The sequence below is a fragment of the Ambystoma mexicanum genome, chromosome 2p (genome assembly GCF_040938575.1).
Source record: "Ambystoma mexicanum isolate Mex_15411 chromosome 2p, UKY_AmexF1_1, whole genome shotgun sequence".
Classification (NCBI taxonomy): domain Eukaryota; kingdom Metazoa; phylum Chordata; class Amphibia; order Caudata; family Ambystomatidae; genus Ambystoma; species Ambystoma mexicanum.
Genome location: NC_090923.1, coordinates 23,846,954 through 24,135,311, shown reverse-complemented (window position 1 = coordinate 24,135,311; position 288,358 = coordinate 23,846,954). Strand labels below are relative to the sequence as shown.

The 288,358-nt window shown below is 48.4% G+C and overlaps 2 protein-coding genes across 4 annotated transcripts; one reads left to right on the top strand and one right to left on the bottom strand.

Annotated features, from left to right (window-relative positions):
• Positions 1-117,508: 117,508 nt before the first annotated feature.
• On the bottom strand, positions 117,509-230,121 carry GLT8D1 (glycosyltransferase 8 domain containing 1). 3 transcript variants are annotated; one of them, XM_069643167.1, is made up of 10 exons: positions 229,974-230,121; positions 190,929-190,989; positions 184,593-184,694; positions 180,156-180,372; positions 174,421-174,538; positions 158,327-158,411; positions 146,577-146,689; positions 135,566-135,732; positions 128,803-128,915; positions 117,509-120,298 (listed from the first exon to the last, which is right to left on the bottom strand). In XM_069643167.1, exons 2-10 carry the CDS (start codon positions 190,942-190,944, stop codon positions 120,108-120,110), a joined length of 1,122 nt encoding a protein of 373 aa, XP_069499268.1. In that variant the 5' UTR covers positions 190,945-190,989; positions 229,974-230,121; the 3' UTR covers positions 117,509-120,107. The 3 variants fall into 3 exon arrangements, with proteins under 3 accessions (XP_069499268.1, XP_069499270.1, XP_069499269.1); XM_069643169.1 differs by having other exon boundaries at positions 184,599-184,694; positions 229,974-230,110; XM_069643168.1 differs by having other exon boundaries at positions 229,949-230,070.
• Positions 230,122-230,634: 513 nt separating this feature from the next.
• Positions 230,635-283,353, top strand: SPCS1 (signal peptidase complex subunit 1). The gene is made up of 4 exons (XM_069643170.1): positions 230,635-230,859; positions 261,247-261,306; positions 261,385-261,471; positions 282,306-283,353. Exons 1-4 carry the CDS (start codon positions 230,815-230,817, stop codon positions 282,423-282,425), a joined length of 312 nt encoding a protein of 103 aa, XP_069499271.1. The 5' UTR covers positions 230,635-230,814; the 3' UTR covers positions 282,426-283,353.
• The last annotated feature ends 5,005 nt before the right edge of the window (positions 283,354-288,358 follow it).

Sequence of the window (288,358 nt, the reverse complement as noted above, 5' to 3'; positions counted from 1 at the left end):
GCGGAGGCAAGGGCGCCTCCAAAAGTTCCGGCGGCGGTTTCTCCACCTACCGTCAAGCGGCCCGCTCGTCGGCTCAGGAGGCCTACAGAGGACGAGGCAAGTCTGGCGGACCCCGCCGTCGTCGCCAAGGAGGTCAAGGCGGCAAAGCCTCGTCGAAGCAGGATTGAACCGGCCGTGGGGTCGGGCCCCCACCGAAGCACCCCGGTGGGAGGCCGGCTGGCGAGCTTTGTCAGCGTGTGGGAGTCCATCTCCACTGACCGTTGGGTGCTGGACGCCTTGGCCCGGGGCCACGCGCTCGAGTTTCAAAGAAGGTGTCCGCGCGTCCCCCCCGTGGCCAGGAAAGAACTTCACGTCCCTCAACTTCTCCTGGAGGTAAAGGCGATGCTCAGGAAGGGCGCCATCGAACTCGTCCCAAAGAGGCTTCGGGGCTCCGGAGTTTACTCGAGATACTTCGTCGTGAAGAAGAAGACGGGGGGATGGCGCCCCATCCTGGACCTGCGACGTCTGAACAAGTTCATCAAGGCACAAAAGTTCCGGATGGTCACCCTCCAGCACGTCCTGGGTCAGCTGGAGGAAGGAGACTTCCTGTCGTCGTTGGATTTGGAGGATGCCTACTTCCATATTCCCATCCTAAAGGGGCACCGAAAATTCCTCAGGTTTGTGGTCCAAGGGCGTCACTACCAGTTCAAAGCCCTCCCCTTCGGACTACGGTCGGCACCCAGGGTACTCACCAAGTGCCTTGCACCGGTGGCGGCGCAGCTGCGCCGCGAGGGGATCCACGTCTACCCCTACCTGGACGACTGGCTCATCCGAGCCAAGACGAGGGAGCTCGCCGTGGATCACACGGCAAGGACCGTCCAACTTCTCACGGACCTGGGATTCTCCGTGAACTACGCCAAGTCCCACCTGGTACCCGCGCAAAACGCACTGTTTCTGGGAGCGAAGCTCGACACAGTGTCCCTTCTGGCCTCCCCGTCGGAGGAAAGGACCAGGTCCATCCTGGGCAAGGTACAGCGGATGTTGGTTTCCGACGCGGCCAAGGTGAGGTCCATCAAGTCCCTCCTCGGAATGATGTCTTCTTGCATCTACCTCATTCCCATGTGCAGGCTCCGGATGCGCCCGTTGCAGGAGTTCCTGGACGAGCGCTGGATCCAAACGACGGGCGGCTTCGAGGAGAGGATCACACTCGACGAGAGTTTCCGCCGAGCGGTCCAGTGGTGGGGCATCCGCGCGCATCTGACGGCGGGCATGGACTTCCAGACCCCAGACCACCAGGAGACAGTGACCACGGATGCCTCCCTGGAAGGGTGGGGAGCGCACACCGAAAATCTGCACGCGAGAGGCCTTTGGCTCCCGACGGAGAAGTCCCTCCATATCAACGTCCTGGAGCTCCGTGCAGTGTTCTGGGCCCTCAGGTCCTTCCTTCCGTCCCTCAAGGGCAAGGTGGTGAGGATCTTCACCGACAACACCACCACAATGTTTCACATCAGGAAACAGGGCGGAACCAGGTCCCCAGCACTGTCCAAGGAGGCGCAGAACCTGTGGCATTGGGCCGTCGCCCAAAGGATGTTTCTGGTGCCATTTCATCTTGCAGGGATAAAAAACACCATCGCCGACTCACTCAGCAGGGAGCTGCGCTCGTGCCACGAGTGGGAACTACGGCAGGATCTAGTGGATCGCCTCTTCCGACGGTGGGGCACACCCCAGATAGATCTGTTCGCGATGGCGACGAACTCCAAGTGCCGGAGGTTCGCCAGCAGGTTTCCCCAGGCGAGGAGCATGGGCGATGCTTTCTCGTTCCCCTGGGAGGGCCTGTTCCTCTACGCGTTTCCTCCTCTGCCACTGCTAATCCGGCTCGTCAACCAGCTCAAGAGGTCACGGTGCAGGATGATCCTCGTCGCACCTGCGTGGCCGAGGCAGATATGGTTCCCGGACCTTCTGGACTTGTCAGCGTCCCCGCCAATCAAGCTGCCGGTGGACGCGGATCTACTCTCCAGGGAAGGAGGCGCCATCCTCCACCACGACCCGAAATCGCTGAACTTGCAGGCCTGGCTCCTGCAGCGCTAGAGTTTGGAGGATACGACATACCGGCCGACTGCAGAGAGGTTCTTGCAAAGGCCAGGGCGTCCTCGACTCTTAAATGCTACGGACACAAATGGAAGAGGTTCTCTGTCTGGTGCCACGCACAGAAGATTAACCCTCTACGGATTACGGCTCCCCAGGTACTGCCGTACCTGCTGACGCTGGCCAAAGCTGGACTGGCACACGCGTCCATCAAGATTCATCTTGCTGCGATCTCCCGATACACCAGAACCACGGGCCGGACGTCCTTGTGGTCTCATCGTCTGGTGAAAGAGTTCATGAAGGGGCTGTTCGGATCGTTCCCGCCGGTGAAGGCTCCGGCCCCGGCGTGGGAGCTCAACGTGGTGCTGACCAAGCTCATGGGACCTCCGTTCGAGCCTCTGCACTCGGCCCCGTTGAAGTTTCTGTCGTGGAAAACAGCGTTTCTTGTGGCCATCACCTCCGCACGACGGGTGGGAGAGATCCAGGCCCTTTCCTGCAAGGCCCCGTACTTGACTTTTCACGACACGAGGGTAGTGCTCAGGACGCACCCCTCCTTCATGCCCAAGGTACCGTCGGACTTCCATCTCAACGAACCCTTGGTGTTGCCTGTGTTCTTCCCGTCGCCTTCGTCGCCGGCTGAGAGGACTTTGCACTCGCTGGATGTGGCTAGAGCGCTGAAGTTCTACGTGGACCGCACAAAGTGTTTTCGGAAGACGTCACAACTCTTTGTGAACTTTGGACCTGTCAATCAGGGGAAGGCTCTCTCGAAGGCTTCCATTTCCAGATGGCTCTCCGGCTGTATCATGTACTGTCATCGGTTGGCAAACCGACCGCTGCCTGGCCGTCCGAGAGCCCATTCCACCAGAGCGATCGCAGCTACCACGGCGTTCCTTTCTGGTGTGCCCCTGCTGGACATATGCAGGGCTGCTACGTGGAGGTCGACGCACACCTTCACGAAATTCTACTGTGTCGATCGGGATTCCAGGGAGGAGTCCAGGGTCGGCCAAGCAGTGCTGCGCAACCTGTTCGCCTGAGGTGAGCCTGGTGAGGAGGTAAGATGCTTAATGTTGAGTTTGATGTAATGCTTAATGTTGAGCCTTTGCCACCTCCCGTGGTTGTGCATGTGTACTGCTATGTATTCTTTATTCATGAGCATGTGAATCCATGCCAGACCCCATGCTGGAGAAGGAACAAGTTACTTACCTGTAACTGTTGTTCTCCAGCATGGGTCTGGCATGGATTCACATGCGAACCCTCCCGCCTACCCCTCTGCGGCTCTTCACTTGGTCATACTGCCACTTCACGTGCTTCCAAATCTGAAGATGGCTACCAGAGGCGGTGCTTAGGTAGAGGGCAGTCATTGGCTGTGGTCAGTATGACGCAGAGACCAGTGATTGGTTATTACTACGAAAGACAGATCAGAAACGAAACTGATACTGGTTTTTTCTTTACCGAGGATTCCCAGCCTGACGACGGGGAATATTCATGAGCATGTGAATCCATGCCAGACCCATGCTGGAGAACAACAGTTACAGGTAAGTAACTTGTTCCTTACTTACCATCACCTTTACTCCATACTGCATGGGCGTTCCTTCCTAGGGACGGGAGACAGAACCTTTTTCACCAGAAAAAAACCTTCTTCCCCTTTAAATTTAGAGGCGTGCAGGGATGTGGCACTGGGAGCATGTGCATACCCTGACTCTGCCCCCGTGCTGCACCTCTTTCCCCTTTTCTGTGTTGACGGGAACGGGCCGATTTCACCAGCACTCCTGGGTTTGGTTTCGGCCATGTAATAATGTAATACCACGTGGGTACTTTCTTCTGTCTTTGTCTTCTTTTATCAATCAGGTACTCGGTACTCTGGTGCCACGCTCCTCCCCGGTGCATGTCGACTTCAGCAGGTGTCCAGCCTGCGAGGGGCTCTTCCCTACATCAAATCCCAGTGCTCTTTGCCTCCGCTGTCTTGACCCGACCACAGATGGGAGGGTTGTAGCGTGTGCAATGCACTTTCCACTCTTGCTCTGAAGAACAGTCTAGCTAGGTGGAATGAGCTCTTCGAGAAGTCGCCTCCAGAGGACTTGAAGGACTTTGTCAGACATAAGTCAAGGCTCAAGGGAGGGCCGCTCTTTTCCAGTGCACCCCGCAAAGGTGACTTCTTCCCAAGAAAACACCTGAGCGGAAGGAACCTATTGGGTTCTCACACCAGCACAGGTTCCAAAGCTAGCTCAGCTACCGGCTGCCAGGCCGAGTGGTCTGTAGATCCTTCCGAAGACGGTGCTGAGGGGCTGCAAGGTTCTTTTACCGAGCGTGCACCAAAGGGGCAAAGCCCTTGTACCGGCAACCGGGCCGAGGGGGCGCCTACATGCAGCACTACTGACGACTCTGTGGGCGACACGCCTACCAGACCTCAGCCTGAAGTGCAGGGCAGGTCTCATGCTCCATCAAGAGTCCTGGAGGAGGCTGAGCCCAGTGAGTCAAGCACCATGACTTCAGCATGTGGCGTGCAGCTCAACTATATGGCGGATGTGCCAAACAAGATGGCCGCTTGTCTAATACCTCCCAGAGGAACGGAGAAGGTGGGGGGAACAAGTTACAAGGTGGGACTGGTGTCAAAAAGGTACGCGGCCTACTGTTTATCGGCCAGCAGCGCAGGGCAGGTTCCCTCTGCAACAAACTAGACTGAGTACGCACTGGTCCCAGCAGCTGGCCACACTCCTGTCAATATCACCTGCCACCCCCACCAGCCTGTGAGGACAGGTTCTTTGATAGGTTCCTTGGTTGTATACAAATTGACCGATTCACTTTTCACAATTGACAAAATTTAAAAGGTCAATTGGGACATATATGTGGGGGAAACCACCTGCAACCCCCACCCAATCCAAAACCCCTGCAGCCCCCCACCCAATCCCCTTATATTATTATAAACCAAAACTAACCCTATATATATATATATATATATATATATATATATATATATATATATATATAATAATTGTACAGAAGGTCAATTAGGACCACTGTAATTCGGTCAATTAGGTCAAACGGTCAATTGTGATCGGTCAATTCAGGTAATACCACGTTCCTTACACTCATGAAATCTCCTCAGATGGGGGGGGCCATCCTCAGGTATGTTATCAGGCACATGCTCCCTCCGGCCTGGCCTATAGTCACTCCTCCTATGGCTCCAGCACCGCTGCCCATGCTGGCTCCTTCGATTCTGGATCCCACAGATCGGGCGGTTCTGTACCAGCCCCTGCTGCAGCCTCCGGTTTCCACACCTCAGCCCTCAGCGCCTTGCACTCCTCCATCTGCTCTGGACCAACCGGACACTCTGGTGGGCACAGACGAGGAAGAGGACCCCGACACGTCATTGTCAGCCAAGGCCTTCCACGAGCGACTTGCAGAGTACTTGAACCTTCCTCAACCCGAAGTCTAACAACCGGAGGCAGGAGTTCTTGCCGAAGTCCTCGCTCTACGCACCACGTCTGGAACAGGGATTCTGATGATGAAGGACATAGTCGCCTTGGCCAAAAAGGGGTGGCTCAAACCCCACTCTGTCCAGCTGGTCAATCGACGCCTGGATGCCAAATATAGGCAAATGGAGGGGGATACACTCCTGCTGTCGGCCCACCCTCAACCACACTCTTCAGTGATTGCTGTGGCGTCACTCAACTCAAAGCCTCAGTCATCCTCGGCCATCTCGTCCTCGGCGCTGCTAGGCAAGGAGGAGAAGATCTTGGAGGCGTGTGGGAAGAAGCTTTATGCCAATGCCTCGATGCATCTTTGTCAAGCCAACGCAAATGACATGCTGGCAGCTGTTAACCAGAGGCTTTGGCGGAAATAGCAGAATTCCTTCCAGAACCTCCGGTGCATAGCCAGTCACTCTTCAAGGCGGGACTGGCAGAGGCTAAAATGGTGGTGCAAGACATCATGGATCCCACCGTGACCCACATCGACACCTCTGGCCGGGCCATATGCATCGCCATGCACACATGAGGACTGCCTGGCTTTGGGCTACTAAGTTTAACCCAGGTGTCCAGGTATGCATATTGGATCTTCCATTCGAGGGTGGCAACCTCTTCGACTCCACCACCGACGAGTAGCTAAACATACACCCAGTCACGTCGGTGCTCCGACAAGGGGTGGACGTCTGGAGGGTTCTGTAGCTTCCAAGAGTGGAGGTCCAGGCAGCCTGACCGTTCACTGAGTCAACACAGGTGTAAACAACAAAAAGAGAGGGGGAGTTAGGGATTTTCTTTCAGTCCCCCGCCTCCGCCTCAGTGGGAAAGAAGTCATAACGTGTTCCTTAGGGTCCATGTGTCTCCGGTGGGGGGGGGGGGGGCAGGCTTGCCCTTCACACACAGTTTAAGCATCAGAAGTTTGCGGACCCTTGGTCCTCTCTGTAGTATCCACGGGGTACCGCTTGCTGATCCTGTCCTCTCCTCCACTCCTCCCCCCCTTCCCTCCACTCCCACAGATTAGGACAGCAACTCTGTTGGCAGAGATTTGATCGCTTGTCGAAAGCCAGGCAGTGGAAGAAGTTCCAGCCTCCCAGAGAGGCTTGGGCTTCTACTCCAAGATTTTTGCCATACCGAAGAACCAGGCTGGCCTGAGAGTTATTTTGGACCTTCCCACCCTCAACCTCTCCCTCCCTCTTTAAAAATTCAAGATGATTATAACAGCACTCATTGCAGAGACATTGTGCAGGGGAGACTGGATGTGCTCCCTGGATCTGAAGGATGCATATCTACACTTCCCGATTTGGCATCCACATCGTTCTTCCTGCAGTTCAGGATCATGGACTGCCATTTCCAATTCAAGGTGCTACAGTTTGGCCTCAACTCGGCTCCCAGGGTGTTTACCAGACTCATGAATGCAGTGGCAACCTTCATCAGGGCCACTATCTCTACCCGTACCTGGACGACTGGCACGTCAGGGCCCAATCTCCGAAGCCGGTGCACCACACTTCCTCTGCCCTTATGAGCACGCTCCACGACCTTGGATTTTCGCTCAACCTCAAGAAGTCTGTTGCAGCCCGACTTTCCTTGGCCTCATATGGTACACAAGCTCCGAGAGAGTTTTTCACTTGGAGGACAAGATCACGGCCATCAAGAGGGCCACTGCTCACTTCCTCACCCAACAGGTGACTTTGGCCTGGTGGTACCAGCATCTGTTAGGTCTTCTGGCAGCGGTCCTACTGGCCGTGCCCCACACGAGACTCAAGATGAGGAGATTACAGCTGCACTTCGCAGTATCGTGGAATCAGGAGCAGGGCGCTTAGGCGGAGTCAGTCAGCGTTCCTCTTCCTCTCCGCTCGGACCTCACATGGTGGTCCAGGGACTGCAACCTGCGTTTGGGTAAGCTCTTCCGGCAGCCGGCCTGCAGGTCACTATTCCGACGGACTCCTCGCTTGAGGACTTGGGGATGGGGGCCACTGGCAGCCACAGTGTCCATGGAGTCTGGTCCCGGCAGGAGCAGGAGTCCCATATCAACTGGCTGGAACTGAAGGCCATCTGGTTAGCGCTTAAAGCTTTTATCCAACTCATGGGGGGGCAAGGTCGTCCTCATCCAGACCGACAACTCCACCAGCTTGTACTATATCAACAAGCGGAGTGGCACCAGGTCACTTCCACTATGCAGCCTAGCGATCAGCATGTGGGACTGGGCCCTGGAGAACATCTACCTGACAGCCATCCAGGGGAGTCTAACCTTGAAGCGGCCTGGCTCAGCAGACTGGGGGCGGACATTTGCAAGTGGCAGCTGAAGGAACACGTGCTACTGGAGATCTTCAGCCGATGGGGGCAAACTCAGGTGGATCTTTTAGCCTTTTGGGACAACAAGAAGTGGCATCAGTTTGTGTCCTGGCAGGGACAGGGCCCTGGCTTCTTGGGTGACTCATTCCAGATACAGTGGAATGGCATGACAGCATATGCCTTCCCGCCCACCCATCTGGTCCACAGGGTGATTTGCAAGATAAAGGAGTCTTGTCAGCTCAGCATCATTCTGATAGCTCTGTGGTGGCCGGTGAGACGGTGGTTCTCAGAGCTTCTCAGCCTATCAGCCAGGCCACCCATTCACCTTCCGTTGGTTCCAGCTCATCTCCTGACGCAACAGGGGAGCAGGGTCATCCACCCAGCGCCTCAGAATTTAGTCCTAGCAGCGTGGTTCCTGAGCAGGTCACTCTGAAGCACCTTAACCTATCACAGGCTAACCTAGAGATCATTTAGGGTGCCAGGAGCAAGGCTACCAGGAGCCAGTACAAGAGTAAATGGACTAGGTTCTATCACTGGGTGGACTCCAAGGAGGTCGACCCCCTTACTTGCACGTTGGATGACATGCTCTCCTTCACTGCGCACCTCGCTCACTCAGGTGTGCAGATCGACATGTGACGCATGTATTTGGCAGCCATAGGTGCCTACAGAAATTCAGAAGAGGAGGTCTTTTTCTCTTCCAACCCGATAGTCAAGAGACATTAGATGGGCCTCGCCAGACTCTACCCGTCCAACAAAAGACCACATCCCGTGTGGTACCTCAATGTGGTGTTGGGCGCCTTAGCGCACAGGCCGTTTGAGCCAATGGCGTCCACGGACATCAGGCTGGTCACCATTAACAACACCCTAAACTTAGAACCGCAAATAAACGCAACAGTCAAGAAATGCTTCTTCCTCCTCCACACGGCAAGAAAAATACTACCTTTCCTCTCCTTCACACACAAAACACTCACCATCGTCGGCCTCATCATGTGAAGTATCGACTATGCAAACAGCCTCTACCTCGGTATACCGGAATACCTACTGAAGAAGCTACAACGGATCCAAAACACTGCAGCCAGACTACTCCTCAAACTATCCAGAAGAGACCACATCACCCCGGCCCTAAAAACACTACACTGGCTCCCAGTAAAACAGCGTATCATCTTCAAAACAATGTGCATAACGCACAGGGCAATCAGCGGACAAGGAGCAGAATTCCTACAAAAAAAAATAACAATCTACAAGCCAACGAGACCGCTCAGGTCAACCAACGAAATCCGACTGGAACAAAAACCTTACATCAAGAAGAAACTCGGAGGCACCGCTTTCTACCACTTAGCCGCGAAAACCTGGAACAACATCCCAAAAGTAATAAGGAACACCAAAGGCCACCTTAAATTCAGAAAATTACTAAAAACCTGCCTCTTCAACACCGGATACTAAAACCGAAACAGCAATAAGACAAACGACTCATCAAAAAAGGACATTGACAAACCCCTAGAACCGACAGAAGTACCCTGGGCACCAGTAGGGCTGACGCTGGACACAGGGGTCCACCCGCGAGACCCAGAGAAACGGATACAACTACTCCAGCCAACCCTTACCATCCCCCACCGCCCGTACAGCCACAACTAGGTTCCACGAGGCTGTGGAACGGACAAGATACCACCAATCACCACACAACCGGGTGTATGGACACTAGCAGCGGTGCTAGTCATGTGGAGGGGGTGAGGAGCATGCAAGGTTATTAAGGGAGCGGGCGGAGGGGACAGCTAGATCCTCAAACGGCCTCGAATGGAAAAACGGGCACGTACCTCCTGAGGCTCAGGGTGTACAAGCATCCCGTCGGGTAAGATTACACGAGCCCAACCGGTTCAGTCCAGGATAGAGATGACTAACGAATACCATTAACAATTTCCTTCTCTGCATACACCTCTAAAACTCCAAACCAAACACAACCACAAACCTCTAGCGCAGCAAACCGCACGAACTTCACTACACTGCAACAACAAAACAAAAAAACACATAGACTCGCACATCAGCGCACGACGACTACCGGCCGCATACACCCCAGGCCCAGTCGACGGAACCACCGGGCTGAGGCTGCCAACAGCACACCACTGCAATCTTGCACTTTTCCAGCCTCCACCCACTAACCCACCCTCCCCCCCTCTTTCAGAGCCGCCAGGGGACCACTCCGGTGGTGATAGTGCGCGGTACAAATGACCTTTAACATTAACATTAAAACAGGCCTGTTAGTGGGTCTCACCTCTGCTCGCTGAGTCAGCGAGATCCAGGCTAGTGGCCTCAGAGCCCTATACTACCTTTCACAAGGATAAGATGGTCCTGCGGACACACCCTGCGTTCCTACCTAAGGTGCCTTCCGCTTTCCATTTAAACAAGGAAATAGTGTTAACTATGTTTTTGCTGATCCCAAGGACGAGCCTCAGGGGGTTTTGCATTGTCTGGATGTCAGACGTCCTCTGAAATTCTCTCTAGACCGGACCAAGGTCTTCTGCAAGTCTGATGCACTGTTTGTCACCTTCAGGGAGGGAGGGGGTTCAAGGCCCGGGTACCAAGCATCCAAGGCATCTATTGCACAATGGATGGTTTCGGCCATCAAGGAGGCCTACGAGGGGCCGCACAAGCCACTTCCAGCTAACATGCACGCCCATACGGCCAGGGCCAAGGCCATGGCAATCCCATTCCAACTGCAGGTCCCGTGGCAGGTCTTCAGCAGGGCGGTCACCTGGTCCACCCCTTCTGCTTTCTGTAAGCACTTCTGTTTGGATGCTGGCTCGAAGTCCTACGTGGCTTTCGGACAGGCGGTTCTAAGGAATCTGTTTTCTTAAAGAGGGTCTCCTCTCCACCCTGGGGTTACATTCAGTTGTAACCGCCCATGCAGTATGGAGGAAAGGGGACGGGACCTAAGAGTAATTATAAGTCACTCACCGTAGTGATTAACATACTTAGTCCCCTTTCCTCCATATGTCCCACCATCCTCCCACCCCGAATAATGCTAGTGTCATTAGGCAATGTTGAATATTGTTGACGTGTCAATGGGGACTGAGGTGGGGCACCGGGGGGTGGAGTCAGTGTAGCGCATGTTCCCAGGGCCGCACCCCTGCGTGCCTCCAAATTTAAAGGGGAATGTTTTTTTCTGGTCAAAAAGGTTCCGTCTCGTGTCCCCTGGAAGGGACACCCATGAAGCATGGAGGAAAGGGTACTGAGAGTATGCTAGTCACTACGGTGACAAGTGTCATAATGTAGGTACAAAAAATGGTGCAATACCTTTGGTGACTGAGGTATAGCCTGTGGCCATGAGCAGTGGCCAGATTGTCGGTATCCCTACAAAATATCCCCACCAAAAATATCGCCGTACATATGGCCGTTTGTCTTGTCATAGGCGATATTTCTGGGGGTATATTTTGTTGGAGCCGGGGTCTCCCCCGCACATTTTAAAATAATGCAGGGGTGTCCCCCGCAGGGACCATGTGTCAATATTGCTGCAAAAATATGGCGTTATTTTTGTATCGTGATATTTTTGCGGGGATATTAACACATGGAACCAGATTGTCTGGGTCATGTCATAAGGTCATGACCTGGACATGTGGCTACTGGCCATGTCCACAAGGAACGACAAATGGGGTTAAAGTGGCCATGTCCACCTGGGACCAGCTGAGTGGTTGACTTATTCGAAAGTGGGATAGGTTTGAAAGGGGAAAAAAATGTGCTTGTGATAATATGGTCATAGGGTGCTCTCTTCGCCCTCTGCGAGCTGCCATAGAAAGGGAAGAGGGGCTCTGTAGAAAGCCCTGCCTTTCCTTTCCATGGTGGCCATCTTGGAAAAGGATTTTCCTTCCTGCAGCGGGACGCCACAGGCATCCCGGTGTAGGAAGTAAAATCCTTATTTTTTACTTTTATTGTTTTAAAGCACCTGGGGTTCCCCTATTGCAGGGGCTGGAATTGGGGATAACAGTCCGGAGCCCTCATTATCCGCTCACGCATTGCTTGGGCCGATAACGTGGGCTGGGCCCCCTGGAACGGGGGATGAACACCACATCATTCCCATTCGCATAACACAAAATGCTAATGGGAATGTTGGAAAAACTTATTTAGTCTATGTAATTTACTGAGAAATGTAAAGTAGATGGAGTCTATAAGATTTATTTTTTTAATTTAACTGTGAAAGGTGGTTTCTAAAGGAACCTTTCTTTTGTTGTTTTTTTTGGATGTTTTTTATTTTGCAGGAGAGGTTACAACGTAAGGTGGGGAGGGAAATGAGGGAAGAGGCACCAAGCACTAATATGGAGGGGCAGGTGGACAGGGTAAGATGTTGCGCGTGTGTTACTGCTAAGCTAGGGGGCAGTGTTTCTCATGCTCCTTGATTACATCTTCAGAAGCACTTCGAAATTGCTTCCTCCTGCAGAGTGGTGTGTTGCAGTATGTGCAGAGTACTGTTATCTTTGAAAGATATGGATATTGCTTGCAAGGTAGCTGGTGGGATTTTGTGTCCCACAGAAGTAGGCTGTGTGCTTACAGTATTGGTGGAGGAAGACAGCCTACTACTTGCTAAGAAAGGAACAACCTTCCTGAGAGCATTGCAGTGGTTGGATTTGGTGTGGTGGCGCATGGAGGTGGTCCTGTATGAGTACTGTCCTGGTAGTCTGTGACTGATTACAAAATTGCACTCGGTGCATTTCACTTTGGTAGCTTTAGCCTTTGGTACATACCCAGCAGCGTTAAAGAACTGCCCCACCCATGTTTCTCTCTGGGTGCTAGAGGTAGGCACTTCCTCATCTTCTTGGTCCTCTTCATTGTTTTTAGAAGTACTGGACTTTTTTTGTTGTGTAGGTTCTCCAGCTGGTGGTGGTGGCTGTTGGGGAGGAGGCATGGCAATAGCTGTTGCCATTTTTAAGACAATAGCAATAGCAGTTTTGCTAATATTCTTCCAAGTATGTACTTGTTAATGGATAATGAATAAGAATAGGTGTAGGAGCTCTGCAAGGGTACATTTTGAGCTTGGAAGTTCCTAGATCAGTAGACAATGCAGTTCTGAACTGTCCTCGAAGCACGGACCTGATCATGAAGTGTGGACACATCCTGCCGCTCAGCACTGTCTGGAAAGTCTGCAATGACGTCAGACATTCATGGATGTTGATGGATGCAAAAAGTGTACAGAAGTGTTAAAACTGATGCTAGAAGTAGAAAATGGCAGCGTTTTAAGGTGAAACTTTGTAAATTGGACAACATTTTTGCTATATTAGGGTAAGTATGATATTAATATGTTGTAGGAAAATAGCATGCACTGGTAAAAGCCCCCATGATATTCACTGAACAAACTTTGTTAAAGGGCTGTTATGGTCACAAATAAAACTGAAAAATCTCAGAAATTCGCCAGTAATGGTAAACTAAGCAACCATAATTCGCGCCACCACTGTGTACTGCAAAGCCCAACACCCAGGACATCAGAGATCACATCACACATGTAATTGATGACATCACATGTGAAATTAATTTTGAAGAAAATTCGCTACAAGGGGTTGTGTTTATAATGTTGGTAACAAGATGTCGGGGGTGATCGGGAGACCTATCATGAACTACATAATCTATTAAAGAATGTACTCCTCTAAACAACATTGTATTGGAGTGTTGCTGTTAATACAGGAACCTAATCATACATATACATAGGCAATGGCTGCTGCATGCACCATAGAAGTACAATATTTTTCATCTGATAATTTTGGATAGTATAATAATGAATTCTACCTTATCAGTGTTGAGTAATGTTAAGCATGTATAACTAGCTAACAATTCAAGACTTACTACACACTTGTGCTAGTACAAGCAATACATATGAAGACTCACAATGCATACAAATCAGAGGCACATACGAAAACTAAAGTAATGAAGGAAGAAAGAAACCGCATCATCAGAAAAAGTTAAAAACATTAAAGTTTATCTTCATGTATACTGATAAAATGTGTTTGATGCCTGCTTATTTCCCCATGTATGTGCACCATGAGCTGAGACCAAACCCTACGGAAAGTACTTTATGAACATATGACAATTGCCAAGATGGCTGCCATAGGGAGAGCACCCTGAAGGCAGTGTAGGAAATCAGCGTGTCTCCCCCCTGCTCGGGCACAAAGCAGGTGTATCTTGTGGGAGCCAAGCAAATCTACAGTCCAAAGAAGCCACAGGCGGAAAATAAAAGATCCTGAAAAGAAATAGAAACGGTGGAGCCTGGCCCAGACCCAGCGATGCCCCGCCAGCCCGCTGAGTGAGAGGAACAGACATGTGGTGCACTATTGCCCCGCAGCGCCGGGCCGAAATGCCACAAGGAGGCTGAGATAACTAAATAGGGGATAAGGTGGTGGTGTGTGCCCCTCCTCCCCCCTTCCAGAGACATCGCCAGCAGTGCTGCTGATAGAACCTGAAAGGGTAACACCTGCAGCCGGAGGAGGTGACCAGCAAAGAGCCAAAGTGCCAGTGATGGAGGGTTAGGCAAGAGAAGCCGCCTCTGCTGTGGAGACATCACCCGCTGACCCGGTCAGCGACCCAAAACAAGGAGTGTTTAGCATGCAGGGAAGTTAGGAGGAACCACCACGCTAGAGGACCAACGGAGCCTCCGCCACAATAGAGGCACGGGCCAGTGTAAGAAGAGAGACAGGACCAGGCAGCGTTCCCGGTGAGGAGGAGCCGGAGCATCGGGAGCCAGGCACGGGCAGGACAGCCGCGGCAGCCGGAGAGGAAGCATCCCACAGAAGCATTTGCGAGGCTGAGGGGACTGGTGTGGTGGATGAGCACGAGAGCCCCCGGGAACTGAAGGCCCCCGCTGTGAGTTACGAAACCCAGAGGTGAGAAGCAGTACCTGCTCGCCTCTTCTACATATAAGGTGCTGGGGGAAGATCCATACACTAGTTCTAGGAGCAACCGAGGAGGCATTAGGAGCCCTGTGAAGCTCCCCCCAGGCTGAGGAAAGTAGCTCACCCACCTCAGGAGGGGGCAGACCATAAGAGGGCAAAGACCCCATTAGCCAAGGGACCTGAAATAAGCGAGCAGGGCTCCCTACAAGAGACCCAAAGAAGGCACAAACAGGCTCAGCTAAGAGCGTGAGGGGAGGAAAGTTCTAGGAGAGTAGGGCACACCTTCACCTACAATTCGATGGGGTAACTGAAAAGTAAGTCCCCCCAGCTATCCAATGGGGGGCAGCACTGTGCCCGAGTCGGGGAAACAGCTAGATACTCTCTACAGAACAAGGGGGACACAGAGTGGGATACCGGTCTCCGCTGAGACAGCCCCAGGGAGGAGAGGAAGGGAAAGGGAAACCTCCCACAAGGCCTAACCCTCAAGATCACACTGAATAGGAGAACCAAGAAGCTCTGACGAGAGGGTTGCACAGGTCAGAGGCTTGGGGGATCTTCATACGAACAGTAGGCCGGGAGCCGGGACGCAAGGACAATAAAGACAAAGGGGCACCCTCATCCAAGGGGCCTGGAGAAGGATGTTGAAGAGTAAGGGCAAGGAGCAGCACGTACCCCCAAAAGGCCCAAAGAAAACACAAGAGGGTCCCATTAAATAAAATATGGAGGGAAGACTCGGAAGCCCAGGTCGAGAAGGAAGGGGGTCCAGAGACCCAGGAAGCCATCTCAGGATAAGATAAGGTGGGGTCGGGCCAACCAGACATCCTCAGAAACTAGGAGGGATTTAACCCTGGACATATGGCAGCTTAGACGAAATTAAGCTTGAGACTATATGGGAACATGCAAAGAAGAAGAAAAAGGATTTTACCCTGATTTGAAAAAGGCACATGATGTGCCGACACACGTATCTCACAAAGGGCCAATCTTAATCAATAAAAACCTGATGAAAGGTTTCTTTGCACAACGAGTGGCTCAGTTTTTTGTGTGAAAGGACATTTTGAATGAACTATCAGGGAGTAGGGGATTCATTTCTCTGTTCACTTTCAAAAAACCTATTGAATAGAAGAGGGCACAGAGCACTCTAAGCTGATATCCCTCAACCCCACTCAATGAAACATCATCAGAAAGTACTTCCAGGACTTTGGGGATACAATCACAGGAACAGTTGAAATGCAACCGGACAAGATTAGAGGGCACTGGGCAATGGCCCTGCACGAGGTGAAAGGAGACATTAGCAAATTGGAGGAAAGGCCTGACACGAATGAAACGGCACTGCAGGAACTGGCAGATGACGGAGGACCTGGTGGAGAAGCTGACAGCCGATACATACAACCTGGAACTGAAGGCCGAAGACCTGGAAAACAGGTCCAGGAGATATAATATCTGGATAAAAGGCCTCTGAAGACATTCAAGACCAGGAACTCAAGGCAGCGGTCAGACAAATATTTGCGGGCCTAATACATATGGTGGGAGAACCTGAGCTAAAACTAGACAGGGTCCACAGGGTGGGCCCAATAAGAAGGGAACCGGGAGCCATGCCCAGAGACATTCTGGCCACCCTCCTTGAGTATGGTCAGAAAGAAGAGATCCTCCAAGCAGCAAGGAGGGGGAAACTAATAAAAATACAATGGTGCCGAAGTTCTGCTCTACCAGGATCTCTCCTTCGCGACTCTAATAAAAAGGAGGAGAATGGGATGCCTAGTAAGAGTCCTAACTGAGAAGGACATCAGCTATCGTTGGACCTTCCCTTTTGGCCTGCTGTTTGAATGGGAGGGAAAACAACACTGCATTACAACCTGCAACAAAGGAGCAAACATCCTGGGATTCGAGGAGGAGGATCCAGAGTCCAGCACTTCAGGAGGCAGTGGCCCAGGAACAAAGAAAGCATAGGAATGGACAAAAGTGAAATGCAAAACAGCCAAGAGGGACCCGAAAGGCCCAGAACCAACATAGCAGCACCAGAAGGACACGACACAAACGGGTAATGGAAGCCTGGGGAGGGGAAACACCACAACACAAATCTCTTGGGGTGGGAAGACGGGCCAAATATGGTCTGGGGACGGCCTGCAGTTCGTACATATGGGGTAAGGAAAGGACGCAATACCCGTGATTCCACAGTGGGGTCGAGGGGGGCTGGAGGCGATTGACTCCACCCAGCGGGGGGTGGGAAATCATCCAAACCACAAATAGAGTCATAAAGAGTCCTGGGAACCACAATGGGGTCGGATAAGAACAACATATCCATAATGACGCTAAACGTCAGGAGACTGAACTCCCCTTTAAAAAGGAAAAAAACTGGAGAGGTTTTTACAGAGATAGGAACCTGATGGATTGACACTCCAGGAGACACATATACAAGCAAGGGGCGCACAAAGGATTAGAATGCAAGGTTATAATAAAGTATTTCAAGCCAACAAGGGTGGGAAAAAAGGGTGAGTCCTCCTGGCGGTACGGTCCTCCCTTAACAAAATAGTGACAGAGTGGGAAAAGGACAATAGCGGAAGGTTCCTAGCTGCAAGAATGCGAATAGAGGGAGAGGCTTACACGAAAGCCACAATGTACACACCCAACCCCGGCCAGGATGAGTTTATACAACAGAAACCGATCAAGCTAGAGGGATTTGCCAGGGGTCCTATTATTCTAACAGGGGACCTTAATTTAGCCTGGGACCCACAGAAAGATAGGAGTGGAGGCAGAACGGGACCCCTGGGCGGACCCTCGAAGGAACTGAAGGACAAGGTTGACAGGCTAGCACTATTGGACGCCTGGAGAGAGAAGAGGGGACACGTGAAGGGGTTAACTTTCTTCTCCCACGTACACAGGTCCTCCTCTAGGATCGACTACTTATGGGTCTCACAGGGTCTACTAGGATCTGTAACAGAAATGGATGTAGGAGCATTAGCCCTATCGGACCATGCCTCCCTGACAATTACACTAAGGAGAGGGACCAACTCCCGGGGGATCTGGCGGTGGAAACTCCTGTCATGTATAGTCAAAGATGGGCTAATTAGGGACGAGATAAAAAAAGCCATAGAGGAATTTTTCCTACTCAACAAGCTGGGGGACACAAGCAATAACTCGAGGTGGGACACCATTAAAGCAACGATCAGAGGACAACTCATTGCAGTAAAATCTAGAAGGGATAAGGATAAGAGGCAGCTAGAAAGGGAGTTAGAAGGTAAACTGAAACGGGTCATGTCACAGGTGGGGGCTAGTGGAGAAACTAGAGGAGAATAAAGGGCTATAAGGGACCAACTGGAGGTCCTGCAGGCGAGGGAAGCAGAGGGGGCCCCGCTACACCGCAGACACAAGTATTATGTAAAGGCCAATAAGGCTGACTGGATGTTAGCAAGGCTCCCAAGGAAGGAAGGAAGAAAACAACAGAACGATCACTGAAATCAAATTAAGGAACGGGGAGGAGCACGGAACAGTCAGGGAAACAACGAAAATTCGTAGAATTCTATAAGGAACTCTACAAATCGGAGGACCCCGATGATCCTGCCCAAATAAGATATCTGGAAAACTTGCAATTCTCCAGCATGGGGTCTGGCATGGATTCACATGCTCATGAATATTCCCCGTTGTCAGGCTTGGAATCCTCAGTAAAGGAAAAATCTGTTTCAGTTTCATTTCTGAATGGTCTTTCTCCTAACAACCAAGCACTGACCTCTGGGTCATACTGCCCCCAGCCAATGACTGCCCTCTACCTAAGCCCCTCCTCTGGCAGCCATCTTCAGATATTTACTGCATGTTCAAGTGTTGGGAGTCCTTGTGTTTAGCTCTCAAGCTTTTACTGCGTTTTTTTAACGTAGTTTACTCCATTTTCGGTTAATCGGTCCTTGTGCTCCATCGATCAACCTTCCGATTAACAGGAACCTGTTTTCGGATTCTTCAGTGCCCCTTAAGGGCGGATTTCATCGCGTTTCTTCGTAGAGGCTTCCAGAAGATTCTCAGGCCTACGCCGCATGTACCATGTCAGAGGAAAAGGATTCAACTCCCCTGTTCAGGATTTGCTCCAGCTGCGGCTTGCGGAATGTCTTTTCGGACGACAGGCATTCCGAGTGCCTTTATTGCCTGTACCCGGCGAACAAGGAGGATTGTGTGTTTCTTTTGAAAATTCAGTTTTATTGAAATATTTGGGTTATGACATTGATAAAACAACCGTGCAACCACAAGAATAGACTCAAATGCAATCACAACCTTTCCCCCCTTCCCTCTCCCCCTCCCTCCACTCTGTCATGAATCCTGAAGTAACAATTACGGCAAGGATCCGACACATTGCATTACGATACATTGTAAATAGGGGGTAGTCCTCATGCAGGCGCTCAAAACGTAGGGCCCGGCACACCAGGGTTGAGTCCTCCACCTCGTCAGGCCCTCCCAATCCTTGGGGTGGGGTCCAGTGAGTCCGGGTCCAAGTCCAACAACCGCTCTAAGATGTTCCATAGTACTCAAACCACTCTCCCATATTTATTGAAGAAGGGGAGCCAAAGGCCCTCAATATTAGTCTTAGATTCGTCAATTAGGTGGGTAAGGAATATATGTCATGTATTCATGTCATATATGGCGTAGAGTTTAGTAACCCACTCCATTTCCCACGGAGGGCGGGCGGCCTCCCACTTTTGGGCCCAACAACACCTGGCCGCAGGGTAGTTGCTAGGTCTGGAAAAGACCCGGGGCTACTCTGATGTCGGAACTGTTGGGACTGGGGGCTAGCTAGTCTTTTGGCTGTAGCTCCTGAGATTCTATCCGGGGCTACAACCAAAAGATCAGGGGCTATAGCCCCCTTACCCCTCCCCCCCAACAACGCCCCTGCCTGGCCGCCACTAGCATGACCTGTAGCATGTGGTAATGTGTTAATTTCGGGCCTCCCTCTACTTCAATTATGCCAAACAACACTAACCATGGGGATAGAGTTCTTTCAGTTCCATCTACCTCCTTTATCCAGGACAGGACCTCACCCCAGTAGGTTTGCACTACATGACATTTCCACCACATATGCATATAGTTCCCCCCTTTCAGTGTGGCATTTCCAACAATGTGGGTCATAGCCCTTCCTCATCCTAGCTATCCTCTGTGAGGGGGTAATGCCATCTATGGATCAGTTTCAGGGCCTGGTGGCGGTATTGGGGCGCAGTTGTTGAGCGATTGGCTGGTCTACACATTTTAGTCCACCTCCTGTCAGTAATGGGCGTACCTAGGTCTTTTCCCCATTGTACCTGGGCAGGAGGGGGATCCCGTGGGGTGGACAACAACAAAAGGCCATAGAGCCTGGATATTGCCCCTTTTGTTCCCTTATATGTGATCAAGAATTTCTTGAAGTCTGTTAGGTCCCTCCTAAGAGTTTCCCCCCATTTATTTTCAGTAAGGACCCCTTTCAGTTGCAAATATCGGAAAGGGGAGAGGTTGTTCAGATCCAGGGTCTCTTTCAGCTGTCCTAGGGATATAAATGTTCCATCCACCCAAAGCTGCCCTGCTCTGCTAAGACTCGCTTCATACCATTGTTGGAAGTCTAGAGGTTCATCAATTCCATCCATGAGTGGAGGAGCCCAGGTACAGTTTAGGGGCGAGGGCCACGTCGTGAGTGTCAGGCTGAGAGGTCCTGTGTCCGCGGAAGCTGCTGAACCCCCGACAATCCCCCTGAAGTGTAATTCTCAGAACCAGAAATACAACTCAGCTCTGTTAACAACACCCCTAAGGGAAAGGGGGAAGTGGATAACATAATAACACCAGGCTGACTGCGTCAAGACTAACCGAAACTGAACCTGCAGAGAATACAAGAAAACAGATGCAAATCCTCTCATTACTTACTTAACTTCAAGGATTAGAATTGACTTTAAATCCATAACTAATAAGATGGTTCTTCTCCTAAAATTTCTTAGAGACGTTTGCAGAAGTAGCTGAAAATCTTTCTTACTGGAGTCTCTTGAAATTTATAGAAACTTCTTATTTATGGCAAACCTGAGAAGACTTGCTCTTTGCCTTTTCAAAGTTGACAAATTGTTCCAGTTGGATTGTCTTTAGTAAATGCCTTTGTTTTATTCTTTTCTTAAGTTCCAAACTATTTACAATACAATAGAGTACGTAGATTCTTGAAGAAACGCGCGCAAAGAAGCACACGCGCTGATGAACAAATGCGCTAAAATCACACACGCTGAAGAGTCCACGTGTTGAAGCGCACCCGCGCGGAAGAATACCCGCGCTAAAATCACACGCGCTGAAAAGTCCACGTGTTGAGGCGCACCCGTGCTGAAGAATACCCGCGCTAAAAACACACACGCTGAAAAGTCCACGTGTTGAAGGGCACCCTCGCAGATGAACACACACGCTAAAATCCCACGTGCTGAAGAGTCTATGCACTGCAGAGTTCACACGCTAAAACACACGTGCTTGAAAACACAGGCACAGCAGAGTTCACGCGCAGAAACACGCGCTTGAAAACGCACGCATATCAGAGTTCACGCGCAGAAGAATTCTCACGCTAGGAAACACATGTGCTGGTAAACACATGCGCAGTAGAGTTCTCGCGCGGACAAGTTCTCGCGCAGAGAAATTCTCACGATAGTAATCTCACACGCATAACACACTCGTGCTTTTTATGTTCACGCGCAGACGAATTCTCGCACTAAGAAACACACGCGCTGGTAACACATGAGCAGTAGAATTCTTGCGCAAACAAGTTCACGCGCAGATGAATTCTCACGATAGAAAGCTCATGTGCATAACACACGTTAAACCTCACGCTTACTTTCAAACGAACACCAAAGTTCACGCACTTAATTCAAAGTTAAAGGCTCCAAGAAAACATTTTACAAGTTCTCTCTCAAACGACTTCAAGATGAAGGCAAAGCAGTAGATTTAAAATTTCGAAAGATAGTCACTTATCTCCAAAATGATTTCGAAATATCTTCAGGGTTTCCTGTCTTCAGATCACTTTCCTGGCAAACAAAGATCTTCTCCAGACACCCTTTAGAGAGTAGCCACTCAACTGCTAGCGCCTGAAGGATAAAATCCACCAGGCCCAAGACTTAAGCAGGAGCAGCCACTACACACGTCCTCTCAGCTGGGTGTTAGATGATGAAAGTCAAAGAGTGACAGTTTAGAATGTTCATTGTTGTTCTGCAGGATTCTCTAGCCAATCAGAGCAGTCACTGAGAAACTCCATCTTGCCTTGGGTCAGAATCAGGATTCTGTATTAAGAAGTTAAGGCCAAACCAACTACAATAAAAAAACTTCCCACCCACATAAGGCCAATCTAAAAGGGGTAATAATAATAATAATAAAGAGATAAAGGAAAAGAAACCTGACAGTGAGCCATCTAAAATAACTCCCCTCCTTCCATATGGACAACAGTACCCCCAAAATGGGGTGATTCAGATTCTCCTTGGGATACGTGCTTTGGGGACCCACAGCCATTCGTCGAGGGTAACCGGGGAAAAGAGTTTGTTGTCCATTGCTACCCATTGTTTCTTCGGGCCCTGCACAAAGTGGTCAACCAAGATTCGCAGTTGGGTCGCCTTGTAATATGTATCTAAGTCTGGGAAGTTCACCCCCCCTCATCTTTGGGCCTTGTCAATACATCATAAGCAATTCTGTGGGACTTTCCTGCCCAGAGGCAGCGCAGGAGGGCCAGTCTGACTTCAAGAAGGAATGGCTTAGGCATTTGGGTTGGGAGCTTTTGGAATAAATACAGGAATTTAGGAAGAATCACCATTTTAATTGAATTGAGGCGTGCCATCCATGACAGGCCGGATCTTGCCCATCTTTCCAAGTCTTGTTTAATTGCCGACCACAGGGGTGGGTAGTTGGCAGTGAAAAGGTCAGCTAGGTTCAGCGGTATATGTATTCCCAGGTGACAGAGACCCTCTGCCCGTTTACAGAATGGGAGGCCCTCAATATATTGTCTCTCCACCTCATTAAGTTGCCCTGCCACAAATGCAACTGACTTCCCTAGGTTTACCTTGTAACCCGCAAGGGCCCCATATCGTTCTAAACTATTCAGTACCTCGGGAACCGATTGGGATGGATTGATGAGATAGAGCCGCACATCGTCTGTGAATAGACTCACTTTACAGTTCATTTCCCCAATCTTAATACCTTGAATTTTTTCGTTCCCTCTAATTGCTATAGCCCACGGTTCCATCACTAATGCATATATGAGGGGGGATAGAGGGCACCCCTGCCTGGTACCCCTCTCCAGTGGAAATGTTGCTGATTCACCACCATTAACCACTACTCTCGCTGATGGGTTAGAGGGCAGAAAGCCACCCTCACCATTTTGGCCCCATCCCCAGAGACGACACAACCCCCTCCATGAAAGACCAGTTCACCCTGTCGAACGCCTTCTCTGCATCCAGGGATAGGAGAAGGGCGCCCTCTGTTCTGACTTCCCTCGAGCTCAGTATGTGTAAGCATACTGTCAGCGCCCTGCCTGTTGAGCACAAAACCTACTTGGTCTGGATGAACCAATCGGGGGAGGCACTTCTCCAGGCGTGTAGCCAAAATCCTGGTGAATATCTTTGCATCAACGTTCAAAAGTGAAATGGGTCTATAAGATCCGCATTCCACCAGGTCTTTACCAGGTATTGGTATCACCGTGATCATGGCCTGCAGGAATGTCGACGGGATGGTCTACGGGGTCCTAATTTGGTTAAATAGCTTGGTCAGTGGTTGTATCAAAACCGATTGATATTGTTTAAAGAAGTCGGCTGTGTATCCATCCCCCCACTGGGGTCTTGCCCACCTTTAGTCGCTTAAAGGCCCCCTCAACCTCTTCCTCTGATATTTCCCTTTCTAGGGCCTCCCTCTCTGGTTCTGTGAGTTTGGGAAGAGGGTGATCCTCGAGGGGTCTTCGGAGCTCCTCCGGGGACTCGCCCTCCTGTTTAGTCTACAGTTCTTTATAGAACCCGCAAAGGACTCTATTATATGTTCGGTTTTAGTTTGAATGTTACCCCCCCTCTCTCTGATACCCTCAACCCGTCTGTCTGCTCTATTTCCCCTCAGCCTAGGTGCCAGAAGGGTCCCGACCTTATCTCCCTTCTCGTAATATCTCTGTTTCGTGCAGCTCATTTTTTCAACCACTTCTCCAATTAAGACTGTGTGTAGGGCTTGTCTCTTTTCTTTCATTTCACACAAGAGGGTTTCACGATCTACATCCCCCTTAGTGAGCCGTGCCCTCATGGCCCGTAGATCTCCCCGGAGTTTGGATTCCATTAGAGCCCTCTCCCGCTTCTTCCTCGAGCCCTCTGCGATAAGGAGGCCCCGGAAGGTGGCCTTTGCCGCCTCCCAAACTGTGACCATTGGTGTTTCACCTGTAAGCTTCCACCTCCTTCTGTAAGAATTCTTTAAATACCTGGTTTCTTAGGAGGGTGTAATTACAGCGCCACCCGTATGACTTTGTGGCGTCTTGTAGTCGCCAGTCCATAACGAGTAGCTCGTGGTCCGACTAGGTGACTGACTCGACTGATGGGTTTCTAATCTCCCCTCCTCCATCTTCTGATACCAATATTAAGTCAATTCTAGTATATGTTTGGTGTGGGGGAGAAAAGAATGTGTATCCCCCGGGAGCTTGGTAACACTTTCGCCACACATCCACCCAGTAATATTCCTGTAGGAGATCCCTCATGGCGAGGTTGTCCTTTGTGGGTTCCTTTGCCCCTGCCCCTTTAGCAGACCGCCTGTCTGGTCGGGGGTCCGTGATGAGATTAAAATCTCTGCCCAGAATCATTGCTCCCTCCGCCCATCCGTCCATAACCTTAAGTACCTTGTGAATAAATTATACCTGACCGACATTGGGTGCATACAAAGTGGCCAGTGTGATTCGCCTGCCCTGAGATAGCCCCTTGATCCCCAGAAATATACCCCCAAACCCCTTTTTGTCGCCACCTCAGGGAGGTGCAGTGATTTGCCAAGGAGAATGCCCTCTCCCTCCTTCTTGGAAGATTTGTGCGAGGCCCAGAAGTTCCTGCCTATCTCCTTCCCTTTTATCGTCGCCTCAGACCCCCTCCTGTAGTGCGTTTCTTGTAGGAAGAGGACTAGCAATTTTTGTTTGCGGAACATATTGCTTGTGAGGGAGCGCTTGTTCTGAGAATTTAGGTCCTTTACGTTGAGCGTGCCAATCCGACCTTCAACCATGATCGTCGCTACCCATGCCCTTTAGAATGTCAGTGTGGTCCCCCTGATCCATCTCCTCGCATAACTCGTAGATCCATGACGTGTTGTTCCCATTGCCCTTTTCCCTCCTCTTTCCCCTCCCCCATACCCATTTTGCAAGGCGTTCATCTCCTTCACCCAACTAGCGTTGGAGTTAGTCAACAAACCACCAGGGTTACTACACTGGCCCCAGGAAATTCAGTGGTGATGGGACATTCCCTCCCATCTCCTTCTCTGGGACATTCCCACATTTCAGTTAACCTCAGGGTCCCATTAAGGACCAGCTACCCATATTTCCCTCCTCACGCCCATAATATACAATCTGGCCACCCCCCAATTATGAGCCCCCCAGCCAGATAACATTCCGTATGGATCCAAAGACACCCTTTAATCTCGGGGGCAGAATGTGAAAACTTTAAATTACATAACTTCTCAAGCCTCCCATCAGATAGCTCTGCACCTTTGTATCGTGCCCCTTTGAACCAAAAACCTGCCAATGGTGAAAACACCCAGGGTAACTTTCCTTTTCCTCTAGTCGCTAAGACCCTCAGGGGGTCGTATAAGCAACTTTATTACAGTGATTCGTCTTGTGACATTTCGAGTGTGTTCATGGGGGTCCACCACGGTCCACTGGAGGGTGCCGAGTTTTCTGGAACTTCCGAGCACCCTTCACCTTGAGCTTCCCCTGAGTTAAATCGGGACCCTGGGGAGCTCGGCTGAGATCCCTGTCGCCTCCGCTCTGTTCTCTGGATGTGCCCATGAGGACCCCAACCAAATTATCAATGGCTCTCTGGATGTCCTCCTCCGTTACAAGCTGGTACTTCTCAACCTGCCACTCAAAAGCCAAGTGGAATGGATGCCCCCAACGGTATCAGACTCCTTTCCCCTGCAGCCATCTAGTAATGGCTCCACATTTTTTCCTCATCTGAAGTGTAAGTGCCGAGAGGTCCTGGTAAACTGTCACTCTGGAGTTCTCTCAAGTTCTTCGCCCTTTCCAAGATCCTGGCTTTGTCTCTATAGTAATGGAATCTCGCCAGCACCGAACGTGGACCCCTTCCACCTCCACCCGCCCGGTGAGCCCTGTCAATCAAGACCGTCTCTCCAGAGTCAATTCCCAGGACGATCCAGATGATGTCCTGTACTTTGTCCGCCAGGCCCGCTTGGGACTCCCCCCTCCGCCTCCACCAGATCAAAGTTCTACACTTATTCAGGCACCTCCTTGTATTCCTTCCATGTGCCTCCCCAGTGTGGTGTGGAGGGGTGGTGTCCCCAGGGGGTTTCCTGTGGCCCCCTTCCTGTGGCTGACCACTACTCTGTGTTAGTCCCCGGTGGATGTGGGTCCAGGTGGGGATCCGCCTGGCAGGGGGTCCCCCGGGTGCTCACCTGGTCCCAGAGGCGTGCATGGGCAGTCAGGGGTGTTCCTTGGTGATGCCAGAGGGCAGGGGAGTTGAGGCTCCCCGTTCTGGGATAACCTGTGTGGCCGGGGGGTGGAGTCTGGGCTCGGTGTCCTCCGTGATGCTGGGGCGGTCTCCTCGGGTGGCCCACGGTGTGAGGCTTGGGTGGGCAAAGAGGGGTGGCCCTGGGTGCGCTCCTGCGTCAGCCCAGGCCAGTAGAGGAGTTTGCCTGGAGGGGATAGTCTCTCCAGGGGTGATGATGCTGTCAGTGCTCCACTGTTTCACTCTGCACCCCTTTCCAGGCTGTTTGGTCCAGACGTTCGGGCCCACCGGGTGTCTGGGAGGGATGTCTCCAATGTCCCACGCTATGCGGTTCCAGCGAAGAGGAGGGAGGGCATGGGGGGGCGGGCATGCTCCTGCGTTGGCCCAGGCCGGCGTAGAGATCCTCTAGTGGGGGCAAGAGAGTGGGTGAGGACGGCGCTGCCCCGGATGTATAGAGGGCCGTGCAACGTCTCCGCCCACCGCCCCTCACGATGCCGGGTCGGGTTGCTTAATCTCTCCGACGGCAGAGAGCAGAAGAAGCCACAAAGCCCGTTATCTTCAAGCCAGAGGTCCTGGAGGGGCTCGGCTCTGCGGTGGGGCGTCTAGGGAGATCTCTGGCAGCTGGACATGTAGCCCAGATGGGGCGCTGGGCTCCTCCCCCCTCGGGTTGGCGGGCAGCTCCGCACTGCTTCTCTTGTGTTTGTCTCAGGGCCGCGTGGGGAGAGGGGGAGCTCCGCAGCCCGCGATCGAATATCTCCGGGCTGGGGGCACCTTCAGATGTCGTACAAGCACTCCTGGACTCCTCACGAGGTCCAAAGCCCGATTTTCGCAATTCGAGGAGGGTTATGTTTCTTTTAGAGGCATAACTCAGCAGATTTCCCGAGGCTAGACAGGGAGCACATGGATCAGGCTGCCATCTTGCCTGCGCCCCCTGGTGGCCTCTCAGGATTGTGCGTTTTGCCAGGAGATAGCCCCTTGCACAATGAAGGATCGGCACAGGTGGCTGAACAAGTCGCTACCTTCCAAGGCCCCTGCGCTGGGTGGGTCCCAGCAGCATGCCTCTGCCAGTTCCAGGAAGGCTGAGCGGCTTCTAAGACCTTTGAGGGCGCCCCTCCCGCGGGGGTCCAACAGAAGGCTAAGCACTGCGAGTCCACTGTTATCGGTAGCACCGTTGCGACGGGCTCCTCAGCAGCTAGGACACGTTCTATGTCTCCAGCCTCCGTCACCAGTCAACGATCAGGATCTTCGGCCAAGAGGAAGTCTGATCATGTGGGCAAACTCAAGGAGAGGCCCAAGTTCATCCTACCGGAGAGGTCCAAGGGGGAGCAGGGCTTGTACCCTCCCCCTAAGGAGAAGGCCAAACAGGACAAGGCTCCGGCCTTGACCGTGAAGGCCCAGGTGCACCTGGCGAAGGCCCAGCCTTCCATCGAGGGGGTGGCGGTGTCTCTCAAGATGGTCCCGCAGGGCACGACCCCTAAGACCAGGATGTCCCTTCCTCCCAGGAGGGAGATTGCATTCCGACCCATAGAGAAGACCCCAGAGAAGAAGATGCCCATCATCTCCCCAAGACCTTCACCGCTGGAAGCAAAGAAGGGGGGTACGGTGGCCTTCCAGGGTACGGATATCTCCTCTGAGGAGGAGCTCACCGGTCTGCAAACCATTCAGGAGGAAGGAAACGTAGGGAGCAGGCCCTACGACGAGTGCTCCGACGAAGATGATGGCGGCGGCGAGGACACCGTCGAGGAAGAGCAGCATGGCGACGGGGGCCTGGGCTCACAGCCGCTGCCCCAGCGGCCTATTCCGCCTGCACCTCAGCTGCTGCCCCACCTCAGGTACCTCCTAGAGACCTCTCGGTGGACATCCTCTCGGAACTGCATACGTTGGTCTCAGATCGGACAAGGATGCCTATTGCACCGAAAGCCCTGCCTGCCCACGGTGCCAGTGATGGCCAACCCCCCACGGGGGAACCCCCGGCCAAGAAGAAGAGAGTACACCCTCCACCTCCTTGCCACCTGTCACCCTCCCCTCTCTCTTCTCCATCCCCGCCCCCGAGGGATGAGACGGACCCGGACACAGCGACCATGGATGACGGCGGGCTAGGGGACTTCCTATCTCCGTCGCCCAGATCTTCACCGCCGGACGAGATTTGCTTATTCTACTCTACGATCTCCAGAGCGTCTGAAATTTTTCAGCTTGCCCCAGAGGAGAAGAAGTAGTAGGAGGGCTTCTTATATCAGTGCAGAGAGGCGAAGAGGAAAGCCATCCTCTCGGTCCCACTCCTGGATGACATTTGGGATGAAGGTTTGTCTCTCATGAAGAACCCTTCCACAGCCCCAGCGAAGAGGGATCGCATTGAGAAGAAGTTCAGGGTACCTGACTCCGGGCCCAAGTGCTTACGGGCCCAGCCTTCTCCAGACTCTGTGGTGTCCACAGTGGCCAGGAAGAAGTCCTCGTGTGGTTCTGCCTTGGCGGCCTCCACCCCACCAGACAGCGAGAGTAGGAAGTTAGATGCCATGGGATGACAGGTCATCTATCCTACAGCGACTACCATCAAGGCCGCCAACGCCCTCGCCATCGTGGCTCGTTACGACCGGGTGTTGTGGTTCAAGATCGCTCCCATCCTGGACTTCCTTCCCGACGACAAGAGGTTGGAAGTGCTGGAAATACTGCAGGAAGGCGAGGTGGCGTTTGACCACGCCATCATGGTGGCCACGGACATTGCCGACGCAGGCTTCTGCCAAATGGGCAATGGTGTTTGCCTTCGTTGTCGTGACTGGCTCAAGGCTACCAACTTTCAGCAGGACGTTCAGTCGAAGGTGCTGGACATGCCCTTCTACAGGGACAATTTGTTCGGGAAGGCTGTGGATGAGTCTCTCCAAGCCATAAAGACTGACACAGAGACGGCGCATGCTTTGGGCACTCTTCAACAAAGGAATCCATCCTTTCGGACCTCAGGTGGGAAGTCAGGATCCTCCAAGGGGTTTGGCCGGGGCTCCTCTTCTTACCGCCAACCCTCCCGCTCTTCAACCCAGGAGACCAACAGGGGCCGCTCCAAGGCCTTCGGAGGATGACGTCGTCATCGCCAGGGTCCCCAATGCGGCCCTTCAACATCCAAGCAGGATTGAACCGGATGTGGTGTCGGGCCCCACCCGAGCACCCTGATGGGAGGCCGGCTGGCGAACTTCATCAGCGTGTGGAAGACCATCTCCACCGACCGTTGGGTGCTGGACACTCTCGCCCATGGACACACCCTGGAATTTCAACGGAAGTGTCCACAAATACCACTGGTGGCCCGGCAAGAGAACCACGTCCCTCAGCTGCTGCTGGAGGTTCGGCCATGTTAAGGAAAGGAGTGATAGAACTCGTCCCAGAGAGGCTCCGGGGCTCCAGAGTGAACTCAAGATACTTCCTTGTCAAAAAGAAGACCGGTGGCTGGAGGCCCATTCTCGACCTTCGTCGACTAAAGAAATACATTAAATCCCAAAAATTCCAGATGGTTACTCTTCAGCATGTGCCATCTTGGGACAAGGTATCAAGTCTCTGCTTGGCATTATGTAGTCATGCATCTACCTCATTTGGCTGTGCAGGCTATGGATGCATCCCCTACAGGAGTTCCTCGACGCCTGTTGGATACAACTGTCGGAAAGTTTTGAGGACAAGATCACACTCAACGAGAGCTTCCGTCGAGCGATACGGTGGTGGGGAGTTCGAGAACATCTGTCGGAGGCATGGTTTTTCAGACCCCACCGCACCAGGAGACGGTCATGACGGATGCCTCCCTGGAAGGATGGGGAGCTCACACCGTAAATCTTCACGCTAGAGGCATGTGGCTACCGGAGGAGAAAACGTTGCACATCAACGTGCTGAAGCTGCGGGCAGTGATTTGGGCCCTCAAGTCTTTCCTTCCATCCCTCAAGGGCAAGGTGGTGCGGATCTTCACAGACAGTACCACCACAATGTTTTACATCAGAAAGCAGGGGGGCACCAGATCCCCGGCTCTCTCCAAAGAAGTGCAGGACCTATGGCACTGGGCCGTCGCCTAGGGGATGTTCCTCATCCCGTTTCATCTGGCAGGAGTGAAGAACACAGTCGCTGTTTCGCTCAGCAGGGAGCTGCGCTCTTGCCATGAGTGGGAGCTTCGGCAGGACCAAGTGGATCACCTGTTTCGCAGATCTATTTGCAACAGCAACGAACACCAAGTGTCGAAGGTTTGCCAGCAGGTTTCCACAGTAGGGGAGCATGGGGCTGCATTCTCATTCCCCTGGTACGGCCTGCTTCTGTATGCATTCCCTCCGTTGCCGTTGCTTCTTCGACTAGTCCATCAGCTTAGACGGTCCCGGTGCAAGATGATCCTCGTCGCACTGGCGTGGCCGAGGCAGATCTGGTACCCGGACCGTCTCGACATGTCAGCGTCCCCTCCAGTCAAGCTTCTGGTGGTCGCAGGTCTTCTAGCCAGAGAAGAGGGCGCAATTCTTCCCCACAACCCAGGATTGCTGAACTTGAAGGCCTGGCTCCTGCAGCGTTAGAGTTCGGGGGTTACGACCTCCCAGCGGATTGCACAGAGGTGCTTGCCAAGGCCAGGGCATCATCTACTCTTAAATGCTACGGACGTAAATGGAAAATGTTCGCCGTTTGGTGATGTGCACAGAAGATCGACCCTCTGCGAGTTGCAGCTCTGCAGCGCTACCATATTTGCTGTCATTGGCCAAAGCAGGACTGGCCCATGCTTCCATTAAAGTTCATCTGGCGGCTATCTCCCGCTACACCAGATCTCTGGGACGGTCGTCATTGTGGTCACACCGTCTGGTTAAGGAGTTTGTCAAGGGACTGTTTTGTTTATTGCCGCCGGTGAGGGCTCCAGCCCTGGCGTGGGAACTCAATGTGGTGCTGACTAGGCTCATGGGCCCTCCATTCGAACCTATGCAGACAGTTGCACTGAAGTTCTTGTCGTGTAAGACAGCGTTCCTCGTGGCCCTCACATCTGCACGATGAATGGGTGAGATTCAGGCCCTGTCCTGTAAGCCACCTCATTTGACTTTTCATGACACAAGGGTGGTGCTGCGGATGCACCCCTCCTTAATGCCCAAGGTGCCGTCGGACTTTCATCTAAACAAGCCTTTGGTGTTGCCTGTTTTTTTTCTGACGCCTTCCTCGCCGGCCGAGGAGACTTTGCACTCGCTGGATGTGGCTAGAACGCTGAAGTTCTACGTGGAACGCACAAAGAGTTTCCGGAAGATGTCACAACGTTTCGTGAACTTTGGCCCTGTGAACCATGGGAAGGCCCTCTCCAAGGCTTCCATTTCCAGGTGGCTCTCCGGCTGCATCACCCATTGTCACTGGTTGGCAAACCGACCGTTCCCTAGCCGTCCGAGAGCCCATTCGACCAGAGCGATCGCTGCAACTACGGCATTCCTGTCTGGTGTGCCCCTGCTGGACATCTGCAGGGCTGATACGTGGAGGTCGACGCACACCTTCATGAGATTCTACTGCATTGACAGGGAGGAGTCCATTGTCGGCCAAGCAGTGCTGCGCAACCTGTCACTTGAAGGTGAGCCTGGTGAGGAGGTAGGAGATGCTTATGTTGAGCCTCTGCCACCTGCCGTGGTTGTGCATGTGTGTACTGCTATGTATTCTTTATTCATGAGCATGTGAATCCGTGCCAGACCCATTCTGGAGAACAACAGTTACAGGTAAGTAACTTGTTCCCTCCCGACCATAACTACCCAAGAAGCCTAGGTCTTAAATGTTGAAATAACAGCGAAGGAAGTGCGTAGAGCAATCTCTTCGATGCCCAATTATAAAGCTCCAGGGCCCGACAGTTTTACTGCTGACTTCTATAAAACATTTAGAGAAGAGCTGATCCCACATCTAGTCCAATTATTTAATGAATTCGGTAAAGAAGGGAGAATAACCCCAACCATGGAGGAAGCTAAGGTTGCACTCATCCCAAAGCTGGGCAAGGACCCATAATGCTGAAAATCCTACAGGCCGATAGCATTAATAAATAGAGATGCTAAGAGCTATACACAAATCCTGCCCACTAGGATATTCCCCCCTCCTACCGAAACACATTGAAATAGACCAATCAGGCTTTATACGAGGCAGACAGACCGGGGACAACACTAGAAGGGCAGTACACCTAGTAGAGAAGGTGAACATCAAAAAGGTGCCAGCACTCTGCTTGGCATTAGACACAGAGAAAGCGTTCAACAGGGTGGAATGGTAGTTTGTGTTCTATACCATGAAGAAGATGGGATTCGGGGAGAAAATGCTGAGTAGGGTAAGGGCTAATTACTCTAACCTATCCCTCGGGCTACTGATAAATGGGAAGCTTACTGTGCCTCTTGTTACTCAAGGTAACAAGAGGCATTAAACAAGGCTGTCCTCATTCCCCCCAGTTGTACGCAATCTTTCTAGAACCCCTATTGGCTACGATTATGGCCAGTGAGGACATAACAGGCATCCCGTTTGGAGGGCAGTCCCACAAAATAACAGCCTTCGCAGACATGCTGCTAACACTCACAGATCCAGAGAACTCCATCAGGGCATTTGGAAAGAGAATTAGGAAAGTTCAGAGTGGTTGCAGGGTTAGAAATAAACACAAATAAGTCTGAAGCCCGGAATTTAACGGTACCGATAGAGACGGAAAGGGAGATAAAAATATCATCCAAATATAGCTGTGATCCCACTGTGATAAGATACCTAAGGATTAACATCTCTAAAAGGAATCACTCACTATATCAGGAAAACTACCCGACCCTACTGGGCTGCATTAAAACACTTCTACAGGAATGGAGCCCACTCAGGATCTCATGGCTGGGTAGGATTAACGTAATAAAGATGGTATTACTCCCCAATATTCTGTATTACTTCACGACAATCCCAACGAAAGTCCCCAAATCATTTTTCACAACACTCCAGGAGTCCATAGGGAAATGTATCTGGAACAATAAAAGGCCCAGGGTGGCGAGGAGCCTGATGCAAACGCCAAGAAACAGGGGGGGGTATGGGTGTCTCAGACATGAGAGCATAATACTTGGCCGCCCAAATCGGAGAAATTCGAGACTGAAAAACGACAGTGGCGACACACGGAACAAGCACTAGTGCGAGGGCTCTTGGAGTCAGTGCTGGGGATGACCAAGGGGGACAGACCGCAAAACATGTACAAGAGCACAATAGCTCCTAGTTTGTCCCATACTTCACACACCAGTGATCCTAGACTGAATCTAACAACCTACCCCTCGCCGTTTAACCCAATCCTGTACAAACCACAATTTATGCCAGGGGAAGGAGGGAAAGGGTTTCTCAGATGGGAAAGGGGAGGATGTCTGAAGATAAGAGACATGTTCGAGAGAGGGGAAATTAAGCCATGTAACCAGTGCAAAGTGGACTTTTCCCTGGGTGAAGAGAAGTGGTTTAGATAAATGCAAATGTGCCACTGGCTCCTCCAGCCGGAGATCAAGGAGGTAGCACTGAGGCCCACAATACATTCTGAAAAATTGCTCACAGAAAACACGGGAGACAAAAACTTACTAGGCACTCTCTATAAATTCATAAAACAAAACGAGGAATCCAGGCCTTTCCGATCCAGGAAGCTGTGGGAGGTTGCGCTGGGCCGCCAGATAGAAGAGTGGGCAAGGCTGTGGGGCAACATTTCAAAGCTCACGAAATCGATTCAACTAACAACACTCGCAGTCGAGGAAATGACTGGAGCCAAAGACATAAGCAACCGGGGCGAAGCTATTCTGGGCTTAGGATGTACACTGGACGATCTCCCCTCTAAGGCGCAAAGGAAAATCTATGTCATACTAATGCTCTCAGGGACGCAGGTAGTTGCGCAGAAATGGAGTTGAGAGACTCACCGAAGGAGCACGCATGGATAAGCAAAATTTGGCAGTTAGCTTCCATGGAATGGGTAACATACTCCATACAGGGAAACCATCAGGGCTTTGTGGCAGACTGGGATTTAGTGATGAAGTTCCTAAAAAAAAAAAAAAAAAGACTCAAGAGGAGCTTGGTGTCCGAAAAAAATTAAACTGCTGGGACTGGTTTAGGAGAGGCTCTAGACACTAGAGGCAGGCTAACACACAGTTGGGAGATATCGGCGAACGCTGCCCTAGGACCAAGACCTCTGGATCGGGGAGAACCTCAGGAATAAGCATAATCAAGGTTCAAGGAAGACTCATACGTAGAGTTTGGATAACTCTTAGGGGGGTGAGAGGGAGGGCAGGGAGGCTGGGACAAGTTTTGCATTCCATTTGTTTATATAAATAGCAATAAAAATCTAAGCAAAAAAGAACTTATGACAAGGTTAACGTCTAGATATATAGCACCTTTTTAAATTTTAATATTCTGACTGTTGGTGAACAAAACCACCTGGCCTAGATATGTCTGGACAAAAACAAGTCGCCCAAATATGTGATGTCATCAGTGATGTCATCAATGACATTTGTGATGTCATCTTTGTGCTGGGTGTTAGTCTTAGCAGTGCACGGTGGTGGCACGAGTTATGGTTGCTTAGCTTACCATAACTGGAAAATTTCTGAAGTTTTTTGGTTTTACTTTTAACCATAACGTCCCTTTAAGTGTTTTCAGTGAAATATATATAGTTATGGTTAAGTTGCTGTTTCCATAGGAAGAGCACTTTTTGGGTGGCTTATAACTTCGCTCCCCCTGGGCGAATACTCACCAAACTTTGCAAAAAAAGTAAATGGGCCCAAAGTTATAGGGGGGGGGGGGGTGTCCCAAAACGTCTTTTTTTCCCATAGACTGAATGGGGGAAAAAATGTGCACACGGCTACAGGTCAAACCGCTGGACAGATTTTGACGAAATCTGCGCCAGGTACAGGGGCTTGATCCAGAAAGCGTGGTTTTTTAAATCTGGTGATCTTCTGTGCAGTACTTTTCTTTAAAATTATGAAAAAGTAGGCCTGAAAAAATGAGTGTTATCTATGTCTGCTCCGCGGTCACACTTCCCTGTTCGGTCCACGAACAAGATACCGATTGGCTAAGGGGCTGCCATCATGACCGCGGACACACGACGTCACTGCCCATTGGCTGCTGCGAGACGTGTTCTGTGTCAGATTGTTTCGATGCGTCCGACATCTTGGATCTGCCGAAAACAGAGCAACAACCAGCGTACACATGCTCTATTGATAAAACTCTTTTGCTGTGTCACAGAGCATTTGGAAAGGTTCAGACAGTAAGACATGGGTGATCAATGCATTTGTTCTGGGGGTCTGTCTTCATGATGTCATTTCTAGAGACACCTTGTACGCACAGAAAATATGGGGTGTAATAACGAGAGCGCTTCAGTCCATGCAGTGGACAGGAAACTTGTAACTGTAGAAAGCACACACGTAGTGGAAGCCAACATTGACATTGACAACATGCCGTGAATGCAGTACTTTTTCCGATGGCTATTATTATATTCATTAGTACGACGCCATGGGTGTCAAATGCTACAGTGGTTGTGGCCAGGGCCTAGAGTCTTGGATGCAGTAGAGCCGAAGGCCTTACTTCCAATACTGTAGGCCCTGGTCACAACCACCGCCGCATGTGCCACCCATGCATACACCTGTAGTATTGCCATTAGATTGGCAAGTTGTCGGGAGTGCGTGCAGTCTTGGGTGCATGGTCAAAGGCCATGCACCCAAGAACAAAGTGATAAGTACTAGACATGGAAGCCACTGCACATCCATCCCAAAAAATATGGGGTGTAATAACGACAGCGCTTCAGTCCATGCAGTGGACAGGAAACTTGTAACTGTAGAAAGCACACACGTAGTGGAAGCCAACATTGACATTGACAACATGCCGTGAATGCAGTACTTTTTCCGATGGCTATTATATTCATTAGTACGACGCCATGGGTGTCAAATGCTACAGTGGTTGTGGCCAGGGCCTAGAGTCTTGGATGCAGTAGAGCCGAAGGCCTTACTTCCAATACTGTAGGCCCTGGCCACAACCACCGCTGCATGTGCCACCCATGCATACACCTGTAGTATTGCCATTAGATTGGCAAGTTGTCGGGAGTGCGTGCAGTCTTGGGTGCATGGTCAAAGGCCATGCACCCAAGAACAAAGTGATAAGTACTAGACATGGAAGCCACTGCACACCCATCCCATGTAAGATCTATGGACATACAGCCAGGAGTGAAGCACTGAAGGATACCACACCTATAGAATAACCCCCACTACCACACATCACTGCGATGGTTGTGGGGAGACCCTGCACTCTTGGGTGCATGGCCGAAGCACCCAATAACACACTTCTACCTGCTTAATGACGTATGTTCTACGGCCTTCCTGTACGCACGGAAAATGAGGGGTCCAATAATGCCAGAATTTCAGCCCGTGCAGTGCACGGGGAAGTTGTTACAGTTGTAAGGACATGTGTGGTGTTAGGGAATATTGAAATTGACACCATGCCATAATTGCTATACTTTTTCCTAAGATTATTGAATTCATCAGTACGCCGCCACGGGTGGCACATGCTACGGTGGTTGTGGCCAGGGCCTAGAGTCTTGGATGCATGGCCGCCGGCCGAAGGCCTTACTTCCAAAACTCTAGGCCCTGGCCACAACCACCGTAGCATGTGTTAGGTAGAATTCTCTCTTTAGGCTGAATTTACTAACCTAGTGAGTCCCCCAGCAGCTTTGCTGGATTTCTGGGGTTTGTTCTTTTTTCCTCCTGCCAAGAGTGAGACTCTTTTCCTCCCACTCTTGGACATGATTAATGGTATTCCTTTGACTGGTAATGTGTTTTATGGGCTATGGGGTCCTTTACTTCATAGGGTCTCATGTGTTTTTCCTATGTGTGTTACACAGCACCCTCCGTGCAGTAACACAGGGGTGTCATAGTGACACCCCACCATAGACTCCATACCCTGGGACTGACTACTGTCTCCCAGGGCATGTAAAGTCACCATTGGCTTTACTAGTCCCAAATTATTAACAGAAACCAGTACAAACCATCATATTGTGGACGTACTGGTCGGGGCAATTCGATTGCCCCGGGGTCTGTTAGTCGAGGGGGCACGTCTCTGTCCCCCCTGATCGAGTTTTGGCTGGTGGCAGTGGAAACTACTTTTTATATTCGACCGCGAATATTTTCCTATGGGATTTTCCCAATGTTCGAGGCTACCAACTTTAATTATTTAATTCTCATAGCCTCGAACATACCGCCGGTTTATTTAATTAATATTAATTCTCCGGTTGGTATTTTTTGCCAAGACACGATTCTAAAATGGCGTTTGTGTTCTCTTCTGTGACTCCAACCCAAGTCGAGCCCTTTGTTCCACTTTTTTGGCGGGCTTCTCCACAGAAGCCCTCCAAAAGTGGTGCCACTCTGTCTGGGTACCACAGGGGGTGTTGGAGGGGTTTTAGGCACCCTGGACCGAGTTACTTTGGTAACTCAGGTCGCACTCTTGCATGATTGGCCCAAGTGGTGAGCCAGCCGGCTCACCACTTAGCATGTTTGAGTGACAGATAGGCTGAGTGAATGGGGGTTTTCTGCATAAAAGCAGGGCTTTGGGGACTGGAACTTCAGAAGTCGCCACAGGACCTGAGAATCCGACGAGGGAGAAGCTGAGCCAACCTACCACGACGACACCACCGGTGGAGCCCTGCAGAACCGACTCACCACTTCCCGACGACAGAGAAGATCTCCCGGCTGGAGAGGCTTCTTCCCCTGACTGGTGGGCACAACCAGTTTTCCTTTCTTTCTTCGCACCCCAGCCCGGTTTGTGGTCGAACTGCCCGTGCCAAGCACCCCGGCGGCCGGATAGCCACTCACCATTGAACAGCGAATCACCGGACCGCTCCTTGTACCGAGAAACTCCGCGGCTGGTTTCTTCCCTGGCAGTGCAACGGACTCCTGTCTTCCTCCACGACGAGATCCTCTCTTCCCCCGGATGAAGCACCGACTTGCACCCGCTGCCAGGAACAACTGCCCCGCTGGAGCGTTCTCACCACTTTAAGGTACCGTGTCCGCCAGGCCTCCCTTTCTAAAGATTGCTACATGGTAAGAACAACTCCTTAACCTTCTGGACTGGGCTGGCCGCCTTGACCCTCTAACTGGTCCCTTTCTTTGCTCCAACTGCTTTTTGAACCTTTTCAAGACTTTTGTGCACTGCAACCGGGTGACCTTGGACACATTTCGTTCTGATCCTCTTAAAGCGGATACAGCCTACTGACTCTGAACTCACGGTTTTACTTTGCCTCCTCTCTTGTTATGTTCTCGTAAAAGCGTTGGGATCTGTTTCAACTTGTTCTCTGCTTTTCTCTCCCTTTTTAAAACGAACTATTAGAGTGCCATCTACGTTAAGCGCTCACCGCTGTCTGAAAATAAGTGGGGCTTTACTTAAGACTTGTCTAATATTCTTTTAAGGGAGTGTATATCTTTTAGTGACCGTGTTTTTGAATTGCTTACTATTAGTGCATGTGTGTTTTTCTAGATGTGGTTTTAAATAAATAATTATATCTCTTTTACACCAAGCTCTGGTCAGTGTTTACTTGTTCTATTGTGTGCTCTTGACCTATTGTGAATACTCTGAATACTGCCTAACTCTTCTTGAGGGAAGTCTGACTGCTCAGCCACAGCTACCAAGTGAATCTGTGTGGTACAGACTGCTACCAAGTGGGTTTACTGCCAAACACCTGTAGTCCTAAATCTTTTGCAGTGGTCCCAGAGGGAACTGCACAGGTTTCTGCCTAACAGCATGTGCCACCCATGCATACACCCGCAGTATTGCGTTTTGATTGGCAAGTTGTGGGGAGTGCGTGCAGTCTTTCGGCCATGCACCCAAGAACAAAGTGATAAGTACTAGACGTGGAAGCCACTGCACACCCATCCCATGTAAGATCTACAGACATACAGCTAGGAGTGAAGCACCGAAGGATACCACACCTATAGGATAACCCCCACTACCACACATCACTGCGATGGTTGTGGAGAGACCCTGCACTCTTGGGTGCATGGCCAAAGCCCATGCACCCAAGACTGAAGTCATAAGCAGTGCACTTACAAGCCAATATGGGTGTGGTCTAATGCCCTAGTTGTATTTACGCCCTAGTGTCTTAGCTTGATGGCTGCAGTTGAAGGTCCGAAAATAAAATTTAGAAGTAGCTAATTTACAAGGACCATGGTGTTGACATGCAGCGATGGTTGTGGTTAGGTAGTATACTCCTTGTACCTTGGTTGTAAGGCGTAGGTGGTAGGTTACACACCGAAGATGCAAGGGCCAGCCTACAGGCACTGCAGCATATTAGTGCCATAGATTAGACGTGTAGATTCCCATGTGTAGCAAATGACTGCCCATATACTTACTCCTTACTTTGTTCAGAATGGTCATACAATTTGTAAATGCTTATCGTACCTGGCGGAAGTATCCTTTTTTCCATTTCTGTGATAAAAGAAAAAGGTATGTTAGTCTTTATATTTTTTGAAAATTTACTACATTGCATAATAGACAGTTTTCCTTTTTTTTACCCTCATATTTAGTTTACAAACCAGTGTACTGTGCATTGCGCTCAGTTTCTGTGTTTGCTTTTCAAATCCTTGGGACTGGGGAAAAAATATCCTTGTCGGATTAAAAAAAACCTTCATTTACTATGGTACTAACAACTTCCTTGTTTCCTTTGAGTGTTTCCTTCATCTTTCTGATTACTGGTATGTTTGTTGCCTTTCTGCCGATTTTTAACAACAGTTAGATACCTGTAGGCGTATTCTACCTGTGCATTTGTTCCCAATGATCTGACATATTCATTTATTTGTGTCATTCTTACATCCTCCTGGGTAGTTAGATACCTGTTGGCGTATTCTAACTGTTTGTAGTCTTTCACATAATTTTTTGACAATCTTGAAGTACACATTACTTTGTAAATTTTGGCTTAAGAACAATAAATACACAATTGTTAGGTTAGCTGGCAATCTCTGCTTCAGAGTAATGGTGCTATCATTACATTCGAACCATCCACAATTCTTTTTAATGTATGCAGTGTAGTGACCTGCATTGGTTGTAGCTCCTGCATGGTAGATTATACCTACTGTTGTAAAGGTTTTCTTTCCAAGTGACACTTGCCCATGTGTGAATCCAGTCAGTTTGCAGTTGTTTTTGGTGCCATCTGCATTATAACGTAGCAGCATAAGTATTATGTAGGCACTATGTGATTGTATCAATAAGGTAGAGCAATTGTCTGAATTGCAAATAGTACATAATCTGCCATGGTTTGCATTGTGTACAAGTTGCTGAAATGGAATGCTCTCACAATTTGGTATGGAAACATACACAAATCGCTCATTTAGGATTTCTTCCTCTTTCACTTTGCTACAGAGAGTGCATGTATGTTTCCACATGTACGAAATCTGGAAGATTTCATTTACAGGTATGCTTTTGTTTTCCAATACTAATAGTATGTACATTAGAAATTCTTGTGGAACTTCTTGTGAGTTCATAGTGATTTTCACCATTCACCACCATTCCAGCACAGGCGTCCAATTGTTGCCTTACTCCATGAACACTGTATGTGTTGTCAGGATTGCTTGTTACATTTCTATGCAGCACGAACATTTGCAAACACAATTGGTCTGTACTGTGCAGGTAAATATTGTTAACAGTTGGTGGCAATTGAAATAGAATATTCATTGCTACATTTGCATAGCAACTTACCCCACTTTCATTTGCAAATTTGAATGGACCAGCAAGTTCTGTATCTGAGTGCATTTTTCAAATTTTCTGTTGCTTCTTTGCTGATGTTCCTGGTTTACATTCCCTAATAGGTTCTTCTATGTTTGCGGTAATTGATGAAACTTTAGCTTCTTTTCTTTTCTTTGCGGAATTTGCTGTTGGATTTTGTTGCATTTCTGTTTCATTTAGTTTTCTTTTGCCACGTTTCACTTTATCTGGAACAGGGTATTGTTTCAGATGAGGGGTGTACAGTGCACGCATTCTATTGTATTCTAGAATGCAAGGAATATCAGCTTTGACTTTACTTGCATCAAAGTTCATTAGCAATAGACTGTCAAGTGTACGTAAGCGTGATAATGCAACGTAGCTCATGCCTTCCTTAAACACTGTCTTTCCTATATCTATCAATGCTTTCTCTAGGGTAAGACCTTGGGATTTATGAATGGTAACTGCATATGCAAGAGTTAGAGAAAATTGCTCTCTACGTACATACATGTCTTTGAAGAAAAGGAATCGAGCAATCGAGCGCCCTATCTTTCTCACTTCTGACATTTTATCAAAGCGAATATTGACAAACGGAATGTTGCTATCACGTGGGTATGATTCAAAGCCAACAACTGTGCCCAGTACTCCATTAACTAGCCCTTGCTCTATGTTAAGGTTACGTTTAAGCATTACTCTACAATTTAAGGATAATTTCAATATTTTTTCCAACCCAGCTGTGTTGGAGATTGAATTTTCGCAACTATTTAGTCTTGTTGTGGCTTGCTCACACATGGATACTGTCATACCATGTACGTCTAGTTTGTCTGTGGCGCTAATTTCTATTATTGGTTGCATTTCTTTATTTAACATTGTTTCATTGAATTTGAAACTGCTTGCAAGAGTAGGCATTAAGGCCATACAATTGACATTTGTGTGCGCTATTTGTTCCATAACATTAGTTGCACATGCATTATTGCCATAAAGTGCATGTATTTGCCGGTTTTTCAATACAACTTGTGCTTCTTGCGATAATACACCAACTTTAATACTTTTTAAGATGTTGGCATAAGTCAGATCTGCAGATTGCCGCATGTTCTCAGTTAATTCTCTGTATTGGAAATGTTGCCAAAGGTTAACATTACCTATGCTACCAACAGTTTTCCGGCAGAGTTTCGTGGCCTGAGGTTTTAAAAATCGGTTCACCTTTCACTAGTGTCAATTGTAGAAGATCTCCGAAAACGATAATGTGTTTCCCTGCAAAGAGTTCTTTGTTATTACTTTTAAGTACTTCTTGCAATCTAAGATGAATCAAAGCCAACATTAGGTTGGAGACCATGCTCACTTCATCTATTAGTAGCATTTTCATTTGTTTCAATGCTCTGCGTAATTCCATTGCAGCTTCTGCAGAAAGTTTGTAGTAGTCTAATTTATTTTGATGCTCTACTGGAAGCAGTAGTAATCGGTGTAAAGTGACACCGCCTATGTTGTAGGCAGCTAAACCTGTGGGTGCCGTTACAACAGCTGACAGTTTGTTGTTTGTCAATTGTTGGAGGAACTTGCTGATGATCTTGATTAAGAATGTTTTCCCGATCCAGCTTCACCACTGACGTACAACAGTATATGTTTGTAATTTTGGCTGTTACATTCTTTAATTTCGTGCTGTACACCATGTACAATTTGTTTTGTTACGTCTTCAAAAATGGTGTGCTGATCGTTGTTAAGTTTTGCTTGTTGTACAGATAAGTCTTCTGTATCTTCTTGATACTGATACATGGTGTTTTCTACTTCTGCCATAGCTACCTCAGCCTCATTTGCTATTAGTGGTTGTCCTAGTGGATCTTGACTTCCTGTTACAGAAGGTTGACTATTGTCGGAAGAGTCCTTATCTAGTTTGGCCTGAAGTTCTTCTTCCTGTTGCTGCTCATTGTGTAACATTGTTTTGTACTGCGTAAAGTTCACATCGGTGATAGTGCTTTCATTTGCTTTGAAAGCATCTTCATAACAGTCATAGTTACCTAGTATGTCTTCCTCTTTTCTCCATGGTTTGAAAAGTTGTAACAGAGACATGTAATATAATTCTTTCTGTTGAGGAGTTTGTAATGACAATTTTACATGATTAATTAAGCTTCGTTTGGTAAGTTTCACTAGGCTCCCTTCACAATCGGTCACTCTATATCTACGTTTGCTTTCATCTGGTTTTACATTATTTTTGTATGCAAAGTTTTGAGCAATGTGGTATAGACACATGCTTTCTAGAGTGCTACTCCTGTTCGGATAGTATGTGTCCAGTAAATTGTTTTTTAGAATGTCTTGGCTGTTGGGATCATGTCTGGCAATTGTTTCTATGTTCTCGTAGGATTTTAGCACACTTTTTCTAGATTTTGCAGGACCAAGACTGAGCCATACTATGTTGTCTGATTTTCCATACAAAGCAGTACCGGTTAACCGATCTGCTGCTTCATAGGTGCCACATTCTCTATGAGAGAGCATTTTTATGCCTAGGCTGTACAATTTCAGTGATAATGTTTTGTCTGATACTAGGTCATCCCAGAGGTCTTGAAGCTCTGTTTTTTCTGCTTTTGTTAAGTAGGCTGTAACATATTGTGCAACAGCAGTTGAATTGTCTGCAATGTACTGCACATCTATGTTTGCATTCCATAAGAGGGCAATGATTGCATTGTAATCATTGATATATTTTGATTCTTCCCTTCTTTTTTATTTAATAGTGTTTTTAGGTGATTTACTTTTAACACTATATCGAACTGAAGACATAAAGTTGTTCACTTCACCTGTTTCTGTAACTGGTCTAGGGAAAACAAAGCGGCATTTGGTGTAGTATTTACCGTTGTTTTTGTATTTGTGGCGACAATATTTGCCACATTTGTGTCTTTGAAATTGTAAAATCTGCCCATGCAGCTCACTATGTGTCTGTTGTGAAGGGGTTTCATAAGTGACATATTTTTGGATAAACTGCAAAACAGTGCTATCACTGTCGTGACCGTGCACCTTTGATCCACAACAGCATGTGAATATGTGGTGCTCCTCTCGCTTGATATTCTTTTCTCAAAAAGAAGTGTTGCACTTCTCCAAGGGGAGGAACAGTTTTATTGCAAATAAAGTGTAGCATGGCAATGAAACGATGATGGAAATATCTTGACACATTCACTGAATCTAGAGAGCAAAGTTCTCCAGGTGTTAATATATCTATGTTGTTTTTGTTGCTGTTTGCTATGCGTAGGAACTCATGTAAATCTTCCCATGCATATTCTGCACAACTTAGCGTAACAAACCAAGTCGGTGGTCCGAGGTTTCTGATCATACAACGCACGTCTCTGTGCCGTCGGAACCAGTATTCCTTTGTACCATGCATGTTTGCAAACAAATTTGTTATACTTGATTGTAAAACCTCATCTTTTTCCTGTACTTTTTGTATTAACTGCGTAGCTGACATATTTTGAAAGTGGGTTCCAGATTTAAGAATGTGTGCAACTCCGTAACATAGGGCCTCATTACACGGACGGCGGTAAGGGTTAACGGTCACCATTAATGGCAACGGTGACCGTTAACCCTTACCGCCGTACTACGAGGTCCCTTAGCGGGTTGGTGCTTTAACGCCTGCTTTTTGCAGGCGTTAAAAACCAACCCGCTAAGGGACCTCGGAGCTAATTACGGCACCGCAAAATTGCGGTGCCGTAATTAGCGCCTTCCCCATTCCCATAGAGCCCTATGGGGCAGAAATGGGAATGGGGAAGGGCAATGGCGGAAGGGGGATTTACCGCCCCACCGACCTTGGAATGGGGCGGTAAATCCCCTTACCGCCAAGGCGGTGCCGGTAATTTACCGGCATGGTCCAGGGTGCTAATAGCACCCTGGATCACCGCCTTCCGTGTAATGAGGCCCATAGTGTTGCTAGTTCAATTTCATAGAGTAGGTGGAATATGTATTCCACAGTTTGTCTAAATCTGCGATCTTGCGAATACATTTGTAATGAGCAGTATTCTGATGCCCCAATCTGAGTGGGTCTATCATCGTATCTTACACCTTTGCCTGTAGGAAATAGCAGTGGAAAAGCACATGCTTTTATTCTTTTTTCCCATATACTCATTGGTGACCCTTTGGTTTGTCGCATTTGGTAAGTTTCTAGTGCATCATCTATGCTTTCATTGGAATGCAATGGATAGATTGTGTAATGGTCCAAAAGAGTGGATACTGTAGCAGGATCCAGAAGTTCGAATTGTCCAGTTTCTAATGGTTCTTGAATCATTTCAGTTGTTTCCCTTAAGCTTTAATCAATATTTATTTCCTTGTAGTACTCATTATTGTCTTTTAGATATTGCAATGCTTGTATAACTTTGTGTAAATCCACTAATTGTTGCCAAATATTTTTGTCCTTTGTTGGTACTCCATTTACCAAGACTATTAAAGAATGCTCTATTGAACGTTCCACTCCTAGAGTGTGTACATTTTCCGTTAGATCTAATGGCAAATAAACTACTTTGCCACAAATGCCTTTCACCAATTCAGAGGAAGGTAATTTTGCTGTTTTTGGATCATGGCGTATAATTGCTTGAAATGGGTGAACTGTTTGAATTATTATGCTCTCATACAAATTGAACTGTTGCAAGATTTTTGGTAATGAAAACAATTCTAAAATATTTGTAATAGCATGTGAAGGAGTGTGGTTGTTGTCTAATTTTGTAGTACAATATCTGCAACATATTAGGCGTTCAGTTCATATTTGCTTTCTACTAAAAGGTAGAGAGCTAATTCAAACCACTTAGAGTCTTCATTGTCTTCTATTTTGTATGCTATGTCCACATTTTTTGTGTTCCTTTTGTAAAACGTTCTGCGGCAACACACACACACATGGTTTGGAACTTCCGCTGATGACCTTTTAAATTTTACCATTTCTTTTCTGTGTGTGTAATAGAAGGTTGCTATGTGCAGAATTGTTGCTACTATGTTCTAAAAATGGTGCATTTTGTAAGTGGCTCTGATTTCCAAAATACTTTCTCTGAATACGGTCAATTTCTTCTTGTAAGTATTTGGGTGTACCATGCAGAAGAGTGGTATTTAAATTGCCTAATTATGAAGCTGGACATTTTGCATAGTATATTTTATACACTAGATTTCTTACATTGGAATGATGTATTGATATCCTTTTGATAACATGGAAGGTGCTTTTGCAAATAGGCCCAGAAATGCAGGCTAATGAATGTCCTTTTAGTCCTGTGTATTTCCGCACTGGACAAATATCCATATTTTGCAGCACTTTCATTTTACTTTTGTCTTTACCTTTTACATATTGATTGAGGAAATGACGTAAAGATTTGAAAGCTTTGTTTGGAATGGCACACAATAATGTGCACAGCCATTTGTATACTGGACGGTGTGGTTCTGCTGAATCGAGAGTTAATTCTAAGTTTTCAGGGGATACTTTTGTAAGCAGTGTTTCTTGTTCCATGATGGTAGTATTGATTTTCTCATACCCTCATCCACTGCTATGGATGGCAATTGTGTTTGTTTGATATTGTTTGTATGCTTCTTCATTAAAATATGGCTCTGTGGTTGTTGTGCGACTTCATTCACCACCACAAACATGTAAGAAATTATTTTTGTTCACATTCCGTTTATTGCTGAGTTTCTTTTGTAGTTTGGTACTTAGTTTTGTTAGTGTTTTCATCCTATTTAACCCTTATATGAACAACTTCCTTTTGAGAAGGATTGCACTGTCCACGAGAGCTTGAAGTATTAACTTTCTACGGTAGGTTTAAAGGGGTGAGGATGATTTCGGTCCTCTTCTTAGTAGATTCTGAAGGACTCTGTGACGAAACATTTTTGCTAAAATACTTTTTTTACTATGGCTTCTTCTTACACTATCAGGATTATTAGGAACATTGTTAGCTGTACTGGTAGCCATTTTTTGACATTTTTGTGTTTTGTGACACATTTTGATGGAGGAGGTAAAGTTTCAGTAATTGAGACTTCCTTTATTTTGCTAACCAACTGTATTAGCTGGTTTGTACCAACATTCTCTACAAACTCTACAGGTGGATGCTTACATTGGGCACCTTTATTTTTATTTGCTTTACTTCTGCGTTCCTTTCTACAGAGTTTCTTTTTGGTAGGCATTCTTTGGTGTCTGTTGAAAAAAAAGGTATACTTTGGTCTGTTGTCCAATGTATGTGTGCAGTGTGCATGTGTGCATGAGTCTGATGGGGAAGCTCTTTGTCATGGTGTGTCAACGTGCATTGAACTCCTGCAACGATTTGGTAAGGCTACTTTACTGTTTGTATACTACTACAATGTGCTTCAGATGAGAGTACAAAGTTGGCTACTTGTGACGATAACCATTATTAACCAAAATGCCATAAACTTGCTACAGCAACTTCTTTTCACAATCTAACCTTCTAAGGATTACGTATGTTATTTGAGTACCAAGCACACAGGGATTTGTCAACCATTCTGCCTCTTATTCTTATTCTAAAAAATACAAAAAAATAAGTAAAATACCAGATATCTGTACAGTATCTGGCCAAAAATAAAAAAACGGCTTTTTTCAGAGCCTACCTTAAAGGGGAAAAAGGGAATAGTACTTTAATGTACCGTCGTCACGCTCTGATCCTGTACATGTCCGCGAACATGGCGCTAGTTTACAGCCAGCACATATCACCAACAGGGATTCAGGGGTGGAGACGCATGCAAATGAGAATGAGCGGAACTAGGGATTGGTCCATAAAGTTCAGTAGGTGTGTTCTGACCGACGTACTTTAGTAAGACCGTCTTCTCCCTCACAGGACACCACACAGGCATGGCTTTCCATGCTCGAAAACAGATTATCTGGATTTTGGGAGACTCATGGATACATTGGTTGAAGGTGCATGCAGAAAACTGCAGTTTATCTGCAAATCTCGGATTTCCTCATGTGAAAGTGCACTGGCATGGCGTGCGTGGCATGAGATGGTTGGACTTGGTACCTTTCTGTGTTACTTTACTGACAGAGGGTCCTACAGATATACTGATCATTAATTGCAGAGGAAACAGTTTAGGCCATGTATCTGGGATTTCTTTGCAATTTGCAATGAAGGAAGGACTTGCGAAGCTCATGGACATGTTTCCAAATCGTCGAATACTTTTTTCCCGTATTGCACAAAGGCAAATATGGTTGCGTTCTTCTGCGTTTGGTCCACAAATGGAGAAAGCGAGACGCAATGTGAATAAGGCTGTTTGTGCCTTTTTAAGAGATGTTGGCATGTCCTCTTTCCACAATGAAAACATTTTGTTTCGCAGCACTTTCATTTTCTGCAGAGATGAAGTCCACCTAACATATGCTGGCAATCAGATTTTTCTTCACAATGTACAAAATGCATTGCGACCTCTTTTGTAATCACACTAACCTCTCTGACAATCCGTTTTCACCAATCTACAGTTTTTGACCCACACAACACACCACCGAAAGGCTCTTTTCAGAGCTACCACTTACTCCCAGTGTACAATTCATTGTGTTTACTCCGCTTGCACCCTCCCTTTTTTTGCCCTACGACTGTCCGCAAACTTTTTCAAAACTCTGTGGGGGTCTACGACAGTCACTTCATAGTTCAATTGTTATACTGAGAAAGGCGGCTCTGAAAAAAAGAGCCTTTTCTGTAATTTTTGTAGTTTTTACGTGTATTGCTTAACAGCACACAGCACACCAGGAGAAGAGGCCAAAAAAGGGTAAGGCAGGGACACCAGCCACGGGGATAAGAAAGGGCAAGTGAACAGAGAAAGATATAGGGTGAGCTTTATTTCGGTAAGGAGCAGGTCTTCTGGTGCTCTGTGACTGCAGCCTCAAAAGCACTTCGAAAACTCTCCCCCCTGCAGATTACTGCGTCACAATACGTACACACTACTGTCACCTTTGAAAGGTAAGGGTCACCAGCATTGTGAATGGCTTGTGAGGCAGCTAGAGGGAGGTGCTCCCCCACAGGAGTGTCTCTTGTGGTGGGAGGATCAGACACGGAGGATGCTGTGGAGGAACTCAATCGACTACACTCTTCACATGGCACCACCTTGCGAATGTCCGCAGTGTGGAACAAAGTGAGGTGTGGCTTCATGGTTGTCGTACCAAAGCTGTACGCACCAAATCTCCCGTGACTCAGCACCACCTCGCACTGGTTACACTTCACCAGTTTCGCACGTGCTTTTGGTACGTTCCCATAAACGGAAAACAACCGCCACACCCACGACTCCCGGCGAGTGCTCCTAGTGCGGAGTTCCTCCACTTCATTCTCTTCCTCCTCTTCTTCCTCGCTCTCTACATCCTCACCCATATCTCTCTCTGCAGGCCCTTGGGGAGGTGGTGGTGGTGGTGGCAGGTTTGGGGGTGGTGCAGAGGCTAATGACCCAACAGCAGCCATGGAAGCCATACCGATTAGTTTCCTTTTGGTCACTACAGCAGTAAAGGCAGTACACCTCAATCTGCTATAGCTACAAGGACAATGAAGATGCACTTGGGGGCATGGCCATTTGTCGGGTGGAGGGGTGTGCCTCGTGACCGTCTTCATCCCTGCAAAGCGGTACAAATATTTTACACAGTAAGTCCTGAGGTCAGCTATTGTCTTGGATATGTGAATTTACATTTTTACACTCTAAAATACTTTCCCTTGTGTCTACAATTTCTTTTGTACTGTTGCGGAAGCACATCAACTGTGCAAATTAGTCCACACGCTCAGCGTGGGTGTGGTCACATGATGACGTCCTGAACACATCCGCGCAAACAATGGGAGTCCGCTGGACAGCAAATGCAGAGTACCAAACATGCGCATGCGCGCAAGTGTCCTACGGACAGTGTTCGGGTTCTCAAACTAATTCAAAGTGCGACACAAGTGAGACGGACAGTTAGGGACAGGCGCGATGTTCACTATACTTACGGTTGTACTGCGCGTGTGCATACATGATATGTTCACTGTACGGACAGTTCCAGTGTCTTTAGTACAACTCCATTTTGTTTGCCTACGAACTTGCCGGCCACCGCGCCTGTTCTGTGGACGGCACCATTTTGGCTGCACCCGATACGGACAGGTATTTTGCTCATTTACACCCATTCCGGATATCTGGTGTGTTCTACGAACATGTATCATCTTGTTTCCAAGCTGTACGGCGAGGTACAATATCCTTTGGACCCCCCATTCTGTTTATGTACGCACAATTTCAACAGATGGTGCAGTCAAACATCAAATCCATCTTACTTGACATTAGTAAGGGTACGTGTACTGCCTTTACAGCACCCACATTCCATTCCTTGCGGATAGGTCAAACAGACGCGCTGTTCGCAAACATTTTACGTCTTTTTAAAAAAATGTTTTTAACACAAACTCATTCACTACAACTACTGTACAAAAACATTCAAAACTCACACACACACATATCATTCCAAAGAAATAGCGGGGGAAGTGGAAACAAACAAATATAGGGGAATTAGGATTCAACACGGGCTGGTTATGAGGAGAAGATTTGTGAGGAGAAGAAGGGATGGCTATTTCGTCAAAATGTCTATTTTCCTCTTGAAGGTTTGGGGATGGGTCACTAGGGAATGGAGAAGCAGGGAAGGTGCAGGTGGGGCAATGGTAACAAACTTTTCCTCTCACACAGTCCTCCACAAACTACCATAAACTTTTAAAATTATCGTTCAATATGTCCATTTTCTGCTCTATCCTTTTTATCCTGTCTTCTTCTGTCTCGTTCGTTGCCCTTTCTTCATTTCTTTCCTAGTCTGTTGAAAAAAAAATACATAAGCTAAATGCCTATAAAATACTGGTAATTATTTTGCATATGCAGAGCTCTGTGTACCATTATTGTCGTTGTCTTCAGACATTTCCCCATGCAGGAAATACTCCTCCAGTCACTCCAAAGTACTAGCCATTTCTGAGTCAAAACAACAGAAAGAAATTATTTCTGCAGCACATACCAAAAAAAAAAACACACCCATATAAAAAAAAAACCTGCCCTCACTCTTTTGCTCTACTCTCCCTTCGTCCTACTGTGTCCGTCCACTGTCGTTCCAGGCTGCCGAGTTTCTGTGAAGTGATTACGTTGGAGGCATCCTTTTTTCTTTATGGTACCATCCACTTCATTCTACATGGTTATTAAATGTGTCGTTTTCTGTTCCCATCTTCAGGTTTCCATATTTACTTATTACTACTTATAATATATTTATGTCCTTCTTCTACGTTGCACACTTTTTGTGTAAGACAATAGTACATTAACCCCCGCCTCTTTGGGTAATGTTGATCCTGTCTGCCCCCGTCCGCAACCATGCGCTCAGTCCGTCCCTTTCCAATATCAATCGGGAGGGGGTTCTGTATGTTCTACGTTAAATGTATGCCAAGTACGTAGATTATACTACATATCTCCCAAAATCACATGATTACAGTGTACATTCTGCACAACAACTTAATTGCCACAATGCCATGCTTAAGCTCCACCTTCCAAAAACCTGTACAATTCACTACAAAAAAAACTTTGTTGAGGGGACGTTATAGTTAAGTTGCCCTAACAAAAACCTGTACACTTCACTAAAAAATAGTTTCCACCTCCCCTTTATGCTTCAAATTAAAACAGAAAAACCCTTGAAATTTGACAGTTATGGTAAACTAAGCCCCCAAACCTGCCACCACTCCTGTGCACTGCTAACACTAACACCAGACCATGAAAGATGTCATTTCAAATGTCAATGATGACATCAATGACATCACTTGTTTAGCCCCTTTCTTTTCGTTCCCTGATATATATATATATATATATGTACATTCAGTAAAAAAATGTCACTAAAGGAATGTTATACTTCACAGTGAAACCAAAAACCACTGCACATTCCCCCATTATGGTAAACTAAGCAACCATAACTCGCACCATCTACGTGCATTGCTAAGACTAACACCCAGGACATCAAAGATGACATCACAAATATCATTGATGTTCCGTCTTTATATTCAACACTACCCCATGATTATTCAAGCTAACGTACCGAAGAAAGTGGCAGGGGGTTTAATTGCATTTAGGCAGGGGTTACAATTAATACTAAAGCGGATAGGGGAAGGTAGATTCCTCTTTGTGGCTGCCGATATAGTTTCAACCAAAATAACCTTGGTATTGCTCTACGCTCCAAACACAGGTCAGGATAGTTCTTTGAAGAAGACGCTAATGCAGTTAGACGCATTTATGGTAGGAGAACGGTTAACATTTGGGGATTTTAATTTGGCTTGGGACCCGTTGATGGATATAAATGCGAGAACACGATATACACAACCCCCTCCCTCACAAGGGCTCTGTGACAAAATAAAACAGTTAGCGGGCTTAGATGTTTGGACAACTCCGAGGGGAACAGAAAAAGGTTATACATACTATTCCTATGTCCATAACTAGTTTTCACGTATAGATTACGTATGGTCATCGGCCTTGTAATTGGGCAGTATTTCAAACATAGAGATACTTCCGATCACATCAGATCTTCAGCCATCAGATCATTCCCCTCTGGAATGGAAGCTTTTTCTTCCAGGGATGACATATGGGTTATGGTCATGGGTTTGCCCTTCTGAACTATTCCGGGACCCTGTTCAGAAGGATACATTAGGGGTGAAAATCGAAGAATTCTTTGAGCTAAATGATACCGGGGGAGATCTCGATAGAAATTCTATGGGATGCCTTTAAGGCAATGTTCATTGGGGATTGATTTCTGGTGGGACTGCTAGACATAAACAACGTAGGGTAATTGAGTCCGAACTGGAGACCGAAATGACACTAATTATGAAGAAGATGGAAACGGAGGATGGCCTAGCTATTAAAAAGGCATATAGGAATGTTAGGGGGAGGCTACAACTACTATTGACATTGAAAGCAGAAAAAGGGCTACTATATGCGAAACAAATGTTTTATATACAAGCGATCAAAGCTGATCGGTTGCTGGCCAGACAATTAAGGCAGACCCAGGCCTCACGCACAATTTTAGGAATCGAAGACAAAAATGGGGACATGGTAACAGCAACAACACAGATTATCACACAATTTGTTGATTTTTATTCTACACTTTACGATTCAAATACACCCAATTCCTTAACTCAAAAAGCGTAGTTATGCTCAGTCAAGCTTCCAGTCATCACACCTCAGGTAGGAGATCAATTGGAAAGAGAGATAACACTTGAACTTTCATATGTAATCCAGAATCTCCCCATGAATAAGGCTCCAGACCCGGACGGTTACACATCTCCATTCTATAAAACCTACCACTCAATTTTGGCCCCAAGGATTATAAGATTAAAAACACAGGTCAAAAAACACCGTCAATGGGGAAAGCCAAATTGATTCTTTTCCCAAAACCCAATAAAGACCCTTAGGCATGCTGATCGTTTCGACCTATTGCTCTGATCAATCTTGATGCAAAAATCTATATGAAAATACTGGCAAATAGATTGATAAATATTCTGGCAAGCTTGATCCATCCTGATCAGTCTGGGTTTATTAAACATCGGCAAACCCATGATAATATCAGGAGGGCCTGTCATTTGATAGAATAAATAAGCAAAAAAGGACAACCATAGCTTTTCCTATAATTAGATGCAGAAAAAGCATTTAATAGGGTGGGGTGGTTGTTTCTATTACAAACATTGGAGGCAATGGGATTCGGTCCTAGGTTTAGGAGTATGCTACAGGTGAAGTATAAAGACCCAAAGATTAGATTAGCTACAAATGGTCAGTTATCTGTTACAATAGCGCTATGCCGCGGTACAGAGCAGGGATGTCCCCTGTCCCCCGTTCTGTATGCAATACACTTGGAACCTTTCTTAACAAGAATCAGACAATCAGATAAAATAAAAGGGATACCATTTGGGACGGGTAAACATACGATAATGGCGTATGCCGACGATATGCTAATCACAGTAACAAATCTGGTAGAATCCTTGTTAGCGGTTACGTGGGAACTTGAAGGATGCGGTAAAGTGGTGGGCCTTAAAATAAGAAAACTATACCAAATTTTAGCTATTGAACTTATCCCTTACACCTTCCCTAATAGTTCAGGTGTCTCAAAATAGACAATTTGCATTGCCATAGACAAAATTAAATTCTTGAGCATCTACCTAACTAACTTGCTACAATAAATGTACAAAGTAAATTTGCCCCCGATTCTTTTTTTTTTAAACTTTTTTTAAAGTCGGTTGCAACAGAGTGGTTACATAAGATTGTGAAAAGGCAGTATTTAATTGTGATATAATTACCACCCTCCTCCGAGTCCCCTCAACAACCCCACAATCAGTCTGCGGTTCATGTCTCTCCTCCACTAGGAGCGCATGGCCCGCTCTGCCAGTTTTGGTTTAAAGGTGAGTGCCGGGAATTCACGGTCGTATTCCAGCTTGGGGGACCAGCAGTCTGTGAAGCGATGTAGAGCTTCCTCCTTCGCAGCAGTGACCTTCTCTGCCACCAGGATGTCTCAGACTTTTAACCACCATAGTGCAATAGCGGGTCCTCACGTGCTTCCACTTCCGGGCTATGGTGATTTTTGCCACCAGGAGGAGCTGGGTTACCAGTCTCGCCGTTGGACCAGTCTTTGGGTAGCTGTCTGTTACTGGGGCTCCGAGCAGGATCACCTCTGGGACCAACGGTAGTCTGTGGTGTGTGATTGCTTCAATGGTTAGGAACACCACTTCCCACAGTTTTCTGGCTACTGGGCAGTCCCACCAAATGTGGAGATATGTACCCCGCGCCCCACAATGTCTCTAGCAGTTCGGAATTAACAAGCTCTTAAAATGATGCATGCGTTCTGGGGGTAATACCACAGATAGAGTAGTTTAAGTGTGCATTCCTTATTCATTAAGCATCTTGCTTGTGGCTTTATTGTTCCTTGTCCATATGTCTATCCATGTGGCATCTTCTATTGGGTGGCCCAGATCCTTTTCCCATCGGGCCATATAGCGGGGTCGTTCAACCAGCATGTCTTCCTGTATCAGTTTGTATAGCCTTGAGATAAGACCCCTTCTGGAGCCCTGCTGCAGCCTTAGGTCCATGGGGCACAACGCTCTAGTAGCTTTCCATTTTACGTATGGCTGGGAGATGCAGTGGCGAATCTGTGTATATACAAACCTGTCTGTTTCCAATGGAGCAAGTTTGGCCTTGAATTCCTCAAATGTTAAGGGGGCGCCCCCTCGTATAATTGTGGGATCTGTGTCAGCCCTCCTTGTTTCCAGTTTTTGAAGTTAGTCACCACTAGGCCTGGGGAAAAGTCTGGGTTTTGCAGGACTGAAGAGTTTGGGCTCAGCCCTTTAGGGATCCCTTTCTTTCGTGAGGCCCATTCCCAAACGTTCCAAGAGGTTTTCGTTGAAGAGAGGATAGTTGTCAAGTGTCTGCGGGCTGGCCCCGAGACGTGCAGCAGGGAGCTTAGTGGAGGAGGGCACCTGGATTGCTCTATAATTGCCTATTTCAGGGTGTGAGTGGGGATTTACCATGCCCCCGTGTTGGTGAGTTGTGCCGACACATTGTAATGACGCAGGTTTGGCACTCCCATTCTACCCCGTTTGGCTGCCGCCGTCATCACTGCCCTTGGGATTCGAGTCTTTCCTTTCTTCCAGATGAACCGGAAGCATAGCTTTTTGGGGGCGTTGGAGTGACTTGACAGGAATTTCCACTGGCAGGGTTGAACATATGTATAAGAATCTAGGCAAAAGGTTCATTTTGCAGGCCGTGATTCTTCCCAGTAGGGAGATCTCCTGGCCTGCCCATCTGTTGAGGTCTGCTTCTAGGTCGTTGAACAGGGGAGTCAAGTTCTCTGCATAGAGGTCTCTAGGGGTTGCTGTGATTTGTACTCCCAACTATTTTATTGCTTTTGTGTCCCATGCTAGAGGGCATTTTTGACGCAGGTCGTTTAATGTACTCTCGGGTATCTCTATAGCAAAGGACCCTGATTTGGAGTAATTGACGGAAAAGCCTGCCACCTGTTCGAATCGGTCCAGTTTGGCCAAGGATTCCAGTTTAGAAAAGACCCTGTCTGTAAGGGAGAGAATTACATCATCTGCGTATAAGGATACCTTGTATTGTTCGTCTTTTATGTCCACTCCTCTAATAGCTGGGTTATTGCGAATTCTTTGGACAAAAGGTTCCATTATGAGGGCGAAGAGCAGTGGGGAGAGGGTGCATCCTTGCCTTGACCCACACGAGAGAGGAATTGGGGTAGAGCGCCTCTAGTACACTTTCAAGGATATTCTCAGGGATATGTAGTTGGCTAGTATCATTTTACGGAAAAGAGGGTTGAAGCGGAAAGCCTTCAGGACCAGTTCCATGAAGGCCCAGTCTATTTTGTCGAAGGCCTTACTGCCATCTAAAGACAGTAGTGCCATCTCGCTATGCGCTGTTGACGCCACTTCAACTAGGTTGATTGCTCAGCAGATTTTATCCCCGGCCCCTCTTCTCAGAATGAACCCCGTCTGGTATGTATCTATTAGGTCTGGGAGAGTTTTTGCAGCCTGTTTGCCAGAACCTGGCAATATATGTTTGCATCTATGTTCAGAACCGATATGGCGGAGTCGGTGCAGAGTCTCGTGAGTCTCTGACCCACTGCTTACCTGGAGTTCCTGCTGGAGAAGTGCTGTCCTTCTTCTATTGCTACTATCAACCAGAGGGGTGTGGACTTAAAAACCTCCTCTTTCCGCGGAGCGGCGCGGAGTCGGTGCAGAGTCTCGTGAGTCTCTGACCCACTGCTTACCTGGAGTTCCTGCTGGAGAAGTGCTGTCCTTCTTCTATTGCTACTATCAACCAGAGGGGTGTGGACTTAAAAACCTCCTCTTTCCGCGGAGCGGCGCGGAGTCGGTGCAGAGTCTCGTGAGTCTCTGGAGGCTCACGAGGTTTACGAGGCACCTTCTGCCATCTAGTGTGTGGTAAACATGGACCGCGAAAAGCAGCTACCGCGAATCATCCACCACCCTCTAACGCGTCTACAGCTGCGCAGAACTGAGCGAGGAGTACCTTCGAAGACAACCGAAACTACAAGCCCAAATAAGGAGGATTCTGCGACTGCTCAAGTAAGAAAAATATGCGGCCTTTCTTCCCCGGCCCCTCGTATTATCTCTCTCCCAAACCCCTTAACACTTAAGCCTCACGAAAATTATTCAAACACGAGAGCTAATAACATTGTAACTGAGGCAACATATATGGAATACTCATTTGACGACCCACCCCAGGCTCACCTCATGTTTAAAAATCATGAGACCTTACCTCACAGTCGGCTGGCTACATTGGGTGTGGTGGGGGCTGCCGGGGTGTGTGCAGCTGCCGCGGTCGGCTGCTGGTGCGCCGAGAAGGAGGCGGCGGCGGACGGGTCAATCAGCCGCGCTCCAAGAGATCAAGGCGTGCAGTGTGCCCGGGGGAGGGGGAGGGGTGACCCTGATCCCCTGGGGGCCATGGGAGGAGGGAATCTCATATCTGAGCCGCCGCGGTTGCGAGTGTTGGCCTTGCAAGCCGTGCAAGTGGCTGGACTGGATGCAGACCCCGTGCCTGTAGTCATAATGCCAAGAGACAGGCGCCTAACTTCAGACTGCACAAGTGACTGGTTAGAATGCGCGCCGATCTGTCCAGGAGTCCTCGTGAGTGCTCAAAAGTTTCATATACCAATTACTCACCCTGCCCTCATACCCGAGCTAGGTGAAAACGATACAGTTTGCACCACTGAGACTCGAGAAAAATACACAGATTGCAATAAGGAGTGCATGGAAGTTTCCCACTTGTTGGAAGAAACAGATGTAAATTGCAAAATCAAGAATCCATCCTCTGAAAAACCGGAAAGATGCAATGACGCCTCTTGCCAAGACGAGGCGAGGATTGCCTCGCCACAAGAAAATATAGATCCTGTTTGCTCAAAGAGCAACATTATGAAAAAAAGCTTGCAATCCCCTGCAAAAAAACAAAATTCGCTGGCCATTGTAAACAAACTGCTGTTAGATTTGACTGAACTGAATGGCTCTCTAACCTCAAAACCAGCCATAGCCATTGAATCAAAAAGCAATCTAAAAGAAATACACAGTGAACCATGTCGAACACAGCAAACACCACCGATACCAGTTAAAGTATCTACCCCACGGAATCACTGGCTAGGTGGTGCAAGAAAAAAGACGGGTAGCTGAAAGTCTGTCACCTCCGTTCGAATGCTCACAGAATAGACCCAGGCAAATCGATAATACTCCTTCTACAAACTTAAATGGCAATCATCAAGAGAGATGCTCCTCACCTAAGATCAATCTCAGCCTAAGTACAGAAAAACGGCTATCCTCATCTAGCAATGATGAATCTCTCTCATACTCTCCAGAAGTACAAAGGCATAATTCAAAACCAAAACGTTTGAGTAATAGAGTTCCATCAAATCGAAGTAGGAACGATGCAAACGTTCAGAAATTAATCAAGGAGGCTTTAAATGAATTAAGACCTTTTGTCATGTCTTCGCTGACAATAGCGATAGCCCCTATGCTTAAGATGTATGAGCAAATTAACGAGAATATAAAAGATCTCTCAACCCTGTCTGCTTTGATGAATTCGAAACTGCCTCTCGCAGATACCCAGGGAGCTATGACAACTGCCAAACTATGGGGAAACATCCAAAGAATAGACCAGTCCATTAAGGACCTTGCAGACCAAAAGAGAAATAATACTGAAGACAAGAGGGTTTTAGCTGAGGTGACCAGAGAGGCACTGGGGCTATTAAAACAAAGTCAAAAACTGAGAAGGGATGAAGTGGATCCAAACACGATGACATCTCAGCAATCTTCATCGAGGTCTGTTGTTACCCAAATGAAAGGATTTGAGGGGCTGAATCAACAACCGGTGAGCCGGACCGGTACGGCAATACCATATCTGTCTGGACACCCAGACAAAGAATCAACACAAGTTCGTCCTGGAGAAATGGAAGGTATGGAACCGTCTATCGTGGGAACCATATGTCCCACGTTGATGCAAACTATACAGGTTTCCTGCCCATCGTCAAATGTGGCGAATGATACTCATAATCTTCACCCTGTAACGTGCCAACCAAACATTCGCAATCAATTGGAAAAAGAGAAGACTGCAGCCGTCCAGGATTCTATCCCCCAAACAGAAGTGTGTCCAACAACTTCTGCCAATGCCGATGGCATCATAGAGTCCGGTGACCTCAATTCGCAAGTTCTACATGTTAATCAAAATCCTCAGTCTACAGGTGAAAAGAAAAAGATCGTAAGCATCCTCAATACACCAAATGAAACGGACCTTCCATCCCCATGTTCGACAAATGAAGTGGAGGATTCTAGTTCAAGTGGAGGAAATATTTCTGGTCAAAATTTAAGTAAGACTAAAACTTACGATATATTTCAGAAACCGAACCTGGCCACTTCAAGTCAAGAACTGGAAAAGAAAACAAAAAATCAAAAATGCAAGAGAAAACGAAATAATCTCGGCTCAAGAAAATTTCTCAGGAATCTGAAGGCAGTGAATGTCTTCGTAAACACAGAACAGCCGAGTGTAAGCCTCAAAAAAGCTCTGCCAAATCCTAAAACAAACGAAAAAACCATTGTTGATGAAACAATTGTCGTAGATGAAAGCGTAGAAATTGCACAGAGTGAACTACTTGATCTCTCTACCTACGAGGATGGTTCATGCTATGAGGAAACTGAAGAGCAAACTGCTGAGGACTCTGCCAATCAAAGTGTTCCACAAATTGAGAACAAGCAGCTGGTAAAACACACACAAGATATGGCAAACTGTGGAAGAATCTGCCAACTAATATTGCCCATTGAAGACTTAAAAGCCCCAGATCCAGTACAACAAGAGACCAAATTCGAGACAATGGATGAGAAAAGAAAACGGCTAAGAGCCGTTAACGGTTTGATTGAAATATCACACAACAGAAATGATACAGGGACTATAATAGACAGTCTAAAGGTGAAGGATGCTGCTGGAACACCGAGATGCCACACTCCACCAGGTAAATCCTTACTTAAAACATGCTCAAAGGATCTTACAATAGGATCAACCGCCAAAAAGAATGACGGAACCTGGAGGCAAGCCATCCAAAAAAATAGCCTACAAAACGGGAAACACAAAAAGCCTGGGAGGCACGTATTGATCCTGGAACGAATTTTAGATACAAAAGATGGCCTAACGTTAAATAGAAATAACGTATTACGCCTATTACATCATGTGCCCGGCCTTCGCTCCATAGAGTCAAATGATATTCAAACAGTCGAATTTGTAAGTGATTATCGAAATGACAAAGTCCGGCTTCACATTGACTCCAGATTAATAAGTGACCTGCTCATGAACGCAATCCAGTTTCTGCTGTCTATGGGATTCGACATTCATGAAGAAAGAAATACGTCCCGGGAAGATGTATTCTCCATCGATACCCAAAGTGGAAGTCCGGAAGACTCCAAAAGTCAGGATAGACATGCCGAGAAATCTGGTGTGGCCCAAATAGGATCTACAAACGAGCAGGCAGCAGAGCGACCAGTAACACTCCAGATTGAAAAGGAGTTTAGTGATAAAAATCATGCACGCTTTACACCCGGCGAACAAATAAAAATTACAATAAATGGAAACATAAGCACAGCAACAAATGAAAACGATGCAACACAAGATATAGAAAAGCCAAATAAGAGATCAAACTGGAGCTGGTTAGCGGGTGCCCTAGGCAGTAAATCGAGCTAATGCCAACAAGGGCCAGTCGGCCCGACCATTAACATTCTTTCTTGGAATACAAGAGGCTTCATACACCTATTTAATGACCCAAAAAACTGGAGCAACGATCAAACCGTTATCTGCTTGCAAGAAACATGGATGGCAAATTGTCCTGTGTCCGACGTATACGAGATAGCTATAAACCCGGCTATTACAAGAGCCAAGGGACGCCCATCTGCCGGTCTCTTAACAATGATAAAGAAGAACTCTGGTTGGAACTTAGAGAAAACAATAAATGTATCACCCTTCATACAGTATTCTGCGATTGCCGCGAAAAATGAGATGAACAACAACAGACCCAAATTCACATCATCAATATCTATTGGCATCACAAGAATGCAGGAAAACATAAATTCATAACAATGGTGTGTGATCTAATTGATGGAATAAACAGTGCTCATCATAATCCAAACATTATCTGTTGTGGTGATCTTCATCTGGACTGCGTGCATGAGGCAAAGACGCCTGGGCCTAAAACCCTGCTACAAAAGCTGGCAAAAAAATGGTGTGACGATCTCGAGGAAAGAAATGTCACCATCTTAAATGGGAACATCACGGGGGATATTCCGCCAAAAAAAAGTGGAGATTTCTGAAGCAGTCCTCCACCATAGACTATTTCTTCATATCTGATAATTTGCAACAACGAGTCATTGCTCTCAACATCACAGCAAACTCAAACAGTGACCACAGCCAACTAGAATTGACAATTAAAATGTCAAACATTAAGAAGCCCCAACAATGGCACAGTCAGATCTCTGTCGAACCTAACAGATCTCGGCTGAGAATAAAACCTCAAGAAGTCAAGATATTAACAAAATCCTATGACAAGTATGTACTGAGTGCAACAGAATTGAGAGCTGAATATAGTTGCCTTCTACAACAATTTATGACGGTAGACTTGGGGTTGAGAAAACCCTCCATCCTACCAATACATCGTTTTGATAAACAAGTTCGGGAAAGAAAACAACAACTGCGAAAGGAATTGAGGCAACATAGAAACCTGAATGTTGAACAACGAAAGAAGGCAGTTAAAATCAGCAAACAGAAATACAAAAACTGGCAAATCTCGCATAAAGCAGTCATGTACCAAAATGACAGCGAAACAATGCTTGCAAGCCTTAACAACAAAAATTCCTCAGAGTTTTGGAAACTAATAAACAACCTTAACTGCACGCAAGACGCAATTCAATCAAATATGGTGAATGAAAAAGATTGGATCAACCACTATAACTCGGTATACGAGAAAAAAAGTACCACCATCGACCCGATATTCCCTGAGCTCTCAAAATGGGACTTGTACTTCGATAAAGAGGACATCCTACAGAGTATCCAAAGATGCTCCAACTCCAGGGCACCGGGACCAGATGGCCTGACGAACTTTATTCTCAAACAAAACCCTGAAGAGTGGGCAAACTTCTTATCAAAACTGTTTGCCACAATTGCTAATGAAGCAAAAGTCCCAACCAGTTGGAAAACCGCAATTGTCATTCCAATCTTTAAAAAAGGCAATAGAGCTGAACCTAAAAACTACAGACCCATTGCCTTGCTGGACGTTGTGGGAAAAATATTTGCGACTCAAATACAGAAACAACTCCAAGAGTGGATCCAAGAGTCAAGTCATCTGGACATCCGTCAAGCGGGTTTTGTCAAAGGTGTAGGCTGTGGCCTAAACCTTTTTTTGCTAAACCTACTTAAGATGGATGCAATACAAAGAAACAAAAAAATCTATTTGGCATTTGTGGACTTATCACAAGCCTTTGACAGCATAGACAGAGAGTTACTTTGGAAAAAAATGTTTGATTGGCAATGTCCAATTAGTCTACTTTCAGCAATAAAAGCATTACACACCAACACAGAGATAAAAATAAAGCTAGATAAAAGTGGCACCCTATCGGCTCCAATAAAAACATATCGAGGAGTAAAACAAGGGTGCCCTCTGGCTTCTGTTATCTTCAATCTGTTTATCTCAGACTTGGGCGATGCATACAAAGGTGCAAACACTTTTCCTCCAAAAGTTAATGGAAAAGATCTTCATTGGCTTCTGTACGCGGATGACCTTGTTCTCTTGGACTTGACGCCAATAGGTCTGCAACGAAAACTCGGGATTTTAGCCCAATATATCCAGCTAAACGGCCTAAATGTGAACACACAAAAATCAGAAATTTTAATCCTGCAAGATCTGCAAAAGAACAAAGATCCTATTGGGAAAAAAAAGTTCACGTGGAAACTGGATGATGGCAAAATTGAGCTAAAAAAACAATCACTGTACCTGGGTATGTTGCTCAGCTCAAGTATAAACGATGCCCCATGGGTAGGAAAAGTCAAGTCAAAATGTAAAAAACTGACAGCGCAGGCTTGCATCGTAAACTCAAAATTCGGGAAACACTCATTAACACCTGTTTTAACATTCTATAAGGCAAAAGTCATACCGGCCTTGATCCATGGAGCTGAATGTGCCTTTGGCTGCCCAGCAGAGTTATGGGCCTCTTTGGAACACTCGTTTTGGTCGAAAGTCTTGTGTCTACCCCCTGGCGTACCAACCGCCTGTGTAAGATATGAGCTGAGCCTCCTATCTATTAATGGAAGGATAACGTGGAACACCCTAAATGAATTCCGCAAAGTATCTGCTGAAACGCCGATCATCCAATATAACATCCTAAAAACTTCAGTTATTGAGCATGATAATTCTGTGCTCTCAATGTGGCTCCAACGTTGTGAAAAAATCCTCAGCGACATAGGAGCAGACAAAAATCTACTGCAAGAAAATCCGAATAAGGTCAAATCCTTGCTGTGGATCCAAGACTGGATTGACACGGGTGATACGTGCAAAAAACACAGAATAATGAAGCTGATGCCAAACAGAGAGAGAAAATTGAACATAACCCAGCCATACTTACACAAATTTCCAGACAAAAAACGTAGAGCACTGTTCATGAAATATCGTCTCAACCAATTTCCAACCAAAGAAAATCTAAACATACGGAACGGCATGGATCAAACCTCCACAACGTGCCGACTCTGTGGGAAAGATACTGAAACGTTGAAACATCTGACGCTGGAATGCAGTCACCTGACACAGGAACGCACAAAGCATCTTGGAAGGTTTATAATGGCAAAGCCTTCATTGTCCGCTGAAGAATGGTGGACACGACTCTCTCAAGACTCAGATCGCAGCCTAACAATTGAACTAACCTTCTTTTTAGAATTAATGATGGAGAAGCTACTAAAGGCAGAACCTAATTTGGAAATACAATCGTCGAAGTTATCAGAGGCGGATGTTTAATCAGCATCAGTGAAAGAACCGTCCCTTTCCTGTAAACACCTAGCTTTGAAGTTTTGATGAATGTAAAATCAACCCAAAACATTGTCCCAACAAATCTATGTCGCATGGGGGACTTACTGACTGGTTCTGTCCTTTTGTGGGTGCTCTAGTTTGGTGGCTTTTTCTAGTCTTCTCCTCTGTATTTCTTTTCTTATTTTTTAAAGGTTTGTAACAAACCAATAAAAAAAAAACAAAAAAAAAAACAAAAAAACAAAAAAAATGGGTCTGTAGGAGGCGCAGGTTCTCAGATCCTTTCCTGGTTTCAATAGAAGTATTGTGGTCGATTCTTGGATCGATGGAGTTATTGTACCGATTTCTCAGAATGAATTGAAGAGATCTGATAGCAGCCTTAACAGGGAGCCTTTAAAATGTTTGTAAAATTTGGGCGAGAAGCCATCTGGCCGGGGGCTCTAGGTTTCAGGGCCTTTATTACCGTGTATACTTCCTCGGTTGAGATCGGCAGGTCTAGGGCGTGCCCGTTTGCTTCTAAGAGGTGGGGGAAGGGTGGCTTCCCCAATGTACTGCTTTTGCTGGTCTGCAGATCTTTGGGAGGCCGACATGGTGCTTTGTAAGTGTTCCACTGCTTTTTGTAACTTGGTATCCTCCACATGTTGAGTTACCCCTTCAGCGTCCTTCAGGCCTGCGATGTAGTTCTGGGAGTGGGCTTTCGCCAGTTTCATGACTAAGAATTTATTGGCTTTGTTGCCATTGGCATAGTACCATTGCTTGGTTCTGCTGAGGATTTGAGTTGTGTCTTCAGCATAGTGCACTTTGAGTTTGCTGTGAGCGAGATGTAGAGCTCGGACCGCCTTGCTGCTATGTCTTTTTCCAGGACATCTCGTAGTTTTGATCGACGCTTACGGTGAGCTGTTGTGTGGGCTATTAGCTCCCCCCTTATGAGCGCCTTCATTGCTTCCCATCTTGTGGCAGTAGTCATGTCTTTGGTGCGGTTTTCTACAAAGTAGTTGCGGATAGCAGTGGTCAGTGCGTCCTGCAGCGACAGATAATTTAGTAACATATCGTAGAGGAACCGTTGGGGTCTCGGCAGAGGGTCTGGGTCATACACCTGGGATGTTAGGATTACAGGGGCATGGTCATATATATCACCTTTACACCTATTATTGTCTTGTCAGTGAAGTTAAGCAGCTGGGGGCTAGCGCGCAATAGGTCAATACGGTAAGAGGTGCATTGCACCAGTGAGAAGAAGTAGTCTTTAGTGTCTGGGTTCAGAACTCTCCAGGTTTCTACTACTTCGCAGGCTTTGAAGAGGTGGAGCAATGCAGAGCAATTTTGAAGTCTTTTGGTGCTGGATGATGGGATTTGGGACCCAGTTGAAATCTCTTGTCTTCATTATATGGCCTTCGAGGAATAGATGGAGATCTGTTTCCAAAGCTTGATAGAAGGCCTCTTGTTTCTCGTTGAGGGTGTATATTGAGACTAGGGTGTAGTGGTTCCCAAACAGCTTGCCCTTCACAGAGACATAGCGCCCTTCGGAGCTTTTCAGAACCTCCAATTCTGTAAATGGGACTTCTCTGGCCACTAAGATCGCTGTGCCGTCCTTTTTTGTTTAGATCCGCTGGATGCTAGGTACTGTTTCAGGAAGGCTCTGCTCCTCAGCCGGTGGAAGTCGTTTGGGACCAGGTGGGTCTCCTACAGGAAGACCACTGAGACCTGCAGATCTCTGAGTCAACGCAGAACGGACTTCCGCTTTCTGGGGGCGTTCAGGCCTCTGGTGTTAAGGGTTATGAAGTGAACTGTTGGAACTGCTAGCTGTGTTCAAGGCCCTGAATGCCTTCCAAACACACCCTGCAGGGGAAAACAGTTCTAGTCCTAACGGACAGTACTACGGCCATGTATTACTTAAACAATGGGGCACTCACACTCTAGGGCTGTCCAAATGGTCCCAGAGCATATGGAAGTGGGCTCTCAAACACAAGATGCTCCTCCTGTCACAACATGTTCCAGGGGAACTCAATCTTCTGGCAGACATACTCACTAGAGACTTCCATTTACCAGTAGTGCACGAGTGCCAAGTACAGGAGGAAATTATACTCAATGTCTTCGCATAATGGGGCTTCCCAGAGGTCGACTTGTTAGTCACTCTGGAGAGCGCCCAATGCCCAGATTACACCTCCAGGTACCCTCAGAACCGCTCCAAGGTGAACGGTCTTTGGACAACATGGTCCGGAAAATTTGCCTACCTGATACCCCCCTAGACAACAGAATAGTGCACAAGATGCATCAAGAGCCAGTCCGGATGATTCTGGTGTTCCCGATGTGGGCCCGGAAGCCTAGGTTACCCTATTTTAGGGCAATGTCAGTCTCCACTCCCAGGAAGCTGCCATGCCTGTACAACATGCTATCTCAAGACCTGGGAGAAAAAACTACATCCATGCCCTCAAACTTTCAACTTCGTAGCAACTTGTCGGAAAGAAGCCTCCATACACCGGATGTGAGGGGAGCAGTTATTTACTATCTGGAAAAAAACAAAGCAACTAAGGAAAACAAACCAATGGCAGCTGGTAGAGAAGGTAAGACCCTGTCTCTAAATCATCTATCTGAAATTGGATCGTAAACTGCATCACACTGTTACATTCTTGTCATGAGAGATGTATCCTTCACGCCTAGAGCACACTCTACTCGGGGGCACAGGGGCTACCATAGCATTCATTGCAAATGTTCCTCTTAAGTCCATTTGCAAAGCAGCAACCTGGAGTTCTATACACACCTTTGCACAACACTACTGCTTAGATACACACTCTAGGTCCGATTCTCAGGTGGGACAAGCAGTGTTAAGACATCTCTTTGCTACTGGTTCTTCACACATCCCACCACCATTTCTGGGTACTGCTCGCTAGTCTATGCACAGCATGTGATTCTAAGCAGATTCACAAGCATCAGAAGACCTGCATTACTCACCGTAATAAATCTTCTGATGATTGTATCTGCTTAGATTCACATGTGCCCACCGTTTCTCCCCTCATGGAGTAGAAGGAACATTGACCTCTTACACCTTCTCTCTTCTGTACTCGCTCACACTGACTATAAGGCTCCCTCACGGCAGAAAAAACACAACCAGAGGGTCCTCGACACATGAGGGATTTTGGGTACACTACACGTCACGTTAGGTATAGTGTCACAGTCACGCCCATGTCAACGTCCCCTTTCGATCTTTGAAAGAAAGATGCAATACGCAGCGATTTCCACTAGATGTCAGACTATATCCACAGCATGTGAATCTAAGCAGATACAATTATCAGAAATGCTATTACGGTGAGTAATGCATGTTATATATTTCTGAGGCTTGTGGATCTAATTAGATCACATGATATCCATAGGCCGACATTTATTGGTAGCCGCAGAGTATTACATTTTTTGTTTTCGAAACTCAAAAGGGACGTCGACAGGGTGTGCAAGTAATACTATCCCTAGTGTGACATCCACTGTACCCATGGTCCTTCAAGCGTCAAGGTCCCTCGGATTGTTTTTTTTTCCGTCATCATAGTCGGATGTGTATCGCAGAGTTCCTTCTTCTGGCTGATGCCATTACTTATAAAAAGTTTAAAGTTAGAATTTCTTTCTGTCCTTTCTTAACGACCGTACACCGCAAGATATACGGTGACATCTTTCGAGGACAAGACTATCTGTCAATGACGACGACACCCGTCTCGACTAACTTTGTCTGCGTCCTACCTAGGCCCCAACGGGCCTCGGCCCTATACAGTAGAGAGTTGGGAAAGGTCATATTCCATCTCACTTTGAGAATGCATATTCCCCTATACTTCCTAGTGTTCCGCCAGGCTACCATCTTTCCACACTGTGGAAAATACTCCTTTTCAATTCTGTCCTTCCTGTAACAGGAATTTTCCCTGGAAGGATTCACACAAGGATTCACACCTAGTGTGTAACCTTTGCCTCTATAGGGACCACGCCGAAAAACAGTGCAAGTCATGCAAACTGTTTAGGCCAAAAACTTTAAAGGACTGAAAAACAAAGTGCTGAGCCCACCACACCACGCAATGCAGGCCGAGGCCGCCATGGACATCGAGGGAGCCACCAGCGATGTCGGCTTCCTAAGTGATGCCGAGGGCGATCGTGACCCGATGGTTTCCCGTGTGCGAGACCCCGACTCCAACAGGCAGGCCGGCGGTTCTGCTACGGAGACGAGACCCGGCAGCTCAAGCACCTCATGACACTCCATGCTAAGCACATCCCCCATGGCCGACAGTCGACTAGATCGTCGAGTTGAGTTGAAGTGAAGGTCCAAAAAGTCCCTGTCCTCTGGGCCATCGCGTCACGATCACCACATGACAGGCCGCCGAAACAGATGCTGAAGTCAGTTTCCGACAATGCAACCAAATTAGGGAAGTCCTTGGGTTCTGGCGACCAGACGTCGAAAGACGCATCAACGGCCCCTACTAAAAATTCCAAAATGAGAGAATGAATTAAACATGTCTCTGGGTTTGTTGACGTCTTTGCCTTGAGTAGGGTGTCAAAGTCCCTGATGCCCCAAGCCTCAAATTCGCAAAGTCAAATATTAGGGATTATTCTACCCCTAAAGACCCTATGTCTGGGCAATGCATCACAAACAGCCCACTGACCCAGAGCCTCCGCCTACACCTGTTCCCTCAGTGTTGCCAAGCTCCTCCCAGTGGACTCCAGAACAGTTTGATTGGGTCATGAGGAGAATGTGTAGTTCTCCAGCATGGGGTCTGGCATGGATTCACATGCTCATGAATATTCTCCGTCGTCAGGCCGGGAATCTTTTACCAAAAATAAAATGTTCTTTTTTACCTATTAACTGTATTTCTCCTCTAAACCAATCCCTGTACTCTGGGTCATACTGCCCCTCCGCTGGCCGGCATCTTCAGATTTTTCCCGCACATTCAAGTGTGGGGAGTCCTCGAGTTTTGTTCAGAGCATTTCTAGGCTTTTGTGCTTTTTATAAGAAAAAGTCCAATTTTTATCAAATCGAACCTGTGTGCTCTTTCTCTCCATCGGCTGAAAGGCGGGGATCGGTTTGTCAGTGAATTTCAGTGCTCCTCAATGGCAAGCATCGTCACGTTTCATTGAAGTTTCCAGAAGACATGCCATCCTGCTCAACCGTCTCCGTGATAATCTGGGTATCACTGGTCAGGCTCTGGCGTGGCTGACCTCTTTCCTCTCCAATCGACCCTCCCAGGTCCAACTGGGGTCCTTCCTCTCTGACATCTTTTTCTCAACCTGTGGTGTCCCCCAGGGATCTAATCTTTCCCCCTGGCTGTTCAACCAGTATCTGGCACTCCTTGCCCACCGCATCGCCGCTCTCTGCCCCAACTTTCAGTGCTATGCGGACGATACCCAGCTCATTTTCAGGCTACCCTCGGCCTCCTCCTCTCCTTCCCTCATCTCTGACTGTCTGTCTGCTATCCAGGAATGGTGTGCCACCTCTGCCTTAATGCCAGTAAGACTGAGATTCTACTCATTGGCACACCCACACCCTCCTTCCCTGCAGCTCTCTGGCCGGCCTCTCTTGGCCCTCTTCCTGTTCCTACCTGCAAGGCAAAAAACCTTGGGGTTATCTTCGACTCCACACTCTCCTTCTCTCCGCATATATCCGACGTCTCTAAGAAGTCACACTACCAGCTGCACCTCCTCAGAGGTATTCTTCCCTTCCTCTCCTTCCCCCAGAAGCTCACTGTCTCCCGAGCCCTGGTTCTCTCGAAGCTGGACTACTGTAACAGCATCTATCTTAATCTGCCTGCCTCCACTATCCGCCCTCTGCAACTCATCCAGAACAGGACTGTGAGACTTGTCCTTGGCCTCAAGCCCAGGGACCGTATCTCTCCAGGACTGAAATCTCTACACTGGCTCCCAGTGGCTGCGAGGATAAAGTTCAAAACCCTCTGCATTGTCCACAAGGCCTTCTGGGGCCTGGGGCCTAAATACCTTCAACTCTCTCTTCCTAAATATCTTCCTTCCCGATCCCTTCGCTCATCCGTCTCCAACTCCCTCAGGGTCAGCCGCTTCTCGAAGCAACGTGCTGGGGGTAGATCTCTCTCCGCGGCAGGGGCCTCCCCCTGGAACAGCCTTCCTGCCTCCCTAAAACTTGAGGAGAACCATCTCCGGTTCAGGAAGCACCTCAAAACCTTCCTCTTTGCTTCTGCTTTCTCTCTCCCTCTCCCCTGCTAATTCTTTGCTGAAACTGCACTGAATCTGCAACTGGGCCCCTCTCCCCGACCCTGGGCCCAGCCACTCTCCACTTACACTGCCTCCCTGGCAACCCCTGCACTGCGGGACTGTCTCTGTATCCCTCCAGCCCCCCCTTCCCAGCACTTACCTGCACTTACCTTGCACTTGCCACCAGCTGGCCCTCCTTATTTATTTATTATTTATTTATTTTATTCTACTTACCTTGTACTGCACTTCCCCCTCCCCCCTCTGTACTTCCCCCCTCCCCCCTTGCACTTCTTCCCTTCACCCTACCCCTGCACTTGCGTGATCTGAATGACACCTGGCCTAGTAGGATCGTTGTCCGTCTTCCCCCTGTTCCCCCCTCCCTGCCTCGTCGCGCCTTGAAACACTTGTATATAGGCGCGTTACAAATGCCATATCATATCAAGACCATCGGGCCTACTCCACACTCCGGACCATGTTGGAAGAGAAGAAAGAAGGAAGGAAGCGCCCTTTTCAAGCTCTACTCCAGCTGCATACTGAGGAACGGGTTTGTGGACCTGTTCAGTGCCTCTACTGTCTCCATATTGACCACAGAGAAGGAGATTGTAAGATATGCCTCGGGTTCACCAAGAGAACCATGAAGGATCATCACAGTACAAAGCCGGCGTGGCTCAGCGCCAAGGTCACTGCCCCGTGCCCCAAGCAGGGGCATGCTTCACCCAGGACCGGCCAGACCAAGGAGGGGGCTTCTAAGTCCTTTAAGGGTGCCCCATCCGTGGGGGCCCAAGAAAGGGATAAGCACCACAAGTCTGTTTCCATCAGGGTTTGCCATGCAAGCAGGTATCGCGATGGGCAGGGCTCGATCTACCTCAATTTCCAGCCATCGATCCAGCTCCTCCTCAGAGAGGAAATCGGCCAACCCGGCTAAGCTGCAGGAGAAGCCTAGGGTGCAAGAGAAGGCAGATGATCTGCCAAAGAAGGCCCAGGTGGCACGAGACAAATCGTCGACGATTGAGATGATGGAGACCGCTCTTTCGAAGGCCAAATGTGCTGACCCTGTGAAGGTAGCCCTAACTGTGACCAGTCTCTCCCTAACCCCGAGGTGGGAAGCCTCAGCCCTAGCGGTAGTGAGGACACCAGAATAAATTATGCTGTCACTAAGCCTGAATCCGACCCCTCAGGATGCAAAAAGGGGTGGGGGGTGAGGAGGCCTCAGGGAAAGTCATACTCCAAGACACAGATGTTTCTTCTTCAGACGAGGAAGACCAGGCTTCCATTCCCACGATCCATGAGGACGTGGGGGACGGAGGTGGAAATGATCACAGCGATGCAGGGCCTAGTAGGCCTACCGCTCCAACGCCGCTGAGATGTATATCGCTGAACATCCTTTTGACCTTGCACACATTGGTGTCTGAAATTCAGAAAAGGACGCCTCTGGGGGCCCCCGGATGAGCCTCCAACGAAAGAAGAAGTGCCACCCAACACCGCTGCAATAACCTCCACACCTGCGCCACTTGCCTTCCCCTGTGAGGGACCCAGACATGGGGACTGATACGGCCACGGCAACGACATCGTCATGGCAGGCGTTTCTCCTCAGCTGGAGGGCATCCCCACCGGATTTAGTGGGGTTGTTTCATGCCAAGGTTGCCAGAGCGTCCAAGCTCTTCCAGCTAACGCCCGAGGAGACCAAAAAGGAAGGATTCCTTTACCAGAGGCGCAGAGCCAAAAGGAAAAGCATTATGGCAGTGCCTCTCCTGGATGACATTTGGGAGGAAGGCTTGGGCCTGTTGAAGAACCGGTCCACGGCCAAGAGGCATAGGCTGGATAAAAAGTACAGGGTGCCGGAGTCTGCACCAAAGTGCCTATGGTTGCAAACGTCACCGGACTCCATGGTGTCAGCAGTTGTGAGGAAGAGGTCATCTAATCCCCTGTCAACGTCCTCGGTCCCGCCGGACAGCGAGGGGGAAGAAATGGGACGCCTTGGGGAGAAGGGTCGTCTACTCTGCATCATCGACCATCAAAGCGGACAACGCGCTGGCGATCCTGGCCAGGTACGACAGGGAGCTGTGTTACACACTAGCCCCGATTCTGGAGTTCCTACCAGAGGACAAGCGGGTGGAGTCGATCTCCCTCCTCCAATGCTGGGAGGTGATGCTGGACCATGCCATCGCAGTGGCCCTGGACATTGCTGACACAGACTTCTGACAGATGGGGGAACAGTGTCTGCCTCCATTGTCGAGGCTGGCTGAAGGCCACACATTTCCGCCAGGAGGTCCAAATTAGGGTGTTGGAAATGCCCTTCGACATCAACCTCTTCTGGAAGACCGTCGACGAGTCGTTACAAGCCATCAAGACTGATATGGAGACTGCTCGGGCTCTGGACTCTCTCCACAACACTGATCTTCCTTTCAGATCTCCGGCAGAAAGTCCAGCAGGTCAACAAAGGGTTCGGTGGAGTTTCCTTGTCATACCGTCAGCACTCCCGTTCTATGACCCAGGACCCAGAAGGCCTGCAGGGGCCATTCCAAGGCTTTCGATGGAATTGGCCAACGCCGTCACCCCCAAGGTGGAATGCAGGAGCAAGACTGAACTGGCCAGGATGTCAGTCCCCCACCCACGCATCCGATGGGAGGCCAGCAGGCATCATCAGCGAGGGGAAGAAGTTCTCCACTGACAAATGGGTGCTGGACGCTCTCGCCCACGGACATACCCTGGAGTTACAACTGTCTGCGGACCCCTCCAGTGTCCCGGCAGGTGCAGCACATCCCTCAGCTCTTGCAAAGTATGGTCCATGCTAGGAAAAGGGGTGATAGAGCTGGTTCCAAGACTACTCCAAGGCTCGGGAGTCTACTCCAGATACTATTTAGTCAAAAAGAAGACCTGGGACTGGAGGCCCATTCTAGATCTGAGGCATCCCAACAAGTACTTCAAGTCCCAAAAATTCAGCATGGTCACATTGCAGCATATGCTCTGCCAACTGGAGGAAGGTGACGTCTCTGGAACTGGAAGATGCATACTACCACATCCCCACCCACAGGAAACATTGCATATTCCTACACTTCGTGGTACAAGGAAGTCAGCACCCAGGTTGTTTACGAAGTGCCTGGCACCATTGGCGGCCCATCTATGTCTACAGGGGATACACTTGTACCCATAACTCGACGACTGGCTCATCTGGGCCAAGTCAAGGGAAGTGGCCATCGGACAAACAGAGAGGACTGTCCAGCTGCTAACTGTTCCTGGAAGCCAGGCTCAACATAGTCTCCTGCCTGGCACTGCCCTTTGGGGAGTGAGTAGCAGCCATTCTGGGGAAGGTACACCGGCTGTTGGCGCTGAAGACCGCCATGGTGCGGATCATCAAGTCGCTCCTCAGCATGATGTTGTCATGCATCTACCTTATCCGGCTATGCAGGTTACGAATGCGACTTCTTCAGGATTTCCTGCATGCTCGCTGGATACAAATGTCCAGAAGCTTTGTAGACAACATCCCTTTCGATGAGGAGTTCTGTTAGGCGATAAGGTGGTGGGGCCTCCACTCCATCGTCACCTGGAGCACAGGATTTCAAACCCCTTCCATACCAGGAGACGGTCACCACAGATGCTTCCCTTCCCTGGAGGGCGGGGAGCCCACACCAGACGCCTGCACGACACGCCAGAGGCCTGTGGCTGCTGGAGGAGAAGGATCTCCACATCAATATCCTGGAGCTGCGGGCAGAGTTCTGGGCCCTCAAGTCATTCCTTCTTCCCTTGAAGGGCAAAGTGGTGAGAATCTTCACGGACAACAGCACCGTGATGTTTTACATCAGGAAGTAAGGGGGCACCCTAACCCCAGCGCGCACTATAGAGAACCGTGGGACTGGGCCATCGACCAAGAGATGTTCCTCATCCCCTTTCACCAGGCAGGAGTCAAGAACAACATCGTCAACTCCCTCAGCAGGGAGCTGCTCTCCTCCCACGAGTGGGAACATCGGCAGGATCAGGTGGAACGCATCTTCCTCAAGTGGGGCAGACCCCAGATCGATCTGTTTGCGACGGCGGCTAACTCAAAATGCAAGAAATTCACCAGCCGTTTCCACCAGCCGAGGAGCATGGAAGATGTGTTCTCCTTCCTGTGGGATGGCCTGTTCCTATAAGCGTTCCCTCCATTGCCTCTCCTGCGAATCAACAAACTCCAACAGTGCCGATTTAGGATGATACTTGTCACTCCGGCATTGCCAAGGCAGATTTGGTACCCGGGCCTTCTCATCCTGTCAATGTCGCCTCAGGTCAAGCTGCTGGTGGCCGTGGATCTGCTCACCAGAGAAGGAGGCGCAATCCTGCATCACGACCCAGGATCGCTGAACCTTAGGGCTTGGCTCCCGCAGCCATTGGAGTTTGGAGGATACGAGTTGCTGGTGGACTGCAGGGGAGGTACTTGCCACGGCCAGAGCATCATCAACTCGTAAGTGCTACGGGCACAAGTGGAAGCATTTTGCTACGTGGTGCCGGTCACCGAAGATCTACCCTCTGAGGGTCACAGCCCCACAGATTCTTCCATATTTGTTGTCCTTGGCCAAGGGGGTGCTGATGCATGCCTCTATCCAGGTGCATCTGGCGGCTATCTCCTGCTACACCAGGTCTTCAGGAAGATCTACTCTTTGGTCTCACTGTCTCGTCAAGGAGTTCCTAAAAGGACTGTTGTGATTTTTCCCACTGGTGCAGGCTCCTTCCCCGGCGTAGGCCCTCAACATGGTGCTGACGATGTTCATGGGGGCCCTTTTCAGTCTTTGCATCAGGCCCCTCTCAATTTCCCCTCATGGAAAACGGATTTCTCCACCATGGGGTCTGGCATGGATTCACATGCTTATGAATATTTCCTGTTAGGCCGGGAATCCTCAGTAAAAGAAAAAAAGTTATTCTGTGAACCCCATCCATTACATGCACATTGCTAAAGCACCATAACTTCAAAATAATCTCTGTAGGATAGTAAATAGTGTAGCGCAGTTCCAAATAATACAGTGTTGAAAAGTCCTTCTAGGAGGATTCTGAGGCTGATGGTTTTAAAGGCTGCAGAGATATTCAGCAGATAGTTGCACTTGATGTGTTGGCATTATTTTCAAGTGCGTCCTGAGTTGATTCTGCTCACTTTACTGGCCGGAGTCCAATTTGGAATTTGCAAATTATCTATATATGATCCTGCATTTGTTATATGAACTTTTAGAGAATTACTTTCTTTGATAAAAGTGTTAAAATGGGGTGTCTACTTGCAGGTGTGAGAAGCCAGCAAATGTCTCACCCGCTAGCCCCCCGGGATCTGTCATCCAGGTGGCCAGGACACAGCCATCGCTTTTGGATCCAGTTGCTTGGGGTGGACCAGTGCGTGCGGGAGGATCACCTGGATGAGGGGTCTTTGGGGATTGGGAGTTGGACACAGGATGGTGAGACACAGTATCCCCTGCCATGTAACATCTTTTTCTCATCCTACCAGGTAGAATACGTAGGAACTCAAACCCCTCCTCCTTCTCGACACAAACACTTTCTCACAGAGAGCTCACTGTGAGAGAAACGGACTGACACCCGAGCCGTATACTTGACATGTCCCAACACAATGATCAGGCAGTCAGGCAATTCCTGATAATTACACACACACACACCTGACTTCCATCACACTTCCCCACAGGGATAAAAGACGGAGCACGAAATCACACTCTGAGCAAAGCAAAACACATGAGGAAGCAGCAGTTCCAAGATGGCAGTTTAATACGACGAGAAAGACGGCACGACCAGAGAAGGTTGCAAGGAGGGAAGAACCTTTGACCTTTTTCGGAGAAGAAATGCTACTTTCACAAGCCTTCGGTAATAAGAAACAAAAGACTTGGAGTTAAAGCTGAAGAAACGTGCACTGTGTGTCGGCGGTACCCGGGGCTCTCCCGTGTCGATAACCAAGGTGGGGAGGAGCGTTTGCCACCGTGGTACTGTCCTTGGCTCCTACAAAAAAGCAGCACCAGTAAAGTCAGCACAGGCGGTGAGTCTGGGAGACTGGTAGCAGACCGGTCTGTGTTAGACCCAAGGTTGCAAGCAGCAATATAGTATGAAGAAAACAGTGTGTGAAGCGTATGTGATGAGCGACGTGAATATAATAAAACATCCAAGGAGTGACTGAACTTTTGATGCCAAGATAGATACCATATACAGAGTGGTCCGGCGCCACGTGGGTGCTCATTCGAAGGTCTCTATTAGGTATCAAACTGAGAGGTGGCAAGTGTAAATGTGGTCCTGCAACAGGTCAAGTTAAACCCTGTGCACATTCAAAAGTCTTCGATAGCTAACACAAACTGCAATTGGTCCGAGCCCGGCTGAGGGAGAATAATTGTGTAAGTAGAAAAATCTGAGCCCAGCTGTGGGGGGTCCAAAGTAACAATGTATTTATTTTTTTACTTATCGCGCCGGAGCCCGCAGGCATCAGGGCGCGTACATGTAGACCAGGACAACAAATAATATACGGGACAACCGATTTATGTAGCCAAGCATGGTCTAGTGCTTTACTTATTTTTAGTTTTTTTCTGAAAGTCGTGTAGTTTTCCTCCAGTCTTAAAGAGATTGGTAAGCGGTTCCAGGTCTGAGCCGCTCTTGCAGGGAAGGAACATCCCCGTCCATTTGCTCTTTTGGCTCCTATGCATACAATAAACACAAGCAAAAGGTATACCACTTGCTACCCAACTTCCCTACACACTGTCAGAAAGATGTGAGTGCTCGTAAGTGATTAATATATACACTTAGTTTGCATAGATCACGTGAACATGGGTATTAGCAAAAAACCATCTTGAATACATTTTCAAATCGTTAAAACGACCATCTGACAAAGTCATATACTGGTGGTCTGGCTAAAACAACAAAGCACAAAGACACAAATAATCATAAATCAGCGTTCTCGCAACATGTTTCACAGTTTTGGTCAAGACCTCGGTCTTGTACATTTTCCCATGTATTAAAGATGGTTTTTTGCTAATACCTATGTTCACGTGATCTATGCAAACTAAGTGTATATATTAATCACTTACGAGCACTCTCATCTTTCTGACAGTGTGTAGGGAAGTTGGGTAGCAAGTGGTATACCTTTTGCTTGTGTTTACCGTATACTCCTCACATACCCTTGCCCCCTTTACAAAAATAGAGGAAACAAGTTATTGTGCTAAACTCATTTACTCCTATGCATACAATACTGCCTTGAGCCTCAGATCTCAAGGAGCAACCCGGGGTGTAAAGGGCGATTTGTTCTTTCAGGTAAGCAGGGGCTAATCAAAAAATACAATGGTGTACCGTAGTCATGGATTTAAAAGTGATTTGGTCCTCTATGTCTAGCCAGTGATGGGCCTTCCTGTCGGCTGTTATATGCTCCATTTTGGTTTTCTGTCTGATGATTCTCACAGCATTATTTTGTATAATTTGACAACTAGCTATGCACCCCTTGCTAGCTCCTATCAAAAGGGCGTTGCCATAGTCCACTCTGGAGAGGATTGCAACCCTTGCGATGGTAGCGCAGTTCTTTTCACTTAAGTAAGGCCTGATGAATTTTAGCAGTCTCAAGTAATACTGGCAGTTTTTGTTACGGTAGGCAACGTGCTTCAGCCCCCAATGATGCTTCCAGATATATACCTTGCGTTTTTACTTTTTCTGACACCGGGATAAGGGAGTCTCTCATCTTGAATGATGAATATTCCTGACTAAGCTTAGACCTTGCTTGATGAGAACCAAAAATCATCAGCATTGGTCATGCTTCCATTTAAACATAACCAGTGTTCTTTCATCCAGGCCTCTATGATGTATGTGTTTGTCACCCTGTTGTTGTCCGTGTCGTAGCAGCCATTGAGCTCTATCACCAGCTGGGTATGTTAAATGTTAAAGGTATTTGTACCGCGCATCGCCACCAACGGAATTGGTCCCCAGGCGCTCTGGCGGATCTGCAAATTATAAGGTAAGGTGGGGTGGGTTAGTAAGGTGAAGAGGGAGTAGGATAGTGAGAGGAGTGGTGTTCTGTTGGCAGCTTCAACTCGGTATACACCAGATGCTGAGCTTTGGTGCGGGTATTGGATCGGTGACAGGCCGCGTGTGCTGTTGGTCCGGCTTATGTGTTGTTGCTGTGTTGTGAAGTGCGTGCGGCTTGTTGTGCGAGAGATGGTTGTGTGAGTTTTTGAGTGAGATAAGTATGCAGAGTTTGAGCTTATATTGGTTAGTGGGTTACCTGACCTTTGGCATGTTGGCATTTGCAGTTCTGTCCCAGTGTGGCACCCGTGTACCCCCACAACTCTATCTGGATGCGGCACGGGCCAATGTTTAGAATTCTATCTGGGTGTGGGCAAGCCAGCATTCACAGTCCCATCCAGATGCGGCGCAAGCTAGCGTCCAGAAATCTGTCCAGGTGTGGGCATGCTATCACTAGCAACCCTATCTGGATGCTATGCAGGCTGGTGTTCACAATTCCAAGTGTGGCACACGCCAACATTCACGTTTCATCTGGGCGCGGGCTTGCTATCCTTCAATCAATCTCATTTTAGATGCGACGCAGGCCAATGTCCACAATTCCATCAAGTGTGGCCATGCTAATATTCTCAATTCTATCTAAATGCGTCTGCCGGTCTGGATATGGTGCGTCTGGTACGTGCGAGTAGGTGAGCCACTTGAGGGCTTTCGTCTGGGTCTAAGTATGTGATCAGTCTCTGGAGTCTTCCTTTTGTGGCTATTTTCCATGGTATCTTATGCTCTGTCAATTGGTTAGTTCTTTGGTTTGAGTGTTTGTCCAGATTGAGAGTGGCCGGGATTGGAGTTATTTTCATCGTTGTTTTAATGTCTGTGTATTCTGGTGCTTATCCGTTGTGGTTACCCTGTGAAGAGCCATGATTTGAGGAGTTTCCTGAATGCTAGATGGTTTGTTGTGTTCCGTATATTCTTAGGTAGGTCATTCCAGGTTTTGGGTGCCTGGTGGGAAAAAGACGATCATCCGAGTTTTTTTCTGTTGTAGGGTTTTGGTTCCAGGCGTATGTCGGTGCTTCATCTTAGTGTTCTTGTCGGTTGATGTAGGTGTAGTTTGTCGCTTAGGAATTCTGCACCTTGTTTGTGTATTGCTCTGTGCATGATGCACATGGACTTGAACTTTATTCGCTGTTTTAGTGGTAGCCAGTGTAGTATTTTTGGCGCGGGTGTGATGTGTTCTCTTCGGGGTAGCTTGAGGAGGAGTCTGGCTGCTGCATTTTGTATGCTTTGCAGTTTTTTTTAGAAGTCGTTTGGGCATGCCCAGATATAGGCTGTTGGCATAGTCTACTCTGGACATGATCAGAGCGATGATGGTAAGTGTTTTGTTGGCGAACGACAGGAATGGTAGGATCCTTTTTGCTGCTCGCAGGAGGAAGAAACATTTCTTGATTACAGAGTTTTCTTGTGGCTCTAGAGTGAGATTGTTATCCATCAGGACCCCTAGGTTTTTTACAGTTGATGATGGTTCTGGTGTGGTGCCGAGCTCTCTTGGCCAGGGGATGTAGTTTATGCCTCCTCCCTTTTTTGATATGATCATTATCTCTGTTTTGCCTGGGTTGATTTTGAGATGGTTGAGGTTCATCCAGTTGAATATGTCACGAAGGCAATTCTCTAGTGTGGTGTTTTCTGCTCGGGCATCTTGTATGTTGAAGATTATTTGAGTATCGTCGGCGTAGTTGTAGCATGTCAGGCCGTGTTTTTTGATGAGTTTGATTAGTAGATACATGTAGATGTTGAATAGCAGCGGGGAGAAGGATGAACCTTGTGGTACTCCGCACGTGGAGTCTCTGGGTTTTGATTTAAAAGGTTTCATCCATACTGTTTTTGTTCTGTTTGTTAGGAAGGATTTGATCCATAGTAGGGCAGCGTCTGTTATCCTTAGTCCTTCTAATCTCTTTATGAGGATGGTGTGGTTAACAGTGTTGAAAGCTGCAGACAGATCAAGGAGGATCAGGGCGGCACTGTTGTCCGAGTCTGCGTTTGTTTTTAGGTCGTCCCATATCGAGAGAAGAGCTGATTCTGTTCCTCTCATAGGTCTGAAACCAACTTGTGCCTGGTCTAGTAGGCAATGCTCTTCTATGAATTCTTGGGTTGTTTGGTAGACGTACGTTTCTAGCAGTTTGGCTATGTACGGTATGTTGGAGATGGGTCTATAGTTAGATAAGTCCTCTACGTTTCCTGTTGTGTCTTTGAGTAGCGGCTTGATGTAGGTTGATTTGAAGGCCTGTGGTACTTTACCTGTTGAGATTGAGAGGTTGAGGAGGTTCTTGTGGTATTCCATGGGGGTTCCTAGTTTGAGAATTGTTTTGTATATGTCCAGGGGGCAGGGGTCTTCAGGAGAGCCTGATTTGTTGCTTTGGTTTACCAGTTTGACGAAAGCCTCAACTGATATTTCTGGGAAGTTTCGTAGCTTGTATGCGTGTTCCTCGTCGGTGTCGTTGGGGTTTGTGCTGTGATCGCTTGGTCTATTTTGAATGGTGTGTTGGATGGAGGTTATTTTGTTTTTGAAGTGGTCTCCGAGGTCCTCGCAGAGTTTCATCTGCGGAGTTGGTAAAATAAGATGCTGTGTTAAGAGTAGTGCAGACACCGAAGGTACAGGTTAAACTGCAGGGGCGACACACCTGCCCCTTGTGGCACACCGCAGTTGATGGAAGTTGGCCGCAAGGATTGATCGCCCCAATGTATTTTAGAGCTTCGTTCTGCTAGAAAAGGGATCACCCTCCCAGTTGCTAATTGAGAGCAACCTCCCGAGTGTTCTAAGGCCCATTGGGGCTGTTGGTGATCAAGCAAATCAAAAGCGGCAGATGGGTCCATAGGACCAGCATGCCCGGCTTGCCTTTGTCCATGATGCCTAACATGTGAGTTTGTAGATCCAGCAAGGTGGTTTTCATGCCGTGTGACCCTCTGAAACCCAATTGTTGCTTTTGGAGAAGGTTATTAGCCTCCACAAATGCTTGAAGTTGGAGAGTTGCCGCCTTGTCCAAAAGATTCAGCAGTAAATTGCAATTTGTTATGGGGCAGAGGTTGCTAGGATTCTTCTGTGCCTGTCATGTTTATTTTGTACCAGTAGTGTAACTGACAGTTTTAATGGCCACTGGGACCTTGCCATCTCTGAAGGATGCGTTAACCAATCTTGTGAGCAGAGGTGGAAATATGTCCTTATTTTCTAAGATCAGTTTGGGGGACAAGATGTTCTCTGACCAGGCTGTTTGTCTCATAGTGGAAAGAAGGGTTTTCATATCTCCTGAAGAGACATGACTGAACTTAAATGTATTTACTACTTTCAAAGTATAATCTTTTCTTGTGGGGTTAACTTGATAACGCAAGGCCACTTGGATGGAACGTATTGCCTCTCGAGCCTTTTAAATTTTGTTACTAATGGTCTGCTGCTCATTTTCACAATCTTCTTGAGAAGGTTGGAAGGGGGGGGGGGGGGGGTCAGTGACATGGGTTTTTCTATTGTTTTGAAAAAGTTTGCTGGTAGAATTTGTGGCCACTGAGATCTGTTCATTAAAGACATTTTCCTTCGTCTCTTTAATCTTTTCTTTGTATTGTTTCTCTATGTCCTTCCACTTTATCTTGTTGGCCTCCGAGGGATGTTTTAGCCATGTACTTTCTCTTTTCCCTCGTCAGGGTGTTTGTCTGTGTGTTGCACCATTTTTGGTGATTTAAGGTGGCTCCACTATTTTATCACATGTATCATCCCATAATATTTCTTATGCATTGTGCTAACATGTGGTGGTTTTGTTTTTAAAGTTTCTACTGTAGATCTTTTTATGATCGAGTTTCCTTTTTTTTTAAAATTAGCTTTTATTGGTTTTATCATAAACAACAAAGAAAAAGAAACAGAAAACCAAAGTACTCATCAGGTGATACACCATTCGTAACATTCGATTACATAACGAAAACAGAAGGCTTAATGTCAGCTCACGGTGTTAAGCATTTATCTCAGTTCTCAGTTGAGGTGTATTTCTTGAAACTAAAGAACTTCCCCTTTCCCCCTCCCGCCCTCCCCCCACCCTCCCGTGTTTTAGCAACGATCCATTGTTCGTTGTTGAGCCGTAGAAACGTCGATAGGGCAATATTCGTGCCTCCGGTGTCTGGTCGCACAGTGATCACTCATTTCGAGAGTTCTTCCATTACTGCTGCTTGGGCATTGGATTTCCATTAGGACTCCTCAGGCTCATCGTGTTTCCTTTTTAAAGGCCAATATTTTGAAGCCATTACAAATTCCACTTTGTAATGGTCAGACCATATACAGGGAGTGGTCCTTTGTATAAAGACGTCTAAGTTGCAGGTTATTACCCAGTCCAGTTGGTTCTCTTTTGATGTAATGGGGTCTTTATTAATCACAGTAAAGTCAATAGCGCTCAAGTCTTTTTCTAGGGTCAGTGCTTCTTTGTCTTTAACATTGCCCCTCCATCTGTTAAAGTCACCTAGTAACAGGGTACCTGTATTAGGTCCTTTCAAATTGTTTAATGTGGTATAACGATTGTGGTATAAAAATTGATCTGAGCACGACAGAGAGATCCAGGGTGAATCACCTGGATTGAGTATTTATAAGAGGAAAATAACTTTTTGTTTTTGATACATCAGGCCCTCTGAATCAAGAGACTGTGATACGTAAAGAGACTTGGAAGCAGAAGGCCCTGATGCTGGTAATGGAACTGTATCCTTGTGCCGAAGAAGCCAGAGTGTGTGCTTGACACGAGTGTACTACCTTATACCGTGCTGAAAACGCGGGTGAGGGAGGGCAACGGCCTGAACATCCTGACATATCAATTTTGTGAACACTTTTCTTTTTCATGAACACTACTCCACACTATATGTATTTAGCGATATTTTCTTTCTTCCACAGTATAAAAAGCATGTCCGGAATAGGAGGCAGTCTGATGCAAGGTGCTATTGACAGATGTAGATGGCCGGACTACCAAATTTGCCATGGCCACGCTGGAGCGATGAGGATCATCTTGCATTGGCTCGGTTTGAGTGCATTGATTACTTGTAGAAGCGAGATTGTAGGGAATACCCAGAGGAACAGGTGCTCCCAAGGCATGGAGAAAGCATCCCCTAGACTCCTCTCTGCTGGCAAACTGGTCGAACTTGGAGGAGTTTGGCTGTTGTGGCAAACAAGTCAATGGACCTCATTACAGGTCCGGCAGGAACCCTGCCGGTGCTACCGGTGGGTTGCCACCGGACCCATAATAAATTTACTGGTGCCTGACTTCCCGGTGCCACTACAAGTCCGGCGGCCGGGAAGTCAGGCGCTGGTACATTTGTTAATCCCCATTCCCATAGAGTCGGGACACGGGAGCGACAGTGCCAGTCTTCCCATGAGAAGTCTGCCTACCGTGGCCACTGCGCCCCACAGGATCAGACCTGTCGTGCACCGCGGCTCCTGCAGGCAGACTTGTAGTTTGCCAGTCTGGAAACAAGGGTGCCGGTGAGCTTACCGGCACCCTTGTTTCCAGACCGGCAACATTGTAATGAGGCCCAATCTGTCGGTGACCCCCACATTGAGAGAAGACAAGGAACTTGATCTAGACAGAGTTCCCATTTGTGGCAGGACCGTAGTTCTTTGCTGAGGGAATCTGGCATTGTGTTGTAGATCCCTACTAGGTTAAAGGGAATGAGGAACATGTCCTGGAATAGCGCCCAGTGCCACTCCTTGAACAGGACGGATGTTAGGCAGAATCCTGTGCAGTTTCCCCTCGTCGAGTTTCTGGCTGGTGGCAGTGGTTACCACGCGAAATATTCCTCCGGAATATTCTCCATGGGATTTTCCCATTGATTTTAAACGCACCACTTTTTGGTGCAATGTTAAAGATACCGCCGGTTTATTTATTTAATATTAAATCACTGGTTGGGTCTTTTTGCCAGAACTCGATTCTAAAATGGCGTTTGTGTCCGTCTCTGTAACTCGAGCCCTTTGTTCCACTATTTTGGGCAGGCTTCTCCACAGAATCCCTCCAAATTGTACCACTCTGTCTGGGTTCGACAGGAAGGGTGGAGGGGGGAATTGGCACCCTGGACTGCGTTGCCTTAGCAACCCAAGTCACACTCTACTCTTATTGGCCCAGTGGTGAGCCACCCGACTCACCACTTAGCATGTGTGATTGACAGCTAGGCTGATGAATGGGGGTTTTTCTGCATAAAAGTAGGGCCTTTGGGACTGGAACTTCAGAAGTCGCCACAGGACCTAAGAATCCGAAGAGGGAAGAAGCTGAGCCACCTGCAACCGACGACACCACCGGTGAAGCCCTGCTGCAACAAACTCACCACTTTTCCAACGACAAGAGAAGACCTTCTGCTGCAGAGTCTTCTCACTTTGAGCTGGTAGGACCAACCAGTTTGCCCTTTTTCGCTTCCAAAGACGTCACTTGGTCGAATCGCCCGTGCCAAGCACCCTGGCGGCCGGATAGCCAAGTTCACCACTTTTGACTGCGAATAAAAGGACCGCACCTTTTAATCGGGAACTCCGCGGCTGGTTTCATCCCTGTGCAGTGCAACGACTCCACATTTCCTCCTCGACGAGATCTTCTCTTCCGCTTTTCGTAACCACAAATTTCAACCACTGCCAGGAACAACTGCCCCCTCTGGAGCTTCCTTTCTCTTTAGGTACTGTGTCCTGCCTGACCTCCCTTTCTACAGATTGCTAAAGGTGACCCTTAAATCCTTGGCTTCTAAACTGGGTTGGCTCCAGGCCTTCTAACTATATCTTTTGAATCACCCCAACCTCTTTTTGAACACTCTGCAAAGACTTTCAGTGCACTTTAAACCATCTGATCCTGGGCACATTTCGCTTTGCTACATTTAAAGTGGGTCTGGCCTATGAACTTTGGCTCTACAGTCTAACCAGCCTTTCCCCCCTTGCTCTGAACTCTTAAGTGTTGGGAACTCTTTTATTTTATGGCCTTTTCTCTCCCTTTTTAACCTAAACTATTGGAGTGCCATCTAGGTTAAGCGCTCACTTCTGCCTTAACAAATAGTTGTGCTTTAACCCTAACTTGTCTGATAGTTATCAAGGGAGGTGTGTATTCTTACCTGACTGTGTTTTAAATTACTTTTCATTTAGAGTGCTAGTGTATTGCCTAAAGTGTGTTTTAAATAAATAACTGTTAGGGAGAATTCTCTGTTTAGGCTGAATTTCCTAACCTAGTGAGTCCCCCAGCAGCTTTGCTGGATTTTTGGGGTTTATTTTTTTTCTCCTGCCAAGAGTGAGACTCTTTTACCCTCACTCTTGGACATGATTTGAGTGTGTTTCTTTGGATCTAGATGTGTTTAAGGGGCTATGGGGTCTTTTACTCCATAGGGTTTCATGTGTTTTTGTGATGTGTGTTACACAGCACCCTCCGTGCAGTAACACAGGGGTGTCATAGTGACCCCCCAGTATAGACTGACTACTGTCTCCCAGGGCATGTAAAGTCACCATTGACTTTACTAGTCTTAAATTCTGAACAGAACCAGTACAAACCATCATATTGTGGACGTACTGGCTGGGGCAATTAGATTGCGCCAGGGTCTGTTAGTCGAGGGGGCACGACTCCGTCGCCCCTGATCGAGTTTTGGCTGGTGGTAGTGGATACTACTTTTTATATTCAACCGCAAATATTTTCCTATGGGATTTCCCATTGTTTTAGGCTACTATCTTTATTTAAGGTAGCCTCGAACATACCGCCGGTTTATTTAATTAATATTAATTCTCCGGTTGGTATTTTTAGCCAAAACTTGATTCTGAAATGGCGTTTGTTCTCTTCTGTGACTCCAACCCAAGTCGAGCCCTTTGTTCCACTTTTTGGCGGGCTTCTCCACAGAAGCCCTCCAAAGTGGTGCCACTATGTCTGGGGTACTTAGGAGGGGTGGAGGGGAATTTAGGCACCCTGGACTGAGTTGCCTAGGCAACTCAAGTCGCACTCCGTTCTGATTGGCCCAAGTGGTGAGCCGGCCGGCTCACCACTTAGCATGTTTGAGTGACAGCTAGACTGAGTGAATGGGGGTTTGCTGCATAAAAGCAGGGCTTTGGGGACTGGAACTTCAGAAGTCGCCACAGGACCTAAGAATCCGACGAGGGAGAAGCTGAGCCGACCTGCCACGACACCACGACCGGTGGAGCCCTGCTGGACCGTCTCACCACTTTTCCCCAACGACAGAGGAGATCTCCCGCCGGAGAGTCTTCTTCCTTTGACTGGTGGGGATAACCAGTTTCACCGTCTTTTCGCTTTCCCGACGTATCTTGTGGCCGCCTTGCCCGTGCTAAGCACCCCGGCAACCGGGATACCACGTTTTACCACGACCACGAGATAAAGGTACCACCTTTTACCGGAAAACTCCGTGGCTGGTTCCTGCCCTGGTAGTGCAACGACCTGCATCTTTCCTCCACGTCGAGATCTTCTCTTCCCCTGGACGACGACGCAACTTGCAACCACTACCAGGAACAACTGCCACCGCTGGAGGATCCTTCCCACTTAAGGTACCGTGTCCCGCCTGGCTTCCCTTGCAACCGACTGTACGGGGTAGATTTAGCCCCCGGCTTTCGAACCTGGGTTAGCCTGGGACACCTTGGCTAAACTTTTCTAAGCCTCTCTAAACTCTTTTCTGAACCCTCTGCAAGACTTTCTAAGCCTAGTGTAACTGTGTGATCTTGGGCGCATTTGTGCTCTGCTCTCTCTAAGAGTGGGCCCAGCCTTTGGACTTTGGCTCACCAGTGACTTTTTGCTCTCTGCCTTGCTAATAGTGTTCATGAATCATAGAGTGGTGTAACCCTGCATATTCTGTCTTTTTCCCTCCCTTTTTCACAACCTTAGTAGAGTGCAATCTAGTTAAGCGCTCACCTCTGTATGAAAATAAGTGGTGTCTTACTGTGATTTTCTAATAAGGGAAAAAGGGGTGTATATATCATAATAGTAACTGTGTTTAGAATATTTTACAATAAGAGTCCTGGAGTGTTTCAACTGTGTGTTTATAAATAAATAATTATATACTTTGATACCAAAGCTCTGGTCAGTGTTTGCTTGTATTATTGTATCCAAGTGCCTATTGAGTATACTTTGCATACTGCCCAACTCTTCTTGAGGGAAGTCTGACTGTTCAGCCACAGCTACCAGGTAAATCTGGGTGGTACAGACTGCTACCAAGTGGGTTTACTGCTAACACCTGTAGTCTTAAATCTTTTGCAGTGGTCCCTAAGGGAACTGCACAGGTTTCTGCCTAACAATAACTATACTTTTTATACAAAGCTCTGGTCAGTGTTTGTTTGCTCTACTGTGATTTGGCCCTATTGTGTATACTCTGCATACTGCCCTACTCTTCTTGAGAGAAGTCTGACTGCTCAGCGACAGCTACCAGGTAAATCAGACCATTGGCAACCAGACACGTGCAGATTGCTACCAATTGGGTTTACTGCTGCTCCTGTAGTCTTAATCTTTTTGCAGTGTTCCCCAAGGGAACTGCACAGGATTCTGCCTAACAACGGAAGAGTGTGTCCCTCCCTGCTTCTGATGTAGAACATTGTAGTGGTGTTGTCTGTGAAGATGCAAACTACCTTGCCTTGGAGTTGGAAGGACTTGAGACCCCAGAACACAGCTCCGAGCTCAAACACATTAATATGCAGTATCTTCTGTTCCAGCTGCCAGAGTCCTCTGGCGTGGACCCTTGCAGTGTGTGCTCCCCAACCTTTCAGGGAGGTGTCTGTTGTCACTGTGGCCTGATGTGTCAGTGGGCTAATGGGGCACCTTGGGTGAGGTGTTGTTGATGAGTCTACCAATGCAAAGCCTGGCAAAACGCTGAGTTGAGTGAGATCTTGTCATTCCAGGAGCCAAACACCTGTTTCCAGCTGGCATCTAGGAACTCCTGGACAGGTCTCATACGCAGCCTGCAGTGAAGTGCTAGAGGGATGCATGAGGACATCATCCTGGGTAATGACTTGATTGGGGGAACCATTGTAAGTTGGAGAGAAGGCAGCTGCTGAACCTTGTGAAGTATGGCTTTGACCTTCTCTTCTGAGCAGGTAGATAGGCACTGTAGCATGTTGAGTTGTGAGCCCAAGAAAAGGGCGTTCTGAGATGGCAACATGCATAACTTCGGAAAGTTTATGGAGAATGCCAGCAAAGTCAGGCATTGAATAGTTTACTCGGGATCGCTTTGTGGAGGGAGTCCGATCTACGGGTCAGTCAACCCTGGCAGAGGCATGACTCTGGACAGAGGCAATGGCACCCTCTTCCACCCAAGCCACCAACATTCTAGGGTGATCATTCTGATTCTTCGTGGAGAAAAACCTCAACCAATAAGACACCAGTCTTAGTGTGTCTTCACCCTATTCCACCAGCTGAGGGTTAACAACTCTCCAGTTCAGATCCTATCTCCTCCACCCTCCCAAAGTCGGTTGCCACTGTAGGGCAGACCATTGGCAACCAGACAAGAGAATCCTCTGAGGAAAAGGGCTTGGCACACCTCTTGCAAGGATAACAAAGGTTTATTTCTCATACAAAAGAGAAAAGCTACATGTCAGCAGGGGCATTCAAACCCGACTGCCATGGTGTTAAGAAAGGAAGAAGGCAATGAATATGGCAAGCGAAATGTGCACGGAATCGCACAGTGAACAACTTTGAATCTAACAACCTGCATACAATACCCAAGACCCGTGTATACAAAAACCCAGGAATGCAAATAGAGTGAAACAATAATACCAATATATGAAAAGGGATGTGGGCTAAGCACTTAGAACCTCCTTATGACTGAAAGGAAAGTTGGCAAACTCCTTACCCACTATGCTATTACAGATAATGACAGCGCTAAGCCCACATAGAGGGCAAGCAAGGACAGGATCTGTGAGCTGACACTCTGGATGATACTGAATAAGGAACTTAGAAACAGTACTCACGAGGACCGGAAAGACCACTTGAATGTCAGTAAACCCACGAACCCAGTTGATCAAACAGGGACCCAGAAGGCTATAACAGCAATGGGTGGAGGATAACTAAATACATAAGACCCAAGTAAAGGGGCAAGTAGGAATTGTGATTATAGAATAGTGAGGAAAACAAAAGGCTTTCACACAGGGACTAGTTACAACAGCACCGCACACCTAATAATCAATGGGAAATAAATGCAGAAGTGCAATGGAAAACATGGAATGGATCCCAATAGAAAGTAAGGATCAGGAGCAGGGAAAATGATATCACAAAAGGAAACCTTTCCCACCCACCCAAGGAGAAAAGGCAGGAAGCTAAATCTATAAAGGGAAAGACTAATGCATCAAGTTTTTCAGTAGCAAAGGACAGCATCAAAGAAACTGAGAACACAGGCAGATTGGGCAGCATCAAAGGGTAAAGCTCAGAGAAAGGCTGCCTGCAGACAGAGGAAGACAGAAAGGGAAATCCAGAAAGCAGAAATCAATTAAGCACATAAATCCGAAATCCAGGGCAGAGGAACAAGAAACAGGAACTAGGAACTAGGAACAAAAGCTAGGAACAAGGAACAAGGGACCAGTCACAACAGGAACACTGCAACAATGACCAGCGCTGGACTGAAGCAAACTGAGGCTTTTAAAGCTGCTTAACGAGCACACCCCTCAGGTGTGCCGCCTGCTGCACCTGCAGCCACAGGTGTTACCTATCCTCCCACCCAACCTTGTCCTGCAAGGGAGGAGGTGAAGCAGTGAGCCAGGCATTCTGGGAAGCATAGTCATTACATTAAAGTAGCATGCTGGCTGCCAAAAACCTGGAATGGATCTGGAAGGGAAGTAACTTGGAAAATAAGGTTTAAGCGCTCCCAATTCATCACAGCACTGTAGCATAAGGTTCGGAGGAAATGTCCAGTAGGGAATAAACCCCAAAACATGCCCCCAAGTGACGGGAACGGGAGCGAGCCGTGACAGTATACCCCCCCTACCACGGCCGACTCCAGGCGACCGTCACCCGCACAAAACATCTTCCTTCCATGACAGGAGCGCTTTGTCTTCGGAGGTGGCACTGACGGAAACGAGGACCCACGGGCAAAAGCAGAGGGACTGGAATGAATAGAATCAGGCCGCAGTCTAGAAGAGCCATAGGCAAGTTTTCGGTGAGGAAGAGACTCATGAGTCGAAGAAAGGCATGAAGGACTTGCAGGACCCGAAGCAGAGTTGGAAGGTCCAGGAAGCTCAGACACTGGGAGCGAACACTCGTACATCATTGAGGAGGGAGGCAGGCTGGTGCAACATGCTTTAGACAATGGTAGATGCTCTGGTAGCCTCCCTGCCGAGAGCGGACACACAGGAGGTGAGAAAATAGCAGGTTTCAGGAAATGTTCATGTTCAGAAAAAGAAGGTGGCGGCCGAGGTAGAGGTTCGGATCTTCTCCCATCATCCATCTGGGTAAAGGCCTGTGGTTGAGGGTGACCAAGGTTCGACTGCATCTGTTCCACACCTTGGGGGCCTGGAAGTCCAATGGGTTGTACGAGGCTGGCACTCCTGGTGTCAGTCATGTAGCCACCTTGTTGCACGTGGGATACAACCGCAGGGACGTTTGGCATACCGATAGGAGTGATAGACGCAGTACTTGGTACATCAGGCACACTCGCAGCAGGAGCAATAACAGGCACATTTTGAACTGCAGCAGTCATACCCTTCCTTTGGCTACTTGCACGCGACTGGTGCTGCAGCTAGGGGGCCGTGCCCGTCTCCTCCCTCAGGCTCACGTGGGATCCGGCAACAAGAAAGCTGTCAAGCGGCTGATCCAAACCGGCCCCCAAATGCGAACCGTCCAGCCCACTATCCTGGTCGGCTACTTGTTCGGTGACTGGACAATGGCGGATGGTATCCGTCTCCATGTCATAACACTCCAGGCAAGTCCAACGGCCTCGCATGTAAGGCCCTCCCGAGTCGTGATCCAGCTTGATGTTTCTGAAGAGAGAGCTGGCAGAAGTCTCAGACTCAGATGTTGCATATTCAGGAGGCGCTGATGCTACAGTCAAGCAGTTGGGAGAATCAACTTGTGTAAAAGGCAGGCCTTCTGGTGATCCCCCTGAAGCATAAGAAGGGCAGGCTGGAAGTTCATCCGTAATAAATGGTTGGGATTCAGGAGGTAACTCTGAAGTAGAAGAATATGCAACATGATCAGACAGAGTAGACAGGTGCACCTCCGATATTGGCAGCGAGGCTGAGCAGGATATAGGTCTCTCATGAACTGAAGCCAAACTAACAGTAGGCTCTGGGACTGAAGACAGGCACTCAGGATGTGCTACCGGAGGCTCCATGGCTGAAGGATAATCTGCTGGATGAGTCACTGTAGCCGAAAACAGGCATGCCAGAGGAAATTCTAAGGCTGAGGGCGTGCAAGCTGGAGCCGTCTCGTTAGCTGAAGACAAACTTGTCAAGGTCTTTGGCTCTGACCACGTACATGGTGAAGGCTCTCGAGTGACTGGCAGACATAGCAATTGTTCATTGATTGAAGACACGTGTGTCAACGATGACTGCAGAGCCGTGGACTGGATAATCGAAGAGTCAATGGTTGTAGGACAGACTGAAGTCCCAGAAGTCGAGACAGACACATTTGTGGCTCAGGAATGGAAAGCACCTTTAGGGCGGTTGACTCCTTGGCACCAGTAAACAAAGACTGAGCTGTACCCATGCCGTCCCTCTCCTTAGTGGATGACAGAGTCTCTTCCTTTGTAGAAGTCAAAATCAACAAGAGGAATCACCATAGTAAAGTCTCTGTTAATCAGGATTTCGTCAAATGTCCATTCCTCTGTCTTATCTTCTGAAAGTGGCACATTAACAATCAACAGTTCAGGAATCGCCTGCCGGGTCTTTGGTTCAGTATACTGTGAAATGAGTCCATCAAAACAAGAATTCTGTACTGTCTTTGACTGTTCGTTGTGACAAAAATTGGCAGAAGGAGGAGCAAACACAGAGGTAGCATCGTTTTCCACATCAGCTTGAATGTCTACTTCAGTCTCAGCAGCTAGATCAAGGGCAGAACCTAAGCCTACAGTAGTGACTGATTCTGTGTATGCCACCATTGTGGATTGCGTTTGGAAATCAGAAGCATGTATGTGTTCAAGCTCAGAATTATGACTGACTGCTAAACAGGAAATCTTAGGTAAAGGAGTGGCTTGTAAATCTTCAGTTAACGGCAATTCCTGACAAACGGTAGAACAATTGTCAGAACCTGTGCCTTGAATAAGTGTTGTGCTAGAAAGAGAACTTTCACTCCCAATAGAATCTTCATATTGACAAGTATCATGACCTACAAAAATCTCTGCACTCAGGGATTGAACAGTATTCACTTCATCAACGGATAAAGTTTGAGGTATATTCAGAAATGACTAAGGTTCTCCAGCATGGGGTCTGGCATGGATTCACATGCTCATGAATATTCCCCTTCGTCAGGCTGGGAATCCTCGGTAAAGAAAAAACCAGTATCAGTTTCGTTTCTGATCTGTCTTTCGTAGTAATAACCAATCACTGGTCTCTGCGTCATACTGACCACAGCCAATGACTGCCCTCTACCTAAGCACCGCCTCTGGCAGCCATCTTCAGATTTTTACCGCACGTTCATGTGTTGGGATCCTCGTGCTATTGCTCTCGAGCGTTAGTGCTATTTTTTCACGTTTTTTCTCAAAAACTTCGTTTTTTCGGTCAAAAGAGCCTCAAGCTCCACCGACTCTCCATCCGATCAACGGGGACCCGTGCCGGATTCGTCTGCGCCCCTCAAGGGTGAAGATTTCGTCGAGCTACGCTTTTGGAGGACTCCAGAAGCTTCTCAGGCCCGGACATGGCCCAGGAGAAGGGAAGCTCGACGCCCGGAAAGCTGTTCAGGATCTGCCCTGGATGCCAGCTGCAGAACGTCTTTAAGGAGGACGAACACTCCTTTTGTCTCTACTGCTTACATGAGGACAAGACGCACGTGGAGAAGGACTGTGCGTTTTGCGGCAATATGTCGGAGCTGACCATGAAGGACCGCCATCAACGTCTTGCCAACTGGCTGGAAGGGAAGAGCCCGTCAGGCGAGAAGAAGAGGAAGAAATCCGAGCGGTCTTCTAAGACCTTTGAGGACGCCCCGGCGACGGGGGTCCAACACAAGGCCAAGCACCGCGAGTCCGCTGGCACCGGGAGCGCCGAACGGTCGGGCTCTACGGGCGCCAGGCAGGGCGCACCCTCCCCGGCACCTTCAGCCACGAGCCAACGCTCTGGGTCGGGTAAGAGGAAGGGCGAGCACCCGGCAAAGCTCCTGGAGAGGCCCCGGTCGAGCTCGAAGGCCCCATCGGAGGGGGAGCGAGGCAGTGTCCCCCCCCTCAAGGATAAGGCGGTGAGCGCACCTAAGGTGGTGAAGGCCTTAATCCATCCGGCCAAGCCCTCTATCGATACTGTCGCGGCGGCCCTGGCTCAGCCTGTGGAGGCTACACCAGTGGTGGCGACCTCGGGGCTCAGAGTCTCCCTGCCACCTCGGAGGGAGTCCTCTTTTGTGCCCATCGATAGGACCCCCGTGAAATCCCCGGCGGGGAAGAAAAAGGGGGGGCAGGGCGTCGTCGTAGATTCGGCCTCAACCTCGGAGGAGGAGCTGATCGAGGTCTTAAGCCACGGCCTTGGCGTGGAAGAAGACCGGCCCGTCGGGATGGATCCCGACGCAGGTGACGACGAGATCGTCGAGGGTGCCGACTGGGCCCCTTATCGCCCGTCGGATTCCCCTCTGCCAGCGCCGCAAGACAACTCGGCGGCCATTTTGTTGGCTATACAGTCCTTATGCTCAGAGATAAGGACGAGACTACCGTTGCCGACGGAGGAACCTCTCCCGTCGGGGGATCCTGAACCGGGACCTTCTGGTGTTCCCCCGCCCAAGAAGAGAAGGATTCACCCTCCACCTCCTTTTCAGCCGTCGCGCCCCGTCCAGCCCTCCTCCCCGTCCACCCGAGGGGATGATACGGGGACTGACACGGCAGCGACGAGGTATACGACGAGGATCTACCGTCGTCACCTCCCACCAGGGCTTCTCCGCCCGACGAGATTGGATCGTTCCACTCCATGATCGCCAGGGCATCCAAGCTTTTCCAACTCTGCCCTGAGGAGAAGAAAAAGGAAGGATTCCTTTATCAACGTCGCGAGGCCAAGAGGAAGACGGTCCTCGCGGTGCCTCTACTGGACGACATTTGGGATGAGGGCCTCGCCCTCCTCAAGAACCCTTCCACGACGCCAGCTAGAAGAGACCGGTACGAGAATAAGTACCGGGTCCCGGACGCGGCCCCCCTGTGCCTCCGGGCGCAGCCTACCCCGGACTCCGTCGTCTCCGCGGCGGCCAGGAAGAAAGCGGGGGGGGGGTGCGGCCTCCACATCGACTTCCCCACCGGACGGCGAGGGAAAGAAGTTGGACGCTATGGGACGCAGGGTCATCTCGTCTGCAGCGACGACGATTAAAGCAGCCAACGCCTTGGCTATCGTGGCCCGCTACGACAGGGAGCTATGGTACAAACTGGCTCCCCTGCTGGACTTCCTACCGGACGACAAGAGGGCGGATGCCCTGGAGATCCTACAGGAAGGTGAGGTGGCTTCGGACCACGCCATCACTATTGCGACGGACATCGCCGACACTGGGTTTCGCCAGTTGGGCAACGGCGTGTGCCTTAGGCGGCGTGGATGGCTCAAGGCTACGGACTTCCGTCAAGACGTACAGACCAGAGTCCTGGACATGCCGTTCGATGGGAACAACCTGTTTGGGAAAACAGTGGACGATTCCCTTCAGGCCATTAAAGCGGACACTGAGACGGCCCGGGCCCTTGGGGTTCTGCAGCAACGACGGACGCCCTTTCGGAGCAGCGGAGGCAAGGGCGCCTCCAAAGGTTCCGGTGGCGGTTTCTCCACCTACCGTCAAGCGGCCCGCTCGTCGTCTCAGGAGGCCTACAGAGGACGAGGCAAGTCTGGCGGACCCCGCCGTCGTCGCCAAGGAGGTCAAGGCGGCAAAGCCTCGTCGAAACAGGATTGAACCGGCCGTGGGGTCGGGCCCCCACCGAAGCACCCCGGTGGGAGGCCGGCTGGCGAGCTTCGTCAGCGTGTGGGAGTCAATCTCCACCGACCGTTGGGTGCTGGACGCCTTAGCCCGGGGCCACGCGCTCGAGTTTCAAAGCAGGTGCCCGCGCGTCCCCCCCCGTGGCCAGGAAAGAGCTTCACGTCCCTCAGCTTCTCCTGGAGGTAAAGGCGATGCTCAGGAGGTAAAGGCGATGCTCAGGAAGGGCGCCATCGAACTCGTCCCAAAGAGGCTTCGGGGCTCCGGAGTTTAATCGAGATACTTCCTCGTGAAGAAGAAGACGGGAGGATGGCGCCCCATCCTAGACCTGCGACGTCTGAACAAGTTCATCAAGGCGCAGAAGTTCCGGATGGTCACCCTCCAGCACGTCCTGGGTCAGCTGGAGGAAGGAGACTTCCTGTCGTCGTTGGATTTGGAGGATGCCTACTTCCATATTCCCATCCTAAAGGGGCACCGAAAATTCCTCTGGTTTGTGGTCCAAGGGCGTCACTACCAGTTCAAAGCCCTCCCCTTCGGACTACGGTCGGCACCCAGGGTGTTCACCAAGTGCCTTGCACCGGTGGCGGCGCAGCTGCGCCGCGAGGGGATCCACGTCTACCCCTACCTGGACGACTGGCTCATCCGAGCCAAGACGAGGGAGCTCGCCGTGGAGCACACGGCAAGGACCGTCCAACTTCTCACGGACCTGGGATTCTCTGTGAACTACGCCAAGTCCCACCTGGTACCCGCGCAAAACGCACTGTTTCTGGGAGCGAAGCTCGACACAGTGTCCCTTCTGGCCTCCCCGTCGGAGGAAAGGACCAGGTCCATCCTGGGCAAGGTACAGCGGATGTTGGTTTCCGACGCGGCCAAGGTGAGGTCCATCAAGTCCCTCCTCCGAATGATGTCTTCTTGACATCTACCTCATTCCCATGTGCAGGCTCCGGATGCGCCCGTTGCAGGAGTTCCTGGACGCGCGCTGGATCCAAACGACGGGCGGCTTCGAGGAGAGGATCACACTCGACGAGAGTTTCCGCCGAGCGGTCCGGTGGTGGGGCAACCGCGCGCATCTGACGGCGGGCATGGACTTCCAGACCCCAGACCACCAGGAGACAGTGACCACGGATGCCTCCCTGGAAGGGTGGGGAGCGCACACCGAAAATCTGCAAGCGAGAGGCCTTTGGCTCCCGACGGAGAAGTCCCTCCATATCAACGTCCTGGAGCTCCGTGCAGTGTTCTGGGCCCTCAGGTCCTTCCTTCTGTCCCTCAAGGGCAAGGTGGTGAGGATCTTCACCGACAACACCACCACCATGTTTTACATCAGGAGACAGGGCGGAACCAGGTCCCCAGCGCTGTCCAAGGAGGCGCAGGACTTGTGGCATTGGGCCGTCGCCCAAAGGATGTTTCTGGTGCCGTTTCATCTGGCAGGGATAAAGAACACCATCGCCGACTCACTCAGCAGGGAGCTGCGCTCGTGCCACGAGTGGGAACTACGGCAGGATCTTGTGGATCGCCTCTTCCGACGGTGGGGCACACCCCAGATCGACCTGTTCGCGACGGCGACGAACTCCAAGTGCCGGAGGTTCGCCAGCAGGTTTCCCCAGGCGAGGAGCATGGGCGATGCTTTCTCGTTCCCCTGGGAGGGCCTGTTCCTCTACGCGTTCCCTCCTCTGCCACTGCTAATCCGGCTCGTCAACCAGCTCAAGAGGTCACGGTGCAGGATGATCCTCGTCGCACCTGCGTGGCCGAGGCAGATATGGTTCCCGGACCTTCTGGACTTGTCAGCGTCCCCGCCAATCAAGCTGCCGGTGGACGCGGATCTACTCTCCAGGGAAGGAGGCGCCATCCTCCACCACGACCCGAAATCGCTGAACTTGCAGGCCTGGCTCCTGCAGCGCTAGAGTTTGGAGGATATGACATACCGGCCGACTGTAGAGAGGTTCTTGCAAAGGCCAGGGCGTCCTCGACTCTTAAATGCTACGGACAAATGGAAGAGGTTCTCTGTCTGGTGCCACGCACAGAAGATTAACCCTCTACGGATTACGGCTCCCCAGGTACTGCCGTACCTGCTGACGCTGGCCAAAGCTGGACTGGCACACGCGTCCATCAAGATTCATCTTGCCGCGATCTCCCGATACACCAGAACCACGGGCCGGACGTCCTTGTGGTCTCATCGTCTGGTGAAAGAGTTCATGAAGGGACTGTTCAGATCGTTCCCGCCGGTGAAGGCTCCGGCCCCGGCGTGGGAGCTCAACGTGGTGCTGACCAAGCTCATGGGACCTCCGTTCGAGCCTCTGCACTCGGCCCCGTTGAAGTTTCTGTCGTGGAAAACAGCGTTTCTTGTGGCCATCACCTCCGCACGACGGGTGGGAGAGATCCAGGCCCTTTCCTGCAAGGCCCCGTACTTGACTTTTCAAGACACGAGGGTAGTGCTCAGGACGCACCCCTCCTTCATGCCCAAGGTACCGTCGGACTTCCATCTCAACGAACCCTTGGTGTTGCCTGTGTTCTTCCCGTCGCCTTCGTCGCCGGCTGAGAGGACTTTGCACTCGCTGGATGTGGCTAGAGCGCTGAAGTTCTACGTGGACCGCACGAAGTGTTTTCGGAAGACGTCACAACTCTTTGTGAACTTTGGACCCGTCAATCAGGGGAAGGCTCTCTCGAAGGCTTCCATTTCCAGATGGCTCTCCGGCTGTATCATGTACTGTCATCGGTTGGCAAACCGACCGCTGCCTGGCCGTCCGAGAGCCCATTCCACCAGAGCGATCGCAGCTACCACGGCGTTCCTTTCTGGTGTGCCCCTGCTGGACATATGCAGGGCTGCTACGTGGAGGTCGACGCACACCTTCACGAAATTCTACTGCGTCGATCGGGATTCCAGGGAGGAGTCCAGGGTCGGCCAAGCAGTGCTGCGCAACCTGTTCGCCTGAGGTGAGCCTGGTGAAGAGGTAAGATGCTTAATGTTGAGTTTGATGTACTGCTTAATGTTGAGCCTTTGCCACCTCCCGTGGTTGTGCATGTGTGTACTGCTATGTATTCTTTATTCATGAGCATGTGAATCCATGCCAGACCCCATGCTGGAGAAGGAACAAGTTACTTACCTGTAACTGTTGTTCTCCAGCATGGGTCTGGCATGGATTCACATGCGAACCCTCCCGCCTACCCCTCTGCGGCTCTTCACTTGGTCATACTGCCACTTCACGTGCTTCCAAATCTGAAGATGGCTGCCAGAGGCGGTGCTTAGGTAGAGGGCAGTCATTGGCTGTGGTCAGTATGACGCAGAGACCAGTGATTGGGTATTACTACGAAAGACAGATCAGAAACGAAACTGATACTGGTTTTTTCTTTACCGAGGATTCCCAGCCTGACGACGGGGAATATTCATGAGCATGTGAATCCATGCCAGACCCATGCTGGAGAACAACAGTTACAGGTAAGTAACTTGTTCCTTTTATTCTCCTCTTGTAAAGTAATGTATTATTGTTTTAACTCCTCAAGTTCAGCTTTTAGCATGCCCTGCCTTAACTGTACATCCCTATCAGTAGGCACAGGGGAAGGCATGGTCGCATCAGGGCTGGATCCTGCCCTATCCATCCGGATGTGCACTGATTGTACATTGTCATTTACTGCTTGCAGGTTTTGTGATCTATACTCTCTCTTACCGACTTGGTCTGTGTTTCCCTTAAGCAGACTATTGTCATCAGACCTCTTGGCATTACGGACTACATTAAGTACTTGTGCAGAGGAGTAAGCTGTAGACTGAGGGCTGAAAACACAAGATATGCAAGGAACCCCTCCATTCTTTATGTTTGAATCATGAAACTGTTCAATCTGAGATAAAGCACAACCGGAATCATGGGGTTCAACAACAGAGGTACTCGTGTGTAATAAATCTAGCAGTGTGTTGTTTTCTGCTGCTAAGGCTTGTGCGGACATAGAATCTGGATCAAAATTAAAGACAGAACTAGGATCAGGCAATGTACGATGGGCCATCCTGTGGGAGAAATACTTTGCACGTAAATACCCATTCGTGACAAGGAGTTCATTTAAGTCAGGATCAGTGATTTGATTGTCACAGGTAAACGTAAGGGAAGCTTTCTGTACAAACTTGTTAGTGGCCTTGCTGCCTTTCTTTCTTTAACTGGCCATATTCAAACGGGAATAACGGCTGGTCATTCTGTTAAGAAAGGAAGAAGGCAATGAATATGGCAAGGGAAATGTGCACGGAATCGCACAGTGAACAACTTTGAATCTAACAACGTGCATACAATACCCAAGACCCGTGTATACAAAAACCCAGGAGTGCAAATGGAGTGAAACAATAATACCAATATATGAAAAGGGATGTGGGGTAAGCACTTAGAACCTCCTTATGACTGAAAGGAAAATCGGCAAACTCCTTACCCACTATGCTATTACAGATACTGACAGCGCTAAGCCCACATAGAGGGCAAGCAAGGACAGGATCTGCGAGCTGACACTCTGGATGATACTGAATAAGGAACTTAGAAACAGTACTCACGAGGACCGGAAAGATCACTTGAATGTCAGTAAACCCACGAACCCAGTCGATCAAACAGGGACCCAGAAGGCTATAACAGCAATGGGTGGAGGATAACTAAATACATAAGACCCAAGTAAAGGGGCAAGTAGGAATTGTGATTATAGAATAGTGAGGAAAACAAAAGGCTTTCACACAGGGACTAGTTACAACAGCACCCCACACCTAATAATCAATGGGAAATAAATGCAAAAGTGCAATGGAAAACATGGAATGGATCCAAATAGAAGGTAAGGATCAGGAGCAGGGAAAATAATATCACAAAAGGAAACCTTTCCCACCCATCCAAGGAGAAAATGCAGGAAGCTAAATCTATAAAGGGAAAGACTAATGCATCAAGTTTTTCAGTAGCAAAGGACAGCATCAAAGAAACTGAGAACACAGGCAGATTGGGCAGCATCAAAGGGTAAAGCTCAGAGAAAGGCTGCCTGCAGACAGAGGAAGACAGAAAGGGAAATCCAGAAAGCAGAAATCAATTAAGCACATAAATCCGAAATCCAGGGCAGAGGAACAAGAAACAGGAACTAGGAACTAGGCACAAAAGGTAGGAGCAAGGAACAAGGGACCAGTCACAACAGGAACACTGCAACAATGACCAGCGCTGGACTGAAGCAAACTGAGGCTTTTAAAGCTGCTAAACGAGCACACCCCTCAGGTGTGCCGCCTGCTGCACCTGCAGCCACAGGTGTTGCTTATCCTCCACCCAACCTTGTCCTGCAAGGGAGGAGGTGAAGCAGTGAGCCAGGCATTCTGGGAATCATAGTCATTAGATTAAAGTAGCATGCTGGCTGCCAAAAACCTGGAATGGATCCGGAAGGGAAGTAACTTGGAAAATAAGGTTTTAGCGCTCCCAATTCATCACAGCACTGTAGCATAAGGTTCGGAGGAAATGTCCAGTAGGGAATAAACCCCAAAACATGCCCCCAAGTGACGGTAACGGGAGCGAGCCGTGACAACTGGTTAGTTCAAAGCAGGGCAAAAATTATAAAGGATATTGTTGTCGCCGATGATGCAAACGGTATGTGGTACGAATTGCCCTAGCTCATTGGCAGTCCCCTATGTACATACCACATGCTTCATATGGGATGCTGGATGATTGGTTATGGTTTCTTCCCTTCAATGTTGTCTTTGGCCTTTCCACTTTTAACATGATTGGCTTCCTGCTTGAGAATTCTCCTCTTACAAACACCTCACGTGATGTGCACCTGGCAATTAGACATGAGCTCAGTGTATACTCTCGAGGTCAAATTGGCCCTCTGAAAGGAGATGCGCTTCTTTGGATCCCAGACATAAGCACCAATGCCATGCCTCCCTGGCACCAACCTAAATGTGTTAGCCTCACCCTCTGCACCTTGTAGTACAAATCACAGGACATCCTGTTCCGTGCTCCGCCCATGACGGCTGACCCCTCCTCGGATCGTCACCTAGACACCTCCAGGACCACACTAATCAGTCAAATAGTGAGGGATTTAGGAGTTTTATTGATGGGCATTTGGCAATTCAAATTGAATGACCATTATTTTTGGGGGGGGGGGGTGCTAATGCCCTAAATCCGGTTTGGGCTGGTTTGGCAGCCCAGGACCTCTGCTCTGGCTCCCAGGAGATCGTCCTTCAGGAACAGGCAGCTATACCCGCGCTCAGCGATTCGCATTCCTTTCTGATTGCATAGGCCTGCAACGTAAGACAAAGGATAATTGTATCTGTTTGGCATGAAAGCCTTCTTGTCTAATGCCTGAGCTTGGAACAGGTATGGGAAAGTGTAGTGATGCTGAATGCCACACTCTACTATTTCTGGTACCGGAGCCTGGAATTTCTAGTCCTCCATTTCAATATGGCTGCGTTTCAAGGTTTTCTGACGCAGGATTGGGCTGACTATTACATGGTCCATTCATATTATTTATTACATTCCCTCACCCCACAGGTACGCCCAGCCACCCGGGCCACATCAGGAGGCTTTGCCCACTACTCCCTTGCCCCATACCATACCTGTATGCTGCCTATTGCTCACCCCTTGGCCCCTACAGCTACCAGAATCGTTTTGGGGAGCAGGAGGCTTGGACATGCATCCCAACACCACCCACTACTTGGAGGCGAAGAAACGTCAGCCGAGTCACAGCTATCCGACAGTCATTTGTGGGGGCATTGCTAATGTGCCTCACAATGCTGTAGACTACTGTGTTCACACACGGATACATCCTGACCAGTTTGAGCTGGAGTTCGCTTCCTCCAATAGTGTCAACTCAGAACTTCATGACCAAGACCCTGATTCATGGAATTATTTGCATGTAAAACACAGATTTGTGTGCCATTCTGCCCACAAATCCCCATTTGTCATATAGGGATTTGCTGGCAGAATGGCACGCAAATCCTAGTTTCACACACAAATAATTCCACAATCAGGGCCCAAGTCTCCCACTTGATCGTGTTTCTGGATCGTGGGGTTGACATGTTGAATGCCATAGGGTGATGCACAAGAGATGCGCGTGGCCCAGGGGCAGCATTGGGAAAAGCCCTCTGGTTACTCCCACCATGCAACATGTAGAGGCAAGGGCACATCACATTGCAACCATAGATGCACCTGCCTCTTTAAGAGAATTAAGGAAAAGTGGTCCCTCAGACCCGGAAGCAACTACATGCTGTGCTCACCGCACCTGGCTGCAGAAACCACTCCTAAATCTACAGAGAAAAAGTAGGGAACCTAAGCTAGGGAAGGGAATCCCAGAAGCCAGGCAGCTCTATGCCAGTGACTGGAAGAAGGTATTGGGAACTCCAAGATGGTGCACACAGTTCTTAAAACTGTGGTACAGCAGACACTAGGGTCCTGATTCACAGAGTGTTTTTCAATGCGGTTTTGCCATTATAACACGCTTCTGTGAATTAGGCCCTAGATAACTCTGGAGAGGTGTACAGAAGCAGGTGTGGACAGGAGGCATGATGAGAGTCCCTGGTGAGAGCAGGAGGCTGGATGAGGTTCCGAGAAGGTTGATGTAAGGGGTCAAGATGCTGCAAGGATGGGACAGGCGGGAGGGAGGGGGGAGGGAGGGGAAAGACAGACCCTGAATTAAGAGAGAGTTAAAAGTCAGGGAGATTGAATCAGGGAACCAGGAGGAGAAATACACGTAGGAGTGGAAAGAAGAAGGTGGGGGGAGAATTGGAGAATCTCAGAACCTTCATTGCTAGAAGGACGTTGTTCAGAGGGGTGAGGAAAATGGGTGGGAGAGTATATGGTTAGCGCGAGAAAACACAAAGGTGAATAGGACAGAAACCGGAGATAGAGAAAAGAGATGCAGAGTTGGTGTTAAAGAATCTCCTCCAGAAGAGATGTGTGGGATCAGGAGGCAAGACGTTTTTGTGCTACACCTGATGATACAAAGAGTAATAACTAGGTCGCCTGTAGAAGTGAGACCATGGAAGCTCCCCAGCCTAGTAACCGGCCGGTTTTGTCACCCTCAGTGTGCGGTCTTTCAATATATTTTGAGTAGCTATGCATGCCTAATCTTTGGCAGCATTCCATGCATTTCTGCTGTGTCGTTGGCGCCATCATTCTGTTGACCCTGTCCCGACTGTGCAAGCTTTGTAGAGCCGCCTCTATGCATAGTGAAGTTTGTATGCCTCCAGATTTGGCAATGGCTGCACCTCTGATGACCGATTTTAAAGCCTCCCAATGGGTGCCAGCTTTGGTGACACCGCCTGAGTTATGTGTGAAGTATTCTGTAATACTGTCTTGGATATGGCCACGAAAAAGTGGGTCCTACAGTGCCTCACTCTTGAGTCTTCATGTTAGAATTGGGGTTGTGGAGGTACGTATTGGCATTTGACAAGAGGGGAGAGTGGTCTGATAAGACCGAACATTTATATTCGGCGTTTTGAGTTCGGGGACCAGGCCTCTACCCACAAAGAAATAGTCAAGTCTGGTGTGAACGGCATGTGGTGCCGAAAAATGCGAGTAATGTCTGGAGTTAAGGTGACGCATTCTCCATATGTCCAACAGTTCGAAGGATGACAAACGTGTTATCAGACCGAGCTGGCGGGGCAGGTCTGTAAAAATGTACTATCTGAGCCATCCATTTGCGGGTTTAAAATGGAATTCAAGCCTCCTCCCCATATGATCTTGCCCTCTCGGTATGGCCCCAGGCGTGGATAAAGTGTTTGAAAGAAGGCAGCTGTGTCATAGTTGGGGGCATATGTATAAATTAAACAGGTAATCACATTCTCCAGGAGCCCCTCTACCAGCTTCATCGTCTGATTTATATTGGGTCACTTTAAAAGGCACTGTAGGGGTTATCCAAATGAATACACCACAGGTGTACGCTGAAAATGGGGAGCCCACAATTCGCCCAGCCCACTTTCTGGCAATTAACGACTGTGGCAGTGAGGTGGGTCTCCTGTAGTAAGGCAATGTCTATTTTATGTCTGCGGAGGAATGCGTACTCGGTTTCTCTTCACATAACTATTCCAAGTCAGCAGTTTCAGGTCGTTGGCCATGGTGGTCTATTTGTTCCAGCAGGGTCCTGTATACTGGTCCATCTGCCTACCTTCCGCCAACCCATTACTATGGATGTGTATAGACGGGGTTTCCAGTCTGACTGCCAGGTTCTGAGTTCAGGATCAACAGACCTACTTTTAGTATATTCTGAACCGTGGGCAAGAAGTGCTAGACAGCTTAGTAGGCTATTCAACGATGCAGGAGGCAAAACGGGATACTCAATAACTTGCCCAACTTTCTTAACTAGAAACAATCACCCAGCATTGTTGGCTATGCTCATGCACGTCCGTGTTTCACGTCCACCTCTAGAGTGTTTTCCAGAATCTTACATGCAGCTGGTAGGTGCAGAAACAAGCGTCCCAAGAAGAAAAACTCTGGTAGGCAGCAGCCCGCGATCGGTCCCGCTCGTACATGTGTCATGGCTGCGTACTTAAAGTGAGTCCTTCAATATAGCATAAGTGAAGTGCTGACTGCAATCCTGAAAAACAGTCTGTTTAGGCGACAACCAACTTGCTCTGGGGTTCTCCATCCGAGCCGAGACAGAGGTGCACAATCCGGAACAGGTGTGGTTGAAGGCGCTTCGGTCCCAAGTTCATGTGTGCTACCTCTATTGGGAAGTCTGAGTGGCACCACCTTCTAATTTTTTCTTTGTCCATCCACGCATGTGCTTCTTCAGGGAGGTTGAAAAACCAGGCTCGTATTTTGTAACACACTTTTAATCATGCCGAGTAAACCAGCATACATATCAGGTCCGCTTTACGGAGCCTGGCTTTAACGGATGACAAGTGGGTCCTGCTTTAGTGGGCCCTGCTTTAGTGGGCCCTGCTTTAGTGGGCCCTGCTTTTCTGGACCTGGAGGGTATAATCAGGATATACTGCTAGGCTTGCTGATGCTCTCCGTATCGTGCCACCTTGCTTCGAGTGGGCTAAGATCTTCTCCCTATCCTTGTAATTGAGGACTTTTGCTATGATTGGTCGTGGGGGGGCTCCTGGTGGTGGTTTCTGTGTTACGGCTCTATGCGCCCTTTCTATTGTGAAGCCTTGTGAAAGGTTCCCTGGTCTGACCTCTTGTAGAAACCTATTTTCAACATGTGATGTGGGGTCAGATCCTTCTTCTCCCTTTGGCAGGCCGGTGATGCGAACGTTATTTCTTTCGGGCTCTCCCTTCTGCATCGTCTGCCCTGTCTTCCAGTAGCCTAACTTTCTGCTGCAAAATGTGGACCTCGGGGTGGATTTTGTGGGTGGTGTTGTCTGATAATTGTTTTTCAAGGTTCATAGTCCTTTCGGCCAGTTTTCTGACATCTTGAAGCAGTAGGCCAACATCGATCATGACCGCGTCTATTTTTGAGCACAGGGAGGCTTTGAGTTCTGCGATGGCCAGCAGGAGTTGATTGTCTGGCTTTTCCTCTACTTTAGTTTTACCTTGTGCAGACACCATTAGTGCGGTGGGCATCTGGGGCTGTGTTGTGGCGTAGCTGTCGATTGCCGTTTGACTGCTCTTTGTTTTAGGCGCTTTAGGAGGCATTCAGCCCTCTATGTGTGGTGCATATTATGCACTGAGAGTGGGATTGTCTGCCTTGTTACAGAAGAAACAGTTAGCTGGATCTAGGTGAGGGTCTCTTTGATATCACGTGTCATGAGACACGAATTGACTTGAATGTAGTTAGAGCAGTGCAGGGAAAAGGCTCTACTAGGTAGACACGTTTGCGGACTGCTTTCTTGGGTAGCCTACAGGCATCAGACCTGGTATCCAGTATCGTTGAAGTAGGCCATGGGCAGCAGGTACGCTATGTTCTAATGTGGTCCCAGGGGCCGCCGCACCGTACTGTTTTCTGGGGATACTTGGGCCTTAATTTGATAAGGTGCTCCACTGGTGTGCCAGGGGGTGGGGGAAGATCTGCATCAGGCTAGTGATTGGCGGGCCTGCTGGGGTTAATGGTAGACTGAAGCAGCAAGCGATGCCAGCAGGATCGCAAACTCCACGTTATTCGAGGTGTAACGTTTCGGTCTGCCAGAGGGTGGTGTGCCTGTGGGAGTGCTGGCCGGGGAGGACTCAGGTAAGCACTGTATAAGTGCATGCTTGCGAAACCTCGCGCCAAATATCTACGGCACTAATGCCATGCTGGTCCTTCATTGGCTCACCTGTGTGTGGTCCAGCGAGTATCCGGACCGGCTCATGCTGGGCTGCCGCACACAGAGGGTCGTCCTGTCATGCCAAGTGCGTTGCTGCTCCCAACGTCTCACACTATTAGATTTTTAAAGGGCCAGCTCGCAAGCACCATTTTGTCTCTGCTCCAACAGGTTTTCTGCGAAACCCGCAAGGCGTTGTATTAACGATCCACAGGGTCCCAGTATTCCACAGCTGGTGAGCGGACCCTATGAGTGCTCAGGCAGGTTACTGTTAAGTAGGAAGTTAAATCTGCTTGGCAGTGCTGTAATTCTAAGGCGTATTGCGTCAGATCATGCAGGAGCTCACTCAGAAGCATCCTCACTCCATGGCTGCTGGCAACGCCCCCAGACTATAGGAAACAGTTATCCAGTGGTGGAGGCGGATCCTCAGAAGACTAGTTGATGAGGAGGGAAGATATTGGGATAATTTAATTCCTGTGGCTCTCTTGGTTGTATGGAAGATTCCCTGCGCCTCAACCCAATGATCCCCTTTTGAAGTAGCTTATGGGAAAACCCCACAAGATGTCCCTGATATAATACAAGAGGAATGGGAGAATCCTTAAAAGACAGCAAAGCAGTGATCATTGTTTGGCATGAAAAACATCCGAGAACCCATGGAGGTGGTCAAATTCCACCTCTTGCCAGCCGAGGCTTGACCGGAGAAAGCCGATAATCAAAATGCCAAACTGCCAAGCTTTAAATGGGGCATAAAGTAACGGTTCTCCTGCCCCCAACCCAAAATAAACTTCCTGAAAGGTGGCATGGATATTACATCATAGCGGATGTGGTACCTGGCCTGACCTACAAAATCTAGCAGGCAGATCGGAGAAAACCCTTTAAATTATACCACATCAATAAACTCGTCTTCTTAGGAGAACAGAAATCTCTTCCTGCTCACGTTATACGAGAACATCCACGAGAAACTCCTACCTATAACAATGAGTCCTCCAGGCCTCCCTATTAAAAACCACAAAATCCTAGTGGAATTTGTAGGCGCATCCTCGTCTTCTCGGAGATGCTAGGAACAGTACAGAACTCTTCCACAAAATCACAACGCCACCAGGGCGAGTGGTTCGGTTGTGCTTGTGCCAAAACCGTATCAAACTTGGTGTTTTTGCATTGAGTGCCCGAATTTGCTAGGAAAGCCAGGAGGGAGCCCACAGGAGTTTGATAGACCAGTTAAAAGAACCCCATAGTAAAAATGATCTACAGTCCGAAAATCCTCAAAGTTAATTTTAAAGGCCCATCAAAATTTAAAAACAACATCAATTGGATTCTTGAATTTCTTAAGGCCTTCTGCGACAGTGGGCAGGGATGTAATGTCACCGAAATGCCAGGGGTAATGGAAGTGACATCACAGATGTGGTGAAGTAACAGGAATTATTTTGCTCTTACCCCTCAGTACCTCTAAACGATATCCATGATAGTGAGGCAGGAGTTGGAAACGGTAAATGGGGATAGCACACGACTTTCAATATGCCTTCTGCATTTATAGATTGGTGGGGAAGGTTTCCCCTTTTTGCAACTCTCCCTCTATTGACTTCAATGGAATGCCAGCATATGTGTTTATGACATGATATCCTAGCACATTTTGGGGTGCATGAGGTCTTTATCATGACTCACCTGCTCAACTCACATGTTGTGGGGACACTGGTTAGTCCCTATGGCTACCAGTGTGGGGAAGAGTTTTTCTCCAATTAACTTGTATTTTTAGTTTGTAACACAATACACTTTCAGTGGAGCATTCACGGGGATACTGTGCCCCTTTTTCTTTTTGTCTAGCAACATTTTTGTAACCTTTTCCATGTGTTAGCGTCATGCCTTACCTTACTGCTGAGAGATGTTTGTACGTGTGAGCGTCACTCCCCCAGGCCAGCCACCACAACCATAGGATTTGACAACAAGTTCTTGGTCCTGTGGGAGAAACCAGAAGGTGTCTGTTAGGGAGAATTCTCATCTATGGCTAATTTCCCTCACCTAGTGAGTCCCCCAGCAGCTTTTCTGGACTTCTGGAGTTTATTTTTTTCCACTTGGTAAGAGAGAGCTTTTTCCCCCCACTCTTACCTGTGTTTTGCTATGTGTTTCTATCTGTTTTGGTGATTGTGGACTCTGAAGTACACCACTTCAGTAGCCCCCTTCTTTTTGTGTGTCACACAGCACCTTCAGTGCCGTGGCACAGGGTTGTCTTTGAGACTTCCCTCAACTCCATTTCTGAGGCGATTACCGTCCCTCGGAAAAGGGTAAAATTAGCAGTAACTTTACTTAGTCAATCTACCACAGATACAGTACACCCCATCTTCCATGGAGTACTGGAAAGGTTTAATTTGTATCCCTTTTTATCTGTACCTTCTAGAGCATTGTTTAGCTCTAACATTTAGACTTGGCTGGTGGCAGTGCTAGCTACCCTAACTTTTCTACCGCGATTATATTACATAAACGTGGTACTGTTCTTGGCTATTATATTAGCCTCAAACATAAACCCGTTTGACCAAATCGTCTTTCTTTTGGCTCCGGTTGGGTTTATTCGCCATTTCTTTTTGTTAAAGTCCTTCTTGTGTTTTACTTTGCGCGGCAAACTAGGTTCACCTTCTTTGTTCACCGTCTTTTGGCGGGCTTCTGCTCAGAAGCTCTCCTCAAGGCGCCTGGGTGTCTAGGTGGGCTGAATGTGAGGGAGGGGTGTAGTCACCTCCTGCACAGGGTATCCTAGGAAACCCAAGTCGCACTCTATCATGATTGGCCAGGGTAGTTGTCCGGGCCGGACAACCGCCCTGCTGGGTGATTGACAGCCAGGCTGTGTGAATGGGGTTTTTTCGCATAAAAGGCAGGTCTCTTGAGTCGCCACTGGAACTACAAGGAACTGAAGAGAAGCAGAGAGAACGGCGGCTGCTGCAACTACCCTGTCCCTGTGAAGCCCTGCTGCAGTCCTGAGCTATCTTCCCTTCAACGACTCAGAGAAGATCCAGTCCGGAGTCTTCTTCCCTTGAGCTTGGTGGGGATAACCAGCTCATCTTCTACAGCCAGAGGATCCTCTTCCTTGGTCGAAATCGCTGCACGCTGCTGTAGTGGTCCGGATAGCCACCTGAAGAGCCTTTCCTGTTTAAGGAGCGCACCTTTTACTCCTTGTCGCTGCTGCCGGCTTCATCCCTGTGTGGTGCAGACCCCCTTCATACGTCCTCCTTCACAACGAAGCTCCAGGAATCGTGGGTCTGCGGGAAACCAATAGGAACAACTGCCAGGGCACCAGCTGCACCATTGGAACAAGGTACTGTGTTCTACTTGAGGAAACTGGGTGAATCCCTTTTTCTTCATTTCCAAGGCTTGCCCTGGTCTTCCCTCCTTCATATAACTTTTGCTTCCGAACATTGACAATATCGAAGTACTTTTGGCTACGTTGAATCATGAACTGTCTGACAGTGTGAACTTCGGCAACAGGCCCCGGTGTCTTTCGATCCTGGCTCCGGTCCTTTGACTTTTGAACTCCTGTCTCCGAGTGTTTCTCGATTCTGTCTGCCTAACCAAAATATTGCCTGTGATTTTTGCCTCCAACTCCCTCTGGGTATCTCAGGTGCTAAGTGTGTTTTTGCCCCGGTAGCATGTCATGTCACGGATACGCGTTTATTTAGTAGACCGAACTGTCAAAAAGTGATTGCAATTGTGTTCGCGGTAACGGTTCATTCAAACACAGGGTACATACCTTGAGACTCACTGTACAAAGTGAATTGGTTAGTTGTAGTATATTTAACGTGTGGTTTTTATTGAAGTTTAATAGAAGTGTTGTGTTTATAACAAATGGCTTAAAAATAAATGTATTTATATTTTTCTACCTGAAACCTTGAGTCAGTGTTTGCTTGAGTCACAGTAATTGTGGTCCCTTTGTGTAATCTCTGCTACTTCTCATATACTCTTGAGATAAGCCTGGCTACTCCGCCACTGCTACCACTCTGACATAGTAGTACAGGCTTGTACCAAAGGTAAAACTTGTATTGCCACATGTGGTCTTAATTGTGTGTAGTGGTCCCTAAGGGCACAGCACAGGATTCTGCTCAACAGTGTCTCACCCGCTAGTCTGTCATCCAGGTGGCCAGGACACAGCCATTGCTTTTGGATCCAGTTCCTGTGGGTGGACCACTGCGGGAGGATCACCTAGATGAGGGGTCTCCGGGGAGTGGGACACTGGACAGTGGGATACAACAAAGCTGTTCAGTAAAGTCAGCACAGCTGGCGAGTCGGGAAGACTGATAGCAGACCGGTCTGTGTTAGAACCAAGGTTGCAAGCAGCAACATTGTATGAAGAAATCTGAAAAGAACAGAGTGTGAGGCTTATGTGATGAGCGACGCAAATATAATTGAATACCCAAGGAGTGACTGAACTTTTGAAACCAAGATAGATACCATATACAGAGTGGTCCGGGACCACGTGGGTGCTCATTCGAAGGTCTCTGTTAGGTATCCAACTGAGAGTGTAAAACTTTGAAATCGAAGTGGTCCTGAAACGGGTCAGTGTACATTCAAAAGTCTTCGATACCTAATACGAACTGTAATTGGTCTGAGCCCGGCTGAGGGAGACTAATTGTGTAAAAGAGATCTGAGCCCGGCTGAGGGGGATCCGGGGTGAACCGGGAGTCACCCGAGAAAAGAAATTCTGTAAGCATTGGAGAAGAGGATCTGAGCTTGGAAGAGGGGATCCAAACTAAAGATTGTGATAATATAAACAGGATCTGAGGGATTCAGGGTGAAGAGTGACTCCCCTGACTTGATGATTTGTAAAGGAACTTTTCGTGTGATTTGGTACATCAGGCCCTCTGAATCAAGAGACTTTGTAACTCAAGAGACTTGGGCACAGAAGGTCCTGATGTTGGTAATGGTACTGTGTGCTCATGGCAAAGAAACGCGAGTGTGCGCCATGCTTGAGTGAACCGCCTTGTCCGTTGCTGAAAGTGTGGGTAAGGGAGGCAACAGCTGGAACATCCTGACTTATCATTTTGTGAACACTTTTTCTTTTTGATGAACATTACCCCACACTGTTTGTATTTAGGGGTAAGGATTGGCAATAGTTTTTTTTTTTTTTTAGTATAGGCCCTTTTATTTTGACAAGACACCACTAGGACTGCCTTATTATTTGATGGTCGTAGCTTGCTGGCATTTTTATATTTAGGTGTTCATAGGCGTTTATCACCCCCTTGGTAAAGTTCGATAAACACCCTTGAACTATGGTCACCTGTGTCTGCCTTACTTTGATACCATGCCTTCCTTACACCTTCGGGGGGTGGGTGGCGGGGGACGAAGGACGAAGGCCCAGGAGACAGTAAAACAAAACCTGCAACAGGGGGAAGAAAAGCCTGCGTGTTGGTCCGTAGACAGCAGAGTTGAGAGTTTCTTAATCGATGGAATTCTGGAAAACTCTGCGAAGAGATGGAGGGAACAGTAGTAGCTGGGCTGAGGCAATGCAATGGGAAAAAGGTGAGGGAGGAGACCAGGAAGGAAGGTAAGAATAGACAGTGCAGAGTATGGACTGAAGTAGATCAAGAGCGAGGGGAAGCCAGGAGTGAAGTATGGCGGTAAGGTAAGAAAATAACAGCGTTGTGGCTAACAACGTTCGTGACTCGCTGACTTACCTTGTTCTCTGTATTATATGAAGGGTCTTCCGATCACGCCGGTGCTCTGCGGCTTCCTGAATGACAACACGGCCGTACAGCTGTGGGGGTCGAGATGTCTTTTGGAGGCCATCTTGCCATAACAACCAAGACATGGGCTTGCAGTGGTGATTTCTGACAATACGTGCACAGGACTAGCTGTTGACCGTGAACCGTGCTTTACATTTCTTTCCAAGTACAATACTGTGCACCATCTTTTTAGCACGATAATGCAATTTTTAGTGCTTTATTATTAGGGTAATTATTGAGCTCAGACCTAGCTTCCGGAAGAATACAAAGCACTTTACTATCATAGGGGGAAGAACACAGTGAGGGAGTGCAATTGACAGCAAGTGATCTACAAGCAACAGGGGGAGGATATGGTAAGAAGCAGATCAGAGCATCTTGGGTAGGGTTTGGAGTGGAGGCTGCATGAAGTTATATACTTAAAATGGTTGCTCTGTGTCATTCAAGCCATGTCTTTTGCTCCATCTGCCTGCCCTCCGAGGCCACAGGTCCACCTAGAAGGCAATACACTTTTGCAGGTTGCAGCCTTGGATTGCTAGTCTTGTGTGATTGAAACTGGGGTTGGGACTATCTGGCCCCAAATCCACATTCCACCTAAGGGAGGCCTATTGGTGGGCAGATATCAAGGAGCTGGCTGTCTATTATTGGATTATTGGACAGCCACTAACTTTTTGAATATTGCAGATACCTCCCTGCTTGGTGGGCTGGGGCAGCCCCTAGTCCAGATTTTGGATACAATGGGAGATCTGGAGCCATTCTGGAAGTCGCCCACTTGAACCACAAATTCAAGGAAAGAAGATACTGCAGAGAAGTGAGGAAGCTGAGGGAATGAGCATTGTGTTAAGGCAGCCACCGGGGACCCTCTACACCTTGAACAACCTGCACCCGTGCCTTTCTCTCCTAGACTGGTGGGAATAACCAGTCTCATGTCCTGCATGGCTATACTGCCATCAGCGGACTTCAGAAGTGTCCCTGGAGCATCCTGGGGGAAGACCATCCTTTGAAGGAACATCATGGCTGCACCATCTACCGCCTCACCTAGAAGCCGGCTACTTAGCTGATCCTGGACTTGTAGCCCAGGTACCTTGTTGCATGCAGTGGCTTCTATTATGACATTCTTCTCTGTAACCTGTGTTTCACTTCTGCAAAGACCTGTGCCTCCCTGACTGGGCTTACTTTACCAACTCACTACCCCTGCAGTATCCTACGCCGCGGCAGTGGTCATCTTCCAAGGTCGACGTGTCCAGTCTAGCTGGTGAACCTCTGGAACCGCACCTGCTTTGGTGGATCGGAGCAGCAACTAGCCAGACCCAAACCTGTGCCATTGATTTATTTACTCTGAACCTGTGACCCTGGACCACATGCAACCAAACCAAAATTGTGAGTGGTTGGCCTTAGTGATTCCTACTTACCTGGGCATGGTAGTTCTATGAATGAGCGTTCAGGGGCCAAGTGTACCTACCACCATTCGTGTCCCCCAAGTTCCATAGGGATTCAATGGGCGTATAGCCCAATTCCTGGCCCTACCTTTACCTGACTGTTGACATTGGAGTCCTGGGCTGGGAATTCATTCCTAGGGTTCCCTCAGTGCGCAGGAATTAGGAGTTACACTTCCTAGTGTATTGCTTTGCATTATTGTTTACAACTATGTAATTATACAATGTTGTGTATTCCCTCTCCTAGGCAATCGATCTTGTAGGAAATTAGCCACTTCTGTCATTGCTTCTGTTGGAGGTGGTCTAAGGGGTCTGACAGGCGGACTTTCTCTGTCTCCGTCTCCCACCCTACAAAATCCATTGTCTGCCTCTAATTCAGATGGTAGCCACCCAATCGATCGCCATCACCATGCAACACCAATTCTTTGCTCCCTCCATTTGCTCCCCCATCCTCTTGAGAATCCTTCTGAAGACTCCTCGTATAGGTCATAGATGCTCCTCGGAACTGGTCCAGCTTAGTCATGCATTTTCAATAATACACCCAACACTGGCCCCTGTTAAAGTGGCAACATTCTCCCGAGATTCTTGCCCAAGAAAGGAGCAAGCTTCCAGTCCACCTTTGTTCACAATCAAATCCTCTGTCTTTTCACAGCTATCTCACAACCCACCTCTGTCAGTTGGATCCAGCACCAGGAGACCTCCTGGTGAACCTGCGCGCCACAAGTTTCCATAAAATAACATTGTGGAGATCACTTGGTGTTGACAGCAGGGGTGTGTTGGGGTCAATTTTGCTGCAGTTCACTCAGGTGATATCCAGCATGTAGCAAAAAAAAAAGAAATATATTTGAAATTAGTACTTTAGCACTTCCTGTCATGTAATGTTGTTACATGACCATCTGGGAGCCAATCACAATGCATCTAACAGGAAGTCATTTCAGATTCCTGTGTTGCTGCAGGCAGAAGAAAGGAATCGGGAGAGGGGGCTTCAGTCTGTGCTGTATGAGCCTATGGTGATGTCGATGATGAGGTCCCACTTCTGAACAATACATCAGATTATTACAGTATTCTTTGCAGTTTTATAACCCAGTTAGGCATTTCATAATAGTTATATTAATTAATATACAATTTGTTTATGATAGTGTTTTCCCTTGAGGTCAGGCATAACATTGTTTGGGATTTAAAGGACCCATATCCACCAACTCCACTTACAAATTTAAAACACTTGGTGGAATTTTTTCGACTTGTAAACAAGTGCATGAAACCGAAGACACAATCTAATGTGAATCCACTTACTTTGTTGTGAGATATAGGTTTCTCCTTTTGTATAGGAATTGCAGCACCATGTGGCCGATTCTAACAGCCCCTATAATACAGAAAGGTAACAAATTGTAGAAGCCCCAAGGAATTGTGGTGTGCTCTGTTTAACCCAAAGATTGGTGGATTGAAGCGCCAGCACAGAAGACGAAATAGTAAACAGTATGGGTCAGAAATGTATTTGAAGTCTTTCCATGTATGACTAGAAGAGTGATTCAGTTTTGACACATTTCACATGAAGAAACAGTAATGTACAAGGAAATAGAACAGAATCGACACTCCTATCCATCTGGAATGACCTGAAGACAAACGCTGACTCCAACACAACCGCTGCACCGATTCTACTTAACCTCCCCGCAGCATTCGACACAGTAAGCCAGGACACCCTCTTCAAGAGATTAGAAGAAATAGGTATAACAGACTTAGCAGTACTCTGGATAAAATCATTCCTAGCAAACAGAACAGAGACTATCTGGATAAAGCCCTTCAATTCAGCTCCACGGGTGAACGACTGCGGAGTACCACAAGGATCCTTACTATCACCACTGTACTTCAAATTCCACCAGACTCCGCTAATCAAGATCTTCAAAAAATACAATCTTATATGCTACAACTACGCAGACGACACTCAAATCATCTACAAAATCAAAGATGCACAAGAAGAAAACACAACTCTAGGAGAATGTCTCAAATAAATCTACGACTGGATGAACGCCAACAACCTAAAAATCAACTCAGTAAAGACAGAAATCATGATTATATCCAAAAACGAAGAGACCAACACCTACGTACCGGGGCCAATAGAATTGGGAACTGTGCTCACACCATCAAACGTAGTCAGAAATCTTGGAGTCCTAATGGACAACGCACTATCATTAGAACCACAAGTAAATGCAATAGTTAAGAACTGCTTCTTCCTCCTTCACTCAACAAAAATAATCCTACCATTTCAGTCCTACATCCACAAAACACTGACAATCGCTGCCCTCACCATGTCAAGAATCTACTACGCTAACAGCCTCTACCTCGGAATACCTGCTGAAGAAACTGCAATGCATCAAAAAATGCAGCAGCCAGATTTCTCCTCAAACTATCTAGAAGAAACCACATCATACCAGCGCTAAAAATGCTACACTGGCTTCCAATTAAACAACGTATCACATTCAAAACAATGTGGATAACACACAGAACAATTAGCGGCCAGGCAGCAGAATTCCTACAAAAGAAAATAACCATCTACAAAAAGACGAGAATCCTTAGATCAAGCAATGAAATCCGCCTGAACCAAAACCATACACAAGGAAAAACTTGGGGGCTCCTCTTTCTCCCACCTGGAGGCAAAAACCTGGAACAACCTCCCGAAAGAAATAAGAAACACAAAAGACCACCTAAAGTTCAGAAAAACTGCTCAAAACCTGGCTCTTCAAGACCTCGCAACCAGACTGAGACAACTGAAACAATTAAACCAAAAATGCAAAGGCAAATTAACAACAAACCCATGACAGGACAGATAACACTGAGAAACAACAGAGAAGGGGACCACCCGCAAGAACTAAAGAGACAATGCAAGGCTGAACCGACCACAAGCAACAATCAGGACCGAACAATACCTAACAAGGCTGACGCAGACAGGCACAACAACCTAACCCACTACCCAGCACCAACCCCCCCGCCAGACATGACAACACAAGCTCATGTGTAAATCGCCAACCCAAGGCAACTTTGCATCCACACTATTCAACTCTTACCTCACGCTTACAAGATAGCCATCTTCAAAACCAACTTCACCATATAAGCAAACCCGCTAGCCAAAACGAGACTAATACTGCTACACTAAGAAACCTGCACCTAAGCTAGTAAGTAGAAGATGGAATCCACTAGACTTACACACACGAAACCTAGGCAGAACTTCTGGAGATGGACTTGCATCTCACACGACTAACCCGACACACAACCAAAATCAACTGAGACATAGGTATAGTGACTGCCTTGCGTCAAATCTGGACATGGTGGTGACGACTAAACAGTGTTGCACCCAGTTAGAGCCATGGGAATGGGCATAGGTCACAACTGGATAGATCCATGGGGTCCAGTTTGCATCAGGCACAGACTGTGATGGGAGGGCTGGCCTGAGTAACAACAAAGGTAGAATTGTAGAGACTGACTAGCGCGACATATGGACAGAGGTGAAGGACAGCCTTGTGCCATGCCGAAACAAGATCACTGTAAGGAAGACATTTATCTAAACCTTGAAAGACCCACAAAATGAAGGTGCATCTTTTCAGACAACAATGCTAATAATCAACCTTACTAAAACCTCACCCCTCTGCATACACATCTCAAACTAACTAAACACAACCATACCTCTAAAACCACAGTAAACTGCACGCACTTTACTACACTGCAACATAAACAAACGACACATAGCCTCACACGACGGATACCACACCAAAAAGCTCAGCGAACGGTGTTAACCCAACTGAGCTGCCAACAGCACATCACTGCTCCCTTTGCTCTTTCTCCAAACTTTGTCCTACTAATGTAACCCCAAACAACCCCCTTTTTTCAGATCCGCCAGAGCACCAGGGGACCACTCCGGTGGCGATAGTGCACGGTATAAATATTCTTTAACATTAACATCCTGGAGCAGGTCATAACAAATTCGGCACAATGAAACAGGACGTCAATCCTTTGAGTTACAGCAAACATTATTTTAATGGTAAGACAATAACATGTTGCTTTACATTTTTGCTGCTCTAGTTAAGAATTCAAAATCATTTATGCTTGTAATTAACTGTTGTCTTGTAAGACCTGGCTAGTGGTTGAAAAGTACATTTGCATGATCATCCTTTAATAGCAACATTTTATATCAGAGTGATTGAATTGGAATGTTTTTTCTTTTAGATTTCATAACCTATGTGCCATTTGGTGAAGTTTGCCATTACAGTACTATTCATTTTCAAGTTTGGCTATTGTACCGTTCCAGCATTTCACAATTCTTTTGAACTAATATGGCATGTCCTGCTTGTAGCGTTGTGTAATGCAATAACTATTACTTCAATACAGTCTAAACATGAAGTCAAAATTAATGAAATAAAAAGAAGAAACACTTTGCCTGTTAGAATTGTGTATTATACACCATCTCGGTGCTCAGTCATTTGGATCACGCTATGTGGTGGATTCAGGTTACAGGCACTTTGTGGGATGTGGAAAAGTACACTCCTATCTCTGTGGCATACCCAGAAATTGATGGCAATATGTCAAGACAAAAAAAGTAGTCTCTGTAGACTACCTGCACAGAGAAATGAAAAGGTTACGCCAAGTTTTATTTGCCTGAACACCTAGGGTGCAGGTTAGGAAAAATTACTCAAACCATTGTATTATAATCAGTCAACTGTTCAGGAGAGAGGCGTTAACAGTTATTGAAAGGAGAGTCAAATATAATGCAGGTTACTCATTAGTAAACAAAAAAAACATATCTAGCATTAAGGTTGGTTGAGCTAAATGTAGTGTTTTACATGGAATGTACAAGTTTCATTTTTACAGTGGTTGTATCTTTTAGTCCAAGAGACACATTGTTAATATTTTCTATGTCTATTTGTAATACGTACATTTTTTTGTATTTGCTTTTAAATTCTAAAAATGAAACAGTGAAAACGAGTTTGGATCAGGGAGAGCAGATTAGATAAGGGGATTGGAGAAACAAACAGTGTAAGAGAACTTGTATACCTTTTAAAGATTCAAAAGGTCATACCTTTAGAAAATACACAATGACAGGCACATCATCGCAGAATAGCAGCTACGAAGATCAGGCAGCAAGGAGATCACACACCACAATTACAAGTTTCAGAGATTGGGCTTCATCGGGGCAAATGTGAAAAGAAATGTTTTTGAAAGAATTAGCAAAAGAAACCCTAGCATGCGCACTAGAAGATTGTCATGATGTGTAACATTTGTCGAGTAAAGTTCACTCTACAGGTAACAGTTTTTTTTAATATTAGAGCCCAACCCTCAGAGTTTGACCAAGGGGTTGTCAGAGCCCTAGCCCAACAAATAATTACTTATATAAAATGTGTGTGCCTTTCCCTTGGCATGTATACGAAGTAAAAAGGTTGGGGAGCACATGTGTGATCTCAAAGGAGAATGTCCTCAACTACCTTTGGCCCAATAACGAGCATCACAACCATCTCCATGCGGCTAACAGTCATGGACCAATACCAGAATATTCGGAGCGACAAAACGATTCTGAAAAAGGGGAGATAAACATTCTTTATACTGAAAAGAAATCACATGTTCCCCCCTTTTTCTACAAAAAAAGAAACATTGTCTACGTGTGAGACAAAATGTCTCATTATAAAACTATGACCGGTGGAGTGGTAGACGTAAAAAAATTGTAAATATTTTGCAAAAACACTGACACTGATATTTCTTTTTCAGAGTTAATGGATAGTCCCTTTTCTATAAGTAACTTGAAGCAAAAGTCAAAATGTCACAGAGGATGAAGACTAATAAAAAAAAAACACTCAAATAAACGGTGTAAGAAAACACCCAACATCCAGCCTTCCAGATGGGCTTTGTTTATAGTTCCGTCGTCAGATGCAATGTTCAAATGTTCCTCTGTTGGAGGACGGCACAGAGAATTCAGAGAAGACTGAGCTACAGCCTAAAGCTCCAGGCCACCAGTTGCGATAACACCCATGCGACTGCATAGGATATGCACAAGCACCATCTGATGCACCTATGCCACCAGTTGCAATAGCACAAGTCTCACCATTGCGATCACTCAACACCATCTGCTACAGCATAGTAGTCAGACTCAAGGTAGTCATCACTCCCCTTAATGCAATTAATAACAAATAGCAGTTCCTCACACTTGCACCATCAGAGACACTGGTCTATATCAAGGCACAACGCAACCGTCGGACACATTGGCACCAATCGCTTTGTGCCATCAAAACCAATCACACTGATTTCATCAGTGAGACTGACATCGCCAAGGCACACAACCCCCCTACTCACAACAGGGAGCCATACTGCATAACACACAAACCAATGGTCATTTCCTCCATCATTGCCAGTAGATCATGTTTCCAGACCCATCAGCTGATGCCTGCCAGGTAGTATGCGGAAAGGAACTACAAACATGGAAAGAATTTGGGGGCAAGGGGGTTTGACTACTATGCAAACACAGCAGGCAGTGGACATCATCTTGCATTCCTGAGAAAGTACAGAACCCAATTCCTTAACAGGACAGTCTTTCAATTGCAGATGGGAAGGTGTGAGGTTGCTTCACATAACTTCTTCCTTCTCGGAGTGCTTTCTCACTAAAGAGAATTTTCCAGAAGGGTCTGGGATGTACCACTTCTCCCAGACGTCAGAGTATGAAGCTGTCCGCCCCCAGGGTTTGAAATGGCCATTCCAGTGCAACAGCTTGGCAGCTTTCACAAACTGCGGCGAATAGCGTTTCCCGGTACTCGATCCTGGTGAGGAGAGGTAGACAACAACACACACACATTAGAGTAACCCAACATCTGCAGACCAGCCATACATGGCAGAACAACATCCTATGAACTGAAGGAGCAAGAATAAATGAACCAGTTGCTTAAATGCATATAAATCTGAGCCACAGTGGCAAAAGCAAACCAAAGAGACTGCCTAGTATTGGGTATGAGAAGGACATTGCCAGCCGTTAGAACGTACTCACACTCACAGACGCCCCAAAGGCCCACAGACCTATTTATTTATTTGGTATTATAATGCGCCTATACAGCAAAAGGTGTTTCAAGGCACAACAAGGCAAAAGAAGGGGTGAGAGGGGGGGACAGGGATGAAGAAAAAACAAAAAAACTGTCATACTAGTGCTTGTGTCATTGGGATTGTGCAAGTGCAGGGATATGGAAGGGGGCAAAGTGCTGGTCAGGGCGTAATGGCCCATGGGTTATGCGAGTGCTAAGGGGAGGCCAGGTGGCCAAGTGCCAGTGGAATGCAGAGAGTGTAGGGGAAGGAAGGTCTATGTGCTAAGTGCGAGAGACGGGCTGGAAGGGCTCAAAGGCAGAAGACCAAGTCAGGCTAGTACAGGGGGAGGGAGCCCGGAAGGGCTCCAGCTGGGACGTATTTGAGGAAAGTGAGTTGGATGCAGCAGGGTCCCAGGCCCCAGAAAGACTTGTGGATGATGCAGAGTGTCTTGAACTTGATCCTCGCAGAAACTGGGAGCCAGTTGAGAGATTTTAGGGCTTGAGAGATGCGGTCCTTGGGCTTGAAGCCAAGGATACGTCTTGCAGTCCTATTCTGGGGGGCAAAGGGAGGAGTTAGGCAGATTAAGGAAGTGGCTGTTGCAGTAGTCCAGCCTGGAGAGGACCAGAGCTCTGGAGACATTGAGTTTCTGGGGGAAGGTGAGGAAAGGGAGAATGCCGCTGAGGAGGTGCAGCTGAAAGTGGGCCTTCTTGGCAAGGTCCATGATGGAGCGAAGGAGAGAGAGCAGTCAAAGATGATGCCAAGGTTTTTTGCGTCACAAGGGCCCATGGAGGGCAGCCAGATTGTAGGAGCGAAGGAGGGAGCTGGGGTCACAATGAGAAGGATCTCAGCCTTACTGGCATTAAGGCAGAGATCATTAGCAGTGCACAATACCAGAATAGCAGACAGTCAATCAGCAATGAGAGAGGAAGAAGAGGAGGCAGTGGAGGAAAGCTTGAAGGAAAGTTGCGCGTCGGCCGCATAACACTGGAAGTTAGGAAAGAAGGCAGAGATCAAATGGGCAAGGTAGATGTTGAAAAGCCATGGCGAGAGGATAGAGTCCTGAGGGACACCACAGGTGGAGAGTGAGATGTAGGAGAGAAACGGGCCCAGTTGAACCTGGGGAGATCAGTCAGAGAGGAAGGAGGTCAACCAGTCCAGAGCCAGGCCGGCGATGTCAAGGGCATCACAGAGTAGATTTATACGGGTGACATGATTTACCATATCAGTCAAAAAGGATGAGAACGGAAGGAAAGTTGGAATAGAGATTAGAGAGCAAGTCTTCACAGGCGTTCAGGAGTGCAGTTTTCATGCCTCTAGCTGCTCTGAAGCCAGACTGGTGGTTGTGGAGACAACCAACAGATTCAGTATGGTGGATAAGATGTGAAATGGCCAGCTTCTCCAAGAGTTTGCCCAGGAAGGGGGTAATGGAGATAGGGTTGTAGTAAGCCAGAAGAAAAAGGTACTCTTTTATCTGGTAACTTTCTTTCGATGGGATGGTCCGACGACGTATTCCATATCTATGACAGTAATCACCACAGGTGTTCTGCTTCAGAAAATTTTTCTGCGTCGATACGTCGTCCTCGAGGGCCTCCGTCGAGCCGACGTCACCGGATGTTATAAGTATGCCGCACGACGCCCGTAGCCTCAGTTGTAGTTTTTTCCCAGAACGTGTGGCACCAATCTACTGCCAATATGACCATAGAAAGCCTTGCGGAAACGTAAGCTGCAATTGCATAAGAAATTCTGTAGCATGGAAGGGAGGGAGCGATATGGAATACATCGTCGGACCATCCCATCGAAAGAACGTTACCAGGTAAGAGAGTAACTTGTTCTTCCAGGGGATTGGGTCCTCCGACGTATTCCATATCTATGACAGACTCCCAAAGCAGTACCAACGTAATGAGGTGGGAAAAGAATTTAGAAAATACAAATTTAGACTGCCCAATAAAATTGCAGAGTAAAGGACCGCCTTGCCAAAGGCCAGATCCTGCCCATGGATAGAATCAAGGGAGTAGTGACGTACAAAAGTATGGACCGAAGCCCAAATGGCTGCATCACAGATGTTACGAATAGGAACACCCCTCTGCAGGGCAGTAGAGGCAGCCATACCCTTAGTCGAATGGGCCCGTAAGCCTACAGGAGGATCCTTACCCGCCAGGCGGTAACATTCAGAATTTGCCAAGATAATCCATCTAGACAAAGTCTGCTTAGTCACAGCTTGTCCCAAACGCCTTCCACCGTAACCAATAAACAGCTGATCGTCCACTCTGACCCGGGACATGCGTGAAATATAGAAACTTAAAGCTCTCCTAGGATCTAACCTATGGAGCCTCTCCTCATCCTTACCAGGATGCGGAGGAGGATAAAATGCCGGAAGAACAACCTTGTGACTCAAATAAAATTCTGACACCACCTTCGGAAGAAAGGAAGGACGAACTCCAAGGACAACCCTGTCCTTATGAAACACAGTGAAGGGTGGCTTAACTGAAAGTGCCTGTAACTCACTCACTCTGCGAGCGGAAGTGACCGCAACTAAAAATACAGCAGTCTCAAAGGACAAGAATGCAAAGGCTCAAACGGAGCACCCATTAGAAACTTGAGAACAAGGTTCAAATCCCAACCGGGCACCTGGAAAGGTGACGGAGGGAACACATTAGTGAGCCCTTTCAGAAACTGAGAAATTGACAAAATTTTAAAATAAGAATACTCCTCAGACGAGGGCTTAAATATGGACAGCGCCACCAGGTAACCTTTAATGGTACCCACTTGCAAGCCCCTGTGGGCTAAAGAAAGCAAAAAAGACAGAACTACAGGAATGTCACATGAAAAAGGATCCACATTCTTAACCCTGCACCAGTCGCAGAACTTTCTCCAACGGCAATGGTACAGGGACTTTGCTGCCGGCCGTCTGGCCGAAAGCAACACCCCCATCACGTCTTCAGGGAGGTCCCAATCCTTATACCTCAACCTTTCAGAAGCCAAGCGTGAAGGTTGAGGGATCTGACCTCTGGATGGAGAACCTGACCCCCCCTCCCATGAGAGCAGATCGTCTCGGTAGGGAAGACGACGTGGAGGGCAGATGGACAAGTCGAGAAGGTCCGGGTACCACGCCCTCCTGGCCCAATCCGGAGCAATGAGGATCATCTGGGAACCGAACCTCCGTAACCTCCGCAGCATCTGAGGGATGACAGGGACTGGAGGAAACGCGTACAGCAGTGGGAAGGACCACTCCACCACGAACGCGTCTCCTAAGGCTCCTCTTGGAGGAAATTCCCACGAGCAGAAACATTCGCACTTCCGGTTGACACTGGAGGTGAAGAGATCCACTTGAGGGGTCCCACCAAAGGGCGAAGATCTCCAGGAGAATCTCCTGAGCCAACTCCCACTCATGAGAGATCACGCTCTGCCTGCTCAGAGCGTCCGCCGTCTCGTTTTCGTCTCCGGCCAGATGAACTGCCGAGATCGAAATTTCCTGCTGGATGGCCCAGAGGAAGTGACCCTGCCCCCCCTTTTTGTTGAGGTAGTGCATGGCCACTGTGTGCGAGGAAAGAATGTCTCTGACGGACATCAGTCGGCAGAAAAGCCTTCAGGGCAAGCCTGACAACCCTCAACTCCAACAGATTGATATGGAGTCTGGACTCCGACGGAGACCAACGACCGCTGACTGTCAGCTCGTTGGCATGAGCTCCCCATACCGTGCGGCACAATCGTCACCTCTGGCCAGGGCATGCCAAAATGGAGCCCCCCTCATCAGATTGCCTTCGCCGGCCCACCACAGAAGGTCCTGAGCGACCGAGGGCGGCACCTGAACGGGATCCGACATCCTGCTGGAGGACTGTGACCACTGCATCTTGAGAGCCCACTGCAAAGATCTCATCCGCAGTCGGGCCTCTGGAACCAGAAGAATGCAGGATGCCATGAGGCCGAGCAGCCTCAAGAACTCGAACGCCGGGAGACTCTGGGCATGTCGAAACTTGTGTACCATCTGCTGAATGTAAAGAGCCCTCACCTGGGGAGGAAAACACTGCCCCAGGGACGTGTCGAGCACTGCTCCGATGTACTGGAGCCGCCGAGTTGGCGTCAAGTGAGACTTCTTTAAGTTGAGGGAGAAGCCCAGCTTGTGAAGGGATTGGCAGGTGACGGACAGATGATCCAGGACTTGCTCGGGAGAGCTCGCCCTGATCAACCAATCGTCCAGGTAGGGGTAGACGTGATTTCCCCCCCACCCTTTCCTGAGATGCGCTGCCACAACCACCATGAGCTTGGTGAAAACCCTCGGGCGGAGGTCAATCCGAACGGCAGGATCCGAAACTGAAAGTGCAAGTCACCAACCGCAAACCTCAGGTACTTCTTGTGCTTTGGATGGATCGGCACATGAAAATAAGCATCCTTGAGGTCGAGAGACACCAACCAGTCCTGAAGTTGAAGGGCCTGGAGGACCTGAGAAAGAGTAACCATCTTGAACTTGTCCTTCCTGAGGAGCTTGTTCAAACCACGCAAGTCCATGATGGGTCTCAATTCTCAGTCTTTCTTCGAAATTAAAAAATAAGGGGAATACCATCCCTTGTTCCTCTCCGCTACAGGCACCAGTTCTATGGCACCTTTCTCCAGCAGGGATTGAATTTCCTGCGCAAGGAGCGGATCCAGACTCTTCAAAGAGAGGTTCCCTGGTGGATTGTCGTGAGGCCTCTGCCGGAAAGGAAGACAGTAGCCGTGGGCTATGATCTCCAGAACCCACACATCTGAAGTAATGGCATGCCATTCCACCAGATGCTGCACCAGCCTTCCCCCAAACCGGAGAAACATGGGCCTCATGACTGAGCTGAAGCGGCTGCTGCAGTGCCTGATGACAAAAAGGCAACTGCACGCGCAGCCTTGGCACCTCCAGTACCTTGTTTTCCACCTCTGGCACTCCTACGCTTGCCCCTTTGACTTGCAGCTCCTCTCGATTTACTAAAGGATGAGTAATAAAGAAAGGAAGGAACCTCCCCTCCATTGCTGTCCCCTAGGACGAAAAGGCGGAGGTTGGCGGACTATAGCGCCCAACGACTTCGCTGCAGCTTTCGAGGTCTGCAACCTCTGAAGACTCTCGTCAGCCTTGCTGCCAAAAAGATGTTCACCATCAAAGGGCATGTTGAGGAGCCGGGCTTTCACATCCGGAGCAAAACCTGACTTCCGCAACCACACAAACCTGCGCATTACGGTGCTCGCCGCCATGGACCGCTGACGCAATCAACCATGTCCAGACCCGACTGAACGGATTCACACATGGCGTCCTAGCCATCTTGCACGATAGCAAGGAAACCATCCCGTTCCTCCCCTTCGGGAATATGATCAGCCGCTAGGGAAATACAGTTCCACAGAGTGTGCGTGAAACGAGACAAGGCACAAACGGAGTTGGCAGTCTGAAGCGTCATACCCATAGAAGAAAATACCTTCTTCGCCCAGCCGTCAAAACGTTTGTCGTCCCTATCAGGAGGGATGGTAGGGTACGACGCCTGCTTTGCGGGGGCCGTAGCCGCCTGCACCACCAAACTCTCCGGAGTAGGGTGCGTTGTCAAGTAGCAGGGGTTGCCACTGGCTGGGCGATATTTCTTCGGCAAGGACTTGCTTACTGCCGGGAGACTGTCCGGAGAAGTCCAAGCCACAGCCACCCTTCTCTGCAAGGCCATATGGAATGGCAGCACCGGGTCAGTTGGAGGCCCTTGGTCCAAGATATCAGTCAGGTCATCCTGCTGAAAATCCCCAGGGGAGGGGGGAGGGCAGACCAACCCAGGTATTAAGTGACCCTCGACATGAGGCGCCGATATGAAGATTCGGCATGCGTGCCAGGCTCCGGCCTACCAGATTCCACCTCCAGAGACCTCCGGAGAGGTGTCTAGACCACTGGCGTCGTGCAGCAACTGACGCAGGTTCTCAAGTTGACTGTGACCAGAAACAATATGTCATCAGGAACCAATGCAGGAACCTCACCTTCCTCAGACCCCTCACCTTCCTCAGACCCCCTCATCCACCTCAGAAATATAATCTAGAGGCTGGAAAGAGGGTACAGAAAAAAGACACAAAGACATGTTTAGCCTTAGCCATCGCCTTTCCTGGGGGTGGCACCGTGCCACGGGGTAACTCCGACAAGGCTGCCTCGAAAGGCATTGAGGGCGTCAACGGAATGGGCGTCGACGTAGAGTGCGACACCGACAGCGTCGACACAGGCCTCGAGGGCGGAGCCCCGAGCGTGTCTCTCGACAGCCTAGGCGTCGACGACTTCCTCGGAGGCGTGGCCTCGAGAGAGCCCGTCGACGACCTCTGCGCTGCCGAGGTCTTCTTCGAAGACTTCACAGAGTCTCGCGGTCTCGATGGGGTAGAGGACCGGGACCTGGAACGGGCATAACTAGAGCGACCATCCTTGTCCGACCCGGACCTCGAAGGCGCCCGGTGGTCGCGACGACTGCTCGAGCCCGAAGGCGGACGAGCGGTATCTCTAGCGCGGCCTCGACAGGCGTCCTCAGACGGCGCGGCCGGACCGGAGCCCTGCGATTGAAAAATCGCCAACATCTCCTTTCGGAACGAATCCCATTCCTCCGGAGTGGAATGCTTGTTGGGACAAGCAACCCGCCGATGGGCAGAGTCCTCGGAAGAGGACGGGGAAGGCGACCTGTGACCGCGCTTCCTGGAGTGCCTCAAAGAGGCAGAGGAATGGCGGGACCGACTCCCAGACCGAGAACCCCCGGAGTCACGACGACGATGCGGAGAGTCGCCCCTCGAATCGTCTGTCGAAAGACCACTGGAACGCGACTTCCGGGGCTTGGCCACCTTACAGACCGACAGCTTCTTCTTACGCTCCCACATGTCCTTCAAAGTGAGCGATTGGCAGTCGACACAGTCATCCGGATCATGGTCCTCCCCGAGGCACCAGAGACAAGCGTCGTGCGTATCCGTCAGGGACATCTTGGACCCGCACACCCGACACTTCTTAAACCTGGACCGCGGGGTGGAAGAAGCCGAAGACATCATATTCGATAGCAATGAAGAAACAGGTTCGAAGAAACGAAAGAACAGGATTCAGTAGAATCGAGGCGTGCCGAGATCTCCGAAGCGAACACGTTCGCGGAAAAAAAAGGAACTGAGGCGACGGACGTTGTGCGTCCTACTTATAACATCCGGTGATGTCGGCTCGACGCAGGCCCTCGAGGACAGCGTATCGACGTCATTGACGCAGGAGCCGAAAGATTTTCCGAAGCAGCACAGCTGTGGGGATTACGGTTATAGATATATAATACGTCAGTGGACCCAATCCCCTCGAAAGGAGGGGTTGGCAGAAGGCTTTTTGAGGAGAGGGTGCACAAGGGAGTGCTTGAGGAGTAGCAGGAAGTATATAGCGGCAAATAAGTAATTGCAGAAATCAGCCGAGGCTAGAACAAGTGAAGCAATGTTGTCCTTAATAGTTCTGGAGGAGCAGGGGAGCACCTGTCTGGATGAGACTAGACACCTTATCGGGTGATATGGGAGAGATGGAGGGAGGTGACAAGGGGGCCAAGGGAGGCCTGAGAGAAGGTGAGGGAGAAGGGAGTGGTCTAGAGGAGAGGGGGGCCAGGATGTCCTGACTTTTAGTAATGAAGCAAGAAGCCAGTGCAGAGTGCCAGGGAAGGCAGAGGACAAATGGAGACGGCAGTAGAAAAGTTCAGCCGTGTTAGTGGCCCCAGAGATGCGGGCTTGGATGTAGGCCGCCTTACTCGAGTGGGTGGATAGTCTGTATTGTCTTTGGAGCAGACCGCAGGCCAGTCTGTCCGAGGATGTGCTCAAAGCCCGCCACAACTCTGCACTTGCTTAGCCAATGCGAAATCTGGGAAGCACTGAGAAATATGGAAGTTTAAGTTACAACTGTGTCTAGTTTCCCCGGCTATTGTTTTCATGCTATAAAACGAATGTTCACCGATGCCAGATTGCCAGCTCTCATCGATCAGTACTCATTCACTGTTCTGTTTAATTTGTGCTCGCCCAGCTGTATTAAACAGCGTTACTTTTTGCCTGGTGTGTACTTCTTTGGATAATTACTTTTTTATATGGTGGGTTCGGAGGACTCCCGAGTACAACACCCTCACTGAAAAATCACTTTTACCTGAATGTCGATTCTGATGTGCGTTACTTCAGAGTATGAGCCGAGTTGGCTGACTGGCAAAATCACAATGACCTGAGGTAAGCCCTGGGTAAACGGAAGAATTACAAAGGACACAAAATATCATGTACGTACCAAGATGTCGTACGTTCCACATGGGGTCGATGCTGGAGTGCTGGTTGTAGAAGACAATGAGCAGTGGAGGAGACGTGATGCTACCCGCCAAGGTCCTGCTGTACAGCTCCTCTCTAAGGGAGATAAAAATACAGAGGTCATCGTTAGGTAAGATTTTCATATTTATGGTAATTCTTCCTGATCTGTGCCGACCCCAGAACCTTTTGCTTGTACTTGTTCATTATTTTACGGTGTCCCTAGTTGAGGGTGAATCTTTTTCCCCTCTAAGCTAGTCTTTTACTCTTTTTATGGGTGACCATTTTATGTCCCTCCATAGTGTATGATTGGAGTTCTAGTTTCCTATAACTTTGGACTGACTGTAATGTACCATGGTAGTAGACAGCATTTTAAATGCAGTGGCTTCCTTTTCAATTCTCTTATGTTTTCTTGGGTGAATAACTGTTCCCAAGAAGTAAAGTGGGAGTCACATCCATTTACATTGATTTAAGTGAACCAGCACACCCCCGCCTTACTTACCTGGTAACATTTCTGTTACAATTGCAAGCTTTCTTGAATGGCTTTTACCTTAGTGACTTTTTAGTCCGATTACTCGCAGGCTGTTAAATCAGCCTCAGTAATTGTAAGGGAGAATTCTCAAAAATGTGCTAATTCTTTTCACCTTACAGACCCCCCAGCAACTTTGCTGGATTTTGAGGACTTCATTTTTTTTTTACCTGGAAAGAGTGAGTTTTCTTTGGTTATGGAATTTTAGCCAACTCCATAGGCATCATCTTTGCATTGTGTCACACAGCACCCTCGGTGCAGTGGCACAGGGAAACCTTTACAGGCATTCTCAAGGTTTAAATACCTTCTCTGGGATAAACTACAGTTTCCCAGAGTAAGTAAAGTGAAATTGACTTTACTAGTCTTTTAAATTCCTAGACACAGCACACCCTATCTTACAATAGAGTGCTGGAGGGGTTACTTAGTATCCCCTGTGTCTAGATACTAATGTTGCAGTCACATGCTACCCTTTTCTCGCAGAATGGCTGGTGGCAGTGGTTTTACAACAAACTACCATGATTTTTCCTGACCGCGAACACCGGTAGCGTTAAATCGCGGGAGCCTTGTTTTTCAAGATGGCGTCTGTGCCCCCTTTGTTTAAACAAGTCCCGGTCTTCTTTTTTCACCATTTCTTTGTGGAAAGGTCCTTCTAGAGTTTTGCTCTGTGCGCCAAACCAGGTTTGGTTCCTTTGTTCATTTGCCTTTGGCGGGCTTCAGGAGTGAAGCCCGCATCTGGCACCAGAGTGTCTGGGGTGGGCAGGAAGTGAGGGACGTGCCAGAAACTCCCTGTGCTTAGTCTCCTATGAGGCCCAAATGCACTCATTGGTGATTGGCTAGCTGACTGTCTGGCAAGGACTGCCACCCTGCTGGGTGTGAGTGACAGCTAGGCTGGAATGAATGGGAGAGAACTGAATAAAAGGCGAGTCTCTTGGCTTGGAAGGCATAGTCGACTACTGGAACGAAAGAACTGAAGACGAGCTTCAAGAGGATGGCTGCTGCAACTCCTGGACCGTTGGTTTTCCCGGTGAAGCCCTGTTGTAGGTCCGAATCGCCAAGTTTATCTCGACAGAGAAGCCCTGCTGTACTCCCAAAGGGTACTGCATACAAACTTTGCCTAACAGTAATGCATAGATGGGCCACCATTCTGCTGGAGTGTTGGGCTCCCTTTTTCGCCATTTCTCGTTTGCTTGTTGTTTCCAAGGTCTTCGCCTGGCAGTGTAGGTGAGAACGACCTCAGTGGAAGTTTTGTCTTTGGTGGGAATCCTTTGCATTCCCTGCCAAGGCTCCAGAGTGTCTGAAAAGGCAGGAGGTGAGGGAGGAGTCTAAAACCCTGCAGACCTTTGTCTTTCACCTTTTATGAAAGGGAACAACTCACAGTGGGGGGCTGGCTATCCTAACTGGACAGCTAGACTGCCCCTTGCTGTAAAAAGTGGGGAGAGAATGCAGAGGTTGTGCTGTAGTTCCAGATAAATACTCTGATCCTCGAAGCTGTTGACAAGTTGGCTACTAGAGCTGAAGCCGAAGAGGAAGATGAAGAAGAGACGTCTGTAGCGATTTCCAGCAACCAGAGACCCTGCTGTGTAACTTGAACCTGATGCAACCTTCCTTCCAATCGACCAGGGATTCCCGAGTGCCACGACTTCTACCCAGAGACTGCCGAGATCCACTTGTCTCAAGAAGACCTGCAAACCGCCAATACCTTGGGACCTTGAGCCCGAGTGCGGTCCATGGTCTCCCGAAGTCCGAATCGGTCTGAAACTTTGGTGGCCTCCTCCTGGCTCTCCAGAGACACGATTCGAATCCCTATAGTCCACTCACTAGAGTGCAGGACCAAGAATTAAGAGAATCTGACCGGCAATATCCGTTCTACATCTGGCTGCTGTAAAAAGGTGCCAAATCCAAAGAGCAGCGAGAACCCATGAAGAAACCTTTGCTGGAAGCCTCCTCCAATGACTGCTGCTTCAAGTTCCTATTTTCACCAGTGTCCAGTTCTTTCGTTTCCAGATCAAGAATCTAGGGACCAGGTCCTGTGCTGCTGCATACTGAAGGCATCCACTCCGAAGCTCTTCCTTTCTCCTAAGGTACTGTGTGAGCTTGGGTAATACTTACCTTAAGTCTGGTGTGCATCCTGTGAAGCTGAGTGGGGGGTTTATGTGGTTGGGGGTTTGCCTGTACCACTTGCCCAGGCCTAATGCTGGAACACATATAGGGAGCCTTCTTTGAAGTTCCTGAACACTTTAACGCTGAAAGTGAACACTTACTTGTTTAAGAATATCTCCTGCGGAACTTTGGAACTTTGACTTTCCTGCAACTGAGCCCTATCTCAACCTGCCTACAGCTGGCACCTGGAATACTAGAGCCCCACTTCTTCCTCTGAGAGAACTCATGCCGTAGACTAGGGAAGGACTGGATAAGAAAAGGATTCTGCCTAGAAAGAATAACAAGTGTAAAAGTGCTTACCTGCTAAAGAAGTTAGTGTGGTAACTGTTTCTCTGTGAAAGAAGATGTTACAAAGTAGCATTAAATGTATGCTTACCTTTGAGTTGCATTCTGCTCCTCTACAAAGTGTACAAGCTAACTTTGAATGGTGTTTCTCCCCTTTTAAAACAAATGAGTTGGTACTGTTGTATAATGGCTCAACTGAATGGGTGTAAAAGCTTACCAATAGGGTGTAGCTGCCTTGAAATACATTGTGTCTTTCTTCAAGTGTATCCTAGGGTTTGCACCCCGGGTCCACTTCATACAGATCTAAAACAGTCTTAGGGTTTATATATCTACACCTTTAAGTAGCTGGAGGGGTCTCAAAAAATATATAGGTCTTACCTTGATTAGCTGCTGCTCATCTAATCGTGTAGCCCTTGGTTGTGCTTCCCTGACTTGCTTTGGTGCTATTCTAAAATAGTTTCATTACGTTCTTAGCTTAGAAACTGTATTACACACTGATTAAAAGTATACTGGGTATAACTAGCTATTAGATAAAAGATAGTTATGTACCAATAGGTCAATTACTTACCTTGAAATACATTGGGTCTTTCTTAAAGTGTAATTGGGATTTACTTTCTCTGCTTTGCTTAGTGCATTCTAACATAGTTATTAAGTGTTCATATTTATAGTTGAGTAGCTTAAGGCCCCCCCCGAAAGTATAGGAGTTTATTTACTAGCTCTGATTGGAGTTCTAAAAAGTAATGTTGCAAGGAGTATACTCGTAACAGGGTTTATTATGTGATTTCATAGCCGAGTGTCCCTGCATAACTGACGGGGCCAACTACCCTTGAAATACTGATTGCATTAAAAATGTATATTTAACCTGGTCATAATCCCCAAGAATGGTATATTACTACCCAGAATGTACAACCTTAAGTTTGACTCACCTTGATTCGCTTCTTGCTTCTCTAAATTACTTTATACCTTGGTTTGCATACCATTAGGTATCGAGTTGGTTTTTCATGATTATGTTTATATGATGTGATAGTATTTACTTATCCAAGAATTATCCTGGTCTACTTGTATTTAAATAAACCCTTTATTTTTACAATACATGGTGTTTCAGTGTTTCTTTGGATCATATGAATGCTACAAGGTCTTTGCACCAAGCTACAGCCCTCTCTCCCTGCTAGGAGTTTGTTTAATTGTTCATTTATAACCTGCTTAATACCAGCGAGTGGTTTCTAAGCGTGGAATCGGAATTCGATCCTGTGTTGCTCTGCGCTGTCTTGCTTCCAAGACAAAGGCGTTGCCCCTGAGCTATCCTTCCTGGATGCCTGGCTGCTCTGTCCATGTTGGTAACATTCTCAGGTGGTACAGCCTTATACTAAGAGTGTTAGGTCACCCTCCAGCCTGGATACACATAACCCAAAGCTTTTCCATTTATTGCTTTTGTTTTGGTTGTTATGTTTGCTATGTATGTTTTACATCTTAATCACTAGTCACTTTAGGTGGTGGTTATAAATTTGTTTTGTCAAAAACAGCTGTTTGAGGAAATATTGAGAATTAATCGTTTTGCAAACTCTGTTTTTGTGATTGAACCCTTTGCAGCTCGCAACTGTTCCTTTTAACAATATATTTTTTTTTTTTTTTTTTTTTTTTTTTTCTTACTTTCTGATGCATGATTATTAAATGCATCCAGCAGCAAAATAAATTTAAAAAGCTGACAGCTCAATATCAAAAAATGCACGATTAATAAATGCATTCATCAGCGAAATAAATTTAAAAAGCTGACAGCTCAATATCTATCTGTGTCTGAAATTCCTTCTTGTGCATCTTTCACATTTAAAGTGTTTATGTACTGATTTTGACATAATAGAAATAATCCAGGTCTACTTTAGCACAATAGTAGTCCCCAGTAAACGCTACACGTCAGAACAGACCCCCATTGTTGACCTAGTATCTTTAGCCCAATGTTCTGTCGTATTCGGGCTATCCCTTCAGTTACCATTATACTAAGAGTGGAGCTTCTGTACTGCCTCAGATGTATGGTTTTCATGAAGACTTGGTAGGCCGTTGAGTAAACTAAACTTATTAACATACTCATTTTTATATATATATATATATATATATATATATATATATATATACATATATACACACACACACACACACACACAAGACATTTGTTAAATATTACTCGGTGCAATAGTAGATTCTTAGATGACAAACAGGTAAGTAGTCATTCAGTTAGCAAATAAATTCATTAACCAACATTTAAGGTAACACAAGGATACATGCAAGTAACATTTAGGCAGCCTACACTTTAGAAAGTCCAGCCCTATCTGGGGATGAGAGTCTCAAAGTGAGTTGGGACACTGAGTGACCAGGGTCCATGGGTGGAAGAACAAAGGAAGGCATACACTGTCAAAGTTGTCAAATATAGCAGGATGCGTCACGTTTGAAGTTAGTAAAATGTTTAGTTAAAAAAAAGTTCAGGGAGGTCCACTAGACCGCCTGGAGGATTTTAGGCCAAAGGCTAAATGTCCTTAGGCCTGGGAGAACACTGTTAATGTTAAAGGATATTTGTAACATGCACTATCACCACCGGAGTGGTCCCCTGGTGCTCTGGCGGATCTGAACGAGGGAGGGGGTGGGGAGTGAGTTAGTGGGAATAAGCTGGAAAAGTGCAAGAGAGCAGTGATGTGCTGTTGGCAGCCTCAGCCCGGTGGGTCAATTGGCTGGGCTTGGGGTGTTTTATGGTCGGTAGTCGTCGTGTGCTGTTGTGCAAGTCTATTTGGGGTTTGTTTTGTTGTTGTAATGTAGTGAAGTTTGTTTGGATTGCTGCGTTTTAGGCTTGTGGTTGTGTTTGGTTAGAGTTTGAGAGGTGTATGCAGAGGGATGAAATTGTTAGTGGATTGGTTAGTTGGCATTGCTGTCCTTGCAATTATGTCTAGGTGTGATGCTTGCTATCATTCACTATTCAATCCGAATGTGGCACTTGGCTTGGGTTTGGTGTGGACAACCCAACACTATTGGGTTGTCCACACCCAAGTGTCCCAGGAAGCTCAGGAGGAGTCCAATTCAACGCAGCAAACCCCCAGATAAGCACCTACGAGTGGGATAGTAGCTTTTCTGAGGAAGAACAAGGATTTCACCGGCAGGTCACCAGGGTGAGGTGACAGCTGCTCCTGTTCGGATTCTTGGCCTGAAGGCTGAAGAAAGAATTTTGGCGGGAGCAGACGGTCAGCTTCTACTGATGGGATGCCAAGCACATGTTCTTCACGATACTTGCTCGTTGGGACTCTACACACACTTCGGTTTAGCGACAGTTGTCACACGGCAGACTTCTCTCCGTTTCTCTGTCTCCATCTTGGTTGGGAAGACTTCTAGGAGTGGGAAAGAGTCACTGTAGGCCCAAAACGATGCCCACGAAGTTCCAACTGAAACCACGCTTCAGGAGACGGTGCACTGCAAAATGATCTAGGTGCCACCAGGGGATTGCAGCTCAGCAGGAGAACCACAACAGAAAGAAGGAATCCCACACCCATGGGCTTATTGGCACAACACAGTCTTCGCTCTGGCTCTCAGCAGATGTCGGGTGCATATTTCTGGTTAAAGTCATTGTTTGGAATTGAAGACTTGGATGCTTACAAAGATTCGGGGATGGGGAGTTGCATGAAAGCAGCACAGACTCAGAACTTTGAGTGCAGAGGAGAGGGAGCACATACCTAAACTGCAAGAACAGCAGGTCCCCGATTCCGAGGGAAAGAGACGAGATGCATTTGTCACTTACGCCACGTTGAGCTCCATCCACTTCTCCAGCTGGGCTGTGATGTTTTGCGTCTTCCACTCAGTTAGATTAGCCACGATGACTCCGGGGTTGAATGAGCAGGTGCTCGCTCGCAGGCCCAGCTTCCGGATCGTGTCTTTCTTGAAATCTAGGAATCCGATGTAGTTTAACTTTGCGAGAAGAGACAGAAAGAAGTATGTACAAGTGTTATATTATTATTTACTATTCCAACATGGTGTACATATGCGATACAGACAGTCCTGCACTTCGGCAATTCACCATACGCCAAACTGTAATATCCATCTCGCAAACATGGGCGTTAGAAGAAAAAGTGACCAGATAAAAAGAAAGCTGGCCTTCCTGTTCCACTGCTCTACCACTTTACTACCATCTGTACTCCCAATGCTGCGTAAATGCGATTTGTGAAAATATGTCAAACAGGCCTACCAATAACATGCATGAAATTATGTAATTATTGGACAGCTCAAAGCTGGAAGCATAGGGCATGGACCACCTCCTACTGCATATGGGCCCACAGCTGGATGCAGTGGCCATGGAGCCCCGTTAATAACCAACTGCATGCAGCACAGTGTGCACGGGACACTAACTAGAAGCCCCACTCTACTGTACCATGCGTAGATTGCAAGGCTTCTCCCTAGATACCTGAATCTCACCAGAATAAACACGACAGAGGAGTCCAGGATATACTCTTGGGGGGGGCTGGGGGGTGAGGTACCATGAGGTTTTGCTGTAGGCCAGTTTTGCTGAAGCTTGGTTTCCAGGCCCGGGTTTTACACTGCAGGAAAACACCATTAACCGGCCCACTTCACTTCTGCTTCCACCTCTTATGTGGTGAATGTCCCTGCTACCCCCGTAGTTACCACACTAAACCCCCATCCGACTACCCTCGTTTTATGTCAAGGAGACTCCTGCAACCCATGGGATCCCTCCAGGCCCCGTTCCCTCCAGTGACTTCGATGCATCCCGCTTGCTCCCACACAATATAGTCCACATTTCCCCCTAACCAGCAGGGAGGCGCAGCCGGCCACCTGCAATGGCCAGTTACTAAGGCCATTTGTTCCCATCTCTGCCGGTCTCAGCCGGCAAAGCTGCGGCGTGGTGGCACCCTTGAAAGTCTGTCCAGTAACAAGATGCTCCCCGACACCCACTTGCATAAAAGTTAAGTCACGGCCGTCGCCTCAGATGTATGCACTGGCTTTGCTATGTATGACTTTTGTCTCCGCTGTGCCTTGCTGCACTGCCCGGAACAACCCTGACCTACCGCCACCCACTCTTTTGCTCCCATCTTCTGCATGCTGGGGTGCCTGTCTCCTCCACAGCGCACACTGCGTCCTTCACTGCTCCAACCGACATAAAGGCCACTCTGCCCCACCTACTACTGTTGCCATGGCCACACATGGCGTATTACATCCCCCAACACCTTTCTCCCCCCTACATCCCTCCCCACGCAGCTCTCCCAGTAGCAGAAAACTCAATGACAACACACGGCCCGGACAACATAGCCGTGCAACGACCTTGCCTGCCCCAGGCACGACCCGAATGCCACCCACGGCATACAGTGCTCACTTGCAGCGGCCCCATCATACTTTCATGCATATCACATGCACGGCGCACACACAAATTGCCTCCTGAACGGTTGTTCACAGCTACTATTGCAGTCCAAAGCCCATCTAATTTGGGCATTATCCAGCAGTCCACACACAAAACTCATGCTGTATTGCATCAGAGGAATATGAAATGTAGCCCAACTTACAGGGGTACCCCTTTAATTATACGGGTACCCCGAATGATGCTCACACCCGATTAAAGTTCACCCCTCTAGGGAATTACGGCCAAGAGTCTTCATTTTGCAAGGATAACAAGTTTAATCTGTACAGCATATGAGGATGGGGGGCAAACAACTCTGCTCCCTGAACGGCCTACTGTCCTTCCGTTCTAATCTCCTTCAGACTGGTGCCAAGCAGGAGCCTTATATACTGTTAACTTTGTCACTGGATACAGGCATGGCTCATCCAAAACTGTCCATCTTCCCTTCCAAGGGGTGCTGCAGTCTTCCTCCCTGAATGGCTGGTTTTCCGTTTAAGACATACTGCTTTGCATATCACTAGCCTATGCAGAAATACACTGTAGCTTAATTTTCCATTATTTTGCTACCCATGAACATATATATATATATATATATATATATATATATATATATATATATATATATATATATATATATATATATATATATATATATATATATAACATATTTTCCTGCCATGCTCTCCACACTTCACCCATTATTCTCATATTTTATCTGGTCCAGTAATTCCCCTTAGAACCTTATTTTCCCATACTTTTGCATTGTGTGCATTGAGCTTTTAGCCTGCCTGGACCCTTTGACAGACAGCAAACAGCTGGAGTTACCTCGTGCTCTCTGCCAGTGCTAGCGACCACGACAGTCTATTTTTAGCACAGGCTGCATTTTTTCCGGGAAGGGTGGGGGGGAGGAGGAGAAGTATTTTTTGACTCATATCATGCTAATAACTGCATACGTTTTAACATTTACAAATTCATTCAGCTAATAGTTATTTTCACATCATATTTAAATAATAACTACCTCCATTTAGTGCCCGCCCTTCCCCCTGGACTATTGTAGTGCTTTAGAAACAGTTAAAAGAAGTCTTGTCTGTGGGGCAATCGTCTGCTCCTGCAGGAAGGAACACCTGGGACCCGATACACCTCCCCTCACAGCACCACCAACAACCTATCTCCGCTGCGGCAACTAAATGGACACAACATGCACATCGCCCCACGTCCAACTACACCCAGCCACATCTCTCCGCCTCCCTCCATGCCCCAAGATAATGCCTGCATGCAATATCGCACAGCTCACCAGCTGCCCTTCGCATGACCTGCCCATCACTGTAGCTACAACTACCTACACACCTACCAACACAGTACTGCCTACTACTGTACCTCAAGTACAGCCATTCTATTGTGACCTACTTAACCAGATCTCTGGTGGCACATGCACACAATATACTTTGTGTGCATGTGAGGTAGAGAAGCTGTAAGCAACTTTACAGAGCAACCAAGACCAGTCTCAACTGAGAACAAATAAGGCTACACAACAAGAGGTAAGTCACCTTAGTATTACAGTACCTTTTGGTTAGAAGAAATGGTTCCAGCTGGCTTCTATTCCTGTGCAGCTCTGCAGATCCTGTTCCTGGGCCTCGGTCGTGGGGACAAGAGGGAGGCTGCCGGGAGGACTCCTGCACTGCAATGGGACAGTCAGCAGCAGCAAAGGGCAAACTTCAATTCAGCGGCACTTCGCGGTTTCAGCTCCCGATGTCTCAGCAAATAGCCCAACTGCAGTTCTCAGCTAACACTCTGGACTTTCCTCGCATCTGGGGTCCAGCACTCTGTTGAGGCGGCTCAGGTTTGGTCAGTCCTGCTTCCTGGGAGTCTGCAGGATCTTCTAGCAGCTCGGGTCCGACTTAAAAGAGATGCACTCAATATGATGTTCCTCTCCCCGACACTCGGTTCCAACAGCAGCAGCTGGTTTACTTTTAACTACCATGGTGTGTTTTTACCGCGGCCTGCATTCACAGCGCCAGTAAAGCACCTAAGGGTGACTTTTTTTTAATGGTAAAGGACATTTGTACCGCGCACTATCGAGTGGTCCACTGGCGCTCTGGCGGCTCTGAAAGAGGGAGGAGGCTGGAAAAAAGCAAGAGTGCAGTGATGTGCTGTTGGCAGCCTCAGTCCGGTGGGTCCGTTGGCTGGGCCTGGGGTGTTTGCGGCAGGTCGTCGTTGTGTACTGTTGTACGAGTCTATGTGTTCTTTTTTTTGTTTTGTTGTTGTGGTGTAGTGAAGTTTGTGCTGTAGATTTGTGGGTGTGTCTAATTTGGAGTTTAAGAGGTGTAAGCAGAGTAGGAAATTGTTAGTGGAATTGGTTAGTTGGCATCTCGATCCTGAATTGACAAATTGAGCTTGCGTAATCTCTCCAGATGGGCTGCAGGGCACTCTGTGCCTATGGTCAGGTCTCTGGTTAGGTCTGGGCCTGTCCTGTATTTGAGGTCCCTTTCACATCTCGCTGCTGCCTCCACTAGCCTCCCTAACAAGCCCTCATGCAAAGGTCCTTCTTGAGATTTACTCTGTGCGCTAAACCAGGTTTGGTCCCTTTGTTCGTTTTGTCTTTGGTGGAATTCACGAGTGAAGCCCGCCTCTGGCTCCAATATGTCTGGCAGGGGCAGGAAGTGAGGGAGGTGCCCGAAACTCCCTGTGCTTAATCCCCTTGGTTACAGGAATGCACCCAAAGATGACTGGCCAGCTGGCTGTCCAGCAAGGACAGCCACCCTGTTGTTTGAATGGCAGCTAGGCTGAAATGAATGGGAGAAACCTGCATAAAAAGGCAAGGCTTTTTGGCTTGGAAGATAGAGGCGACCACTGGACGAAGGAATCCGAAGAAGAACTTGGAAGAGACTCCTGTTGCAACTCCTGGACAGTTGGTTTGCCCGGTGAAGCCCTGCTGCTGTGCTAAAGCACCGAATTCGCCTCGACTAGAGAAGCCCTACAAGGACGACTTCTCCCCTTGAGTTGGTGGGACCAATCAACTCCGAAGTGTACTCCTCTGGACATCATCTTGCAGCTGGCTGTGCTTTCGTGCTGCTGCAGGAACCAAAGTGCCAGGGAGAGGACCACCAGATTCGGAGTGCACCACTTTTAAGCTGCCAAGAGCTCGAGGAAGATCCTCCGGACTCCCAGAAAGTAGGACTGACCGAGCCGGAGCCATATCAACAGAGTGCTGGACCCCAGATGCAAGGAAAGCCCATCTCGACAGCCAGAAACCGCAATGGTGCTATTTGCGGTAGACTTGAGGAACTGAAACACTGAAGTGCCACTTGTTTGACGATTGCCGGTTGGTGTCGGTGACCATCCCATTGTAGTGCAGGAGTCCCCAGAGGTCCTCCCTCTTGTCCCCACGAATGAGGCCCAGGAACACCAGGATATGCAGAGCTGCACAGGAACAGAAATGATCAGCCACACTTTTCTTCATACTAAAGGTAGTGTACAGTCTAAGAGAACTTACCTCTTGTTGTGTCACCTTACTTGATCTCAGATGAGACTTGTCTTGGTTCCTCTGTAGAGTTGCTTGCATCTTCTACTCTCACAAGCCTGAACAGCTTGTGGTGTTACTTTGATTTCTTCTTTTCTACAAAGACTTCCAAAACATTGTGCAAGACGTTTTACCTACCTCTGAGAAGTGCTTCACTCCACCTAGACTTTTGCCCACTGGACATTGGCCTGGCCTGGCCTGGCCTGGCCTGGCTCCCTGAATGACTCGTCTTCCCTCCGATTGTGTGTTTTGCCTTCCTTCCAGGAAAAGGGTAAACTTACTTTGCATAGGGGGGGGGTTTCAAAAGTACTTACCTGCTTCAGAATATTTGTGTGATTTCTTGTTTTATTCTAATAACCCCTTTTCCTTGACACCAAACTCAGTATGACTCTAAATGTACCAGTGATATATTAATGTCCACAGTGTCCTAGCTATTTCAGTCACCTGAGGGTGTAGAAAGTGTATGTGTGCCATCCCAAATAGGTACTTGCTGATTTAGAGAAACTAAGAGTGTATATTTTGCAGTGTATTTGTGTGTTACTATTATATTGCTCCCTTCTGAAGAAGGCTCATTCAAACTGACTGTCAAATAAATTAATTGTTTAATCAAGAAACCTTGAGTATAAGTGTTTATTTGGATACTTGTCACTATGAATCTCTGTGTAACCACCCTACTGCTCACATTGACCCCTCTTGAGAGAAGCCTGACTGCTCAGCCACACTACCAACCTGTGTAGTACAGACTTATACCACAAGTTGGGTCCCTATTGCCAGGAGGTCAGGGTTGTTCTAGTGCACCCAAAGGGTACTGCACCAAATCTTGTCTAACAGGGCCTTACAGGACAAGTGGATTGGACCATTCAAGGTTGTGGGCAAGCTTGGAGAGGCCAATTACTTAGTGGACTTGGGCAATCCCAAGGAGGCTTCAAGGGTATTTCACACTAACCGTCTAAAGGCATATGTATCCAGACCCGAACTGGGAGCTTTGCTCTTAGCATCTGATCAAAAGGAGTAGGAGAGTGAGCCTCTACATGACCTTCTCAGGGGACAGCCTTTAGATGGAAAAATAGAAGGAGTTGATCTCTCAACAACAGGAGGAGTACAACGTTCTGTTGAATCAATTTGCCTCCCTGTTTTCACTGACACCAGGCTTCACCGCTTGGGGCCAGCAGGATATAACCACTGGTGACTATCTCCCTGTCAAAAGAAGGGGTTACAGAATGTCAGACCATGTAAGAACCCACATAAAGGAAGAGGTCAACAAGATGCTTGATCTTGGGGTACTAGAGCCATCTACACGTCCATGGTCCAGCCCAGGTGTGCTTGTACCAAAGGTAGGATCCAAGGAGTTGAGATTCTGCGTGGACTATAGAGCCCTTAATGCAGTCACCAAGACTGATGCCCACCCTTTACCCAGGACAGATGAGCTGGTGGACAAGCTTGGTTCAGCCAAGTACCTCAGTACATTTGACCTAGCCTCAGGCTATTGGCAAATAGCACTGACAGACCATGCCAAGGAGAAAACTGCATTTTCCACCTCAGGAGGCCTCTACCAATTTAGGGTTATGCCTTTTGGACTAAAAAGAATGCACCTGCTACATTCCAAAGGATGTGAATCATTTTCTGAATGGGATGGAGAAGCAGTGTTCAGCCCCACTTGGCCACCTTTGATATGTATTGCAGGCTCTTGAGTAGGCCCATTTTACCATAAAGGCTAGCAAATGTCAAATTGGTCAGAGTAAAGTAGTCTACCTTGGACATGAGGTAGGAGGAGGTGAAATAAGGCAATTACCTAGAAATGTACAAGCTGTATAAAACTGGGCCACCCCTACTACTCAAACCCAAGTGAGAGCCTTCCTAGGCCTCACAGGTTACTATAGGAACTTCACAGAGAACTATGGGACCATAGCTTCTCCCTTGAATGTGATCTCCTCACCCAAACTCCCCAAGAAGGTCAGGTGGAATGAGGAGTGCACCAAGGCATTTGAAGGACTTAAGAAAGCCCTTTGTCAAGCTCCAGTCTTGAGAGTTCCTGACTACAACCAATCCTTTATTGTACAAACTGATGCTTCAAATACAGGAATAGGTGCAGTTCTGAGTCAGCGGGATGAGAAAGGCAGGGAACACCATATGTGCTTCATCAGTAGGAAACTGAAGGGCCGTGAAACAAGGTGGTTCACCACTGAAAGAATGTTTTGCAAGTCTGTGGTCTTTGAAGAAGTTTAGACCATACTTGTATGTAGGATGGGTCCCAAACCCCAGTTTTTCTTTGGAATCAAAAAATATGGGGGAATACCATCCCTTGTTCCTCTCCACTACAGGCACCAGTTCTATAGCGCCTTTTTCTAGCAGGGTCAAGATTTCCTGCACAAGGAATGGGTCTAGAAGCTTCAAAGAGAGATTCCCTGGTGGATTGTCGTGAGGCCGCTGTAGGAAGGGAAGGCAGTAACCATGGTATGGTATCCAGAACTCACACATCCGAAGTAATGGCTCGCCATTATTCGAGATGCTGAGACAGTCAGCCCCCAACCGGCAAACCATGGGACATGACCTCATGACTGTTTAGGAGCGGCTGCGGCAGCGCCTGAAGGCAAAGAGGCAGCTGCCTGAGCGGCTTTGGCACCTCTATTTTCCCCGACCACCACAAGTACTTTTACGCTGACCCCTTTGATTGGCAGCTCCTCTCGTTCTACCAAAGGAGGAGTAGAAACGAAAAGGACCTCGCCTCCACTGCTGTCCCCTAGGACGAAAAGGCAGAGGTTGACACACAGCTGTGCTTAAAGATTTCGCCGCAGCTTTTGAGGTCTGCAACCTATCAAGGCTCTCGTCAGCCCTGCTGCCAAACAAATGCGCGCCATCAAAGGGCATGTTCAAAAGACGGGCTTGCACATCCGGGGCAAAACCAGATTTCCGCAACCACGTAAATCTGCATAGAACGTTGCTTGCAGCCATGGACCGGCTAACACTGTCGGCCGTGTCCAAACCTGACTGATGGGATTCACACATGGCATACTTGCCATCTTGCATGAGAGCAAGGAACCCATCCCTTTCTTCCCCTTCGGGAATATGCTCAGCCGCAAGAGAAACACAATTCCACAGAGTGTGTGAAAATATTGCCACGGCACAAGTGGAAATGGTCAATTTCAGCAGCATACTCCCCGCAGAAAACACCTTTCGCGCTCCACCGTCGAAGCGTTTGTCGTCCCTATCCGGAGGGATGGTAGGGTACGCCGCCTGCCTCGAGGTGGCCGTAGCTGCCTGAACCACCAAACTCTGAGTGGGGTGAGATGAAAGATAGCTGGGGTTGCTACTGGAAGGGCGGTATTTCGATTTGTTAACTGCCAACAGAGATTCCGGGGTCTGCCAAGCAGCCGCCACCCTTTTTTGCAAGGTCAAATTAAAAGGTAACACCGGGTCAGAGGACGGACCTTGATCCAGAATATCCGTCAAGTCATCCTGAACAAAAGAGGAGTTGACCAACCAAGATATTCTGCGACTCTAGCCATCAGTCTCCTTTAGGACGACTCAGCATGAGCCGCAGGCTCAGGCCTGCCAGATTCAACCTCAGGAGAAGTGTCTATGCCACTAGCATCATGAAGAGATTGCCTTAACTCTTCCAATTGACTATCCCCTGAAAAGACAGGAGCCACATCAGGCTCAAAAGGGTCAAAATCTAAATCTGACTTCTCCTCCTTATAGATGTCATCCAGAGGGAGCGCCGACGGCTTTGGTGTCTACAACGGTGCTGACGGCTGGTACGAAGGCAAAGCTTCAACACCCGTAATCGACGGACACAGCGCTGACGGAGTCGACCCCGACTTCGAACCCATAGCAGTTTTCTGCTGTCTAGCTGGGGACGAGGACCATGACCTGGAAGCACGTCTCTTGCTACCATCTTTAGCCTTGTCCGAATGGGACCTCGAAGGTTCCTGATGAGGATCGCATCGAAGACCCGAGCCCGAAGACACAAGAGCCACGGATCGAGACTGTTCCTTGCCGGCTTCGTTAGACGGAACTGTGCTCTGCGATTGGAAAATCGCCTACATCTGCTCCCTGAAGGCAGCCCATTCCTCCGGAGTCGAGGACTTTGTTGGACAAGCTACTTCCCTCGCGGCTCCATCCTCCAAGGATGGGGAAGGAGACCGGTGACGGCGCTTCCTAGAATGCAGAGACGAGGAGGGCGAATGGCAGGAACCACTCCGGGACAGAGACCCCCGGGACTCCTTCCGACTCAGAGAGTCACCCCTCGAATCGTCAGTGGACATACCCTTGGACTTGGATTTACGGAACTTACTGGGTTTAGAACCGCTACCTACCTGAAGCTTTCCCTTACGCTCCCGCAAGGCCTTAGCAGTCAGCGACTGGCATTTAGAACAGTCGTCGGTGTTGTGACTCTCGCCCAAGCACCACAAACAAATGCAATGCGGGTCGGTAATCGACATCTTAGACTTGCAGTCCCGGCAAGTCTTGAAGCCAAACCGTGGAATCGGAGGGGTAGAAGAAGAAGAAGACACTCACAAGGAATACACGAGGCACGCTGAGTCTTCGAAGCAAACACGTTTGCGGAAAAAATGGAACTGAGGCTACGGGCGTCGTGCGTCCCATTTATAACATCCGGTGACGTCGCCCTCGACGGAGGCCTTCGAGGGACATCGACCCGACGCCATCGACGCAGGACGCCCCCTGCAGAAAAGGTTCCCGAAGTACACAGCTGTGGACATTACATGTCAAAGATGCGGAATACGTTGGAGGACACAATCCATTCGAAGAGGGGTTTCTAGCCTGAGACTCTTCCACCTCCTCTGACTCCTCTTGTACATTAGAGTTAGACTCTGAACTATCATCCTCATCAGCATTTTCCACATTTCCTGGGTCAGTAGGTGTTACAGGCCTACTACCCAAACTTCGGTGATTCAACAACCTTGTAATCAACTCATTTTTCTTTCCTTTTACAGTAAGATTACTGACTTGACACATTGCTTTCAGCTGATCTACTGTAAGAATGATCAGGGCCTCCTGACATAAGTTATCCATATTTAGCATGTAACAATTGCTTTTTTACTTTCTGATAGAGCTTAGCCTTGTGGGGGTTTAGCTGAACAAGCAAAGCAAAATACTCAATGTAACAACTCTACACAATATCCTCACCGCCTGCCACCAGTGTTAGGCAAGATTGTATGCAGTAACCCTGTGGGAGACTACACCAGCCTTGACCTCTTGGCAATAGGCCACCTTATCAGAAATCCAAAGGACTTCTCTGTGACACAGCACTGCAGGTGCTGTGTGTCACAATACAAAATGAGGATGCCTATGGGGTTTGTCAGACTCCAAAACCACAAGAAACACAGGTTCAAATCAAAGAAAAACACATGAGAGAGGGGGGGGGGAAAGGTCTCACTCTCTCCAGGATACAAATAAAAGTCCTAAAGTCCAGCAAGAGAGCTGGGGGTCTCTAAGGTAGAAGACAATTAACACAGAAATGAGAGTCCTCTTCCTTGTTCCAGTTGTTCCCACTTGGGATTTGCTGCTACAGCACATGGAAGTAACAGGTAATGGGGAATTGGAGGGGTTAAGCGGGAAGGTGGGAGGGAGAGGGGGGGATACCACCTCCTCCTGAAGTTGTCACTTCCCTCAGTGGGGTCCTCCCTTTCCATGAGATCCTTCCGCCGAGTACCATCCCCAGGGGGACGATCGGGTAGCGGCCTCACCACCATGGCCTCATGCAAAGGGGCTTCCCCATCTAAAGCAGTGACAATATCTCAGATTTGTCACAGCCGACACTCCACACTGCACAGGTCATGGCAATGTACACGTAAAGGGTTCAACTTTAACACAGAGATCAAGAAGAGCGTGCAGAATTCCATTTTGACAATCCCTGCAACATACCTGGTTTCCTGCTCCTCGGACGAGAAACTTGGAAGACACTGAGTCACAGTCGTCTGAAAAGGCTGCTGCATGCCCGGGTTTGAGTGGCGTGTCATAAAGGTCAAGAATATCATCTGTATCAACGAAAATAAAAGTCCATGAGCACTGGCCAATGAAATGTAGGTCACTTTAAGAAACGGTTGTTCTATTCAGATGCATAGTAGAGCACAGGCTGACACCATATTGGTAGGAGGCTGCCATAGCTCCTCTGTGGTGGGGGTTACCATCTCACTAGCGGGTATTCCGCTATTCAGATGCACAGTAGAGCACAGGCTGACACCATATTGGTAGGAGGCTGCCATAGCTCCTCTGTGGTGGGGATTACCATCTCACTAGCGGGTATTCTGCTATTCAGATGCACAGTAGAGCAGAGGCTGACACCATATTGGTAGGAGGCTGCCATAGCTCCTCTGTGGTGGGGGTTACCATCTCACTAGCGGGTATTCCGCTATTCAGATGCACAGTAGAGCACAGGCTGACACCATATTGGTAGGAGGCTGCCATAGCTCCTCTGTGGTGGGGGTTACCATCTCACTAGCAGGTATTCCGCTATTCAGATGCACAGTAGAGCACAGGCTGACACCATATTGGTAGGAGGCTGCCATAGCTCCTCTGTGGTGGGGATTACCATCTCACTAGCGGGTATTCTGCTATTCAGATGCACAGTAGAGCAGAGGCTGACACCATATTGGTAGGAGGCTGCCATAGCTCCTCTGTGGTGGGGGTTACCATCTCACTAGCGGGTATTCCGCTATTCAGATGCACAGTAGAGCACAGGCTGACACCATATTGGTAGGAGGCTGCCATAGCTCCTCTGTGGTGGGGATTACCATCTCACTAGTGGGTATTCCGCTATTCAGATGCACAGTAGAGCACAGGCTGACACCATATTGGTAGGAGGCTGCCATAGCTCCTCTGTGGTGGGGGTTACCATCTCACTAGCGGGTATTCTGCTATTCAGATGCACAGTAGAGCACAGGCTGACACCATATTGGTAGGAGGCTGCCATAGCTCCTCTGTGGTGGGGATTACCATCTCACTAGCGGGTATTCCGCTATTCAGATGCACAGTAGAGCACAGGCTGACACCACATTGGTAGGAGGCTGCCATAGCTCCTCTGTGGTGGGGGTTACCATCTCACTAGCGGGTATTCCGCTATTCAGATGCACAGTAGAGCACAGGCTGACACCATATTGGTAGGAGGCTGCCATAGCTCCTCTGTGGTGGGGGTTACCATCTCACTAGCGGGTATTCCGCTATTCAGATGCACAGTAGAGCACAGGCTGACACCATATTGGTAGGAGGCTGCCATAGCTCCTCTGTGGTGGGGGTTACCATCTCACTAGCGGGTATTCCGCTATTCAGATGCACAGTAGAGCACAGGCTGACACCATATTGGTAGGAGGCTGCCATAGCTCCTCTGTGGTGGGGATTACCATCTCACTAGCGGGTATTCCGCTATTCAGATGCACAGTAGAGCACAGGCTGACACCATATTGGTAGGAGGCTGCCATAGCTCCTCTGTGGTGGGGGTTACCATCTCACTAGTGGGTATTCCGCTAACATAGCCTAAGAGTGCAGTAGCGATGCTCTTAATTTTAACATAATCTGAATGATGTATACATGAACACTCTGCCTGGTAAATAAGACCGAGCAGCAAGGATCTATTCTTCAGAGTGCAGCCTAAAAGCAGGTAAACCTTAGTTGAAGTGGTGTTAAAGTGGCAGTTTAATTAATCAAAACTCTTGAAATCCAACAGGGAGCCTTAATGCCACTTCAAGTAAAGTGTTTTAACTAAATGTCTTAAATTATGCTATAATTCACATCACCTGCATTACTAAAGATGTTAACTTGGATATCCTGATCTAGGTCACGTGCAAAGCAATCCTTGTGTTTCTACGCTACACATCATGGGGTTCGCCGCATCGTGGGTTCGGAGATGTGTCCTAGGGCTATGTTTAGTGGCTACCTTGCCCAGTGCATGGCCTTCGATCATGTCCTGATTTGCCACCTGTTGAGGCAAAGAAAGAGCACACGAAAGAGGAAGGAGGACTTCTGGCAGGGGATGGCCGTGATGTGCTTCTGGCAGGAGTTGCACGGATGGGAAGAATGTGGTAACGGTAATGTAATGGATTGCCAATGGGGAACCGGGACGAGAAAGAGGGTGGCAGTGGTCATGCAATGGATTCATAATGGGGTCCCGGGACGAGGGGGTGGGAGGGATGAAACAAATTACTAATGGGGTACCGGATTGAGACAGGCGTAGTGTAATGTATTACAAATGGGGTACCTGGACGAAGATGAGGGATGCAGGTATAAACTAATAGATAACTAATGAGTTACCAGAAGCCATGGAGCCATGGTAATGTACTGTATTAATAATGTAAAGGGATGGAGTAGGTGGGGGGCAATGTTAAGGATTACTGATGGGGACCAGGACGAGGAAGGCAGTGTATATATGTGTACACTTCAGTAAAGAAAGGGTTAAGATGATCTGATTCATTTCAACACAACTCAAGCCATTCAGTGGGTGTGGGACATGGTGACATCCTTACCTCCGAGTCTCCCCCGCTTTCGATGTCCCACATGATGACATTTATAAGCTCTTTATTGATACTTACTGTGATCCCCTGCTTGTGCTCGGAGGCCAAGCAATGGGGAAGGGGGTTGCTCCAAGTTAAGATTGTCGTCACTTCCCGCATCTGCCAAATTCCCTGCGTTTTGTTGAGTGCACCATTAAGTCAAAATACACATCACCCACTAGCCCTGGCGTACGACCGTGGCCCATATCCTCATCCCACTGGCCATAGCTACGGCCCACTGGCACAGATGGCCTTAACTCACAGTCTCTCCAGGCAAGTTTTATTTCGAATACAAAACAGTGTAAGAAGTTTTGACCATATAGTCATTAGTATTTGAGTATTCAGCAGTAAGGCAGGCAAGGTGTTTAATAGAATGCACCAGGCTGGAGAATGGGGTTTGAATGGGCTCTCCCCCTCTCTCTGGTCTAAATGCACACATCCCTCCATAGCCCTTCCTTGTCTAGGAATGAGGGCTTAGAGGCAAATGCCTCATCTGTTTAAGCTCCTGCAGGGACATTCTAGATTGGCCCTACACTATCAATGATGTTAGTTCTATAGGGTATTATATGGATGTGCCCAATTTCCTACCACTCTTCCCCTCTACTATTACTCTCTCTTCTCCTCACCAATGCTAGTCTCTCTGAACCACCACCACCACTCTCCCCGCTCTGCATTAATAGTACTCGCCTAACCCTGCCCTCAGGGGGGTATAGGCCCTGCTCGCTCTCCCACTACATGCACTCAGTTAGATTTTTCATATTTATGCCAAATCCCCTTCACCTGCGAGACCCCCAGCACTTTTTGCTGGACTTGAGGATTTTCTGTCCATATTTCAGAATGAGTGGGTACCTTTCCCCCCCCCCCCCCACTCCTTTTTTTACTCCAACTATGGGAGCCATGTTTATGTCTCTCCATACTTTATTTTTGGGTCATTGTTAGGGAGGATTCTCAGAAATGTGCTACTTCCTCTCTACTTTAAAGACCGCGAGTTCTTTTTCTGGAGAGAGTGCAACCTTTTCCCCACTCTCTCATGTATTTTTCTGTGATGTGATTTGAACTCTGTTTCTTTTGGTTTTGGAGTCTAACAAACTCCATAGGCATCATCTTTTACAATTGTGGCACACAGCACCTTTAGTGCAGTGACACAGGGAAGTCCTTCAGATTTCCCAAAGGGTTAAATACCTACTGAGGGATAAACTACTGTTTCCCAGAGCAGTAGGGTGAAATTGACTCTACTTAGCATTGTACGTGCTAGACCCAGCACACCCTATCTGACAATAGAGTGCTGGAGGAGTTACTTAGTATCCCCTGTGTCTAAATGCTCATTTAACATCTTATATGTTACCCTTTCCTCTCTGAATGGCTGGTGGCAGTGGTTTTGCAATGAACTACCATGATTTACCCCGACCGCGAACTGTTCGCAGCTACGGTAACGTTAAATCGCGGGAGCCATGTTTTTCAAAATGGCGCTGAGCCTCCTTTGTCAAAATGGTCCCCAGTCTTTTTTTTCACCATTTCTTTGTGGAAAGGTCCTTTGAGATTTTCTCTGCGCACCAAACCAAGTTTGGTCTCTTTGTTTATTCGCCTTTGGCGGGCTTCAGGATTGAAACCTGCCTCTGGCTCCAGAGTGTCTGGGGTAGGCAGGAAGTGAGGGAGGTGCCCTAAACTCACTGTGCTTAGTCTCCTAGGAGACCCAAATGCACTCTGGTGTGATTGGCTGGCTGACTGTCCGGCAAGGACAGCCACCCTGCTGGGTGAGTGACAGCTTGGCTGGAATGAATGGGAGAGAACTGAATAAAGGCGAGTCTCTTGGCTTGGGAGGCAGAGTCGACAAAGAAACCGAAGAAGAGCTTGAAGAGGACACCTGGTGCAACTCCTGGACCGTTGGTTTGCCTGGTGAAGCCCTGCTGCAGGTCCGAATCGCCACGTTCGCATCGACAGAGAAGCCCTGCAAGGACGACTTCTTCCTTTGAGTTGGTGGGACCAATCAACTCACAAGTAAACCACCTGGACACCCTTCTCGGAGCTGGTTCAATTTCCTCAGAGTTGCTGCAGGAAACCGTAGAGCCAGGGAGAGGGATACCAGATTGTGTGCGTTGCTTGTAAGCTGGCCTAAAGCTTTTGGAAGATCCTCCAGACTCCTACGAAGCAGGACTAACCAAGCCCGTCCCCCCTAAGTTGAGTACGGGACCTCAGATGTGAGGAAAGTCCACCTTGACAGCCAGGAACTGCGCTTATTGATTTGCTTTACCGCAAGGAGCTGAAACTCAAAACAGCCACTGAAAGTAAAGATTGCCAGTTGCCAGCTTCGACAGTGCCAATACAGTGCAGGAGTCCCCCGGCGTCCTCCCTCTTGTCCCCACGACTGAGGCCCAGTTACAGTGAGATCTGCAGAGCTGTACAGGAACAGAAGTCTTCATCTGCATCTTTTTCTTCTTTACTAAGGTACTGTAAAACTAGCCTAAGAGAACTTACCTCTTACTGTGGATGTGCTTGTAACTTCTGCAACTCAAGTCTAATCAACTTTTGGGCCTACGTTTGATTCTTTTTACCAAAGACTCCCAAGAACTTGTGCAAAGGCTTTTCCATTTACTTACCTGAAGTGCTGCATCCTATACAAGACTTTTGCCCATTGACTTTGGCTATTGAGTTGAATGACTCTTCTAAGTGCTATCTGAAAGTATTTGCCCTGCATTTGAATATTTGTAAATTCTTGTGTTCTAATAAACTTAGCCTTTTACTTACTTTTTAAAGAGTATTTTGAATGCCAACAGTAAGGTATTAATGTCCCCAGCACCCTTGTTACTGAAGTCACCTGTGGGTGTAGGTTGTGTCTGTGGGCAGTACCAAAAGGGTCTTGTCTGATCCAGAAACTCAAAGTGTACAGTATTGAAGTATATTTGTGCGTTACTGTTCTATTGCTCCCTTCTGAAGGCTTTATAACTGACAAAGAAATTATTCATTGTTTATGCAAGAAACCTTGAGTGTAAGAGTTTATTTGAATACCTGTAACTGTGAATCTTTGTGTAACTCCACTAAAGCTCACATTTCGCCTCTTGAGATAAGCCTGGCTGCTCAACACGCTTCCAAAACTGTGTAGTACAAGCTTATACCAAAGGTTGGGTTGCCTATACCTGTAGTCATCATTGTTTGTAGTGTTCCCAGAGGGTACTGCATACAAACTTTGCCTAACACCCACATCTAAGGCTTTGCATGTTGCCTTAATGCTTGCATGGATCCAAATCAATAAACCTCCATTTGGTCGCCCCCTCACGGATCTAACTGCTGGTAAGAAGAATGCCCGGTATTTGGGCATGTGCACTTGAGAAAGGGCCCAAGTTTCCTGTAAGCAGATCACCTTGTAATCATTGATCAGGGCTAGCTAGTCGGGATCTGATACATGATAGTACTGTGATCTCATCAACTCCTCTCTGGATCCTAAAACTGTGCGCAGAGGGACTATATGGGGGGTGCACCTCCACTGATGCTGGGCCCACAGTAGAATTTCCAATTAATTCCCGACCATGCTCAGAACCATTTGCTAAGCCCCCCCTAGGAACCCTCCAATAAACAGGACCAGTGCCAAACCCCAAGAGGAGTCACCGCCTCCATGCATCGATACACGGTATCCAGAGCGCCCTGGGAGATGGCTACAGTAGAGGCATTTAAAGCAACTTCCAATGTTTCTCACGAGCAATCCAAAAGGAGCCCACTTGCCGTCAGGTTCTCAGCCCGCGCCCCAAGAGATTGAGCCTCAGGGGGCGATAGATCTAAAAGAACCCCCTCCACAGCCCCCAAGACGACTCGAACCATGAATCATGCAAATGACAATTTTTAAAAATGGCATCAAAACGGACCATAATCCCTTCGCAGCCAGTGCTTCTTTACAGTTCCAAAGACAAGTCCTCACATGCAGGTTAATAAAGCTAAATCTGACACTGCAGCCACCACAGAACATACAATCCGACAGAATACGGCAGGTCGTAAAAATACTACTCGTCATATCATTAACCCCCAAAATCTCTGATAGTGCTTTAACAAGTGTGCATTTGTAGGCATTTTTATTCACATGTGTTCTCCCTTTAAAAGTACATATTATATTCATAGACCGCCACCCCACCAAAAGATCAACAGTGCCAACACTGGCCAGGGAAGAACCATGAGCCACTCCCGTTTGTCACTGCAAGAGGCGCTACTGGAACCCCCAAACATGTTTGTGCTCCTTGGCAGTCTTTGCACAACCCAAGCGTTCTTCCGCCGGGGATTAAGTTGTAGACATCATTGGGCCAGTGGACAATGCTGCACAGACACATTCCAAAGACACCACCGAAGACGGCTTAACAGGTGGAGCGGTGAGGGACACATTGGGTCGAGGAGGTGCTATGAGCTGATGTGTGCCCCATTCTGCGGGAGTTTGCGTAGCACCATCCACACCCCGCAGCCCAGACACCACTCCACCTGGTTTCATCGACCAGATCAAGGTGATTGCTGAATAGATGTTGGACAATTTGGCCAAAGACTCCAAACATTTGTCCATGCGGCCGGCCTCAGCCCTTATTGGTCCGCTCAGCCCCCGAACGGCAGCTGCCAAGTCCAAAAGTCTCTTGTCCAGGCACGCCAATAGCGATGAAAAAGGGGAGAATGTCATAAATGAATCTTCAGAGCCCAAAGTTACGTGGCTAGCTGGTGCCAGGTGTTAGGCAAAGTTTGTATGCAGTACCCTTTGGGGCCACTACACACAACTAGGACTACAGGTGCAAGCAAACCAACCTTTGGTATACGTCTGTACTACACAGTTTTGTGGTAGCGTTGCTGAGCAGCCAGGCTTATCTCAAGAGGGGAATGTGAGCTGTAAAGATGTTACACAGACGTCTAGAATTACAAGAATTCAAACAAACTCTTACACTCAAGGTTTCTTGGTAAAACACTTACTAATTTATTTTACAGTCAGTTATAAAACATTCACTAGAAGGAGGCAATCTATATCACAAAAGAATATACTTCAATACTTCACACTGTCAGGTTCTAAAGCATTTAAACTACTTTGAAGGAGGAGCAAAATGGCATTCAGAGCGTTTGAAGTAGGAGCAAAAAGGCATAGGTTAATAAAAATAATATTAGTTATTCTTAAACAGTGCAAATAGTTTGAGTTCAGCAGAGAAGTCAATTCAACGCAATAGGTTAGGCCAAAGTCAATGGGCTGAAGTCTTGTATACGATAGGCAGATCTGGTAGTTAACCGGAAAAGTCATTGCCAAAGTTCTCAGAAGTAGTTCGTAAAAGAAAGGTTCATATGTTGGGTCACAAGCTGACTAAGCCTGCAAGTTGCCAAAGTTTCAAGCACTTTCACAGTGAGAGGCAAGTCCTGTCGGTCGGGTTTTCACAATACCTTACAATGAAGAAAAAGATGCAGCTGAAGACATCTGTTCCTGGCAGTTCCTGCAGATCTTGCTGTTCCTGAGCCTCAGTCAGGGGGACAAGAGGGAGGATGTTGGCGGCCTCCTGCACTGCACGGATACTGGTCAAAAAGCTGGCAAAGGCAAATCTTCAATTCCGGTAGCTGTAGACAAGCACACAAACTGGTGTCCCTCTCACTGGCTATTCGGTTTCCTGCAGCACTCTGAGGAAAATACAACCAGCTCCGAGAATGGTATCCAGGTGGCTTGCGAGTTGATTGGTCCCACCAACTCAAAGGGAGAAGTCGCCTTTGCAGGGCTTCTCTGTCGAGATGAACTTGCCGATTTGGACCGGCAGCAGGGCTTCACCAGGCAAACCAACGGTCCAGGAGTTGTAGCAGCCGTCCTCTTCCAGCTCGTCTTCGGTTCTTTCATTCCAGTGGTCGACTCTGCCTTCCAAGCCAAGAGATTCGCCTTTTATTCAGTTCTCTCCCATTCATTCCAGCCTAGCTGTCACTCACCCAGCAGGGTGGCTGTCCTTGCCGGACAGTCAGCCAGCCAATCACACCAGAGTGCATTTGGGTCTCCTAGGAGACTAAGCACAGGGAGTTTCGGGCACCTCCCTCAATTCCTGCCCAACCCAGACACTCGGGCACCAGAGGCAGTCTTCAGTCCTGAAGCCCACCAAAGGCGTAGGAACAAAGGGCCCAAACCCAGTTTGGCACGCCAAGACAAACTCTACAATGACCTTTCCAAAAAGAAATGGTGAAAAAAGAAGACTGGAACCTGTTTAAACAAAGGAGGCTCAGACGCCATCTTGAAAAACATGGCTCCCGCGATTTAAAGCTACCGGTGTACGCAGTCGGGAAAAATCATGGTAGTAAAACCACAGCCACCAGCCATTTCATTCGAAAACGGTAGCATTTAACTGCTACATGAGGTTCTAGACATAGGGAATACTAAGTAACCCCTCCAGCACTCTATTGTAAGATACAGTGCGCTGGGTCTAGGATTTTGAAAAGACTAGTAAAGTCAATTTCACTTTACTTTCTCTGGGAAACAGTAGTTGATCCCAGAGAAGGTATTTAAACCTTGGGACAGCCTAAAAGCCTTCCCTGTGTCACTGCACTGAGGGTGCTGTGTGACACATGAAAAGATGATGCCAATGGAGTTGTCTAAAACTCCACAATCAAAGACATTCAAAATACATGAGAGAGTGGGGGAAAAAAGGCTCAGACTCTCTCCAGGTAAAAAGAATCAAGTCCTCACAAACTCCCCACTCTCGGCTATGCTAGGCTCGGTGTGCCCTACCTCTAAAATAGCGTTCAACGGTGTGGGGGCAGACTCCAAGCAATTTTCCACATACAAACGATCAATAGAGCGCTCTTAGGCCTCCAAAATTGATCAATCAGATCTGGGAAGGTCATTTGTCTGGCGTGCCTCTGATTGGAGCCAAGTATTCTCATAGTCTTACTTTCCTTAGAAACTATCTTGCCATTCTAATATAAAGTAGATAGAAGGATAACTTACTCACCTGTGAATTGGGTTCCCCTCTTCCCAAAAGTAATGCTGCTGCTTTCACTTTATTATTACTGTTAGGATAATTGTATGAGTGTCCCCTATTGGGTCTTACTTCCCCTGACTTGCTGTTAGCCTGTCCATTAAAAGTCTGCCTAGGTTATACTTGCCTTTTAGGTTGCTGATAGCTCCTTACAAAAGTATATATAGAGGTTTTACTTACCTTGAATAGCTGTGTGCCATCCAAAAATAAGTTAACAAGTTATTGCTTCCCTTAGTCTGAACTGAAAAGCAACTGTAATTGAATATTACACCCCAAGGTCCAACTCCCCTACAATAACCGTTATCCTGAATAAGAGTTTTAGGTTTTTAATGTTCCTAGAGTAAGCGTTCCACTATTCACAAAAAGTACATTGTCCAGCTGGTTTACTATGTGATTTGTTGCCGAGCATCACAGTACAACTGTTAGGGTCTACTACCCTTATATCACTGAAAGTAATCTGAAAAGTAACTATTTGCTTTGACTTCGCTAGAACTCCTGTTATGTGTTCCAAATAAGGTTATATACTTTGGTCTGTGTACCTGCAAGCATAGCGATGTGTTTCTCTATAATGTGCTTATATGATATGTGATAAGTGGGCCTACTTGTATTTAAATAAACCCTTTATTTTTACAATACATTGTGGATCAGTGGACCGTTTGTATTACAATTTCACTTGTACTGATTCTACAGCCCTCTCTCCCTCCTAGGATAAGCCTGACTGCTCTGTCTACGCTACCATATACTCAGGTGGTACGGCCTTATACCAAGATTGGAGTCTTGTACTCCCTCAGCTGAATGGTTTCACCAACTCTGGACTTCAGAAAAACTGTCTTAACACTGGGAGACTCACAGGTGGAGATATTTTCACTCAAAAAGTAAATCTACTCGAACACTGGAAAGCACTCTGGGAGATATACACAGGTTTTTTGAACCGGTGACCCCCCTACCTTTTTTTTAAACGTCCACAGTTTTCAACCATACTAAATAAGGAATATCTGCAACGCTTTGTGCACAACTTGTTTATGTGGTGCAAAACCGTCCAGCGGTTTTAATAAAGCACCTTTTTATCTATGGCAAAATGAATGGCAGCAGGCCAAAAACAGTTTATTTTGTTTTCTTAAAATATGTTTTTAACCATTTAATGAATTGTCCCCAAAATGTCAAGTTTTCTCAGACATGTGTTCTTCTTGGGAGATTCAGCCAATTCTCTCCAGCAAGTCAAAAGCTATTAGCCATGCAATATTGGAAAAAGCCCATGCAAACTGGTTTCATTTTAACTATACGGGATGTAGGTTAAGATGAGTCAATTCATTGAACAAATCCATGAAATTCACTTCATTCTCGTGGAATCTGCGATAAAGTGGCGCAAATGAGCTCGCTCTTCGTGCATTACAGATTGCGAGAGATATTATGCGCCAACGGGCACAGTCAACACATGCCCGTATAGGAGTACATGCTTCTCAAGCATTCGGAGCCTGCAGGGCCGGTTTGTTCGCCTTCCTGGCAGCAATCGGGACAGGCCTTCGCTTGCCACCATTTGTATCTTATGCACCCACGCGTGGGCGACCAGGTCTGTCTGTAGCGCATCATGCCGGGTTGCCAGGGTTCCATTTACAGCGGTCTAGAGGGCCACCCAAGCCACAACTACTATTAAGTTGCTCCCACCAACAAGTAGTGGCCAGACAGACAATTGTGAGAGAATAGTCCCACAGACCTCGAAGAGGCTAAGCTACATCAGTTCAATTTGCTAAACCTAAGCCCCATCAGGAGAATAACTAGTCTGAGAAGAGAAATGCAAACCCCCCTCGCCCCCCCCCCCACCCCCCAAGCAACAAATTCACATTCTAGCATATCAGTTTAGGACTTTCTAAAACAACACATCTGGCAATTAATAGAGAGTGCGTGGAATATAAAAAGGTTGAAAAGTTGTCAAAAACATTCATACATTTTGTCAACCTTTTGTTTAATTTAGCAATGATACACTTTGGGCTAATTAGTGGGTGCTTGGCTGCTGGTGCAAAAACATGTCTGATCAGCCGCATTAACATTAAGAATGATCACTACAAACTAAGACAAAACATACGTCTGGATTCACATCCAGGTGTCGCCACTATATGCCCCGGTGACCCACCCCGCGTGTGCGCCCCCACTGCTAGAGAAGCCATGCTCTTACTTTGCACTATGATGTCGTCGTCCATGTAGATCGCCTTCTCCGCGTCAGGGACCATGTAGGGCAGATAGTATCTCGCAAACGTCAGCTGGGAGACGAAAGAACAGGCCATTAGCAGTCCCAACGCAGACACAAAAGAGAATCACAAACAGAGGAAGAAACTCAGAGCCCACATTAGCAGCCTTTCATGACAGCCCCAGGCATTAGCAGGATTGTGTGTGTAAAGGCATGGGGGACTCCTTAGGTCAGTGCAGGCTCACAGCCACAAGCCTTTTACTTGATATGTGTGAAGTCAGGGCTTTGAGCTCAAGCTCAGGCTCAGAATATTGGCATTGAGCCAGGGCTCCCTGAAGGAAAACGAGTGCCAATACTGCTCCTGAACAGTAGATGTCACTGTCAGCCACGCGTAGAACCAGAATATACGTTAAAGAAATGTGCTGGGTTTCAAACGCTGAATGGAAATGATAACAGAATACATTGTTTGGTTTTTCTTTTTTTTAATTTTTTTACAGCACATACTAAGCCATTAGAATGATTTTAATTTGTAAGAATCATGGACTTCTTTCAAAAGAACTCTGCGAGTGCATGATCCCCTGACCTATTCTGAGTTAATATCCTATTTTATAATTGAATATATTTAGTTTGATCAATATTTATTTTTACACACATTCATTATATTTTAATACTTCTTTTGTAGTAAAATGTACTCTTCATTACACACATGAAAACTTGATTGCTGTGTTGTGTCTGTGAGGAACCCGAGGCCGTCCACACTTATTTTTCCCCTGTAGCCTCTGCTCGGGTGGCCTGGGAAAGGCCATCGCTTTTGGATCCTGAGCCTGGGGGTGGATATGCGAGGGAGGATCACCTGGGTGGAGAAGACTTGGGGAATGGGAAGAGGTTGTTCTTAGGCGGGACATGGTATCCCCTCCCCCCATTTCCCATTCACAACAAAACCTCCATCCGTCAAGCCTTTATAGGCTTTCGTCAGCCTTTTCCCTGGGTTTCCCCAAAAACATTCCCCAAAATACACTAGTATGCTACTAGGACGAAGAGGAGGACAACTAGGACAACACATCCTCATTTTGTTAAAGCAGACACCTATCGACCCCAGCCAAGTACTGAGACGAGGAGGACGACAACAAGAGTGAATCAGGACTACTGCGTTAGTGGTGAGCGGTCTAGTGCTTTTTGGAATATTTATGGAGGCGGGAACTTTAAAAGGTGGAATCCAGATGGAAATGGAGTCAGCTGAGTGAGAACGCCCATGAACTGCTGCGTGTGGCAGGTGGAGCGCTCCAGACACGTGGAAAAGTGCAGAGATTATGCAGCGGGAAGCGAAGGTATAGGACGCTGGAGGCCAGCGGCAAGTCGCAAGAAGGAGGCCGAGGGAAGCGGTCGTGTGGGTCCTGAGTGGAAGCACTGCTGGGTGAGCGCGAGCCACAGAAGACCGCTTGGAGTAGATGCGAGGAACAGAACGGGAAGACAGAAACCATTGGTGGCGTGCAACCAGCAAGGGAACATCGGGTTGGCAGGCGGACATAAAAAGCAAGAAATGGACACTGATTTAAATGGAAACACGCATTGCTATTTAAATTAAAGCAGATACAGCATTTTGAATACCGAACAAAATGACAGCAAGTTGTGAACAACCTTGAATCTTGAGGAGTAAAAGAAAGGTTGAGAATCTTACAGAAAGGACGTTTGTGAACTGTATTGAAAGAATAAACTGCATTACATGAGAAACCAAGCATTGGCAATAGCCAAAATACAAGTGTATTAACTAAGAAACAAGTGCTAGCAAAGTCAAGAGAACACACAGAGTTGAATGTTATGTTAAAGGTATTTATATAGTGCACCGTCACCAACGGAGTTGGTCTCCAGGCGCTCTATACACAAAAGTGGGGAGGTAGGTTAGTGAGTGAAGAGGGAGTAGGAAAGTGAGAGGGGGTGTACTGTTGGCAGCTTCAGTTCGGTTTTCACCGTGCGCTGAACTTAGGAGTGCATATAGTATTGAAGCGAGTCCTTGCGTGCTGTTGAGAGAAATCCAGCATTGGCAAGAGCCAAGAGAGTTCCAGGTACTGTATGTATTAAAGCGACAAGCATTGGCAAGAGCCAAGAGAACATAAGCAAGTGTAACAAGTGCATGGTGGCCACCCCAGCCACGGTACAGTGTCAGGAGGGTGTGACACAAGTGAATGAAGCAAGCATCACTGCTAAAGAGAGGCTGTGGACTGGTGTTAATGGAAAAGCAGTCAAGGAGGGGTACTGGTTGCATGTCCTGTAATGGCTGGACCATGTGGTCCAACAACTGCGCCTAGACCGGGGGCCCCTGAGTGGAAAAGCCACTGAAAACACCCATAAAGAAGCTTGTGTTTTGCAATAACCCTTTTGGTGATCTTAAAGTCAAGTGTTGTTCACTTTTTGGAAAGGAAACCCCCTGTGGTGTTCTGTTGAAAGCTGGAATATTTGAACTCTTGGGGGGAAGGGCACCTGTTATGTCTTAACTTTAGGGTAAAATATGCAGGCAGAGCCGAACGTGGGTTAGATAAATATTTACTGGGTTTAAACTTCAGGTAAGTACATGAAGGCAGTTAAGTGAAATATACAGGAAGGGAGTGACATCCACCAGCCCCCTTGTCTATTCAGTTCCAGGTCCCAACTGCTTTTCCTGGAACACTATGCACACTACAGTCCTAACATTCCACACCAACACTCTAAACAGGACTTAAGCAAACACACCATGGACAGGGAGCAAATCTAAACCAACCCTTTGACACTCTTGCTTCCCTGGGTCTCCTATCCCCCTTGGGTCAACCTGTGTACCCCTTTCCTTGGTTTGTGTCTTCGGGTGTTACAATATGCCATCAAGGCATGAGGAAGGGAGGGGAGGGAACATCCCCACAAGGGAACGGGGGATATGTGACTTCCTCAGATGATACTGTGTCATCCCCCCAAAGATCGCATCACCCCATGTGGTCCTCTAATAGCCACCCCCAGGGTCAGGATCAGGCAGTGGCTGCTGTCCCCTGGCCAAATGAGCAGATGCTACCTCGGGGAAAGGAGCGATGACATCATCAGATTGACTAAACAACTCATTACAAATTACATACTCTGCTCCATAGATAATCAGCAAATGACTACCTCTCTCATAAGGGTCATTGGTAAAGGTACACAAGAAGGTTAAGGAGGCAACAAGCTGGCCATAGAGTAAGATACACTGAAGGAGCAGGATGTGGCTTCTTGTGGAGACTGGCCTGGGTGAGACCTAATATATGGCCCGGGCCTGATACAGCTGTGGCAGAGGGTACTTGGCAGTGGTGCAGACTCCGGTGTGTATACAAGTCTCTGGGGGATAGGTGTGTGCATGTGGGAGGGAAGTGCGTGTGTTTTGCCATCCCCATGCTATGGCCTCTCCTGCCTTTGTCCAAGTTCCCACCAACTCGCTAGGCTTCCATAACCTCCCCCCCACCCTGCCATTCTTCTCTTGCTAGTGTCTCAACCACTAGTACCCGGAGATCTGTCATCCAGGTGGCCAGGACACGGCCATCACTATTGGATCCAGTTCCTAGGGGTGGACCAGTGGGAGAGGATCACCTGGATGAGGGGTCTTCGAGGAGTGGAAGGTGGTCACCGAAGGGCGAGACGTGGTTGTAAAGACCGTGGGGGGGGCTCTGTACTTCCGCTCTCTCTCTCTCCCCTCTACCATATAGAGACCCCTGCCAAGATTCTCTAGTATTGGTAGACGTAGTCGAGCAATTAAGGCCTAGATTCTCAAGAGGTGATGCGAGCTGATTCATAAGTACAGTGTAGTCTCCAAGCACCCACAAAGGAATGTCCACACACTGTATCGATCAAACACAGTCTTTATAGAAGTAATATTCGAAGTGGTGTACACGAACACGATAACTCACTTTGTACGCAGAAATCAACAATGGTAAATATATACAATTCTAAAGTGGTACCACTAACGTTATTAGACCTCATTAAAGTGCATACGGTCAGAATGACACACAGATCAAAATAAAGAGGAATCAGCAGTAGAGATAGGAAGGAAAGCAAGATGGTGGAGCAATAGGCAGAATACCGTTACACACAGCTCTGTGTGGAGACCCCCCACCTGGGAAACCTGTAGAAGAAAGATACAAGCCCAGTCCATATATTGTTCCCACTAGACTTTCCAATAGTTTGCAACCCCAAAGTACTTAGCGTTGTAGAGTTCCGCGTTGGGAAATCGACGGCCCTTCTTGAGTGTCCTCCCTTTCAGGCAGTAGTCACTGGTCGTCGAACATCCGGCGAAGAACAGGTCGAGCTACGACGGTGAAGTGTCCGCGACGTTCCTAGCGGTGCTTGTTAACGGGAAAGCATAAACGTCCTGCAAGGAAGAGGTGTGCGGGGCACCTCCATGTCGATAGGTCTGGACCGCAAAGAGTTGAAGAACTGTGGCCCAGCAAGGGCATCGAGTCATCGGCGTCTGTGGTCTTTGGGTGGCGGGAAACCCACTGGTGGATGCTCTTCAGCGCTTCGATGGTCAGGCCTTCTCCGGCAGGATACAGCGGCGACGATGCGGACGAGGCGTTCTTGAATCAATGAAGTTCTTAGGCAACGGGAGCATGGCGGCTCCAGTTGGCGACGGCGGTCGGCAACAGTGGCGGACAACAGTCCGGGCGCTTCTCCTTGGAGCTCCGCAGCAAACCCTGTATCGGGTCTGCAGCCTGTCGAAGGTCTGTCTACCAGGGAGCTTAGGCAAAGATCAGCTGTGCACGATGGTCCCTCGTAGCTCGGATAGAGGGCTCCTTAGCAGGTCCTCTCTCGGTCAGTCTTTGCAGCACAGCAGCTTTCAGATTGTGAAGGAGAGCAACAGCAATTCTTTTCGTCCAGCAGGGCTCAAGGTTAAGCTTCAGTTACTCCAGTTACTCGTTGTAGTGGACTTCAGCTTCCGAACACGATTCCTAGCAGTGAGAGGTCCCCAGATATACTGTTGATCTCCCATTCATTCCGCTGGGTCACACTCAAGCATCCAATCACGACTACGGGCATTCATGCAGGCAAGCAGCCAATCAGGCACACGGTGCATTCAGGCCATTCATTTCTCTCCCGACACTCACAACAAGTTATGTGTATTGGGATAAGTACCGAGCCATTCAACACTCCAAGCTCCATTCATACCGGTTTCGGGCAGGGCTGTCTCAACCATTGTGTCAAACACTAGATACTAGACAGCCACAAAAGAATGCATATTCGTCACACACTCCATTCACCCAGGTCCCACCCACAGGCGTACCCACAACATACGGTTGTTGAGAAGGCTCCAGCCAGTCTGGTCGGCACTTCCCCACACTACCATATATGGAACTTCCACCCAACAGCTAGTCAGGGGGAAGGGACAGAGGCAGGGCTTCCCGGGACTTCGGGAAGATCAAGGTAACAGGTGATGGAAGGCAAGGGGCCATTTTGTCTCCATCCGGAATCTACCGATTCCAATGACATGGCCTGGGCATCCCAAAATGGAGGACGCTCAGGGCACCAGTCATTTCAGCACAGAGCTGCCACCAGCCTGTACCCTGCTCTGTGGGTCACACACAGGTGCCCAAAAACATACACTAGGGGCCCAGGGTTGTACCCCTACCCATGGGTGCCATAAGGGTATCCCATGGGTCTCTTCACCAAACCAAAAGAGAGAGAGCTGCACCGCCAGGAGTCCCACACGAACTCCTGTGCGGAAAACCCGACAGAACACACGATAAAAAGCAGTAAAGGACAAGGATGCGGAGGCCCTGTCCCTCCGATGTATTTCCATCATCACAGTGGTACCCCCTTACCATTAACACATTTTCCCCATCCTACCCCGTAGGATATTTAGAATCTCTACCCCCACCCCCTTTCCGACACAAACACTTTCTTACACCGTGAAAGACAACGGACTAACTTCAGAGCTGTTTACCTGACATGTCTCAACACAAGGGTCAGGTAGAGTCAGGCAATTCACAAAAACTACACACACCTGACGACCCTTTCCCTTCCCCATAGGGATATAAGGCGAAACACGAGAGCACACTTTGAGCAAGGCCAAACGCACGAGGAAGCAGCTATTCCAGGACTGCAGTTTAAAAGGAGGACGAAGGCGGCGAGACCTGAAAGGATGACAAAAGGGAAGTGCCCATGCCCTTTTCAACCCAGACCCGCAAAGCCTCCGTGAAAGGAATCAAAAGACCGGGAACTACAGCTAGTGTGTGGTGTGTCAAATGTGAGCAGTGCACTGGGCCCTCCCGCACTGATAGCCAAGGCAGAGAGATACGCTTGCTACCATAGTACCGTCCTCGACTTCAGAGACAAACGCAGACGAGTTCAGCACAGCCAGCGAGTCGGAGAGAGCTGATTGTAAACTGGACTGTGTTGAGCCCAAGGTTGCAAATGGCAACATTGTATGAACAAAGAACTTGTGAACAAAGACCTTGTGTGTGTTTGAGCATTTACAAAGGTCCATTGAAGGATAAGCTCTCAGATAAGCTGCAGAGTGGGCAGGTGCCACGTGGGCGCTCATTCTAAGGACTCTCCCTTTGTTGAAACTACAAATACCAGGAGGCCCTAGGCGAGGCCGGCGTGAAGTGTTGGAGTGGTCATACAAGGGTCAAGTCAAACCCCTTGAACAATTGAAAGTAACTGACACCTTCACAAGAAGAAAGGGGAGTAAATCCCGCATTGTGATAAAGCAAAGTGAACTGTGTATTTGGCCAATGTGAACCTGCTGAGGGATGCCTGCGAATCGGGGTGGAGCATAGTACACCCGTGAACATTGTGTCAACAAGAGAGAACCCTACCGAGGGATGTCCAGTGAGTGATTGTTTAAAAAGGCATTGAGACTCTCGAATATTATGGATGGTGATATTTTGAAAGGAAGGCCTTTGTGAACCCAACTGCGGGAGGCATTGTTGAAAAAAGGATCAGAGTCCGTATGAGTGGGATCCTCTCTTGGACACTTGGCCCCCAGAAGGTCCTGGAAGCGTTGAAAGGAACTGTAGCCTCGTGCTGGAGAGGCCCAGGAGTGTGCTGTGCTCAGGAGTCTCACCTTGTCCCATGCTACAAACGTGGGGAGGGGAGACCCCAGCTATACCATCCTGATTTATTGTTTCAAGAACACTCCTTTCTTTTCCTGTGAACATTATCCCACACTATTTTGTAGCATAGCGGTAAGGATTGGCAATAGGTTTTTTTGGTATAGGCCCTTTTTATTTGACTAGACTCCACTTGGACTGTATTATTATTATTTGATGGTTGGAGCTTGCTCCCATCTTAGAATTAGACGTTTATATCACCCATTTTACAGTTTAACACTGTGGACTGTGATCACTTGTGTCTGTCTTCACTGTTGCCACAATGAGTTCCTTACACCATGCTATGCAAAACAGCCCCCATATAGCTCCTCCTCCTCATCTCCATGCGATGTGCTATGCATAGGGAGCAGGGATGTGGATACACTGTGAAGCCAGGATCTGCCAGGGTTAATTGGAGAGACACTTTGCTTTGTGGGAGGAGTTTGCACAGACCTCCTAGCCATTTATATAGAGAATTTCCAAAGTGTTCCATTTTAGCCATGGCAGGATATGACTTCTGGCAGGTTCGGAATCAGAGTGCTACTTCTGATCCCGTCGGAGTACAATACCAGAAATATAAACACACCCAGATATCGGTCCAGCTAACAAGTGAACCAGTGCCTTCATGACATTGCAGATGTATTGATATCACTGATTGTGAGGTCAAAGCAGCACGTTTATAATAGAACTAGCAGTAAGTTGAACCCGTGCTTCGCATAGCAATTCCTACAAAAAAAATGACAAATTAGACAAAGGTATATTTTGATTTTATACTTTACACTGTCTACACCATGGAACCTACCCAGATGCCTAATTTCTATTTTGTAGCATGTTGGGAAGTATGCTGAACATTTCAAACAGACACACACACACATTTCCACAAATGTCCCTTTTATATATTTATAAGATAAATAATAATAATAATAGATAATAGATAATAGACAGATATAGAAGATATTACCTTCGTGCAATCACAATGACCACGCTACACTTGCAGCCTCACAGGCTTGTTCCAAATACTCTCAAGAAATATCACAATTTATTGAACAGATGTGAAGCCCTCTCTGCCCAGCGAGACTAGCACTGCAATTGCCCAGTACCTGCTTCTTTCCTACAAGGACAGTGCACGCTCCAGTCAGTGAGTGACTCCGGGGCTGGTGTAGTCCCTTCTCCCTTTCCACTGCTCCCTGACGGGAGGAAGAAAAGGAACTGCAAGCGACACAGCGTGCGTCCCTCGTCAGGTAAGTCTTTGTCGCCCAGGAAAGGACCCGGCGAGGGCCAATCAGATAATTTGTAACAATCTGATTGACACTCGCTGGGTACTAATATTAAACCAACCTGAGCACATCTAGCATTTTTTTCTGGCAGTTAAAAGAAATGCTTCAAAGGGTGATGAGGATGTTGTGTAAACAAAGCTTTATTCTGAAGAGTTGACGTTTGTAAACAATGATTAAAAGTAATAGTTAGGACAGGGGCGTGGCTAGCAGCCATCCGATGAGGACGTGAGCTCGCGCTGCTCCCGCACCACTGGCTCCATCCTGCGAAATCCTGACAAAATACATCTTCGTGCGAAATCCTGAAATAACCCAGCGGTGGGAGAGACTCTCCTGCACCGAATCGCGGCGCTCCGACACAAATCGGTGTACGGATTCACCGTCCAGACCGTGTGGAAGCGACACGACCCGCGCCAGGTGTTGAACTCAAAATGGCCGCCATGTCTGCGCACTAATTGTCGACCGAAGGCCGGGGCACGCAAATCCGGGCCGGGCGACGGTGGCACGGAACTATTGGCCGTGGTCCGATACATCCAGCGATGTGGTAAGGAGAGGTGGAGCCGGAGTAGAAGGGGCTGGTGAACGGGCCTTTCCCCCCACGGGCGAGAGACCCCCGGTCGGAGCTGCGACTCCCGCCTGCGAAGACGGAACCTCAGAGCTGCTAAGAGCGGGGTTGCTCGTGGAAAGAGCCAGGTCGGCACAGACACAGTCGGTCGCAGTGCGTCAACACCGGCTGCTCCCCCACGTTTGGGATTAGACATCGGTAGATTGTACCAACACATTGCCGGACAGAGAATGGGGAAGGAGAAACCCAGGAAAACGTCCACCCAGAGCAGGATCGAGCAATATGCGGCGATGCCAGCACCCCGCTCACCAGAGAGAACGCCGCCGGTCACCCCGGACCCTATGGATAACATTTCCCTGAAAGATATCATGAGTGCCATCACCAGCTCCAGGACTTCGATGGAGAAAAAGATGGACAGCATCGGTGCAGATGTGTCCCTGTTGCGGCACGACCTCCAGAAGCTGACCGCCCGAACGGTTGAGGCGGAGGCCCGAATCTCTGAAACCGAGGATGGCCTACGTGGCGTCAACAGGCAAGTGACGAGCATGTTAGCACGGATAAAGACCCTGGAGGCAAGGGTGGACGATAGCGAGGGTAGATCCCGACGTAACAATGTCCGCATAATCGGCCTGCCCGAAAAGGCCGAAGGGGATTGTATGGAGCTTTTCCTGGAGGACTGGCTGACGAACATTTATGACAGAGAGGCTTTCTCTAAATTTTTTTCTATTGAACGGGCCCATCGCATTCCGACTGGCAGAGTGATACCTGGGGCCCCACCACGCCCAGTGATTGCCAGGTTTCTGAATTACAGAGACAGAGATACGGTACTCCAGCTAGCAAGATCGAAGGGCACGGTCACATTTAACGGATCCAAAATAGCCTTTTTCCCCGATTTCACCAAAGAAGTCCAGAAAGCACGCCAATCATTCGACCCGCTTAAAAGACGCTTACAATCAGCAGGCGTCAAATATGGTCTGATCTTCCCGGCCCAGCTCAAAATATTCCATGGTGGCACGCCAGTGCACTTTACCGACCCCAGAGAGGCATGGAACTGGGCCGAGCGGCACATAGAAGGGGATTGGAATGCGGAGGAGAGAAGAAGAGGCAGACGCAACAGCCCTCGACCGGAGCGCCCACCGGAGCAAGGCCAACAACAGCACCAACAGCCTGCTAATCCGCCGCAGGGGAATATCTGAACTGGGGAACAACACGGAGCAGGAAGCTACGATACTGGGATTTGGACTACTATCGAGTAAACTTGGGCCCCCTCCCCGGGCAGGTCAACGCACGGATTGCAACCAGGCCAGTGGTCGGACGGCCGCCCACCCCACGGGCAAAGTCTAACACCGAGGAAGCCCACGACAGCACCACGGACAGTTGTGTAAGCTATATGGTGCAAAGGCCACTGACTGTGGCTTAGCTTAAAGTTTATTTGTTCTGGTTCAAACTTCGGGTGACAGATACTCCAAGTTGGGTGGGAGTATAGGGAGGGGGGATAGATAACACAACCGGGGCGGCAGATGCCCCCGAGGGAACAAATGTTTGAACAGATGGGAGGAAGAATCTACTCCCGTGTTTTGAGGTTTGTTTTCAGGTTCGTTTTAAATTTTATTCATGTATGGTCCGACAACAGTACACAACCACTCTCACGTGCTTGCGCCTCACAGCGAAACACAGCGAAACACTAGCGCGTGCATCCCCACGGAATCCTACACATTCTGCTCCACAACAACCCGCTCCCCAGCCAGATGACGCATGACAGATATGATACGAGAACATTGCGTTTTCTTACTTGGAATGTCAACGGGCTGGGTAGTGGGATTAAACGCAAACTTGTTACCCAAACATTAAACAGACACGCGCCGGATGTGGTGATGCTCACGGAAACCCATTTAGCGGGTTCCACATGCAACCTATTTAAACGAGGCCACTATCGTATTGCACTACACTCAGGTTTCACCACGGGCTCCAGGGGGGTCCTCATACTGATTCACAAAAGGCTGCCATTGACACTATCCAGTGTGTCACAGGACAGGGGGGGCAGATTCGTGCACATGACAGGATCCCTATGGAATCGAACCATAACAATAATAGCTGTGTATGCACCACCCGCGCTGCTGCCAAGTCTCATAGAGGACATAACTCCCCAAATAGCACAGGACTCCTCAGACACACTAATTCTTGGTGGCGACTTCAACGAAGTCATGAACCTGGGCATGGATCGCACACACCTAAGGGGCAGGAATCCTGAACTACACACCAAGCTAGCCTCCTTCATATCAGCACTGGGCCTGAGGGACGTGTGGCGGGACCTTCACCCGGGGGAGCGGGAATACTCTTTTCATTCGGGCGCACACGCTTCCCTCTCCCGGTTAGACTATTTTTTCGTGCCAACCACCGAGATACATAGGGTAACTAGCGCCGCACTACTTCCACGTGGCATCTCTGACCATTCTCCCCTACTAATGGAACTATCAACATCACGACCCATTCCCCCACCCTCATGGCGCCTCAACAATTATTATCTAGGCTTCCCAGAGCTAGTTGAGCGTATACAAGAAACCACAACCAACTACTTCGAGCTGAACGCTGGGTCAGTAGGCGACCCGAGCTTACTATGGGAAGCGTACAAGCCGGTCTTGCGGGGAGAGATCATCTCCTGGATAGCGGCGCATAAAAAGGCCCACATGCAAAAACTACACGAAGCGGAAGATCAGGTGGAACGGGCAGAAAGTGCACATCTGGCGCGAGACCTGCCCGAAACGAACCGAGCTTTAATCCTTGCCCAAAAAAAACTGCACAATGTAGCCTTAGACAATGCCAAACAGGCACACGCCACAATGCGAGCCAGATTATATGAGACTGGCGATAAGGCGGGTAAATTGTTGGCCTGGCTGGAACGTAGGGATGAAGGGCACAAACAGGTCAGGATGATCAAACCCGACAATTCAGAACCGCTGTGGACAGACCAGGCGATCGCAGAAGGCTTTGCTAAATACTACGCAGGGCTCTATGGGTCACCGGAAGCCCCCACTGATCTCTCTGTGCTGAACGGGATCACCCTACCCAGCCTAACGGACACACAACGAGAGCTGCTTGAGGCAGCCATTACCGAGGAAGAGCTTGGGGCGGCCATGTCTCAACTAAATCCTGGGAAAACTCCGGGACCAAACGGCTTCCCGGTAGAGACGTGGAAGGGGGTGGAACCGAGTGCGTTAATCCCGCATCTCTTGCAGATGTACACTCACTCGAGGGAGCAAGGGCAGCTTCCCCTGGACCTAAGAAGGGCCACTATAGTGGTGATCCCCAAATCAGATAAACCACCAGAGAGGTGTAGCTCATACAGGCCCATCTCATTACTTAATACCGAGACCAAAATCCTGGCGAAAGCGTTGGCAATCCGCCTGCAGAAAGTTATCTCATCACTTATACACCCTGACCAATGTGGCTTTATGCCCCAGCGGTCAACGCGTATGAATATCCACCGACTGCACACTGCGATTGAAAAATCCCCCCTATTGCCGGACCCCCTAGCCCTGCTAGCAATAGATTTTGAAAAGGCTTTCGATTCGGTACACTGGCCAGCATTGTGGGAAATAATGCGCCGAATGGGCTTCGGTGACCAGTTCCTGGGATGGGTACAACTACTATACGAATCCCCTGAAGCTGTGACCAGAGTAAATGGTTGGTCTTCGCAACCGTTCAGACTGGGCAAGGGAACACGACAGGGGTGCCCCCTGTCTGCAATGCTCTTTGCGCTGGCCATAGAGCCACTAGCAACTCTATTACGTGAATCTCGACTATGGAAGGGCTTCCGGTGGACAGAAAATTGGGAGGATAGGGTCTCGCTGTATGCGGATGATCTGCTTTTGTATCTAGCGGACCCCATAGTCTCGTGCCCAGTGGTGATTGGTATATTGAAGGATTATGAATCCTTTAGTGGGTTGAAGGTGAACTGGTCGAAGTCCACACTATTCCCACTGAGAGAGTTGGACAGCGCTGAATTACAGGACTGCCCATTTCGCATAGAAGTTGACCAATTCCGCTATCTAGGGGTACAGATAACGACGAATCTGGCCGAGTATGTAGAGAAGAATCTCCACCCGGTCACTAATCGCTTTGCGGACGACGTCAAACACTGGAACGCCCTTCCACTGACCCTATTAGGGAGAGCAGCGTTATTCAAGATGTTGGCGTTACCTAGATTCCTGTACATACTCCAAAACGCCCCGCTACACATCCCCAGACAAGAGTTTCACAGAATTGACAGGATCCTTCGGAAACTCCTGTGGAATAACGGGCACCCAAGACTGGCGCTCCACATCCTGCAGCGCTCCATCTGGGAGGGAGGCATAGGATTGCCGCGTATACAGACATACTATTGGGCGAGTCAAATGGCGGTGATAAACGACCTCCTACACGGCGATCCCTCGCTACCCCACATAAAATTCGATACTCTCGATGGGACCAGCACAACCCCATTAGAATCCCTATACCGGAAAACTAACAGCAATAGTAACAAAACAATGGCTAATCACCGAACGCTAGTCTGGGAAGAGGCACACAAGCACATACACTGGGAGGGGAGAACCACACCAGTACAGCCACTGTGGGCGAACAAAAATATCCCGGAGCTGGGCAAACTTCCAAAATGGCGGAACTGGGTGGCTGCGGGAATTTCCAAAGTAGGAGATGTGTTCCGGGAGGGGAGTCCGGTGACATTTGAGAGGTTAGTGGAGGATTTTAATCTGCCTGCCACGGACCGATATCGGCATGTGCAACTGTGTCATGCTTTACAACAGCATTTACCTGCACTACGAGATATGGCGGACTGCACCCCCATAGAAAGAAACCTGGTTCTGGAGAGCATAGATGTTAAAATTACCTCAGTAATGTACAATGTCCTCACCTCGTTTGCCACGCCGGAGCTTTCAAGCCTAAAATCTAAGTGGGAGAGGGATGTGGGAGCGATACTGCCCGAAGATTGGATAACGATCCTAATGCACCCAAGAGAAACGGCCATCTCGGCCAGGCTACGCCTGGTACAACTCAAAATCTTGCATAGAATATATTACCCGCGGGTAGCGTTGTACAGATGGGGCAAGACCACAGACCCAAACTGCTTGCGATGCCTACAAAACGAGGGCACCTTCTTTCACATCATATGGGATTGCCCACACATCACGACATACTGGCAGCACTGCTGTGACACACTCAGTAAGGTTTTGGGTCGAACTGTGCTCAGAGATCCAAAGCTGATGTTGTTGGGAGTGGAGGAAGAGGGCGAAATGTCTCGCTCCGATAAGCTATTATTTGCAACCTCCACGGCACTGATTAAGCGCAACATTGCCAGGCTGTGGGGCTCGAGCGTCACCCCTGTGCACGCACAGTGGCTAAATGATGTGGAAGCATGCATTGCGATGGAGCGAAGGGTATATGCGGCCAGGGGATGTCCTAGGAAAGCGGGGAAAATCTGGGAAAAGTGGGAGAATGCAGTATGAAATTCTTTTGTAGGAACTAGGCCGATGGCCAGCATGTGATGGCATAGCAAGAATGTGCATAACGCTGACAATGTGTCCTCAAGATGTTGTAAAACGGACCATATACTCTTTACTGTTTATGTTATTATTGATGGTTGGACCCTTCAGGGTCACTGTTTTTTCTTGTATGATGTAATAAAATCAATAAAAGTGTTTGATCAAAAAAAAAAAAGTAATAGTTAGAATTGTTTAATTTCAAATATCTGGTTTGTGGTTTTTGCCGATTTACTAAAACCTCACAAAGCATAGACTACACTATCACATATGCAGGAAGGTTCAGGTCATGCTTGTTTACAGAGGCCTTAACGCTCCTTTCGACCGATGGAGGAGTTTCAGCACAACAGCAGGGCCTCACTGGGCAATTTAAAGGTCCACGAGGATGCAGCAAGCTTCGTTCACGGTTTCTTCGTCGGGTATTTCTCCCTTTGGTCGACTGCCTCTAGTCCCAAAACCCTCGCCTTTTAAGCAGGTTTCTCCCATTCATGCACAACCTAGGATGTCAATCACACAGCTAGGTGGCTGTCCTGAAAGGACACCTAGCCAGCTAATCAGGACTGGTTGCATTCAGGTATTCCTAGACACAAAGGACAGGGGAGTTTGAGACCCTACCGCACATCCTGTCCTTCCAGACACACTGGAGCCAGAGGCGGGCTTCAGGGCTGAAGCCTGCCAAAGGCAAAATGAACAAAGGGCTCAAACCTGGCTCAACGCACAGAGTAAAACCCAAGAAAGACCTCGGAAACAGAAAATGGCGCAAAATGAAGACTGTGGCCATTTTGGCAAAATGGGCACATATGGGTGCTCTACTGCAGCTGAGAGTTCAGCCTGTGGTAGAAAAGCACAATGGCAGGAAAATTAAACCACTGCCAGCAGCCATTTAAAGCAGTGAGGGCAACATAAAAATGTTACATGAGAATGTTAGATAAGGGGCTACTAGGTAACCCCCAGCACTCCACATAAGATGGGGTGTGCTGGACCTACAAAGAGAAAAAGGTAAGTCAATTTCACTTGACTATTCTTGGGAACGGTATTTAGTATTTATTTTATTTATAGAGCGCACCAGGCCCAGGGGCAACCGGGCGCCTGACTTAGTTACAACATGATAAGGCAGACAGAGCATTAATAATTTACAAAAGTTACAGATATACACAAGGCGGTTAGTTCACAACACAAGAAAAGGCATTTTAACTTTATGAGAAATCTAAAGGATGTTTCTGTGATACTGCACTGGAGTGCTGTGTGTCACCATACAAAAGGTAGATGCTTATGGAGTTTGTCAGACTCCATAATCAGAGGAAACACATAATCGAAGTCAGGTCAAAAGACATGAGAGAGTGAGTAAAAGGTGTTACTCACTCCAGGGTTAAAATTAAAAAGTCCTAAAGTCCTGGGGGTCTCCAAGGCTGAAGGGAATTAGCACAGAAATGAGAATTCTCCCTAACACAGGGTAAACAGAACACCAGGAGACCCCCATCCCTAGAGATGTCTGGTCCAAGATACACCACTAGACCCCTGCCTCCGCCCTCCCCCCCAACACAGTGAGAGGTAGTGTACACAGAATAAGCACCACCATGAGAAGTTGTCTCTGCAGTACAAGCACCACCAGCAGACCTGAAGCACTCACCGGTTTTATGGGCTCCGGCTGTTCTGGGTCCACCCGAATCTTCCCGTCCAAGACACGAGGGTCAAAATCTAAAATCCTATATTTCAAGGTTTTCAGACCTGTGTTCCTGAGCCAGGTCCTGAAAGTAGAAAAGAAAGTACAATAAACCAAAACTTGGGCATCATCAGCGGCAGGATCAGGAAGATGAACAATAACGTATTATACAAGAATGGCTAAAACGTATGGGAGCACAGGTAGAGCGCTATATGCTCCAGCAAGGCTTGAAGACCATAGACCTGTACTGAGAAAACCAATCGGGGAACATTCAAGGCTAGATCATATAACACCTGGGGCTAGTGCCAAAAATTGGCTGAGCTCAGTATGCTCACACACAGCCCTGTTGAATTGCCTGGCACAATCTATATGGCTTATGTACCTTTGTGGCATGTGGTTGATTCGAACATAAAGAGATTTGTAGATACAAGGACCTGCCACCATGAAGGGCATTCACCATCCGCCACCTAGCCATGGAGTGACCCTTTTACCCAAGTCACGGGCAGAGACCTAGTGTCAGCGCCGAGCGTGGACCCCATGTAAGCATTCGATTCACAGGTTGTAGGGACCTTTTGTGATGTGAACTGTGAAGCACTTACCCCGGTACCTTAGAGAAGAACCTCTATGCATGATCTGGGATGGCACAAGAGATGCCCTTTTATTCTCGAACGATGAGGTAATGGAGCAGTAAAGGCAATGCAGGAACAGCGCAGCATGGGGGATAGGTCATCTGTGATCCGCAGGGAGGAGCAACCTGGATAACGCAGGGAGAGCAGAGCTCGAGTGATGCGCACTCTCTGTGAGTAAGAAGGGCAGCCCAGACCACGCAGGAGGGAGCTGTGGTATAGTGCTTCATCTCCAGACTTGGGACTTTATCCATATGGCGGCACATGAGCAAAACTATAGGCCAATTCAGGATTACATGCCCCAAACGTCACTGGTCCCAACCAGATCCCACTCATCGACCTGTTCTAGGGCCTATTTGCAGAACCCCCAAGTTCAAGATGCTCCCGGTGCAACATTCTCTGTAGCGCTCTGGTGGTTACTCGTTTCATGAAACAAATACCAAAATAGAAAATAGAAGAATAAATACCAAATAATGGAAGCCAGCCAAGGCGTGAGGCTCTCAGAGCAGCTTTCTAGACTGAGTAGCTGCATCTTGCACCCTCTGATGCGTTCAGTCCAGAGGACGACGTAGGGGCAGCAGAAAGTGTTCGAACAAAGACACACATGACTTGGGAGGAAGCAGCATGGTCCCAATCCCACTACTTGGTACTGTACTATTTAGTAGATATGATGGCAACATGGGGCCTATTAACTATCACATCCTGTGGGTGTGGTCTGGGTTGAGTGGCAGATTCAGGGGCCAACCACGTGGTCTGGCCTCCTGGCCCTTTGTCCCTAGCCCTCTTTTGGGATTGGCGGGTTGGCTTTGGCCAGCCTCTGACTTTTGGTATTTAAGGGGAAACCCTATGCACCGAAGCCCAGTTCTATACTGGATTCTTTGGAAAAAGCAGGTTGCTAACCTGCTGGAGGATTTCCACCGTTTTGCCACTGTAGCTTTATTTTTAAGACCGGGTCTGGCCATACTGGCTGAAGTCTTTGGTTGATGGTTGATCCCCAGTTTGGCTTCTTGACTTCCATCTTGACCCGGCCCTGTCCCCCTGCTGGCTTCACTTGTGTCCTGAGACCATCTCCCAGCCGTTTTACCCGTTCTAGGTCAGGCTACCACACCCTGACATATTATTTGCTAACACTTCTTTCTTTTCTTGAGAAATATCCCACACCCTTTTTTCTATTGGTTGTAAGGTTTGGCAATAGGTTTCTTAGTATAGGCCGTTTTTATTTGACGCAACACCACTAGGACTGCCTTATTTTCATTTGATGGTCGACGCTTTCTCCCATCTTGGATTTAGGTTTCTATAGGGGTTTTTCCACCCTGCGTTCATTGTTCAATAAACACCCTTGGACTGAGATCACTTATGTCGGTCTTACCTCTTGCCACCATGAGTTCCTTACACTATGTAGTCCCTCGTTGCTGGCGTCTACCATCTGCATCAATCTATGCAGCCGACTCCCTTCCCCTTTGGCCCCTTGACCACTTTACTGAGACCCTGATCTCATTTTTCTCAGACATTACATCCGCCGCTCAGCAGTTCATGTGTTTGCTACTTTAGACATCATCAGATGTCCATTCTATGCTACGGACATTCTAGTATAAACTCAGATTATGATTTGTTGTAAATTCGTTTTTATTTTAAATTGAATTCGAGTGACGCTGTATAATTTTACTTTTCGAATGAGGTTTTCAGTGTACATGAATATTGAGGTACATGCAAGTGGCTTTGTGAAAGGGAACATAATTGCTTAAGTAGATAACCACAGGCCACATAGTATTAAAATATGGCCGACAGCCTACCATTGCAAGTTGTTGACCTACATGAACCGTTTACGGATGACAGACTACTAGCTATGTAAATAGCATTTGCTCAGCCAACAGCCGTGTGATCAAGCACCAAGTGGTGCAAAAGGCGTCGCAGTTTTTTATTAGCCTCCCCGATTGAGGCTTGGGCTCTAATAAATAGTGTTTTCTGAACTACTGTGTTTTCTTTTCTATTTTGAGGTCTCTGGAGTGTGGTTCCTACCAGTTTGGTGTGGGTTGTGGAGACAGGCATGGTATCAGGGGAGAGACACGGACTCAAGTGGGTTCGTTCGAAAAGCTTTATTGACTAAAGTTCTTGTGTTTGTGTAATGCCCGACTGGCCCCAACTCTAAAGGGATAATTCCATCAACTGATGTTTCCAAAGTAAACGTCCATCTGTGTCTAAACCTGTGCTTGTCCTCACTCTATACAAAAATGTGATAGGAAGTGTTTTAAAAAAATAAGAAAAATAGTGGTTCAACAAAAATGGAAACCAGGATTGGTTTCAGGTGGTCTTTTCCCCAGGTGCTGTTGGGTCAAAGTCACACAAATCAGTTCAATACACAAAGCTAGCCGTAAAACCTTATCCAAAGGTCCCTTGTAGTTATTCCAACTACCCACAATGTCTAAGTTCTTTGGAGTTCCCTTTCCCAAACTTCAGCTTCATCAAGTTTCAAAACAGCCTTCAAAACAACAACACAGTTCCTCCGGGGATCCCTTACCCACGCTTCAATCCTCTTTACCAGGTCAACAAAACTTAACAAGTCTCTGACTTTGTTATGCCTCTTGGGGTTCCCTTCCCCAAGCTCAGTCCATGTTCAACTTTGAAACACAGTTTATTTATTGGGATGTACTTTGATTTCTTAAATAGGCCTCTCAGTGTTCCCTTCCTTCCCCAAGCTCTAGGCCTCTTCCAGCTTCCAAACACAGCATATTATTTATCACAGTTCTGTCTTGAACCGCAGTGTTGCTATTTGCGGTAGACGCGAGGAGCTGAAACACTGAACAGCCACTGAAAGTGAAGTATGCCGGCTGCAAGTTTTGACTGTCCCAGTGCATTGCAGGAGTCTCCCGACGTCCTCCCTCTGGTCCCCACAACTGAGGCCCAGGAACAGTGAGACCTGCAGAGCTGCACAGAAACAGGAGTCATCAGCTGCATCTTTAAAAGGTGCTGTACAAAGTCTGGGAGAACTTACCTCTTGCTGTAGAGTTGCTGCATCTTCTACTACTCACAAGTCTAACAGCTTGTGGCCCTCCATTGATTCTTCTTCTTCAAAGACTTCTGAAACATTGTGCAAAGACTTTTCTACTTACCTTCCAAGAAGTGCTTCAGCCTATCTAGACTCTTGCCTATTGACTTTGGCTTAGCATGTGGTAACTGAATGACTCTTATTGGGGGATCTGAAAGTATTTGCCTGCTTAAGAAATATTTGTGGTAACTTGTTTGCTCCAATAAGCTTTTCCTTTTTACTTGCTCTTAGATCATTCTGAATGCTAGCAGTAATACATTAATGTCAACAGCACCCTAGCAATTGAAGTCACCTGAGGGTGTAGATCTCTGCTGTATGCCATCCCAAATGGGTAATTACTGATTCTAAACTAAGAGATTGTGTAATTTGGATGTATAGTTGTGTGGTGTTTTACAGTGTTCCCTTCTGAAGAAGGCATTAACTGACTGGTAAATAAATTAACAATTGTTTTATCAAGAAACTCTGTGTGTAAGTGTTTGCTTGGATACTTGTCACTGTGAACGTCTGTGTAACCCCCTACAGCTCATATTCACCCCTCTTGAGATAAGCCTGGCTACTCGTCCACACTACCAACATGTGTAGTACAGACTTATACCAAAGGTTGGGTTACTACTGCCAGGAGGTCAGGGTTGTTGTAGTGCACCCTATGGGTACTGCATACAATCTTGCCCAACACCACAGATTAGGTGCATTTAGTTAAGAGACCATGGATCACGGAAATTGGTACTGTATTTAACCACAACATACTTGCAAGATTATACACTTGGAAACCATTTCAAGAAGGCGGACCAGGCGGGTGAAAAACCCATGGTCCCCAGTGACAGATCTAGGATCCAAGATGCATACTTTATTTTAGGGAGAATCACAGGGGCTACTTTGTAGCAGCCCCAGTAAGCAGATGATGTGCCGAGTGGGTCTTTGACTTTTCTAAGGCTCTGCTAACGTGTAATTATGCACATATTGATTAGATCAATGAAAGAGGAGGATACTGCACAGTAAGGCAGTAGTAAAGCAACACAGCTATACCCCCCCTATGGCCTACTAGAAGAGGACTGCACCACACGTAGGCGAGGACATATCCTTGCAATTTCTATAGGATTTACACACTGTAAATACATTCTCAAAAAAAAAAAAAAATACACTAATGTGCCACCATTTATTGTAGGACAATCCGATAGCGGCGACGTTCAGTGCAGCTCCCGATTGCCTTCAAGCAAGGATCACCAATCAGACGCTGAGTAACCAACACTTGTCAGCACAAGCGGCCAGTAAGTGTGACACGCATATAAACTGATTCCGCCGGCCTTCTGGGATAAAAGTCTGGTCTCGTGCAGCACCATTGCGACTCTTGGCACAAGAACGTTTTTGACGTGTTTGGGTCCTGAGGAAAGTGGGATAGAAGTAATTAACACACAACTGAAACCGGTTGGCCATTCATGTTTTGGAATGTCTGGCTATTAATCAGATATCCTGGAAGAATTATCTTTGTGTTTAATGTTGTTACAAACGAACAGATGAGTAGGGGGCATTAAATTAGTGCAAATGCCCACCTGTGCTATTTGTTCTGTTATGCCTGTATTTTATAACTGTGTAGGACCAGTCAAATAACCGCACTGTTTGTGCTGTTGCACCTGTATTAAGATTCCGGGTTAGAACAGTCTAGGGCCAGTTCTCTCCGTCTATCCCGCAACCCTAGATAGGCGGCACAACAGCTCCCACTAGGGTCAGTTACTCATCCTCACCCCACCTTTATGCCTAGCCTATGCCTCGTAAGTAATTCATGTTCAGTTGGTCTATAGCTGCTACCACTGTGCCCTTCCATTTCACCAAACCCTGCCGCTCTGCACCTTAGGCTCCACGCTGCATCCCTTAGGCGGAGGACACGATGCGTCAATCTGCAATCTTGGCGCCAATACCTGGGGCAATACAAGAGGACTATTTACAGTTACATCATAGCTCTTGTTATTTTACTCCAAGGGATATCTCCAAATCTGGATGTTGTGGACAGTTATTTATACACATGGACCTACCTGAGGTGGTCGACGGTGTCATTCATGGTCACGATGTAGAAGACGACGTTGGCTCTGGTGTTGCTGGCAACGCTGTTCATGGCGGCTATCGCACCGCCCAGGCGCTCCTCCACTGCAGTGATGACCACAGGAATCTCCTTGCCACTCCGCTCCTCTGGCAGGCTGTCCGGCGCCTCCGGCACGAAATCTATGTGCTGGCCACCTACCACACTCGTATCTAAAAGGGGAAGAAAGTGTAATGAAGAGACTCCCACAAAGAAGCGGATCCAGGAAGAAATGCAAGGTAGGAAAAGAGACCCCTCTAGTCCTCAAGAGCAAGATGGTGTGAAGAGACTGGTCTCAGAAGTCTAAGCCAGGAGGCAGTTTATTTGGCAATATACGCCAAATGTGTTGGTTTCCATAACGTGGGAAGGAAAGTCACATGCCTTAATGGGGGATGGGTGCAATGTCGCTACAGTTTGCAATTCTCTCTCTGCATGTCAGAAAACTGGCCCACAACAGCAGAAGTTTACTTTCTGCGAAGCGCGCTCATCTAAAATACTTGAAATGAAGCCTTTAAGACGTTTCATCGTGCATACATTGCAATGAGAAAGTGGTTCTGCATTTTTGCACTTCCTGGGGATCTAGGTCTATATAGATAGTTATTCTACAGTGCAGGGATAGAACACGAGACACTAGGCATTGTGCATTCAGGAGTTGCTCTGAAAAATGTAAATTTCTTCAACATCAACATTGCAATAAAAAGTGACCAGCTACAGATCGCAATATATTGCAAACTAACAGACAGGGTCAGTTTTACAAAGAGCGACAACTTCCAAGCAGTGCACACAAAGCACGCTACAATATTCACCCAAAACACAAAGATACAACTGAATGTACTCCGACACAAAGGACCAGGTTAAGACATTCAAGCTTCCAGATCAGCCATCATAAGAGGATTTCGTCTTCCCTGGAGACCCGAATGTCGCCAATCGCAGTGTCCCCTGGAGCAATATCCAGAGCAAAACAGGCCCAGACCGGGTGCCGCTGGTAGTCACATACAATCCAGAGTTGGAAGTCCTTAGGAACTACAACACACAAGAAGTGTTCCCTAAAAATGCTTTTGAACAGCTCACCTCAAAGCAAGCTACATAGATACTGCACAGAGAAGCGAGCCATGCCTTGCAGAAGGAAAAGGCCGTCTACCCTGTCCTCATACCTACAGATACAAATCAAGATGCCCCAGCTGGCAGGTTTACATAATGGCAGGATGTTTTACAAGTGCAGTCAACAATGCTGTGTACTTGACTGGGTGTAGGACGTGCCTCACGGGGCTCCTGTGTAGGGGAAACTGAGCAGCAATGACATGGATGCACCAGACGGGGGATGAACGACAGCCCTTCAGGTGAGCCAATTATACACTTGAGGATCTTAAAACAGCTGGGCTCAAAAGGTCATTAAAAATATAACAGTATCACTACAAAGACATACAGATGATCAACACATGTACAGGCTATGTTAACTGTTATCGCGGCTATATGAGTCGCGAACCCCAGAAAACTCTCACACTTTCCACCTATAGAGATGCCGGGGCTCAGAACATCCAGAAATGTCACTTCCTATCAATTCCTCTAAGGCTCTATTCTGGCAGTGGCATGACACCGCCCCTGTTTATTTAAAGTAAATGTTTGTTGCCAGACCCATTCCAGCCCAGCTTATACGTATTTTGTTATTTAAAAGCACAGCAAGCTACACAGAGGGCTGCGAATGTCCCCAGTCCCATGTCAAAGACATCCGATATGGAGAAACACAACTGGAATAGGTAATTAGACCCCAGACTAGTCACGCCAGTCTTCACAAGTCAAAAGCCTAAAGCATGACGCATTCTTCCCCCTCCCTACTGCCTTTATAGAGGCACAGGCCCAACCTGTGGACGACTGAGCCTACTGCCTTTATAGAGGCACAGGCCCAACCTGTGGACGACTGAGCCAAGCAACGGTCTCGCATGACGTACGGCTTGCTTTATGGCAACCGATTCAGCCTTTCAAAGGCAATACGAGGAAATGTGACCAAGAACCAATTGGCTTTCAAAATGCAGTACTCTAGCATGTGACCAACTGCTTCCTATCCCTCACTTCAGCTTGGCTAGCAATCTCCTCCCATGGGCTGGCAATCTCCTCCCGTGGGCTGGCAATCTCTGTTAAGAAAGGAAGAAGGCAATGTGCACGGAATCTCACAGTGTACAACTTTGAATCTAAATATGTGCATACAAAACCCAAGACTTGTGTATACTAAAACCCAGGAGAAACAATAATACCTATATATGAAAAGGAATGTGGGGTAAGCACTTAGAACCTCCTTATGACTGAAAGGAAAGTCGGCAAACTCCTTACCCACTATGCTATTACAGATACTGACAGCGCTAAACCCACGTAGAGGGCAAGCAAGGACAGGATCTGTGAGCTGACACTCTGGATGATACAGAATAAGGAACTTAGAAACTGTACTCACGAGGACCGGAAAGACCACTTGAATGTCAGTAAACTCACGAACCCAGTTGATCAAACAGGAACCCTGAAGGCTATAACAGCAATGGGTGGAGGAAACTAAATACATAAGACCCTAGTCAAGGGGCGAGTAGAAATAGTGATATAAAATAGTGAGGAAACAAAAAGGGCATTTACACTGGGACTAGTTACAATAACACCCACACCTAATAATCCATGGGAAATGAATGCAGAAGTGAGATGGAAAACATGGAATGGATCCCAATAGAAGGTAAGGATCAGGAGCAGGGAAAATGATATCACAAAAGGAAACCTTGAGGCAGGAAGCTAAATCTATAAAGGGAAAGACTAAAGCATCAGGTTTTTCAGTAGCAAAGGACAGCAACAAAGAACCAGAAAACACAGGCGAATTGGGCAGCATCAAAGGGTAAAGCACAGAGACAGGCTGCCTGCAGACAGAGGAAGACAGAAAGGGAAATCCAGTGAGCAGAAATCAATTAAGCACAAGAATCCGAAATCCAGGGCAGAGGAACAAGAAACAGGAACTGGGCACTAGGCACAAAAGCTAGGAACAAGGAACAGGAACTAGGAACTCGACACAAACGCTGGGAATGGAACAGGAACTAGGTACTAGGCACAAACGCTAGGAACAATGAACAGGAACTAGGTACTAGGCACAAAAGCTAGGAACAAGGAACAAGAACTAGGTACTAGGCACAAAAGCTAGGAACAAGGAACAAGAACTAGGTACTAGGCACAAAAGCTAGGAACAAGGAACAAGGGACCAGTCACAACAGGAACACAGCAGTAATGACCAGCGCTGGACTGAAGCAAACTGAGGCTTTTAAAGCTGCTTAACGAGCACACCCCTCAGGCGTGCCGCCTGCGGCACCTGCAGCCACAGGTGTTGCCTATCCTCCACCCAGCCTTGTCCTGCAAGGGAGGAGGTGAAGCAGTGAGCCAGGCATTCTGGGAAGCATAGTCATTTGATTAAAGTAGCAGTAGCATGCTGGCTGCCAAAAACCTGGAATGGATCCGGAAGGGAAGTAATTTGGGAAATAAGGTTTTAGCGCTCCCAAGTCATCAGGACACTGCAGCATAAGGTTCGGAGGAAATGTCCAGTAGGGAATAAACCCCAAAACATGCCCCCAAGTGGCGGGAACGGGAGCGAAGGGAGCGAGCCGTGACAATCTCCTCCCGTGGGCTGGCAATCTCCTCCCGTCGGCTGGCAATCTCCTCCCGTGAACGCCTTGTGAGGGATGGCAGTCTTAGTAAACACATCTGTGCAAAGCATTCCTGACCCCAAAGAGTAGTGTACAGAAAGGTTTAGGCCGTCTGTTGCAAAACAGAAGAAAAACAGCCAAACAAATTCAATCTTGACCCTGCCACCAATGGGTGCTACCCATGCCAAACTGCTAGGCCAGGCCGCCTCAGCACAGGACTTCAAGCAAGGTCAGATGTATGTTGCATTGTTCAGAGTCAGGGAGATGCCGCACGATTCCTTAGGCACCGCAGGCCGGGGACTCACATCTTAGTGTGCCCCATCATACCTAGGTATAGGCACAATCATTTGTAATAGGCAATCACAATGATCTAGTGTGAGTGGACCTGTGTGGCTTCCGGTGTGGCCCAAGAAGGGCAAAACATGTCTCGGGTAGCTTGCATCCTCTCTGCAAGGGTGAACCTGGCCAAGTAATTTGATGGGACTGCGCCCATCGGGGCAAGAGCAGCGCTGATTTGCATAGGCCTAGTTCCTGCCTGCGATGGTGCTGATGGGCAAGAAATCAGTGCAATGGAAACTGCCCCTGGTTAGCATTCATTCAGAGGGCCGCATTCACCACATTCTAGTGCAGATGCCGTGCCAGTGCCATCGCCAAGGTCCCATCACATGCAATGCGCAGCAGAAAGTACCAGACAGAGGCTTTATAAAGGAAATGTGAGAAGCCCCCACCATCACCTTCTTCTTTCTTCAGGAAATCACTCAGACTGAGGAGGTTGTGATGAAGAACCAGCAGAAAGATCACGACTGCGAGCACGACGATCAGAATATTCACTGAAACACAAGGACAAGAAGAGTCACCAGGGGGGAATAAAGTGCTGATCATCAGGAAGGAGAACCCGCGCGGGATATGATGGAACGCCGTGAAATGTAATGGGTCTAACTACACCGAGATAGCTCAGGGTCTGGGCGCATTCTAAATGCAATAAATAAATAAATAGATAAAGCAGGAGGCATGGTGTGCAAGCAGGACCTGGGGGCGTGGTGTGCAAGCAGGACAGGACCCGGGGGCATGGTGTGCAAGCAGGACCTGGGGGCATGGTGTGCAAGCAGGACAGGACCCGGGGGCATGGTGTGCAAGCAGGACCTGGGGGCATGGTGTGCAAGCAGGACAGGACCCGGGGGCATGGTGTGCAAGCAGGGCCGGGCCCGGGGGCATGGTGTGCAAGCAGGACAGGACCCGGGGGCATGGTGTGCAAGCAGGACAGGACCCGGGGGCATGGTGTGGAAGCAGGGCCGGGCCCGGGGGCATGGTGTGCAAGCAGGACCCGGGCGCATGGTGTGCCGAGGGCATGGTGTGCAAGCAGGACAAGACCCGGGCGCATGGTGTGCAAGCAGGACCCGGGCGCATGGTGTGCAAGCAGGACAGGACCCGGGCGCATGGTGTGCAAGCAGGGCCGGGCCCGGGCGCATGGTGTGCAAGCAGGGCAGGGCCCGGGGGCATGGTGTGCAAGCAGGACAGGACCCAGGCGCATGGTGTGCAAGCAGGACCCGGGCGCATGGTGTGCAAGCAGGACAGGACCCGGGGGCATGGTGTGCAAGCAGGACAGGACCCGGGCGCATGGTGTGCAAGCAGGACCTGGGGGCATGGTGTGCAAGCAGGACAGGACCCGGGGGCATGGTGTGCAAGCAGGGCCGGGCCCGGGGGCATGGTGTGCAAGCAGGACAGGACCCGGGGGCATGGTGTGCAAGCAGGGCCGGGCCCGGGGGCATGGTGTGCAAGCAGGGCCGGGCCCGGGGGCATGGTGTGCAAGCAGGACCCGGGCGCATGGTGTGCCGAGGGCATGGTGTGCAAGCAGGACAAGACCCGGGCGCATGGTGTGCAAGCAGGACCCGGGCGCATGGTGTGCAAGCAGGACAGGACCCGGGCGCATGGTGTGCAAGCAGGGCCGGGCCCGGGGGCATGGTGTGCAAGCAGGGCAGGGCCCGGGGGCATGGTGTGCAAGCAGGACAGGGCCCGGGGGCATGGTGTGCAAGCAGGACAGGACCCAGGCGCATGGTGTGCAAGCAGGACCCGGGCGCATGGTGTGCAAGCAGGACAGGACCCGGGGGCATGGTGTGCAAGCAGGACAGGACCCGGGCGCATGGTGTGCAAGCAGGACCTGGGGGCATGGTGTGCAAGCAGGACAGGACCCGGGGGCATGGTGTGCAAGCAGGGCCGGGCCCGGGGGCATGGTGTGCAAGCAGGACAGGACCCGGGGGCATGGTGTGCAAGCAGGACAGGACCCGGGGGCATGGTGTGCAAGCAGGGCCGGGCCCGGGGGCATGGTGTGCAAGCAGGACCCGGGCGCATGGTGTGCCGAGGGCATGGTGTGCAAGCAGGACAAGACCCGGGCGCATGGTGTGCAAGCAGGACCCGGGCGCATGGTGTGCAAGCAGGACCCGGGCGCATGGTGTGCAAGCAGGACAGGACCCGGGCGCATGGTGTGCAAGCAGGGCCGGGCCCGGGGGCATGGTGTGCAAGCAGGGCAGGGCCCGGGGGCATGGTGTGCAAGCAGGGCAGGGCCCGGGGGCATGGTGTGCAAGCAGGGCAGGGCCCGGGGGCATGGTGTGCAAGCAGGGCAGGGCCCGGGGGCATGGTGTGCAAGCAGGGCAGGGCCCGGGCGCATGGTGTGCAAGCAGTACAGGACCCGGGCGCATGGTGTGCAAGCAGTACAGGACCCGGGCGCATGGTGTGCAAGCAGGACTCGGGGGCATGGTGTGCCGGGCGCATGGTGTGCAAGTAGGACAAGACCCAGGCGCATGGTGGGCAAGCAGTACCCGGGGGCATGGTGTGCAAGCAGGACAGGGCCCGGGGGCATGGTGTGCAAGCAGGACAGGGCCCGGGGGCATGGTGTGCAAGCAGGACCTGGGGGCATGGTGTGCCGAACGCATGGTGTGCAAGCAGGACAGGACCCAGGCGCATGGTTTGCAAGCAGGACAAGACCCGGGAGCATGTTGTGCAAGCATGACAGGACCCGGGGGCATGGTGTGCAAGCATGACAGGACCCGGGCGCATGGTGTGCAAGCATGACAGGACCCCGGGGCATGGTGTGCAAGGACAGGACAGGACCGGACCCAGGCGCATGGTGTGCAAGCAGGTGTGCAAGCAGGACCCGGGGGCATGGTGTGCCGGGTGCATGGTGTGCAAGCAGGACAGGACCCGGGCGCATGGTGTGCAAGCAGGGCCGGGCCCGGGGGCATGGTGTGCAAGCAGGGCCGGGCCCGGGGGCATGGTGTGCAAGCAGGGCCGGGCCCGGGGGCATGGTGTGCAAGCAGAGCAGGGCCCGGGCGCATGGTGTGCAAGCAGTACAGGACCTGGGCGCATGGTGTGCAAGCAGGACTCGGGGGCATGGTGTGCCGGGTGTATGGTGTGCAAGTAGGACAAGACCCAGGCGCATGGTGGGCAAGCAGTACCCAGGCGCATGGTGTGCAAGCAGGACAGGGCCCGGGGGCATGGTGTGCCGGACGCATGGTGTGCAAGCAGGACAAGACCCAGGCGCATGGTGGGCAAGCAGTACCCAGGCGCATGGTGTGCAAGCAGGACAGGGCCCGGGGGCATGGTGTGCCGGACGCATGGTGTGCAAGCAGGACAGGACCCGGGCGCATGGTTTGCAAGCAGGACAAGACCCGGGAGCATGTTGTGCAAGCATGACAGGACCCGGGGGCATGGTGTGCAAGCATGACAGGACCCGGGCGCATGTGTGCAAGCATGACAGGACCCCGGGGCATGGTGTGCAAGGACAGGACAGGACCGGACCCAGGCGCATGGTGTGCAAGCAGGACAGGAACCGGGCGCATGGTGTGCAAGCAGGACCCGGGGGCATGGTGTGCCGGGCGCATGGTGTGCAAGCAGGACAGGACCCGGGCGCATGGTGTGCAAGCAGGATAGGGCCCGGGCGCATGGTGTGCAAGCAGGACAGGGCCCGGGCGCATGGTGTGCAAGCAGGACAGGGCCCGGGCACATGGTGTGCAAGCAGGGCCCGGGGGTATGGTGTGCAAGCAGGACAGGAACCGGGCGCATGGTGTGCAAGCAGGACCCGGGGGCATGGTATGCCGGGCGCATGGTCTGCAAGCAGGACCCGGAGGCATGGTGTGCTGGGCACATGGTGTGCAAGCAGGACCTGGGGGCATGTTGTGCCGGGCGAAGGGTGTGCAAGCAGGACAGGACCCGGGCGAATGGTGTGCAAGCAGGACAGGACCCGGGCGCATGGTGTGCAAGCAGGACAGGATCCGGGTCCATGGTGTGCAAGCAGGACAGGGGCCGGGCGCATGGTATGCAAGCAGGACCCGGGCGCATGGTGTGCAAGCAGGACCCGGGCGCATGGTGTGCAAGCAGGACAGGACCCGGGCGCATGGTGTGCAAGCAGGGCCGGGCCCGGGGGCATGGTGTGCAAGCAGGGCAGGGCCCGGGGGCATGGTGTGCAAGCAGGGCAGGGCCCGGGGGCATGGTGTGCAAGCAGGGCAGGGCCCGGGGGCATGGTGTGCAAGCAGGGCAGGGCCCGGGGGCATGGTGTGCAAGCAGGGCAGGGCCCGGGCGCATGGTGTGCAAGCAGTACAGGACCCGGGCGCATGGTGTGCAAGCAGTACAGGACCCGGGCGCATGGTGTGCAAGCAGGACTCGGGGGCATGGTGTGCCGGGCGCATGGTGTGCAAGTAGGACAAGACCCAGGCGCATGGTGGGCAAGCAGTACCCGGGGGCATGGTGTGCAAGCAGGACAGGGCCCGGGGGCATGGTGTGCAAGCAGGACAGGGCCCGGGGGCATGGTGTGCAAGCAGGACCTGGGGGCATGGTGTGCCGAACGCATGGTGTGCAAGCAGGACAGGACCCAGGCGCATGGTTTGCAAGCAGGACAAGACCCGGGAGCATGTTGTGCAAGCATGACAGGACCCGGGGGCATGGTGTGCAAGCATGACAGGACCCGGGCGCATGGTGTGCAAGCATGACAGGACCCCGGGGCATGGTGTGCAAGGACAGGACAGGACCGGACCCAGGCGCATGGTGTGCAAGCAGGTGTGCAAGCAGGACCCGGGGGCATGGTGTGCCGGGTGCATGGTGTGCAAGCAGGACAGGACCCGGGCGCATGGTGTGCAAGCAGGGCCGGGCCCGGGGGCATGGTGTGCAAGCAGGGCCGGGCCCGGGGGCATGGTGTGCAAGCAGGGCCGGGCCCGGGGGCATGGTGTGCAAGCAGAGCAGGGCCCGGGCGCATGGTGTGCAAGCAGTACAGGACCTGGGCGCATGGTGTGCAAGCAGGACTCGGGGGCATGGTGTGCCGGGTGTATGGTGTGCAAGTAGGACAAGACCCAGGCGCATGGTGGGCAAGCAGTACCCAGGCGCATGGTGTGCAAGCAGGACAGGGCCCGGGGGCATGGTGTGCCGGACGCATGGTGTGCAAGCAGGACAAGACCCAGGCGCATGGTGGGCAAGCAGTACCCAGGCGCATGGTGTGCAAGCAGGACAGGGCCCGGGGGCATGGTGTGCCGGACGCATGGTGTGCAAGCAGGACAGGACCCGGGCGCATGGTTTGCAAGCAGGACAAGACCCGGGAGCATGTTGTGCAAGCATGACAGGACCCGGGGGCATGGTGTGCAAGCATGACAGGACCCGGGCGCATGTGTGCAAGCATGACAGGACCCCGGGGCATGGTGTGCAAGGACAGGACAGGACCGGACCCAGGCGCATGGTGTGCAAGCAGGACAGGAACCGGGCGCATGGTGTGCAAGCAGGACCCGGGGGCATGGTGTGCCGGGCGCATGGTGTGCAAGCAGGACAGGACCCGGGCGCATGGTGTGCAAGCAGGATAGGGCCCGGGCGCATGGTGTGCAAGCAGGACAGGGCCCGGGCGCATGGTGTGCAAGCAGGACAGGGCCCGGGCACATGGTGTGCAAGCAGGGCCCGGGGGTATGGTGTGCAAGCAGGACAGGAACCGGGCGCATGGTGTGCAAGCAGGACCCGGGGGCATGGTATGCCGGGCGCATGGTCTGCAAGCAGGACCCGGAGGCATGGTGTGCTGGGCACATGGTGTGCAAGCAGGACCTGGGGGCATGTTGTGCCGGGCGAAGGGTGTGCAAGCAGGACAGGACCCGGGCGAATGGTGTGCAAGCAGGACAGGACCCGGGCGCATGGTGTGCAAGCAGGACAGGATCCGGGTCCATGGTGTGCAAGCAGGACAGGGGCCGGGCGCATGGTATGCAAGCAGGACAGGGCCCGGGCGCATGGTGTGCAAGCAGGACAGGAACCGGGCGCATGGTGTGCAAGCAGGACAGGAACCGGGCGCATGGTGTGCAAGCAGGACAGGAACCGGGCGCATGGTGTGGAAGCAGGACCCGGGGGCATGGTGTGCCGGGCGCATGGTGTGCAAGCAGGACCCAGGGGCATGGTGTGCCGGGCGCATGGTGTGCAAGCAGGACCCGGGGGGCATGGTGTGCCGGGCGCATGGTGTGCAAGCAGGACAGGACCCAGGCGCATGGTGTGCAAGCAGGACAGGACCCGGGGCGCATGGTGTGCAAGCAGGACAGGACCCGGGGCGCATGGTGTGCAAGCAGGACAGGACCCGGGGCGCATGGTGTGCAAGCAGGACAGGACCCGGGACGCATGGTGTGCAAGCAGGACAGGACCCGGGGCGCATGGTGTGCAAGCAGGACAGGACCCGGGGTGCATGGTGTGCAAGCAGGACAGGGCCCGGGGCGCATGGTGTGCAAGCAGGACAGGGCCCGGGCGCCTGGTGTGCAAGCAGGACAGGGCCCGGGCGCCTGGTGTGCAAGCAGGGCCCGGGGGCCTTGTGTGCAAGCAGGGCCCGGGGGCCTGGTGTGCAAGCAGGGCCCGGGCGCATGGTGTGCACGCAAGAATATCCCGCCTTAATGTAAGCAAGCTGGATCGGCCAATCAGGGCCCGCGCGATCGAAGGGGGTCTTGCGCCACAGTGACCCTGCCGGCCCACTCACAGTTTGCGCCGCTCCATTCCTGCGATATTGGCGCAAGTCGCACGAGCGCAGCAACTCACGCAAGAAGGACTTAAGCTCTACTCACCTTTCCGGAAAGTCATCTTCCCGAAGGCCGTGTGGCTCCCACAGGCTACGCCCAGGCGCCCCTGGAAAGCAAGACACAGAGCCGCAGTTAGAGAGAGACAACACAGGGGGGCACGCACAGGTGAGCGCAACCCCGCCTCCCCAACCCCATCTAGGACCCCCAGGCAAGAGCCAACCAGGGCGGGTCCAAGCCCATGCACTGGTTGCCTCTTGCCTGCCTGAGGGCATTTACCAACACAAACACATCAGTGATGCGAATGGCAGGGAACACACAAAGATCTCCAACCAGAATAGGGCACAGGCCCCTGCAGCCAGTGCCCACCAAGCACCCAGCAACGCTCCTGTCATGCCAGAGAAGCACAACACAGCCTGCGAGGGAGGCAGTGCCAAAGCAAGGAGACCCGGACGCGCCCTGCATGCCAAGAGCAGAATCCGCAAGTGCCAGCCTCAGGGCAGACTGGCCAAGCCCGCAACCACCACACCACATTCCAACTACCAGCGCATCCTACTGGGACAATCTCGTGCCGGCAGCCCAGCCTCCACCCACACCCTCCCTCCCTCTCTGCCACTGCCACTCCCGCCAAATGTCCAGAGACCGAATAATGCCAAGCGCTTGTGCCTGCATAAGCATCTACTATGCAGGGGGCGACGTTTCAAGTGTCACACTGCCAGCTCGCAAAGCTCTGGAAATCACGCGCCACCAGGTGGGAAGGCCGGTCATTCAGCCAAGCCGGAGTCCCAGGCCCTCCTTCCAACCAAGGGACACCATGTGTGATCTTGGGCAGTTAGTGGATGGAGCGTCCCATGCTCCCCCCCCCCCCCTCACAGAAGCATGGATATTCAATAATCCACACTTTCCACCTTCGCCCCACACCCCACGCGGGATCACTGCCCGCATGCAGAACTACGGTCTGGTCGCATGAGTTACTACTTCACTGCTCAGTGTCCCCCCAGGTAAACACTCTGCGGGTACTCATGGTCTCTTGATAAACCTGAGGTTATCTGCCATCTGCTGGCAACTGACGGAAAACCCAGCAATGGCACCGTTTAGCAAAGTGCCTTGAAGGTCAGAAGGAAACAAAGGAGGTTGAAACTGTGCCTTGTAGGAAGGACTTGAATAGGTTTCGCACTTTCACACCACACATGTACTCAGAGGTGTAGCCAGGATGCTCCAACAAGTGAGGCCTGAAGCTAATGTTGGACCCCCGCAGTGACATTAACATCTGCCGAGTGGGCATTTATAGTTTTTGGGTGGCCCTACCGTTTACAAAGATTAAAACTGTGTTAGAGAAAAGAAGAAAAAAAGGGGCTGTCGATCACCTCCGAGGCACTTCACTGTAAACACAGGAATCATGGAAGTGGGCACAGTCTCTGTGCCCTGGGGACCTTAAGGGCCGACCAGTGCCTTCGGAAGAGAGGAGTTGAGCAAGGGTGGGGGGGTGAAGAAAAACAGACTTTACTTAACTGCAAAGAAAAGCTAGTGTTCAAGGCATAGCAAAGAAGCTTAGGATTCCAACGTCTGTGGAAGGAAATCCTTCCCAGCAACCCACTGGCAGACCACTTGGAAATACCGCCGACGGGCCAGAGGTTGAGGTTACTGCTAGATAGTGCCAGCTCAACAGACCCCTGGAAGATGCATTTTGGGCGGGCTGGTGGAGGGTGCAGATAGCCACAGGGGTGAGCATGCCCATGGGCAGTCAATGGGTGGGTAAATAACCGCACAGAATACACAGACTGTGCCCCCGCCCTCTCCCACCAGTCATCTCGCAAATGCCAGTTTATAGGGGGCGCTTAAGAGCCGCTAATAGCCGAACTGCAAAGGAAGAACTAGACATTACATGCACACAAAATGTGTGTAAATCATTCGGCCTCTCTGGCGCCTGCCACGGAGCGCTCAGCATTGACTCATAAATACATGGGCAATTTTTGCAAAGTTTAAATGACTATTCATTAGTCCAGACATTTTTGCATTTGCTGGAAATGTTTGCATGAGATTGTGTGTTCTAAGCTAGTAAGTGACTTTGCATGCCTTGCTTGGAGCAGACTGTAATCTTACATTGCTGGTGAGTGACTTTGCATGCCTTGCTTGGAGCAGACTGTAATATTACATTGCTAGTGAGTGACTTTGCATGCCTTGCTTGGAGCAGACTGTAATATTACATTGCTGGTGAGTGACTTTGCATGCCTTGCTTGGAGCAGACTGTAATATTACATTGCTGGTGAGTGACTTTGCATGCCTTGCTTGGAGCGGGCTGTAATCTTACATTGCTGGTGAGTGACTTTGCATGCCTTGCTTGGAGCAGACTGTAATCTTACATTGCCGGTGAGTGACTTTTCATGCCTTGCTTGGAGCAGACTGTAATCTTACATTGCCGGTGAGTGACTTTGCATGCCTTGCTTGGAGCAGACTGTAATCTTACATTGCCGGTGAGTGACTTTGCATGCCTTGCTTGGAGCAGACTGTAATATTACATTGTTAGTAAGTGACTTTGCATGCCTTGCTTGGAGCAGACTGTAATATTACATTGCTGGTGAGTGACTTTGCATGCCTTGCTTGGAGCAGACTGTAATATTACATTGCTGGTGAGTGACTTTGCATGCCTTGCTTGGAGCGGGCTGTAATCTTACATTGCTGGTGAGTGACTTTGCATGCCTTGCTTGGAGCAGACTGTAATCTTACATTGCCGGTGAGTGACTTTGCATGCCTTGCTTGGAGCAGACTGTAATCTTACATTGCCGGTGAGTGACTTTGCATGCCTTGCTTGGAGCAGACTGTAATCTTACATTGCTGGTGAGTGACATTGCATGCCTTAATTGGAGCAGACTGTAATCTTACATTGCTAGCCTGCATGCCTTGCTTGGAGCGTGCTGTAATCTTACATTGCTAGTGAGTGACTTTGCATGCCTTGCTTCGAACAGACTAATCTTACATTGCTAGTGAGTGACTTTGCATGTCTTGCTTGGAGCAGACTGTAATCTTACTTTGCTAGTGAGTGACTTTGCATGCCTTGCTTGGAGCAGACTGTAATCCTACATTGATAGCGAGTGACTTTGCATGCCTGGCTTGGAGTTTACTGTAATCTTACATTGACAGTGAGTGGCTTTGCATGCCGTGCTTGGAGCGTGCTGTAATCTTACATTGCTGGTGAGTGACTTTGCATGCCTTGCTTGGAGCAGACTATAATCTTACATTGCTGGTGAGTGACTTTGCATGCCTTGCTTGGAGCAGACTGTAATCTTACATTGCTGGTGAGTGACTTTGAATGCCTTGCTTGGAGCAGACTGTAATCTTACATTGCTGGTGAGTGACATTGCATGCCTTAATTGGAGCAGACTGTAATCTCATGTTGCTAGCCTGCATAGCTTGCTTGGAGCGTGCTGTAATCGTACATTGATAGCGAGTGACTTTGCATGCCTTGCTTGGAGTTTACTGTAATCTTACATTGATAGTGAGTGGCTTTGCATGCCTTGCTTGGAGCAGACTAATCTTACATTGCTAGTGAGTGGCTTTGCATGCCGTGCTTAGAGCGTGCTGTAATCTTACATTGCTAATGAGTGGCTTTGCATGCCTTGCTTGGAGCAGACTAATCTTACATTGCTAATGAGTGGCTTTGCATGCCGTGCCTGGAGCGTGCTGTAATCTTACATTGCTAGTGAGTGATTTTGCATGCCTTGCTTGGAGCGTACTGTAATCTTACATTGCTGGTGAGTGACTTTGCATGCCTTGCTTGGAGCAGACTAATCTTACATTGCTAATGAGTGGCTTTGCATGCCGTGCTTGGAGCGTGCTGTAATCTTACATTGCTAGTGAGTGGCTTTACAGTCTGCTCCAAGCAAGGCATGCAATCTTACATTGCTAGGGAGTGGCTTGCATGCCTTGCTTGGAGCGTGCTGTAATCTTACATTGCTAATGAGTGATTTTGCATGCCTTGCTTGGAGCGTACTGTAATCTTACATTGCTGGTGAGTGACTTTGCATGCCTTGCTTGGAGCAGACTAATCTTACATTGCTAATGAGTGGCTTTGCATGCCGTGCTTGGAGCGTGCTGTAATCTTACATTGCTAGTGAGGGACTGTAATCTTACTTTGCTAGTGAGTGACTTTAGATGCCTTGCTTGGAGCAGACTATAATCTTACATTGCTAGTGAGTGACTTTGCATGCCTTGCTTGAAGCAGACTAATCTTACATTGCTAGCGAGTGACTTTGCATGCCTTGCTTGAAGCAGACTAATCTTACATTGCTAGCGAGTGACTTTGCATGCCTTGCTTGGAGCAGACTAATCTTACATTGCTAGCGAGTGACTTTGCATGCCTTGCTTGGAGCAGACTAATCTTACATTGCTAGTGAGTGACTTTGCATGCCTTGCTTGGAGCGTACTGTAATCTTACATTGCTAGTGAGTGGCTTTACAGTCTGCTCCAAGCAAGGCATGCAATCTTACATTGCTAGTGAGTGGCTTGCATGCCTTGCTTGGAGCGTGCTGTAATCTTACATTGCTAATGAGTGATTTTGCATGCCTTGCTTGGAGCGTACTGTAATCTTACATTGCTGGTGAGTGACACTGCATGCCTTGCTTGGAGCGTGATGTAATCTTACATTGCTAGTGGGTGACTTTGCACGCCTTGCTTGGAGCAGACTGTAATCTTACATTGCTAGTGGGTGACTTTGCACGCCTTGCTTGAAGCAGACTAATCTTACATTGCTAGCGAGTGACTTTGCATGCCTTGTTTGAAGCAGACTAATCTTACATTGCTAGTGAGTGACTTTGCATGCCTTGCTTGGAGCGTGCTGTAATCTTACATTGCTAGTGAGTGACTTTGCATGCCTTGCTTGGAGCGTACTGTAATCTTACATTGCTGGTGAGTGTCTTTGCATGCCTTGCTTGGAGCGTGATGTAATCTTACATTGCTAGTGGGTGACTTTGCACGCCTTGCTTGGAGCGTGATGTAATCTTACATTGCTAGTGGGTGACTTTGCACGCCTTGCTTGGAGCAGACTGTAATCTTACATTGCTGGTGAGTGACTTTGCATGCCTTGTTTGAAGCAGACTAATCTTACATTGCTAGTGAGTGACTTTGCATGCCTTGCTTTTAGCGTGCTGTAATCTTACATTGCTAGTGAGTGACTTTGCACGCCTTGCTAGGAGCAGACTGTAATCTTACATTGCTGGTGAGTGACTTTGCACGCCTTGCTAGGAACAGACTGTAATCTTACATTACTAGTGGGTGACTTTGCACGCCTTGCTTGGAGCAGACTGTAATCTTACATTGCTAGTGGGTGACTTTGCACGCCTTGCTTGGAGCAGACTGTAATCTTACATTGCTAGTGGGTGACTTTGCACGCCTTGCTTGGAGCAGACTGTAATCTTACATTGCCAGTGAGTGACTGTGCACGATTTGCTTGGAACATACTGCAATCAAACCATTCAGATTCCAGAGATTTTCGCTTGTAATAGAGAAGCGCAAAAGGTTTCATTTTTAGTCCTGGCTATTAGGTAGTGCTCAAGCGCCACCTCTGAGGAGGCGGAACTATTGCATTAGAGTCCACTAAAGAGAAATGGCATATGAGGAGGAACACAAAGCTTGTAGGCATGGTTTACTCATCTACCCACCCATTGCTTGTCCATAGCCATGCCACCCAATTCCTGCCCCTCCCCACCCAAAACACATCCTATCGGATCTCTTGGACCTAGTTTTATCTAGCCTTACCAACATACTTTGTGCTCTAAGTGCGTGGAGCTGTCAACACACTACTGGTGTAATACAAATGTCTTTAACCAGGTCTGTCTTCAGCCGCTTGATTTATAAGCACTATGCGTGCCCTTCACCGAAGTCTTGTTAAAAATGAGCTCTGGCAAGCCAACAGCGTCGGATACCGCCATGGCCCTTAAGCTGTACTCTGCCACCTGTTCCATTGTACCCGCTGAGGATATGGCAGCCAACTTTAGAGCTGTGCCTACAGGAGACTGTGCCATCCTGCTCAGCTGGGGTTTCTTCCCCAGAGGGCTCCCCAATTTGAGATCTGTACTTGTTGGGGACAGACCTGCCACCTGGTTTTCTTGATGGGTGGAAGGCTGACCTCCGCCAGGGACTGACCATGAAACCACGCCGGTAGGGCAGCGAGGCCATCTGCACGTCCCAATCGTGACAAACAGTTTGGGCTTGTGTATACGTATTAGGCATTTGCCAGGCACTGCCATTAAATGCCCAGGTGCTCACACCCGCTACCATTGATGGCCAGTTAGTACTTGACAAATGCCTTTACCAGGCCTACAAAAAAGCCCAAACGGTTGGCATTGCCAACGCATGTCAAATGTGCCACAATATGTATGAAATGCCACTAAAAAAAGAGACAACGTATAGTATTTCACCCATAGGCCACGTATTATAATTAGTCTGATCGACAAATCCGTGCCAGTTTCCAAAACCCAGTGCCCACAAAGCCAGTGGCTGCAAGCGCCGCGCATCATTATATGAAGGGCCTCAATCTGTGAGTGGTTTTCATCGGGAATGGAACTCTGCAAGGTTAATATCCCCCGATACCTATTCCAGCAAAAGCTGGCAAACGATGCCACAATATCCAGGAGTTCTGGGGCCGTGCTCACACTATCCAGGGGTTCTGGGGCCGTGGCCACAATATCCAGGGTTTCTGGGGCCGTGGCTGCCATATCCAGGGTTCTGGGGCCGTGTAGTGTAGTGCTGCAATATCCAGGCGTTCCTGGGCCGTGCCCACAATATCCAGGGGTTTTGTGTTCGCGGCCACAATATCCAGGGGTTCTGTGGCCGTGTAGTGCTGCAATATCCAGGGGTTCTGGGGCCGTGTAGTGCTGCAATATCCAGGGGTTCTGGGGCCGTGTCGTGCTGCAATATCCAGGGGTTCTGGGGCCGTGCCCACACTATCCAGGGGTTCTGGGGCTGTGGCTGCCATAACCAGGGTTCTGGGGCCGGGTAGTGTAGTGCTGCAATATCCAGGCGTTCCGGGGCCGTGCCCACAATATCCAGGGGTTTTGTGTCTGCGGCCACAATATCCAGGGGTTCTGTGGCCGTGTCGTGCCGCAATAGCCAGGGGTTCTGGGTCCGTGTCGTGCCGCAATAGCCAAGGGTTTTGGGGCTGTGTCGTGCCGCAATAGCCAGGGGTTCTGGGGCCGTGTCGTGCCGCAATAGCCAGGGGTTTTGGGGCCGTGTCGTGCCGCAATAGCCAGGGGTTCTGGGGCCGTGTCGTGCCGCAATAGCCAGGCTTTCTGGGGCCGTGTCGTGCCGCAATAGCCAGGCTTTCTGGGGCCGTGGCCGCAAGAGCCAGGCGTACTGGGGCTGTGGCTGCAAGAGCCAGGCGTTCTGGGGCCGTATAGTGCTGCAATATCCAGGGGTTCTGTGGCTGTGTAGTGCTGCAAAATCCAGGGGCTCTGGGGCCGTGTCGTGCTGCAATATCCAGGGGTTCTGGGGCCGTGTCGTGCTGCAATATCCAGGGGTTCTGGGGCCGTGGCCGCAATAGCCAGGGGTCTGGGGCCGTGTAGTGCTGAAATATCCAGGGGTTCTGTGGCCGTGTAGTGCTGCAATATCCAGGGGTTCTGTGTTACGCTCACCTGGTATCCACAGGGATGCCACCCAGCCTGGTTACACGCTGGTATGCTTCTCAGCTTTGCCCGATGTGGTCTGCGGGGAAGGTTCTACCTGAAAATACAGGAGGACTGTGTTCAAGACTGACCGACCGGGGTAAGTATCGTCCCTCCACCTCCCGTATGATTTCAGCCCCTCTGGGGCCCTCTCCTCACCTTGTGGTAGAGTTAGGCGTGCTCTCCGTCCAGCCTTCTTTGCAGGGGCGCGTTGTCTTTCATGGGCGTGTGCGGTCCAGTTACTTCACCGATGCCGGCCCGTTTGATATTGTTCAGGTAGGTCTTATTGCTGTTCTTTAGTTTTGTTGCTATCCTGCATGCCTTTCTTTGTTTAAAATGTCTCTTTTTTCTCCCTTAGGTATGCAGAGTTTCAGAGCGGCGAACTGGCTTGGTTGAGCCCCAATGGTAAATGATGGCGCATTAAGAGCACTATGATGCGGTAAGTAAGCGCTAGGCGCAGCGCTGCAAAGTCTTGCCTTTCCTAACCTGTGTTTTGCTTCCTTGTAGGTCGCAGTGTTCTTCAGCGCGAGTGGAATGCCCGGATAGGTGCCATTCGTGAGGTGACCAGCCAGGTAAGCCTTTTGAGCAGTTTGTAATTTACAAATGTCTCTACTGCTTTCTTTAATGTTGCCTCTATCTTCCTCTTTCAGGTCGTTCTGTCCGGGAGGCGTGCAGATTCGAGGAAGCTGTTCTCAGTAGCTGCAAGTGTTTAAAGATGAAGACTGCAGGTAAGATGCTGCTGCTAATGATGTTCCTTTTGTCTCCTTGCAGGTTCTGCTTGTTCGAGGGAATAGCTGGACACGGTGAGCGTCATTCTGCAAGCTGCAAAGTAACACAAAGCGTGTTGTCTTGATCAGGTGTGGTTTAAATAGCCCCAACAAAATAGTCCAGGTAAAGTAGTCCCTAGGCTGTCACACCCAAAACACTAGACCGCATAGCTTGGTTCCTGGGAACCAAGCTATGTGGATGCCTCCATGATGGCTGACAACACAATAAGTAGTTCCCAAGCACATGTTTCTCATGGTGTATGAGCCTGGCGCCATAGGCGCCAGGCGCAGCCCCAAGAGGGTTTTGGAAAAGGATGCCAGGCTCTAGAGGCCCGAGTCCTGACTCCACCTGGCCAATGGGTTTGCCAGAGGGGGTTTTGGGTGAGGGTCGTGACATTCTGGGGCCGTGTAGTGCTGCAATATCCTGGGGTTCTGTGGCCGTGGCTGCAATATCCAGGGGTTCTGGGGCCGTGGCTGCAATATCCAGGGGTTCTGGGGCCATGTAGTGCTGCAATATCCAGGGGTTCTGGGGCCATGTAGTGCTGCAATATCCTGGGGTTCTTGGGCTGTGGCTGCAATATCCAGGGTTCTGGGGCCGTGTAGCATAGTGCCCGCAATATCCAGGGGTTCTGTGGCCGTGTCCACAATATCCAGGGGTTCTGGGGCCGTGTAGTGCTGCAATATCCAGGGGTTCTGGGGCCGTGTAGTGCCGCAATATCCAGGGGTTCCGAGGCCATGCTCGCAATATCCAGGGGTTCCGGGTCATGCCCGCAATATCCAGGGCCATGCCCACAATATACAGGGGTTCTAAGGCCGTAGCCGCAATATCCAGGGGTTCCGGGGCCATGCCCACAATATCCAGGGGTTCCGGGGCCATGCCTGCAATATCCAGGGGTTCTGGGGCCGTGCTCGCAATATCCAGGGGCTCTGGGGCCGTGTCCGCAATATCCAGGGGTTCTGGGGCCGTGTAGCGTAGTGCCGCAATATCCAGGGGTTCTGGGGCCGTGTAGCGTAGTGCCCGCAATATCCAGGGGTTCTGGGGCCGTGCTTGCAATATCCAGGGGCTCTGGGGCCGTGTCCGCAATATCCAGGGGCTCTGGGGCCGTGTAGTGCCGCAATATCCAGGGGTTCTGGGGCCGTGTAGTGGACGCAATATCCAGGGGTTCTGGGGCTGCGTAGTGGTCGCAATATCCAGGGATTCTGGGGCCGTGTAGTGCCTGCAAGATCCAGGGGTTCTGTGGCTGTGCCCGCAATATCCAGGGATTCTGGGGCCGTGTAGTGCTGCAATATCCAGGGGTTCTGGGACCGTGTAGTGCTGCAACATCCAGGGGTTCTGGGGCTATGCCCGCAATATCCAGGGGTTCCGGGCCATGCCCGCAATATCCAGGGCCATGCCTGCAATATCCAGTGGTTCTGGGGCCGCAATATCCAGGGGTTCCGGGGCCGTGCCCGCAATATCTAGGGGTTCCGGGTCATGCCCGCAATATCCAGGGCCATGCTTGCACTATCCAGGGGCTCTGGGGCCGTGTACTGCCGCAATATCCAGGGGCTCTGGGGCCATGTTCGCAATATCCAGGGGTTGGGGCCGTGTAGTGTAGTAATATCCAGGGTTTCTGGGGCTGTGTCTGCAATATGCAAGGGTTCTGGGGCCGTGTAGTGTAGTGCCCGCAATATCCAGGGATTCTCGGACGAAGGCTGCAATATCCAGGGGTTCTGGGACCGTTCCTACAATATCCAGGGGCTCTGGGACAGTGTAGCGGTCGCAATATCCAGGGGTTCTGGGGCCATGCCCGCAATCTCCGGGGGCCCTGAGGCTGTAGCCGCTATATCCAGGGGTTCCGGGGCCATGCCCGCAATATCCAGGGGTTCCGAGACCATGCCCGTAATATCCAGGGCCATGCCCTCAATATTCAGGGGTTCTGGGGCCGTGCATGCAATATCCAGGGGCTCTGGGGCTGTGTAGTGGTCGCAATATCCAGGGTTTCTGGGGCTGTGTCCGCAATATGCAAGGGTTCTGGGGCCGTGTAGTGTAGTGCCCGCAATATCCAAGGATTCTGGGACGAAGGCTGCAATATCCAGTGGTTCTGGGACCGTTCCTACAATATCCAGGGGCTCTGGGACAGTGTAGCGGCCGCAATATCCAGGGGTTCAGGGGCCATGGCCGCAATCTCCGGGGGTCCTGGGGCTGTAGCCGCAATATCCAGGGGTTCCGGGGCCGTGTAGTGTAGTAATATCCAGGGTTTCTGGGGCTGTGTCCGCAATATGCAAGGGTTCTGGGGCCGTGTAGTGTAGTGCCCGCAATATCCAAGGATTCTGGGATGAAGGCTGCAATATCCAGGGGTTCTGGGACCGTTCCTACAATATCCAGGGGCTCTGGGACAGTGTAGCGGCCGCAATATCCAGGGGTTCAGGGGCCATGCCCGCAATCTCTGGGGGTCCTGGGGCTGTAGCCGCAATATCCAGGGGTTCCGGGGCCATGCCCGCAATATCCAGGGGTTCCGGGGCCATGCCCGCAATATCCAGGGCCATGCCCAAAATATCCAGGGGTCCTGGGGCCGTGTAGTGCTGCAATATCCAGGGGTTCTGGGGCTATGCCCGCAATATCCAGGGGTTCCGGGCAATGCCCGCAATATCCAGGGGTTCCGTGCAATGCCCGCAATATCCAGGGGTTCTGGGGCCGCAATATCCAGGGGTTCCGGGGCCGTGCCCGCAATATCTAGGGGTTCCGGGGCAGTGTAGTGCCGCAATATCCAGGGATTGGGGCCGTGTAGTGTAGTAATATCCAGGGTTTCTGGGGCTGTGTCCGCAATATGCAAGGGTTCTGGGGCCGTGTAGTGTAGTGTCCGCAATATCCAAGGATTCTGGGACGAAGGCTGCAATATCCAGGGGTTCTGGGACCATTCCTACAATATTCAGGGGCTCTGGGACAGTGTAGCGGCCGCAATATCCACGGGTTCAGGGGCCATGCCCGCAATCTCCGGGGGTCCTGGGGCTGTAGCCACAATATCCAGGGGTTCCGGGGCCATGCCCGCAACATCCAGGGGTTCCGAGACCATGCCCGCAATATCCAGGGCCATGCCCAAAATATCCAGGGGTTCTGGGGCCGTGCACGCAATATCCAGGGGTTCTGGGGCCGTGTAGTGTAGTAATATCCAGGGTTTCTGGGGCTGTGTCCGCAATATGCAAGGGTTCTGGGGCCGTGTAGTGTAGTGCCCGCAATATCCAAGGATTCTGGGACGAAGGCTGCAATATCCAGTGGTTCTGGGACCGTTCCTACAATATCCAGGGGCTCTGGGACAGTGTAGCGGCCGCAATATCCAGGGGTTCAGGGGCCATGGCCGCAATCTCCGGGGGTCCTGGGGCTGTAGCCGCAATATCCAGGGGTTCCGGGGCCGTGTAGTGTAGTAATATCCAGGGTTTCTGGGGCTGTGTCCGCAATATGCAAGGGTTCTGGGGCCGTGTAGTGTAGTGCCCGCAATATCCAAGGATTCTGGGATGAAGGCTGCAATATCCAGGGGTTCTGGGACCGTTCCTACAATATCCAGGGGCTCTGGGACAGTGTAGCGGCCGCAATATCCAGGGGTTCAGGGGCCATGCCCGCAATCTCTGGGGGTCCTGGGGCTGTAGCCGCAATATCCAGGGGTTCCGGGGCCATGCCCGCAATATCCAGGGGTTCCGGGGCCATGCCCGCAATATCCGGGGCCATGCCCAAAATATCCAGGGGTTCTGGGGCCGTGCACGCAATATCCAGGGGTTCTGGGGCCGTGTAGTGTAGTGCCCCCAATATCCAGGGGTTATGGGGCTGTGTAGTGCTGCAATATCCAGGGGTTCTGGGGCCGTGGCCGCAATATCCAGGGGCTATGGGGCCATGCCTGCAATATCCAGGGGCTACGGGGCATGCCTGCAATATCTAGGGCCATGCCCGCAATATCCAGGGGTTCCGGGGCCATGCCCGCAATATCCAGGGCCATGCCTGCACTATCCAGGGGCTCTGGGGCCGTGTAGTGCCGCAATATCCAGGGGCTCTGGGGCCATTTAGTGTAGTGCCTGCAATATCCAGGGGTTCTGGGATGAAGGCTGCAATATCCAGGGGCTCTGGGGGCAGTGTAGCAGTCGCAATATTCAGGGGTTCTGGGGCTATGCCCGCAATATCCAGGGGTTCTGGGGCCATGCCCGCAATCTCCAGGGGCTCTGGGGCCGTGTAGTGCTGCAATATCCAGGGGTTCTGGGGCCGTGTAGTGCCCGCAATATCCAGGGGGTCTGGGACCAAGGTCGCAATATCCAGGGGTTCTGGTGCCGTGCCCACAATATCCAAGGGCTCTGGGGCTGTGTAGTACCCCAATATCCAGAGGTTCGGGGGCCGTGTAGTGTAGTGGTCATAATATCCAGGGGTGCTGGGGCCATGCCCACAATATCCAGGGGTTCTGGGGCCATGCCCGCAATATCCATGAGTTTCCGGGGCCATACCTGCAATATCCAGGGGTTTCCGGGGCCGTGCCTGCAATATCCAGGGGTTTCCGGGGCCGTGCCTGCAATATCCAGGGGTTCCGGGGCCGTGTAGTGTAGTGCCAGCAATATCCAGGGCTTCTGGGGCTGTGTAGTGTAGGGGCAGCAATATCCAGTGGTTCTGGGGCCGGGTAGTGTAGGGCCAGCACTATTAAGGGGGTTCTGGGGCTGTGGCCGCAATATCCAGGGGTTCTGGGGCCATGACTGCTATATCTAGGGGTTCTGGGGCCGTGCCCGCAATACCCAAGGGTTCCGGAGCCGTGCCCGCAATATCCAGGGGTTCCACGGCCGTGACCGTAATATCCAGGGGTCCTGGGGCTGTGTAGTATAGTGCCAGCAATATCCTAGGGTTCTGTGGCCGTGGCCCCAAAATCCAGGGGTTTTAGGGCCATGTAGTGCTGCAATATCCAGGGGTTCCGGGACGTGACCGCAATATCCAGGGGTTCCGGGGCCGTGTAGTGCCAGCAATATCCAGGGGTTCTGGGGCCATGTAGTGCTGCAATATTCAGGGGTTCCGGGGACGTGACCGCAATATCCGGGGGTTCCGGGGCAGTGCAGTGTAGTGCCAGGAATATCCAGGGGTTCCAGGGACGTGACCGCAATATCCAGGGGTTCCGGGGCCGTGTAGTGTAGTGTAGTGCCAGCAACATCCAATGGTTCTGGGGCTGTGACCGCAATATCCGGGGGTTCTGGGGCCGGGACCGCAATATCCAGGGGTTCCGGGGCCGTGATCGCAATATCCAAGGATTCTGGGGCAGTGTAGTGTAGTCCTGCAATATCAAGGGATTCTGGGACCGTGGCCGCAATATCCAGGGGTTCTGGGGCCATGCCCACAATATCCAGGGGCTCTGTGCCTTGTAGTTTAGTACCGCAATATCCAGGGTTTCTGGGGCCGTGTAGTGTAGTGGTTGCAATATCCAGGGGTACTGGGGCCATGCCCACAATATCCAGGGGTTCTGGGGCCATGCCCGCAATATCCAGGGGTTTCCGGGGCCATACCTGCAATATCTAGGGGTTTCCGGGGCCGTGCCTGCAATATCCAGGGGTTCCGGGGCCGTGTAGTGTAGTGCCAGCAACATCCAATGGTTCTGGGGCCGTGACCGCAATATCCGGGGGTTCTGGGGCCGGGACCGCAATATCCGGGGGTTCCGGGGCCGGGACCGCAATATCCAAAGATTCTGGGGCAGTGTAGTGTAGTCCTGCAATATCAAGGGATTCTGGGACCGTGGCCGCAATATCCAGGGGTTCTGGGGCCATGCCCACAATATCCAGGGGCTCTGTGCCTTGTAGTTTAGTACCGCAATATCCAGGGTTTCTGGGGCCGTGTAGTGTAGTGGTCACAATATCCAGGGGTACTGGGGCCATGCCCACAATATCCAGGGGTTCTGGGGCCATGCCCGCAATATCCAGGGGTTTCCGGGGCCATACCTGCAATATCTAGGGGTTTCCGGGGCCGTGCCTGCAATATCCAGGGGTTTCCGGGGCCGTGCCTGCAATATCCAGGGGTTCCGGGGCTGTGTAGTGTAGTGCCAGCAATATCCAGGGCTTCTGGAGCTGTGTAGTGTAGGGCCAGCAATATCCAGTGGTTCTGGGGCCGGGTAGTGTAGGGCCAGCAATATTAAGGGGGTTCTGGGGCTGTGGCCGCAATATCCAGGGGTTCTGGGGCCATGACTGCTATATCTAGGGGTTCTGGGGCCATGCCGGCAATATACAGGGGTTCCAGGGCCATGCCGGCAATATACAGGGGTTCTGGGGCTGTGCCCGCAATACCCAAGGGTTCCGGAGCCGTGCCCACAATATCCAGGGTTTCCACGGCCGTGACCGCAATATCCAGGGGTCCTGGGGCCGTGTAGTATAGTGCCAGCAATATCCTAGGGTTCTGTGGCCCCAAAATCCAGGGGTTCTGGGGCCATGTTGTGTAGTGCCAGCAATATCCAGGGGTTCTGGGGCCATGTAGTGTAGTGCCAGCAATATCCAATGGTTCTGGGGCTGTGACCGCAATATCCGGGGGGTTCTGGGGCCGTGACCGCAATATCCAGGGGTTCTGGGGCCATGTAGTGTAGTGCCAGCAATATCCAATGGTTCTGGGGCTGTGACCGCAATATCCGGGGGGTTCTGAGGCCGTGACCGCAATATCCAGGGATTCTGGGTCAGTGCAGTGTAGTCCTGCAATATCCAGGGATTCTGGGACCGTGGCCGCAATATCCAGGGGTTCTGGGGCCATGCCCACAATATCCAGGGGCTCTGTGCCTTGTAGTTTAGTACCGCAATATCCAGGGTTTCTGGGGCTGTGTAGTGTAGTGGTCGCAATATCCAGGGGTACTGGGGCCATGCCCACAATATTCAGGGGTTCTGGGGACGTGCCCGCAATATCCAGGGGTTTCCGGGGCCATGTAGTGTAGTGCCAGCAATATCCAGGGGTTCTGGGGCCGTGCCCGCAATATCCAGGGGTTCTGGGGCCATGCCTGCAATATCCAGGGGCTCTGGGGCCATGTAGTGTAGTGGTAAACAGCTGGTAGTCTGGATTGAGCTTGGCAAGGTGGGAGTGGATGCTGACAACAAGGTGTTCCGTCTTCTTGTCGTTAAAACACGTGGTGGGGGGGCATCCAGCCTTGGATGGTTTTATATATGTCTATACTTGAGGAACTTTTCGGTGATATCATAAACTAGTACCTGCGCGACCTCGGAGAGACGGGAGGCTCGGGGGGCATTCCAAATGAATACCCCTGAGAGCAAAATTGTTCTTGTATATTTTGTTGTTATTAGTTGTTCGTTTTTTGTCGCATGAGTGCAGGTCACTACGGAGACATTGAGTCCCTCTACTCCATTGGTAACTTGTAAAACAATTTTGATTGTGCCTGCACCTCTTTGCACCAAGATAAATTGTTACGGTATATCTTTTTGTTAATAAATAAAAATTCTGAATCCGTAGTGTTCCGAAGTAGAAAGTCTTTATTTTTAATTTTTAATCTTCAGCCACTCTTGGATGACACGTGTTTTGGCGTAAATACATCGCCTTTTTCAAATCCAGGCCCTTAAGACAGTTGAGGTTAAAAAAAAAATAGTAGTATTGGTCTTGTCTTGTCTGAAAACCTAAATTCATGGGCTCAATCCCTCCTGAAAACTCTATCACTCGTGCTCCAAGTGTCGGGTTGCCTCCCCCTGGTTTTATATATGGTATGGATATTGTGGGAGTCCAGGCAGTGATCGCCAGTGAGGAGGAGGAGGAGGAGGAGGATCTGGGTACCATCAGCACAGTTTGGATATTTGATATTGAGAGAGGGAACGAGGTCAAAGAGGGGTTTCGTATCGATTTGGAGAGAGTGGGGGAGATGCAAGATCCTTGGGGCACACCACAGGTGATGGCTGTAGGGGTGGAGGAGTAGTTGTCGGCAAAGATTGTGACGTGCAGTTGGGCAGGAAGGATGCCACTCATTTGGCGGCGTTTTCAGAAAAGGAGGCAGAGGATGGAGTGATCCACCAAGTCAAAGCCCGGCACAATGAGGCGTGTGCACTCTTGCCGGTACCGGTGCAGGCTGATGCAGTTTGGGGGGTGGTGTGGATGGTGGTTAATTTGAGCTGGATTATGTTTGATCCAGGAGAGCTTTCTGGATATCATTGCACTCATGCTATAAAGACACTCGTCAGTGCTTGCAACTACAGGAAATTAAGTGTGAGCTGTTCAAAGTTCGGGAATAGTTTTACACGTCAAACATTCTATTGAATGCTTTCCTTTGTTGCCCTACCGAACTAATGGGGACATGAAACCAATTGTCCTTTATACCCTCTTCCACTGATCTTACTGCTGCCATACCACAAAGATACACGTTCTCGGGCGTTTGTGATACACTGACCGAGCTCCAGGCAGTAGCAGAACTCAGTAGAGAGAGTGTGCATTGTTGCAGGAGGTTACTGTATAGAGAAAGGTGACGGTTTTAGGACCTTGTTGAGACAGGATTATCGAAAGCAGGATGCGATGCAGTGATTGCTTGCAACTGGGGGTAGTATTAAATATTAAACTAAACACAGTTGGTTTTTCATATTTGCATTATAAATATTTACACTGTGAAGCATCGCATAAAAAAGTGATTTGCCAAAGCAAAAATTGGAACTGAAGTCAGCAGTGTATTCAATAGAGCACATGAACACTGCCCCAGGGCACGAGCAGACGACCCACGAGTCCTCCTCCAGAAGGAGCTCGCCCATACTAACCCTCCAAGAGCAACGACTCACAAATACACACGCTACTTGCTCCACATGTAGCGCGCGTGCGTGCACGCACGCACGCACGCACACACACCTTACTGTAGCATAACATTCTACTAAAACAGCCTCCCCCATCAGCAGCTTGCAACCTCCCCCCACCAGAACTCGCCAACACTGCTATACCTCACACCACCTCTTCCCACAACAGCAACACACCCACACTGCCGGCTCCAGCAGCACACCACCAAAAAAAGTCTCCTCTAGACAGTGGAGTAACCAGCATTGCGAGAGTAGGGGGTTTGGGGTACGAAAAAAGTCCTGCTGCTACCCCCCTGCTCCCCCCGCCCCAAATGTAGTGTGCGCGATTCCATATGGTATCATTGGCACCTGCTCATTCACCCTATTGGGTAACAATAGTGGCAGATGGCATTTTAACACATCATAAAAAAACTGCAGGCCCATTCCAGATGCAGGAGCTCTATGGGGCAAAGCATATGCAAAGAACAGACAGAAAAGGACATTGCAAGGAGCATCGCCAGTGTTTGATACTTGGAGGCACCATGGAAAGTGACTTTCGAATAAGTTGCCATAAGTCAAGTGGCAAACAACTTTGTGCTGCAAAACATCTAAATTGCACCATTATTATATATGGAGCAACTCTATAGTCATTCGGCTTTTTTTTATGATAGCATGAAATTATTAACATAAGCTATGAAGGGAATCACTTACAGAGGTGCAGATAAGACACAGTGCGATTAAATGATTTGCCCAGGATCACACACTTTGGTTAAATGGGTAAACCGGGATGTGGACAATTTAAGCAACTGAGCACATCTTCCCACGTTTAGTTGATATAGAAGCAAACCACATTACATAATAAACAAGCCTTTGATAATAAACTACCTTTACCCTATATACATCGCCATAGAAATATGTAGAGCAATAAGAGGACGGTTTTAGTTTTATTCTCCCCATCCTGCATCCAAAGTCACCATAGCATCATGCAGGTTAATGTAGCCTAACAAATCCCCTTGGGCTTTAAAGCCATAGTCCTTATTTCACAAAACATGCAGCATTATGCAACCTTCTCACTGCCGATTACCCTCATTCACATTTCTTAAGGGACAAACGTCCCTGCTAATAGTCCCCCCTTGGGGGTGGACCAGTGCAGGAGGATCACCTGGGAGGGGGATCTTCGGGGTGTGGGGCAGCCAATGGTGAACCCATTGGGCATGTCCTTCAGACTGTCAGTACTGGGACACATTGTTTCCCTTAGTCTTGTTACTTAGTTACTACTTTAAGTAACTGGTCATCACTTGCGGTTAGGTTCATCATTGCACTAGGCATCTTACAATGCAGTACAATAGGGTATACATTTGTTTTTTTCCTAGACTAACACCGAGCAGATTTTTGGTTACTTTAGGTGTGACAAATGGACAAGCTGGAGGCAGTAGTGACTTTTTACATTTTTGGTGCTTTTCGTTTTAGCCCTACTGCTTTTGGCTACCAGCTGTGGCTAGTGACCAAACATGGCCATGCCATAAGGTTTTCCGCTTGTCCTTTTGCCATCTTGTTCTTTAGCCTTCTTCCTTGTCTGTGAAGTCAGGAAAATCCTTATATGGACTTGCAGTTCCCGGGAAAGCAGATACTTTTAGCGGAATACTAGGGGGCTATGTGTGTTTGCTCGCAGGAAGTGGGTTGGGATTGACTGGTCCCAATCCACAAACTGGGTTCAGCATGTCTGAGTGTTATGCATGAGTATTCCCGCCAGTGGTACTGATTGGACCACTGCTGGGGTTAGGAGGAGTGGGGGGCTCTGTGGGGGTAGTTCTGCAATTGGCTAGTGGGAGTTTCTGCTCTTACCTGGCTTTTGGGATAGGAAGAGGACCTCTGCACGCACTCTGGAGAGATCCTGGAGAAACGTGAAGGAGCTACGTCTACTATCCAGCTTTGAGACCCATGAGGAGCCCGGAGACCCATCTGAAGGAGGCCTAGCGAACAACTTCTGCTGCTGTCCTGGTAGAGCCCTGTCTTGCTGTCGATCTTCAGCAGTCGTGCAAGGGAGCTGCGACCCGTGCAGTGGAGGGAACATCCATTCACGACGTCTGCTCGGTACCTTGCGAAGAAGAGCTGCCAGAGATTTCCCGGGACTGCCCTGTGGCTGACCAGCTCCGAGTTTGGGCTACCGTGCTGCCGACGTCATCGTTACGCATTGAGGCCTGGAATTTGGGGGATCCTCAGCTTGTCCTACGAGACTTACCTCAGTGAAATTTCAGAGTCCTAGCTTCAAGGGGGCCGAGATAGGAGGGAAAGTCCAACCGCGACATGCAAGTCCCCTTGCATCACCATGCTGCGGTGACCACTGTCCGAAACTGCTTACCTGCGTCGAGTCCAATCCTGAGAGGTTCCTGCATCGTGTTTTTTTGCATTACACTACCGAGACCTTGCACCAGCCAAAGACACAACTGGAGATCTGCTCAAACCTGCAACCCCTGCGAATCAAGGACTGAGGCTGATAGAGGGAAAAGTGACCTTGGACCTTTTACCTTTGACCTGCCAAGTCCTGTGAAGAATCGGAGTACGTGGGGTGAGTTAGTGGTTCTTATCAGCCCCTAAACTCCCTTTAAAAATGTTGCTAACTTTTCTAAATCAATACTTTGGCTTTGCCATTAGTTGCTTGTGCAAGACTCCCGAAGGTTGGGGACACTTTTGTTAGTTTGAATAACTTGTGCTCTAACCCTTACAATCGTTCACTGGACCCCAGAGACCATACCGTCATTCTTTCCAGAGTTACAGAGTTACAAGCTGCGTCAGAACTTTTCCTGAACTTTTGGGCATAAGGCCCAAGAAAACGTAGGGAAGGACTTTTGAAGCCAGGGTTAATTCTCTGTAGACCTGTAGTGCATAAACTAATCAACAATTTCATTTACAGGGGTTTGATCTGTATTATGCCCTACTCTAGTGACTGTATATGGATCTGGGTTGAAAGCCTGAGATAGAAATGTTTGAGGGAGAAAAGACTGAACATTATTTTTCCAAAATAACCTTCAGTCGTTTCTCCCCTAAACATTTCCAACTTTTGGCCCCCACCCTAACACCCCCCCCACCACTACATTGCGCAGCGGCCGACTCGGTGGGTCCCTGCGATGCCCGTTCCCTTTCACTTCCATGATCGGGAACCGGTGCCGCAGGGTCTTTTCCTTTTTTTTCCTCCTTCTTTTGTGTGGCAAGAGTGCGGGCACCACTCAATGCGTGATTTGGTCGAACTTTTCGAACGGCTGAAATTCTGCCAAATCACACCTTCAGTCTAATAATCTTAAAATTTTGGATGATTGCACTGTATATATGTATTCTATTATTAGTGTTGTGTGATACTTATACCTGTTAGTAGTCATTTTTCATAGTGTTGTTTGGCCATAAATAAATAACTGTATTTTTATACTTACAGTCCAACTGTAATTTGTAACTCCTATTGTGTGTACTCGTTGTGGACTCTTTACAAGCTCACCACCTCTTGAGACTTAGCCTTGGCCTCTTGTCACTGCTACCTAAAACTGGCTTGGCTACATCTCCCAGAGTTGTCCCACTCACAACATAGGTTGGCATTCTATACATCTGTCCCCCAGGCTAGAGTATAGAAAATCAGTCCTAACAGCTTGTCCATGCTGTGTCCTCCTGTAACACATTCACAAATCATGCTTAATCCTGCAGTAGCACACAACCCACGCCTCCTCAGTCACAACTCATAAATACTGCCACCACACACGCTGCCTTCTCCAGGAACAGGTGTGAGGAGTCAGAAATGAGGGACTAGCACAGAGATGTATTTTTCTCAATGTTTATTAAACATTAAAAGGGTAGGGGTAAAGGCCTATCTGTCCCTATTCTAACCAGAAGGTCCCTGCCTGGCAAACTAATACTAAAAGAAAGTAGACGTAGTGTCCAAAGTATATCCGACCCTCACACTAACACATATAACCCAAGTGTACAAGGTAAAAGGATCTCTTTCCAGTTCAACAAAAATGTGCAACAGTTCTAAATGCTAACTCCAGTAAAGAAATCATTGTACCCAGGGTTGGACTCCCTTCCCCTGGATCAATTCAGGAAGACCTTTGATAAAGTTCTGTTCCAACAATAGTCTATTCAGTTCAAGATAAATTCTTTCTTTCAACCCACACGTCTCTGAAATTGGTAAAACAAATGTCTTTTCCATAGAACACTGGTTCAAAAACCAAGGCAACTATTTCTTCCACAACGACTTTCCTTTCAAGATTTCAAAAATGATCACTCCAAAGAATGTAGCAGCTGGGGAGCAGGTGTAAGTGAATCTAGGTCACCTAGCTTAAGCCCCACCCACGCCTACCTTGTGCCTCGTCCCACCTTGCGCCATCCCGGTTGCCGCTCTTTTTCACCACTTAGCAAGCCCCGGCCACCTGGTGCCTTACTGCTTGCCACTCTTTTCCCTACTTAAGGAGCCCTCCAGCCTCTTTTCCTTTGGAGCTGGGGAGCGTAAGTGGATCTAGGTCACCTGGCCTAGGCCCCGCTCACCTGGTGCCTTCCTGGTTGCCGCCCTTTTTCACCACTTAGCAAGCCCCGCCCACCGGGTGCCTTCCTGTTTGCCGCTCTTTTCCCTACTTAAGGAGCCCCCCCAGCCTCTTTTCCTTTGCAGCTGGGGAGCAGGTCTAAGTGGATCTAGGTCACCTGGCCTAAGCACCACCCACCTTCTTAGCCCTGCCCCTTCCTTCCTGCTCTTAATTCTTAGATCAAGGGTATCTCTCGCCGGGCATCCAAAGAAAAGGGCAGTCAAAGAAAAGGGCAGTCAAAGAAAAGGGCAATTCCTGTTTGGACCTGTTCAGACCAGGAGCATTCAGGGTCCGACCCCCTGCTAAGATAGCAGGTAAGCATGCACCAACATGTGTTTACACCCTCTTTCCCCACAGGCCATCCCCACCCCTTCTGGTCCCCCCCCCCATGTTGTTCCCTTGTGCCCTCCCCGCTTCCTGCACACAGGAGTTTGTCCTGATACATTCTGGTTTCACCATCACCGTCTTGTGGCCAATGCTGGATTTTACTTTTATGGACTTCATTGATTCACGGTGCGTCACCCTTTCTCAACTCTCATGCTGGACTTCCTTTGCATCTTGTACTCATAGTGGCCCTGCATCATGCTGTTGCCATCTTCATCTTGTATCCTGGCTTGCACCATTATGTGTTACTACTGACTTCTGCAATTGTATTCACTCTCCCCTCTTGCTTCTCCACTCTTTCTGACTGCTTATTCTCTGTTCTCTCCTCCCCTCCCCTTTCCCTTTTCCTATCTCCTCCCCTCCCTTTCTTCTATGCACTTACTCTATCAGAATTGTCCCTGGACCTAGTATGATAGCAACCATGTCTGTCGCTCCCCCATCCCCTTACTGTTCCCCCCAGCCCCCTCCCTCCAGCACTATCTGAAACGTTGTCAGGCCTAGTACGATAGTCGCTCGTTTTGTTCCTCCCCTCCCTTTCTGCACCCCTATCCCTCACCTTTTGTTTTCCTCCGGCTCTACCAGAAATGTCGTCAGGCCCAGTACGGTAGTCGCCTGTCTGTTTCCATTTCCTTCCCACTCTCCCCCTCCCTTCCTTATCTATGTCTTAGCTCTTGCACTATCTGAAATGTCATCAGGCCGAGTATGATAGTTAATTTCACATCCTTACTGTTCATGGCCTGTAAGAAAGTTGTATTTTCCCTTGTTCCCTCCCTTGCCTTGAAGCGCTTTGAAACACATTGTGTATAGGCGCTATATTAATAAACTATAATATCATATCAAAAGTAAAGCAAATCGTTTCGTTCCAGCACACGCTTTTAGAACAATGCTAAAATCCAGCACCAACCCACACAACCTAACACTACAACTACAGTAGGCCCCACCCCCAACACAAAAAAGTCCACCAAGCTAACTGAACCCCCTCACCTACAATGCACACTCATCAATGCCCGATCCCTCCCAGCACACGCCACGGAAATGTATGACCTCATTATCAATCTCGACTTAGATATCTTGGCCATCACCGAGTCTTGGCTCCATCAAGCGGCAGGACGAGCCATCTCGCTAGCACTCCCACAAGGACACTCGCTCTACAGACAAGATTGAGCTCTAACCAAAGGTAGAGGCGTAGCCCTCACAGTAAAAAAGACTCCCTGACCATAAGATTAACTGTCTCTCACCTCAGGGAGAACACTGAATGCCTCACCGTCAAGATCGGCACCCAGCAAACACCACCATCACCATCCACCTAGTCTACCCCCCGCCAGACCCCATAGCCAACTTCCATGACAATCTCAAAACATCTTCCAAAATACTCCTCCTAGGTGACCTCAACCTGGGCCTCAATGACCCCAAAGACAAACCAGCCAAAGACCTAGCTCAAGCCCTCTCGGAACTCGGATTCCAGCAAAGAAATGTCACACCCACACATTGCAAAGGTTGCACGCTCGATTGGGTAGTGGACCACAACTGCAAAATAAATGTCACCTCCAACACACCCATTCCCTGGTCTGACCACCACCTCATCCACTTCTTCATCCCGACATTCACTAACACACCAAAAAATAACCTACCCATCCCGGAGGCACTAGCCAGAAGCGCCCGAAAACTAACCAAAGAAATCATCCTCCCCTTCATAGACATTTCACCACTCTGTCTCCCCACCTCCCCAGACCCCATTGTACTCGCAGTGCCATACAACTCCATTATGGAATCTGCCATTCAAGCCATTGCACCTCTCCAGAACAAAAAAGCAAAAAAAATAAAACACAACAACACCTGGTTCACCAATGAACTCAAGGAACTTCGAACACAAAAGTGAAAAACACTAGAAATCTGGCTAGGCTCCCCACAGGATGCCACGCTATCCCCCCATTGCTGCTAGCTACAAAAAAGCCATAATAACAGTTAAATCCTCCTACAACGACAGAATCACCAACGCCACCTCCGAACCCAAAAGAACTATTCGCCATATACAGAGAACTCTCCATCCCAGCCACCAAATCTCTAGAAATTACCAAAGACGGAGCATGGTGCACCAGTGTGCAATCAGCCTTAATGAATAAAATTAAACTTCTGCAGGTCAAAATCCTGGAACACCACAAAAACCTCTCCAAACTCATCAATCTCAAATCCTGCCCCGAAACCCCCGAAAGACCAACCCACAAAATATTAAATCATTCTCATTCATTCAGGGAAGTCACAACACCTGAAGTAATAGAAATCAAACCCTACAACTGCAAAGCTGATGCATGGCCTGCCAAACTAGTCAAAGACTGCACCAAAACCCTAGCCACATTTCTTAAAACTTTCATCAATGCCTCCTTTCACTAAAACTCTGTCCCAGACTGCCTAAAAGAAGCATGGGTACCATTACTGAAGAAACCTACACTGGATCCCGAAATAGCTACCAACTACAGGCCCATCACCACCATACCATTTCTGCTCAAGATTCTGGAAAAGGTGGCATACACACAAATACAACAATTCCTGGAAGAAAATAAAATACTAGGCAAAAGGCAATCTAGTTTCCGGCCTGGTCATGGAACAGAATCTGCTCTACTAGACTTAAAATACAATTTACAGACATTATGGACAAAGGCAAACCAGCACTCCTCCTTCTACTAGATCTGTCCGCTGCCGTCGACCTTGTTAACCATGATATTCTAGGCAAACAACTAAAAAACGCTGCACACTTCTCTCCAGAAGCCACAGCTTGGATTGACTCCTTCCTCCGTGGTAGACTCATGAGAGTATTCTCTGACTCTGCCTCACCCACCACCATACACTGTGGAGTCCCACAAGGTTCTTGCACAGCACCCGCTCTTTATAACATCTTCACTCTTCCTCTATTTAATGACTTCGACAGTCGCAACATAGCCTACACAAACTATGCTGACGACACTCAAGTCTTAATTCCTCTCAGCGGCTCCTATGATCAAGATGCAGCTACTCTAACAAACATCTTCGCTGCAATCCAAACCTGCCTGGCAGCCAATGGACTCTGTCTCAATGGAGACAAGACAGAGATACTTGTGGTCGGCACCAAAGAGACGTTAAACTATCACCACAATACAACTCCTTCACCATCGACAACACCACCATTACAGTATCCTCAGCTGTAAAAACACAAGAGGTATATCTTGACTCCTCCCTATCTACGACCCGACAGGTTAATGCCATAGCCTCGTCTGCAGCACTCACCACTAAAATCATTAATGCAGTCAAACCCTTCTTATCGACACAAAACTGCCTATCCATTGCCAGAGCCACCGTCGGCACCAAACTTGACTACTGCAATGTACTCTTCTTGGGCACCTCTGCCAAAAACCTACACAAACTTCAAGTGACGCAAAACAAACGCCCTTAGAGCCGCACTTAGTATCCCTAAAAGGGAACACATATCCCAAGCAAGAAAAGACGTGCACTGGCTCCCAGTCAAAGAGCACATTATCTCTAAAACACTAGCTATTACACACAAGTGCCTCTCACTCAATGCGCCTCCATACCTATCCGAAAAGATCACCCCTTGCACGTCCTCCAGACCTACCAGATCCCACCTCACAAGCCAGATCTACATCCCCTCCTTCAAAATAAACAAAGCTGGTGGTGCCAGTTTCCAATACCTAGCATCAAAAAATTGGAACGCCCTCCCCACAGCCTTGAGAAATCCTATACTGTATTCAGAAAAATGCTCAAAACTAAACTGTTTAATTAATCACTCTGCATAACTACTTGTACTCAAGCCATACCAATGCATTGTTCCACTGTAACCATTGTAAGGAACTCATAACTTTCCCGCACGTCTGCAATCTTGTATGTATTAAACAATGTATTCCCTAAGCTTACTGTAACAAGCGCTACGATGCCCCAGGGCCGCCCGGCGCTATACAAAAATAAATAAATTAAATAAATAACACCAACATGATTCTCCTTTAACTAAAGGCTCCTCTTCTGGTTTCCTTGTCTGCCATTAAAGCTTTCTACTTCACACAGGTTGTACCTTTCCCGGTTCATTGTCCTGCTACTGTGAGAAACCTGATGGTGTCTTCCTAGCGAGTCCCCGGGGGTCTGTCATCCAGGTGGCTAGGACTATTGGAACCAGTTCCTGGGGGTGGACCAGTGAGGGAGGATCACCTGTATGGGGGGTGCGCGGGGGAGTGGGACAGCGACGGGTGAGACGCAGTATTCCCCTTCCTTTGACACCTTTTTCCTGCTCCTCTCACGTAGCACATTCTAAACCACTGCCCCCCTTTCCAACACAAACACTTTAGCACAACACAAAGGACAATGGACTAACACCAGAGCCGTTTACCCGACATGTCCCAATACAAGGGTCAGGCAATGGATCAGAATCGCACATACCCGATAGCCCTTTCCCTACGCCACAGGGATAAAAGGTGGTGCCAGAGAGCACAGTACGAGCATGGCAGGCAGCATGACAGTACGACTAACAGGGTGCAGCAGTTCAAAGGAAGGAGTAGGGCGTCAGGAATGAAGAGGGAGGCGAGAAGAGAAGTGACCTGGCCCTTTTCGTGCCAGACTCGCAGAACCTTCGTGGAAGAGAGCCTACAACCTCAAACAATAGCACAAGTGTCTTACTGCAGACGCCGATAAGCAGGAGCGAGGGAAGCTCCTGCGACCGTAGTAACGGACTTGATTGAAAATAAAGAAGAAAAGCCAAGTGGTCCATCACAGCTGGTGAGTCAAAAGGGAAAACGAGAAGAACCAGGCTGTGTCGAGTGAGAATGGCAGAGTGGCAAGTTAGAACCAAGTTCTATGAACTGTAACAAGTCTTCAAGGGGGGAAACTGGCACCACGTGGGTGATAAGTGAAGAGACTCTGGTCAAGCGCCATATGAGAGAAACTACAGTTACGAATACGATACAAGAGGGCTCAGCGACAAGAAGAGGGGGCCCCAGGGGAGAACCCATCGTCCTGCGAACACTGGAAACAAACTTTTCATTTGTTAACAGAATTTTCTTTTTGTTATTTGATCACGTCAGGCCCTCGAAGGCAAGAGACTTGATAGCTGAAAGCTTGAGAGTGTGTCCTAAGAGCTGCCATTAGAAGGGTCGTCTCGTGCTGGAGAAGCCCAAGACTGTACTCTGTTCAAAGCTCCCAACTTACCCAGTGTCCAAATAGTGGGGAAGGGAGACCCAGGCTACAACGTCCTGGCATATTATTGGAGAACACTTATTTTCTTGAGAGCTATCTCACACCCCTTTTTGTATTAGTTGTGAGGTGTGGCAATCGGTTTCTTAGTATAGGCCCTTTTTATTTTGACACAATGCCACTAGGACTGCCTTATTTTTCATTTGATGGTCGACGCTTGCTCCCATCTTAGATTTAGGTGTAGATTAGGTGTTTTTCCAACCTTCATACAGCATTCATTGTTCAATAAACACCCTTGAACTGTGTGTGTCTTACTTGTTGCCAGCATGAGTTCCTCACACCAGCAAGGGTTTAATTTTTATACAACTGTTCCTAACCTAGTTTACTCGCCTGCCAGGAATGGTTTTTACAACAGTTAACGTTCCTTTGATTGTGTCAATGGGATTCTCAAGTTTCCCAAAACAGACATCTCAAGTGTGGAGAATTGTATCCCTGTGTCTCTCTTGGCTGTTGGTAATGCAAGTTCCCAGTTTCCCCAGACTGAGATGCGTGGAGAACTGTAACCCTTCAGCCCCTTTTTTCTACTTGGCAGAAGTTCAAATTTTTTCGCCAAGTGTCTTTTAGCCTTCCACTTGTCCCAGGATCCCAAAATCATTTTGGTTGACTCATCGGGTGAAAGCTTGGCAATAATGGAGCACGGTTACCGGGATGATTGTCCTAGTTGCCAAGAGTCTCCCATGGCTCTCTCGCCACGTTGTCGACAATGGAACTTCTGCCGTTCCTACAGAACGCGTCTTGTTTGGACTGCCAACCGCTGGCTTCCACAGGAGTCTCCCTCCTCCGGTATAGGATTCCTCCAGACGGGCGTCTGTGAGCATCTGCTTCCACCAGTCTTGTTTGCTCAGGTGGTTTGTCTTAGAGAGAGTCCCTGCTCCTGCTTCTTCTGCCAGGTTGCGACCGCCCCTCTTCTCCTGGCACACTTCTGTGCACCATTTTTAAATCTCCTGCACAGCATTTTTAAATCTCCTTCACAGCGGATCATTATTAGAACAAGCGTTAACATTTGGCTTGCAGTTGTTCTTGCTCAACATTAACTCTTCTCTCCTCTTCCCAGGACTATCGGCCTCATGGGAACTTAAGTCCATAATGTTTTCACCCAGCCCTTTAAAAGGTGATTTTGTTGCAATTGTTGGTTGAACTTGAGTTTGTTATAAGCAGAAAATGTTATGTAAATGGTATCTGCAGTGATATTATGCTCAGGGCTTTTACCCATGAGAGAATCATTATATTCAGAGGACATTACATGTGACTTGTGGATTTCTAAGGGGCAAGACTAATAATAATAGGGTCATCATTCTCATAAAAAGAATACTGCGTCCCTCCCAAGGTAGTTACCACTTCATCCTGACAACCATATCCTCCCTTGGGATTCTCCCTCAAATTGCCACCCCCAGGGTCATGTTCAGGTAGTGGGTGCCTGGCGACACAGGGGTGCCTTCCCCTGGCGACACAGGAGAAGTCTTTAGGCTGAGGGATCAGTGATGACGGTTCCATGTGATAATATCACCGCAAAAATATTGCCATACAAAAATTTCGCCCTATTTTTGCGGCGATATTACCCCATGGAACCTGCGGGGGACACCCCAGCAACTCCCATATATTTTAAAAGGGAGCAAGCCCCCCCCCATCCATTTACCCCATAAATTATCCCCACCAAAAATATCGCCTATGGCCGTTCCCGACGACCATATGTACGGCGATATTTTTGGTGGGGATAATATTACCTGATAGCGTGATGACTGCATGATTCATCACACAGGCCACCAAAATGGTCTCCTCCAGCATCAACAGGTCACCCGCACTGGTTCATCCAGTATCAGCAGCTCCTCCTCTCTGGCTCTTCCGGTATCAGCAGCTTGCCCGCACTGCCTCCTCGAACAGCAGCAGCAGCTCACCAACACTACCTCCTCCTGCAGCAAGAGCTCACAAACACTGCCTCCTCCTGCTGCTCACTCACAATTTCTCCTCAATCAGTACCTCAAACACACTGCCCCCTGCCTCCTCCAGTGGCAATATCTCACCAACACTGCCTCCGCCTGCAGCAATAGCTTGCTGACACTGCTTCCTCCTGCAGCCCAATTCCTCAAGAAGCAACACCTCATACGCACTGCCTCCTGCAGCAGCAGCTCGCCCGCACCGCCAAGCCGGATTCTGAACTCTGACCTGGTGGGCAGATATTCAGAATGCCAGCCTAGTGCCTTGGAACAGGGTAACCTCTGGACAAGCCAGACCAATCAAGGTAGCTATGGTCTCCGGTCAAGACTAAGTCTCAGGAGGGGTGAGGGTGACTGAAAGACCTCAATGAGCACACAGAGCAAGGACACTTACAAATTACTCCCAGACAGGAGTATATACCAAAAATATAAAAACACATTTATCACAAGGCATTTGTAACTTAACACACAGTAAATGAATCATAGCAACGCTATCACACCAACATAACACAATCAATACAAGATATATACAAGACCATTGGAGTCTAAAGGGTTAAAGGCATGCAATATGTTCACAACCTAGAGGGGAAGGAAAATAGGAAGCGCAGATAGTCTTTAGTCCCCTTTAACATCAAACACACACCTAACTAAGAGGCAGTCCAAACCCTGAGAGGAGAGGAGCCTTATGCTCAATAGTACATGCAGTGCAGGCGCATGCGGTTGTTCCAATGGGCAAAACGTGGTCTCTTCAGGGGTCTCTAGCAGCTCAGGAAGATGGGTGAGACGATGAAGAATAGATTCCCACTATTTGAGGAGGGCCTCCACTTGAAGGCAGAGGTGATTCCAAGGTTCGGGACTAGTTCGCTAGTTCACACTAGCAGTGGAAAGGAGAGGGACCCCCAGGGGCCACTTGTGCGTAATAATGGATGGAGGCGCTAGGGTCCACCGGTTAGGGTTAGGTTTACTCACCGACCCCAGGCGCACTCCGAACCAAACTTCGCCAGTCGAGTCCACTTCGGTTGCAGGTTCTACGGCGGCAATATGACGGCTCTGCAGCTTTCAGTTCCGTAGATACAGTGAGGATTCCCAAACGGGTCAGTGGCGATTTCTCCGCTCCCGATGGATGGATCAGGCCAGTTTCACTGCAGCAGGCTCCAGGGGCAAGAGGGTCACTAATGCAGCACACCTGCAAAGAGTGTCACAGCGGCTGGGCAACACGGTAACCGTGTTTACTCCGGTTATGGCGCACTCGTCTCACTTCAGACCTGGAAATGCTAAGTGTTCGAAATTCGGTGTGAGGGTGCCGGGGACACAGAGCTAGCAGTATACCAAGTTTTGAGGACCTCCTCGAAATGACGGCAGAGACAGAGCAAAGGTCCTGCATAAGCTGGTCAGCCCAATGGTTGGCCATGGGACACTTCCCGAGAAGGCTTACTTGCAGGTTTTGTTAAAGGTGCAGAGAATAGTTGTTCCCACTATTCTAATTGGTTGAAGTGTCTTCGCAGACCTTCTAGGACAACCAGATGCAGAGGGGTCCCCCTGACAACAGCAGGCTCAGGGTGCCAAACCTTTCAGCGGTTCCTCGACTCCGCTTCTTAGTTTCAGGATACTTGGATCCTATCCTTTGTTCAGTGATAATTCCAGCGATCGACATGGTATGGGTGTTTTTGGCCTCCTCTTACCCAACAGCAGTAACACACGGCCGTGAGTGCCCATGAACCAAGCAGCGGATCCCCTACCTGCTGCGGATGGACGTTTGCCCCTGGCCCGCAGCCTGCGCAGTTGAGAGACAAAGGGAACACCTGCGCCGGCACGGCATGTTGCACACAGGGCCCCATACTAACCCATATAAGGCAGAGCACTAAACCGCCATGGTCGTGGAGCGGTCTGCACTGTGCACACCCTGTGACGGTAACCAGGCAGGAACATAAACGCACACCAGGGATCTGCTCCACACCTCCCCCATCGGGAGGATTAAGCGGAAGACCCGCAAACGCACAGGGCGGGTGAAAGCACTCTCACAAGCAGCGCACCGGGCCGCGCCTGGAGACGGCAGCCCTGACACTCTGCCCCTCTCAACAAGCAAGCCTCCCGGCACCACAAAACCAAAGCCCGGATAACTCTTGCGTCCTCCACTGGTGCCCCGGAAGAGTGGCACGGATTGCAGCAGTAGCAACAACACTGTCACACCCAGCAACGCGCCCGGTGAGTGTGCAGGAATATTGTTACACCAAACCAACACTGTGATCCCAGCACCGACACCTACCACCCTCGAAGGCGGCACTAATCAACACCTTCGAGGTACGTGGATCACACGCAGTGGCCCACGGCCCTGCCTTCGCTCCATTGTGCATACAAAGACACAAACTCAAGGTCTGGGCTACCCCGTGACACCACAAAGTGACAGCAGTGTGCTCAAGTATCATCTCCTCCAACGCCAATACCACGGATCAACCCAACCCCTCCGGAGCAATCTCCAAGCCTCGGCGCACAACCTCTTGCATCATCCTGCTCCGACAATCACACCGAGGCCCATAGGTATTATTATTATTTTATTATATCCCAAAGGCACCTGAACTCAAGCACTACCTTGTGCGAAAAGGGAAATAACAAAACCACACTCCTGCCATACCTACTATGCCCCGACACCGGCGCTGACACACATATCCTGGCCCATGAAGGCACAAGGAGGATTGCCAAGAGAGGGCAGTTGTACGATTAATGGATGGGTAAACTCAACTACACCCTATAATTCTGGGGCGAGTTCCTGCCAGCACCTGCCACGTCTACATCCTGCCTCTTCCCCGCACACGGGCAACCAGCGCCATCCGTGGACTATCACATCGGCTCCAACAAGACAGTTCCTTCCCTTATGTGACACAGCCTTACCCAGCACTCTACCACTGCATTTAACCTCCGAGACTGGACACTTCCTGCCAGTGAATTGTGCACTAAACCCTGGCTACCTACTGAACAATCCTAGTTCTCTGCCCCGGAGAGTACAGACCACAAACCGGACCCTACCAAGGGACATAGAAAAGTTGAACGCAATCCTACTGCTCAACATATGAAACAATGCAGGGATCCCCATTATAAATAGAGTGCCTGTAGGCCACGTTCACTGCGCCGGGCGCCCCCTCCCTATCTGGGGATAAACTCGAAGGCAAGAATCTGCAGGCGACAACGGAACAATCCAACCAGCGGTGCACCATGCAATCATTCATTATTCGACTGCTAGCTCATACGTTTGCGCCCTAAGATCAAAGCGACCGTCAGTGAAGCAACGGAAGTGAAACGAACTGCGAAACTACAACCTGTATGGGTCAGAAGCGCCCCAACACAAGCCCCGTGGTCTCATCACATCTGGCACTCAGTAGATCTCAACAAACCACAGCCCACATGCCAACTGGACCTCACCACGCCTTGACATCCATCGTGAGGGCCACTTACCCCACGCAAAGGCACTATGTCCGCTGAACTGGCAACTACTGACCAAACCTATAATGGGCAAAGACAAAATCAAAAAAGCAACACCTCCAGACTCAGAATGTGAAGTATGGTCTTCTCTTCCCAGCACAACTTAAAATATATCCCCAAGGCACGACAGGGCACTTCACAGACCCCAAAGACGCATGGACTTCAGCACACATTGAAGGTGACTGGAGTGACCCCGTCCTCCCCCCAATCGAGGCCTGCCAGCCCCACAACCAGCAGCAAGGGACCCTGACCCACCACCACTACCACCGATTGACGACCGCTGACCAGATCATGATGAGATAATTGAACCCCACTAAAGGCTAAACTATGTGAATCTGACGATTTGACAAACGTAATGCATAGACACAGGCCCATGTGTACAGGCACATCGGGCAGCCCCAGTGGAACCCCCCTCCACTCCCCTCCAGCACCCAGAATCCCGACCTAGAATAAGTGGAAAAGGTTGTATGCTATGGGGTTCACGATCACTCAGTTGGTGTTCCTTTCTCTCTTATTCACCAGTTAGATAGTCGACAGTTCTGTCTATCTCTATGTTTGGGCGACAGATAGTTCAGGTTGGGGTGGAGTATAGGGAGGGGGAAAAGGGGAAAGTTAATGTTCAAGTTTCTTTTATTTTGCTTACGGATCCATTGCTCAAATACACACATGCCGGACCTGTATTGCCCACACAATCAACCTCACGGCACAAACAGCCGACCAACATGGCTATCCACATTATCACATCACTAAATGCCCGATATGGCCACACCCGGGAATAACAATAGAAACCTAAAACTCGTGACTTGGAATGTCAATGGCCTGAGCAGCAGGATCAAGCAGCGCCTAGTAACACAACTCCTTAACAGACATGCAACTGACATTGCTCTCCTCACGGAAACGCACCTGGCGGGCACGTCGTGTACCCTTTCCGACGCACAAACTACCGCATAGCACTGCATGCCGGCTCCTCCATGGGGTCGAGAGGAGTTCTGATATTAATACACAAGAGACTTCCCTTCAAACTCTCCAATGTAACGATACGTCCTCACACAGGGTACACTATGGAACCTGAATCTCATGATCCTGGCAGTTTACTCCCCCCATTCCCGCCAACACTACTGGCCGATCTGATCCGCAACATCACCCCCATAATTACCACCATGGCCGACATATGGGCACTGGGGGGAGACTTCAGTGAAGTCATGGACGTCACCTTGGACCGCACACACCTACGAGGCAGAAACCCAAAACACAGACACCAAACTTGCCACCTTCACTGCAGCGATTGGGATGAAAGATGTATGGCGGCACCTACACCCGCACGTGAATACTCGTATCACTCTGGAGTTCATGCCTCACTTTCGAGGCTGGACTACTTCTTCCTTCCAACCACAGACATACACAACGCTGTGAGCGCAACAATTCTCCCGAGGGGTATCTCAGACCACTCTCCCTTACTAATCGAAATCACAACACACAGACCGCCCCCCCCCCTCATGGCGGCTTAACAAATACTAACTTAGTTTCCCTGACCTCATTGAACACATTCAAAAAAGCACCACCGACTTCGAAATAAACACCGGAACAGTGGATGACTCGCCAAAGTTATGGGAAGCCCATGGGAAGACAGTCCTGCGCTGAGAGATTCTCTCCTGGACATCGGCACATAGGAAAGCCCACTAGCAATCACTGATAATGGCAGAGCAACAAGTGCTACAAAAAGAGGCAACCTATGTTGCCAGTGGGTTGCCAGACGCACACCACGCCCTCCTGGTGGCTAAAGAACACTTACTCAATATAACCTTAGACAATGCCAGGCAGGCACACTCAGAAATGCGCACCAGACTGTACAAATCTGTTGACAAAGCTTGGAAATTGCTCGCCTGGCTGGAGCGCACAGACGAGGGCCATCGAGAGGTCAGGGAGATCAGGACGGCTGATGCAATGACACTGCAAACCGATCGAGAAATTGCAGAATGCTTTGCAGACTTCTATGCCAAGCTTTATGCACCCCCAGAAGAGCCCTGCAACACAACAGTGCTTGATGGGATCACACTGCCACAACCAGACACGACACAGAAAACACTCCTTGATGGAGACATTACAGAAGACGAGATCACAACAGCTATCTCGCAACTGCATGCAGGGAAAACGCTGGGACCCAACGGCTTCACAATCGATGTATGGAAAAAGATAGGGGGGGGGAATACATTGGCTACGCACCTCCTTCAAATGTTCCTACACCACAAGAGTAAGGGGACCCCGTCACCTGACCTCTGAAGGGCCACCATTATTGTCATTCCCAAACCAGGCAAACCCCCGAACGAATGTAATTCGCACAGGCCTATTTCTCTAATAAATGGTGAAACAAAAAACCTAGCTAAAGTCCTTGCAAATCGATTACAGGGAGTCATTCCCTCACTGATACATCCTGACCAGTGTGGTTTCATGCCGCAAAGATCCATGCGCATGAACCTCCGCAGACTCCACCTGGCATTGGAAAGAGCCTCCACCCTTCAACACCCCCTAGCACTCCTGGCCATCGATTTTGAGAAGGCCTTTGACTCGGTCTTCTGGGAAGCCCTGTGGGAAGTCATGCAGCGAATGGGATTCGGGGAAACCTTCATTGGGTGGGTCCGACTCCTATAGGACTCCCCCGAAGAAGAGGTCAGGGTGAATGGTTGGCCATCACGCGCCTTCCAATTGCACAAGGGAACAAGACAAGGATGCTTTCTGTCCTCACTATTGTTTGCATTAATCATCGAACCCCTAGCAATACTTCTGCGGCACACGACATCGTGGAGAGGTTTTCGCTGGCAGGGAGGCACGAAAGACAAAGTCTCCCTATATGCGGACAACCTTTTACTGTACTTAGGGGACCCGCTCCACTCATGCCCTGAGATCACGAGACTACTTCAAAAATACCGGTCCTTTAGTGGACTGAGGATGAATGGGTGTAAGTCCATCCTTTTCCGCTCAAGGGAGCAGGTCAATGCATACCACCAAACTGCCCGTACCAGGTCGGACTACAACAATTCCGCTACCTAGGAATTCATATCACAGCGGATCTTTCACAAGGATAGGATATGATCGTTTATTTATATAGTGCCTATACACAATGTGTTTCAAAGCATTTCAAGGCAAAGGAGGGAAAAAGGGAGAATACAATGACATTCTTACAGGCCATGAACAGTAAGGGTGTGAAATTAACTATCGTACAAGGCCTGACGACATTTCCTATAGTGCTGGAAGGGGTGTGGGGAGGAAAAAAACAGTAATGGGAGGGTTGAGGAAAAGACAAGGTTGCTATCATATTTGGTCCAGGGACAATTCTGATAAGAGTAAGTGTATAGAAGAAAGTAAGGGGATGAGATAGGAAAAGGGAGAAGGGAAAGGAGGAGAGAACAGAGAGTAAGAAGAGTGGAGAAGCAAGAGTGGAGAGCGAATACAATACATAACGAAGAACCTACACCCGATTACGGAACGATTCAGCAAAGACTTCCGACACTGGGCACTACTCCCACTGACACTGCTAGGACGCGCTGCACTCTTCAAAATGTTAGCTCTCCCACGCTTTCTATATGGCCTCCAGAATGCCCCACTTCACATACCGACCCTTGAATTCCATAAAATTGATAACATGGTCAGAACACGTCTATGGGGAGGGGGACAGGCATGGATAGAGCTACAAACACTCCAGCCCTCCTCATGGGTGGGTGGTATCGGCCTGCCGCACCTACAAACTTATTATTGGGCTTGACAAATGGCAGTAATCAATGATGTGTTACATGGGAACAATGAACTACCCCACATCCAAGCAAAGATCGCAGCAATGCAAGACATTTCCCCACTAGAATGTCTATCAAAAACGGAAACCTCATCCCCTCACACGATGACAACACACATCACATCGGTATGGCATGATTCCCACAAACAAATAGGCTGGACTGGGAAGATCACGCCAATACAACCTCTATGGAGCAACGCCAACTTACCTGAGCTAGACAAGCTACCAGCATGGCCTGAGTGGATTTCCAGGGGCATAAGCAAGATTAGCAACGTATTCGCAGATGGTGAAATACTGACTCTCGAAGACCTGGCTAATCACTTCGATCTCCCCAATACAGAATACTACCACTACCTCCAACTGTCGCATGCGCTACGCACACACCTCCACCTATTATCCAACATTCCAGACTGCACCCCAATAGAGAGGAACATAGTGATAGACCGGGTATCGGCTAAGGTTACCTCCACTATGTACAGCGCCATATCCTCTTTCGCCACACCCGAATTATGCAACCTGAAACTCAGATGGGAAGCGGACATTGGCCCAATACAACCAGAAGAATGGGTTGCAGTACCAATGTACCCACGTGAATCTGCGATCTCAGCCAGACTCCGTCTGATCCAAGTAAAAGTCCTACACAGGGTATACTACCCACGAGTATCACTCTACCGCTGGAACAGGGCAACTGACCCCAACTGCCTACGGTGCCTACACAAGGAAGGTAGCTTCTACCACATACTCTGGGAATGCCCGCAAATCCAGAGATACTGACAAGGACTAAGAAAAACACAGTCTCCCAGCACTGACTGTCTTAAGGGCATGTCAGTTTCCCCATAAAAAGTGAGCGAAAGCCCATGAGTGCAGCAGAAGGCTGTGCTCTCCTGGCAAAGTCAGACTAAGGTGTTTAAACAGCAGCAAAAAGTTTGGAGGCGTACAACTGGAGGGAAAATTACATATAAAATGAAATCTTTCCTAACACGCACTGCCTCCTGCAGGAGCAGCTTGCCCGCAATGCCCCTTGCGGCAGCAGGAGCTCACCCGCACACCCTACCTCCTGTAGCAGTTCGCCCGCCCTGCCTCAGCAGCTCGCCCTTTCTCCTGCAACAGCATACTCACAATGCCTCCTCAAGAAGCTGCACCCCATCCAAACTGCCTCCTCCTGCAGCAGCAGTTCACTGACAATGCCTACTCCTGCAGCTCACTCACGATTCCTCCTCAAAAAGCAGCACCCCATCCACACTGCCTCCTCCTGCAGCTGCAGTTCACCGACAATGCCTACTCCTGCAGCTCACTCACGATTCCTCCTCAAAAAGCAGCACCTCATCCACACTGTACCCTCCTGCAACAGCTCAGACACTGCCTCATCCTGCAGGAACAGCTAACACTGTCACTTCCTGCAACAGTAGCTCACTGACACGTTCCTACCTGCAGCAGCAGCTCACCGACACTGTCCCTACCTGCAGCACCTCACGCACACTGCCTCCTCCTGCAGCAACAGCTAACTGAAACTGCCTTCCCTGTAGAAACAGCTCATTGACACTGTTCCTCCTGCACCAGCTGACACTCCCTCCTCCTGCAGAAGCAGCTCACTCACAGTGCCTCCTCCTGCAGCAGCAGCAGCAGCTGACTGGCACTGCCTCCTCCTGCAGCAGCAGCAGCTGTGTGGCACTGCCTCCTCCTGCAGCAGCAGCAGCGGACTGGCACTGCCTCCTCCTGCAGCAGCAGCAGACTGGCACTGCCTCCTCCTGCAGCAGCAGCAGCTGACTGGCACTGCCTCCTCCCGCATCAGCAGCTGACTAGCACTGCCTCCTCCCGCATCAGCAGCTGACTGGCACTGCCTCCTCCTGCAGCAGCAGCTGGCTGACACTGCCTCCTCCTGCAGCACCAGCATCGGACTGGCACTGCCTCCTCCTGCAGCAGCAGCAGCAGCTGACTGGCACTGCCTCCTCCTGCAGCAGCAGCAGCTGACTGGCACTGCCTCCTCCTGCAGCAGCAGCAGCTGACTGGCACTGCCTCCTCCTGCAGCAGCAGCAGACTGGCACTGCCTCCTCCTGCAGCAGCAGACTGGCACTGCCTCCTCCTGCAGCAGCAGCTGACTGGCACTGCCTCCTCCTGCAGCAGCAGCGTCGGACTGGCACTGCCTCCTCCTGCAGCACCAGCAGCTGACTGGCACTGCCTCCTCCTGCAGCAGCTGACTGGCACTGCCTCCTCCTGCAACAGCTGACTGGCACTGCCTCCTCCTGCAACACCAGCAGCTCACTCACAGTGCATCCTCCTGCAGCACCAGCAACTCACTCACAGTGCATCCTCCTGCAGCACCAGCAGCTCACTCACAGTGCATCCTCCTGCAGCACCAGCAACTCACTCACAGTGCATCCTCCTGCAGCACCAGCAACTCACTCACAGTGCATCCTCCTGCAGCACCAGCAACTCACTCACAGTGCATCCTCCTGCACCAGCAGCTGACTGACACTGTCCCTCCTGCAGCAGCAGCTCACTCTCAGTGCATTCTCATGCAGAAGCTCACTCACACAGTCTCCTCTGGCAGCAGCTTACCAGCAGCCCCTGCTCCCCACGTTGCAGCAGTTAGTCCCCTGCCACTTGGCTAGCGGCAGCAGCTGGTGCTCACTACCTCCCCAGCACCAGCAGGCAGCAGCCAAATGCCAACACAGCAGGCAAGCATTGGAGAGCGGCCGGGGTGTCTAGTGCAGAGCCTGATTCCCACGGTGGGGTCTTGAGCATGGGTGGCCAAGGGAATGCCTGTCCCGGAGTGCCGGCCCAACGCTCATTCCTGGGCGGTGCCGGGGTCACTCGGTGTCTGCGGTAGCTGAGCCTCCCCCTGGCGATAAACCGAGTGTCTCTATGAGCTCTGGGTCAAGTGACCTCGCGAGGCGCTGCTGAGCGTCAGCTCACAGATTGGCAGAGCACTAGTCCAAGATGGCCGCGGCGTTCGCCTGCTTCCTCAGCGCACCGGCCACTCGTTCTGGGCTTCCTCTCCAGTCCTCCCGAGGCGCTGCTGAGCGTCAGCTCACAGATTGGCAGAGCACTAGTCCAAGATGGCCGCGGCGTTCGCCTGCTTCCTCAGCGCATCGGCCACTCGTTCTGGGCTTCCTCTAGAGTCCGAGGCGCTGCTGAGCGTCAACTCACAGCCCGGAAAAGCACTAGTCCAAGATGGCCGCTGTGTTCCGTTCTTCTCATGGCCACTCGCCAGTCTAGTCTTTCCGATAGCCACTCTAAAATGGGCGCCGTCTTCCCAGTTGCTGCCTGTCTGTAGTCTTCTTTCTGCGTCCATTGCTCGCTGTGACGTGTTTCCGGCGGCTCTTTGGTTGGTGCACGTAGTCGTAGTGTAGTGGGGAGCGGTGACAGCAGGTTCCATCCTCCCCGCCGGTAAAGCGCCATGGAGACCATCAGGAGGCTGATCAACTCCATCCCCACCCAGATGGTGAGCGAGGGGCCGGGGCGGGGCAGTACAGTTATCTCTAGACCCACTGCTGACCCCTTACTCCAGTCCCATAGAGTGGCCCAAGACTACAACTCCCAGAATGCATCTGACGCAGAATAAATGCTCAGGGCTATGGTATATTGTGTCTCATGACCTGGGGTTCTATAGACCAGGAAGCCCTGCTGTGTTACAGGGATGCATGGGTAGGCAATACATGCCAGGACCCATTCTCCAGAGCACCACTGCCACGTGTCCACCACCCACTGCACTCCTGGGGAGAGGGGCTTCACAACAACACTGCAGATGCTCTTATCTGATGGTTTGCTTTGAGCATCTGAGATTTATAGCAGGCCCACCATGGAGACACTAGCAGAATGAACTGTATATGCGAGTTAAACAAAGGAGCAAGGTTTTAAATGCTTCATGAAAACACAACAAATTGGGCAAGGCTCCAGTGTAGAGAGAGAGAGGGAGAGTTCCAGCACAGCTCTTTGGCAGAAAAACGCCTGCCTTCTCTTGTGGAAAACCTGGTTTCAGGGCCTGTAAGCAACAGCAAGTTAGAGGGATGCTGAACTTCTTTTGCATCTTGTACTCATGGTAGCTCTGAATCATGCTGTTGCCATCTTCATCTTGTATCCTGGCTTGCAACATTATGTGTTACTGACGTATGCAATTGTATTTGCGCCCCCCACTTGCATCTCCACTCTTTTTGACTGTTTTCTGTTCTCTCCTCTGCTCCCTTTTCCTAACTCCTCCCCTTACTTTCTTCTATGCACTTACTCTATCAGAATTGTCCCTGCACCTAATATGATAGCAACCTCGTCTATCTCCTCCTCCCTCCCCTTACTGGATTTCTCCTCCCCACACCCTCTCCAGCACTATCTGAAATGTCGTCAGGCCTAATATGATAGTCGCTTGTTTTGTTCCTCCCCTACCTTTCTGCACCCCTATCCCTCACCTCTTGTTTTTTTTCCGGCTCTACCAGAAATGTTGTTAGGCTTAGTACGGTAGTCGCCTATCTGTTTCCATTTCCTTCCCACTCTCCCCTCCATTCCTTATCTTGCACTATCTGAAATGTCGTCAGGCCGAGTACGATAGTTAATTTCACATCCTTACTGTTCATGGCCTGTAAGAAGGTCATTGTTTTTTCCCTTGTTCCCTCCCTTGCCTTGAAGCGCTTTTGGAACACATTATGTATAAGCGCTATATATCATATCAGGGGTGAAGTGTGCAGAATTTAGTTAATCCGCATAAACATTTGAACATGACAGCCCTGCTTTGTCTTTTGAATTCTGGGTCTTGTAGGCCTGAATTGAAATTTCCACATACTCGCAGATGGAATGGGAAATCGAGCGAGCTCTGTACCACAGGGATTGAAATTGGGATTTGTTGACCAGGAGCAAAAAGCAGTTTGTGGCTATCAGGAATAACCAGTTAGTCAGAAGCTAACTCTGGGGAACCAGGAGCTAGTACATAGTGTGCAGCAAATCTAACTTTGCACAAGATGCAAACTCTTAACTTTTTGTCCATTTTATATTGTTCAGTATGGTCTATAAGTCCCTTAAGTGTGTTCTCTATTCTCCTTTATATACATTACCAAACATACACAATTAATAATACATAGCTAGGTTTGTACGGCAACAGTTGCCACAGGAGTCAAAAGTAGCTCCTTGTAGCTGCTGGTTTTAAGCTAAATAGCTCCAGGCAATTTCGAACCCTGAACCACATACTCATGTACTGGCTATTTAACGAGTTAGCTGCCTTTGGCCCTGGTTGCTGTCTTTCCCTGCTGTGTTAATGTCATGCCCACTGAATGGGGTAGTATGAGTGCATGGTCCGTACGAGCACATAGCCAGGTCACCTTTCTGCTCATTGTTATTAAAGAAAAGGTATTAAAAAAAAACAGCAGCAGCACACCAGGTTCCTGAATAATAATGAGCCAGCTCTAAATGGAGAAGCATGTGGCCTGTGCACACTATTCTGTATTAGTGTGTGAATATTTTAATTTTCATTGTGTCTTCTGGTATTAATGTATTTGTGATATGTTCTTCTTAGTCCCAGAGCGCAGCCCTGGCGCACATCTCCACTAATGAATCTCTGCTTGGTGGGTCGAGCAGCTTAAAGGCAAGATAGCTTTGCTGTTAGTTTCTAGATGTTCCGTGTCAAGAGAGTAGCCTCGTTTGTGTTCAAGGGGATACTTTCATCAAGTCTGTAAGTGGCGGGCTGTCTGCATCTTGTGTGTTTCAATTCTAGGGAATACGTTTGCCACAAATTACTGTGAGACAACAAGGAACCCGCATAACACTCATGGCAGAGATACTGTGGGACACCATGCACAAATGGCACACCAAAGTTAGAACCTGGGTGGGACATCAGAGAGGGCAAAATCATTGTGGAGGAACACTTAAGGTAAACAAACCAATTCACTCAAAAGTACTGTGGGACAACCAGGAGCAGAATCAGACTATAGAATGTGCCATAGTGGGAGGTCAGGTGGGAAAATAACATTCTTGCAGAAACTGTGATGGACACCATGGAGCAACATCTCATATCACGAATTAAAGTGGGACACGAGGGGGTCAAATACGATTAGTGTGGATTAGATGGTGACCTCATGGGGCAAAACATTTATTTATTTTAAGCCCGGGGGCATCAAGGTGCTGGCGCAGGGTGCATACATTTCCGTAGATACTAGAAACCGCTTTTAGGGGATACATACACTTGTACATTGGTATAAATAGTGCCAGTTTGGTGATGCAGGTGTTTGGGTAAGAGAACACAGTGGTGGTTGGCTTCAGAGGGGTTGTGCGGCACCTCCCTAACCCCCCTGCACTTGTGCGATCTGAATTACACCTGGTTTAGTAGGATCGTTGTCTGTCCTCCCTTTCTTCCCCCTCCCTTGCCTCGTCGCGCCTTGATACACTTGAGTATAGGCGCATTATAAATGCCATATCATATGTAAGTTGCAAGTCTGAGGTAAAGAGCCAGGTTTTCAGGTGCTTGCGGAAAGCCCAATATGAGTGTTCTGCTCTTAAAAGATTGCAGTAGGGCATTCCAGTTCTGTGCCGCAAAGACATGGAAACTGTGACCTCCTGATCTTTTCAGTTTGAATCTTGGGACGCAGAGGTGATGTGTGTAGACTAAACAAGTAGGTCTTGTTGATTGCGTGATGAAAACATTTGCTGGACAGGTATCTCGGCGGATTGTGTTGTGAAAGGTATGTGTTTGTGGATGGGCAGCCAGTGCACCACCTTTCTGGCAGAGAGATTGTCTTTTTTTTAGGTAAGTTCATGGCGTTATTCTGTATGATCTGCAACTTGTTAATGTTGCGGGCGCTGGTACCAGCAAAGGAGTTGCAATAGTCAAGTCTGGAGCTGATAAGAGCTCTGGCAATGGTGGTGCAACTGGCCTCGGAAAGGAAAGGTCTGCAGGCATTATTTAGCGCTGTGGTGTAGGCAGTAGAAGATGCAATAGCATTTACCTGCTTTGACAATGAAAGATTTCAGTCAAGGTATACCCAGAGGCTTTTGACTTGTTGTGAGACTGGGATGGAGTGGCAATCGATGATGAATGATTTGTAGGTTCCATCAAGTTTATTTAACAGGGTATGTGAGCCAACTAGGAGTAGCTTGATCTTCTCATCATTAAGGCATAGTGAATGACTTGTCATCCATGCTTGGATGGTTTGGTAAATGCCTCCCAGTAATTTGGAGTCGGAGCTATAGTCTCCTCAGATGCGTAGAAGTATCTGGGTGTCGCCTGCATAGTTTGTGTATAAGATACCCTTGGCGTCAAGAAGATCAAGGAGGGGATTTGTGAAAATATTGTACAATGTGGGCGAAACAAAACAGCCCTGCGGTACGACACAGGTGGGCCAAGGCAAGAGGGGGAAAACACTCATCGATCTGTTAGAGAGGAAGGATAAGATCCAGTCCATTGCTTTCGGAGAAAAGTGTGCTGTTGATGACAGTTGTTGGCAGAGGATTTGGTGATCAACCAAATCAAACTTAGCTGAGAGATCTAGTAGGAGAAGGAGGGCACGTTTGCCCGTGTCTTTGATTCTTCCAGTCGATTCTTTAGGTTGAGAAGCGCAGATTCCGTCCCATGTCCCGGCTGGAATCTGTCTTGATGAAGACCCAAGAGTTTGTTGGTCTCCAAGTAAGTTGTAAATAGGCAGCTCTGTCCAGAATTTTAAGGCGTTGGCACAGTGGTGATGGGGCGGTAGTTGGGGTATGTTAGGGTGAAGTGTTTTTTTTTAAAACCGGTCAAACCCATGCATCTTTCAGGTTGGCTGGAACTGATTTGGAGGCGAAAGAGGAATTGATGAGCGAAGTGATGAATGGAGCGAGTTCTTCAGCACCGTATTTGATTACAGTAGCGGAGCAGATGTCCCCTTGGCATTTAGAGGGTTTTAGACATTTTATCATTTTGATTAGCTCAGTTTCTGAGATGGGTTTGAGATTGAAGGGGAGAATGTTGTTTTGGGGTGTAGAGATTCTGGGATCGGGCGAGGTCTTAGGTAGAGACAAACATCTTTTTAGAGCGATTTTCTTTTGGGGGCAGGCTATTTTATCAAGTAGAGGATTTTGTATGTTTGGGCACCAGAGGGCATCTTTGGTGCAGTTGTCGGGAAGGGGAATTGGAAATTCTCGTAGTATTGTGAATAGTTCACGAGTAGAGGAGTTGGCTTTGTGGATCCGGTCATTGTAGTTAGTACTTTTTTCTTGGTGTGTTGCCTGTTTGTAGACTTTGGAGAGGGAGGAAAAGTGAGACTTATTTGAGTGTGTATAGTCCTTCCTCCATGCAGTTTCTGCTGCTCGTTGGTTAAGCGTAGCACTTTGAGGACTGGAGTGAACCATGTGTTGAGGTGGGTGGCCTTACATTTGCCCAGTGGCGCGACCATGTCTATGGCGTGAAGTAAGACAGATTATAGGTGTCCACCATTTTGTATGGATCGGCTTCAGTGTCTTGGCAGTCGTTAAGTGTCAGGGTAAGATGCCTCAAGTGGTAATGTTCTTGGAATGTATGGTTAGGGTGAGGGCATGAGCTTAGGGTGGATCTGGATTTAGTTGCAGATCGAGATATTGAAAATAATGATATTGTGATCTGACCAGGGGCTAGGCTCATTGGAGAGAATTGTGACATTGCAATTTAGGTCAACCAGTCTAATCTAGAGCCTTTGCTTTGTGTAGGTTTGGTAATGCGTTGTATTAAGCCGAGGGCTTCGATGTCAGTTGCTAGGGCCAGGGCGTTGGTGTCTGAGGTGTCATTACAGGCCAGGTTTATGACGCCCAAGAGGATAGTTCTGGAGGATGGCTTAGTCTCTCCAGACAGAAGGTGGCCAATATCATCCTCAAACGATAGTATGGAACCAGGTAGACAATATACCAGGTGTAGTGTTATAGAGGTGGTGTGATAAGTGGACCATTTGATGGACAATAATTCTCCTGAATGGAAGTCATGATTGCTAATTTCTCTAATGTCTCTAGAGTTTTTGGCAATTATAGCCACTCTACCCACTCTTGTGTTCATTCTGTCTTTGTGAACGATCGAGTAGTTCTGGGGGACCTGATGTTGCTTACAGCCACGTTTCTGTCATAGCGAATTGTTAGGACTGATTTTCTATACTCTAGCCTTTTGGACAGATGTATAGAAGGCCAACCTCTATTGTGACAGGGACAACTCTGGGGAGCTGTAGCCAAAACATTTTGGGTAGCAGTGACAGGCGGTCTAGGCTAAGATCTTCAGAGGCGGTGAGCTTGTAAAGTGTCCACAATGAGGTCACACAATGGGAATCACAAATGACACTTAGACAGGATGTATACAATTATTTATTGGCCAAAACACACTACAGAAAAATGACTACTGGCAAGTAGAGTTATCACACAACCCTTATAAAAACAGATACATATATACATTCACTTATTATAGGCTTAATACATATCTCAAACTCCTGGAAAGGTAAGATTAGTATTATGCACTCAATGTCCACAGAGAATGATCCGTAACTAAAATTGTCCAGCCCCAAGTTGTCTGGGGCCTTTTGCCCATTAGTTCAGGTAAAAGTGCCACTGAATCTTTGAAGCAGGAAAACATGCAGGTTGGGTCTCTGGGGTCGATTGAAAGGTTCTTGTGGTTCGAGTACAAGTTAAACTAGCTAACAGTAGTAGCCTCATCTTTCAGAAGTCTTGCGCAAGCAAGCAGCAGCAAAGCCAAAAGTGTTACAATAAAGGTTTATTATAAGCCCATTGACGTATAATGGGAGTATAGGGGTATGTAAGAAGCTCTGCAACTTACCTCCATACTTCGATTCTTCCCAAGACTTGGCAGGACAAAGGAAGAGGGTCTGAGGTAGCTATTTCCACCAAAAGTCGCAGTCCTCGATTTGCAGGGGTTGCAGGTTCTAGCTGATCTCTGGTTGGTGTCTTTCACTGTTGCAAGGACTCTCTGTGGAAGAATGCAGCAAAACCTGATGCAGGACCCCTCTCAGGACTGGACTCGGGTCCGGTAAGTTATTTCGGACGGTGGTCACCTCGGCACGGCAACGCAAAGGGACTCAACTGCCGCAGTCGGACTTTCCCTCCTATCTCTGGCTCCTTTGGTGCTAGGAAGCCGACATTTTGTAGATTTTGGTCTCGTAGGGCCAGCTGAAGATCCCCCAAGTTTCAGGCCGAAACTCAGAAAAGTGATGCCGGCAGCACGATAGCTCAAAATCGAAGCTGGTCAGCCACAGGACGGTTCCAGGGCACTTCTGAAGGTTTCCTTTGGCAGGGCACCAAGCAGACGTCGGCAATTGATGGTCCCTCTACTCCAAGGGTCGCAGCTCTTTTGCTGGACTGCTAAAGATCACGAGCAAGACTAGGCTCCTCCATGGCAGCAGTAGAAGTTGTTTGCTCCAGGTACTTTCCTTTACTGAACAGTGCATTATTGAACTTTTTCTGCACGCACTTCCGTCTAAAGCCACTTTCAGAGTTCCACAAGTCCAAAAAATAGGTCCACTCGCAGCTTCACTCTGGTAGAGCTACAATGTCCTTGCAGAAAGGACTTAGCTGTTCTGTGCAACTTTACACCTGCTAGTGTGTGGGTTCTGAGAGAAGTCGCCATGGGCCTCTGCAGCATGGTTCTTTTGCTGTTGCATTTGCTCTCTTTTTATATAAAACAATTCAGACCAATTTCTGCAGGGAACTCGCAACATCGTTGGTTTCCCAGGAGCATGTCGACGCTGTGGAGATAGGCAAGGCTTTCGCATCCGTTACACTGCAACGGATCTGTATTATTTGTATCTACATGCCATGTACAGAACTCATTCATGCCATGCTGTTCATTGTCTGACTGGAACTTCCACTATCCCCCATGCTCCCATAATCCTGTCCCTCCCTTTGTCCCTCAGCTGTCCGATCTCCCTGTTAGGGAGAATTCTCTTATAAGGCTAATTTCCCCAAACCTAGTGAGTCCCCCAGCAGCTTTGCTCGATTTTTTTTTTTTTTTTTTTTTTTTTTTTTTTTTTTTTTTTTTCTTTTCCCCTCCTCCTGCTAAGAGTGAGACTCTTTTCCTCCCACCCCTAGGCATGATTTGAGGTATGTCTTTGACTCTTTGTGTGCTTATGGGCTATGGGGTCTTTTACTCCATAGGGTATCATCCGTTTTTTATGTGTGTTACACAGCACCCTTTTGCCAGAACGCTTTCTAAAATGGCGTTCCTGTCCGTCTCTGTAACTCTAACCAAGGTTGAGTCCTTTGTTCCACTTTTTGGCGGGCTTCTCCACAGAAGCCCTCCAAATGGTGCCACTCTGTCTGGGTTCCACAGGATGTGTGGGGAGGGGAATTGGCACCCTAGACTTCGTAACCTTAGCAACCTGAGTTGCACTCTATTCTGATTGGCCCGGTGGTGTGCCGCCCGGCTCACCACTTAGCATCTTTGAGTGACAGCTAGGCTGTTGAATGGGGGTTTTTCTGCATAAAAGCAGGGCCTTTGGGACTGGAACTTCAGAAGTCGCCACAGGACCTGAGGATCCGAAGAGGGAAGAAGCTGAGCCATCTGCAACGACGACACCACCGGTGGAGCCCTGCTGCAACAAACTCACCACTTTCCCAACGACAGGAGATCTTCTGCTGAACGAGTCTTCTTCCTTTGAGCTGGTGGGACCAACCAGTTCACCCCTTTCCCCTTCCAAAGACGTCTCTTGGTCGAATCGCCCATGCCAAGCACCCCGGCGGCCGGATAGCCAAGCTTCACCACTTTAACCGCGAATAAAAGGAACGCACCTTTTACCGACAAACTCCGTGGCTGATTTCATCCCTGTGCAGTGCATCGACTCCACATTTCCTCCTCGACGAGATTCTCTCTTCCCCTGGTCGAAACAACGAACTGCAACCACTGCCAGGAACTGCTACCGCTGGAGCTTCCTCTCCCTTTAAGGTACTGTGTTCTGCCTGGCCTCCCTTTCTTCGGTTTGCCCAAGGTGACCCTTAAATTCTTGGCTTTCCAACTGGGTGGCCCCAGACCTTCTAACCTTAACTTCTTGAATCACCCCAACCTCTTTTGAACATTCTGCAAAGACTTTTAGTGCATTTTAAACCGTGTGATCCTGAGCACATTTCGCTTTGCTCCATTTAAAGTGGGCCTGGCCTATGAACTTTGGCTCTACAGTGTATACTGCCTGTATTCCCTTGCTGAGAACTCCTAAAAGTGTTGGGTCCTGTTTTATTTCTATGCTCTGCCTTTTTCTCTCCCTTTAACCTAACTATTGGAGTCCCATCCAGGTTACACGCTCACATCTGTTTTAACAAATCGTGGTGTTTTAACTCTGACTTGTCTAATAGTTCTCAAGGGAGGTGTGTATGCTTTACCTGACTGTGTTTTAACTTGCTTTTGATTTAGAGTGCAAGTGTATTGCCTAAAGTGTGTTTTTAAATAAATAATCATATACTTTTGATACAAAGCTCTGGTCAGTGTTTGTTTGCTGTACTGTGTTTTGACCCTATTGTGTATCCTCTGTATACTGACCTACTCTTGAGAGAAGTGTGACTGCTCAGCCACAGCTACCAGGTAAATCTGGGTGGTGCAGACTGCTACCCATTGGGTTTACTGCTTACTCCTGTAGTCTTAATCTTTTTGCAGTGTTCCCCAAGGGAACGGCACAGGATTTTGCCTAACACTCCCCCAGATGAGGAGAATAGTATGGTCCAAATGCTATCCCTTTACCACCCACTCGCCATCACCAGCCCCTCCTTTGGAACTTAAGTACTTCCCGAGTGATTAAATCCTCCGTGCTACCTGATTCTCTAGATTGGAATTTTGTAGTGTTAAATTTAGCAAACGGACAGGGATGTCTATCCCCCCCTACTAGGAATGGTGACTTTGACAAAGAAATCATGTCTGCTGAAAGAGGTTATTGTAGCTCTTACTCCTTGTATGGTCTGTATTCACTTTTTATGCCCATACTTTGGTCGGCTCACACTCCTATGCCTCTCGGTACAATAAGGTAAAGAGAAAGGGGGCCATTCTTCTTTAAGTATGTGTTCCTTTATTGCCCCCACCAGATCTGTTGTTCCTCCAACTTTCCTCTACTCTCACAATGTTATCTTCCTTCTTTTGACATAAAATTCGTTAACACTTCCTTTCCCCCTTTTTTAAAAACCTCTTATTAGGATTTGAATACAGTTAATACCCCCCCAACCTTGGTACTCAACGTGAATACATGGCTAAGGGGCTACATGCAGATCTCGAGCTTACATGTGCTGTGTTTGAGCTTTTTTACAACCACGGTGATTACACAGCATCTTTGAAATTGTTCAACCGTTATCTTCAGTATTTCTAAGTTAGTACACATTTCCTGGTCACTCTATCAAGTATTATGGCCTTTTCCACCTTTTAACGTTTCCGCCCCTCATTCCCAATCAACTACATTCTTCATCCGGTTCCCCAGTTTTCTGTGAACAGACCTCATTCTTCCTCAAACGTTCCCCTATCATTGTGTACCAGTACGTTCGCTTTTCCAGCGTATAGACGTCTAACATCTTATTTAACCACTCTTGCTTATCAGGTCGGACTTGTTTCCATTTTTGTGCTACCGCTAATCTGCCCGCCCTCGACATGGCCTCCAACATTTCAGGGAACTTATACTCGCCGCTTACCTGAGGGGCTCAGTTCAAGCTGTATTTACATACTGCTTCTGTCCTTTTCAATCGCACCGTATTAAGAGAGTAGATCTGACCTATTCAGCATAAAGATTTCAAGCTTTGGAAGAACCTTGTTGGTGGTTTCTACAAGTCTTTCCTGCTCCCTGAGACCCACATCTGTTTTGTACGCGTTATCACCACGAATGTGACTCTTTTTTTACGTGCTAGCTTGTCCTACTGGCATCCTGTATGTATGTGTCTGCACAGTCCAAATTGCTCAGATTGTTTTAACAAAACGTATCTACATCTGTAACTGGAAATGATTGATAACATGACATCACCCAGAATGTGGGGCCTCCAATGTTAAGATGCACAAAGGTACAAGCTGCCAGCACTTGTTTGCCAGCATCAGTTTTTAAGATGACCAAGTTGGTCTCAAATCAACCCACCCAGAGGCACCTCCAGTTCGATTTCGACAGGACCCCTGTGCTTGTGTTCCTTTTTCTAGTCCAGGAGAGTCCAGCGCACTTCCTTGGCGTCTGTGGCCAAGGATGGAGGCCTGATCTGAAGCAATAGCTGTTGAAGATTAAAAAGAAACCCCATTTAAATAATACACAATTGGTCTGTATATATAAAAAAAAAAATTCTCTAGATGCAGCTAAGAAGCACGGGGCTGGTCAGTGTGGAATATTCAGTAACGACCAAGTATTGGCATTCTCTGTCTGGATATTGCATACTGGACTCAAGAAAAGCAAATTTGAATTTTTCCAAATCCTGTCTATACTGTGTAACTTTATTTCCTTTGCATTTTTGGATATTTGGAGGGAATTATATTCTATATTTTAAATTCTGAGAAAAGATTATGCTTCAAGCTGATGAAATGGGAATTGAGCGGGAACATGTAGAAACGTAATCATTTTAGTATATTTGACTAAGATGAATGTCAATTTATATCAGAAATGACTTGCAATAAACATTTACAGATGGCGTAGGCATTCCCATGAAGGGTGCCTGTACGGTAGTGTAAAAATGAGGGTAGGTGGTGAGCCAGTTTGAGGGTGTGTACAGTGAGGCGTAGGTCAAGGGACAAAACAAAAATATAATGGACACAGGTGACTTACATAGGTGCACTAATCTAGGGCATCAAGTGCTTCAAACACTGTACAAATATATGAAATTATGCAACATTGGAGGTAGTGGCAGGTGGAATGGGGGATGGTAGCTGGGAGTTTAGTGTTTGGCAAGTGGGTGAAATCTAAGCCAAGTTTAGAAGACATCTACAGAAACCCTGTCTCTCTTTGGAGTGTCCTCTGATCTGTTAAGATTTTACCTGGGGTGGTAAATGCTTGCTTCGAAGAAAAACATTCAGCTCTGGCTCAGAAACGGGATCCATTTCCTTTAAGGAGACTGCCACATCCAAGGGGATAGAGTTCAATACTGGATTCATTTCCTTGCAGGTGACTGTCACAATCAAGGCAGAGAGAGTTCAATACTGGATCGATTTCCTTGTAGGTGACTGCCACAATCAAGGGGAGAGAGCGTTCAATACGGGATCCACTTCATTGCAGGTGACTGCCACAATCGAGAGGAGAGAGTTCAATACTGGATCAATTTCCTTCAGGTTACTGACCCAATCGAGGGCAGAGAGTTCAATACTGGATCCATTTCCTTGCAGGTGACTGTCTCAATCGAGGGTAGAGAGTTCAATACTGTATCCATTTCCTTGTAGATGATTGCCACAATCAAGGGGAGAGCGTTCAATACAGGATCCACTTCCTTACAGGTGACTGCCACAATCAAGGGTAGAGAGTTAAATACTGGATCCATTTCCTTGCAGGTGACTGCCACAATCAAGGGGAGAGCGTTCAATACAGGATCCACTTCCTTGCAGGTGACTGCCACAATCAAGGGTAGAGAGTTAAATACTGGATCCATTTCCTTGCAGGTGACTGCCACAATCAAGGGGAGAGCGTTCAATACTGGATCCACTTCCTTGCAGGTGACTGCCACAATCAAGGGTAGAGGGTTCAATACTGGATCGAACTCCTTGCAGGTGACTGCCACAATCGAGGGGAGCACGTTCAAAAAGCTCTTGCTAATAAAAAAAAGTAGGATTTGCCAGATGCTCATTTGTTTTTGAATCCTGTGAATTTGGCCAATTCATGAACTGCTTCACTGTGGGATATGACTGAATATTAGAGCTGACTATATAGAAGGGAATCAACAAAGTATTGTCTATAAGGGAGCTCTTGCATGTAACAATTGTCAGCACTGTAACAATTTGATAAAGGGGAGTGTCATCAATCATCCATACACAGGTAACAAATTCAATTGCGACACACATGTGGTTCAACAAATGTCATTTATGGCATTAGATGCCCATGTGGTATGTTTTTTATGTGGGCCTTACCACAAGAAAGGCCACACTCGGAACATAAATCGAACATCCGCACTGGACAATCACATTCACCAGTAGCGCAACATTTCAAAGAATTTAATCGTACAATAGCGCAGATGAGATTTGTGATCTTAGAACAAGTAAAATGTCCTAGACGAGGGGGCAATGTGAACACTTTACTCCATCAAAAAGAAATTAATTGGCTGGAGCGTCTGGAGTCTTTAAGCCCTAAAGGGATGAATCTTGAATCCGATTTAACATGCTTTCTGTGAGAAATTGCTGTGATTAATATGTCATAACATGTGAATGTATACACCATGATGATGTAACGACTGTACTTTGTAATTGACTAAGTGTAGCAGTGAGCATATCATCAAAAATAAGCGAGATGTCTATATAGATTTTGTTAGAAACTAAGGTTGACTACTCGTAATCAGTAGCTTAACACTATGTATAATCAGTAGGAAGAACTGAAAAGTAGACGCCAACATACAACCTAATACAGGGTATTGCCATATAAATGGTGAGATTTATACACAGAGTGATAGATTTCAATCTGTTAGATTGCAATTTAAAATCCATAATTGCGCTCATTGTAAGCCTCCTCCTCTCATAAGTCTGTTATGAGCTGTTTGGGGCAAATGGGATTGAACGTACAGACACATTGAGGTAACTATATATGATCTTTCTACAAATGCATAACATGTTTATCCACATGTAATTACACTAGTATTTATTGCATTTGTTACACGGCCAGACCCTTGGGTATCATGGCGAGGTTACAGACAGCTTATAGTGTTTGGCTGTAGTTACACCATACTACATAGTTAAAGGAATGGTTCGGTCAGAAATATTATTGTCCCTATGGTTCGGCCATGTGTTTTTAACCACAAGTCGATCGATCGTACAAACATTTCCTATGCACCTTACCTGAGTTTTCGTCTCTTGAACACAAGCGAAATTAGGCAACAGGGTGCGGCCATCTTCTGATAATCTTATCACTTGCTGCATCGCCCTGGGAGACCTGCGTTTGTGGCACTAAATCATATCCCCCGCCCCTGAGCCTGACATCACCAAATCATTGATATTCTCCGCCGCTCTCCGTGACGTTACTGGGCAGCATAGCCAAACGCGCCCAGTCGTCACCTACGCGGCTAGACGCCGAACCCGGAAAACACATATCGTCTCACAGCACAGCGTGTCACAATTAGGAATATGAAACTGTACTTTAAAGGAAACAACAAGACTGTACAATTGGTAAAGTACATTTATTTCACATTAAATGTTTCGATAACATTCGGCGTCTGACATAATCAATCAAAATGGAACATTTTTTCTTTGCTCTCGTTCCACAAATGTTTATCGTGAGTCACGCGCTGTTCCTTTTGGGTACACAGGGTGTTCGTTTTGTCTGAATGAAGCACTTCGGTCGCACAGTGAATTACAAAGCTGGTGCATGAACTTGGCACTAGACCACCGTAAATGTTATGTTGCTCGTAATCGCTGGTACTGCGTACGGGCATATTGGACCTTGTCTGTCGTCCCAAAAGACGGTTAAGTAGATCCAGTGATTGACATGTAGCTGCAGCTGGCGGTTAAAGAATCCATCGGTCGGGTCTGGAATAGATGACAATCGCCGAATGGCACGATGTACCTGTTTGCCAAAGATACAAATAGAAATGTGTCTCAGTAGCCGATCTTTATTACAGTTAATCATTTTCTTTATTAGCGCAGAGGTGACACAATGAGAACCGAGAGAATGCAACGTGGAATATCAAAGTACTCCGCTATTTGCTTCTGAGGATAGTGCAATGGAGTATGTTGAGCTCTAAACGTAATGCGTAAACTGGGGCAAGAATTCGAGGTGCACAAACAATGTAATGATTTATTAGCGTAGAACCAGGGAGAAACGAGTGGTGGTCTACATGCGTCTCGATGCTGGCCTGCCCATGTGCCCGGTAGATAGCCCAGCACACAAAGGTTGTACTAGCACTTCATTGCAATATGCCGCACAGAACGAACAAGTACAATGTGACCAAGCAATAACGGTCAGCTATTTGTATTTCGACTAGTTCTGGTATGAAATCGTCTAAAGAGAAACTTACATTATATTCAGCATTTCCATTCTCTTGGCGCAATGCAGACTGTAATGCAGACTCCTCTGTTCGCGTGAACGATTTTTCATAAACTGACTTTTATGTAACTAGGTCCAGTTTCGGAATGGGCAACCTTATCATATCATACTTTATTACACCCCCCCTTCAATTCAATCCCTTTCGGAATGGTCCCTGCCTCTCAAGGTCAAAAAACAATAGAACCTTCTACTGTGCGCGGGACGCGTGTGCCTCCCAGTTCCCAAGCAAAAATTCAAAGCTGGTGACCTTCACTCAAAATGAACATACATTCTTACTTTGCAACATCCCGTGTCAACGCATCCATGAGAACATGAATTTTGAAGCACGGGCACAGGAAATTGGGGGTTGTCACTGCTCGTTGTTCGTGGCGCTGCTGAGGGGTAGGGGAAACTTTCCAATGACAGAATGCCCCCTATTCCCAAATTATAGTCGATGTAAATACAAAAACAGAGTCAAAATGTGTCTAGTAATAGCCCCACCTCTGCTTATCTCATGGCCTCCTACCCCATGGCATGTTTTCACAGTCAGTTCTTCTTGAGTTTCCTAGAATGTTTTGTAGCCTAGGTCTAATTCCTTTTGTAGGACGAGCAGATATTCAGCTTTTTGCGGAACATTATGGCAAGACAACTGCCAAAACCCAAAGATTCTTACACACTGTTATCCATTGGTCATTAACACGAAAAATGAAGGTCCCACAGTAGCTCGACTAAACTGTGAAAGCAATCGTAATAATTGTAATATTTTTTAAAGAAAAGGACTAAGAGGATAGATTTCAAAAGACAAATCGCATACTTTATTTGTAAAGTTTATAAAAACATTTTTTGCAAAAATAAAAACAGATGGTGATCATTTGAACCGGGTTTTGAACGATTTAACGAGCTCTGCTTTGTTCTGGACATTGGCAATGTATGTGTGCTCTGAACAGATTTGTGCGCAATTCCATGAGTATGCATCTCGACGACATTAACAATAAGATCTTGCACAAAATCGAATTCCATTTTCTCATATGCTGGTTTGACAACCCATTTTTTGCTTCTTTTCGTAAAGGCCATAGTGTAGCAAAGCATCCCTAAGTTTCCTGCAGTCCTAGATTGTTCCTGGCGTACATTCTCGTTATGCGCTAATACCGCTAGTAAAGTCCTAGATTTCATCCCTTGGATGCCGAAATGCAATCTCTTTGGCCTGTACTTCAGGCACATATTGTGGAACACCTCCAAATCCCCTGTGTGACAGAATTCTGTGAGTCCTTTCGGATCTCTTGATAGAGTTTTATCAAACACAATCTTCTCAAGGGCTTTGTGTGGAGGTGAAGATGGGATCAACCACTTCTTCCGTGCCTGCTCTGGGGACAAAGGGCCATGTTCACATTGGTGGAAATGTTGGTTTTCTGTCCAGTGGTGAACGTTGGAACAGTGGTGCATTAGTGAGCGCCATTTTTCCAGTAGAATTTCCACAGACCCAGCACATGTTTTGGAGCTCCACCAATGATGGTTGCTGAAAGACTGGGACCACTGTGAAATACTTTCAAAACCTTTTTTTTTTCCCTGCCGCCGACATTTTTTTATTTATTGATTTGGCAACATGCCATACATCCAATTGATGTTTAATATTTGGATATTGCTCTCTCATTGTCTTGGCTATTGAACGTGTCTGTCCGTGGCAATGAGGTCGATTTGCATTCCCCTCGATTGTAGATCTTCCATTGATTTTATAAAACCAAGTTCCTCCATGGCCACTGAGGATTTACATTGGGACACCTGCACGACCACCGAACTCGCAATTTTCTTACCTTCCATGTCCTGAAAATGGTAGGTGCAGTACTTAGCAGAAAATCCGGGGCTGTCGCACTGTCCATCGCCAGCTAGCCTGAACCGTTTGTCGGGGAATGTACTTTGAATAGCCAATTGTTCAATTTTCCAACCTTCACTAATGGCAGGGAATAGATAATCACGTTGGTATTTGTAGTATTGCGTTTTAGAAATGAAATGGAGTCCCACAAACTGAAAGAAACTGGATAACTTCGTGAAACTAGAGCCACTGAAAAGTAAAGCTGCCCAGCATCGGTTGAGCAGACCATGAAAATGTTTTATGCGACTTTTCACAGGTGGCATGTATTTTGAGGTTACTGCCTTGTGTTAACGAGTCACGCTCACCAATGGCTTCCCACATACTTCCCCTCCCACTGAATGCACACATTTCAGCATCTTTATAATCTCCATCAAGCTGCTGTCGAATGCTATGTATTTGGCCTCTTTTATTAGACTGTCATCCGGCAACACTGTTGTTTCGGACTGAACCGTTGTGGACATATCAGCCAAACTGGACATACTATAGTCGATGTCTTTGTCTGTTTCGTCGGTCAATTGTGTTGATGCTTCAGTCTCTGTCATTTCAACATCTGTTACTTGACCATGAATAGGAGAAAACATCAATGTGGACTGTTTTTTGGGGGGCATTTATTTGGCGGGTGTCGATTGTGCCAAGTGCTCATCAAGCAATGTAAAACTATCTTCTATAAATTCACTTTCACCTTCATCTGGTGGAGCAGGCGCATTGTAGCAATTGTCCAAAAACACTTTGCTGGATTCGCCGGTCATATTAAATTCATTTTCTGGCCATTGGACATGGGCATCTCGAGTGTGAACATGCCGTGCCTCAATTAATAGTTCCTCCATGGTGAAAACAGTTTGGCAAGCAGCATCTGTCGTTTGTATCGCTGTCTGTGTCTGCATAGTCCGTACTCCATCGGGCAACTACAGGACAGATAGGAAAAGGGATGTTCAGTGTAAATCCAACATACAGTGTCGTACAATTTACATTAAAAAACGGCATATAATGAAGGCCTCAGCACAAAACAATTGCCAACAATATAAAGTGTTTATAACTAACCTTATTTTTATTTCTTTTCTTTGAAACCTTCTTTACTCTAACATCAACATCAGCAAGTTGGCGCACCGACTCAGATGCCCGTGCCTCCCGTTCAATATACGGATCTTGTATACATCCCTACAAAAAATAGTATCCATCTAAAATGAGTCATTTGCATTACACATCTAATTAGACTGACTTTCGACTTTCTTTCATTAGAGGGTACTGTCAGTACGCATACCTCTGGTTCCGGAACAACTACAAGGGATAATGTAATTGTAGAGGACACTGCAGCATCTCCCTGAAACACAGTACTTGGCATTAGTAAGGACAAAAATATTGGAAACTGGACACACAATTTGGAAAGACGACAAAGGTACATATCAATAGCAAAGTACGAATGAAACATTATGTAAAACAATTACACGATATGTAAATATGACCAGATTATCTCGTCCAATTGAACTCTGAAGACACATACCTCTGGCACCAGATCTACTACGAGGGATGTTGTGATTGTAGTGGACGCTTCAGCATCTCCCTGAAACACGTTTCTTGCATTAGTAAGGATGAAAATATTGGAAACTGGACACACAATTTGGAAAGACGACAAAGGTACATATCAATATCAAACCACGATAAACATTGTGTAAAGCAATATGTTGCGAAAATATGATCACATCTAGAATTCCGTGCATAAAACCAGTCTGTAACAGAATAGCTAGGTAAGATTACCTGATGCGCGCTCTAAGTGGTTGATGACTCCAGGCAAGAAATGGATGTTGAATCTTGTTGCTTCAAATTCGGTGGATAGTCATGGAGTTGTAAAGGGAAAGTATTATTAAATTTAGAAATTCCAACATTAAAAAGTGGCATGTAAAGAGACTGAATACAAGAAAATTATGCTTATGTAAATGCATAATATAGCATAGTTATCTGTCCCCATAAATCAATTGTCTATGTGGGTTCTAAAAAACAAGGACTGATGTTTAGCAAAATAGTCATTATTTAAACAGATATTCAATCAAGTATTATAAGTGACATTTACACCGAAAATACAGGCGTAAAGCTACATCCGGAAGCGTGTCCCACCTGTGGCGGCATATGAACGAATAAAGTCAGAATAGCGTTTGGGAGCAATTTTTGAGGAGTTCTCAGTTGATTCCTCTTTGTGTACAAGGATGTGTCGTACATATCAGGGTTGAAGTGCAGGCTGCAGATGCGGTATCGATGACCCCTTTTGTCCTCCAAGACTTGTTTGACTCTACTTTCAAGCTCTTCCGGTGGATATCCGCAATGTCTGACCCATTCTCTTATTCGATCAACAGTTTTAGGGAATACATGCATTGTAATGCTTCGGATTTGTCATGGGTCTTCGAAGGGCAACCGAAAATAGAACATGCAGGCATTGTTGTAAATTCTGCAAAATAAAGGTCAACATTATTAGAAAATTATTTTGCATAAACATGTGAGAAGGATTGAATTGGAGCATACATTGTTCATTGCATGCTTTCTTTTGGGCACCACAGCAAAACCAGTGCAGCGTGTGCGGCTGTATTATGGGATAAATTTCACAAACGATTCATTGATGTGTTGAAAATCAGAACATGTTACTCGTCCCTTGAATGTTCTATCGTGCACGAAAAGGAAACGTGCTTATACTATAGACACAGTCTGCGAAGGATGCAATACGATGCCAATTGACATTGATAAAAATTGATATATCGATAGCATAACAAAAGAAAGTCAAGTCAATAGCAATGAGACAAATTAACATAGCACTACTGAGTATGTTACTTAGAAATAGATATAAATTTACAAACGAAGGAGATATGATTAGGATACATGCCCTTACCGTGACCAACAAACAGTTAGCTTCAGAAAGCAGAGTAGTAAGTGGCAGAAGAACAGGGAGATGTTCACAGGTAGCATACTGACGAGTTCACTTGAAGTGGTCACAGAGTAACACGTTCACGAGTTGACTTGCAGTGCTCAAAGATGTTCTCATGGTAAATATCAAGTGGTTTATAAAGAATAACAAAAAGGGGTGTTTTTGTGAATGAATGACATGTATATGTCGTGGTATTATTTGTATTACAGGGGCGTGGCCTACTTGAAGGGGAGCCTGTCTGGAGACACAGGGTCTGAGGAGGCCATGTGAACAATGGCCCCTGAGCGTAAGATACCTTTTAAAGTGTACATGGTGTTTGGCACCTTGGCCTTTCGCACCCGTGACGCACCCCATGGCAGCGCACATCCACTGGTGCGAACTGCTTTTGATAGTGGAGGCGGGATGGATTGGCCGGGGGCGTGCAGACAAGACACCGGAACACTGTGGAATGGAGACACACTTTTTTCATTTAAAAAATGAAACGACCATTGATTAAAAAAAAATGTGTTTTATTTGGTTTCTTATTTTGATGGCACAAAAATACTAAATATTGTAAAGGTCTGGTTGCAGCTCAGCGAGGCAAAATCCCCTGTACTGACCGCTGCCACTGGGGAAAGTTAGTCTAATGGCACCAACGACACAGGTATTACTCGTCGAACACGGTGTCCAGGCCTCCCATGAAGCCACCATGTGTATGAACGATAGGCCACCAGCCGGTACTACCTGTGAAGGAGAAAGATGCAAACTGTTTTTAAATGACCAAGATAAAGTGTGTTGAACCTTAGTTGTCAGTGGCAATTCTTGTATTCAATGGCATTTTTGCCAGGACAAATGCTAACTAGACACTGCACAATATTGAACAACTTTTATGCGACTATTACTAGAGAATTGCAAGACTAAACTGATATGACAATGATATATTGAAGTTACGAGAATATAGGGGACACCCATGAAATGGTGGTGGCCTAACTGACATCACAACCAGACTATACTTACTCGTTACTTGGATTACGAGGCCGAAGTGTTGCATAAGCACCATCAAAATCCTCAACACGGACCGTGTGAGGCAGGCTGCCGTGCAGTCTGGCAGCTCGGTGTAACACATTGCGGCTGTGGATCACCTTGCAATATGTAGGACAAGCATCCAGAGTTTTCTCGACAGCAGCAGTTTTCCTCCTCGGTTGGCATTAATGCGCACCGATTGCAGGTACACCAGGTGGAAACACCATCCATGCGACTAGGCCCAGGCTCTTCATCTGTTGAAACGTCCGCCCAACTGTCGTCCAAAGCCCCATCGTTTACGCAGCTTTCTCTTTCCAGTAATTCTTCCTCGGAATACTCTGGCTCGTACAGGTAGGGCATTATTGTTGGCCATTGTGTGGTAAACAAACGAAAATAATTTATAGCGGTGGTACTGGTATCTGTTTACACGGGCTAAAAGCAACGAAGGTAGCTGACCAGAGCACAGAAACGAGTCACAGAATACTCAAAGAAATACAGTGAGAGGAATGGAAAAGAAAATCTGCTGTTGTGTGTTGTGAAACGGTCTGTTTATACTTATCGAGGAAAGAGGCTTCCTGCCATTTCCATGGCGACACGTCATTAGCTGAGCCGCAGAGAATGTTGACACGAGACGTGCTTTGGCGTTGTGAAATGGGCGGTACGCGTCTCGTGATGTCAGGCTCAGGGGCGGGGGATATGATTTAGTGCTGCAAACGCAGGTCACCCAGGGCGAAGCGGCAAGTGATAAGATTATCACTAGATGGCTGCACCCTGCTGCCTGATTTCGCTTGAGTTCAAGAGACGAAAACTCTGGTAAGGTGCATAGGAAATGTTTGTATGATCGATCGAATTATGGTTACAAACACACGGCCGAACCATAGGGACAATAATATTTTCTGACCAAACCATTCCTTTAACCTACATAAAGGATATGTAGGAGGACGTTCACTTGTTGTTGCAGATATTCGGGTCTAGGCAATCCAATGCCAGTGTTGGTTGGGACCTGGCAGGATGACACAGATTGTCAATATTGGTTAAACAGCCAAGTTTTCAGAGCTTTTTTGAAACCTGAGATGGTTTCCTCCTTTTTTTATACTATGTGGTAGTGAATTCCAGAGAGTAGTGGCGAGGATTCTGAAGCTACTTCCTCCTGCTATAGTGCATTTGTATCGCCGGATTTCCAGAAGTGCCTGGTTGTTTGATCCAAGGGTCCTACTAGGTGTTCTTTTCATAATAGTGTTGTTGAGGTAGCTAGGGGCTTTATTCGTAAGACATTTGTGTACAGCACATAGTGTTTAGAAAATGACTCTAGCTTTGATAGGTAGCCAGTGGTTTTCTCGCCTAATGTTGGAGTTGTGTTCTGATTTCTTTATACCTAGTGCAGCTCTAAGGGCTTTATTCTGAAGTAGTTGTAACTTACTGATATTGGTATTGGAAGTTCCTAGCAGAAGGGCATTGCAGCAGTCGAGCTTAGTTAAAATCAGGGCTCTGGCCAACGTGATACAGTTGGAGGCTGTGAGGAATTGGTGGCTTAGGGCAATGAGTGTGGCTGTGGAGGATGAGAGGGCTCAGAGATGTTTGCTTATGGTGGGATTAGCATCTAGATATACCCCAAGAGTTAACTTGCTTGAGTACTAGGATCAAGGTACCGTCAACATTGATGTATGTGTAGTCTGGGTGGAGGGTGCCTATTTATTGGGAGCCCACTATGAGGACCTTGGTCTTCTCATCGTTAAGGCAAAGGCTATTCATTGCCATCCAGTTTTGAATGATGGCGTAAACCTGGTTAATGGTCTGGGTGTCTTGGGCGTAGTCCCCGGTGATGGGGATAAGGATCTGGGTGTCATCTGCAAAGTTTGTGTAGATGACACCCATATCGTCTAGTGCTGAGAATATAAGTTTTGTATATGCATTGTAGAGGGTGGGGGATGGCATGATCCTTGGAGGACAGCTATGGGACCAGCAGCATCTTTGCCAATGGCAACTTTGGACGTACGTTCAGCTAAAAATGATTTGATCCAAAGTGTGGCATTGTTGGAAAAATTGAAGTCTTTTGCTAGTGTATCACAGAGTTTGTCATGGTCTACAAGGTCAAACGCTGCTGGGAAGTCCTGCAGCAGTATAGCTATTTTTCCAGAATCTCTGATAGTATCTATTTGGATTTCCATGTCTGTGAGAGCAGTTTCAGTACTGTGGTTGGGTCTGAACCCGAACTGTCTGGCTCCTAAGAGTTTGTTCTGTTCGAGGTGGGTTTATATTTGATTGTATGCTATTTGATCAATAATTTTCAGGAGGAAAGGGACTGTAGTTATGGGCCGGTAATTGGTAGGAACTAGAGGATCCAACGTGGGCTTTTTTAATAGTGGTGTGACCCAGGCTTCTTTGATACTGGCTCAGACCAAGTTAGAATTTGAATGAAGCGTTACCAAAGTTGGTGATACTAGGAGTAAGGGTGGGGGCACATAGTTTAACTAGGTGTGCTGGGAAGTCGTCCCTTTTGCAGTTAGAGGCTTTCAATTTAGCTATGGTGTTGAGCCCTACTTCTTGCGAGACTGAGGAGAAATGGAATGCTGGAGTGTTGCATCCTGTGGGCCTAGTGGTTGGGTTGGAGGTGGTGCGTTTTTCAGCTAGTTCTTTTCTTTTACTGATGATATTTTGTAGCAGTTTGATTTTTGCAGCAAGGGCAGCTTGAATGGTGGTGCACGATTCTATGCTCGGTTGGCGATCGGGATAGGCCTTTCCAACTCCTTAAGGATGGAGAATAGTTCTTTAGAGTCAGAGGATGCATTACTGATCCGAGTATTGAGCGCATCTGCTTTGTGTGCAATGATGGCTGCTCTGTAGGTTTTGTTTGCAGTGTTGAAGGCCTCAGCGGCTTCAAGGGTGTGGGATTTGTTATAGAGGTGTTCGAACGAGCGTTTGATTTGCCCGAGTGATACTAATTAATCATTAAACCAGAAAGAGGATTTTTTATCTGATCATCTGGTTTTAGTGACGCATGGTGCTAAAGTATCTATCGTATTTGTGAGGCAGTTATGGTAGATATCTGCAAGGGAACACAGGTTATCATTCATTATCGTCTTGTCTGTGAGGGTATTTTTTAGAATTGGATTAATGTTTTCAGCTAAAAGTTTGCGAATATTCCTGGTTACATAGGAGTCCAACGTGGTGGAGTAGGTAAGCCAGGTTCATTGCACCTGAGGAGAGAAGTTAACACCATGGTGATCAGTCCAGAGTAGCGTATTGATAGATTCTATGGTTACTGTGGTATTAAGGGGTAATATCTAATCCATCGTCCCACCTTTTAATATGGGTAGGCGCATTCACGAGTTGTGTGAATAACATGTCGTTCAGGGCATTGTGTAAGGCTTCTGCTTTGTAATCTTGGCTATCGTTAAAGCCGAGATTCAGGTCACCAAGAACGATGCATTTTGTCTTTGGTTTGATGAGTGGGGTTAGTAATAATGGTATTTCTAACTCGGGCTGTGAATTTGTATTGGGTGCTCTGTATATGGTTACTAGATATATGGTAGTTTTGTGGTTTGTAGCTAGTTTTGCTAGTAGAATTTCGTACCCATCTAGGTTGTCAATGGGGCAGGCTCTTATTTTCAGGTGAGTTTTAGCAACAATGGCTACTCCCCCACCTACTGACTTAGTTCTATCAGTCCTAAGGATGGTATAATCTGGAGGGATAGCGATAGTGCGTATAGGGCCCGAAGCTTGGTGGAGCCAGGTTTCTATCACTATGAGCAAGTCTAGTTGCTGATCAATAATATAGTCGTGTATTTCTGAGGCATGGGCAGCTATAGAGCGTTGGTATCGGGAAGGAAACCTGGTAGACTGCTGTCCAACTTAAGTCAGCAGGGTCTACTCTATCTAAATCCGGGTGGATTTATATATCTATATTAACATATAAATAAGAGACGGAGCTAAATGTACATGTGCTGTCATGATGTCTACCCCCGGGCATCCAGACCAAGTCCATCAACCCCGGAAGCAGGCATCATGTTACCTGGAGCAAACCCAGCAACCCCTGTTAGGGGCTATCTGGGTACAGTCCTGGCGCCTATGGCGCCAGGCTCATATGTTAAAACTTACCTGATGCAGACCATGCTGCAAGGCATCCAAGCCCATGTGAGGCTTGAAGGGACTATTTTATCTTGGGGACTATTTTGTTACTCGAGTGTGGCTGTGGAGGAATACTTACCTGGGACTACTTTGAAGGCTATTTAAACCACGCCCGAAGAGCAGCACATGCTTCGCGTTATTCTGCATCCAGCAGCGTAACACTCACTGCGTCTGCAGTCAGCATCCAGCCACGCCTGCCTCCAGTTCAAAGCGCCTAGAAAGAAGGGAAAGAAGAAGAAAGGTTAGAACAAGAACTTTACTGGATTTCTTACCTGATTTCGGATTCAGCGCATCTTCGAACCAGAAACCGACTTCATTTTAAACGCGTTGCATCGCCAGCAGCAGCGCCGCGCCATACTCACCGTTCCTCATAGCATCTCTACGATCCGGTGCTGTCTCCATCACCTGGTTGCCGCATTCCAGCGCCTAAGGGGGACAAGAAAACAACAAGGTGAGCCAAGGGAACAAACAAGGACAATCTCTTGCCACCATATGCTTACCTGATTTTACCGCAGGAGGTATTATCAACCAGCATGCCAAATCTTCCTACGCTGGTGCCTTTTAAGGGTGTCCCCCCCCCTACCCCTTACCCCTTAAAAGGCACTCTACTTTTAGGCTATATTTTGACCTTGCCGGCATTTTGCATTTTTTGCATTTTTCCACTGTCCGCATGCTTTTCCTTTAGGAACTGTGGTCTCCTTTGATAGTACCATTTAAACTGTTCAGGTCGCTTTTGGGTTTGTCCCCCCATTCCTTTGTGACGAGCTTTTGGCCCACCCCTCTTTTTTCAGGACCTCTATCTTGATCACTGACGGACGTAATCTGTACATGTGTAGTGCCGCACTGTTAAAGGACTTCGGAGATATTTCTCAGACCTTACCTTTTCACGACCTGCCCTCTATTTTAACAGGCAGGTTAGTGTTTTTTCTTGACACTCATGGGTGCGACCATTCTACAGTGTTCTCTACTTATTCAGTTCCAGTGTTGTGAGCACTGATATTGCCATTTGGTAAAAGCTGACGTAGATGCTTTTCTTGTATTGAATACATTGTAGGACAGATTCACCTTCCTACTCCAACTGAACATTTGAAGTTGTGAGCCCCCACGAGCACCCCTTAAGGTAAATCACCTTTTTTGGTCCTCCAGTTCATTAAGTTAGAACTCTACAAACTAATGTAGCTATTTATTAGCTGACCCTTTGTTTTTATATCCGTTTAACCTTACAGGTGCTATGAAATTGACCCAGATCAAGTCTGTGAATCTATAAGAACTAGGTTTTTCGTTGAAACTGTTTTCTCCTGATGAATGTTCGTTATTTGTGTTTGTGAACAGAAACATGTCGAGACAGCTCTCTGGATTGAAAACGGAGACGTTATAAAATGGCATACTAATCCAAATGGATTCTGGTACACAACAGGTTGTCTGAGGTGTACACTGTTTTTTTCTTGAATTTGTTTTAGCTTGCATTTATTGCCTATTACGTATTCGGAATTTCTGTATTGTGGACCGCTGAATTTAATCATGTTTTTTTTTAACCTTGCTGATTTATTATTAAAAATTGTGTGGTCATTTATTTAGATGTCGGGTCCCCTCTTCTGGTCATATTTGTTTGTGATCAGCACCTGTACATTTAGCTCTCTCTTATTTATATGCAGTTATAGAGCGTGCATTGATAAAGGCTGCTTTGAGTTGTGTGGGAGGTGAAGTCTGAGCTGTAGGTGTTGAACGTGAACTTGCAACATCATATGGAGTGGCCTGTTACTTAGTAGTGGTTATGGAGGTCATTTTGGGCCATTTGGCTTGGTGTTCTGATATGGATGTAGTATCTATGGTGGTAGTAGTGGCAAGAGCATCAATGTCAGAACAATGTAAGGTCCGTGCCCTGAGCCATTGGGTTCTGGTGCTGCCCTGTAAAGGGATCAGTTTAGGTTGCTTAGATTTAGTATAGTCCAAGTCTGAATGGGATAGAGTGATGCGAGTCTGTGATCTGAGTCTGTTGTATCTGGCTGCGCCTTGAACCGGACAAGAGCTACTTATGGGCGAGGTTTTAGCATTGAGGGTGCATAGTGTGGTAGTTTTAAGCTTTTGGCCATTACTAATGTCAGTGGGCGTGTTGGCGCTGGTCCGTGGGGGTGCTGGTGATAATGGGGAGGGAAGGGCTCTGTGTGGAAGGAATGGAGTGGGGCAGGGGATAGGGTGATGTCGGGGGCACGCTATTCTGAGAAGACCATTTTGGTGGGTCAGAAAGTGGGAACCTGTAAACGGCAAATCATAGGGTATAATACAAAAAGGGAACATAATGAGCAATAACCACCCTGGCATGACTTGCAGTTAGCGCGCAACTGGCAGTATATTAGCAGTAGGCTAATGGTGCATGCGTCCTAAAGGGGGGATATAGGTAGTCTGGGTAGCACGGGTGTGCCCTATAGCAATTGGTTCATATTTCATATATACTCATTAGTACCTTACCTACCCGCTTACAGGTATAAAGATGGATTGAATATCTGGAGAGTCGCATACAACGTGACATTTTAATTTACCATTCCAATATGGCTGCAGATTTAACTCACTAAAGAGTCCCCTGTCACGGGGGACGTCGGATCTGTTTTCTGTGTCACGTGGTGGTGACGCTGTAATTTAAAATGCCTATACAGGATGGGAGGCTGTTTTCGCAGCCGCCTCCCTGTTCCTGTATTGAACATTTACTCATTTGAAGCAAGGTAAGAAATTGAGCGCTTGCCGTAAATGGAGTCTTTACATGCAGCGGTGTAGCATAAGAACCGCAAGCGTATTCAATAGTTTTATAGTCCTCTTTTATTTTGCTTGCAGATATGACAGGGGAGAGAGGGACAGACCCTGTGTCCAGAACCTGGTAGATAATTTACACCTAGGATTCTTACCATCTTGAAGCAGGTTAGTTCGTGGATACATTGGGGGAAGTGTAGTGCTCAGCGCATGGCACACATGAATTGAGAAGTGTTTGTAGAAGGTGAGGCTATAGTCGGTCCTAGGCTCCTCAACTGGTTGCTTGGGGAGTTTCATGAATAGTGAAAGTGTGAATCCCCTCCCCAGAAAATGCAATTTAAACTCCCCAATGAGGGTCAATAATGGACACACCTCTGGAGGGAATGAGACCATGACCAAGTGCAGGTGAAAGTAAAAGTAAAGTTTATCTAAAACCAAAAATGGGCCAAGCGGAGAACTCTGCAAACTTGAGAGCTGTCTGTCCAAACATCAGAAAATGCACATTATATTACAAAATCACGTTGTCTATGATGTGTGCTATAAGGGATACATGGAATTGTGGTCATTGTACGAAGGGGACAGGACTGTATCCAAACTGTAGGGATGGTGCCCCTGGATTGGCTGGCACGGAACTAGTTACTTCGTAGAGTATGCGGGTCAGCTGTGCTCATCTGGGAGGGATGCAGGGTCAGGCGATGTCAGATAGTCTACATCTTCACAATGTGGACATTTGCCCTTGTGGCCACACATACCTTGAACGTTATTTATACTTTTTGACATATAAGAGTTATATTACTAAACGTTGACCTGGACAATAAAAGTGAGGCTACATGGGTCCAAGTGCCTAATCTAGTCCCAATATTTCATTGACGCATTCATCAGATATTCCCTTAGATCTCATGAGAGAATGGTTTATTGCTTGTTAGTATGCAGAGAATATATTGCCACAAATGGGATTAGTAGTCTGGGGTGGCACACAGATGAGGGGCAGGCAACTGTTACATCAAAAGGTGTTAGGGTGAGGGAGCTTATAGCCTATATTTCTTTAAAACTGAGTCTATGGGCACGAGGCAGGTTGGTGGAGACATTGTGTGTCAGGGGGCAGGGGGGTGGATGCTCTGCACGGGTTCAGCGGAAGGGTGAGAGGATACATTTGTTGCATTAGGGCATCAGTAAGACAGGGGCCTTTGGCCATCATACCATCATTGGGGGGGAGGTGATAGCTGAGTGCGCGCTGTTGGAGAGGGGAGAGATGGCCCCGTGGCTTATTGAGGTTGGCCCAGTCCGATTAGTGAGATTATACGTGAACCATTGGAATAAGGTAAAAACATGTTATTGCCACTTCATTTACAACAAATAACAAACGGGCTCTAATTACATTGTGGGCTATGCCTTCGCATTTACCATGGTCGTCATGCTACAGAATTGCTCTATTAACATTAGCCTCGTGGGCTCACCGTTTATATTATACGCATGAGAATCTTATACCATTCGAATACGTTTGTGAGTATACATAAAAACCAGTGAGCACGCGGACCATACATTTTGCATCAATCTCATACATTTGCGAGGATCTTTGGTAGGGAACGATGTGTAATCAACATTATAGGACACTGACATATGGATCATACTATCATGTTCATTGCGATTGATTTATCGTTCTGTTATATCTCATAGAAACAGCCCCCTTATACACAAACACAGGAGGGGATTTGTACCTTTTACGGGGGGGTTAGCATTGTGGGTGAAACGGGGTGGCACACAGCCGTGGGGTGTGTATCTGCTACATCAAAAGGGGAGTGAGGTTGGGGGGTGGGGTTGGGGGGTGGGGTTATCCACTGTATATATCTTAAGGGTAGGGTCTGCAAGTGATGAGACATATTTGTGGAGTTGAATTGTTTTTTCCAGGCCCAAGCTCTTGCCAGGTCATTCACAGGTCAGTGATGGATTGGGATTGGGAAAGGCGAGAGATACAGTGTTTAACTTGTAACTGTTCGTGCCCAGTCTCCCGTGAGAACAGGGCTGCTGCGGGGACACAGAGGGGAGGAGGTGGGGGAAGTAGTTGGCTAACTGCGCAGTGCCAGTTGAGAGCTGCAGGCCTGCAGGCTGGCTTTGCTATGAGGCCTGCCTTAGCCTGTACAAAATGGAGTCAGTAATCGGCCCTCTGAATGAACGTTGCATCCGTATGTGTCGTTCCGCAGCTGTCTGGCACCTCTGGCCACATGGGCAGCCGTGGGATGAGCATCGTGTGTATGGGGGTAGGTAGGAATGGAATGGAATGGAATGGAGGGGAGGGGAGGGGGACCTAAAGGACCTTTCCTCCCATACAATAAATAGCCCGGTCAGTACTCTGGTTTTCAGGAATATTAGAAATTACACTGGTGTAACAACGCAATGAGCTGATGGGTATTTCTCTCTTATATCCTTTATAGATCACATGGATAGGTAACATTTACACCTGAAGAAGGGACAGCTTGTCCCGAAACGTGTAGTGTGGTGTCAACAGGAAGCACCTCATTGAGAAAACGTAGTTTTGCTGATGTGGTACACAGAACTGTTATCTATACCCACAAACAGATGTACACCTTCTGTTAGTGTACGTTACGGGACAAATGCAATGATATCTCTTCCGTATAATGAATTGAGGAGAGGAATAACTTGTGTTGATTTAAGCTTTATTCTGACAAGAAGACAGCAATCTGCTGTTAATCTATGAATTATTTAGTTTGTATTGTATGTTCAAACAATCAGTTTTCTTGTTTTTGTTCATAAAAACTTCTTGGAAAAATATAGGAAGGGCTTATTCTTGACCTTGTGAGAGTGACTGGGTTATTCATCAGGGAGCATGATGACTGTGATCATTTCTTACTTGTGAGGACTGGCTCAGCTGGACTGTGCAGTCAGTGGCAGATTACACAAGGCTGCAATGTGTGTGGAGTGCATTAATGAACCTGTAAACAGCGTCTGCAGTAGATCTGTTCATGGAGTCTTTGTGCTTCCCAGTCTTTTAATCGATTACAACCCGTTGACTTTAATGATTGCCTTTATCAAACGCATCTTCTCCTGCAAATCTTCACCTGTGTTTTTCTCCCTATGCAGGACTACAAGGGCCAGAAGCTTGCCGAGCAGATTTTCCAGGGCATCATTGTTGTCTCTGCAGTAAGTCTGCTTCTCATTTCTTGCACGCAGGTCTGTGGTCGGTTAATCTGTAAACTAATTTCCATTTTTGTTTTGCAGGTGATTGGGTTTGCTTACGGCTACATGATAGAACAGTTTGGTTGGACTGTGTATATAGTAATGGCTGGCTTTGCTCTTTCGTGTTTGGTAAGTCAATTGTAATAATACATTTTTTAAATTAAAGACACTCCCTCCAAACCGTTTCCTTCGTTGATTCCAGAGTATTTCCTCCTGGAGATCACAAACTTACTTCACAATGAAGAGTTAAATGTGCCTTGGCTACATGCCTGATGTTGGGTGGGGTTTGGAGAGGGTAGAAGCTGGGCAGTGTTCACAGAGGAACACCGCTCTGGTGGCCGTGGAGGGTAGACGCTGGGCGTTGTTCAGAGGAACACCGATCTGGTGGGTGTGGCGCAGGTAGAGTGGAGGGTACACAGAAGAGCGCTCTTCCTCGTTCCCTGTTTATCCTTCTCTTTGCTGTTCACTCTCTAGATTCATTGTCACTAGTTTTGGATCATTATACTAAGCCGGAATGTAGGACTTTGGTTAATATATCATTTTCTCTCTCGCTGGTTTACTGCGTATATGTTGCTGAGGTATGTAATAATCCCTTTGGAACCAGTCAACATTGGGGGCAGTAGCAACTTTATTCAATGCATTCTGTGATCTTTACTTCTCATTTGGCTCTCGATTGTACCCCAAGACCTCAGACCTTGCGGCATGTTAGACAGATGCATTGTCGTTGAAAGGATCGAAGTCCTTCTCTGGTTCACTTTCCTCCCTGTTATGCATTTATTTTTGGTTTTATTTGTAAAATATCAGTGATGATAAAAAAATCACATTATGACTACATGAGTTATCCAAGAGCTGAAAATGCAACTCGATAAGACCGTGTGCGCGTTGATTCTGAAGATAGGTCGTGCACACACAGAAGTGAGGAGTAGCGCACGGAAGCACACTTCTCTGGTGGATGGGATTACCATAGAATAAGAACCGGACAGACCCAAGAAGATGGCAAAATACTGTTTTATTAACCATTCTCTAAAACGGGGAGATATAACTGGCATCAATGGAAGCTCGCTCATTCTCAACGATCTTTGTTTTCAGAACAGCCTTTATATTCTTGATGTACGTCCGTGTGACATCCTACTTTAAAAATCCTAAAACCTGTCCAGGGGTGGGATTGCTTAAGAGACAGATCTAGGTGTACAATCATATAAGCGTTCATTTTGTGACTGGCTGCCTTCTATCAGGTGGGCAGCTTGAGACTACCTCATAACACACAACGAGTATCAGTTACACAGAATTTGATTGGCCCTTAAAGACTATATAGTCCATCGTTATACAGACTCCTATGATTGGTTTGGCATGTTTGCACCCCACGTAGGACATTCGGTTTGTTAGCAGCACGTAAGCTAAAGAACCAGGTGTGGAAACACTACGTCAGAGCGGTTCTACCACCCAATTGGCCTAACGTGTCTCAAACCATAAGCAACAAGTTTCTCTTTGTAGTTCGGCCTTGCACAATGTTCTCTCCCTCTCGCTAGCTTGTCTGGAGTTCAGGAATAACTTCTATTTTCAGCCTTTGAGTCATGTGGTATGAGACCACAAATTTGTCTATTTCCCAAGCTTTTTCTATATTTTAATGTGCTTATGACTTGGCATCAATAGTGTACTTTCTCTTACCTAATCTAAGAAAATGGGTCCTACGCATGAGTCTTTGGCCTTGGTGCGCCAGCCTTAACTTTAGGTCAAACACCCTCCCCCAGTCTCTTCATGAATCTCTTATTCCACTGCTGCAGCCTCAGCTTTTCTCTTCACGATTTCTTAGTTTACTATTTTCACAATACCGACGTCCGTCTTCCCTATAATGGCGGCTTTGCCTGCGTTTTATTTATTATATCTTGCGTTTCTGCATATATACATCAATTATGCTGCTTCTTTATCTTCTATTTGCTCACACTTCTTTCCCTTTGCAACTTTACTTTGTTTCTTTGGTTTCACTGTTACACTAAAGACGATACATGAATATTGAAAACGTATCCTCTTGCTTAATCCTCAATGTCATCAGTGCATTTTTGTATCACTTCCCAGAACTTCCTGTTTGATTTGATAGGTTATTTATGACGCGCTTAATACCCACAGGTTTCTAAGCGCAGACCCAGGGATCGAACTGTGTTGCTCCGTGTCGTCTTGCTCCAAGGCAAGCACGTTGCCACTGAGCTATCCTCCCGAGACTTTACCTACATTCCTTCAGGCATTGTTTCTTGCAGGCTTTCATCAACTCGGGCATACATTCGATACGGCTGTCTCAGTGGGAACTTCCTCCCAAATGCTTGCTGCGGTATAGGCATTATAACAGGTGTCGGGCACGGTACAGTCTCGTGTCTCCAGTACATCGGAAGTGAGGGGGCGGAGTCTCGTAATATGTCTGCTCCTTCACAGAAGCGTTTTACGCCTTTTACGTGTTACTTTTGGCCCTGGTAGAGCTGATCTTCTGTGAAATATATGCGTGTCGCCTGAAGTCTCCTGCCCAAGTCCAAGATGATGGACCCGGGAGCAGTGTGCCAGAAGTGAAGTCCTGGCTTCTCCCACCATGCCACAGTGGGGAGTGCGTTGGGGCTCGTCACATAAAGTCACCATGGAGCAATGCCTCTATAAGGGATAGAATTGTGAGCCCCTTCAAAGCTACAGAAACCCCCATGGAAATGGCCAGAGAGTAGTGAATAGTTCCAACCCACAAACTCGTACATTAAGGCAAACCAAAAGTCCTATGATGGGTATATAGCAGCAAGATGCAGGCCGTTTGGCAAGAACAATATTCCGGTCTACCAAACACCTGGCAGGCGCTGGTTGTGACAGCTGTGAATCCTGCAGAAGCAAAGCCGGACAATACTGAACAGTTGGAGAGGGCCAGCTAGTCCCACCCTACAGAATTGCTGGCTCTTTTCAAATCATCAGCCCCATGCGTTTAAACGCACAGGGGGAATCTGTAGAACCCATCAACTCCTTGGTGAAACCATTAGCACACCAATTGCTGATCCCACACTATGTAGGGCTAGGGTCCAGCGAGACCGAGCAAGGCGACAGTCAAGAGTGGAAGCCAGAGAGAAGAGGTGGGCAGGAGAGTGAAGGAAGTAGTAGAGGAAGAAAGCAGGGGAAAGCTGGGGAGACCAGAACAACGAATGTCAGGGGAAGGCGTGGCGGTGGAAAGAAGAGGAAGAGTGGAGAAAAGAAACCCCAGGAGAGATGATGATGATGATTGGGGGGGGGGTGGAGTAATGCAAGGCGGAGGTGAGAAGAGGGACTGAGGGCAAGAATGACAGAACACCAGAGTTGGGAAGAAGGTAAGGGCACAATTCCCAGAGTTGCACGGACCAAGAGAGAGAACAAGGGGAGGAGAGACAATGATGTTGGAAGGGAGGTTGAAGGGTAGGTGAAGGAACCAGTAAATGAAGGCAGACTGGAGGGGTTAATATGAAGACCACAGGAGAAGGAATGCGAACAAACTTGTAAGGTGGAAAGGCAATAGTTGGCATGCCCAACATTTTGAGGAGCGCGAGTGGAAGGACTATACAAGGTTGCAGCGAGATGTTTAGAGGAAAAGGAACCCGAGAAGTAGAGTAGGAAAGAGAGGTTGATCTCTGTTTTAAGTACAAACCCATTGGCAGTCATCAATGAGGCAAATAAGGAGTTGTTGCTGGCTACATAGACAGAACACTAGGGTAGTAATGCCTCCACCCCTATATAAATGACTGGCTACCTGGAGGCAGCTTAGCAACAAGGAATATGAAATGCCAGATATTGTACTGAGAGGCTTTGTGGGGATCTCAGGACTTTCATTTGTTCAATAAATTCCCCAAAACATTTGTATTTCTCCCTCATTAGTACACCATTGATCGTACTACTTCTACCCTATCTGAAAATGATAGTTGCATGAGATCACATTTACAAAAAATCACTGATACCAATAATATGTATTCCCTCATTGACATAATATTCCTTTCTTATTCGCTTGTAATGGGGTACATCTATATGCTTTTTAATTTCTTCTCTATAATATCCCAGAGCCTGCTTAAGGCAATAGCTTGTGCCATATGTGTACCGGATAAACAGCTCTGCAAGTTGGGGACCCACCAGCCCAGATGTAACAGATTCTCACGAGCCAGTGCTCTGCATTCTGTAAATGCATGTTTCTTGCTTGTACTGTATTTTACACACTCTGCAATATCCTGGGTCTCTAATGATGCCATTTCTGTGTCCGCTCACAGCCCCACTTGGTAGCTGCTTCCGTCTGAGCATCATTAGAAGCCTTCTTAGATCTGGGGAAGGATATTGCGTTTGGTGTTTCTGTGGTGTGCTAAATCTAAAAAACAAGTGGTCAAATGTACTCCAGATTTTCAGTCGAGCGATATGTTCTTGGCTTTTTATCCAATCGAACTCATTAACCTTTTCCGTACATTATATTTTCAGTTAATAATAGTCCTTGTCCCATTCCAATTCCCATCCTTTTATCTAAATTCCACATTGGTGTTTTGATACTAGATGTTCCTTTATTTTGGAGCGGATCCCAATAGATTTAACGATAGTCATTGTGGATCCTTCATCACTTTTATGTACAAAAGCTCCTATTTGTTTTGTTTAAATAATACTTGACTTATTCAGGAACATATGCCCAGTTTAAGGCGCTTTGCATCTACCAGAAGACCATTCGTCAGACCCAATACTTTCTTCCAGACCTCGCCCCACGCCCCCCCCCCCTCAAGAATCTCAAGCCATTTATGATTATGTTCCTTATTCGTCTCCAGGCCATGAAGTATTGCGGTCATTACCCTTGGTTTATATGCTAATGCCTTTTCAAGTATATCCTGCCATCCTCTTAGCAAACGTCTGTATCCTAGCCAGTAAGGAGAGTGCGTTGCGTCATTTCTTTCCAGTATTAATCTTATTACCTTGTGTGATCATATAACCTAAATAGGCACGAAACCCGTTCAATAAGCTCTTCCTCTATGTATAGTGCTTGCGTTCTTTAGGTTTGTCCAAAGAACATATATTTTGTTTTATTTACTTCTATTTGCAGGCCATTTCCCTTTGTATAAGGGCTTAATATCATTGCACGTCGTCTTAGCCCGTTATGTGTGATCCAGTATAATCATGTCATCTGCATATGCGAGCCAGGGAATATGGTGACACGTGGTTACTATGGGTCAAGGTTTCCCGCAGGTCTGCAAAGTAGGGATTGCCAGCCCTGATCCAATCCTCTGTGAGGTATTTCCTTTGTAAAAAGCCCAGTGCTGTTCAATTTCACCCTTGCGCTTGTATTCTCGTGCAATTGCATTAGAAGGTTCAGCAGTCCTTGTGGTATATTCACCTTTACCGGTTTTTGGCACAGATTATATCGAAAGCTGCCTTAAAAACTAAGTACAATATAAGGGCAGTCTTGTTATTTATTTGTCTTGTGCAGTCCTAATCGATGTGTTTAAAGTCAAAATATTATAGGCTGTGTAGGATCCTGGTATAAAGCCTATTTTTCTTTCTCTGTCCAATTCGGCAGTTCTTTTAAGACCAACTGCAGACCCCTTACTCGACACAACTAGTAAAGATAATAGCCTATCATTTGCTGGTTGTAGTCTAGCCTCTTTTTCTTGTTGTAAATCAGTATCAACAGGGCTTTCCCCCATGAGTAGAGTATAATCCCCGTTTTAATATATTTCGTGTACATGACTGTAAAGATTTCAGCCCAAATCTCTGGGGTTTTCAACACCACTGCATTTGCCAAAACCGTCCGATCCTGGTTCTCTGGAGTATTTAAATCTGTGTATAATATATAGGATATTATCTGTACCGATCCAGTCTGGTCCACTCATACTATTTACCCTATTTGGTTTGTATGTGTACACTTGTGCACAGGCGCATTATAAATGCCATATCATTGTATTGTATTGTTTATTTATATAGTGCCTATACACAGGAAAGTGTTTCAAAGCGCTCTTGGAGGGTGGAATCATGGGGGAAAAAACAAAGTCTTTCAGAGCCCTTGAAATTCTGAGACGATAAGTCTGCACAGCCAGAGTAAGTGCATAACATATAGAACAGACTGGCTATCTTCGGGCAGGTTGCATTCGGATCATGCATAGTGCACGTATCGTATGTGGGTCATCCATGCGTCTTCGTTTATAGGTTTGAGGGTGCAGAAGCAAGGCTCGGAAACAATGGTGCCATGATTTTGGATAATTAATCCCTAAAGCTGAGAGGGGTTTCCCTGCCTCACAGGAAACTAGTGAAATTGTCGGGAAGTCCGAAACTAAAGTGGAACTGTTGTGTCCAAATACCTGCTACTGTCCCCAACACTAATAATCCAACATAACTATGCAAGGATGGCCTTTTCATAATCCAACATAACTATGAAAGGATGGCCTTTTCTTAAAGTAAAAGTGTTCTTTGTGCTGATAATAAAGTGATGCCAAATAATGTTTAAAAAATACAGGATTCCCAGGCTAGGGTTATGCTCCTTTTCCTTAGACTTATTCTTCTCTTACGTCCCTGGTTAATTCACGAGGTTCCTGTATCCTACTGACTTGATATGTTTTGCTACCAAGTGTAAGATTCCAATACTACGGTGCTTTTCCTTTTTCCCTAGACCTCTCCTTATTTTAAGTCATTATAGAGCTCAAGAGGAACTGTTCCTTCACTTCACAGTTCCGGTATCCTATCAGCTTGGCACGGCCCGCTGCCAAGCTTCGGATTCCTTTTCCTTATCAGTTCTAGGGTTATTGACCCTGTTATGGTTGACCTCTCACGTGGGTACGGGTCCCAGACATGCAATACTTTACACAGCTTCGTTTGCTTCCTTGCCAACCAAGTTTGTTCTCCTGTAATGCCTCCTTTCTGGGTCCAAGACACTCCTTGCTTCGAACTTTGCCTTCACGAGTTCACTCTGTCGGGGTCTTGCGCGGTTGGGTTATATCCATTTGGTTCACTCTCCTGCCAAATATATAATTATATTCTTCTGGGTCCCAGACCCTCCTTCTTTTGGGTGCCGGTCCCAGTCCCAGTCCCAGACTCTCACCTTTGCTTTGTATATACCTTGTCCACTCTCCTGCCAAGTAAACAACTGTCACTCCTGGTTTACAGGGTCCCAGACCCTCTCTTCCCCAGTTCCTGTACTCTTAGACCTCCCAGGCAATCTGCATACTTGTTTTTTTCCTCCTTCATGGTACCAACGTTTTCCTGGGCAACTGTAGTCTTCCTGGAGGGACTGGTAGCGTTTATGCATCCAGCATCCCTGCCAACAGACTTCCCTCTGGTTGCGCATTCTGTCTTCATAGCGCTTCGCCTTGCGTCCAGTTATGTCTTTGCTATTCCTCTTCGGGGAATGGTTTTCCCTGGCTCGCGACTCTGGCGTGTTCATTCTAGCTTGAGCTGGACTCTGTCTCCTTTTGGAACTCTCTTGTTGGGCCGATGTATTTTGTTGAGCCAATCGCTGGGCTCAGAAAACTAGACTGCTCGCTCTGCTTCACGCAAGTAATCCTTGTACTCCTGGCCATCTTCTTCGTCACAGTATCAGCTTTAAAGCTACATGCACATTACAGTGGCTGGTCGGATCTTTCAATGTTCTCATGCATGTTAGCAGGGTTGCATCCATAATGTTTGGCATTATTTTGTGTCTCAGTGTCAAATAACCTAGTTTGGCTGACTTAACAGAAATGCATATTCACCCTATCCTGGGAAGGGGCAGAAGCATTTGTAAGGGGTGTTGGATATGGTGAAGCGGGGAGATACCGCGTTTCCTGGTAATGATCGTCCCCAATCCCATAGGCGGATACCTCCTGTAAGGAACCTATGGTGGCAACAGTAAAGACGGACACAAGTGATCACAGTTCAAGGGGGTTTATTCATCTGTATAAATGAGTGAGAAAACACCTAACCTAAATCTAAGATGGGAGCAAGCTACGACCATCAAATGAAAATAGGTCAGTCTTAGTGGCTTCTTGTCGAATAAAAAGGGCCTATACTAAAAGAAAAACTATTGCCAATCCTTACTACTAGTTAAAAAAGAGTGTGGGATAGTGTTTGCAAGCAAAGAAACAAGTGTTCATAAATAATAGGTTATGAATGGGGTCTCCCTCCCGACGTTTTCAAGCACGGGACAAAGACTGCCTTTCTAGCACTACACACTACTGGGCTTCTCCAATATGAGGTTACAGTTTCTTTCTACTTACATCAGGTATCTTCTGTGTCCAAGACTCCTTCAAGCAAAGTCTTACCTCAGAGAACCTGATGCTTCATAAATGATCAAACAAAAGTTCCTTCTAATTCCTGTTTACGTTGGGCGAATGCTTTTCACCCGTGGACCCCTCCCCAGCCGGCCTCCGATCTCTAGGTTAGTCTCCCTCAGACCAACCAGTAGCTTATCCAGCCCCCAGTCAGGCTCTCCTTCAGACCCCAGTCAGGCTTTACACAGTTCGTATGAAGTTCCCCTCTGCTGGGTTCAAACGCCAGTTTCACAAAGCCCCCAACCTTAACAATGCATCAAGGACTTTCAATTCTACAAGGGATTTGGCTGGACCCTTGTATGACCACCTTCGCACCATTCATCGGCCTCCCCTAGGGACTTTGGGAATTTTCAGTCTATACTTTTAATCTTTTAATGTTGCCCCTGCAACCTCGCGTTTAACACAGTCTGGCTCTTAGCTGGTTCTTTCGACTCAACGATTGGGCTGAACTCGTTGGCTTTTCTTTTGCCGATGGAGTCAAGGGCGGTACCACAATGGCAACCTTGTCTCCTCGCCCTGGTTATCAGTGCGGGATGGTTCCATGTACCGCTGACATCAATCTCACCATCCGCCAGCTGTGATTGCCGGTCTTACTGTTCTTTGTTTGGAGGTTTTGCGGGTCTGTGTTGAAAAGGGCAAGTGCAATACCCTTAATGTCCTTTCAGGTTGCACTGTCTTCTTCCTACGTTTGAACTGCCGCCTTGGAATCACTGCTTCCTCGTATGTTCCGCCTTGCACAGAGTGCTCTCGAGCTCTGCCTTTTATCCCTATGGGGAAGGGAAAGGGCTGTCAGGTGTGTGAAATCAGTGGCAATTGCCTGACCTGCCTGACCCTGGAGTTGGGACATGTCGGGTATACGGTTCTGGTGTCAGTCAGTTTTCTTTCAGGGTAATCGGTCTGTGAGAAAGTGTGTTAAGAAAGGGGAGGAGGGTTGTTTTCAGGATGGGCAAAAGGTGTTGTAAAGAATGGGTATGGTGTCTCGCCCATCGGTGTCCCACTCCCCGAGGACCCCCCCCACCCCCGATCCAGGTGATCCTTCTGCACTGTTTCTCACACTCCCCATGTGTTCCTCCCTCTGTGCACTACCCCCAGGGGAATATTGTACTGTTGCCGCACCGCCCTGCCCCATGGGAAAGATCTCCACCTAGGGCAGGAGAGACATCCTCCGACATGTGTTTTCCTCCCTTCGCAGAACCTTTGTCTCCCTTCCTCCATATGCCAAACATGATTTTCCATTGTGTATCTTTAACATGGAACCTATAGCCCAATTCTTGATTTGATTGTTCTCTTTCCTTCTTGAGGATGTTTCTTATTAACATGCTGGTTCAAATTTTCTTTAATGCCCTCTTTGCATTTCTTATTACTTTGTCATACAGGCCTTCATGCCTTTTCACTTTTGTTAATGTGTAAATAGTACCTGTTGGCATAACTTAGGCAGTTAATTCTGAGAGCCACTGTACTATTTGAAAGTTCTGTTCAGTCCAACTTATTCTATTTTGTCCTGCACTTCTCTCAATATCTCCTATTCTTCTGGCTTACTCCACCTTCTAGTCAAAATTTAGTTTCATGATCGGGAAGGTGTGATCACTGCACTCGTTAAATGTCGAAGTTCATGATCGCACTTTTTTTTTATCAACCTCAGAATTGTCGTATATGTTGTGAATAGTAGATCTGCTTTTACTACTGCGCCATGTATAGTTAGTTACCTGGTATATCGCCATTAAGGCGATTATTTAACCTATTTAATTCCCAGTCCCCCAAGAAAGTGATCCATTTTGTTCCTTGTTTATTTTCCTTTTTTGTAGCGTTCTGCTCTTCTTACACTCAAGAAGAGCTGTTTCACTTATTTCCGCTCTATCGATGCAATGAGCATTTAGGTCCCCACACACTAGCGACCTGTTTGTTAACATTCCTCCGAGAGGATCGCAGACATACACCAGCAGAACTGTGATCACTCGATCTCCACTGCTATTATATTATGTTAATTTCCTTAACAGGTATATGAGATCGATTTCCAATCATTAATCCACCATTAGGGCAGACAGTGTGGCCTTTTCCAGCTTATTTATGACTTTTGTCCTTTAAATAATCTAACTTTCCCCAGATGTGATGAACCCTGCAGAGTCATCCCTGAACTAAACGGAAAAGGCAAATGTGGTTCAATTCTCCCGACTTCAGAGGTCAGTAGGGAGAAATGTAGAACACGCATTGCCAAGAGTAAAGAGATTGAAAGCCAAAGTTTGAACAAGCCTCAGACGTGGAATGTCAGTTGGGGGAAATTGGTACAAGTAATAGTGAAAGGCAACAAAAGGTGCTAGTGAGAAGGCGCTGTTGTGTGATACTTAAAAGAAAGCCAATTTGAAAAGAAGCCTGATGGTAGTGAAACATTTTTGGCAATAGAGTAAACCAGGGGATCTGGGTGAACCAAGGCGGGGGATGTGTGTTATATCCTGCTTCCGCACCTCCTGGCTCATCCGTGTAGGCTCATCCTGTGTGGCTGGTGTGTCAGAGAATGGAGAGTGAGTGGGACTCTCACTCACACCTGTACCTGTTGTTCCTGATGTAATCTGTAAACGTGCAACCCATCAAAGTAACTTAAGGACTTACTACAAAGATGACTTCTCAACTTGCTTTGTAATACTGGCTACGAGAAACCTCAAGCGAACCCAGAAAGAGAACAGGTACCCTAGTAGAGGAGAGAGGTATGGGGCGACTGCTGCGGGGAGTGGGAGGGGGGGTGCAGAGTGCAGGATAAAGCAACTGAAGGTGAGGGAGACCCACTGCCCTCCAAGAGACTGTCCCCTCACCCAGGGCAAGGTGACATACCCAGGGAGAGGTGATCCGCTCAGGCTGGTTCCCAGAAGAAGTAAAGGCTGTAGGGGGAGGTCGAACATGTTATGGTCGGTCCCTCAGGAAATGGAGAAGCTGCCTGAGGGACGTGAAAGACAGATGGAAGATGGCGTATGCCTCCCTGGAAAAGGAAGAGCATTCCTGTGGTAATGAGGGATTCCTCACTTTGCCATGAAGTGGAGGAGATGGGGCTGAAACCTGTGCGCTATTACAAGGAAATGAGGTAAGCCCTGTTGAGAAGAAAACAAAGTGACAAGCCGTAAAGCGAAAGGGGAAAGAGCAGAGGGTACAATGCGTGTCTCCTTGTGAAGACCTCTAGTTTATTTATTTGTAGAGCGCGCCGAAGGCCTCTGGCCGCTATGCTTACAGGTTACAAAACAAATAAAGCAATATTATACAAAAGGACATTGCATATATACATCAAAAATTAAGGACATTTCATTACATATATACAAAACCGAAGGTAGGTCCATGTAGATACAGCAAGGTGCAAAAGACCTCTAGTGACTTTGAATTCCGGACGTCGCTTCCAGAAGGTGCCTGCAGATATGGGGAAAAGAACCTGCTAGCGCCCACCCGAGCGTGCTGAGGTCACGTTGTCCTGCCGGCCCATTCACTGCAGAAAGGGATTTCCGAGGTGCTGTCGGCTTCAGGCAATCGAAGTACCGCTCTGGGTAAACGCAGTGTGCGCTCTTATTGTTATTCAGGCGGCATTAAGAAATGCCGCCAGGCCATTGGGGTCTGTTCAGATTCTCCTTATCTGGTGCTTGTTACATGGAATGTACATATGGAGTTGGTGTACTACTTTGGAATTTCTTCTTTTATTGAATGTTCAATGCAACACACTGACCAGATATAGATTGCAACACAATGCGCATGAACTTCTTGATCCACGTTTTAAATGTTTTGTTATACAGCAATTGAACAGTATTTATCAGCATTTTACACACAACTAGATTAGTGTTACACCAAAGTACCAAGGCCTTGAAAAAGACCGTTGTGGGTCGAAGCACATGTTGGCTGTGGCTCCTCATGAGTCCCTTATGTTAAAATAGCTGCTTTATACAAGTTTGAACTTAATTAACCCATTGAGTATGGCAAGCAGCACTACTCATACCCCCCCAGATTCCCTCCGCCAAAGAACCTATATACCTAGTTTCTCCAGCATTGGATCTTTCATGGATTCACATGCTTAGAATATTCCCCGTCGTCAGACTGGGACCCCTCGGTACACATATATAGCCTTTTCCTATAGGAAAACCTCCGACACTTTTGTGTCCTATCCTCGTCCTTTTAGGACCCGCCTACGCATGCTCCGCAGGCCGTTCCAGTATAAGAGGCCCGCCCCCGCGGTTCCCCTTCAGATTTCAACCGTCTCCAAAGTAGTGGGATCTCCTCGTGTTGTCTTACTATTTTGTACTAGGTTGCCTTATTGGATTCGATATGTCCTCTGTATTAGGAAAAGCGCTGTTCCGTCCATGCGTGACGTGCGGCTTGAAAAAGGTTTACGAGGGGGACGGACATATGGATTGTATATATTGCCTCCACCCTCACCATTCGGCGGATGCCTGCGACATATGCAAGGGGTTTTCTCAAAAAACCCTCAAAGACCGGAACCGACGCCTGGCGGCATGGCTGAATGAGAGTGCGGGGGCATACCCCCCCTCGGAGGTAGGCTCCACACAGTCGGCGAAAACATTGCGCCGCGCGGCCTCGTCGGAACCACCGGCGAAGACATCTAGACCGTCGGAAAAAGAGTCGTCTGGAACTCACTCCACTACAGACTCCTCGTCAAAGAAATCATCCTCATCAAAAAAGCATGAGAAGGAAAGGAAATCCTCCTCTGGCGATCATCACAGATCGACCGAGAGTCGAGTAAAAGCGGGCACAGTGTGGAGAAGGCGGGACCGCCAAAACCACCTGCGAAGCCTGCGTCGTCGACGGCGATCCAGTCACCGGCCGCCTTCCCGCCAATAGCGCAAGGGGCATCCTCCGTCCCGTCGACGAGAGCCTCGTCGACGGGGGTCCTACAGGAGGCCTGGAGGCCTGAAGTCTTCGACCCTACCCCCTCAGAGGCTTTGCTACAAGAGCAAGCTATGTTGCTGTCCTCGGAGGACGAGAGCGAGAGAGTGGCTGGCCCAGCAGACCTAGGGCTACGAGCGGCTGCCAAGTCGTCGACGAGGGCATCCGTTACACCGGTATCTGCCCCTCTCCTCAACCCTCAATCGGTTTTGTCGTTGGATATTCTGTCCTTGCTTCAGTCCTTGCTACGGTCGTTGGACCAGCGACTTCCCCAGGCCAGCCTGCCACAGTCACCCGTCGACGAGCCGGGCCCGTCCCGTCAACCGCCGCACCCACGCACGCCAATCTCAACACTGGCGCAGGAGGAAGGTGAGCTGCCAGATTCGGAGTCGGACAGGGGAGCCATGTCAGAGGTCTCTTTATCCCCCTCCAGGGATCCTACCTGGGAGTCAGAGGCGGAGTTAGAAAACCCCAGAAGCCCAGCTCACCCGTCCCCTCCGGACGACATTGCGTCATTCCATTCGATGATGAAGGCATGCAAAGAATTTGGTCTGTCCCAGGAAGAACAGAAAAGGGACTGTTTTTTGTTCACATGGGCAAGAGAAGGTCGGTGTTCTCGATACCGATACTTGAGCATGTATGGAAAGAGGGGTTGCAGACAATGAGACGCCCATTCTCAGAACCAGCTGTGAAAGGACGCCTAGAAAAAAAGTTTAAGGCTCCAGAGTCTACACCCAAGTGTCTATCCTCTCAACCAACACCAGACTCTGTGGTGTCGGCGGCAGCAACGAGGAAGGCAAAGGCACAGCACAAGTGCACAACTCCACCCGAGAATGAAGCGAGACGCCAAGATGCCTTTGGCAAGAAAGTGCTCTCCGTGGGAGCGACCACAGTAAAGGCAGCAAACTCTCTGGCAATTGTAGCCAGATACGATAGGGAGATGTGGCACAGGCTGGCTCCGCTGCTTGACCATCTTCCGGAACAACGGAGGGAGGCGGCGATGCTACTGGTCCGAGAGGGCGAGGAAGCCTCAAATCACGCAATAAACATTGCGGTGGATCTTGCTGAGTCTGGCTTCAAGCAAGTCAATAATGGGGTCGTATTATGTCGACAGTCATGGCTGAAGTATACCTACTTCAGACCAGAAATACAATACAAGGTCTTAGATATGCCCTTTGAGGGAGACCTTCTTTTCGGTGAGAAGGTGGACGAGGCCCTAAAAGGGATGAAAGAAGATTCGGACACGGCACGTTCTTTGGGTGCCCTCCAGAGTGGCAGAAGCTACAAGTCTTTTCGCCCCTTTAGAGGGGCTTCAGGTAATTCAAGATTCTCTTCTGGAGACAGATCCTTTGCCAGATCGGCTTACCCCTCCCAGGGATACCGGCGTGCCTCACAATCGGCTAACCGTCGACGAAACTTCCAGTCTTCCAGAAAACCACCATCATACCCATCGTCGGCGAGAGACAAGCAAACTAAAGATCAGCAGTGACGTTCCACAACCCGTTCTGGGGTGAAGAGTTTCAGCGTATGTGGACGAATGGGAAAGGATAACGACGGACCAATGGGTGTTAGACACGATAAGACACGGACACTCTCTTCAATTCAAACACAGCCCTCCGCAAATTCCACCTGCGTTCACCGCTCAGTCCCATATGAAGGCACTGCAACAAGAGGTTACACTCATGTTAGCGAAGGGAGTGATAGAATTAGTTCCAACATCACAGAGTGGCCAAGGAGTCTACTCAAGATACTTCGTCGTAAAAAAGCCGAACGGCAAATGGCGTCCCATTCTGGGCTTACACGAGCTCAACAAGTCCTTAAAGAGCCTGAAATTCAAGATGCTCACTCTGCAGGAAGTGATGCGCGCAGTTCAAAAGGGAAATTTCCTGGCGTCCCTGGATTTACAGGACGCGTATTTCCATATTCCATGTGTCGGAAACGCAGGAAATTCCTACGTTTTGTAATAGGGCGAACCCACTACCAATTCACGGTTCTTCCTTTCGGGCTCAAAACCTCCCCCAGAACGTTCACAAAATGCCTGGCTCCAGTGGAGGCCTGGCTAAGGAAGCAAAGCCACCATGTATACCCATACCTCGACGACTGGCTGGTAAGGGGATCCTCCCCAGCGTCGACCAACACAAGTCTGCAAGCCACCATGCAGCTTCTACAACGGCTAGGATTCGCCATAAACTTCGAAAAATCCTCTCTGGCCATCGAGAACGCTGGTATTCTTGGGGGCACAGTTCGAGACTCAGCTAGGGCTGGTGAAACCTTCTCTCGACAGGACCTCGAGACTCATTCAACAGGCGGCCCGGCTACGACGAAACGCCAGGATCTCAGTGAGAAAGTATGTTTCGGTCCTAGGGGCCATGGCATCCTGCATCCATCTGGTGAGAAACTGTCGACTTTTCATGAGGCCAGTCCAAGAATTCCTCGCAGACCGATGGACACAGGCTCAGGGATCGTGGTCGGACAGGATAACCGTCGACAACGACAAGCTACTTCGGACCCTTCAGTGGTGGCAGAGCTCCTGCAATCTGAACAAAGGTGTGCCCCTACAGGAGCCGGAGTTCCGGAGCACCATAGTTACGGATGCGTCCCTAACCGGATGGGGAGCGCACATGGGTGCTCTCCAAACGCAAGGTCGCTGGTCTCCAACGGAGTCACTCCTACACATAAATGTACTGGAACTCCGAGCGGTACGATGGGCCTTGAAGGCGTTCCTACCACACATCAAGAGGTCGCGGGTGCGGATACTGACCGACAATACAACTGCCATGTTTTATCTGAGGAAACAAGGAGGGAGACGATCAAGGACTCTCTCCATAGAAGCCCAGAAAACATGGCATTATGCATCGAAGCACGATATCTCCCTCGTGGCTCATCACCTCCCAGGAGTGAGGAACTGCCAAGCCGACTCCCTCAGCAGAAACATGGCCCAGATACACGAGTGGGAAATGGACACGAGTCACTTGAAGAAAGTGTTCGAGAAATGGGGCCACCCCCCTCTGGACGCCTTCGCGACCAAAGAAAACAAAAAATGCGAGAAATTTGCAAGCAGGTGGCCCCAAGAGGGTTCGGTGGGGGAGGCGTTCTCCTTCCCATGGACGGACATTTTCCTCTATGCTTTTCCCCCGTTTCCCCTCATACGGAAAACAATTCAGTGGATACGCAGATACAATTGCCGGGTGATTCTAGTGACACCTTGCTGGCCGAGGCAACTGTGGTTCTCAGACCTCCTCCATCTATCGCTGGAACATCCCATAGCGTTTCCGAAAGTCCCGTACCTTCTATCCCGGGACAGAGGCACGGTGTGGCATCACGACCCGGACAGTCTCAACCTTACATCCTGGCTCCTGACTTCTCGGAATTCGGGGCTTTAGACATTTCAGAGGAGTGCCAGGAAATTCTGCAGGCGGCTAGAGCCCCTTCCACTAACAAATCCTACTCCTATAAGTGGCGGAGATTCTGTGAATGGTGTAGAAAACAGCGGGACCTACAACCATTGTTGGTGACGCCGGAACAAGTTCTACCTTACCTGCTCCTCTTAGCAAAAAAGGGATTGTCGATAAAGGTACACCTGGCAGCCATCTCGAGGTTCACAAGGAAGAGGCAGTCGTCTCCTCTATTCAGTGACAGACTGGTGAAACACTTCATGCGGGGTTTATTTCGAGCCTTTCCCCCGGTGAAACGTTTTCCCCCGGCGTGGAGCCTCAACACAGTGTTGGCAGGTTTGATGAAACCGCCTTTCGAGCCTATGGCCACGTCCTACATGAAATTCATTTCGTGGAAGTTGGCATTCCTGATAGCTATCACATCAGCCAGACGTATCTCAGAACTACAAGCGCTGGTCGTGGACCCGCCCTACCTAAGATTCTTTAAGGACAAGGTAGTCCTGGCGACTAACCCTACGTTCGTCCCTAAGGTTCCGGCGGTATATCACAAACACTCATCCGTGGTTCTGCCTACTTTCTTCGCCACCCCATCGTCGGCAGCAGAAAAAACTCTTCATACGCTGGACGTTAAGAGGGCTCTGAAATTCTATCTACATCGCACACAAGACATCAGGGCTACTCGGCAACTGTTCGTCGCATATGGTCTGTCGACGAGAGGCAAAGCAATCTCGAAACAGGGATTGGCCAGATGGGTCTCGTCGACGATTGTTTTTTGTCACTCTAAGGCCGGAAGGCCACTGCAAAGACATCCTAGAGCCCATTCTACAAGGTCGATGTCATCCTCAACAGCGTTATGGGCCGGAATTCCGCTGACGGACATATGCCAAGCTGCGGCATGGTCAGTGCCCCACACGTTTACCCGCCACTACTGCCTTGCCAGGCAGCATGCGGATGAGGTGCAGATGGGAAGAGCTGTCCTGCGCCATCTGTTTCAGTAAGGTAAGCTCCACGTTGTGGAGAGTGTGTTTTCTACCTTTGATGACAGTATACTTTTGGTGGGAAAGGTTATATGAGTGAACTTATTACTGCTGCGCATATGTGTTGAGTAGTAGGGTGAGGGTGCGTTACATTGCACTCTCACCACTGTCTCAAGTGTTACTGCTATACAATCTATTCTAAGCATGTGAATCCATGAAAGATCCAATGCTGGAGAAGGGAATAGTTTCTTACCTGTAACTCCATTTCTCCAGCATTTGTATCTTTCATGGATTCACATGCGCCCGCCAAGCCTCCCCTGGACTGCAATGTATGTGATGGATAAGTTTAACCCTTCCTACTTTGAAGGGGCCGAAATCTGAAGGGGAACCGCGGGGGCGGGCCTCTTATACTGGGACGGCCTGCGGCGCATGCGTAGGCGGGTCCTAAAAGGACGAGGATAGGACACAAAAGTGTCAGAAGTTTTCCTATAGGAAAAGGCTATATATGTGTACCGAGGGGTCCCAGTCTGACGACGGGGAATATTCTAAGCATGTGAATCCATGAAAGATAACAATGCTGGAGAAATGGAGTTACAGGTAAGAAACTATTCCCATATAACCCACATAGCGCAGCAGACCTTTTTATGTTCGAGTGCCCAAACTAGTGATTACTTTAAAAAAAATACAATTCTGCTAGCCTTTCCGCTCGTACCACTTCAGCAAACGCTAAACGCAGTTTAGAACAAGACTGCCTCCATTTTCTGAAACTGCGCACTTTGCATGTCATTTCCGTTCAACATGACAGACTGCTTTACGATCCCTCTGTCACGGGCCACGTTTTGCACATCTAGGTTTGACGTCAGGATTTAGTGTCCCGTCGTTACCATTTGGGACGTTGACATCAACACACAGAGCATAAATGTTTACTGTTCCCTTTGTGCATTCTGACAGATCCCCAGATAGTCGGTGCACTCCTAGAAACTCTCCCAGTTGGACCAGGATGAGAATGGCCAAGGCCCAGTCTTGCACAGGGTCCCAGGTGGCCCAGGTTGAGAATGACCAAGGCCCAGGATGAGAATGGCCAAGGCCCAGTCTTGCACAGGGCCCCAGATGGACCAGGATGAGAATGGCCAAGGCCCAGTCTTGCACAGGGCCCCAGATGGACCAGGATGAGAATGGCCAAGGCCCAGTCTTGCACAGGGTCCCAGATGGACCAGGATGAGAATGGCCAAGGCCCAGACTTGCACAGGGCCCCAGATGGACCAGGATGGGAATGGCCAAGGCCCAGTCTTGCACAGGGTCCTCCGTGATATTCATCACGTGATCCCTTTACTAACGCATTCGCATTGCAGGACAGATAAGTGCGTGCGTCCATCCAGTGCGAAATCTAAAGGGCCATTGTTGCCACTTTACGTACCTTAAGGTTTGATGCAGTGTATAAAGCCAGCAAACCATGCATACCGCGAGCAAGTCTTGGGTGGCAGACAGGGTACATGGCTACCATTTAGCCTCCCATCAGTTTGCCATAAAACGAGCAGAGATAAAATGATTTGCGTAGGATCACACACTGGTGAAGCTGGGATTTGAGACCATTCTGAAACGTAGGTACTTGACCAGTGACCACATATATTCTCAGTTGCACATACATTGCAACAAGTCCCTTCACTTCTCCAGGAACAACCCGTGACCCTGTGAAATGCGGGGTCTGTAGCTTGGCCCCACCAGCCCACCTTCCTCAATATGTTGAAAGGGGGAACGCAAACGCTCCCCTAATTTAGAGTTTGTTTTCTATTTGCAGAAACTGAGCGGGTTCTGTGGAGTCAGTCAATGATATGTTCTACTTTTCCACAGCACCACTGTGGCTTTTTTGTGTTATTTGCCAGTGCGGTTTGACATAAAGTAAACACTGCTGGCTGACGTTCTGTTCCAGCCCCCCTATCCCTTTTGGTAAATCTGGTGGCGCGAGCACATTCTATGTGGCACAAGAAGGCATCGGTGTCCAGAAAGCGGATTATTTGGTACACATGGTAAGTGGAAATGCTCAGGCATGAATAGCCCTGAGCCATTGAAGCCATTACGGGTTCTCAGTCGGAATCGGAATCTCTTGGAAAGCGCCTGCTTTCATCCTCCACTGCTCACCCCTGGTCTGCCTGTGTTTTGCCCCTTACATGCTCAGGCTGCACCCCCAAACCCTGGAGTAATGCGGGCTGTCATGTCCCAGGTGCAGAAGTAGCAGTGTTAGGGAGAATTCTCAGAAATGTGCTAATTCCTCTCTACTTTAGAGACCCCCAGCTCTTTTCTTTTGCTGGACTCTGACTTTGATCTTTTACTTGGAGAGAACCCTTTTTCCCCACTCTCGTATTTTAATGTGATTCTGACAAACTCCATAGGCATTATCTTTTACATTGTGTCACACATCACCTTCAGTGCAGTGACACAGGGAGGTCTTCCAGATTTCCCCATGGGTTGACTACCTTCTCTGGGATAAACTACTGTTTCCAAGGGCAGTGAAGTGAAATTGACTTTACTTGCACAGGGTGCTGGAGAGGTTACTTTCATGTAACATCTTTGTTACCCTTTCCTCAATGAATGGCTGGTGGCAGTGGTTTACTTTTAATTACCATGGTGTGCATTTACTGTGGGCTGTGTTTGCAGCTGCAGTAAAGCACCCATGGGTGCCATTTTTGTCAAAATGGCCCGGTCTTCTTTTTTCGCCATTTCATTGTGGAAAGGTCCTTCTTGAGATTTACTCTGCACACCAAACCAGGTTTGGTCCCTTTGTTTGTTTTGCCTTTGGTGGGATTCACGATTGAAGCCTGCCTCTGGCTCAAGGGTGTCTGGAGGGGGCAGGAATCGAGGGAGGTGCCCGAAACTTCCTGTGCTTAGTCTCCTAGGAGACAAGAATGCACTCTTGGGTGATTGGCCGGCTGGCTGGTGGATGATGAGATCCAGAAGACGAAAATGAAGGTGGATACACTAAAGTCTCTTATCCTTGACTGATCCCTGCTTAGGATGGTCCCTCGTGCAAATTCCACCATCAGCCCAACTGATCGCTCCCTCTGCCCACACATCCCAGTGACTTTCTTCAGAAGGGCATAAAATGTCATGCCCATGCTGAAGCCAGCATTACAATACCACGTAGATACTCAACATCAAGTAGCGGTTCTATGGCCCCCCCCCCCCCCCCACCCCCACCCCCAATCGATGAACTGGCAAACACGTTTAAACTGCAGGCTTTGAAATGCCTGCTGATGAAACAACGTCATACCAAGTAGAGATGAGAGTTTAGGCAAAACACAGCATCACCAACTTCCCACCCCTGCTTTCTTTCGAGTTTCTGTTCTGTACCTGCTTCTACTAATGCAATGGTTTACTCTGATTTTCTAAGTGAAGTTGAATGTGTGTGTGCTTGTTACATTTGCAGGACGCGTGCTGACTAATGTTGTTTTCCCTTTCTTCAGCTAACTCTCCCGCCATGGCCCATGTACCGACGTAATCCACTTAAATGGCTTCCCGCTCAGGATTCTGGAACGGACGATAAGAAGCCATCGGATAAAAAGTCTTCAAAGAAGCACAAATAACTTACTTGTATACATTTCTACTGCTTATTCCAATCCCAGGAATGCCTTGGGAGGGTTCTCCTCTCCAGCCACTCTCCTCCCTCTGAGGCACTCTGCAATTTGTAGGATGTGAAAAGTTAAATTAAAATCTAACTGAGCCACATTTTGAGTTTTTCTGCTTCCTGTCGCTGGACCAACTCCCAGCTTGTGCATCGTGGAAAGCGAAAGTGGTAAAATGCCAATGGATGTGGCACTAGAAAACTAGAGCAGCTCTTTAAAAACATGTTCACTTGTTTATACTCTCAAAGATGGAGGGGGGGATTATCCTTTTCAGCACTAGAAACCTATATTGTCTCATATTTCAATGCTTCTAGAACATGTGCTTTTGTGGGTCCTGTCTGCAATGTCAAACTGAGTAATGGGTTAATTTTGGTTGCTCAATTTGTATACAAGTAGTTGTGAATCGTTAGGCCATCTCTGTAAGTATCGGAGATGATATGACAGCTAGATCGTCCTGTCTGTGCACTGAAGTCAGGGAGCAATAATTTGATATTTTTAAAATAAATGCTACCCTTCATTTCATAATTATGCAAGTGGTCATGTGTAGATTCCCTTCTCGATAAAACTGCTGTTGTAGCCCCAAAAGACTGTGATGTTCTTATGAATCGGAAGCAAAGGAAGCCTGACTTGCACAAAAGACTGGCATTGATGTTCATCTTTCTTCAATATTGTCTTGAGGCAGTGGCACAGTTTACCCGGGCCTTTTCATTTCAGACCAAGCTTCTAACTGCACCAGATGCCACCTTTGCTATCAAGCGTCTGGAACATTTTAAACCAGCAACCTTTTGTCTCCAGTGTCTTGTGATTCACTGCCCAGTTGTTTCATGTGAAGCTTTGTTTAGATCCTTAAATACTCCTTTTTGTATTAAAAAAAAAACCCATAGGGCAAGGTGTGTGATCATTTGTGTTCTTTATGCTAGTGCACATCACTAAGCCAACATTTTTTCAATGACTGCTTAAAACCTGTTTTATCCCCGGTCCTGCCGTTTATGATGCTACAAAGAAGCAACTTCCGCATCCTATCCATAACCAAATACTAAAGCAAGAGGTGTATGGAAAATGCCATTACATGTGGTCCTTGTTGAGGTCGATTCAGAACCCTTTTTAAACTTAGTGTGAAAAATTACCCTTATTGTAGAGTTGTGTTCTTGACTTGGGATGCACGCAGCCATCTTGCCATCTCTCTGAACACATTCAAGTGAAATGGCAGGGGCTCACATAAAGGCATGGACCAGGGGTGAGCATGGAGAGGTATTATGAACATAAGAGAAATGGTTCAATGAGCTTCCGATTCTCCGGCGGTATGAAGCTCCCTCCTAAAGTAAGGAGGAAGCGGCAGCAAAAAATACAAGATGGCGGCTTGAATTCCTTAGATGTGAATGTAAGCGTCCCCCAATAAGGCACCCCCCTTGATGAGAGGCAGTAAAGGACACGCCCCAGAAGGGAATGAGACCACGACCAAGTGGGGGTGAAGTTAAAAGGTTTTTTTTTATCTAAATTGATATAGGGCATGCAAAGGACTCTGTAAACTCAGGGAGCGCTCTGTCTGACAATAGCAAAGACAGTCATACTTATTACAAAAATACGTCATGCATGATGTAAGCTATAGGGGGCACATAGTCGTTGGGATTGGGTGGCATTAGCTAAACTATATACAATGTATATTGTGCTGCTCCTGGATTGGCGAACGTCTGCACGGTGCCACGTGGGGTAGATGGGTCAGCTGGGCTCTTCGGGGCGGAGCTGTCAGGCCGGACACAACTTGTATTGATGATTGATGGCTGTACTAACACTTTGCCCTTGTGGCCACACACACAATCATTTGTTATACTATACAGTTTCAGTTGTCCTGTAAATCCTGCAATGCATTGACCTAGGATCAAAAAGGGAGACGGAGACAATGATATGCAATAGGAAGTTCACTAATAAATCTTTGTAACGGCCCCCCGATAAAAGAGCCTAATCCCACGAGTCCAGGTGTCTCATCAGGGGGCACAGGATAAACTGCGCGGTCACTCTATCCTGTTAGATGCAGTGAGGGATGGTTTTAGGATATGTTAGTACAAGGGTGGATACCTAGCTCCAAGGCCCATTAACTTGGGGTTAACAGGAATACTATTGGGTCAATAAGAGCATGTAACTGGTACCCCGGAGGCGGTGGGGTTTAGGACCAGGTAGCTCATAATTCACATGGCCAGGCCGTTGCAGCCTCTGACATGGGGGAGGTAAATACTTGAAGCGGGTCCAGCTGGAATGTGGAGAGGCTGCGCTGGTCAAACCCCAGCGGCCCTTGGCAGGAGGCGGGGGAGATGGCCTTGTAACTCTTGAGTGTGTCTCCATTCACAGGACTGCACACCGTACCCTCAATGGGGGGGGGGAGTGTTAAAGCTAGAAGCAAAAAGGTCATTACACATTTCTTCAGATTCACATATGCTTGCGTTCGTAGGTTCACAACGCAGGGGATTTATCATTAGCACAAACATTGCATATCATCTGTTGACATCATACTTGCAGTTCATAAGAATGATAACCATAACAAACGTGAGTTAGCGTTAGGTTGGGTTATGTGCTTAGGAGCAAAGAGAGCAATGTGTTTGATCTATCATTTCGATTGTAATAAAACTGGCTCGGTGTCCTGGATGGCCTACGTGTAGTACAAGCATGTGTTATCGCGTCATATACAGGTATTTTACATATTGCTTCTTAACCACCCTTTTCATAATAGCAGCAACCGTTAGTCAACACGACATAGATTTTTAAGTGATCATACATCCGGTATCGGAGCACACGATGCTTTGGGGTGGGCAGGGGTCATGGGCTTCGTATATCACAAACGCTGGGGGTTAGGTGCAGGGTCGAGGCATGTAGGTTTGGGACGTCTCGGTTATTTTCCAGACTCTTAACTATGAGTCCGGTCACGCCTGGGGCAATGATGTACTGCAGAAGGTAAACGATACAGTGTTTGATCTGTTATTTGTTTGCATCGGGTTGCTCGTGAGAATGGGCATTCAGCGGATATGCCATGAGGTGGCGGCTGGGGGAAGTGCAGGCCTCTTTCCGTGCGGGGGCCAAGGTGCAGCTCTGTGTGTAAGTTGTTCTGCATGTGTTGGGATTTAGCACACTTAACAAAATGGTGTCTTGCTCATTACAAAATGGTGTCTATGCTATACCAGGCTATATGGTCATGCAGCTTCATGCGTTGATCCGCAGCCACCCCGCCTCTCGGGCCCAGGTGCATGGGGGGCTGCCGACGAGTCCTGAGCCTCACGTAGGTGGGCAATGTAGGTGAGGGGGGGGGGTCCTACCGACCTGTCCTCCCATACAGATGGCAGCCTATGCAAAGCATGTGAATACAAGCAGATTCACAAAGTCAAGACACGGTTTAGAAGAAACCTAACTCTCAAGTAGCACACGGCTACGGACTTCGCTAGTGAACAACTTGCCACAATGGTGGAAAAAATAAATAATCTGAGGGACCTCATCCCGTGAGGGATCATGGGTACAGGGTATGTCACACTAGGGATAGTTTTACAATCACGCCCTATGGACATCCCTTATCGGACTTCATGTGCAATACTCAGCAAGTTCCATTAGATGTTGGCCTATGCAGAGCGTGTGAATTTAAGCAGATACAAGCATCAGAAATACAAATCATATAGATATATTTCTGGAGCTTGTGGATCTGCTTAGATCACATGCTCTGCATAGTCCGACATCTAGTGGAAGTCGCAGAGTATTACAAGATTTGTTTTTGGAACTCAAACAGACATCGACAGGGCGTGGTTAGTAATACCATCCCTAGTGTGATGTGTACTGTACCCATGGTCCTTCAGGCGTCAAGGTCCCTCAGATTGTTTTCTTCTGCCATCGAAGTCGGCCACAAATGCAGAGTTATCTTCCAGACTAGTGCCTTTGATTTACTACAGTTTTAATTGTAGACGTTCTTCCTCTCCTTCGTTCGCTACGCCACACGACTGTTTAACCCCCTCGACGGCTCCTGACAAACGCTCAACTTGTCGACGACTGATTGATCGACAACCAGACGTGGTTTTACAGGACTCTTTCGGCTTCATCCATTACGGTAGGGAGAGAGGTTCTCTATACTGACTTCTTTTAGAGAATGTTTATCCCATCATCTCCTTTCTTCTATTTTCGCCCAACTAAAACATAATGGACGAGACCCCCATTTACATTTTGTCCCTCCTACCACCGTAAATTCCTGTGGAAGGACACGCACTGAGTGTGCAATCACTGTCTCCCGCGGGATCACGCCGAAAATCACTGTAAATCCAGTCAGCTTTTTCGGCCGAAAACCCTAAAGGATTGACGGACGAAACGCTGGGACGCTCATGTCATGCAGGCAGAGGCCCCCATAGACCTGACGGAAGACTCCAGCGAGGGCAGCTACAGGGTCTTGAGTGAGGGCGAGCGGGATCCGTCAGAACCCCAAGTGCAGGCCGACTCAGAGAAGCAGGCCGGCGGTCCTGTAATGGGAAGACCCCCAGCGCCCAAGGCACACACAAATACACTAAGGACATACCCCACGGCTGACTCAGTGACATCGTCGAGCGGCAAGGCCCATGCAGTGACTAAAGCCTCGGGTTCCTCACTGTCCTCCGGTCAATCGCGCACGCTTTCGCCTCATGGCAGTTGCCAGAAACCGAAAGCGAAGGTCGGTTGGGACACCGCATATAAAGGCCCTCCTTTTGAGCGCCGAAGAACATGCAGCGAAAGGCATTTCGGCATCTCCTAAAAGAACGCAGACAATACAAGCATTAATCCAGAAACGCATCAAGGCTTCAATATTCAAGGCAAGGTCGCAGAAAAAACGCATTTCGATGCCCTTGGCCCAAAAAGACACCCATAGTTTTCTAACACCACACACACCCCCCTCTGGGGCTATGTGCCATAAAGATACCATTCCCTTCAAGCCCACCCCTGCGAAGGATGTCGCTCCCTCCCAGGGCCCTGTGATCTCGGGCTTCCCACCCTCATGTCATTTTATACCAGAACAATTAAAAACAATTTTAGGGAGAATGTCCTGTTTCGTGGACTTCATGGACAAACACCCTGATTAATTTACTGTTCTTAAAGACGCCTCACAGCCAGGGTCATCAGCACCTCTGTTCTAGGCACTCCGACCTCAGCATTCCAAGGCACCACTCAATACCAAGACCCATCTCAGAACTCATATTATGACGACCAAGCAGGGTCTCGGAGGGGGGGGGGGGGTGTTACTCCTCTATGGCCAAGACCAGTTCTACAACGATGATGATGACATTTAAATAGTGCAGTTGCCAGACCATCAGGACCAGCCCGTAGCAGATTCGGCAGTTGGAAATCAACTCCAGTACAACAAACTGCTAATAAAAGCAGCGCAACATTTCAATATCGACACTTGGGAAACACAGGTCAACAAAGACTTTGTGGAGGATATCCTGGAGGACAAGCAGTCCGCCACCCAATTTATACCTCTCCTGCAGTCAGTACAGAGGCGTATCCAAGTGTCCCTGCTAATGCCTAATTTTACAAGGGCGGTCAATCCAAGGATGGAAAAGCTATTCAGACCCACACCAACTGACCCCCCCCCCCCCCCTCTCTGTGTATCAGGGGTCAGCTCAGACAAGATTCTCTAGTGGAAGTCCCCACCAGACAAGGAGAGTAAAAAGATGTATACAACACTGTTAGCTAGTTACGGCAGCCATAAATGTGATGAGCTGGAACAACAACTAGAAACCGCCCCAGAGCCATTAAAGACTCAACTGCTTAAAACCATCTCAGAAGGCAAACAAACCTCCAACTGCATTCTGAAAAACAATCTGAATGCAGCAGGTACCGCAGAACGCCTCATATTATTTATAACGCGCTTAATACCCAGCGGTTTCTAAGCGCGG

Excerpts from the sequence above, each read along its gene's own strand:
- GLT8D1 (XM_069643167.1), bottom strand. Across the intron at positions 180,373-184,592 it reads GAAGAAAGAAGAAGGTGATG|ATACGAGTGTGGTAGGTGGC; the intron begins GTGGGGGCTTCT and ends TTCCCCTTTTAG. Across the intron at positions 158,412-174,420 it reads AGCCGGAGCCCATAAAACCG|CTGACGTTTGCGAGATACTA; the intron begins GTGAGTGCTTCA and ends TTCGTCTCCCAG.
- SPCS1 (XM_069643170.1), top strand. The coding sequence starts at position 230,815 with ATGGAGACCATCAGGAGGCTGATCAACTCCATCCCCACCCAGATG. Across the intron at positions 261,307-261,384 it reads GCATCATTGTTGTCTCTGCA|GTGATTGGGTTTGCTTACGG; the intron begins GTAAGTCTGCTT and ends TTTGTTTTGCAG. Across the intron at positions 261,472-282,305 it reads GCTTTGCTCTTTCGTGTTTG|CTAACTCTCCCGCCATGGCC; the intron begins GTAAGTCAATTG and ends CCCTTTCTTCAG.